The 241,974-nt window shown below is 39.1% G+C and overlaps 5 protein-coding genes across 11 annotated transcripts; 2 read left to right on the plus strand and 3 right to left on the minus strand.

The window, feature by feature from the left end:
- Window positions 1-8,863: 8,863 nt before the first annotated feature.
- On the plus strand, window positions 8,864-15,649 carry LOC141788042 (COUP transcription factor 2-like). The gene is made up of 3 exons (XM_074666859.1): window positions 8,864-9,906; window positions 11,065-11,589; window positions 13,857-15,649. The coding sequence occupies exons 1-3, from the start codon at window positions 9,405-9,407 to the stop codon at window positions 14,129-14,131; spliced, it is 1,302 nt and encodes a 433-aa protein (XP_074522960.1). The 5' UTR covers window positions 8,864-9,404; the 3' UTR covers window positions 14,132-15,649.
- Window positions 15,650-49,302: 33,653 nt separating this feature from the next.
- Window positions 49,303-50,250, plus strand: LOC141787675 (high choriolytic enzyme 1-like). Its single transcript, XM_074666276.1, has 2 exons — window positions 49,303-49,380; window positions 49,540-50,250. Exons 1-2 carry the CDS (start codon window positions 49,303-49,305, stop codon window positions 50,248-50,250), a joined length of 789 nt encoding a protein of 262 aa, XP_074522377.1.
- Window positions 50,251-57,682: 7,432 nt separating this feature from the next.
- On the minus strand, window positions 57,683-110,607 carry LOC141787434 (multiple C2 and transmembrane domain-containing protein 2-like). 7 transcript variants are annotated; one of them, XM_074665789.1, is made up of 23 exons: window positions 110,464-110,607; window positions 100,839-101,424; window positions 92,278-92,325; window positions 88,811-88,928; window positions 83,758-83,900; window positions 81,808-81,884; window positions 79,960-80,074; window positions 79,759-79,791; window positions 76,711-76,881; window positions 73,709-73,839; window positions 72,937-73,123; window positions 71,564-71,657; window positions 71,365-71,467; window positions 71,151-71,253; window positions 70,864-70,965; window positions 70,674-70,748; window positions 69,447-69,566; window positions 65,656-65,769; window positions 62,403-62,444; window positions 60,470-60,579; window positions 60,096-60,205; window positions 59,494-59,591; window positions 57,683-58,617 (listed from the first exon to the last, which is right to left on the minus strand). In XM_074665789.1, the coding sequence occupies exons 2-23, from the start codon at window positions 101,373-101,375 to the stop codon at window positions 58,570-58,572; spliced, it is 2,679 nt and encodes an 892-aa protein (XP_074521890.1). In that variant the 5' UTR covers window positions 101,376-101,424; window positions 110,464-110,607; the 3' UTR covers window positions 57,683-58,569. The 7 variants fall into 7 exon arrangements, with proteins under 7 accessions (XP_074521890.1, XP_074521887.1, XP_074521888.1 ...); XM_074665786.1 differs by having other exon boundaries at window positions 100,839-101,427; XM_074665787.1 differs by lacking the exon at window positions 110,464-110,607 and adding an exon at window positions 109,991-110,151.
- Window positions 110,608-113,038: 2,431 nt separating this feature from the next.
- LOC141787436 (myocyte-specific enhancer factor 2A-like) lies at window positions 113,039-184,154 on the minus strand. Its single transcript, XM_074665793.1, has 10 exons — window positions 183,974-184,154; window positions 153,423-153,612; window positions 143,422-143,625; window positions 134,938-135,072; window positions 132,193-132,391; window positions 130,963-131,016; window positions 128,103-128,260; window positions 120,765-120,891; window positions 120,032-120,134; window positions 113,039-117,737 (listed from the first exon to the last, which is right to left on the minus strand). The coding sequence occupies exons 2-10, from the start codon at window positions 153,474-153,476 to the stop codon at window positions 117,428-117,430; spliced, it is 1,344 nt and encodes a 447-aa protein (XP_074521894.1). The 5' UTR covers window positions 153,477-153,612; window positions 183,974-184,154; the 3' UTR covers window positions 113,039-117,427.
- Window positions 184,155-186,276: 2,122 nt separating this feature from the next.
- LOC141787655 (ATP-binding cassette sub-family C member 12-like) lies at window positions 186,277-211,463 on the minus strand. Its single transcript, XM_074666226.1, has 31 exons — window positions 211,387-211,463; window positions 208,165-208,224; window positions 207,798-207,955; window positions 207,498-207,644; window positions 207,212-207,359; window positions 206,734-206,970; window positions 203,698-203,871; window positions 202,948-203,095; window positions 201,780-201,928; window positions 201,584-201,691; window positions 199,900-200,133; window positions 197,753-197,824; window positions 197,507-197,631; window positions 196,657-196,729; window positions 196,342-196,545; window positions 193,968-194,102; window positions 193,541-193,637; window positions 192,341-192,397; window positions 192,133-192,225; window positions 191,926-192,029; window positions 191,070-191,237; window positions 190,677-190,903; window positions 190,014-190,151; window positions 189,688-189,877; window positions 189,507-189,596; window positions 189,146-189,335; window positions 188,871-189,030; window positions 188,712-188,790; window positions 187,230-187,343; window positions 186,836-187,000; window positions 186,277-186,751 (listed from the first exon to the last, which is right to left on the minus strand). The coding sequence occupies exons 2-31, from the start codon at window positions 208,216-208,218 to the stop codon at window positions 186,659-186,661; spliced, it is 4,131 nt and encodes a 1,376-aa protein (XP_074522327.1). The 5' UTR covers window positions 208,219-208,224; window positions 211,387-211,463; the 3' UTR covers window positions 186,277-186,658.
- Between the last annotated feature and the right edge of the window lie 30,511 nt (window positions 211,464-241,974).

A 241,974-nucleotide genomic window follows, 5' to 3' on the forward strand; every position in this document is an offset into this window, starting at 1 on the left:
AGACAGAAAATACAACGGGCCCCAACACTTCACTACACCCCATCTGATGTGTAATTTTTTAGATCTCTGTCAGTCTCGTGCCCTGGGAGTCCTTCTGACTATCTCCGCCATACAGCACGCCTGTCTATAAAAGCTTTTATTTAAACATTTGGACATGTTTTTTTGCTTTTATTGGATAAACAGCTAAAAAATGGGCATTAAAAAGTGAAATGAAGCAAATAGCTAGAGATGGGAGTCAAACCAATGACTGCAATAAGGACTGTAGCCTCAGTACACTCACCAGCCACTTTATTAGGTACACCTGTCCAGCTACTCATTAACACAAATTTCTAATCAGTCAGTGTTGTGGGGAGATATTCTTTGTCTCACTTTGGGCCCCTTAGTACCAACTGAGCATGGTTTAAAGTCCACAGCCTACCTGAATATTGTTGCTGACCATGTCCATCCCTTTATGAGCACAGTGTACCCATCTTCTGATGGCTACTTCCAGCAGGATAACGCTCCATGTCATAAAGCTGGAATCATCTCAGACTGGTTTCTTCATGACAATGAGTTCCCTGTACTCAAATGTCCTCCACAGTCCCCAGATCTCAATCCAATAGAGCACCTTTGGGATGTGGTGGAACGGGAGATTCTCATCATGGATATTCAGCCGACAAATCTGCAGCAACTACATGATGCTATCATGTCAATATGGACCAAACTCTCTGAGGAAGGTTTCCAGTACCTTGTTGAATCTACGCCATGATTAGGATTAAGGCAGTCCTGAAGGCAAAAGGGGGTCCAACCCAGTCCTAGCAAGGTGAACCTAATAAAGTAGCCGGTGAGTGTATATGAGGCAAGTTTAATCCCTGGGCTAACAGCAGCCCTTAAAGCACATTTTTAACATAAATTCAATCATTCTTTGTCATTATGCCAGAACTTATCATTTGAAGTACAAACCAGCATTAAACTTGGTGTCTACTGTGTCTTGTAAATTTCACTAATTTCAAAACAACATTTTGAGGCATGTCCAAAATCAGGCCCTAGGCCAATCGTGGTCAAAGGTCCATTCTCTTATGGTTTCATCCATAGACTGTATATAGAGTGAACAGCGTGGCCCCGCCATTTACCATTGTACTGTTTTGAAGCCAAAATTCCCCTGTCACAGGCGCAGCCATTGTAGCAGTTTAAGCCAGAGTCTGCGCAGTAGAAACGATGAGGGATTCTGGGAGAATCTGAGTGGATCTGGGTGACAAAAATAATATATAATTTTTTTCTTTCGAGAGTTTAATCATTTTCTGACTCTACCTCCCGACATATTTTACAATCCCCGAAAGAAAATAAACGAGAACGGCATCTGTCAATCATCGTTAAACGTTATGTAAAACCTTGTTTTTAACCTCGTATAAGTCATGAAAACAAAACTTCTCAGAAAAAAAAGGGCTCGAATACAAGACAGCCAAATAATATCTTCAAATCACCACAACAATCGGACGTGAGAAACATTCCTACGAGGTGTAATAATTTTTTACAGTTTGACCACAGCCCATCTGGAATGGCTGGAAAGCCGCGTTTTTAAACCCGTGCTGCAGCCAGTCACCGGGGGGGGGGGGGGGGGGGGGGGGGGGGGCAGTTTTTGTGGAGACCTCACTTCAAGCCAAGCAAGCTCCAATTTTTTTTACAGTCTATCATTTCATCTAGCAAAGTATTAACTATGGCAATGAAACAATCATGTTCATAATTATGTGGTTTTTTTTATTGCTATCAAGGTCACAAAGGAAACCCAAGTAAATCTAGCAATGTCTCACTAAGCTACTCTTGGACTGTGCATAGGCTACTTGTATAAAGCTAAAGCTCTGTACATTCTGTAGAAACTTAAAAAACTCTTACAGCTGATGTCTTTAGATGAATGGATTTATCATGACGTGAAAATGTGTGAGTTCGAAAAACCTATTAGAGTACACAACACTAGATTTAAGTTATGAAATTGAGCTGGAAAAGAAAAAATGGTGCATAAAAATAGTTCAGAATGCAGGATAAGATTTGGGGGGGGGGGATTTAAAATGTTGTTTTTAGGTCAAAATAAGTTTTAAAACATCAAGAAAAACAATCTTGATAAAATCCAGATCCTGCCATAAAAACAATCTTATATATTTTCCCCACATGGCCCCTTGACATTTTCCTTGACAAGAAGCAGAGTTCGCTGATGTTTATGCAGCACGTTACACAACAGAAAACTGACCCTGAGTTTCCCTCCTCCTGCCAAGTTTGAAGATTACTGCTTAACCAGAACAAGGTGATATCAGGAAAGAAACAGTGATGAAGGGAAAGAGTGTAGAGAAGAGACTGGACAGAGGGGGAGAGAGAGACAACAAAACAACAGAAGAGAGCAACCACAACAACTGAACAAATGACTACAGACAGGAGAAACAAACAACCAGCTACTGAACATGAAAAAGGACAGTATCCTGAGGTCTTTGACATCATAATCACAAGAAGCACCTGTGGAGAGAAAACTAAAAACGATTTCTGTGATTGATTTTGTAGTGATGGTGGACACTGGAGCCTAACTTTCGAGAGAGATACAGCCTGTGCTCAAGGCTGACACAGGGGCTACGCTGTTTGTGATAATGTTCATTCCAACCTACAGTCAGCAGTTATTCTGAAGTGGTCTGTTCAAACCTGAGAGTCTCTCAATAAAATGAAGAGTGAGGTTACGTTAGCTCTGCTTGGTAGATGACTGGCAGGACATAACCAGGATTCACTAGTGTTACAAATTAGCAACAAGTCTCACAGCATCAGGCTGTCAGTAGCGCTACATATGGACAGCTACTAAACTACTGTATGGACTTACAGTTTGCTTGTTGTCACATTAGCCGAAGGATATATCATAGCAACTGGGTGCTAGTAGCACTACATATAGCCAGCTACTGACGTACGGTAAGCCATCTTTAAAGCAGACTCATTTCAATAATTATGTACTTTGTACTGAGCAGACTCAGAATTCTAACTTGTTTGAAGGTAAAATTGAGAGAATAAAAGTCTTGTAGTGTAAACAAAAGTTAGTAATGAAAAAGTTAGGGACCAATTTAATTTTTTGCACCTCTTATCACCTAAAGCAAACGCGATCTTCAACTCTGAGATTTAGTGTTTCTTTGCCGCCATTTTCAAACAAGTTTTATATTTTGTGAACGGTTGCTCAAAAAGCACTGGTTTGATGGTAAAGAAGACAGTGATTGTTGGGTGCAAGAAATTTGTATGGTTAGACTTTAGTTGATAGTCAAAACTTTAAAAATGGTGGATTCTTCGTATCATGCATCACTGGAGTTTCTTCTCCTCAAAGGCTGTACGCTGTGCCTTAAGCATTACAGTCTGTGGCATTACAGACAGAAAAGGTGAACAGGGGAGGTTTTCAGTCCAGAAACTGGTGCTAGATATTGCTAAATATTCAGATTTCCAGTCAGTGAATCTTTAAATGTCTGAGTGAAATTTGTTCAAAGATACGAGAATAACATAAATTTTATTCTTCATTTCAAGCTGATGTGTTTTTCAGTACCCCAGCACAATTTGATTCATTATACACATACCAAAATGTGCACTCTCCACAACATAGAGCAGATCTTAAAGATGCTGTCTGCGTTCACGGTTGGGTCTTATGTGATTGATCATTTCAACAGTTATGTGGGTTAATCTAATGCCAGATATTGAGTTCAAGTCTGAGTGAGGTCAAAGGTTAAGTAGAGCTCGGCACCACTCCCACTGAGGATTCTTTTACTTCACCATGATGGCTCTGTTCACAGTGTGGGGATGGCTGGTGCTGCGTTATCATTGCACGCTGACCTGTAGCCAAATGTGTCTTTCATGCATGAAATCCTCCTCGAGCTGACCTCTGTGACGACTCTGAAGGGGTCAGAGGTCAGCAGTCTGGTGTTAATGAAAGCTCAGAGGTGATGCAGTGGTCACAGGTGAAGCTGTAGCTCAGGTGCGCTAATCTAACTGACAAGCTATTGTTGCTCCCTGCCCAGGATTTGACCCTGCTTAGCTGCCTAAGAGATCCCAGCTTTGTTTCAACAGCTGCCAAGGTTAACAGCAAAGAGACGATCTGCCAGCTCTGCTTACTGAGCAGCATCCTTTACATTAACTCACAGCGACCTGTTTGACAACACCATCACTCTACAAACACATAATCTAATTGATCATAGTTTTACTGGAAATGTTTAAACTAGACCACTTAGATCTCTCCTAGGGCAACATAACAGGAAATGCACTTTTGACTTGATCAGAAGTCTGGGTTTCAAAACAAGTCAACAGGAGACTGAACGGGTTTGGTAAAATCCAAAAATATATCATTTCTGTTCATCACAAACAATTTTTTTTTGTATAGGTAACCAATCGTTCTAAAAAATCATAAGGGGGTGATCCTAAGTCAGGAAATAATGCCAGTTACTACAAAATATTTCTTCAATAAATAAAACAATTAAATTTTGTGGAAGTGACTGATGTTTACGTTGCATTGTGTTGATTGTGAACTACATTGACCATCACTTTGACTTATCTCTGTTTAGTATCTGTGTAAAATTCCTGTAGATAAATAAAAAAAAGGAGTGGTGAAACTGTGTGCTGTTGAGGAACTCTTCTGAAATATTGTTCTGTCTTATTTGATATGATTACTCTAAACAGGTTTGGGGTTTTTCGCCCCACTTTGAAGGGGATTATAGCCCTCTGGCTCTGCACAGTCAGTTGCATGGGGCCCCGTCATATGTGAGCATGTGGTTGTCTCTCTGTCAGTTCTTGTTTGGCAGAGCGCGTGACAGTGCATCACACACCCAGCTGCATGCTGGGAGACCTGGCTAGTCTCCCAGCATGCATTTAAAGTCACATGAAACTACAGCTAGCAGAATGCCAATGGATCCTGCATATCTACTTTAAAACAGGAACACAAACACTTTGGTGTCCAACAACTGCTACCTACCTAATGATGCCTGTGCCAGTAAACAAGGGATCAGATGTTAAATTACGAGCCATACGTAATTTATTTATGTTAAAAACTTGCAAAAATAAATTTAATGTTCAAACTCACAGCCTTTTGGAAAATAAACTGCTGTACAGAACATAACTAGGGACTATAAATGAAAACAATATGCGTTGTCATGTATCCTCCACATTCACTTCATCTTAGTTTTGTTTATGTTGGTTTTTTCTAATAAGTCATATTAACACATTAACCAACTAACATTACAAGTAGTAACCATCTCACATACACGTCACGCATATGTTGTTGTTTGTTTATCCTTCACTTAATTGTGGCCTGCAGGTTGGGGTCATGACATTCCTCGATTTGCACGCTCACCGAAGCTCTGAGTCTGCCAATAACTTACTGGAAGAGTCCGCCGGAGGGTATGAGACAGGCTGTAGTATACTTTTAGATCACCACTGATAATCTCATTGACATAATGAGCTTACACCACACCCATTTACTCCGATGGATCAGGATACTACTGCACTGTCCTCGAAGTCTATGAGGTGTACAGCTCTGAAAACGGTAAAATGTCAGCTCTGAGGAATCTCATCTCCAAAGATCTGCCAGTTGTTTTGTAGGGTCACAAAGAGTTTTCTTTCAGTAGTTTGTCAGTTTTCAACCCTCCTCTGTGTCTTAGTGTGGGTCTGACCCCTCAGGGGTCCCTTCAGTGGGCGATGGTACAGGCTGTCATCACTCCAAACCTGTCACCTCCAGAAGACCTGTTCAGCATCTGCCCTCATATTAAACACTGCACGGATTTAACAGATAACCATATGGTGCCACTTGTTGTTCAGAGGGTAAAGAGCTTAGCAGGGAGCTGTGATTCAACAATATATATTTACGGAGCCACCTCGCAGGGCTGCACGCCTCCCACTGAGCTGTAAACAGTCACTTCCTGCTGCTTTGCACACACAGCGGGACTCGCCTGGCCGTACTCTCTCACTTTGTCTTCAATTAGCTAGATTTCAGCTCCCCACATGTGATAAGTCTTAGAGGGCAACGGATCACCAGAAACAGGGGGAATTATCATCCTTAAACTCCTAAATCTGTGATTAATGCTAACAGGACTTGTCACTAGATAGACCGGGGAGGGGAGGGTTCAGTGACTTAAACTGTGGAGGAACGCATCATCCCCCCACAGTGTAGTAAACACTTTAGCCTTGACCTTCCACTGTTGATTGGTCTTGGACGTCAGCCGTGTGTTTTGTTAGCAGACAGGCCAGAGCTTGTTTAGTGTGTGAGCAGTTGCTGAATGACTGCAGAGCCGGCCGCCTGGAGGAGCGTGATGGCACACTCAGCCTCAGGACTAAAGGAGCATGAGTCAACAGAGAAACGGCCATGCAGAGATTTTATTTTAAGGCCCTACGCTAAAGCTTCGACAAACATTAAGACAGTGTTATCTCTGAATCTAGGAAATAGACTGATATAAGTGACGCAGCTGCAGAAGTTAACGGTTGCACAGTCTGAGGGGCTAGACAGGAAAACGCTCCACAAATGATCTCAGTGCGTACAAAAGCAAAAGAAAGTGGTAGGTTATAAACTTCTATATTATACAGAATACAGCTCAGTACAACTCTTTTCAGAGCCTTCTACATTTCTAAAAATGTCAGGATCAATCACATCAGATCAATCCACAGAAGGTCGTAAAGCACATCTGGTGAGTGTTTGATTTCACATTTTCAAGTTGACAACAATCCAAAAATGTTTGTTTCTGAAACCCTCAATAAAAACATGAAGGATCTTTACAATAATACTCTTTATGCTCTTATCTAAACAATGATTTAGAAAATCAGACATGAAGTTGTCTGAGATTATGTCTTTTCCCAACACACATGCAGCAGATACTTTGCAGTCATCTGTTCAAACTTGAGAGTCTATCAATGAAATGAAGAGTGAGGTTACGTTAGCTCTGCTTGGTGAGGTTGGAGTTGGTAGATGAGGACTGGTAGTACAAAACCAGGTTTCACTAAAGTTACATGTTACAGGCACGTTTTAGAGCACTGGGCTGTGAGTAGCGTGAAATATAGCCAGATACAGTACTAAACTATGGCACGAACTAAGTTTACAAAGTTTGATTGTTCTCACGCTTCAAACAACAGCACTACATAAATTTCAGTAAACATATTGCACTGTCGCTTTGCATCCTGTTAAAAGTTGTTTTGAACAAAGAAGAGCAGAGTAAAAAAAGAGGATCAAATCTTTGATCATTTGTTTCAAAACAAACACCTTGGTAAGAGTCACATCTATATGGCAGTGGCCGCAAGTGCTCATGGGAAACAGAGTCTTTATCCCAAAAAACACAAGTTTTTCTCTAAAGTCCTCACAGCCCCATTGATACTTAAATTCAAATTGTTTGAATCCTCATTTGGCAACTGGAGTGGGATTATGTACAGTAGGTGGGAGGCTTTATACAAACTAGGATCACTTCATGGCTAGAGAGAAAAGAGAGAGGTCTCATCTCATCCTATTTTACATGACCACCCACTCACTATGCAGTACATCATCCCTCAGGGGAAGTCATCAGAGTCTGATCACAGTTTGATTTTGTCTTTATATCACTTTTGATATGTAATGAGTCATCTTCACGGTATGAATAAATGGAAAGAACATAGTGGTATACAGAAAACAGTATGAAGCTGCTTCATTATGTGCACAAAAACCATGTGAGCCACACACTGGTGCATGATTTAAGTGTTAGCACCCCTGTTTACTCTTTTGTGGTGAATAATCCTGACCTTTACCCACTGTCTCCTCACCTCAAATCACACCAGGAAATACACAGGAGTTTAGTGAATACAGTATGTTCAATCATAAATGGAAGAAATAGGACAAAGTTTCTGTCGTGTGATATTAATCTTAAGCACATTTACATTGTTAACACAGGGCTGGACAGTAGCAGACTGGGACTTAAACTGTCATTCAGACTTGGCATAAAAAGAAGGTTTGGCCCATTTGGTCTACATCAAAAGTTTGTATTAATGCAACTGGAAGGGATATTTTGAAGTACAGCACAGCATAGCACAGGCAGGGATGAAAACAGAATCAGATAATGCTTTTTGTTTTACAATAAAAAGAAAAATAAAGCCCAAATAATTTCTTACTTACTCAAAGTAATGTTTCAAGAAAGAGAGAACTAGTTTTGTATTTTCATTGAATTCACATTTGATCTGGAAAAATGAGTGAGTGTCCAATAAAGTAAATACAATGATACATAAACAGACACATTTAAGAACGTACCAACAAAGTACAGATGGGGCTGCACAGGGCAAAGGAGGTAACATTGGAAAAATTTGCTTTTGGTTTTTAAAAACGATGTAATTAATATTCATGATTTGGACTTGCACAAGTTTTTAAAAAATCTCTAAAGCTTTGTTTGTAAATTTGAAATCCTGAAGTCCATATTCAGTGTAATTTACTGAAGACACTAGGTGGCATCAAATTACTGCAGAAAGAATCTGCTGCTCCTGACACATACCTGATAAGAGATTCATCCTGTGTGAACTGATTCTTTTTTTTTTTGCCTTTATATTTTCAGCGGATGTACAGTAGGCTACGGCAGCCTGCCTGATACAATCACCTAAAATACTGGAGTCTAGTTCGCGCACGCGCACATGCCCACAGAGACACGCACATCGTCAAACACACACAAGACAAGCCGAAAAGACTAGGGGAGGGGAGCACTCACACCACACCAGGCTGTGTGTGTACCAACAGAAATCCAAATGGGGCCCCACGCTGCTCCCAGACCAGCTTCCCTGCGCGCGTTAACCACGCCCCAAACACACGCGTCACCGAGTCACAGCCAGTGACGTTTGGACGCACCACTCTCCTCCTCCGTCCCGGAGCAAAGCATCATCAAAATCATCATCCATCACCCCCTCTCCCTTCGTTGTCTTTTTAATGTAACTTCCGAGTGATCGGGAGAGCAGGGAGCGTCTGGAAAGCTTGGTCTCTAAAGAAGCGTCTGCTCGCGTGCTGTCCTATCTGAAGCCGGACACAGAGGACAGAGAGGATCAGATTGTGTTTGATTTTTTTGCTTGGGATAACATTGCTTCCCTCCGTGGATGTTGGCTCGGTGTTGTGTGTCTTTATGTTTCCTCTGTGGATGTTATAGTGAATTATCTCGCTCTGAATGAAGCTTTCTTTTGGATTTCCGCCGCGCTGAACCTGTTTCTGGGTGACTGCCCTTTCTTTACTTGTGAAGTCGCGCGTTAAAATTTTATCACCGTTATCTTATGAGCTCTATATACATACTGTGAGGCGTTTCTTGTTTTTAATATTGTCAAACAATGCCGCGGTTTCTTTGATAGCGTACATATAATCCATGCAGAAACAATTGTGTGCGTTAATTACCGAGTAAAAAGAGGAAAGTTGGGCGCGCAAACTTTTGGAGACGGTCGATATGGCGATGGTGGCGTGGAGAAACACCGAGGGTGTCGGGGACGCCCAGGGGACCCTCTCTTCCCCGGTGTCCCAGGTTGCCCCTCTGTCGCTGCCAGGGGAGCTGACGGGACACATGAACCCGGCGCCCTCTCTGGAAATACCGCCGGCTGCTGCAGCTGCACCTCAGGGCGCACCGCCGCCCAATCCATCCAGCAGCACCACCGCAAACACCACCACTACCAACAATAACAACACCTCCTCTTCCTCATCATCCTCCTCGTCCATGGACAAACACCAGAGCCAGCAGATCGAGTGCATCGTTTGTGGGGACAAATCAAGCGGAAAGCACTACGGACAGTTCACGTGTGAGGGATGTAAGAGCTTCTTCAAACGCAGCGTTAGGAGGAACCTGAGCTACACCTGCAGGGCCAACAGGAACTGTCCCGTGGACCAGCACCACCGCAACCAGTGCCAGTACTGTCGCCTCAAGAAATGCCTAAAAGTCGGCATGAGGAGGGAAGGTACGGGCTGGCGTCCTTTTGTTGTTGCTACTGGGATTATCATTTGAAAATACCCAGAATTCAAAACTTAGGACGTATTAAATTACGCTCTGTTTATTTTCCCTTGACGCCATGACTTACTCTTAAAATGCTTCATATTTTGTGCATGCTACATTTTTTAACCGAATATAATTTCTTCTTGTACGAGGGTGTGCTGCCTTTGTCTAGTCCGTGACTTGTGCACATATATCTCCTCCGCCCGTTCACATTTTTCTCGTCCACTCCATACACCATAACAGTGTCTCGCCTGAAATATTCTAGAGATTAGAGTGCTCTAGCTAGCATCATGTAGCATGTGGAGTATATTGTTGTTGCTATTGGGTGTCTTCATGGCTGCTGTCTGAAACAGCCCGGAGGCGCTTTAAACGTCACGTGTTCAAATTCGTGCGTAATATTTTTGCTAAATTTTGGTTTAGTTTCGATTTCATTTTGCTTTAGAATGTCCTCTTTATGTGCGTGACACTTTTGGTAGATAATGCGTGCGCTGTCTGTGTGAGTGTGTATGAGTGTGTATTCATTATGCATGCGCGTCGTGCAGGCCCAACGTAGCCTGTTTTAGCCTGCTTCCCCTAAAATTGTAGCAGCTTTGTTGTAAAAACAAATTAAGTCTAAAAAGTATTGCTCACAAAAATGAGAAGATGAATAAAATAAAACAAAAGTTGAGGAGGCTTTTGTAAGAGGGATCACAAACAAAGTTACCCATCCGAGAGAAATGAGTTTTGACCCTTATTTAAAATTAATAAATCAATTAATACCTCTGTTTATACCCACACGTTTCCCACCCTTCGTCAGCTGCAGGTCGTGGTCAGGAAATAGCCTGTATTACCGAAAAAGTGTATTTTCTTTCCAGGAGCTGCCTGATACAGTTTTCCAAGCCTGTTCCATACATCTGACCTGCCACGGCTAGAAGACTACACCAGGCTTTGTGTGTGTGTGCGTGTGACTAAGTGTGTGTGTCGCATGCTATATCGGTTAATTGACACGTTTGTTGTTACGAAATCTGTCTCCTGCCTTAAAAAGTGTTTTTTTTTTAATCTCTAAATGTCATGTGTGGTATTATTCGCCTTCCAGCTGGATGTGACATTTGTCATGTTTTTTTTTTTTTTTTTTTGGTTGCAGCTGTCCAGAGAGGCAGGCTTCCTACGCAGTCCTATCACGGCCAGTTCGCGCTGACGAACGGAGACCCTCTGCAGTGTCACTCCTACCTGTCAGGATACATCTCTCTCCTGCTGAGGGCCGAGCCCTACCCAACCTCCCGGTTCGGCTCCCAGTGCCTGCAGAGCAACAACATCATGGGCATAGAGAACATCTGTGAGCTGGCTGCCCGGATGCTCTTCAGTGCCGTGGAGTGGGCCCGTAACATCCCGTTCTTCCCGGACCTGCAGGTGACGGATCAGGTGGCTCTGCTTCGCCTCACCTGGAGCGAACTGTTCGTCTTGAACGCGGCACAGTGCTCCATGCCGGTGCACGTCGCCCCACTGCTAGCCGCAGCAGGCCTGCACGCCTCCCCAATGTCCGCGGACCGGGTCGTGGCCTTCATGGACCACATCCGGGTCTTCCAGGAACAGGTGGAGAAACTGAAGGTGCTGCACGTGGACTCGGCAGAGTACAGCTGCATAAAGGCTATCGTGCTATTCACCACAGGTAAAAAAAATAAATAAATCCCACTCTCTTTACGACACACAGGCCTGCTCACGTTCATGAAGCGATAGCAAAGCGAGGAGTGAACACAGTAATGTGATGAATTAAATATTTAGAAAATATCAAGACCTCAAAATACCACGGAATAAAGTGACCAAAAACCTAAAGGAAAGACCCAACCACACGTGAGCACTGTTCGGAAATATTAAAGATGGATGAACAGACACCATTTTGATTTTCAATACAGACGCTTCCTGTCACAAATGGCCGACTTATTGTAAACGCAGAAATAAGACCCAAAACGAATTTCCACAAAATAAATATTTCGTTTTTAATGATGGCCAGATAAGTTCTAGAGACAGACATTTGCGACCAGTTAAAACCGTCACAGCTGTACTAAAAACAATTTTTACAAGTCAGAAAGTTTCTGACGTTCGTAGATTTTCGTGAAATACACTTAGAGGGTTAGAAAGTGATTTTAAATTATATATATATATATATATATATATATATATATATATATATATATATATATATATATATATATAAACATATATTTTTGAATTTATTTATTTAGTATTTTAGGTAAATACAATCTGTTAAATGCAGATTATCAATTTTCCTTTAAAAGTCTCGTCGTGCACAATCTGAAAAAATGTCATAAAAAATGAAATAAAAAAAAGGATTATTGGTCTTTTAAGTTTTAGCTACATTTAAGCTACAGTACTCACATTGTTTCTGGTATCTACACAAATTCAGTTTTGTTATTTGTTTTTTTTTCTTTAGTGTATTGATATTTAATTGCATGCAAAAATAGTGACTGGGTTTGTGTCAGAGTACTGCAAACAGTTGGACACAGCATCAAAAAGAAAAATTAATTGAAAGAAGTGTCTGTTGTACTTAAAGTTGAAGCTTGATGCTTGCAACTTTAGTTTTTTTTTTACACATTAGCTTAAAGTTATCATTTATTTTCTCTTTTTGTAACCATCAAAGTTTATTAAACACATCATGCTTAATTTTTTCCACTCTGTTTTAATTATTTCATTTTTCACGAAATACTAAAAAAAAAAAAAAAAAACATTTAAAATGTGAATTTTTTAACATAAATATGGCCAGTGCTTAAAATGCGAATAACAGATATATAAATACAAATTGTTATATCATTGCATGAAAGTTTTAAAGCTTTCACACTTTTAAATTTGTCTCACGGCTGTTTTATTTACAGCAAAAAAAAAAAAAAAAAAAAAAAACAGTCCACACTGCTCAGACAGATGCTTTTATCTCTGAGTCTTTAGATTAAAGTCAGAATATTTGACAGCAAGATGGCGAACAGGATCAAAAGGATGAGTAGCAGAAGAGTAAAATGTGAAAAAAGCTCTCTGTCCATGTCTATTTTAGTCCTCACTAGCACATCTGAGCACGTGCCGTTAAACTGGGACACAGAGACCGTACTTTAACCCCTGCTGCCATGCGGCCTGCCGTGTTACAGTGCAAACACGGGGTTCTGCTGAATACTACACACAATGTGTGTAAACAAGCAGTCCACTCTCTGCGTGTGCACTCAAACATCATTACTGTTTCTTTTTAATTGTTCTGAACATCAGTTTGTACTCCAAACAGAAGCACCACATTGGATCCCTGGTGCTTTAAGACAGAAGAGGAAACACTGAATTCAGATGGCAGGGCAAATTTACGGAGGCTCCTGTTCTTTATGCAGTCATAGTTTTACTACAGCACTACCTCTGATTAAGTGTTTTTACTTGTTAAATGATAATAAACATTTTGGGTTTTCGTTTGCAGTGTTTCAAGTCACTGCCTGACTATAACAGACTGACCCAGTCAGCTTTTATTTATTTATTTATTTATTTACTAGTGTAGCTTTGCTGTTGCTGTCTCGTCTGTTCTTACACACATCTACTTATTGTGAAATAGCAGATCACCTAAAGCCCGTAAAAAAAAAAAAATGCTCTGCTGTCTGCAGTCGTGCAGTTGTGTGTGCATCTTTCTCTGCACACAGAACTGGTTTGGGTTTCACCTGTTTTATTTCCTTTAATCTCTAAATAATCTTTTAACCTAAAGTGTTACAACACTGAGTAATCCTGTGATTTGTGCTGTATCCACAGTGTGATGTAGTTGCTTTGTGCTAACACTCTCAGTCAGAGATCTGTAACAATTGAGCACTTCTTACTTAATGCTAACTTAACCTGCTGCTCTTGAACGCTCCTTCTCCTGCCTTTTCTTATTGTCCTGCTGCATCTCTCTGCCTGTAGATGCTTGTGGTCTGTCGGATGTGGCCCATGTGGAGGGTCTGCAGGAGAAATCTCAGTGTGCTTTAGAGGAGTATGTGAGGAGCCAGTACCCCAACCAGCCCAACAGGTTCGGGAAGCTGCTGCTCCGCTTGCCTTCCCTCCGCACCGTCTCTTCCTCCGTCATAGAGCAGCTTTTCTTCGTCCGTCTGGTGGGGAAGACCCCCATAGAGACTCTGATAAGGGACATGCTGCTGTCTGGAAGCAGCTTCAACTGGCCTTACATGCCCATTCAGTAGAGGAGGAGGAAGAAGCTACAGCAGTGCTGCTAAGGTCAGGAGAGGGAACCACACCTCAAATCAAGTCATTTCAGTGCTGCGTAAAATCTCTGTTGATCCAAACAAGGGAACAAAACTGCCAGTGGAACCAGAAAACCACAAGTGGTTCTGTCATTAAAACTCATACTTTTCTTACATGACCGCCATTTTCTTCGTACCAGATGGATGATCTGCCTTATTCTGCATGGTGTCTCTATAGGACCTGTAATGAATTAACCATTTTTGCAGACAATGAAGATTCAAATTCACTGGCAGAGTTGTTTTCTTGTTCTTAGAGAAACAATATTTCCTGACATGAGATGACTGCTTAAGACAGACTTTGTTTTGCAGTGTGGTGACCCTTCGCAGTCTATGGTTTTTGGGATAACAAACAATATTTATTGGACCCTGTGTGTATATTTATCTTATTGTGCTTGTAAATTATGTTTTTGATTCCTCTTTTTTAAATGTTTTCCGTATTGTTGCCCCGGCTGGTGAGAAAACTGCAGGGATTGTCTAGTGTCCATCTTTTTTTTTGTTTGTTTTGTTTCATACCTTCCAGACATGGCACTTTGGACTAAAGGAAGATTTCAGAAAGATTTAACACAGGTGTACGACACCTGACACCATCTGACTTTCAGCTGTTTGCTAAATTGTGTATAGACAGAAGGGTGAGATTAATGCTGTGTTACTTTGGAGTCTTATTCTGTTTGGAGGTACAGAGAGAGGAAGAGAAGAGCGGAAATAAAAATGTTAAAAATGCACTTCTTGAGAGCTGGCGCCAAGTAATGCATTTCTCCTTTCACCGTTGATGTCATATTGGATTCAAAATTACTTGAAACATCTTTAAAGTTAGTATTTAACAACCTGAAACTCCACACTGTTTATTTCTCATTAAATCAGAGATTTCTTTCATGATAAAATCTCACTTTTCTCATCCAAACTGGGAAAGGATGGCATAAAGATAAAGGGAATAAGGTTGAATGTTAGATAGCTGTGGGCTAAGCTGATTTTTTGTGTTTGTAAGGGAGTTAAAATTAAATTGGTCATTTTTGGGTCTTGTGCTGAGAGGAGTAATGACATTACTTCACAGGATTAACGATTAACGCATTACCAAACACTTTCCACTGACTGTCTGACAGAGATTTTTAAGCACTGGGCCTGATGTATTCTGTACACTTTCTTAATGCGATAAATGGACTGTACTCGACTTGCCAGGTCAAGTAACAAATTTATTTCTTTTAAGTCATGCATTTATGAGCCCAGGCCGCCTAATGGCACAATAGACCACTGCAGGGTATTGCTGAACTGAAAGTGTGTATGTGTGTGTATGTGGCTGTGTGTGTATGAGTGTGTGTGTGAATGTGTATTTGTGATTACTTCTTTTTGACAACCACTCTGATGTACTGTGAAAGCATATTGGTTAACATATTGGTACCGTATTAAATTATAACTCAAGATTTATAAATAAAGTGTATTTGGTTTACTTTGCCATTTCAATTTGATGTTGTTTATGACTGATCCCTCCTCCCACGCCACCCACCCAGAAAGGAAGGAAAAAAGTGTGTGTGTGTGTGTGTGTGTGTGTGTGTGTGTGTGTGTGTGTGTGTGTGTGTGTGTGTGTGTGTGTGTGTGTGTGTGTGTGTGTGTATATGCATATAGATATGGTTTATGTAAGAGAGAGTCTATTTGTGTGTGTGTACTGGGAGCTAGCCCATGATTTAGCTGTATAATTCAGCAGAGCGGGTCTATCAGACGGACAGGAGCCTGTCCCTTAAACATTAAACTGGCAAATTTTCAGTTTTTCCTTAATACAATATGCATGATTTGAACCCACTACAGGTATATATTTATCTTTACCCTGCTGATAAACTACAACTCAAGCTCTGTCAAAAGTAAAGAGAGGCAGCTGAAACAAAAAAAAAAACATCCATCAAACAGACATGAGTGCTATTAAAATCATTTTTATAAAGTGCAGATTAAAGTATCAATTTTATATAGAGGAATAATATTATTCAATAAATATTAAAACAGCAACAACTACATGGAGAGTCTGAACAAAAGAATACATTCAGATGCTCTCCTTGGTTTAGACAAAAGAAGTACACCAAAAGAAAAATTCAATTTAAGGTTTAGTCTTTCTTTTCCCCAAATTTAAATTGTTTTTTTCCACTCCATGTTAACACCTCTTTCCATGAGACTGCATTAAATCTCAGAGGTGGTTAAACTGTGCATAAGACATGAGGGTGCAGAAAGAAAAAGGAATAATAATGGTGTCTGTGTTGGCAGATTGTGGAGGACAGAGGATTAAAGCAGCTTCTCTGCTTCTTAGTGGACAGAGAGCTAATGAGGGGCCCCCGAGTGCTCTGTCACAACAGTTTACCCTGAGGAGGATGAAGCTGGGCGCTCCACGGCCCCTGGGTGTTCTGGGCCAAAGGGCCACAGTAAAACAATGCAGCATTTTCCCACACACGTACTGGTCCAAGTGGAAGAAAACGCCAAGGAGTCTGCAGTGTGCAGACGAGGAGGAGGAACAGCAGGCTGAGATGTTCTGTTAGAGCAGGAGGAACACCAGCTCCGTCTCTGCACAAGCTCATCAGGCATTTAACAGCGGGGTCTACACCCAGCCAATCAGCTCTCAGCGGTGAAAGTGTGCAGCCAATCAAATGATTTTTTTTAATACCACTTTTTTAAAATATTGATAACCATTATGTCAAGTGAGGTCTGATTTTAAGAGGCCCAAGTCTAAGGAAGCTTTCTATCAAAATTTAGCCACGCAGGACAGGGAATGACTGGTTTAGAAAACGAATTTGCTTCTGATATTTTACCACAGCCTTTTTTCTACCTTGTTTTTTGTAAGTTGGTATATTTTACAATCCAAACAACACTGACTTCGATTTACGGCTGCCAAATAAAAAATATTTGCACCGTGTTGCTTTAAAAAGTTTTGGTGCGGTTCCGGAAAAAGCGAGGAAAAATGTTTAAAAAATATTTTAAAATAAATGCAGGGTGGAAATGAGTCAGGGATTAGTATTAGAGCAGATCAACGGGCTCAAATGTCGCAAGCCGGAGCCGTGTGGGGTTTTGTGGAGTTCAGTTGTAAATTAAATAAAAAATGAAACATTATTGTTGAACTAAAAATATACTTTATAAACATACAATATTTTCTGGGGCGTCTTCAGTTTATTTGAGTCATGTAATAAGTGTTGACGGAAGCTTTCCAAGCCGTTTGACAAACTGATAATTATTTCCCTCGAGCACAATTGTTTTACAATCCCCCTAAAGTATCATTTCAACAGGTTCTTGGAATTTATTTATGTTATTCAATTGTAGGAAAAATAATTACATTCGGAAATATCCAATCCAAAAGATTTGCAAAGAAAAAAATCTGAGGAAAACTGATAAAACCAGGAGGAACCAGAGTTTCTCATTTCCTCACAGTCAATAAACTATAGTCAAAGCATAGGGGAAAAAAAGAAATAAAATAAATACATGTAGCCTATTCTTTTGCTTTTAAATCTAGCATCCAGACGGTCCTATAGAGCAAAGACTCACCTTTAAAGTCGTGAAAGGACCTGAAAAAAAAACCCTGAATGCACCTTCACTTTTCTTCGCAGCAGTCGATAAGAGACGCGACCTTGTCGGTTTTTCTTTTTCTTTTACTTTATGTCATTTAACAAAAAGTGCGCGGAAGGCTGTAGCAGAGGTGAATACTTTAAAGATTCATGTCCGTTAACAAGCCAAAAGGAGCCATCTGATCGACTGAACGCTGAACTAATGGTCGTCTGAGAGAAAGTCGCTGATTGCTCCACAATGAACTGTTTTATTGAATTTGATAGGTTATTCGAAAATTAAGAGACACACCAATTTAGTGCTTTGAAAAATATTTCAAGACGAATTTTAGGGTATTGAACCGGTAAATTCTTAGTTTCTTAAGTCTATATTAACATAATTAAGTCGTTTGGTGAACATGCACTGTGGGAAACTGCGCTTCATTTTTTTAGTTTGGTCACACTGAATTTAAAAAAAAAATCTTTCCGACGTTGATTTTCGATAACCCACTGTTAGCACATCTGTACAGTCTTCAGTATAATTTTTTTTATAAAATAAAATATTAATTGGTTTTATTTCGCTTTAGTGTACCCATTTATACTGCATTAAAAACAGAAACTTAATTGTAAAACACGGTGGAGAAGCTCAATCGAAAAAAACATGCAGTCAGTTCAAAATGATACAAGTAATAAAAAAGACAAAGACAACGGTGAAAAAATGACCCAAATGCTAATGTATATATTTCTTAACGTAATGAATACTAAATTATGTTATTATTGTGGTTAATTGATTTTAGAGAGGCTTCCTCGCTTATTTTCAAGCGGCGTCGTTACTTCTTTCCTTGTTAATCGTGGTTTCTTACTTTTTCTCACGTGGGTTTTTGTTTGTTCATATTATTCTGGGGGTCGTAAACGTGATGCAGCAGTGCTGTGTTGAACTTTTGTCTTCTCTTTAAAGCTCTGTAAGCTACACGGGCTACTGTACATTGGCTTAACTTAACGCCCATAATAAGACTTACCTTACAGACCCAAAGCTACCCAACCTGAATCCTCTTTTCTCAATAACTGAGAGGGTTTTTGCTAAACGTCAATGCCACGGCTCGCCGTGTGGGTGAAAGTTCACGCCTGCAGCCCCTCTTTGTAGTTATTGGGGAGATACTGTACGTTCAGGTGAATTAAAAGCCCTTTCATCGCTGAAATAAAGCCCCATCTGCCTGGAAGCTGCCATTAAAAGGACCTGCAGGCTAAATCATCTGACAGCTAGTTTCACTTTCTGTTAAACGGCGATATCAGTGGGACACATTTAACACGGAAATACCTCTTCAGATCAAAGCGAGAGATCCGTTTAATCCTCTACAGGTGATCAATAGCTGGAGCTCACTGTTGCTAAACACGTTTTTTGTCGTGTAACAACGTTAGAAATACGTTAGCCAAGATCCCGTGAATCATGTATTCTTGATTTTCTAACTAGTTTCCTGGACTCAGTGAAATAGAGAACCAGGTCTCTCCTCCTTCCTTTATTTCTCCCTCTTGTCCCCAGATTGGCCCTTTAATCCCTCTCCATGTGTTGGACCGACATCAGGCCACTCGGCTCTCATGTCTTCAAGCTGACGTGTGAATCAAGAGGTTCCCCTTGCTCCTTCACTGACCTTTGACCCCATGTTGCCCTTTCCCTGACACTGGCTGAAGAGGAGGGAGATATGACAAGGGTAAGGATGATATGGTCACTTGATTGAATGTAATTAAATCAAAACACAATGCTTATTAATCACATCTTTACATTGATCCCACGGTTTGTTGTAGCATTTTTTTCTTGTGCCATTTTTGATAATAAAGCACGTCTACGATGGGCGCCACGCCTCACTTAGCCCATCTGATGCGTCTGGAAACAAATTCTTAAAAGCGGCGTGAATATAAGAGGAAGCCTGTCTGTCTGTCTGTCTGCGAAGGAGCCCCCTTACTAAACATTTCAACAACCAAGGAGGTATGAAAAAAAAGCACCAATCAACTCAAGGACTGTACAAAGAGTGGCCTGTGGTTGCTAAGAGACAGATGCAGAATAACCTCCATGAGAAACCTGACCATGACCCTTCCTCCTCCTCCTCCTCCTCCTCCCAAACAGTCTCTCCCTCTCCTACCCAATTACTCCAGAACATTAAAGCCCACCTCCGTCACATTAAAGCTGAAAGGCAGGGAGGAGAAGGAGGAGGTGGAGGAGGGATGGGGGTTGTTTTAATAGGAAGCTGCAGAGGAGATTTCGGATTATTCCTTTAAATAAGAATAAACCAATCTTATTTTCTTTTATCAGCAGAGAGAACTAGTGTGGTTTTGGTGCAGCAGCCGGCATGTTGGGATGATGTTGCTGTGTTTTTATGCAGACGGAGGGATGGATGGGCGGAGTTTGGGATGGATAAGAAGAAAAAAAGAGGGTGGGGGTAGGGAGAGAGAGGAATCTGTCAGCAGAATGAGAAGATGAAGATTTGACAGAGAGGCGACAGAGAGTTCAGCTCATACGAGGCCTGTCGATTAGTGCGTTTGTGGCTGACAGGTGGAATCCCAGGGGCGCGTCTGTCACTGCGTCTGCTGCCAGGCTCGGCCGCTACACCACCACCACCACCACCAACACCAGAACAGAAGCCTCCATGATGGGTGGGGACATGCTGCAGACTCAGAGGCACCTGATTGGTTCAGCGCAGCAGCCTCGGCCTCCCTGTCCGAGCTCAGATTAGAGCTTTATTGTACCCAGAAAGCAGGGCGAAAGTCATGTTAATCCTCTTCTAATACATCACTGTCAGTGATCTGATTTAACAACACAGTCGAAACAAGCTTCCTGGAAACAGCGTTAATCTGACAACTGAAATAGTATTTTTTGTTTGTTTGTGGCTGTGGTGTTTTTGACTCTGAAAAGCAGTGAGGGCCTCTTCTGTTGCTATGATCTATTAAGATGCAAATCTTCCTTTATGAAAAGTTTTTTTTTCTTTTTATTTTAATGAAAAGGCAGCTGGGCTGAAAGGAAAAATCATACTGGGAGTGAATGAAATCACGCCAGCAGTTAAATCAGACATTATGGTGAAGTCAGGGGGGGACCAGAGATAAAAGTAGGCCACATTGATTTCTCTGAGGATGTGTTTAATATCAGATTATCTAATGAAATTAGTTGCTCTGAATACAGGAACACATGGGTGGGGATGATGAAAGAAAGTCAGACTTCAAAACTGTCTCCATACTGCTGCCTCATATTTTCATTTTCTTCATTGAATCCAAAGTCAAGGATAATTGATTTGTATGAAGTTTGTTGGTGAGGTCTTTTTTCCATAGAAGTTTTAAAACTACAAAGAACTAAACAAGAAGCCACACAGAAAAACATACTGCACCAGAAACACATGCTAATCTGCAATCCTACCTCTATACTAGTTAGGATAATGTGTCAAGTGTTATTCTAAAATGTTTGATTACAACACATTTTAATGGTTTGCACATAATTTAACTTCTATATTTAGTTTGAAATACAGGAAACACAACAATTTGAATTTGCACAAACAACATGTTTCAGCAAAGCCAAGATACTCGACACTCTTTTTGGAAATTATGGACACTACCGTCGTCATTTTCGAGAGGAAAGGGAACACCGGGTTTGTTATCCAGGTACAGGCATCCTGAAACAAGTATATGACAAACTGCTGAGCGACTATCTCAGGTAAGAATGAGGCAACATTTCACCAAAACTATAGAAACTGGTCTTCATGGGTTCCTGGACATTTACAGTGTTATTCACAAAAGAAAGGATCCAACATGCAGATGTCACAGTACAGAGTGGTGAATTAAAGTTGACTAAAATGTATGTAACATGGAAATGTAATCTCTTAATGTGTGTGTAACAATGGAAATGTGCAATACACTTATTTTCTCCATTTTTTATCTAACTATCCAAGATCAGGTGCAACACATTACAAGTACATGTAATTTAGATGACAGTAGCCAGCATTGCAGAAGTTTTTGGAATCCAACTTCACTCTTTGGTGATTTCTATTTAATATCACAAGTGAATATATCAAACAATTAAAAAAAAAAATGTTCACCCCAAGTGATTCAATTTTGTCTCTCTTGAATTGAAATGTAAAAACACTTTGTAGGGTTTGTAACACCACATCATGTAATAACACTCAATATGTAATGTTGTAATACATTTTTGCTTCATTATGTGATAGTGCTGGGTTTTGCAATAAACTGTCGCATTTTGTAATAAAATTCTTACATATTGCATCACTTATTACAAAATGCAGGTTCCCGCATCTAAAAAGTAAGAACTTATTGCATTATGCGCAAAAAAAGTTTATTACATATTGCATCCAAGAATTCTATTAAAAAATGTGGCAGGTTATTGCGAAATTTGGTATCAAATAATAAAGTTAGAATGTATTACATTATTACATATTGGGGTGTTGTTACATAATGAGGCATGTACAGGGTGTATTTACACTCTGCTGCGTACTTCTAGCTACCACTGGTTAGCTGAATGAAGATTTTAAGAATGATAGTGCTACAAAGTAAAATGCATCTTCAAAATTACAGCAAAGGTCTCTGAACTTGAAGCCAAGGAGTGATTCAACCACTAACTCTTGACATGGTTTGGGCTCACATGAAAAAAAAAAAAAACTTTATTTCCCATTACCTCTTTGGGTTTTCCTTGGTCAGTTCTGCTAAACACAGTTAAATACAACACACAATTCCTTTAAACTAAAAAACAACAGATGCAGTCTCTTACAGAGAAAACATCAGTGCAGTGCACGGTAGTTGGATTAATTTAGCTGGCTCCATCTCCAGCCTCCTGTTTTGATTCTTCAAGTGTCAATCAAACCATAAAATATGTTAGAGATAATGTACAGTGAGCAATATGTTAAAGAGGATTATCACATGGCTGTTTCAAGAATTTGGTTCTGATTGGTGGCTCCATGGGAACATTTTGTAGTAGTTTGTTATTAGTAGTGTCATTAGTATTTTCTGCCAGCAGGCGGTTGTTTTGGAGAACAGGCCAGGACATTTGATGGACTTTATACAGTCTTGTGAAACAACACATCAGTCACAGGAACCTGTCTTTGCAGAGTGTGAGTAAGAGGGTAAACAGTTGGGGCATGAAGTGGTAGCTTTGGCTCTACCTGTAGTTTGACAGTACAATCCCTTCCTCTGTCATATTTCAACACACGCATGTTAGAATTATTAAAAAAGACCATCATGACATTACATAATCTAACACCGCCCCAACATACACAAGAAATGCACATATTGCACAAGAATACAATAATGTGAAAGTATGAAAAAATGGATGATGACTTTGGAACCACAGTACGTGTACATTTTCAGCTCAGATGGTCAAAAAAACCCCGTCATTGTTTGGCCTCATGGTGCATGAATTATGATCTACTTAACCCAAACTTTTACCCAAACCTTAACATTAGCAATGAAACAAGGCTCACACCAATATCTGTCATTACAGAATCTGTTGGAGCCACATAATGAATTAGACCAGTACCGTAAAGTCCAGAACACAAGTGCATGAACTGACATAAGTTGAAGTCTGTATGTGGGTATGACAGTCTTTCTGGTTGAAGACTTTCATTTTGTACAGCAAAACGCTGCTTTTATACAAGTGTATTTTAGAGTGTCCAGTGCCAAACCATTTATTTTACTGAAGCTGGTCCAGTTGTAAAAACTTGTTATTTTGAGCTTAAAGTTTAACAGCAACACAAGGTAAACCCTGGACAGTGACCAATAAAGTGATTTAAAAATGTTTTTCTTGCTTGTACTGCTCTACCCATCATCTGTCAGCTGAAAACCCTTTATGTCCTTCCTTTACACAATAGTTTAAGACAAAAATAATTTAGACAGTCAAAAAATTACACAAAATATATCACTGTTTTTTCATGTGTTTAGTGTCAGTAACATAAAGAAAACAGGAGAACATTTGTTCTAATGGTGTGACTGAGCAGGGACAATGCAGACACTTGTGGGTAATAATCTAAGAAAACACGGCTCACAGAGGCGTGATGCTTCTTCGATAGCTGAGCCTCTCTTGTGGACATTTGTCTGCCGTGTTTGCTGTTTCCTGTCGTGTACCATTGTTTCCTAAAAAAGATGGAGAGACTTTGTTCTCCTTCTTAACCCTTCTTAATGATCACTGATCATTCATGGGTCACAGGAATATTGTCTGTGTGCTGTGACCTTTGACCTCCTGATCTCCCAACCACCGGTTGTTTGTATTTTTCTGATCCTGGAGACACGACAGCAGAGAATCAGGGCAGAAAGTACCTTGAGTTTAACTTCAAAAGTTTGTCTTGTTTTTTTCTGTCTTTTTAAGATTGTATGTCTCTGGCTCAGAGAAATGTGATGGAGGGTAGTGGTAGAGTGCAGTATGAGATCGTTTGCATAAAATAAGAATTAAACTGCAGAAAACAGGGACAGATTGAATGTTATGTTGCTAACTAGCCTAGACACTGATGAATCCCCCCTGTCAGGGATTGCATGTACATTTACTTAACGTACAACAACCTGACAATAACTTAAGACTCAATCTTTTGTATCTACAGAAGGAGACTCTTTACAGTGAGGCTGCCAACTTGCACCTCCATGTTTCTACAGTGGCTCAGTGCTGACAAACTAGTGTCACACACAACTTAATATTCAGTCAGAACCATGTGAAATGCACCAAGTTGGATAAAAACAAGAAGGGAGTTTGCTGTGCACAAAATGATTTGCAGTGACAAAGGAGCATTTCAACCAAACAGCTATCATGGTCACTAAATGTTCTCATTTCTTCACATTTTACCTTTAGGTCAATGGTTTGGGTTTTTCTCTCTGTTACCAACAACCAACATGTGCACAGATGACAGGGATCCATTTTCAGGAGGATATTTTCACCCATTCATTTTCATTCTGCATGAATCCAGTCAAGTATGTATGACTGGGGATGTATGCACATGGTCCAGAAAGCTTGTTGTCAGTCAGATATTGTGACTTCTCCCCTTGAAAATCAAGTTCTGATCCCACCTGTGATAGCCCTTCCTGAGGCTCATCTCATATTGTATGAAAGAGATCTGAAACTGTCTGTCGGCTTCTGTGTATGCCCCCACCCCTCTCTGCTTCCCATGTCTCCTGTCACTCTTCAGCTGTCCTATCCAATAAAAACAAAATATCCCCCCCAAAAATGTTCCAAAAACATGGAAGCTCTCCAAAAACTGTCTTCCTTCTTGGTCATGAAAATGGTTTTAGACATCCACAGTTAAACTTATGTAAACACAGTCTAATAAATATTTTTTTTCTTATTTGTTTCATATTTTTTAAAAGGGTTTTAAGGGTGAAAATGTGCACATGCACATTTAAATAACCTTGATATTCGAATTTTATTTTGCACAGTCTGCAGATCACTCATCCTCCTATGTTGTGTGAGCAGGTTTCACTTCCAGTGCTCTGCACTCTGAAACGTGTTATTGATGTAAATGGGAGTGTGTCAGAGCATTGCTGCTTCTTTTTCAGGATATTGTTGTTTCATCCAGCCCTAAAGGGTTAAATTTAATGGTCACCAGTGAAGGTAGATCTGCATATGAAATGAATCTGATTCAAAACTGTGGCACGACTCCACTCAGCTTATATATAACAGGTAAAAAAAAAAAAATCATTACACTTTTTGCAGGATTTTTTCGACTTTTACATAAGTACCTGAGAGAAAAGCAGGAACAGCATCCATTTAAAAAAAAAAAAAGCAGACAATATGAAAACAGTTTATATAAAGAAAGAGCCAGAGGGATTCTGTTTATGAGTTTATTTCAAAGTGAGTCTGGACTTTTCATCCTATGTGTTACTGCACATTTACAATATTTATTTTAAAAGCCCAAAGTCACGTTGTCACATTGTAAAACTAATGTAGGAAACATTTCTTAATCCACAAAGTAGCATCAGTTTTGGGTTTGGTTGCGTGCAAAGCAAGTCTCTCCATTTAGCCGTGTTACGTAACGGAGGCTGTAATCTGTTATATAATAACAGACTCAGTGAAATGTACTGCACTTAAATTGGTGGGTTCCAGGATTTGTTTTCATCTCTCAGTCAGGATTGTTTGCTCTCTAAAACATCTGTAAGATAGTAGAAATTACACTGGAAATGAAATATTGCTCAGTGTTTAATTAACCCTTTCTAGCCTGGGTGCTGCCTGCAGAGCTGCAGCACAGATGCATGCCACGCCGGCTGAGTCTGACACTATTTTCACAATGCTACTGTTGTCGAACAAAGGAGAATGTAATCTTGGTGAAATAAAACATATCAAGGTTATAAGCAATCAAAATTTCTCCCCTGGATATTTTGCTGCTGAGAGATGAGACATGCTTTTATCCAGTGCTCTGTGTACCAGACCTTCACATACCTCACTCTTTGATAAAAAGGCTTTTCTTGGAGGCCACATGTGAAGAAATGTATTAAAGAGGAAACAACAGGCTCACAATATGACACAGTTTTTTACAATAGAGTCAGGAAATGGTGTTTGGGGAGAGATGTCTGTTTTGTAAAAATGTCAAGAAAACCTCCAGTAAGTTTTTTTCCTGTTTCAGGGGGATCTTTTTTTTTTTCAGCTTCTCAGACCTCTACAGATCTACAGTGCAGCGCAAACAGTTGTAATGTCTGTCCAAATAACTCAAAGAACAAGGTTATAGACTTTGATATTTATCATCCAAAGATAATAAAGTAAGAGACCAAGTTTTCTGTATCTCAGTGATGGTCACACCATGGTTTTAGTTTCACAGTTGGGTTTCAGAGGTTAATTCACAATCTATTTCAAAAGAAAGGAGCTGAAAGTAAAGGGTAATTCCACTGAAAATTCTAATGAAGTGTCAGAAATTTTATCAAGATGTTAGTCAAACCAAATCTATGGTGAATTCTACGCATTACTGCACTGGTTTCACCCAAAGACAGAAACATAAAGTCGGGTTTTTGATCTATGAAATGCATCAAACAAGAGCTGACCAAAGGGCATGACAGAAGAAGTGACAAACCCCATTGTACAAAATTACATTAATAAGGCAACACGTTATAATATGATAAAATACACATTAACTCCAAAAACTCATCTCACTGCATGACTTGGTACAAGAATCATCAACAGTTATACACAGTTTAGATATCTCAGGTAAAAATAGAGATCTACTTTACTATTAGAAGTAAAAAGGTCTGCCAGTGCAGAGAGCAAATTCCCTCATGTGTTTCTGATAATAGTGATGATGAGACATACTTTGCTCGCTGCATAGGCGGCCATTTTTATCCCTCGTACCAAGTTCAGGTCTCATATACATACACAATGGCTTGCATTTGATTATGATATTATTTGAAGAGTTGTCATTGTGGCTTGTATTCTGTGTTATAAGACATTAATTAGAAACTTGACATTCACTCAATGGCATTTAACTCTAGAGTTTGAATATTCATAAGTACTTATACAAACTATTAGTGTCATCAACAAAATCAATTTCAGCATAAGCCCCACACAAGCAAAAAGTTTTTTACCAGGGTGCTTATAACACTGGAAAAAAATAAAATAAAAAATAAATAAATACATTTTATCAAGTGTTTTTCTCTAGTTTTTAGTGAAAAATGTCTTTAGACTTGATATGAGCCCTTTTCACCTGACCACTCCAGAAAAAATGTCTCATTTCAAGTTATTTAAAGACATAAATAGGGTCTTAACTGCCTGTAACAAGTAAATTAACAAAAAAAAAAAAAAAAACTGCCAGTGGGGTAAGAGAAATGTGCTTGTCAAAATTTGAATAATTTCTTAATACAAGCACATTTCTCTTATCCCACTGGCAGATTTTTTTACTTGTTACAGGCATTTAAGATCCTATTTTTGTCTTTAAATAACCTGAACTAAGACATTTTCTCTGGACTGGTCAGGTGAATTTGGCTCATATTAAGTCCAAATAGACATTTTTACTGAAAATAAGACAAAAACATTTGATAAGCTTTAAGTTTTTTGCATTGTTGATTCTCAGATGTAACATGACAACAACAGTAGAAAAGAAACGTTATCAGAGGTTTAGTCTCCCAGCTTTGCCATTGACATTTGATTGTCTTATGATAAACAGATTAAAAATATAAATAAATTTATTTATTACAAAAAAACAAACAAAACAAAAACAAAAACAGGAAGTAATGAATAAATCTGATGATACGTCCACACATACAACAGGTATCTGCTCTGTGCACAGTACCTCTGCATTAATGAAAAAATGCTGGATAAGTCTATCTGAAGTCATGGTTGGACCACGTGCACAGCGCATATCAGAGCCAAGCGATGCCAAACAATCAGTGAGTGCAGACGTCAGCTTCTTTGACATGTGCACGGTCACTGAATGTCTGCTGCGCTCATCACTCAAATGGTCTCAAGTGTTGTCTATGTTATTCTAAAGAAAAATAAATAAATAAATAAATAAATACAGAAAAAAATAATTCATGCAAATTTTCAGTTCAGCATAAAAAAATCCACCAGCATCCAATATCCATGATTACTGACAAAATTAAAATGAGCATTAAAATGTAACTGATTAAAGTTATTGTATTACATTATTTTAAATAAATTGTTATTACATTTTAAAGTAAATTTTTTGTCTCTGTTTGTAAAGATTATACATCATTATCTGTTTCAAATGTAAAGCAGTACAAACTGTAAACTTATACTTGCTAATGTCTACATTGTAACCAACGTAAAATTCTTTGAAGTCTGAGTCTGCATTTGAGACTGATTTATTGATCAACCATTTAAGCACAATGCATAACAATCACAACCAGAAAAAGATAAGTAAGCTGTTAAGAAGTTAAATCTCTCTGTGTAATGTTTTGTTAATGTGAATGATGAGCACTTAATGTTTTAATTATCACGAGGATCTCTGGCTACACACTGCTTTGATAATATTTAGAAGCCCTCATGTAAAACTCAAATGAAACGGCAGCTTGTTTGTTTGATGTTGAGTTAGTTTGGAAAAAGATGGACTGTGGAGCTGAGAAGAGAGTGATGATTTCTGTTTTCACTAAAGAGAAAAAAAGCTGAGTTGATGGGGGGAGGAAGAGGAGATCTCACACTGCAGATGGTCTGTCAGCTCCATTCAAACACCCAAACAGCCAAACACACACCAGCAGAGCCTCTCTCGCTCTCACCTGCGTGGCGCTCTGATGATGAAACGTTGACTTCATCATGCAGAGAAACTTTCTGAATAAACACACTGAGTCAGTGGGGGGAGGTCAGCTCATCCTCATCAGACTGAATCTCTTTCTGTCAGAAAAGCTTTCAACTGTTCGCTGTGCTGCCTGCTTCTTCTGCTCAGGATATTTTTGGCTCTCACAGAGGGAGGAGGAGAGGAAGAGAGTGATGGCTGTCAGAGGGAGAGGGAGGCTCTCAGAAACTCCCCCAGCAGGCGCTGTGTGTGAGATCTAGGGGCCCCGGGGCCCTCTGGATGGCTCACACTGAATGGGTGCCCTGGCGAGGTGACCAGGCTCATTGAGAGCAGGTTAGGAGGGGAAGGGAATGCTTTTGCTCTGCGTTTGGCCCCCTGACCCACTGTCCAACGTCTGCCTTGGCAGCTTTGAGACCCAACATATTTATTTGCGCGGCTGTGAAGAGAGAGGGCGGAGCGGCTGTCAGGATAAAGTCATCGTCCTGCTGACAGCTTCATCTGCCGTTGAAGGGCAGCTATGACAGGCGCACAATGTCTCTGCGTCGGCCGGCCCTGGGCGAAGGACTGTCATATGTGGACATGCTGGGAATCTAGCAACCATCTCCCCTCCCTCCCCTCTGCACAGCTCCTCTGACACGCCAGAATTATTCCTCTGCCCTGTTAGAAATGTTTTTCATCTCTGAGTACAAGGATGTCGACTGAGAAACATGAGACCTCTTTCTGCTCAGTGTTTAGTTTTTGCTTTTCTTGTTTTTAACACCAAACAAGAGAGGAGATTAATATTTCTCAAGGACATATGCAAGGCTAAACACAAGTGCACTTCAAAAAACTTAAACAATGATTATATCTCTGTTTCAAATCAAATCAAACATCAATATTGACCTCAACATCAAATTATCAGTCCACTTGCATCAGAGGAGCAGGTTGGTAGATTTCATATCTAAAGTCACAAAATGTAACTTTAATGCTGTAGCAGGTGATTCTCCATAAGACTTATTTTTTTTTGAAAACTGTATATCCATGAAATAATCAATAAATTGTGAAAAATAACAAGAAACAACAATCATACAAAGGATTTCGATCGGTTTTAATTTTTGTTTTTGCCCTCTCTGGAGCGTGCATGTGGAGATTGAGATAGATGAACAGAGATATAAACCGTTGGCAGAACGGCCTTGATGCAGAGGCCCTGTGCAGGTAACAGCATTATGAATCAGTGGTGCTGCGACCAGCTGGCGTCATGCTAATATGCATGGGGCACCCGCCATCCCTCTCTATCAATAAGTCATTATCTGAGCCGTGCCACTGATGGGCACCATGCAGCCGCTCTGCAGCTCACACAAAGAGGACGAGCCGCTTTAGTGCTGGAATGCTGCCACGTATGAGACGTTGTTCATGCCACAGGGAAGCAGGGGTGCTAGTGCCACCATTAACCAGTCTCATTATTAATTAGCACTGAATTTAGAAAATGAATTTACAACATAGATGCTGAAACACTTACTGTAAAGCACTCATCAAAGTCCACAGAGGCAGTTCCTGTTATTTCTAGTCTTTCTTTTTTTGTGCTTGATTTTGGGTGAATAAAGTCAGTTACTTTATTATTTTGTCTTCTTTATATAACAATTATTACCAAATTTTAAAACTCAGCATTGATGGTTATTGGAAAGGATTTCTCACTCATACAGTTGAAAAAGTCCCCAGTTAAAAATGTCAAGAGGGCAATTTTTTTCAACATCATATGGAAGGGTAGGGATGGGTACCTTTCACATTTGATGCCCGGTACTTGGCAATCAGTACCGGTACTTAACAGTACCAATTTTCAGTACTTTTTGGTGTTTTTGTAGTAAAAAAAGATCAATTTGTTCAATAATAAAATATATGTTTTTTTTTCAGTTTAACATATTTGTTCTTCAATATATAACATTGCAATGCCATGTTTATGTCCAGTATAAAAATTTGCCTACTCTTTCACTCCCTCACAGTCACAAGGATGGGTTTAGGTACCTAAACATGGTACCTTTTGATTTTGCATGAATAGGTACCTGGTAGTGTTGTGTGATATAGATTTATTCTATACTCTATACTTATCTACCACGACAAAACACGATTACTTATACCGTTAGACTCATGTTTGATTGGGGAATCTCTGCAGAGAATAGAAAACTTGATGGATATGGCTCACTTAAATGATTTGTTAAATTATACGTAATGCTTTGATTCAGAAATGGGGAGGTACTGATGTTATCGAGCACTGAGGATGATATAATGATAAGTACACACACTAAGACAGGTTTTGAAATGCATGGGGTGCTACAGAAAGAAGAGTAAGCCTAACATGCTGCAGGCAGCTTCAATTATCAACAACAAGCTGAAGTACTAAAGGATACAAGCTGCACCAATTCATTTGCCAAAACTTATCATGTAATGACATGAAAATTCAGTACTAAGATGATAATTAAGCATCACGTAATGACATACACCAATAAGTTTGTGCAGTTTATTTTTTCTGGCATGGCAGTCATGCGCTTCTCGTGTTTTTAGAGGCAGATTTTGAGACATCATTCAGAATGTAATTTTTTTGGTGCCACTCACAAATTTATGGAAAGGTTAAAGGAAAACACCATTTGTTTCACTTGCACCAACACTCAGCTACTCTGGAAATGTGACTTCTACTCTCTGTAGTAGGACATACAGATTAGCATGCTAGCTTACAGTGGGTTGGAACTACTGTTTTTCCAATGCTGAGGAAACATTTTCAAACAGAAAGATGATGGCTGCTGTCACAGAATAAAGAATATATAAGTCTGCTACGTTGGGTCATGGTAGAATATTTTATCCTAATTTCAAAATGCATTTTAAAACTGTACTTCTGCAACTAATTCGAATTTTTTTTGCCAATTGTAGCATTGAATTGTTGCTGTTTTTTATCGATTGATGCTGACGGGAGTAAACAGCAGGTTTTTTTTATTTTCTTTTGCTGTTAGCCTGTTCAGAGTTGTTGTGGGAAAAAGGCTGCACTGCAACAAAAACAAGAGCTTTTCACTGATTGGCCAGGTGAAGTGGAAACATAATTTCTGGGTCATTGTTTAGAAAGTTAGGGCTAAAAAATGTGATCGCTGAATATAAAACATTACATCTACATGACCATGGAAGATTGTTATATTTAATTAAATATTTTACACGTTTTAGGTTACTAAAGACTGTTCCAAACCACCTACCATAACTAGCTGTGCCCACTGATTCAGTAGAAATTTACTATAGTATAGCATAGTTTGTCATATGTGGAAACAAGCAAAATCTTCAGTATGCCAAAAAAATCCCAAATGTCCTACTAAACCCAGGGAAATTTCTCAGTATGCATTGAGCCAGTCTACCTCACACACTGTTTCTGACAACACTAATGTTGGATAGCTCATGATATCGAAGTGAAGTGATGCGAAAGACAAAAAAAAAAAAAGGTAAACCATGTCACCTCTTGTTGTAAAAGAGGTATTTACTTCTAAAAATCAAATATAATAAATCATTTTGTAATATAATTCGATATTCTATATACTTTTACATTTTTTTATTAATGAAACAAACCCTTGAAATATCTGCCTGATTTTTTTTCTGGTTAATAGTAAAACGTAACTTAAATCACTGATAATAATGAAAGGACAAAAAAAAAACAAAAAAACAAAAAACAACAACCTACAATTACTCAAAAGAATTCATCACTGATATATAATAACCTATCCTATCCTTTGCTTAATCGTTATTGTACCTTCACTAATGTTTATGTTATTGTATTGTTCCTGTTCCTGTCTTCACCACTGATTGATTTATGGTAAATGACAATCCCTTTGCATATTAATAACTGAAATTTCAAGATTGTTTTATTTTGTACATTAATAATAAAGTTCACGACAACAACAACAACAACAACAACAACAACAACAACAACAGCTGTACTTCTGCTATTCTAAACTGAAAACCAGTGTAGCACACTTCAAAATGGACCTAGCAGAACAGTCAGAGTACATACTAGATTCAAAATCAGTAAACAGTATGCAGTACCTCCTACCTACTACATTCACATGTAGCATGTAGAGGGCAATCTGGAAATCAGCCGTAGACTGTATGTAGAAAGGATGGAAGAGCCACCTTCTGTGTCCTGTTTCACAAAAACTGCTCCCCCTGGTGACTGGCTGCAGGTCATAAACTCTGACCCATTTAAATAAATAGAGTTCATGTCAAAATAAAAATTCAGTACATGTTGTACATTTTTTCCTCGCATCTGTAAGCTGAGTTATTATTTGACTGATTTGTGTTTTCTTCTCCTTGTTACTGAAAATTTTATTTTTCATTAGTTATTAGAGGTCAAAAAGAGAGTTTTACATCATTTGTGGCCATGACTGACAGGTGCAGCTTTTCCATACTTTTTTTTGTACACAGTAAAGCGACATGGAGAGTTGAGAGGATATTAAAATGTCCTGTCTGTTCATAACTGTCACTGAACTGAAAAAACTAACAAACAAACAAAAAAAACACAGTTGTTCTTACCAATCCATGAAAAGGGGATTATCGTAATTCTTCTGGGTAAATTGAAAGTTTATTTTGTCCGTTGACCGGTGTCTTTGAGTTGTTAGCTAGCTAGCCTAGTGAATCGTGTACTGCTCAGTCTATGTTCACAACATGTTGGCTTTTTGACTGGATACATGGGCTCTGTTATTGTTGAAAACATAATCAGACATTTTACAACAAGCAAGTACAAAACTGTCAGAAAAAATATAATAAATTATAATGCTGTGAATTAATTTAGAAGGGGGCCTTAATTTGTCTTCTCTCTGTGTAAACCAATTGGCATGCTCTCGTCAAAAAATATGAGGCAATGCAGAAGAGCTAAAAACAGAATTTCGTCAAAAATCTGCTTCAGGCTGGCTTTGGAAGTGTCAGAAACCACATATACACCAAGCCAAATATATATATATATATATATATATATATATATATATATATATATATATATATATATATATATATATATATCAGCCGAAAAAATGTGTAACATGTTACCCTTACGATACCAAAAAATGACCTCAGTCTGAGTAGCTCTCGCAACTGTACAGGCTGTTTTTTCAACCTCAGCTGTTTAAAGATATTGAGACCACAAGTTTTCCCATTTGGAGGCACAGCTCAGCGGATTGACACGTGGGCACCCTATAAGCTGTTAATGAGGAGGCTCAGAGCCTGCCCCATTTCCAATATGGCTCCCCCCACAATTTGTTTACCCAGGAAAGCAACTTTTTCTTTTTTTGTTGTTGTTGGTTTTTTTAACCTTCAACTATGTAAAAGAATTTTGAGTTTTGAGCGGTTTTTGCTCTGGTACATAATGTACACTTCACATGTATGTTCCTAACTTTTACATGAATGACATTTAAGTATTGCCTATTCTTCCATTCTGAAAACACCAGCTTTTTACTCCACAGACTGCTCCAGACTTAGCACTGTCACATCTGGTTTTCCTGTTTGGCTGTTTGTGGTGCCTTGAGATTTGTAACAAAAACACCCCTCTACCTGAACTCTGGCTCTGGTAGGTTTTCCATGAATTTATACTCTACCTTTAGTCTATTATCATTACTTACATGTCTGTCACCTTTCCCCCCAACATCACCAAAGAAGGTCAACCAAAAAAAAAATAAAAAGAAAAACATCTTATTTGCAGCTCCTGTCCTGGGCCTGGCTGTGTGAGCTGTAATAACCGTTAAATATCAGTGCACTGAAACACTCCACATTTCACTGTCAGTAACTGTAACAGCACTGTAACGTTTGAATAAAGTTATTTTTAACATCATTGTTCCCAACACTGCTCATGGCTGAGGGTAGATGAAACTGGAACGTGACCGATAATTAAGTAGACAAGCAAGTAACTCATAGGAGCCACTTCTGGAGTTAAGAGTCTGTGGAATTTGTCAATGAGGTGTCACCTTTGACCTGTGGGTCACTGCCAGTATGAGTAAAAGCCCCAGAATACAATACTTCCTGCTTCCTTACATTACAAATATTTAACAATGCTGAAGGCAAATTTAAAACTGCTAAATGATTAAAAAAAAAAAAAAAGACAGAGGCTGTCTTAAATTGCACAGTTCTGTAAGAACACTTATATTTCCAAAAGTTTGAAGAGAAAAATGCCAAAACACTTCACTTCACTTCACTTAAAATACTGTAAGGCTGGGTTTGACAGCTTTGGCAGGTTGCCAAACTGTTTTAACCTCTGTTTTAACCTGCCTTAAAAAGATCCTGTTCAAGTTTCAAATATTCATCATGGGTGCATGCATTTCATCAGTCAGTGCAGTGTGGTGCTGACAGGTACGGCATGGTTTTGTTTTAAAATGAAGGCCTTCATTTTTGCAGGAAAACCTGTACATTCAGCAGTGTTCTTTGTATTGCTGTACTGCCCCCGAAGTCAAGTTTTATCTGGCCAACGGGATGCTTAACACCTGCTCATCAAAATATCTCTCTGTACTGAACTTCCTTCAGCAAACTCTCTGTAAAATCTTACAAAGAAAAAGACATGAACGGTGTCAAACGGCTCCTTTCTCATGGCATTATTCGCCCTCCATATCCCCCCAACAACATCCACCACCAAATCTCCGAGCACCGTCTCCGCCATCAGCTCAAATTACCGTCCACCTCTAATTGATATGAACAATAACAGAAGAAAGCTTGTTAATGGTGAACATAATTGTCCCAGACAAAAGGCCAAACACGGCAGATCACACTTTACAGCAGGAGTGAGCAGGAGGCGACGTCTGGGCTGCAGCCAGAGAGTGAGCAGAGAGATTTCACTGCAGATATCCATCTAGCACCTGAATCACATTTCATTACTGAGGCAGCCATTAAACAGAACGCCCGACTCCTAAAGCTCCACTTTAACAGCCTCATACACCACACGACACAGTGACTGTTGGTGGATTAAATGTTTATGAGAGTGCATGACAAGAGCAAACAAAGTCTGCATGAGTGTGTGTGTGAGTATGTGTGTGTGTGGGTGTGTGGAAGGAGAGCTACAAAGTGTGTAAGATCATGTAGAGGGGAGACTGGGGGCAGATACAACACTTTTTGCATTTCTCTCAGGCAATCAATCACCACTGAGACAACATCAACTGAATTAATGTGAATTAAGCTTTTTTTGTCCTGCATTAGACTGAATATTTAAAGAAGATGGACTTTAGCAGACATTTGTCCAGGATGTATCCAGGGGAGACTCTAAAGTTACTTGGACTGTTTATCATGTTCATGTTAGCAAGCTGCCAGCCAACAGTAATGCTCCAAGATGTTTGGTCTCTAAACATCATGCTGTTAGGATTCTGATCGCAGATGGGCTGCAGGTTTTTTGGAGTTTATAAAACATCTGCAGTGATCCCACCACAGCAGAACCAGGAGAGGCATAGAGCATATTTACACACAAAACACAATGAGCTGTAACTTCATGATTAAACGATAAACAGTGTGAAGCAGTGGTTGTCTTTACAAGTCCTGAGGAGCTGAAGACTGAACTTGAACTCAGTGTAAAAACAAAAGACGTGGGAACTGTCTTTTAGTTGAGACTTGAAACTCATTTTTAACTCTCACATTTAAATAGCTGTATTAGAGCAACTGCACTTGTATGACATGTGTATGAAGTGTTGCATGGGAAAGTGAAACATATTAAAAACAGATCACGTAAAACTCATTCACTTTGGCTTTTTCTTGATAAACAAAGAATTCTGAAGATATACAGTATTTACTGTTATAAAAACTGCTCTGATACTATAAAATCATTTATTTACACAATATGAGAAATCATTCATTATTTACAAAAAGATTATTGAAATGGCTGCGAGGACTCTCCTGAAAAGCTAGATTTTTTTGTTGTATTTTTTTTTTTCAGTTAGACAAATAGAGTGCCTTGAAATACGTCTGCACATTTCATGTACCACTGCAAATCAGTCTAACAGAATTTTTGCTCAAGTTTTTTGTCACCTTTTGATACCTGTAGTTTATACATATTTGAAATAAGTTTTAAGTTATATATATATATATATATATATATATATATATATATATATATATATATATATATATATATATATATATATATATATATATAATGAGTGGGAAGAAATGAATGAATAAAGAAATAAATAGATAGATAAATAGATAATTATAATAATAATAAAAATAAAAAACACCTCAAAGAGGGCACCTTAAAGTATTCAGTGTGTTGCCTCTGTCTCATAGTGGCTGAAAGGCCAAACTGAGCATGTGCAGTAAGAGTGAGTCCCTTCATCCAGTTTGTGATTAGAACAATAAAACTTGTTGCAGCTGTCCCAATATGTCCAGAGAAGTGCTGGTTGAAATCATCCATAGATTGTATAAAACATGGAGGTTGTCTCTGTGATGTCACCCATTGGTTTCTGAAGCAGAGTTTTAAGGTCTATCGTTCTTTGAAGCCATATTGGAAATGCTGATCTCATCACAACTTTGGTCAACCTAGTATGAGGCAAAGAGGTGAGCCTTTATGGCTATGTCCCACCTGATTGGTGTTTTGCTCGTCTGCACCTGAGCTGAGGTTTCAACTCAAGGTTATGAGTTTATTTCCATTTGCTCCATCCAGACTGCATTTCAGAGGTCTCCATGGTGAAGCCAAATAGTCATTCACTTAACCCCAACAACAAATCGTCATAATGAGCAGAGCCAGGCCTGGAATCAACAAGTTGGAGGTTCACTGAATAATAAAGACAATATGAGCAAGGAAAGGCTCATCTTTGGGGCAGGACTTGGTCTGGTGACTCCAGCTGTTCTGTGGTCCACCTCTGTGCAGTGCCTGGACAATGTATGTGATGCATTTTAATAGACAAGAAAGAGCAAAAGTGGTAGAATTCAGAGAAAGACTGGAAATGGGTCTGGACAGCTGAAATGTGTCTGCCATGTTCTCAATTAGGAAAAACTTATAAGATCAAAATACCCCCAAATTTAGAGGGACTTAAAACCTCAGCCTCATATATCATGTACTGATAGAGACAGCGATTCACAAAGCTTTTTTTCCTTAAACAAGGGTAAAAAAGTTAATTTCGTTGTGAAGATCAGCTTTTTTGAATAGATGTGTTTGTAGCGCTTGTTACACCTGCTTGTTACTTCTTCAGCCGGCCTCAAGTGGACATGAACTGTAGTTTTGAGCACTTCCACATAGGCTTCATATTTTTTGACCAGATTTCACTGCCTGATACCATCCCAGCACACAGAAAATTAAGATTTCATAAAAGAAACACGGGAGAGTATGAGCACAGGAACTATTCTTTCACTTAAAATCTATTTGCACTGGTGCAAGACTCTCCCGTTGAGTTTCAGTCAGTGTGTGTTGTGTTGCTTTTCATTAGGTGCATTGCACTGGGTGGTGGGAGACATGACTGGAGCCTGGTGGGGACGTTAAATGAGGTGGACAAGGCTTAAACCCTCCACTGTGCTGATAACTGGCTCACCACTCTGTCTCTGTCTGACACACTGCTGAGAGGAGGAGGGTTAACTATCAGCTATAATGTGTAACTGAAGATCAGCTCCCCCCTCTGGCTTCACTCCTCACACCCCCCTCCTCCCCACCATACACCCTCTCCCCCCACCGCCCACCCTCTCCCCCTCCCGTCCCCTCCCAGCCTCCCCTGCTGCTGTTGTTGGGGTGGTCTCTGCTTCTGCTGTCACCACGCCGCTGGTCTTTCAGCCGTCCTGCTCCCTCCCCTCTTTTTTTTTTTTCCTTTTTGCCGCTCTCTTAGGCGTCACAAGATTACTGGAGCAGTGCTGACATCTCTATCAGCCTGACCTAACACTCTGCCCTTTTCTCTCTCTCCTCTCCTCTCCTCCCTCCTCCTCCTGCACTCCAGGATCCATCACACTCGGCTGCTAGCTGCTCACTGCTGCATGGCAAAAAAAAAAAAAAAAATACTAATAAAGGATGAAAAAAGAAGAAGAAAGAAGAAAGTTTTCCTTTCCTGCAGACAGCACATGAAATAAACACTTCACTGCCTCCAGCACATCACAGTAATTTAGATAAGACTCTCCTCGAGTCCCTTCCTTAACTCAGAGAAATATTTCCAGGAGGTATTTCTGAGGCATCCTCAGGTTTAATTGGTTAGCGTTTCATCTGTAGCTGCGATATGTTTATGTCTAGACAGACTCCTTTAAGACATACCATGATCACACTCTGCTTTTCTTTCAACATTTGACTGAAATATATAACTTTGAAAGAAAGTATCAAAAATGGATTCATCAATAGCTTTTGCAGCTTTTCTACAGATATTAAAGATATTTCACAAGTTAAGATTCTATGTTTCTAGTTAAAACATTCATGGTCCTTTACTTTGTTGGCTTTGTACTCTGAGGCCTCGCCTGTTAATAATATTTGATCCTCTCTGACAGGTGCAGCTGATTTTCATCCAAACACACTTGAACTCAGTCAAATTGACCTAAATGTTGTAAAACCAATTATAATCAGCCCCATAGCCTGGGTTTGATACGCTGACCAACAGGGGGCCACCACAGAGACACATTTGAACAGAAACAACATTTGAACCTCTGATGTGTAAATACTCAGTCTCTCAATTTTAGGGTTTTGCTCGAAACAAGAGAAACGGACAATTTCTTCAACAGCAGGCAGTGTAGACATTCAATTACGTCCTGACAACCCTCACTGGGTTCATTTTAAAACATTCTACCCAGAATTTCAGACAACAAAACAAGAGAAAAAGAGAAAAAAAATAGCATGGTTTGGGAAAACACCTGTTCTGAATTCAATTAACTGAAACACCCAAATAATGCCCCATGTTTGCAAATTGCAACACTGATTTATATGCAGGGTTGGAAGGGTTACTTTAAAAATGTAATCCAGTACAGTTACAAGTGGCCTGTTAGAAAATGTAATCAGGAACTTACTCCAAGTATCACAATATTAAGGTAATGTGCCTGATTACTTTAATACCAAACGTGCACATAAAGACAAGAAAGTATAAAAGAAGTGGCATCTGCTTAGTGTATTTTTTAGAGACACATAAAATTATAAAATCTCATTTCACACTGCATACAGGAAATGTGGTTTCGGTTGAACACATAAACTAAGACAATCCACAGTATTTTTAACAAATCAGGTGTCCAAATGCTGAATTTAAAAAAAAAGGAAAAAAGAAAAAAAAAGAAAAGAAAAAGAAAACATGTTAAAAAGGTAAACAGAGAAGGCTCTGTTTTAGTACATGGGTTAAGAGCATGAACTGTATTTTTTTGACAAACCATGTGTCCACACACTACAGTAGTGTCACGAGTAGCAGTACTGATTCCTTATATACATGCTAGCAAGCTAACAAACCTAAACTGAAGCTTAATGAATATCTGTGTATTTCAGCAAATGTTGGCAGTTTGTCTCTGTACCTGTAGATGTTTCTTAAAGTTGGACGTGGAGTCCCTAGATGATGATTTGCACTTGTGATTTGCATTTGTTATATATATATATATATATGTATATATATATATATATATATATATATATATATATATATATATATATATATATATATATATATATATATATTCTCCTTTTCTGATTTAAACTCAAAACGATGGCACAGTTACCACCCATTGAAGGCTTTTTTTTTCCCGGCAGTGGCCATAATGATGAACAACCTTAGCTCATGTTATGTTTGCATATGGCTCGAGACTACGTGGGTGGTTGCTTCACGTGTTGGTTTGTTGTGGTGTTGCATCATAAAATGTTGCAATGTTTGCTCACTGTGCATTGTAGTATATCCTATTTGACTTTAAAATGTAATCCTGCTAAATACTCCCCGTTTTTTTGTTTGTTTTTTTTTTTATCATATTTATCCCGGTAATCTGATTACATTTTTTTCTGTACTGTAATGGATTACAGTTACGTTTTTGTAGTATCCTAACTACGAAACAATGGTACATGTAATCTGTTACTTCCCAAGCCTGTTTATCTGTGTAAGACAATCAGTAATGTTGTGGAGACTGATTCTATTGTCATCAATAGAAAAACATCCTGAATGTACAGTGAGTGAAACTTAAGAACAAATATGTGTAAACTATCTCATTGTGTGGCTGTTGCTTAGCTTAGCAGCTAGCAGGTTTTAATAATGACAGGACCTACTGGCTAACATCAGGTCAAACTTAAAGGAAGCCATTGGCTTGCAAAGAGCCCCGGGAAAGTTGTAGCTTCTTTCAAAAGCTAACAGCCAGTGTAAGGTCAGGTTTCACTCATGCTTTAAGTGTTCATACTCAGCTGTATTAAAATAAGCAAACACAAACTGCAGGTGGAAGTGTCCCTGTTTAAAAATAAAGTCACCCAGAGCCCAGCGGCCTTCCACTGTCACGTTATTTGTTTCTCCATGTGGCGAAAGCCTCCAGCAGTAGTTTGTCTGTTACACTCTTCTTTGAAATATAATATCCTGCAGGATAAGGTTATTGGATTGTTTCCATAAAACTTGGCTCATGCATTTAACGCTTCATTCAGAATAAACAGAGGCGTATTTGAACCACTGATACTGTATGTTGTGACATTATCATGTATGTGCTAACAGCAAATATAAGCTTGCAAACACTGTAAACTCAAAGAGTGAGGTAGTTTTTTAATTATTATGAACAGAAATCAACTGTGTAAATATATGATGCCCATCATCTCCTCTACTACAAAGGTGAAGCCAAAATATGTGTGCTCTGGGCATTGTTGATATATTTTGGCTGGCAGAGCGATGACACTCAGGTCAGACCCTTTCTGGGAACTGAAATAGAGTTGCAAAATTCTGGGAATTTTCAAAGTCAGAAACTTTTAGCTGGAATTTATGGGACTCAACCGGGGGCTTATAATAAGAAACTTAACCCTAACATATGATATGAGTTTCAAAGACCGAGGATCATCATACCACTGCAGGTAGCTGAAGTTGTAGTTTGGCCTTTTTCAAAATGACTGCTCTCATGAAATCAGCCACCAACTTTTTCAGGAAAATCATTGCTAATTTTCAAGATGTTGCATTAAGAATCTCATCTTAATTGTTACTCGTTTTTTAAAACAAGTATTTTGTATTAAATAAATATAAATTTACTAGGGATGTCCCGATCATGTTTACTTTGCTCCCGATCCGATTCCAATTTTTTTATTTTGAGTATCTGCTGATCCCTATATTTCCTGATCTGATCTTTCAGCAATGCATTAAGAAAAAAGAAAAGAAAAAAACTCCTACAAGTTGCCTATTGAGTTTTTTTTTTTATGTGATTTAAATGAAGGTATCATTCTAGCCAACATGGATATAGCTTTTTTTCTCCACTTAGTGCAGCATTGGATCAACAAAATAAAAACAAAGCTTCTCAGTGGTGCACCACAAGATTACCTTGTATGTGTGTGACAATAAGGTTGCAATTTCTTGTTTGCAATTTTGTTGTACTTGTTATAATGACAAATTAAGTTCTATTCTAAAATGAATGATGATGTGCTATTATACACATTTTAATTAAAAACAAGAACTAAGGCCCCTAGCTTTTTCTGATTCCCTCTCCCCCGATCTCCGATCATTAAAAAATGCCCCGATCAGCCCCGATTCCGATCACATGATCAGATCGGGACATCCCTAAAATTTACCAAAACTTTTACTTGAAGTTGCCAAAACTGCTCAATGTGTCAAATGTGTTACAGAAAATATATAGTAAATAAAATGGTATATCATTATTTTTGTGGAATTTGTTAAAATGGTTTATAAACATCTCATTTAGAAATAAAAATGCAAGTTCACTCGATGTTTTTCCGAAACCACATAGCAGCACTCTGCTGACTGCAGGGCTTTGAGGCCACTCTCAGTTAATGCACTGTGCATGAAGGCCATGGCACAAAATCATTAAAGGCACCACCTGAGGACTACATGAAGTCAAGTTAGTTTCGATAAAATAATTCAGAATATTTTCAAATTTTCCAAACTTAAGTTTTAGGAAAATCCAGGGAATTTTACTGAAAAATGATTCACCCCTTTGCAACATAACTAAAACACACATTTCACTTACCAACAAAATGCAACAACTCTTCTAGCAGAGATTGCAAAAGCGCCCAGAATCCTTACTTGAGTAGAGGTAAAATATGTTAAAATGTAAAAAAAACAACAACAAACAAACAAAAAAAACCAACAACATTTGAGTAAATATAAAAAATACTGATCCAAATATCTACCCAAGTAAAAGAAAAAGTATTTGACTGTACTATATACTGACTGCAAAGCTATTAAACAGGATGATTTATATGGCATCTACTTTGGCTGTGTTACTGTTTGATTAAACACTACCTGCCCAGTATCCTAATGTTCTTGATTATATAGTTCTTTGGGCATTTTTATTGTACACTCAAGGTTAACCCATCACGCTTCTGAACACTGAATTTAGGACACCGATTAGCTTCTAAAGTATGGTGTCAGAAATCATGCTCATAGGCCAAACTTTTAATCAACCTTGATAGCACTTTTTTCAAAACCCAAAACAGTTGAAAAGCAGAAAAGCATGGGTGTCAGTGCAATTATATATATATATATATATATATATATATATATATATATATATATATATATATATATATATATATATATATATATATATATATATATATATATATATATATATATATATATATATATGTGTGTGTGTGTGTGTGTGTGTGTATATATATATATATATATATATATATATATATATATATTTATATATATATGTGTGTGTGTGTGTGTATATATATATATATATATATATATATATATATATATATATATATACAAAGTACCTGAAAATTTTACTGAAGTACAGTAACAGGATATTTGCACCTCATTACTTGCCATCTCTTTCTCCCAGGTTAGTACAATCTATGGCAGAACAGAGTACTGTGTTACTGTTAGCGAGAATCATTGGTCAACAGAGACGCAAATCCTAACACCATGTCCCTTCTTTTTAGCAACCAGCAAGTAAATAGGAGCAACATTCTTAAAAAATGAAGAATTGCTCATAAACCTGCACAACAAAACATAACAAAAGTAAGCATGTTTTATTTCTTGGGTAGTTTAATGTTAGGACTCACGTCCCAAATGCTATCACGATGGAGGCGGGCCTGATGATCCTAACTGCAGACAGTCCCAAGAGGGCAGCTCATGACTTCACTTTTGGTAGTGTTAGTGTCATCCACCTCCTTTCATTGCATGTTGTAACCCTGTTAGCCTTCAACATTAGCATTGTGCTCCACTGGTGACCAAAACAGCTTTTAGACACTGTTGGACAAAAATATATTTTTCCCCCTGTGTATGCAGTACTGAAACAGAGCTTTACTCATCACTGATCCTGTGAAGTCGACACAAAAAGTAACTTTGAAATATGATCATGTTGATAACGTTTCTGATAGCTTTTGATTTCTTTCATTCTTAACAAAATCATACACAACATGGTACAAACAATAGCATTCATGGTCTGAAGGCTTCAACATGACTGTGTGAAACTTCAACCAGAAGAATTACTTGAGTTAGTTTAACAAGCTTTTTGAAAATATGGCTCACTTTCAGACCACCAGAGTTTCAAAGTGAAACAGATACAGGGACAGATGTGATATTGTTTACAGGACAGATTTTTGGCTGCGTGCAGACATGAAGGAAAATCATAGAGCATGCCTCGTGATTTCATGCAGAGTGTGACCACGTTCATGGAGCCTGACCACTGCTGAGACATCACAAATTTCCTCTGTGGTTTTCATTTAACCTTAAAGCCAGCGGTGTGCTCATCACTCTGAACCCCAGTGGAAGACATCACACTGGGCACATCCTCAACAGCTCAAGTCAAACCTTTATGACACACCCCCAGTTCAGAGAAGTACAACATCTATACCTCATCTTACGCGCTGAACATTTGTGTTAAATAATCACAAGTAGAACAACACGGCATTTCATATTGATTTAACAAAATATACACACAAGTGTACATAACAGGAGGTGTAAATGCACAAACAAATAGATTGTATTAAACTCCCTGGACTTATTGCATTCACAGAAGTTAGCTCAGCTCTCTGAGGTCAGGCTTGTCATGTAAACAAGTTGTTACAGGCAAGTTCCTCTGTTTAAAGCTGACTGTTGCTTAATATTTGAGGAAAAATAGTCACTCTGATGCAACAAGGAAAAAACATATAATTATTAAGGATGTTCATAAAGTCTCTTAGTAATTAATTTAGCAATTGGCAATTAATAATGTTGTATTTGCGTATTTCAGGTATCCTGTTGATGGAGGAGGTTCTGTTAAATGAATTCTTAAAAATGGCAATGAAAAGCACAGCATGTGTCATGGTTTGTTGAAACAAAATCAGATACGCAGACCCAGCAAAACTACAGAGTTAAGGCCCTTTTATCACCCCTTTGGTATGAAAACCCTAACCCTAACCCTAACTCTAACCCAAACTCAAAAATAAACATGGTGACTGTGGAGAGGAATTTTGCTCTAACATAAAAGATAAAAACAGAGGCAGGGTAGTTGGAGGTGGTGGTCAGTGAGGCTATTAAATACATTGTGAAAGTTCTTCCATTGTTTTTTCTTCTTCATGTCTCACTTATCTACATATCAGGAAATAAAAGCAACACTGCCCCCATGGTTTCCGTCGGTACTGCTCCATTTGGTCCGTATCAAGGGACAACATATGGGTAGTAAAAATGAAGCCTTTGAGAATCTGCTTGAGGCTGGCTGCAGAAAGACCGGAAGTCATATACACACCCAGCCATAAATAAGGACTTTGACGGCATAAAAAAGCATATTTACAGCCTGGTTCAAAAAAAGGCTTGGGTCTAAAATACTGATTTAACTATTAGCACACACTGTACGGTGAGTGCACTTATTTCTATCTCTGTGGTTTAGAAGTTATTTGGGTCGTTTGATTTTCCAATAAGAGGCACAGCTCAGGTCACATGACCGCTGGGCGCCCTATAGCTTCTTAAAGAAAAACTCTCAGCCGGGGTCAATTTAAATGTGGCTGCATCTGCCGAAGCATACATTTGACTGTGACAGACTTTAAAACATACTGTAAATTACTTTTGTTTGGTGAAAGTTAGTATCTACTTGGAGAGTTTTTAGTCTTTGTTGATGTTATTTCCTCCCTCTGATTATTTCTGCATTTAATGCCTGTTTGCCTAAACATGAATTAATTTAAACATACTTAAGACACTGATGGGTTCAGTTTAAAACAAGCCTGGCCCTTGTAAAATTATTTGAATCTACTCAGAATAAATTTTAAATTTAATAAATTGATTTATTTGATAAATACACTGATTTTAATGTCTTGGGGCAAATTAAATGCTCTACTTACTTTGCTCTAGTTTGGAATTTAGATCAAGCTTGTTGACTCACAAGGGGCGGATTAAACCATTTCATTGAGGAGCGATAGGAGGAACTTCCACAAGATTTTTTTTTTTTCAAACAATAGAATAGAGAAATACATTTATGTGTTAATTTCATTTTACCAGACAGAAAAAACAATAGTCACCATTTATATTTTTCATTCAAGGACCATCAATGCCTGCCCCCCAACTCTGGATAGTCAAAAACCCTTCCCCTTTCCCGCCCACCACGCCGTTCATGCTTCCATAACGTCTTAATTTTCAGGGGATTTGTCAGCGTGTCCTGATGCTGATCAGTAAACACTGACTCGTATGGAGCTTCTTTGGTTTCATTGGGTGTTTGACCACATCAAATATAAACAGCGGCACATATTTTCCTACCCGACTTGTTTATTTGTCCTTTTCAGCTCACAGCCTCTTTCTGTGTTAATGATGAAAATACACCAAGGACAACAATGCCGTCCAAAGCGCTGTTTGTATCCCTGAACGCAGCCTCAATGGTGTTAAAAGAGCACTCATCTGGTGAAAGTGCCTGTGTGAGTAAACGAAGCACAGTCTGAAAAGTAGACGCGAGTTTAGATTTATAAAGGTTTGAACAGTTTGTCTGTACGTTCACTTAGACAGCAGGCTCGTCCTCAGTGCGCTAACACTGAGCAGCCATCAGAGAGACAATGACTTTTTAGGCAGCTTTACAAACACAGCTGATCCAATTCAAACACAAAGTCTGCATTTACAACCTCTGTATGTGTTTAACGTTTAATAGTGAATTAATCGGCTGAGTCTTTTCCTCCTGCTTCATGTGAAACACTCTCGTCTGCTCTGGCTCCAGAAAAACAAAAGCAGTAATTTAATTGTTCCAGCTGAATGAAGGAATTCAAACTCTGCTCTTTTCAAACATATGACCAGTTTCTCTTTTCATAAGTTTTATTGAATTTCCCCGCTGGATGCTGTCTTTGCTCGCCTGCTGCATTCATCCAATCACCCCCCCAGTGTTAGCTTTTCAGATTTGTGAGGGGAATGATTTTCATCTGCAAACAAACTGCTGTTCCCGATAGAATTCCTCCGCCAGTCCGGCCTGAGTGTTGTTATTAAGCAACCTAAAGTGACACAGTCTGCAGGGGGGCCTGCCAGTGGAAAGATGCTGTCCATTAGCTGTCAACAATGACCACTGGGTCCACCCTCCCATGGGACTGGCAAGCAAGGCATCGTCTCATCCCAAGCCTGGCTGCGAGATCACACAGGCGCCATTGTCTCAAGCAGCCCGGGGTCTTATTGTAGCAGCGTCTCTGGGAAAGGACGAGCCTTCACGTCCGCGGCCCGCTGAAGAATGGGCTTTCTCCAGGCGAAGGCCATGAAAACTGTAAGGGATGAATCTGAGAGGCTACGGAGTAGATTTGGAAAAGGGGCACCCCTCCTTAGACAAGTTTGGAGTCCCCATCCAGACCTCCCTCTCCCTCTCGCGGTGCTGACCTCCCTTCTCCACCTCTGCTTAATAAAGCCCGGGCCTTGGTCATTATTTTGGGCAGATGGAGACGGGGGCAGGCAGTGAAAGGAGCTGGTGTCACTCCTGAGGAGAGGATGGTAGGGATGACAGAGAAGAAAAAGCGAATCAGAGAAAAGATCAAAAGCAGAAGCTCGCCTTTCACTGGCCTGAAAGCGCTAAAGAGGATAAGGAACGATCGGGCCCGGGGTCTCCTGTCCTCTCTGGCAATTAGACTCAGCTGATGGAGAGAAAGGCGTGAATGGCAGGGTTCAAGGCCCTCTCTAGGACTCACACAACGGGAAGGAGTTTTTTCCCCGACGCCTCCTTTATCTTCCTCTCCTTTCAGAGTGTCAGAAATGCAGCTGAAATATCTCTCCAAAAAGACAGCACAATCCCCAATGCCAAACCTTAATCACGGTGGCTGATGAGATTGAGGGAGGGGAGGGGGTTTGAGAGAAAACACACATTCTTTTCACAATTCATCTTTACACTTTATACGAGGCCAGGATTCAAGGAAGGTGTAGTGGGTTTATACGTGATAATTAAAAAGAACAAATCCAGAGTATATATTTTCATCAGACGAGAGCACACATTCAGTCTTTATTTTTATAGTTTCAAACCAAAAAACACCTGAGTCTGGCTGCGTGTTAGCATGTTTTACAGATTAAAGATGTGTTCTGAAATAAAAACATTTATTCAGCTTAGAGTCAGAGAAAACTGAAAAAGAAAATAAAACTGAAAAAAGAGTAAAAGGTGCATCTTGTGCATCAAACTAAAGAAAAGTCACTCACAGATGATGCATGATAAATCCATCTGCATGCATCAGTAAACAAACGTTACAGGGACACCCTGTGAGTGTCTCTGATGGACAGGCGCCCATGATGGCTTCGTACAATAGCTTCCACTGTTTCATACAATTTAATATTCTTTTTTTTACCAGACGACCCTCCTGAGCACGTCCACAGCAACACGTCCCTCAGGAGCCTATTAGCATCCTCTACATATGCACGAGTTTCAATAGGCCGTCTATCATCCTCACAGAGGGACACGCAGCTTCTGCTACAACTTTAACAGCTTGTCATGAGAGGCGCACTGGGAATTTCAATTACCCAGGTCATCAGAGAGCGAAGAAAGTGTATTTAGGTCACATTATTTTAACTTGAACATACAACATTTATTAATAAAGATTGGCCAAAACTGTGTGTTATAAATAAAGAAACAGCTTTGTGAGCTTTGTGCAGCCAAAGAACCACAAAGTGGACAAAGCGGGATCAGGGGATTAGATTCAGTGTTTAAAGAGTGGGTTTGTCTGTGGAGTCCTCCCTCCACAGGTTTATTTTGGCCTAACTAAGACCACCCCTACCCATAATCCTCCTGCAGACACACCTGTAGAGGACAGTATAAAGAGTGTGGACTGACCTGAGTCAGACATCAAGCTTCAAGGAGTCTCTCCACAGAAGCTCTCCACAGAAGCTCCACAGCCTCCAGAGCCTCCCTGAAGATGAGTCCCTCTGCCAGCCTGCTGCTGCTGCTCCTGCTCGGCCTCTCTCAGGCTCTTCCTCTCCAGGAGGAAGGAAGCGTAGAGAGTGTAGATGTCCAAGTCCCAGACACCATGGACATCCCAGAGGAAGTAAATGACTATGCTGAAAGCCTAGATGCCACAGAAAGCCCAGAAAAAGAGGAAGAAAAAGATTACTATGATGAAATACCAGACACTGTGGACAGTGAGGAAGAAGAGGACTATGATGAAGAACCAGACACCATGGGCATCGGCAGCAGGATCCTGACCACCAACAACGCCACAGACGAGATCCTGCTGGAAGGAGACCTGCTGGCTCCCAAAACCAGAAACGCTATTAGATGCTGGTACCAGAGGTGTCTGTGGAGGAAAAGCTCCAACGGCCTGGTGATCATCCCCTTCACCGTGAGCAGCCAGTTCACAGGCCGGGAGAGGCAGATGATGAACTACGCCATGAAGGCCTTCCACAGCAAAACCTGCATCCGCTTCATCCCCCGCACCAACCAGCGGGACTTCATCAGCATCGAGAACAGAGCCGGATGTTACTCCAATCTGGGCAAAGCTGGAGGCAGACAGGTGCTGTCTCTCAGCAGGCGGGGCTGCCTCTACCACGGCATCATCCAGCACGAGATCAACCACGCTCTGGGCTTCCAGCACGAACAGACCAGGAGCGACCGCGACCGCTACGTCAGGATCAACTGGCAGAACATCAACCGCAAGATGGCCTACAACTTCTACAAGCAGAACACCAACAACCTCAACACTCCCTATGACTACTCCTCCATCATGCACTATGACAGAACAGCCTTCTCCATCCGGCGCGGGAGAGACTCCATCACCCCCATCCCCAACCCCAACGTCCGCATTGGCCAGAGGAGGGGCATGTCCTACTGGGACATCCAGAGGATCAATAGGCTCTACAGATGCTAACTATAATACCAATGATTCAGAGTTCACATCAGTGAAGCATTTTTGTCAAAGTGTTCTGTAGAAATCAAAGAGCAAAATGAAAATAATGAAGCTGTGAAACCTCAAATAAAAGCTGATACATCTACTTATATATCTCACATTATTTATGTTAATCTGCTAACACATGCATCAGTTAATCCATCTAACACGTTTGCTGATGGCAAAGTAAATGACTGGTTACAATTACTACCATAGTTACTACTATCTTTAAAGAACTGAGTCACCAACTGAGTTTCTGCATCAGAAAAGTTGTAACTCTTTAGAACCTTTACCGTCATGTCCCCATACCTATAAACTCTTATTAATGTATCTCTTTGTCCTCTCACTGGTATCTAGTTTACCAGTTCTTTAAAAGCATCTGATGACAAAGTTGATCTAGAGCACATCTCAAACATTACAGCCTGGTACTTTCTGCTCACAGATTGTAGGTGCAGTGGCTACTCCTTGGTCTTCTAAAGGCTGGCTCACATTTAGAGAGCACACAGTTGATGATAACAAAAGACAGATTGCACAAGATCTATCTTTTCTGATCTTGTGGTGTGTGGTCTGCACTCTGGAGGACAACACACACTAACTTATTTCTAGCAGAGTATTAGCTTCTTCACGCTCAGTATTCCAAATCTCATGTAAGAAAACATGATGTAAACAAAGATGACAGAAGGACTGAAAGAAGCAATGATGGTTGTTTCTTTGCCCTTAAGTTGTGAAGGCGGTGGAAATGAGGGCTGTATGAATGACAGTGTGAATTGATGGTAAGTAAAGTTTTAAAGATAAATTTCTTACTTCCTCTTTGGTCATTCAGCTGAGTCAGCTTGTGTCTTGATTGGCCTCAGAGCACCCCACACACTACAGGACTTTCAGTTGCAAATATTACACATGTGCATTATCTACAATCTCTCAATCGTAGGAGGCCTTCTGAGCAGCTCCGGCTGGACAAAACCACTCTTAAAACACCTGACACCACAGGAAAATTACACGTGATGTCATTTGCTAATATCAGACAATCAGGCCTTTGCTGTCTCTGGTCGTAAGGGGGAGATCTGGACAAAAAACAGCCCTATTACCCTGCAGTCTGTACCTATCTTTAGCTAACGTGAGCTGCACCTTGGTCACTAGCATTCTCAGATCTGGGCTTTCCTTTGGGAGAAACCTTTCTGCCCAAATGCTTTCATCCTGATGTCCAGGTAACCTCACTACCAAGTCGGATAATGAATCTTGTAGATATCAGATTTTTTTATTATCATTTCTGTCATTGTTACAGTGTTATTGAGCTGAAAAGCAACAGGAGCACTATCATTTGAAGCTAATAGTAATTTAGAAGTGGAGTTGATTTCTTTCCAGGAGCTCTTTACAAGTGAGCGTTGCTGTTTCTCTTGATTTTCCTGACAACATGAAAGACAGACGTTGTCATTAAGATACTTCAAATCCAAAAATAAATGCAAGTTTAGTGATCCCCATAAAGATGTATCTGCACCCAAACAACTCCACAGTCATCAGAGGGTAAACTAAAATGTAAGTTCTAGCTTTATCAGAATATGACATTGACTAGAGTAAAACACTGACTTTCAGTTACAGCTCATGCTTTTTGAATTTACATTTTGAATTTGTTACAAGAAGTGTAAAAAAGGAAGTTAACCAGTTGAAATTGTGATCTATAACTAAAAGCTTTAAAAGGATTTTTCTAGACCTAAGACTTTGTTCCACTGGTGTTCAGTTGCTGCTGTTGCTCATTAAATATAAACAGAGTGGTCAAAGTTCTTCGTTAAAAAGAGCAGGATGGAGTGCTTGTATGGCCTCGTGGTTAGGACGTGCGCCCTTGAGCAGGTTCAAAGGCTGATATGCCCAAAATACATCTCAGATTTGGTAATGCCACCATAAAAATGCTGAGGAAGGAGAACTACCAACACTTATTCTTACCCTCTCAAATGTTGTTATATCAGACTGGCACACCTATAGAGCAGCTGTTCATGACATGCAGCTTAAAAAATGCTGTTTAAATTGTGTTAATGTGTCTTTTGTGAATTTTCCTGTTTTTCTGTTAAGAGTTGTGCTTTGTCTTGCTCATGTTGATCCTTGTCTTTTGTGTTTTTACTTGTGTTTCCCGTTTATTTTCTACTTCTTGCTCCCTGTGAGTCTAGTTAAGTTTTTCCTCCTGCCCTTGCGTTTCCCTCCTAATTGCACTCATTAGTTTCACCTGTCTTGTTGCCGTTGTTGTTTGTGTGTGTGTGTGTGTGTGTGTGTGTGTGTGTGTGTGTGTGTGTGTGTGTGTGTGTGTGTGTGTGTGTGTGTGTGTTTGGAGAAAGTCTTTGGCTCTCTGTCAGTTCCTCTCCTCTTTCAAGTCATGCCATGTTCTCCTTGTCCTCCAGTGGTTTCCAGTGAAGAGATTTGTAGTTTTGTTGATTGGACGCGTACTGCTGCCGTGCCAGAAAAAAGACCAATAACATTTCAGTATCACGTAATTATATGATTCTAAAGTATAATTTTATTACATGATACCAAATTATAAAATTATTATAATTTTATTATGTGACTAAAAAAAAAACAAAGTTGTAGCGTGTAATAATGTAATGGTGTGATACTGAGCTATTGTGTTATAATGTGATTACATAAATTGTTAAACTCAATCAAAGATCATGGCTCACTGAGATGATCTGATTTAATTCTACTTCATGTTTGAGTTCAGATCATAGACTGTATAAAATATGGATGTAGTCTCCCTGACGTCACCCGTCTGTTTCCGAACTGAATATGAAGCACATCAGCTAGAGCAGCCATATTGGTAGTGGCAAGGGCTTCGCGTTCAGCTATAGGGCGCCTGTCGGTCACATGACCCTGAGCTGTGCCTCTGATTGGGCGAGCTCATGATCTTAATATACTCTGAACGGCTATGATAGAAAAAAATGTACCCCCTGTACAGTGTGTGCTTGTAGTAAAATTAGCGACTCAGACAGGAAACGTTTTTTGAACCAGGCTGTAAATAGGTTAATTTCTGCTTTGAAAACAGCTTTTAATGGCCTGGTGTGTATGTGACTTCCTGTACTTCCAGAGCCAGCCTCAAGTGGACACTCGAGAAACATCAGATTTTAGCACTTTCGCATTGTCTCATATTCTTAGACCAGAGGTTTCTGCTTGATGAAGACATGGGGTGATTCTGCTCTTATGGAGCACTGTGGATGAAATAACAGGAAGTATGTGTACATACAGAAGAATTTTGAAATGAATAGGGTTCTATGTAAGGAACAATTAGTCTGACCTACTGGAGGAAGCTTCGGTTATGCAGTTATCATCAACAAGCAGGACCATGACACGATAATTTAGTATCACAAAATAAGGTGAAAAAACAGTTTCACAAACTAACATCATACTGATATGCTTTTTTCTGGTATGGGAGCTGTAGTCTTCTGTAAGACTACAAATGGATCCTTCTTATAGTTGGTTGAATCTTGACCTCGTGTAACCAACAAAGCTTGTGGATTTTATTTTTTAAACAGCTTTGATGTCAGGAAATGCCTCATGACAATGACAGAAAACATCTGAAGCTAGCCATGAGCTTTCGTGCTAGCTCCTCAGTATACATTAGCGACTATTGGCTACATTTTCCCGCTATTGTTATGTTACTTACAGCTATTATCTGGTCAAGTGCTGCTAAAACACATCTTTAAAAAAAAAATCAAATCATAAAAAGCAGCCTGGTTGGCTCTTAACTGTTTCTTTTGTACTTGAGTGTTGGTGATGCATAAACAGCTATGTTAGCTAACAGTGGAGGCTAAATTAAACAGGTCTTATTGCAAAATGTGTTATGGAAAAGACAGCATTTATCTTTCATGATAAACTGAATTATTCTGTTTTTTTGTCACCACCAAGTGAGCACTAATTTTTTTTAACATTTAGAACAGTGAGATCCAATCTTTTTAGAGGATCTTCTGCCTGGAATAAGCTCCCTGCCAACACAAGGGACGGGTCAAAAACAGAATGTCTTTCAAAAGGTCACTTAAAATGACCACTAATGATTTCTCAGTGATGTTTTTTTTATGATATCATTTTTTAAAACTTTATAGTCAATGAATTATCATATCAGGTTTTTGTAAAAAATTGGATTCTTATTTCTATTCATCTTTTTGCACGGTTGTGCTATTTATTGATAATTTATTTATTATTGTACCTGTTCTCTGTTGCATATTTGTTTAAACAAAAACTAATTGGTTTTAAAGTTTTAGGTTTTTTCATCCATTTTTTTTGTTTTTGTGTGGACTCCTGGAAGAGGAATGACTTTGTCTAATGGGGATTCAAATAAAGAGTAAAGTTCCAACACAACTGGGACAGTTTGGGTGATATTCATGGAGTTGAAAATAACAGCTACAGCCTCAGTCTTTGAGATGAATATTTTTGTTTTGCCTCTTTAGAAATCTGGGGTTCTTATTAAACAGGGAAGCACCAGCCAAACTTCACGTCTTGTGCAGGTTTTATTCTCCGTAAAGAAGAAATGGTTGTGTGTCTCCTCTGTCAGTCAAAGCTCTCGGCTGTTCCTAGCCTCAGGCTCTCCTGGATCAGAGCTTTGATGTTGGCCGGTTCAGGGACGACACAGTCGCCCCACAGCCTCTGGGCAGCAGCCCGGCTCCAACACACTGCGCCTGTGATTTACCTGCACCCAGACTCCCTGAAGGATTGTAAACACTGTGGGGGGTGATGAGGGCATGTGAGCGGGCAACATGGTCACCATCAGGCTCATTATTCACAGCAATGATTGTTGAATGAGGATAAGACGGACTGTGAGAAGGCAAATGTCCAGGAAGAGATGGATAACACACACAGTTTGAGGATGAAAGGACATAATTTACTTTTTTCATCAGTTATGGCTTTGTTTTCAGCTGTGTGTGTGTGGCTCTTATTTCTTTCTTTCTGTCTTATTTTCAGTTTTAAATGTGTCACAGATGTTTCCTGACACTCAACGTGAAGCAGAGTGTGACCTTGTGTATGAAAGATGTGATAAAAAGTTTGACTAGACTCTAAAGAGTAGTAGATGGTGACACAGACGGTACTTGTAAACACTTTCCCATCTATTAACCACTCAAAGCACTTTTTACAGGACATGTCACGATCAGCCTTTCACACACACTCATTCATACGCTGAGGACACGCTGCTTTTCAAAGTGCTCCTTCCTACCAAACAATCCCAGTCATAGTAAGAGGAGACCTTTAATGAAATACTTTACATTATTTTTTCAAAGAGAGAAAAGTTTATTCTTGTTCAAACACAGCAGACTGCAGCTTTTCTTTATTAGACACGTTTTCTGTTTAAAGGTCTCTGTCAAGAGGTTAACAGCAGCGATAGGAGTGGGTGATCATTGTTCTCATAATCAGAACAATTTCATGATAATTATACATCTCTTATGATGAGAGGGGATGTTGGAAAACATATTTCTAAAAGAACGAACAGATATGTTACTGACTCTACTGCTCCCCGTGAAACCGTAAGTGTTTTGATTGGATCCAATCAGCTTTCAGCCCGAAGGTTAACCATTACTGAGCCTTTAAGCCACGCTCTGTGCGCTTTTATCCTGAAAATTAATAAAAAGAAAAAGAAACAAACTCATGTCAAGAGCTCAATGGCCATTCAGTTTCAGAGAGCAGGAGCAGTGTGAAGGTGAAGTGTCGAAGAAACAGAGACAAAGAGGTACAAAGAAAACACACCTGTCACCGTGGAAACAGCTTCATGCTGCACTAAAAACTGTTAAACTGTGTCACCCCCTCCTTTTAACACACACACACACACACATACACACACACACACACACACATACACACACACACACACGATCCAATCTATAGACAGTTTTAGTCAGTCATTAAAGACTGCTGGGGATGATGTTGGACGTTCTCAGAGCTGTACTGTACAGGCAGCCACTCTGTCTACACACACACACACACACACACACACACACACACACACACACGCACACACACACACACACACACACACACACACACACACACACACACACACACACACACACACACACACACACACACACGCACACACGCACACACGCACACACACACACACACACACACACACACACACACACACACACACACACACACACACACATACACACACACACACACAATCCAATCTATAGACAGTTTTAGTCAGTCATTAAAGACTGCTGGGGATGATGTTGGACGTTCTCAGAGCTGTACTGTACAGGCAGCCACTCTGTCTACACACACACACACACACACACACACACACGCACGCGCACACACACACACACACACACACACACACACACACACACACACACACACACACACACACACACACAGCTGCAGAGTCTCAGGTCCAGTTTGGAGTTATAACAAGTCTTTAGAGACCGATCAGCCACCGTATTTGCTGCTCATCAGGATGCGTGTGCCACCTCGCATTAGTCCCCACGTGTGAACTGTGATTTTACTTGGTAATTCTGACGCGTCTCGCTGCCTTTACATATTCATGCTGAGCCTATAAGTGTCAGATTGAGATGTCCTCTCTGTGTCCTTGACAGCGGGTTATTAATATTGAATACCTAAGTCAACATTATAACTAGATGAAGAGATACACAGGTCATCATCTGCCACACTCGCCTCATCCTCATCAGATTATTTGATTTAGAGCAGCGTTATGTGGGACATTATTTATTTGTGTTGTGTGTACATGAGTGTGAGGTTTATTCCCTCAATGATGCTGTTATTTAATGTGTTTATCATCAACATATACATATCTGAAGTAATTCTCATTTCAGTAATCAAACACTATAAAATATGCAAACATTTGTTAGCACTTGATACATAAATAAGAGGATTGTTTTTGTATTTCAGGGCAGTTTTTGTGTTTTTTTTATATTTCAGAGGCTGCACAGAGAGCCCACGCGCTTTGACTTAAAAGGCAGAAATCCCCCGGTATTACTGTGAACGCCAACATCTTAACTACTCCGATTCTCCAATCCCTAAATTGGTTGGTGCTGTTGTTGCTTGTGGCTGGTTTTAAGACCTCCTCCTGCTCCTGAGCCGTGTGCAGCCTGCGAGCTGCTGCTGCTGCTGCTCTGTCTGGCTGCTGTGCTTGATAGGATGCTGGCTGCAGGCGTCTCGTCACAGCAGCTGAGAGGAGGTCGCAGAGGTCCTCCTGCTAGTGGCGACGCCCAAGGGCCATCAGCACAGCGGGGAGCCCGGGTGCCAGCAAGGTCTCGCACAGCCTCGCCTCGCTTCATGAAAGCCTAATGAAGACGGGGGGCTCTGAAAAAAGTGCAGTTAGACGCCCACAATCCTGCAGCAGCGAGAGGAGGAAGAATACAGCGTGCAGGGGAATTCAAAGAGGCGAGACGCAGAAGAAGAACACAGGCTCGATGTGTGGTCGAGTGCATTTATTGCTGTTAGAAATGAGACTCAAAGTCTTCATCAGTGATTGTCATCAATAAATAAAGTTATGTGCACACAGATCTGTACTCTTACTGCTTACAAGCAGAAAATAAAATAAACAAAGGGCACCGAGAGACTTGTACAACCTGTACCAAAAAAGTAAGAATCAAAACGTTGAACTTTATGCAGGCACTTATTTTGCATCTTTAAATTGGTCTGTATTTTCATAATGAGGTACACTGCACCATCATTTCTGCATGCACATACCTGGCTTTCATACATCTCCAAAGTTAATGTATAAAACAGCTAGATAATACATAATATTCCTGTTGATACTTTTTTGTTTCGGACTTGAAAAGGTTAGTTTTGAAAAGTACAAAGTGCAAAATGAGAAATTTCTTTAGACAAGGCCCAAAAATGACCCATTATTAAATTTTCCTGCACAAATAATCTTTTTAGTCCAAATGTGGATCATCTATTTATGAATTAAAGTTAAAATTTTACCTCTTAAGATGTGAGCTTTATATAAAAAATATACAGATGTAATCAAACATGTACATTCAGTAAAATACAGCCTGATATTTTTGCTGCTGTCAGGACAAAAACCTGCAGCAAAGATCCTAAAATGAAGCAGCTTCTGATTGATCATCTTAACAAACTGTACAAACATTTAAAAAAGCATAATCTTTGGAAATAATCTCACACTGAACCAGAAAAGCACAGACACACACTCGCCAGTATTCAGGTTCAGTGAGTGTGCACTTCTGTGGTGGAAAGGTCTGATCGACGTGGGAGATTCTGCACTGAAACAGCAGGCTGTGATTGAAAACACACTCAGACTGTGCAGACCTCCAGCAGGTCCTCTGCAAACTCTTCTTCTACAGTCTATAAGATCTTCTTCTTCTTGCTGCTTCTTATCTCGCTGTGCTGAACCTGCAGGAAACAAAAGCAGAGTCTCATCACTCAGAGAGCAACAAGAGTCTACATCTGCTCGTCTTTTCCTCACTGATGCAGTTAGTCTCCTTTATCACGTTGTAGCTTCATTGAATATCTGCCGCAGATAAAACAAGATCTTTCCCAGGGATTGAGCATGATGATGAAGTAAAACTGCAACAGAGCGCGATGAGCGTAACGGCAGGAAGAGAAAAACAGTGGTCAGCAGAGACGCTGCACAGAGAGCGTCACTGCACCCAGAGGCCCAAGGGCATGGAAGGAGAAGGAGGAGGCAAACAGGGTCAAACAGCTTAGAGAGAAACAGACAGAGACAGAGAGAGGAGGAGAGAGGACTGTGGCTAAAGAGAGATGACAGAGGCGAGGGGATCAGGGAAGAAAGGGAGGCCGCACAGATGACCATAAATAGAAGAGAAAGTATGAGAGGCACTGGTGGGTTTCTTATATAACTCTGAATGATAAAAAGGTGTCTGGGTTATTATTCTGAAATATTCATTTTAGACCGCTGGTGCAAAACTCTGGAAAGAATCAGATTATTTTTCTGGCTAAATTGAAGTAAATGATGCTTCTTATTGGGCTCTTTTGTGTGCTGGTGATATTGTACTCTGTCTGGGTTCATGAAGGAGACATTAGCAGCAGCAGCAGCGTCTCCTGTCTCATCCTGGGAACAGCAGACCTCCACCAGGGATGTATCATGACCAAAACACAACAGAAATTATACGGGGCTTCATAATTATACAGACGAAGCTAATTATACAGACAGGAGAGCTGAATGCCTGGGAGTTGTTGTAGTAAAACTCAAAGCTGCAGGGCTCTGGGATTTCGGGCTTCCTGGCCGGCTGATCCGGCGGGGCTTACCTTCTGCACATCTGAAGGCACCCTCGACAGGAAATCAAGCACTTCATTGTTGTCAATGCTGTACGGGTTCCGTAGTTTCTTGGTGAATTTATTGATACCTAAAACAGAAATTCACACCAACATATCATTAGCACTAGTCTCCTGTGGCTGCGCTCTTTGTTTCCACACAAACAAGTAAGAGGAGACTCATGTTGTCCAAGAAAATATTGCCTCGAGAACCACAGTCTGTGTGTGCCTTTTTTTTTTGTTTTACTTTCACTTTGAGGGCTGGAAAACAGCAACATTTTACACTCTGGAAAGTCAGGTGATAATTATTTCCTGTAGGATTTTTAATAATGAGTTTAGCTCTAATTCATGTATGGTATTAGATAAAGGAGCAGGGAGTAACAGCCTGAGAGTCTAATGCTCCTATGATCATCATCAGAGTAAACAAAGAAAAAAAAACCACATTGAAATCACAAAGATGCTTTTTCATTACAAAATCAACATGAAAAGATAGCAGACAGGTGTTTACTGAGTGATGTGGCCAGCTGAACTTTAATACAGTTATATCATAGATAAATGAGGAAACAGAGGACAAACTGAATGTTGTTAAGACTCACCCCATAATAAAATGATGTAGCGCACAGGGATGTAGTATGTGAGGATTGTGACTGTGACGAAGATCAGGAAGGCCAAGCCGGAGAGGAATGGCACTGTCCAGTTGAAAGTGCTGAAAAAATAATTTAAAAAATCTGCTTTAACAATTTGATTTTAGTTTATGTTAAGTAAAAAAACTAACGTTAAAATTTAAATCCTAGCGTGCCTTTTTTTTGGGGTATTAATAATATTATTAAAATGTTACAATATGGTAAATATTTTCAAGAAAACACTGTTTTCTTTCCTGCTGTGATCGTAAACATGTGAGATGCCTCCAGCTGAAATAGAAATGAATATTTCACTGCAGCGAGCCGTACTATGAATCTTTTATTCTCACTTTTTAATCCTCTCCCCAAAACAGGCGATCTCGTCCAGCAGGGTTTGAAGGGTGATGATGGTTTCTTGGACCATGTGGATTTTCTCCATCAGCCCTTTTCTCTCTGATTCCTGCAGCACAGCAACAAAATAAAAACAAGACTGGAATTAAAAAATAAAAAAATGGGGAAATAATTAACCAGAAAAAGCTTTTTTTCAAATTTACAAAATAAAAGTTTGTGCCTCTTAAGATCTAAAGCAGCACATTAAGTTTTTTAATACATCATGGAACTCTTTGCTCTGATATAAAAGTCTTTTATTATAACATTTTACAAATAAAGCAAATCAAGTAAGAATTTTAAAAAATGAAGAAACCATAGTCAGAGGGAAAAAGACTGGAAAAACCACACAGCACAATTATATCAAATATATTTCTAAATGTTGTTTCAGTACTTCACTGTGCTGTGTGATCTAATGCAGCCTTTCACATGAATTACACAAAACTCTTCAAAATTAATCATCACAAACGATACTAAGGTCAAAGTAAGGAGTTAAATTAAAAATGAAAAACCTTGTGATAAAAAGTGAGAGTATTGTTTCTTTGAATGATTTACTTTAACTTGTTACTTTTTAATTTGAAACACAGAAATGAATAAATAAATTAAGTGAAAATACACCCAAACATTTCTCTTCTCTCAGCTCCACCATAAAATAACAGAGCTCTTACAGCGCTACACGACCAGACACATCTGACAAATCTCAAGGCCACAGTTTTGATCGCTGCGAGCGTTAATAATGAAATCCTCTCAAAGTGTCTCGTTTAAAAAAGCTCAAACTGTTTCTGCTCAATGTGAGTGGAAATACAGAAAGTTCAGGACAAAGTTTTGAAAGTTTTTTGGGGTTGGAAGTGCCTCAGAAAGGGACTGGACTTCACATTATGAATAAAAGAACTACTGTTCTCAGGCTCATCCAGATCCCAGGAGGGACAGACGGCTTCAAAGTAAACAGAGGAGACTTCAGACGGAGACACGGACACATGTCCACATCAAACACAGAGCGCGGAGGAGGACGAAAGAGAGGAGCTATGGTCTGTGAGGATGAGCGATAGGGGAGCTGTGCTGGTTAGAGAGGGGCTGTTTTATAGCTGCAGCTATGCTTTTTGTCACCATGTGATCTCTGTGATAAATGTTTGCTTCTGCTCACAAACTCTGTGAGCCGTCTCTGGCTCGACGCCATCCGTCAGTGGGAGGACGGGCCTGGGAAAAGAGCTGCAGAGGAGATCAAACCTGCAACTTTCCAGATGCACAGGCACTATCAGTCCCAAAAAAAATCACATGTAAGACAATTTACTTTCATCCCAGTCTAATATCCATCAAACCAACTCGCTGCGTTTAACCACTTCAGCCATTTCAGGGTCATGTTCCCACTGGAACCAGTATGAGCAGCACTTCACATCAGGCCCACGCAGACCATTCACAATGTCTGACATATACCGCTGTCATTGTGAGGAAATATTTCACCGCCTAAAAGCATTGTAACACTTTGAACACAAACTTTGAAACGAGCTTTGAAAAGGCACGTCTAAGTGCTGTCATTAGTTCCATATTGATGGTATTATATGGCGTGTTAAGCTCAGGGACTTTCCCAAATGCAGCAGAACCTCCTTCCCCCGCCCCTCTATTAGCATATGAATGAACTGTGACAAGTGGGAACGGGCTGCTGAGGTCTTCATTAAGCCCAAATGTCTTTTGGAAACTACAAGTTTACAAAAAATACAAGTGGAGGCTGGCAGGAATCAAAATGCATCAGAAGATTTAGAGCTGAATAAAGAGCTTAACAAGAGAAAATCACAGATCAGAGGAGGATTCTTTTGTCAACATGTAGAAATAAAACAAACGTCTTTTCTTTTTATCACATATACATAAAGACAAAAAGACGCCAACAGCAGCACACACCTTCTCATCTTCCTCCTCCTCTTCTCCCAAATCCATATTGTCCTGAAATAAAAACAGAAAAGCATTAAATGGGTGGTATGACGGAGATTTCTGACACATGAATAATCCTGCAGACACTCTCTCAGAGACAGACTCCAGCAGGCTGATGTGGTCGTCATGTGACAAAGAGCAGAGACCAGCAGTGACCTGCGGGTCAGTCTGAAGGAGCACAGCAGGACAGCTGATTGACAGGTCAGATGACCGGAGGTGAGACGACTCACACTTGGTTTTCTAAACACTAATCAATGTTTTTGTATTTGCAGAGGGCTTCAGAATTCATTACAGATGAGCGTGTTGAGCCGACAAAACGGCTGACCATGGTCATCTTTGCTAATCAGCACCAAATATTAGTATTTTTATTACTGCAGGCCTGAAATGCCTTCATATGCTGTAACTGTGTCATCTGGCTCCGTCAGGGCCGCAGCTTGTTCATGGCTAACGTCATAATGCTTCACTGTATTTATACCTTGACATAAAGAAGCAGAGATGATGAGCTGTGTCTGATTAAACAGAAATACAGAATAACCATTGGAGCAAAGTGTGACGGCATGTGGACGCAGCTTAAAGTGACAAACAGTGAATTACCACCTGATCTTCTACTGAGCCTCCTTCATCTTAAGGCTCCTGTGAGGACACTTTACTTGTTATGGAACAGTTTGAAATGAATACTGATGTCTCTTTATGAGCCATCAAGGCAACCAACGCCATCAGCATCTAGAATGATTGTTTGTAAGACGTAAATTTCTTTATTTCTGAAACTTCTGTTGGGGGTAGTTGTCAGACGAGGTCATCACCTGTGAGCTGAGCAGAGTGTTTTTTGTGTTTTCAGATTTACAGGTGGCACTTCTGTGAGGAAGAGATTTACTTTCAAAGAAGCTGCTCAGAAAAATTAACATTAACATTTTGGATTACTGCCATTTGTTTGCATATGATGAATGGGTATCGGATATGTAAACACAAGAATACATGTGAGACCGCATGTGTATGTTTGTGCAAATAATTTACTAGAGATCTACTGATGTCAGTGAAGTTATGTTACTACTTTTTAACTTATTCACTTGATGTTTTTTCCCCTTTATTTCCTTTTTATCCTCTTGGTTTTATACTTGTAATATATATATATATATATATATATATATATATATATATATATATATATATATATATATATATATATATATATATATATATATATATGTAAATATATATATATGAAGAGTTCATTTGCAAAAACAGATAAACGCCATTTTGGAAAAAAATGAGCTGATGCTTGTGATTTAGTCTTTGTATTGCATTATTTACAAAGCTGAAATCCATTTTGGTGCAATGACGAAATCTCCTGTTGGAAACCAGATCAAAGCTCATGTTTTGTTGCAGAAAGCGCTACACGCCACAGCTGTTTCTATTAAAAACTTTTCTTTTTTTAAACTGAATTATCTGCTTTTGCAAATAAACTCTTTATATATATATATATATATATATATATATATATATATATATATATATATATATATATATATATATATATATATATATTCTATTCCTACTCTTTCTTTTTTCTTTTGTTTTCCCTTTTTTTAATTCATTATTATTTATTTTCATCTATTTATTTATTCTTTTTTTTTTTTTTTGGAGGGGGGGCATGATGCTGGTTAAAAAGGAAAAATGTCATCTCATAACTGATATTATATCGGGATATACCTGTCTGTTGTCTTGTATTTCATTTTATTGGAAATAAAAATGTTTTCCCCAGAAAAAAAAATAATGAATAAAAAAAAAAAGGAAAAAAACAAAACATTTACAGATAAGACATAAAAGGCATGAGTTTGTCAATAGGGGGCACCAAAATCCTTACAATCTGAAAGTTACACACAGGAGCTTTAAAGCTTTAGTTCATCAAACAAATTGTTTGGCTCCCACAAGATGTTTTTTTTTTTCAAACTGTTAATTTTAATTAAAGCAGACTTCTATGACTTTAAATGGGTTTAGTCTGTTGTTATATCTCTGCACTATATTAACAAAACATGATTTTTGGGCCAAAATGATGAATCAAATCATCTCTAATTTGTATCAAAAGAAAATAAGCACTGATTCGCTTAATTTTTTAAAGCTATTGCTTTATGTTTTTTGTTCAATTATGAATAATTTATTTTTCTTTTTATTGTGAACTGTTGATCTCTAAGAAAAACATCAAACGATTAGAAAACATTTGGGAGAGTCGCCTCAGGCTCTGGAAAGTAGTTTGTGCTGCTGCGATTACTTGATTTAATAAGGAAGAACTATTTTGATAATCAATTTTTCAGATATTTCAGTCTTTTTTTTACTGCTAATTCAAACTTCTGCCGGTTTGAGTGTCTCGTGCTGGTCTTCACTGTCACTTCTGACAGTAAATCAGTCAAAAGACTGAATTTGAAGGCATCGCTTCAGGCTCTCAGAAACTGGGCTGAGCTATTTTCTACATGTTTTGACATTTGCAGACTAAAAGGTTTATTGATTAACTCTGAAATAATTGGCAGATTAATAATGAAATAAGTTGTTTTTCTGGCACATTTTTGACATGAGTAGCCTGAGTTAATTTGATTAGTATCAGTAAGCTGCGGATCATTACGCTTGTAAAACAGCACATTTATACCTGATGTCTGTGTGTAATAAAGACCTGTGTTGTCTGAACATTGTTCTGTGTATATAATTTGCTGTAACCTTCAGTCTGTGTTGAACTACCATCAGTGAAGTCTGTAAATACAGCTGCTGCTCCACACTGAGCTCACACGACATACAACATCCTCTGTGGAGCTGCTGGAGTGGAGAGTGTTAACAGCTGGTTAAAAAATCGTGAACTGCAACTTTTAGAGAGCAAAACTTTTCCTTGTGTGACCAGTCACAACACGAAGAGGCTAACGGACCAATTGGAGAGAAGAAATCACAGAATTCAGCACATTAACAAGACGAGGAGTGAAAAAAGAAAGCAGGGTTAGTCGCAGACAAAAACTGCAAATTAGCTGAGGCTGTAATCATATGATGCATTAGTCCATCCAGTGATTTTTTTTCTATGCTTGTGTATTATGTGTTATTTTATTATTATGTGGCTAGGTTGCAGCTGGTTTCCATGGAAACAAACCAGCTTTTTATCAAGGGAACAAACTGCGGTTCAGGAAGATGGTCTTTATTATACAGAATAAACAAGAGGAGTTTTTCAGCCACACTCTGGACTCACCACATCCTGACTGACGCGTCCAGACCGGATCTGCAGGTAGTTCCAGGAGATGAGCAGGACCAGGAAGAAGGGCAGCATGTAAAACTCCCAGTACCACACCGTCACCATGAACACCTGCAGGAAGAGAGGGTCAGAGGTCAGATACCAGTGAGGGTCAACAGGAGGGGGGCGCGGGATAAAACAAAGTGATCTTTACAAAGACATTTCCAATGGATCCTGAATCCCCTGCTAGCTAAAGGTTGATCCGATCTGCTATTGATTACACAAGCACTGGTCAAGCTGATGAAGGCTACCCTGCCACTATCAAAGCCATAAGGTTGTTCTGCATACGCTGTGGAGGGCGAGCACGCCGCTCAGCTGGACCCTCTCGCCCTCCACCCCCTGCTTATGCATTGACATTAAACACGTCGGCCTAATTGCTCCGTCTCTCTCATCTCATGTACATTAAAGACGACCACGCAGCCACAGGGAGCCCGTGTGTGAATATGTCATTAGCATCCATAATGGCACTTGTGATGCACATTCCACCTGTGCGTGGCTCAGGTAAAAAGGATAAGAGGATAAAGGAGTATGGCTTGTGATGTCTCTAAATGGAGCGATAAAATAATCCTGTCAGAGAGGCAGTGCCAGCCAAAATGGCAGCCAGCCACAAGGCGTGGGGAAGAGGTTTACAGGTTTTTATACGCTAATAAAAATAGAAGCGAACATCTGGTAAAGACATCACTCTCCTCTGAGGCACCAACTGACATAAAAGATGGCAGACAGCCCCCCTTAAACCCTCCACCAGCACCACCAACCAGCACCAGCTTTAATGTGCAAAAAGCCAAGCATGCTCTTGTCTGTGTTATCATAAGCCAAAACAGGGCCTGGGAGAGGAGATGAAACCAGTTCCTCACTGAAAGGGTTATGTTTTATTAGCCAGGACTTTGTCATGACTGCGAGAGCCGGGACGGAGGGGGAAGCCAAGTCACGCTTTGGTGGAAACGTATACTCAGGCCGTAAAGATAGTGATAATTGCAGCCCATTTCAGCTTGAGAGGCATTACACAGTCTTTGACAGCAAAAAGGGCTCTGGAAATACAATCCAGATCACAGAGAGAGGAAAAAAATAAAAGGCTACCTAATGTTAGGAGAGCTACTGAACTGGAGGGTAGCACATTTTCAGAGTGCAGCAGGATTTCCACACTAATGCTCAGAGGAAGGGTTTGCATGGCACAGCGGTAATCCAAGAGCACAGGAACACTGACGTCATTATTCACTCCTTCATAGTTTCAAAGACAGACTGGGTTACTTTCACTTAGCAACAGGAATAAAGTTGAGTTACCTCTAAGGCAGCTGACAAAACAGGAACAAGACAATTTTGTTAATTTGATTATTCATATCAGATAGTTACAGCAAAGGAGAAGTGCCCAAGCCTTTGAAAACAATGAATCAACACAAAGCTAGATTCAATTTTCAAGCTTGTTTGTCAAAATATTGGTTAAAAAACATAAATTTGGTAAATATATTGTGGTATTAAGCTATAACAAGGTAGGGATTTGGTACCTTTCACATTTGAAATGATACAGTACCAATGCCCAGTACCTGGCAATCAGTATCGGTACTCAACCGTACCAATTTTGGTACTTTTTTGTTTTTATGTGGTAAAAAAAATATCAATTTGTTTATTAATAAAATATATATATATATATTTCAATCTAACATATTTATTCGCCACTTTATTATCTTGCAATGCTGTGTTCATGTCCAGTATAGAAAATCACCTATTCTTCCACTCCCTCACAGTCACAAGGATGCGTTTGGGTACCTCAACATGGTACCTTTTGATTTTACATGACTTGATACCCGGTACTTTTGACAGATTTTGGTCGGTTCCTTTAAAACTACATAATTCGGTACCCATCCCTATAACAAGGTTTAACAGTTGCTATCCAGGAAAGAAAACAGTCTTATTACAAAAGCCTGTAAGTCTCCACAGTCAGTAAAAAAAAATAAAACCACAGAAAAGTAAAATGAGGATCATAAAGATGCATCAAAGTACAATAATCCTCATGTTAAATAACATGAATGGCTTAACTACTGCTGCATTATTCACTTTGATACGCGTCCATAAATGTTAGTGTGGAAATGAGGGGTCGGAAACTGCAGACATACCATCTGTCAGCTTGTATGATTCTCCCTGAATCCTCACCTCATTATTTTCATTTTTTAAATCATGAATGCACCTGATACAGCTGCAGACGTGGCCCTGAACAAGCTCTGAATAAGTGGACAAAGGTTCATCATTGGTGTTTGGTTTCCACCTTTATTGGATGCCTTTTTTGTAACAGGATGAGTTTTAAAAGTTGCAGCTAAAGAGAGAATAACTACAGAATATGAACGACTAAGTTCCTCTCTAATGCGGCTCACAGTCGTTTCTTTGCGATGAAGGCAGAGGAAGAAACTCCATGACACCATGAACCGCTGAAGTAAACCGCGCTGTGAGTGAAGTGCTGCGCATGAAGGTGTGTGACACCCGGCAGATGTTGCAGGTAGATCGTCTCTCCGTCCTGTCATGTAGAGTGAGGCTCTGCTTCATCACTCTCATGTGGCGATATTAAGCAGCCATTTATTTCTTCTCACTGAGGCTTGAAAAGGCAGGAAGTGTGAAAACATGAGTACAGATGGTACTGTCTTTCAAACGCTCGGATGCAGTGGGAGGATGTGTGTTCATGTGTGTGTGTGTGAGCGTTTGTGTGAGTGTGAGTGTGCTTCTTCTTGCCTATGTGGTTTGTGCTGGACTGTGTGAGTGCGTGTCTGAGCTGTCAGGCAAAACAACAATATTATCCATAATATTTATCGAGGGGGGTTGAGTATTTTTCTCCTTTTTAATTTAAAGAATCTTTTGCCATCGGTGTGAATTAACTGCTTCTATTATTTCCACTGGAGGCAGTCTGTATTTAAAGCACGCTGACCCTGGACGGCACACTTTCAGCTGGTCCAAGTTTTCCTAAATTACAAATCGAAATGCACGGCTCAAAGCTAAATAGTAGCTTCTGTTCAGATAACAGCTCCGTGCAGCAGCTCCCATTTTTCACAGCAAATTGAACAAACTGTGCTATTGGCCAGCGTTCAGTTTCTGTTCACCAGCCTCCCTCTGTGAAGGTGCTGAGCAAAACTTTAGTGCCATCTACAGGACGGCCGCTGCAAAAACAAAAAGAACTCTTCATGACCTTGATTGCCTGCATAGTTAATGCACAACTGGCTGTTTGGTTTGAATCGAGCAGGATCTGTGAGGGAATAATGTCAAAAAGATCAGCGCCCACTCCACTGTGCAGCTTCAAGACGAGGCCTGAGAGGCTTGTCCTGTGTTTCTGTCTTCACACTTGCTTAACACTTGTATGAAACAATGGCTGGATGGAGAATAAGCCTTATCTCTGAAGAGGCTTTTAATTGGACTTCTGTCTGCATAATGGGGTCTAAATCAAACTGAGTACAGATTGGACAGAGGGTTAATGAGTTGTCAGGGAAGTAGAACAAAAATAGACTCTATCTCGTCTCCACTGGGACTGTACCCGCTCCAGCTGAGGCTTAACTCTGCATCCACGAGACACGCAACACTAAAAAGCGTCCACTCCAACACAGAGCCGGGGCCAAGCCTGCGTTTCTGCTGAGCCCAACACCGCATTGATTAAGATTCTCTCTGGGAGAGTTCACACAGGGGCTGGCCAGACCGCGCCTGTCTTCCGCTGCTTGGAGGGAAAGCTGAGAGAAATGCAGATAGTGTGTTGATAAGCAGTTAAAGCACATCACCAGGAAGGCTAGCAGGCTCCTCTGAACGCTCTCCCACTGGAAGCAGCTTTTGATGTACTGCAGAGTGGATCTGATCGCCCTGAACAGCGTCTGAACACGCAGCACGTTCCTGGCCAGAGTCTGAAACACAGATTAACAAACATGCAAAGCATTAATATTACAGTAGTAATGATTTAGATATGAATAAAAAGTCCTCCTAATGATGTGAGTACAGCTTTTTTTTTACAGGAAACCAAAGAGGAAACCGGCCCAGTCAGCAATGAAATAATGAGAGTGGCTGGTATGTTTTGGAAGGAGCCATTATGGTCAGGTCAAAAAATGTCAGTAATCTGACCTGATTTTGTCAACTGAGACTTTCAACATTAAAACAGAGTGAAACGCTGCACGTTACCATCCCAGTGCTCAGTGTGTAAGCCAATTTCGGCGTTAGTGAGCAATGTATTGTCTGACAACAATGAGCCTTTGTAGGGAGTACAGACAGTCAGGCACCCTGTCTCGCACCCTGTCCTGCACACTGTATATCAAACTAATGTAGCAGAACAGCAGACAAGAACTCGGCACAGTCGGGGTCAATTAAAACCCAATTCAACAAAATCAGGCAGAGGAAAGACTTTCCTCTCTGCAGCCGATGCTTTTGAGGAAAAATGCAGAGCAGGAATGTTTGCACTTACTTCAGAGAAAAATTGATATTTCACATCCTAAAATCTTTACAAGCATTGCTCTTTGATTTCTGCAGCCCCCACTTTTACATTTCTAATTATCCAAACATCACAGTAATGTTGTCAGGAGTGCAGTGACCTCTGACCTTTGACCTCTTTACTCTGGGTTACTTGAAATGTTTAATGTTATGGGTTTGAGGGCTACAGCCAGCTGCCATTTTCACCATCTGTAAACCTGACATAAATGTCCACTTTGATTAAACTGTCAAGATTTTTTTGTTTATAGACAGTGAAAGAAAATCTATGCAAATTCTCTCTGTCATAACAGACATTTTAGCTTAAGCTCAAAAATACACAGTAAACTGCCAAAAAATACAGGTTAATATTGTTGTTGAAGTCATTGCTCCTTAATTTTTGCCTTAGCTCAAACAGGACTGAAGGTTTTTTTGACCTTTCATTTGAAGCTGTGAACATTTTCAGGTATAATCTAATGTGATGTGATGTTTCAGAACACCCAACATGTTGATTTCCTGAGTCATACACTTAATGAATCAGAGTTGTGTCAAACCTTCTTGGAAAATTTGGGATTATCTTCCATGAATCTCCTCTCCTTCGGCTGGAACGTTCTGATACTGGCTCTGACCTGATTAAAAAAAAAGAAAAAGCATCACAAAGCGACGAGGAGCAGACAGAATCAGGCCCGTCTCTAACAGCCATCACGCACTTGTGTCCTCCTTCCAGGCTGAACTTTTACTCACAGGGTTAAAAATAACCTCCAGCTCTAGAGTGATGCTCCCTTTCGACAGCCCACCCAGGTCTTCTTTCTTCAGCGGGTAGGCGATCTGCTGTCCCCTGCGGATCTGCAGGACAGAGAGGGCATCAGGTGCTGAACTCTGCTGTGAACCTGACCATCAGTCAAGCTGGATTACATCTTAGCGAGTCCTCAACCTGCTGGACTGTGATCGCCCTCTTCACTTTAATTTACACCAGGAGTGGTAATAGATGAGTGAATTGTCTGCACTGACTCTAGCAGAGGTGTGTGTACCGAGAGCAGGGGAATGGCAACTTTTCCAAGGAAGTCTGGCGCCTTGTCTCCGTCCTCATCAAACACATTCACCACCAGGACATCGTGAATGTCTTTGACTGGGCTGTAGAGACAAACAAGAAGGTCAGGTACTCCTCTGAGAAAACAAGCTCTGAAAACAACGAACAGTCGTGCTGCATGTGCCAGAAGTGTGGTTTGTAAAAATGAGACCCACAAGGTAAAGACTTGGTTCCACTCCGGGTAGAGATTCTTATAAACTGTGTGGGACTGCAGTCTGTCGTTGGCTAACTCCAGCACACAGAAGGGATCGCTCTTGCCTGCAGATTACAATGACACCAGTATGAGTCTGAGCTCCCTCTGTCCAGTCAGAATAAAATGATAAAAAGAAAGATCACAAGTATGAGGATGAGTACCGTTTAAATCTGCAGCCAGCAGATCTGCAGCCTTGATAACTTTGACTTGAAGGAACCCGACATCACGCAGGTTTCTCAGGGACCGTTTCAAACTCTGGTGGACAGTCAGCAGAGAGAAGGGTTGGACTCAGGTCACAAAGATAGCTCAGGGAACATATCAGGGCAGTGTGTATTTATAATCTCTTATGGGAAAAAAAATAAAATAAAAAGCATTAAAATAATTTTCATAAAGAGACCAGAGAGTCAGTTTTTTTTCAATCTGTGGCAGAAAAGCTTCTCAGCAACTCCTCCTTAAATCTTACATGACATAATTTCTCACAACCTGAACAAGACAGATGGAGAAGATGGAGTTTAGATCATATCATTAATACGTTACAGGTTCACTTTCCTACACATGATCTGCAAGTAATGGCTGCGAAAAAGGTGAAATGACATCTGAAAACTTGTGTTAAAGTTACGTTTGAAAAATCATTAATGGAGATTTGTGCAGGGCTCACTTTGCAGGAGTTAATACTTCAAATAAAAAGCTAAATTCAGAAGAAAAGATAACAGATCTTTTCTTACCTTTAACCTCTAACCTGCAAAAACTAATTACATGATGAAGGCAAGATTATTGTGTTCCAAACTGAAGCGAATCATTGAGTATAAATCATCCACAACACAAGCACCAAAGTTTAGTCCCATCCTTCTCTTTTCAAATCTTTTCAAAAAGATTTACTTTCACATAAGCTTCGACTTCAAGATTAGAGTGAGTCGACCTTTTTCAATGCAGATCCATCTCAAAATAACTTTTTTTTAAACTCTATAAAGGTAAGGCTGTTTCTTTTCAGTGTTCTGTCTGTGCTGCTGGCTGTGCCTTCACTCGGACCCTCTCTCTGGATGGCTGCCTCCCTGTTATCAAAAGATGGATGTAAAAGCTGAAGCACGACACTGATGAAGTGCACAGTTTTTTTGGTGCTGACCTTCAGCGTGATAAAAATGTTGAAGGAATCTGGGAACTGTTTACAGAGCTAAAACCAGACTCAATACTGGAGCCCTGAATCGCCACTTTGAGCTTTTTGCAGCTTCAGACGGAAAGTTTGATTAAATTTTACTTCATAGTTACTGAAAAGCATACATGCTTTATTTTTCAAACATAACCCCTGGTTATGAGCTTTAACCTGACCGGACAAACTGACCTGCTCCTCCAAAGAGGAGGCAGAGAATTTCTCTCTGTCGCCTGCTGCTCTTATAACTCAAAGGTAAGTGAGAGATTTCTAATGATCACAGTAAACCGTCAGATAAACTGACACTTCTGCTGGAAAAGTACAGAAGGTGAAGAAGTTATATTACAGAACAGTACAGCTTGAACAGAGCAGGGTGAAGGTACTGACGTAGCTGTCCTGCTGGATCTTTAGTACGCCTGGCTCATCGAGCGGCGCGGCACTGAGGTCAGAGATGGAGACGCCGCTGCAAGTGTTCAGTGTGAGCAGGAAGACCAGGCGTCCTCTGCCGTGGTCCAGAGTGTGTGTAAACAGCTGCCTCTGATTGAAAGGGACGCGGGTGAGGTCCACTTCACACCTGTACACAATCACACACACTTTTTTACATCAGAGCAAATGATAGCTAACAGGCTGCTGGTGTCAGCTGATATTCACTGATCAGAGAGAAGGTGGGTTAGAAATGACATCAACAGAGAGGTCACCCAACAGAGAGCCTCAGATTCAAAGGTTTGCTTTACTGAGAAGACAGTTGATAGAGGATGAAACTTGTAAGAGAGAACTGGGATTCACATGGAAAAGACTGCAGGTCATACGTGAACCTGCTCTGAGGGCTGTTGTCTCTACATAGGGCTGGCAATCCAACATCTAAGCAAAACTGGCTCCTTCTGAGAGCTGACGTACCATCACATCAGTGCAAAATCACACAAGCACTGTCATCCCAGTGTAAAAATTGTCTGGCTGTAAAATCTTCCTCTTTAAGTCAGTAATTAATTGGTTTAAAAATCCCCCAATCTGTCAGGATCTACTTGTTATTCTGCTCATGAAGGTGAACATGTGCAGGTGCAGTTTTAGTCACAGGAATATTAAAATGTGGAAGCACTGAGGACAACCATGCATGGATAGATTCAGCATACACAGAGGTATTATTGATCTGCACACTCACATTCCCAAACACTCCTCCGTCCTCCGCCCTTCTTTGGACCAGAGCTCCACCTCCAGGATGCTTGAGCCGTCCACGAACTGGTTTAGGGTGAACCTCTCCCTCCACTGGGGGTTGGACACTTTGCAGTGATTCTGAAAACAATAAAAACACAACAGACAAACGTAACAAATGCCATTGTGACCAGGATGAATAGCATTTCAAATTTTCGTGACAGCAAATATTGACGTCTTCATTTTCCTGTTATGTTGCAAGGATTTTCACTTTTACTGCACGCTTAAAATAAAGAATCAGCCAAACCTGAAAAAAATAAAGATGGTTGTCAAGGTTCATATTTGTGAAATTGATCAATTTTTCATTTCTGAGATTCTTTAAATGTTTGTAAATTTGACTTTTAACAACTATTTGATACAGACTTCAAAGATGTGCATCAGAAACATGAATGGTTGTATAACAAAACCGTGCCTGTGTGTAACCCTCATTAAAGTAAAGACAAAGAAAGGCAGAGATGCTGCTCATTAGCATGTGCTAAAGCTTTGATGTGTAATGGATGATGCTGCAGAATAACAAGATAATCATCAATGACAGCAGCCACAGAGCCAGCAGTGCAGAAACATGAGCATCATGACTGCACTGGATGAGCCGGATTACAGCTCAGGCTTTTCAGGTCCCAACAACAAAATCCATTTATCTCTTTTTCTACTGATTTATTAATCACATGTCTCCAGACACAGTATTAAGGAATGTGAAATTAATTATGTGGTAACTTATCTAGTTGAGTAAAGCTAGAAACAACATGTATTTAGAAATGTCAAAGACTTCAACGCCTCAACATTATTTTAGGAGATTACATTCTGTAGCATGATGAAAAGTGATATTGAATAAAGGATGATTTCTATGTTTAGGAGACTGACTGAGGCCGTCGCGATAAAGCAGCGACCTCAGGTCTTCAAAAATGAAGCCACAGCAAACGGGTAAAAAGCTGCCATTCCTCAAGTGGTCACTTGGAATTGGCTCTGAAAGAGCAAACATGTTTACGACCAGGTTCAAAAACCAGTTTTCATCTGATTAGTTCATTTCTCAATCAGCACATTCTGTACAGAGAGTGAATTCTTCACAACTCATTATTTTTTAAGGTCATTAAACCTCAGTGTGAGCTCATGGCTGACTGGACTGACGGGCGGGCTGAAGTGGTTTGTGAGGATGCTGAAGGCCTGTCTTAACTCTGTCTCCACCTCCTGTTAGGTTGACTGAATTGGCATTTCCAGTATGGTGATCAATCGAAACAGGGTTCAAAACCCTGCATCAGAAATCACTGGGTGATGTCACAGAGACTGCATTCATGGTTTGTGAAGTCAGTGGTTAAATTAGTATATGCTAATTTCTGTTTTTGAATTTGATATTGTGCACGCAATAAGCACAGGGTATTATCATATCATTGGTTCCTAGCAGTGGTTCTCAACATGTTTTGACTAGACATGCACCAATCGATTGGCTGGCCGATTTCCTTAATTTTGGGGGATCGGTGATCAGGGATTGGTGATCGGCCCATCCTTACTTATGAAATTGATCTTATAAACCTCTGGGAAGATCTGACAGCCAGCCATTGTTGCTTTTTGCTCTGAGACCTAAATTTCAAGGCACTTTATTGGTCGTTTAAGTTAAAACAGAAAGATTTTAATGTTTCACAGGTATTGTTCAAGGATTTTAAATAGAATAAAAATCGGAACATTGAAGGTGTATGCTGACAGTTATAAAAAATGAAAATAAAAATCAGTATCGACCCAAATCGGTATCGGCAGGTCAGGCTTTCTAAAGATCAGTGATTGGTGATCAGCCAAATAATTGTGATCAGTGCACCCCTAGTTTTAACGTGACGTGTTGCTCCATCCTCATTCTGCCTTTTCTTTATCTGAGTAAGAGCGTTATTCGTTTTTCCTAGTTTTCCATTCATTTTATAAGAGTAATCTGAAGAGTACATCTAAATGTGAAGCTGGATAAACTGAAACACCCTGAAGTACAGAAAACTAAGTTTTCTCACAGAACAAAAAGGGAGGAAATTGTGCATTCTCATTTGTCAATCTTTCACAGACCACTGATGATGAATAGAAAAAAATGTAATATGCAGGTAGATATCAAAGCCCCTGTGAGGACCGCCCCCTGTGGATGAAAAAGAATGGACATCCCATCACTCTGCTGATCTTGCCCTAGAACAAAAAAAAATCTCACCCTGCTTTCTTTCACAGCCAACTGTGCCACACGTTGGCAATATCTGCTGATGAAAGATAAGAAATGTCTGCCTCTTCATCTGTCAATCAAGTCTGGTCTGACACCTGCCTCCTCACAATGGTTACAGGTATTAAAAAGAAACAGTATACAAAGTGTTGGGCTGACGCTGATGCTGTGGTTTGCTTTAGTGGATCATACAGAGACATCAGTTATAATGTGTTAAAACTTCTCACAGGGGCTTTAAGTTCGACTCATTTTTTTTAAATGTAAGAAAAAAAGAAAAGACAAGTAAAGAAAAACAAACACTGAGACCTTCTCTGTCTTCTTTTTTCTACACCTTTACTTTACCTTAAGGTATTAGATGCTGATCTCATTTCTGTAACTTCTCTTACATCCCCATGGGAGTATGTGCTGAGATTAGTTTGTGATGTTTGATACTTTCAGACTATTATCATGTACTGTGCATATGACGTCAATCTCAAGCTTAATACATAGTACAAAACCAATAAATGATACTGGTTTAACAAAGAAAAACAAATTTGCAGATTTGTGTTGTTTGATACTTGCAGAAGAAGAGAGGACATCATAACAAGTGAAAATAAATAAAGCAACGTGCTTAGGACTGCAGCAGAAGAAAAAAAAAGCAGGGAAGGAAACGACGAGTGCAGAGAAAGAGAATAAGAGGTTTAAAAACATCAAAGATTCAAAGAGGAGGAGGAGGAGGAGGAGAAGGAGGAGGGGGGAGGAGATGGATCAGCCCTCCCTCCACTCAGTACCTTGCTTTTGTATCTCTGCTCTCCCAGTCTGAAGCGAACAAAGAGCTGACCCCCCAGCGTGTCCAGCGGCAGCTCCTGACCCTCGACCAGAGTCACTGACACCACAGACGTCCACAGCTGGCTCTTCCTCAGAGTCTCTGACAGGCGAAAGCTCTGAGACGAGCCTCCTGACTGCAGGATGGGAAACAATAGACGGAGAAAGAGTAGAAGAAAGGGGACAGAAATGATTCATACAAATTGAAAACAGGAGGATAAACACTTTCATTTCAAAATTTCGTCAGCATTAAACATTTAAACACAATGTTCTTAACATCTTGATTGTCTTAAAATAAAGAGGTATCTATAAAAAGCCAGACCATCACATAGAAGCAATTCTACTGTGAAGTATCCCTTATGCATCAAATAAAGCTTAAAACAGATGATGAGACGCTCCTTGTCAATGCTTTGGACATTACAACATGCAAAGCAGAATGAGAGATAACATTATCTCTCTTCTCCAGTGAAAAGAGCATGAAATTGTTCCTTCGTTTCACCCAGAGATTAGCTAAAGCCTGCAGTGGCTACAATGCAGAGCTCAGCCTCTCTTCCATTTATAATAATAGGAGCTATATTCTAAGATAATTAGCTGAGCTTACATGAAGACACGGCACAGTCAGGAGATAAATTTAACCCAGATTCAATTAATGCAGATCAAGCTGACTGTGATGTCATGTCTGAAGACGTTCTGCCACATGCACAGCTGGAAAAACAGCCCCGAGTGCAGCGCGTCTGAGGCGGCAGGTGAACAAGCACCCAGTGGCCACATTGTGTGGTTCACCTGCTCAGTAATGCAAACAACTACCAAACACAGAGTTATGTGGCTGTAACTCAATCCATAAACATGCAGACAGGGACACAAGTGTCTGAAATAAATCCCAGATTGAGTAAAAATGCCAGATGTGCAGGTTTCAGCTCCTTCAGATGGAGCTGACCTGCTCACGCTCACAGACGCATGCAGCACAGAGGAGACAGCGTACAGATGGGATGAGAACAAAAACAAAGCATGCATCCAGCAGCTGCTCTGTGGGTGAAGAACACAACCACCAGACTCTATAGATACAGCTATTTTTAACTGTTTTGTTATTGTAAACAAATCCCATGAAAAAACAAAATGCACTGTGTCGCACTGTCACTCAACACTCCTGGCTTCACTAACGGTGAGTTTAAAGTTATCAGAGACCTCAGGGAAGGAACCTGTGTTGCTCTTTGCTAAAGGCTTGGTGTTTAGTCGAGACAATAAAACATATTTTGAAAAGTTTTAACTGCCCTGTTATTGAAAAGGTCGATTCTAAAGCTGTAAAGCACCTTTGACCAAACATGACCAAAGATGAAGCTTCAACATGATGAGGATCTCATTGTGGCTAACAGATATTGCTAATGTTGTACAGTGAGTTGAAACCCAACGAGTGTGTGGAATTTTGGACACTCACAACGATAACAAGAAGTTTACATGTTGTGTTAATTCTGGTGGCATGTTTTGATGGTATCTGTGTTGTTTTTCCACACCGAACACTGCATTTCCCATGAGCACCAGTGTAATACAGAGGATGTGGCTTGTGCCAAACTGTGTTTGAGTTGTAGAAGAAAAGTAATGGACTACGGATCTTAATTTCAGCATTTTTTGCAGGATGCAGAGTGATGAGCTAAATTCTTTATTTTCTGTGACTTAAAATTATAAACTGCAATATAACAACAACTAAACTTTATAAACCCTGATTCATTATCATTCGTTTGCCTTGAAGGAGTTGAGCTCTTGAGTCCTCAAAGAAGTAAACTCCTGTTTTAGTCCATTTTGCTTTTTTAGCCAGCAGAGCTCTGGTTGTAAAGTTTCTCCATCTAAGACATACATCTCCGTGCTCTTGTATCAGACACAAGTTCAAAATGTCATTTTAAAGAAAATGTCTAAATAATGAAAACAGAACATCTTTTCCTGCTTGTTAACTCAAGTCCCACTCCCCAACTTTACTAGTAGAGCTCTGAACAGAGATATTTAAGGTTGAGAGCAGAGCATTGACCCAACTATTTTTAAGGAAAATCAAAAGCAGGCACTTCAACTCTGTTTATTGCTCATTTATCACCAAGCAGCCCTTAAACTGTTCATTTTTATTCTATGTGCAAAATATTTTTGGAAACAGATACAAAGTTGCCATTTGAAGGTGAAATCTTGTCCTAAATGGTGTTAAGTGTCAGCAGAGAGCTTTGTTTGGGGTAATTTTGACATGTGCTGGAGTGTCCATGTTGGTATGAATCCTAAATATTGCGCAACAAACAGAGGCTTGTGGTTGTAAATGTTATAGTACACCAAGCTTTTAACAAGGTGAGGATACTTGTTAGGGTTATCAGTATTTTATCAGTCTTTTCATGGAATTTGTTGACAACAACTAAAATAAAATGAGTTTTTTTAAGAGGGATGACTGTAAACCAACCAAGCTGTTGATTTAGTCAGTATGGAGAAAAGTACAGATCAAGAAAACCTCCCTATGTCCCCTTTCTTTTAGAAGTGGGATGTGAATTTATTTTGCAAACTAAGGTAGTTCACACTAAAAGCAGAGCAACAACCTGAATTCACTTTCAACACAACTTTTGAAATGTTAAATCTAGTTTCAGATCTTATTTTTTTGGAGTCCATTTAAAACAGAGCTCTGCTGAGACTGCCGATGGCTTTTACGATAAAATCCTTGTATTATATTCTACATCCGATTAACAGGTTTGATTTTCTGCTTAAGACACAGAACATGACGAACGTGGGATTTTGCTGCCCTCTTGTGTAAAGAAACATAAATCACTGATCAACCTCTGTGCTGGTTACAGACAAAGAGGCTGAGAGAAATTCAATTTTACATTTTAATTTTGCATCGATCAGGCAGTTTAGATTAAATTGAACAGTTTTTTTTCAGCATGTCATCACATTTTTTAATCCTGCATGTACTGAACTCTCTCATTTACATTTACTCTAACTGATTTAAAGACCATTGAAGGTCTGTCCAGTGTCCCTTCACCGTGCCTTACCCTAAGGCTTCGTTTCTGTTTTTGAGGCCACCGCTGTCAGCAGGAGCATGCATGTTAGGTGCAAAACAGAACAACACTGTGGTTAGTATGGCATGGACAAAAACACGATGTAGAGGCATGAATGTGTGATAAATACAATGCAGCTCAAGAATCCCTACTGCTAGACAACATGCAGTAAATATATATGGGAGGTTGCCACACATGGCCTCGTTTGCCGTCTCCATCTCTGCGCGACAGACTCAAGTCCAGCAGCACCATCCCCATGTCGTCCTCCAGGCTGTTCGGGTCATCTAAGGGCAGAGACATCTCATTGACCCTGAAAAAGAAAAAAAAACAGATTCAGTTAAAAAAAGAAGACAAGAAGAGAGAGAAAACTGAAGTACACTGGTGATCAAGGGTGAAATTTCATGTTATCATGTTATCCATGTGCTAGCATGATAATAAACATGAAACTTTTACAAATGGTGTTATTTTCATTTTATTTATTTTTTTAAATCTCTAATCTTACTGTTCTATAGTGGATGAATTTGTCACCTGTTAAAAGTAATACACAAATCAAGTATAACACTTATGTTAAAAGGTGCGTTAACTGCAAAGCTCTGGATCAATCAGTGCTGAGTCAAGACAGAAGCTACAAAATAAAATTTCCCACAAGTCCAGCTTGTCAAACATGGGGGGAAAGACCCCTGAGTATCATTTACCGTATATTTTAAGCACCTGCTGGGTACGCTGAACTCTGAGGCTGAGTGATTCACAGAAGTTTTCAGTTCTTTAAAACAAACTGAAATTGAAACTGACAACTCTGTGCAACCCAAGCAAATCTTTCCGTCTTCTAGTAAAAATTGGCTCATTGAAGCTGATATGAGCCACATCCACCTGACAAGTCCAGGAAAAAATGTTTCATTTAAAGATTTTAAAGGAAAAAACTGAAGTCTGAGTTGCTTGTAAAGAGTAAAAAATCAGACAATGAGGGAAAAAGAACAAGATCTCCATACAGGAAACTAAACAAGTACTTTCTTCATGTTTAAGGGGTTTTTGAAGTAACATGAGGTGCAGGATTTAACCATTTAGGTGGATTGACACCCCTGTTTTAGTCAATGTATTACCTGTAACCCCTGCTGTGCAGCACTTATGAGGGGCGACATTAAGAGACATGATGGACACGTCATCTCAATGATGGTTGAATTAAGTAACCAAAAACAAAACAAAACAAAAAACCTACTGCAAATGTACAGGACATGATCAGCAAAGAAACATTCCTCTTTGACTTCAGGGAGAGACAAACTGGCACAAACCCTAAGTCCCTCATAGGTGTATGGGTGTGTGTCACAAATGCTTTGTGTCACTTCTCTATGTGCCGTTAATTAATCAAAATTATAATATTTGGTTTTGAACTTATAAAGAAACCCTTTTAGATAAACAACCTTTCAAAGTTTCTGCCAAAGTTTCTGTTAGCCCACACAATGCCTGCTAAAAGTGAAAAAACACAGTGACATCACGTCAGAGCAGTTCTTTTTAACCTGAGGGTCGGCCCCAAGAGGTCTCAGGATGAGTCAGAGGAGACGTTCAAAGGACGGAGTAGCAGAGGAACAAATTACAGCTACACTGTAAGATATTGTAGCTAAAACTAATGGAAAATCAAACAAAAAAACCCCCAATAATTTATGTTTTATGTTGATGGCCTGAACAAAGGGCTCTAAAACTTAGGGGTAATAGAAAGGGACAACGGGAAACGAGTTCAGTGAAGACTATTTTACAGTTCCACAAAAGTCCACTTTAAAGGTGGCTTTATAACATCACATGCTAACTGAATAGCACTGAGAGGTAAACTCTTCAAATGCCTGACTCAGTTCATAGAAACAATCAAATTTGAAGGATGCTTCACTTTAAATAATCATGAGACTGTAAATAAAGAAGAGAGGATCAAAACTGTGAAACACAGACACCCACAGTCAGTTTAAGCTGCGTGTTTTCAGGGCACACTTTAACCGCTCCAAGCACATCAAACACACTGACTCAGAGTTTGGCTCTGCTCACTGAGGAACTCACTTGTCAATCTCCAGATCACTCAGGGTGACGCTGGCTGAGCCCATGAAGTCATCAGTTGTCAGATCCCGGTCGTATACCTGTCAAGTCAAATAACAACAGATGGTTAACACACCGAGCATGAGGAGGACAGAGCTGTCAGCGGGAGGTCGACTGAGGTAACCTTTAAAAAAATAGTAATGATAATATAAAAACAGTTATCCTACTAATTTGTTCCTTTGAACAGTGAAGGAATAAGATAACAATCAGATGATTGAAACAACAATTAACAACAGGAACAAACTTTCTGCACCAAGGTAACAGAATGACTGACTCACTCATGGTCATACAGACTGCTGCTGTCAGCTCAGTTTTGATAAGTTTTACCCAAATCAAAGCCCAAAATATTTAAATCATCTTGGTTTTCAGTTTCATAGAGAAAAGGGAGCATGCTCAATTGTAAATAAGAATTTCCCTATACATGGCTCCATTCATTGCTCCGTCAATTATATGAAGTTTGCCAATACCATGAGATGAGAAACAACCCCATGCCATGATGCTTCCACCTCCAAACTTCACTGTTGGTGTACATGGTATGTAGTATGACAGCCAAAAGTTCAATTTTGGTCTCATCTGACCAGACAACATTCTCCCAGTATTCTACAGGCTTGTCAAGATGCTGTTTAGCAGACTTTAAATGAGATTCAACATGCCTTTTCAGGAATGGAGTCTTGCGGGCTGAGCGTACATAGAGGCCATGGCGATGGAGTGCATTGCCTATTGTTTTCTCTGTAACAATTGTACCGACTGCCTCCAAGTCTTTCTGGAGCACTTTCGGGGTGGTCCTTGGCTCGTTAAGAACTCTTCTGACTATCTATTTAACTGCTTGATGAAAAAACTACCTTTTTTTATAGGACCATCAATTTGCTGTAGCCCAGCTGATGTTGGTTTGCACGAATTGGAAGTTCAAGTAATGATTACTGACAGATTTCAGGTGGTATGGTGCATTTCCTTGCCAAAGTATACAGCCTTTCCATGGTGTGTTCAATACTTTTTTCCTGTGTTATTGTACTTAATTACACATAATCATTATTTATGGACTTGAATGTCATGATTCTTTTCATATGTGGATTATTTGAGTTAATACCAATGTCTGGAAGAAATTTTGTTTGAATTGCAGCTTTGGAAATAAATGTAATGAGAAAAAAGTTGACGTGTTGAATACTTGATTTCCCCACTGTATAAAGGTGGTTTTAGGTGCTATGCAGATTTCAAGGGTGAGCTTATAGAAAATGATCTTATTCACATTTAAAGTTACAACTGCATAAATGTATAACAAGCTCTTCAATTGACTTCACTCATAAAGTAACTCTCAAGGACGAACATTCAGAAGAAAAGCCACATGCGAAAATGAGTGCAGTCATTCTCAGCAACACCACATTAACTTTCACATTGACAAAGAAGTGTTGAAATGTGTTTTTTTTCTTCCCTGGGTTTTATCTTGCAGATTTAGACATAAATGTTATTGTTTTAAAAAGTAAAAAAAAAAAATCTTTATAGGTCAAAAGCTGTGAATTGCTGTAAATAGGCAAGGCATGAGAAGTGTATGCTTGTGCCCAGCAGTCTGAAAGCTCTAATCTGTGAACATACATTCCAAAATAAAAATGTTGCTGGTCTGCAGCCGTCACATGCTGCTCACACTCCTGGTGTGAAGCCGGTAACAGGCTCTAATGTTTCAGCTTGAAAGGTGGGAGGCTGAAACCAGGGCTGACCTGAAGTGAACTGTGGTAGTAGCAGTTGTTGAATGAAATATGTCATTCATGTGTCGACTAACTCCCACAGCCTCTGAGGCTGAGGCGCTGTAACGGTTTCAGTGCCAGGAAGAAAAACAGTCAACACATTTAGAAAGCTGAAGTTTGTGACAACATTTTCATAACCCCAGTACTTCAGGTATGAGCGACAAATTGATTTCACCTTGATGTACAGTTTCTGGCTCAGGTCCTTCACAGGGAGGGAGAAGGTCTCGTTCCATTTGGGGTTCAGGTCTTTATAAATTACTTTGCTTTTGTAGAATGACTTTCCCTCCAGTTTAAACTTCACGTACGGATCACTGGTTCCTGAAAATGATACAGGACATTGTTAGACAGCCACTAAATAGTTTGGATTAATCACAACAGTTCATCTATGTCCAGACAACAACCTGGTTAACTGGACAATGGTTTGTTTACTGTGGAAAAAAACAAAAATTGGACAAAATCACTGAGTAAAATATGAGATGGCATGGAAATAATAAGAAAAAAGAGACTAAACTCTACATTATGGTGAAAAAGTCTTCAAATTTAAAGATGGAGCAAAAAATAAACATTTAACAGGTAACTAACAAAGCTATAACACTTGTGTAAGCTCACTTAAAAAAAAGGCGTCTTGTTTGGTGTTCCAAAAATTCTCTACTAAGATTGTTTGAATTCAGCAGGATATCGATTGAACCATTCATAATGGTTCAGTAAAAGAACAAAACAAAACTGAATGAAGCAACAAACAGTAATATCAGGAAATGTGCAGGAAGGGCAAATAAAACCCATAGGGGCTTGTCGTGTGACCCACCTAGAGACAAGTAGGAAATATACCTATACATTTCACACAGATACACAAATATTTTACAATAATTTAAACAAATAAAATACAGTTAAACAGGGGAAAGTTCAATATAGTTTTAGCAAAAGAGGGATAAGAAGAAAAAAATAGGGAAAGAAGAAAAAGATCATGGTGGTGGATTGATTAATTGATCTAATAAAAACTGTGGTTTGTTTCTTGAAAGACTTTAAACTGATGATGTTTCTGATGACTGACATTGTATTGTAATGATGGATTTGAGAGTTACACTGAAATAAACTTATAAAATAAACAGGGAGTAAGTTATTAACAGACTGTAAAATAAACAAACACAGTTGGAGATGATAAAGGTCAAATATGAGGAGCACCCTGTGATACAAACAAAGGAGTAGAGCTGCTTGATCTATGGAAGACAGTGATCATTTTAATGAAACATTTCTGAAGAGAGAAGATGCAGTGGAGATTGCTTTTAAAGGTACTGGCCTTGACAATATTGCAGTACGAGATGTATGGATAGACCATTGTATAATACAGATTAAGGGGGATATTTCTAGATACTAAATGTCTTATTCTTCTGTTTGGAAATCAATTGTCCAAAAATGTTAGTTTCAACAGAACCAACCTGGCAAATTTGTTCAAAAATGTTTTAAATAAATCTAAATTTGAGATGTACAGAATGAGAACACCACTCCTCTTCCTCCTCTTTCTGATTGGTTGTAAACTCTGGCTCTTGCAGATATCAGTGAAATGACTGTGCCTCCACACTCCTTTCAAAAGTCCTAAAATGCACAGGTTTCCAGTAAAAGGTGGGATCCGTGAACTTATAGTGTCATCTCTCATATGTCTGTATTGAGGATGTGGTTTCTTTCCTCTTCAACCGACGCAACCACAGCTTCCTGAAACAGAAGCCAATCAGATTCAAGCTACCACGGTGAAGACTGAGAGCAGATCTTTCTGTGTTTCTATTTGCATCTGGAATTTTTTTTACAAGTAGATAGTGGCAAACAGGAGATTGAACCAGATTAGGTTTAAATACCAGGCTAATCTGGTACAGCTGCTCTGATGCATTATTTATGCTTCTGTGACGTGAAGCTAGTCTGTCAGCCAACCAGCTGGGGGCAGCACGCTACACCAGACAGTGTGTGAATGCATGCATGGTCTACCTGCAGAGTTTTCCGGCTGCAAAGTGAACATTTAACAACAAATCTATTGCAAAGCAGACTTTTTATTAGCCAAAGCTGAAACCACAGTAGATTTAGTAGTTATTCAGCTGATATGGTGTGCACTAACATACAGTACACTAACAAATACATGACGGTTAAATAAACTACTCAACCCCTCAAAAAAAAATAACCAACATTAAAAAAGACAAAGTTAGATGCAAACAGTAAAAAATATCTTACATCCTGGAGACGTGCAGACCGAATCTAAAGCTTATCAAACCTACTTTATCTATTACATGACAAACACTAGTGTGCAAGTCTTGAGTTGCTGAGTTTGGGATACATCATAACAAATTAGAGTTTGGATCAGCATGGCCAGGCAGTCTGGGTTGTGCGCCCCACGAGTGAAGCCCTCGGTTGGTTTGAAACCAACCTGTGGAACCTTTCCCTCATATTACTCCGCATTACCTGCTCCATTCACTGTCCTGTTCTCCACATCTCAAAATAGACATTCATTCATTTTCTGAACCGCTGATCCTGTTAGGGTCAAGGGTGGCCGGAGCCTATCCCAGCTGTTATTGGGCGAGAGGCGAGGTACACTCTGGACTGGTCACCAGTCAATCATAGGGCTGACACAGAGACAGACAGCCATTCACGCACACACTCACACCTACAGACAATTAAGAGTGCTCAATTAACATGGTGAGCATATTTTTGGACTGTGGGAGGAAGCTGGAGAACCCGGAGAGAACCCATGCATGCACGGAGAGAACATGCAAACTCCACTCAGAAAAGCCCACTGGCCAGGCTGGGAATCCAACTGGTGCGCTTCTTGCTGTGAGGCTGCAGCACTAACCATTGCGCCACCGTGCAGCCCATTAAAAGGCAAAAAAAAAAAAAAACTCCAAAGGAAAAAAAAAAAAGAACAAATGAAGTTACAAAACTTTCATAGAAAAAAGTTAATTCACAATCGAGAATCCAAACGAGACAGACCCCGGAGTAGGGGTGGGTAAAAATATTGATAAATCGATGGATCAAAATATTGCCTCACCCAATTCAATATCAAATCAGCAAATTATCTGAATTGATTCATTTCCTGGCAAATCAGGAGAGTGTGCATGTTATTCACGTTGTGTGGACGACAGCCACTAGAGATCAAGCAACAAAAAAATGTCAGCCAAAGCAGCAGCAGAAGCACAAAGCCAGATCCTTAAGCTTTAAAGTCTGACATTTGGGTTGTTTTATTGATCCAAAAGGTGAGGTGACATACCACATATGTTCACATGGGGCATGAAAATTGATAATCAAAGCACTAAAATCAATACTGAATCAAATCGATATCGAATCAAATCGCAACCTAAAGAATCAAACAGAATCATGAGGTTCTTAGCATACCCAGCCCAACCCCAGAGAGATAATCTTTGCCAAGAGAACAAAAGATCAAACCAGATCTCTGTTTTCGTATCTCCACATTTTTTTCATTACTTTCAAAATTAAGATGTTAACTTTACACTTTTGTCCTGTCATAGCTTCCAATAAGTTTACTCTTTTCACAGCTACACATCTCTTCTTCTGTTTCTGGTGTGACTTTTTGAAACACAGAAGATTTGCTGTGCATGAAGCTGATAGATCTGGAAAAAATGCACTGTTAAAAAGAAAAAACATGTCTGATCTTAGCCCTTTTGATCCTAAGCAACTCTCCTGACACCTGATCCTCCCCTTTCATTTTCAGTATTATCTCTACCCACAGCCTGGCAGTGTAAACACTGTGAACACGTTACAGGGAGTGTGATCATAACAGAGCATACCCACAGTGAAAGGCCTGCTGTCATGAAGACAGGGTGTGGCTCTGACAGGTTCTAATATGCTGCGTGGAATCCAACCCTGGCTGTTGTACTGCAGGAGCTAACCTGACTCTCAGCTGTCTGTGGTGTCTGGAATCATTAACCTGGTGTGTAATAAAAACACACACTCATGGACACCACTCACAAGCCAAGGCTAAACACACAGAGGGAGGAGAGCGCAAAAACATGCACGCACTGACCGAGGACACAGGTTTTTCTAGTGGGTTAAAACACATCATGACTCAAACTGAGTTAGAACAAAGAGCTGGAGAGTTTTTAAAGCTTATCACTGGATTACAGCAACTTAAATCCAAGTTGTGCCAAAGTGTTTTAATCCAAAACAACCATTGTAGCACTCTTCAACGGGGAAGACATACACACAGAGGCGATAAATTATGACAGAGGTGAGGAACTGTAAAACCATAAACCATGGCAGTAATAAAAGAGCGATGTGAATAAAAAAGCATGTTGTTTCACCACACGTTGAATGAACACATGAAAAAAGCTCATTGTTTAGTCACAGAGGTCAGATCTGATACAGAGTTTACGCACTTAGATTAGTTCTCATGAGGTTAATAAAATCCTAATTGCCCCTCATGCAGAACCAGGAAAGGACAAGTTGACTGATAAATCAGTAGAAATCATTTATCGACCTTGTAAGATAAAATAGTTCCCCTATTTCCTCTTTAACAAAACAATATGCAGGAAAATGAAAATTACCAGGTGAGACTGGCCTCTGGTGTTTTAGATAAGCCAAAGGAAAACAGAAAGCTAACTTTCAAAAATCACTTTCCCAAATACACAGATAAAACATACTTTCTTTAAAAGTAAAGATAGTGAAAGTGTTGAATAATGAAGCAAATCATCATGTTGTGATAAAATGGTTGTATGATTGTATCATGTAATCAAAGATTCTGCATCACTCTTCGGTTAACCCAGGATGTCAGGAAAAGCAGCAAACCAAGCAACAGGCCAAGTCATACAACAATGTTGCTTTAGCATCATGAGTGATGAAATAATCGATCACGGTGACCTTTCGGTTTGTAAAGGTGAAGGACAGGGAGTTGAGTATAATTCCTACAACCAGGCCCTAAGTGGAAATAAAATCATCCTTTTTTTTCTACACTCTGTTCTTAATTTGACTAAATATGTTTAGCCTCTGCATTCATTCAACAAGTGAGCTCCAAATCACAAGGTTATTTCATAATTATTAATATCTTACTAATCTCAGAGCTATGAGTTATGTTTTAGATCAAACTCTAGTACAGCTGCGATCATCAGCGTGCTGCATATGAAACACAGTCCTCATGTGTCTTACAGATCATCATCAGCATAAACCAGGACACCACAGAGAGTGTGGAGTTGTGTAGCTTACAGTGAGATGGATGGTTTATAAACGGTTCTTACCACAGCGGTCTCTGATGACCAGGTTTCGTCCTTCCTTCAGGTTGATGGTGAGTAGGAAGGACTGGAACAGTTCTTTGGAGCTCTCTGATGGACTCGGGATCTCATTGCCCATTTCACTCTGAACACACAGAACAACACATTACCGATCCAATCAATGATAGGTTACGTTGTTCACAGCATGTCTGCAGAAGGAAGTGCTGATCAGTGTGGAAGACTACGAATGTTTTTCATCTGAGAGAATAATTTTCTTTTCTTTTTCACTTTTCTGCAAGTTTGAATAAATTCCTGAAGGTTTCAGTAAAAGAGAATAATGTCTTGGCCTGTATGACATGCTGTGCTTGTGTTTTTTTCTTATTTCCTATTGAAACTGTGACTTCTGAGTCTGATCAATAACAGGAATCTTGCTCATGGTTTTATTAATTACATCTAATCTTTCAGTTTATGACAGGTATTTCTAGTTACACAGCCATATCTAGGTATCAAAACATTTCAGGTGCAGTTAGATATCAGGACTAAAGGGGAAATAAAAGATCATAAAATTTCTAGGGCTTGGCAGCATATCTAGATTTATCATATCTACATTTTCAAGAAAATATCCTTTTTGTTGGTATTATTTATGTTGTGTTACAACAATGTTCCTCTTGTAAAGCCGCCACTTAATCTATTTCTTGTGTAAGGTTCATCTTCTCCCCCCCTGCCTCTGTCTCTTTGACACAAGCTAAAACTCAGAAAGCATCCCATCCTTCACTCACTGTGGAGAATGCAGAGAATAGGATGCAGCAAAAGGTTTAAGCAGAACTCTGTCGCTATTTATAACAGTTACACAAAGTGTAATATGAAAATTGTGCAAAATTGCAAGATGCAACCCAGGACATTCAGCCTATACATCTTTATGCACTGAAAGCTTCATTAAACTCATTAAAAAAACAGTAAAAAGAGGGAATATTACTGTGGCAGTGGACAGCCATGCAAAAAAACAAACAAACAAAAAAAAAAACGTGGTCCCAGTTGCCAGACAGTTGCCAGACTTGCAAGAAAGGGGACTATAAGTACGCTGAAGCCAAGGAGAGTCCTGCCCCGGGGCTCTCATGTTTTACTTCACACTGATCAGCAACACATCTCTGCAGCCAGAGTGCTTACCAGGACAAAGAAAATGGAACATATCACACCAATCCTAAAAAATCTTCATTGGCTTCCAGTTCACTTCAGAATCAAATTCAAAACATTACTTCTACTCTACAAATCACTACATGGAATGGCACCTCACTATCTTTCATAAGTTCTCACTAACTATAGACCGGTAAGATCCCTCAGATCAGCAGATATGTGTCTACTTAACACACCAAAGGTCAAGCTTAAATCTGGGGAGAGTGCATTTGGTCACCATGGTGCTGTTTTATGGAATAGGCTACCTGCTGACCTGAGGTTCGTAACAAATTTGAGTTTTTTTTAAGAGTGGTCTAAAAACAATGCTTTTCTCTCATGCCTTTGGTTGCTTGTCTGTCTTTGTGTGTGTGTGTGTGTGTGTGTGTGTGTGTGTGTGTGTGTGTGTGTGTGTGTGTGTGTGTGTATATCTGGTTGGGGCGGATGTACACACATTTATTTATTTATTAAATTTTTTAAAAGAGTATGTATTGTGTTTGTTTGTGTTTGTTTTTATTCTTTCTCCTGTACCGCACATTGAGTCTAGGTATGTATGAAATGTGCTTTACAAATAAAATTGAATTGACTTGAATTGAAAGGGTCCAGCAGGACCTGAGAGCCACGAGAGTGACTAATTTTATGGAGGGCTGGGAGATGAAAAGTGTCTGAACTAAAACTCCTTTTTTTTTCCCACACCAAACCAGGATGCCTGACAAGCTCAACCCAACAGGAATGATTGCTATAGCCACTGACACTGACAGCAATGTTGGCAAAGAAATACAAAAGCACAACACAGTGGAGAATTTACTGCTTTGGTTACAGACAGGTCATTTGGTGAGTGCAGACATTTACTGTTACATGCTTTGTGATCACCACGTATTCTATTTTGAACTGTTCCGGCCAAATGTGAAATAATCATAAAGTATACCTCTACCTGTCCTGAAATTGTAATAAACAGAGTTGTAATTTACAGTACATATAAATTTTTTTTAGATATTTAATCTAATGATTTGCTGTCACAAATGGATATTTTGTTGCTAATTTTTAATGTAAACACTGCAAAACACTGAAAACTTATCAAATGTTTTTGTCGTGTTTTAAGTAAAAATTGTCTTGTTACACTTGATATGAGCCACATTCAACTTATCAGTCCAGAAAAACATCTTGCTGTAAGCTGTTTAAAGAAAAAACTTAAATATTAATTGCTTGTAACAAGTAAAAAAATCTGCCAATGGAATAAGAAAAATTTGCTAGAAAAATTGCTTGAAACTAGAATAATGTCTTCATACAGTCACTTTTCTCTTGTTCCATTGGCAGGTATTTTTCAACTTGTTACAAGCAATTCAGAGATGATTTTTTTTTGTCTTCAAATTAATTGAAACAAGACATTTTTCTGGACTGGTTGGATAAATGTGGCTCATATTAAGTCAAAAACATATTTTCTACTGAAAATAAGACAAAATCACTCGTTAAAATTTCAGTTTTTTGCAGTGTATGTTGACGTGTATCCAGTTTCCTGTCAATCAAAGAACTCGTCTGACATTTAGTTCCTTTTAGATTTGATGTAGACCTGAATTTGTTTTCATCACATCTTTCCGGTAAAAATTAGAGACTTGTATCCAGTTTCTCCACTCAGAAATATAAATTAACTTATATTGCCAGCTGTCTTGGGTTTCTGAAGTTACGAAATGCCCCAGTTTGATTAAGGGTTGTTTGGGGCTTTTTTTCTCCCACAACATTGTGACATAAATTGTGACACTTTTTGTTCTGCTTTAAATTCTCTTATTTCACTCTTACATGATTTTCACATCCAGGAATTGACCTTTTTCACATGTTTCTCTTTTGTTTTAAATTTTCAGTTTCTTCTGTTCTTTCTACAAATGATTTCAATAAATACATGTATTAGTGTAAAGATAAAGCCATATTTTTGATATGGCCTTTAGGCTTAATGCAGCTTCATCCCGTCTTTGCTTCCTGTCTATGTCATGGTTTTTGAAATCATTATTAGGCCCCTCAACCAAACCAAGCATCTCTCAGGGAATAAACACAGGTCACCTGGAATCACCTGGCTCAGTGTCCCAAATATGACCTCCCACAAAGACAAGGAGGAGGACACACACAGCACTACTTTTTAAACATATCATGGATGAAGAATTTAATCTGGATTTAAACTGTCTGCCAGAGATAAAACCATCATCACTCACACTTTACTCTCAATCTTCTTTTTGATTTTTGTAACGTAAATCTTAACAGAGAATCTTATTTTTCAGCAGCACATAATCCACACACATTAATCTTTGCCTGGCTAAAGAAGCAACACTTACATTTTGACCGTCCCCGTCTTTCAAGGAGTTACTGTTCAGATCATCATTCTGTAGAGACAAAGAGAAGTAGATGTCAGAACTCTGTTGTGATATTCAAAGAAGTCCGAGATAAGGAAGAGGCAAGTTTTAGAGTGCTGATCAGTTCCCTTTTATTTCTGCTACCAGCCTGCACAAATCCTCTGAGCGTTTATTAAACATTCCTGTATCCCGGGGCCAGCACTAAGCACACAGTAATGAAAAGGGACTTTTTCTGCTTTTTGTTCCCTGTTATTCAGATCAAAGTTACAAAAACAGATGCAAGACTTAATTTCCTCGCAAAACCTCAAGGGACTGGGCATTTTCAGCATGTTGTTTATTTTTGTTATAAAAAGCTGTCCCTAACACGAATAAATATGCAAAGTTTGCCATTGTTCATGATCTTCTGGAAAAAAAAAAAAGATGTGGAGCAGGAGTTCATCTGGTCCCTAAGAGAAGGTGCAGCTTAAATAAATGAAAAGAATGACGAGTTTCCTGTTTGTTTTCATGTTTTGGTCAAATTCTGTTTTTTGTTCACAACAAAGTTTAAAGAGGACAAAGTTCACGGCTTCACAGTTACCCCTATTAGCCCACTGGGTTTTACACTGTCTACAAACATTGTCTGTTGTGTAAAGAAAGCTTGATTAGAAAAGACTCGCCCAAAATTAGTCTTCAGTTTATTTAAGTGCCCACACTGCAAAAACTGAAGTCCATGAAAGTTTAGTAAGACATTTTTTCTTTAGGGAAAATTGCCCTTTCTTCCTTTTATCCCATCAGCAGATTTATTTTATCCTTACAGGTAACTCAGGGAAAATTTGTGTCTTTTGTTATCTTAAAATAAGACCTTTTCTGGAATTGTCAAGTGAATTCAAGCCAAGAAGACGATTTATCCATAAAAGAAAGACAAAAACACTTGCTTGAATTTAAGATTTTGCAGTGAAGGACTCATTTCAAACTAAGACACAAGTCCTGCTGAGTATCAGGACTCGTAGCTTGGACTCCAGCACTGATGGTGCTGCCTTGGTCTTTGAGCAACACTGACAGTACAGGAGCTCTTGATTTTTTGAGTAATTTTGTTATTCGTGTTATTAATTAATAAATAATAACAATAGTAATACATTTCGTTTGTGGACGCTTTTTATGACACTCAAGGTCACCTTTCATAACAAAGTATAAAAACAAGAACACAACTAACTACATAAAAACAAAAAACAACAGAAGTGAGGATGATGAGGTCAACCAGAAAAAAACTATATGAAACAGCTGAGTTTGAGTTGGGATTTGAAAGTGGAGAGACAGGTAATGACCTGGATGAAATATTTCTGTGGTGTCAGGCCTGATGATTTAATGAGTTTTGACCAAAGTCAGATGCATGTGTCCACCTGCATGTGGTCATGTTTAGCAACATTAAGTGTCCATTTTGCTGTCATGACAACAGCAGTTTGTCATTTTACAACAATGCAAGCAAAAGCATTGCAACGTGTATTTGTAATGTTGCAAAGAACCATTGAGGAAATAAAATTGACAAACAGCATCAGACATCTTTGATCCTGAAAAGTGAGCAACAGCTACTTGGACTTTTCATCACAATACGTTTAGCATACTAATGGTAATGTGAATCTTTTCTGTCACTTAACTGCTGCTCTATGATGACTGGTTGGGCAGAACTGATCTAAAGTGGATGGGTTGCAGGTATTTTCTAGTTTGTTAAACACAATCAGATGAATGTGGCTCTGCATTTATGTAAGCATTATACACAGGTGGTGCAGAGTTTCTCTGAACACACACTGAGCAGCATTTAGAGGAGGGTGGGTTTGCTCTCTTCCTTGCCACGTCATAACAGAAGTTACAAAATGCCCAGATTTGACTAAGGGGGGTCAACATTACCCACGTTTCCACAAGGCAGGCAGTATGGTTTGGCATGGTTTGGTACAGTGAAGCTACAGTAAAGTTAGGTGGCGCAGTTGGATAGTGCGCTTGGTCAGTTGTCAGAAGGTTGCAGGTTTAAGCCCAGCTCTGGGGGACAAATGGCGATGTGTCCTTGGGCTAGACACTTAACCCCAAGTTGCTCCCACTGCTGCGTCAGTGGTGTGTAAATGGGCATGAAAGGGCGTGAGTGTGTTAGAACGTGTTATACTTCGGGATGCACGATATTCGATTTTTGCCGATATCAGATATGCCAATATATCGAAACCCCTTTTGGCCAATACCGATAATCACAAGTTTGTTTGTTTTTTTCACTGTAAAGAAAGCTAAGTCTATCCTGTACTGGAATTTATATGTTACTCTTATTGTGACGGTCTTATTTGTTTAAGAAACACACATAAAACAAGACAAAATACATTTGATTTTACCATAAATAAGAAATGTATTTTTGTTTATTGTTTTTTCAAACTCAAGATATTCAATATTGAAATACGGAAAAATAATTTCTTTAGATCACATGAACTTTAAATGTACAATGAATTTTTAAACATAACCAAGTTGCATTTGATTATTTTAGAGCTACTGTAACAACCTGGTGACAGACACAGAGCTCTGCAGTGCAAATAAATGAAGTGCTACATTTTATTTAAGGAGCTTATTTTTCAGATGGAAAATAATAATAATCCTAACTGAATAGCACCTTATCGGCTGTGCATATCGGCAGAAATTTTCATATCTACCGATACCGATAAACGTGTTTTTAAGCTTTTATCTGCCGATACCGATATTGTGCATCCCTAGTTATACTGATGGATATCTAACATAGAAAGATTGTGATCCACCAGAGTGGGTGCGAATGGGTGTGAATGGGTAAGTGTGACCTGCGGTGTGAAGCAGCTTTGAGTAGTCCATGACTAGAAAAGCGCTATATAAGCTCAAGTCCATGTACCATTTGAGCCCGATCCCATTTGCCTTTCCACAGCAACAATGCCCTCTCGTGGTAGGCAGCGTGTAAGGCGGATGCTGAAAGCTGCAGTTGTTAAACAATAGCGTGACGCCGTGGTAGCACAACACAGCTTACCCTGCTAATAAATCCAACGAAGGAGAAAAAAGCGACACAGTAAACAAAGAGCAGAGATGGAAGACATGCAGCATTTCGTCCTCTCTGTGATTGGCATGTAGCTCTTTGATACAAAGTGCAATCAAGCTTTGTTTCAGAGAAGTCTGTGTGCCGCCAGGAGAAATGCAGCCGCTGTCGGGGTAAGTGACGATTCCTCCGACCAATCAATGGCCTGCAGTGTTGTAGCTCCACCTTCGGATCAGTTCAGTCTACGGAAGGGTCCTTGTCTTGGTTATTTTGGGATCTGTTCCGGAATAAGTCAGTGGAAATGCCACACAATTAGCACGCCGTAACGAGACGAACTGAACCGGTCTGCTTAGTGGAAACGTGGCTTAAGTGACACAACTTGGACTTATTTTTTTTTCACATTTCTCCTTTGTTTCAATTTTTCTTTTCTTTTTTTTTTTTTTTTAACCATTTTTTCTTAGTTGTTCTTTTTTGAACCAAAATGCCAACTAATACATGAATTTTTGATACACTGTAACAGTACACTTCCTGAAGGCTTGATGCTGGTCACCTGGTATCAACTGGCTCAGTGTTCCAACCATGACCTGCCACAGAGGCAAGGAGGAGAACACACACTGAGCACTTTTCTTTAAAAATATTATGAATGAAAGGTGTCACCTGGATTCTGCTGAAGATAAAACCATCATTACTCATATGATTTAAAGACAATTTCCACATAATGTTCTTTTTGATTTTGTAACATAAACCCTTAACAAAGAATCCTAGGAGTGTTTCTTCTCACTTTGTTTTACTCTACAGCAGAATCATTTGGGATTCTTGGGTTTTGTACTGTAGTTTAAAGGGAGCTGTGAGGGGTTTCGAAGTGATCTTGAAAAAGCGTTCCTCCTAGATATGTGTCTGATTGTAATCCATGCTTTAAAATGAGATTTTCAGTGTCAACATTACAGGTTACATGTTATTTCAAAATGCTACCTCGCAGCTTCCCGATGGTGTCAAGCAAGACTGGATTGATTTACAGCACATCTAAGTCTCTTTGGCAACACCACATGGCTGATGAAGTTTAAAAGTGACAAGAGAGATCTGTGTTTTTCTCTGCTAAAAACAATTTCTGTGATTGATTTTGTGTTGATGGTGGACACTGGAGTCTAACTGTTAGACAGAAAAACGACAGAAGAGCAGAAGAAAGATAAACGGGAGAGTGATAGAGCATGGGCTAAAGGCTAAAAGGGCTAAACTGTTTGTGATGATGTTCATTCCAACCCACAGTCAGCAGTTATTCTGCAGTGGTCTGATCAAACTTGAGAGTCTATCAATAAAATGAAGAGTGAGGTTACGCTGGCTCTGATTGGTAGATGACTGGCAGGATCAAGCAAACCAGGATTTACTGATGTTACACATTACAGACATGTCTTAAAGCACCAGGCTGTGAGTAATGCTAAACATAAACAGCTACTAAACTACCTACAAACTGACAGTGTTTCCTTGATGTCATGTTAGCCTACAGATATGTCAGAGCACCAAGCTGCCGATAGCGCTACATATAGCCAGCTAATACTACACTGGCTTGATGCCATGTTTCAAACTGTGGTGCTAAGTAACTGTACTGATAAAGACCTGACCACGGGGTGTTGTATCCAGTAAAAAGTTGTCTTGAACAATGAAAATTCTTTGATCAAATCTTCATTTAAGTCCAAAACAAACACACACCTCGCTTTATCTTTGTGACAGTGTGCGTGAAACTGCAGGCCAGATGGTGGCGAGACAGTCCAGTTAAAACAGATCCTTCATAGCATCTTTAAGATTGGAACTCAAGGAACAATGAAGAAACTAGTTGGAAAGTTTAAGCTGGAAAACCAACCTGCCAAGCTGACTAATTTGAATGAACTGAAGTTAAAGGTGGAAGAAGAATAGTTGTGTTCATGATAAGAAAATCTAGATCAATGTAAAAAAATTAATATCAACAATTTGCTCTCATGTTGCTTGTAGTGTGGCATGAATAAGTTTCTTGCAATAAAATAAAACCGCAACTATTTACTTTAATCCACCCATGTTGATTCATTAATTTATTATTAATTTATTATTAATTTATTGATTCAAGCCTGTGAGCAAAATAAAGCCTGAAGAAAGATTTGCAAACTCTGAGTAGCAATCATCAGAAGGGAACAGGCTGCATGTTTTATCTCTCACTAAAGCATCAAAACAAAAGCATGACTGATCAATAAATCACAAAATTTATTCTCAGCAGGAACTGAAGGTTTAAATTTCATGCCAGTCTGTCTGATAACAGTTGAGACCGTTCAATAAAACTTAACTGTTAACTTAAAATATAACTTTTGGTTAATGTGTTGAATTTCACTGGATTAACACCTTTTTTTTTAGATATTTCAGTTTTTCTTCTGTGATAAGGTTTTCAAAGTTAAATAGCAGTTTGTGTAGGCGTGCTGAGGGTTTAAGATGTCATGTCATCACAGTAATATTATCAGGGGTGGGGTGCATCCATCAGACAACATTCACTGTTTGCTGTCTTGGTTTAGACTCTGCTTTCTTCATCTTTAGAGATCTAACAAGGCTGATAGGCTGATTCTGTATTGCACCGCACACTAATCTAGGCCCCAATCACACTTATAAAACAGTTCAAAGGAGGATGAAGAGAAATATGGGCGGGTAATAATCAAAGAAAAATATTACTTACAGGAAAAACATACAAAAGCGCTCCTGTGCTCCAGAAAACTGTTCATTTTCAAGCGGGAGAATCTCAGCCATATCTAACTGAAGAGCAGCACGCTTTGATCCAAACAGAAACTAATCACACCAAGGGCAGCTGGGTGGAACCAAATACAGGCGGAAATGATAAGGGACCATTGTTTCCCCATCAGGTCATTGTATTTCCATTAAAAGAGATATTAATGAGTAGTGTAGTGACCTGTGAGCCCCAGTCAAGTGTTCAGCTGAGGAAGCAAACATTATTGTGAACAAACAATGAAGCTTCACTCTGACAGGCTTGTTCTGTAAATATGGGTAATAAAACACCATAATGCTATACAGACCAAGGCTTCAGAGCCGTAGGCAACGATGGAATTGGTCCTGCTTTAGGAACAAAGCGTACTTTACAATGACTGTCACTATTCTTATGGAAATGTCTTTCACCAAACACTCACCAGATATACCTGTTCGACTGCCAGTTAATGCAAATATCTAATCAGTAGGGGTGGGTGAAAAAATAAATATATTTACATATCAGGATTTTTTTTAAATCAATTGAAGTCCTTATTTTTATTCTTTGTTCATAAGCTGGGTTCAAAAAAAGTTGAGATGTCAGATACTCTGACTACATCCTAAAAACTGACTCACAAGTGATGTTCATTTTTTGGAAAATATGGTTCCAGATATAGTCTACAGACATCATCATCATCATTCCACTTTTTTGTTTGGCCTGGTGTTCAAAGAGAGGCCAAAAAATCACAAAATAGTAAGAGAATTGAATTGGGACAAAAGCATATCGTCCAAGCCCTAGTAATCAGCCAATCACATGGCAGCAACTCAGTGCATTTAGACATGTGGACATGGTGAAGAGGAGCTGCTGAAGCTGCCAAAGATTTAGGCAACTGTGCAATAGTTTGAATGCCTTGTACGTAATTGCTCATTTTCTTCTAATCAATTATTTATGTTAATTGAAGCATTTTTTAATATCTTCTTGAACAAAGTTTGCATCAGCTGTGTTGTAGGAAATACAATGAAAATAAAGATGTATTTCTTTTCTATTCTGAAGTTCTGCAGTATCATCTTGTCAGTGCTGATTCATTTACTTCCCAGTGACAGATGATGTTTCTGAAACCAGAAACCATTATAGTTTCAGTTTGAGCATCCACTATGAAGAAGTTAAAAATGCTGTACCATCTTAATGTCACAATGTCACAAAATTACTTTTCGTTTTATAATTTCAAAAACTAAATTAAAAAAAAAAAAAAAGAAAAAAAAAAGAAATGAAAATGATTTTTTTTCTGATGTTTGTTTCTTTTACTTGTTACGTACTGTCTGTCTGTCTGTCGGTCTGTCTGTCAGTCTGAGTATTAGTGTTAAAACATCACACAAGAAAATAAAAGGCTGTCGAGTCAACCTACAAATTGGGGAACAACTCATCTATGTCACCCTCACTAGTTGGCATCAGTAATAATATTTGGGTAAATGACTGATAGAAAAAAAGGAAGTTCCATTACACTCCTTTTCAACTGTGAGATAACCTGGATTTTCATTAAAATCACCTCAAACTTGCAACTTTTTAACCTTTTATTGTCATGTGAGGGGCCTTTGTACTATTATGAACACATACTGTGAATGTAGAAGGATATTTTTGGTAAATTGATTTCCAACTACAACATTCTTACTCTAACTTTACAACCTTTTAATTTCACATATTCCACATGTATTGGTATTTACATCTGTGTAAAAACACCCATCCATGTTTACTTACTGCACCTTTGTTTATATATTTTTCTCTCCACTCCTCAATGTATGTACTTGCTCAGGCCTTTCTTCAGCTCAGTATCAATGGTAGTTTCACTGAATATAGAACATTTTTTGCTTTTCTTCCAACTTATTTAGGCACATGTATGCATGTTTATTTTTTGCTTTTGTTCAGCTGTTTTTTTTTTGTCTTCCTTGTGTCTCTCATTTTTTTCTGTCTTTCTCTTATAAAAAGAAACCTTGTTGCCCTAACAACTTTTTGCCCTAACTTTTCATGAATAAAAACTTCAGTTGAAAAGAAAAAGACAAAAAGTGCATCTTTCTGAGTCCAGTGTGCCCCTCTCCCTGTCTTTGATCTTAGTGCACTTTTTATATTCTCATTGTTTTGTCTAAGCTGACATGCAGCTATCCACCACATATCAGAGCACCAGGTAGTGCTAGTTGTTGGTTAAATTTGACTGTAACCACTAGACAGGAGCAACACATGGCCAGCACAGGGATGTGGATGTTAACAGAAGCTGACTCGGTTGAACTCCCACATTTTCTTTGCCTTGTTGATTTTCTGTCTTCACCTTCCTCGTAAAGTAATCAAAAAATTCCTTAAAGACTCACTAAAGGTGTATCAAGTATGTGACCGTGCCAGTTCATTAACATGCCACATCCTTGTCGTGGCTGATATCACAATGGTGCTGCAGAGGCGTGAGGCATCAAATCTCGTGCCTTAGCCGTGTAAAAACACACACAACAACAGTTTACCCAGGGCTGCTGTTGACTATTGAATTTGGAAGGGCTTGAAATTGCAATATCATCCAGCTCCACCAAGTTAAACTTTGTTCATCCAACGCAAACACACATGACACCACACACCCACTTCTGTCAACAAACCTGCGTAGACAGCAGGAGCACAAAATCTCTTTCCTGTCTGACACAAAATCCAATACTGAGGCTTTTCCTCCTCTCAGGCTCTCTGTTACTGATCTAAGGCATCATTCCACATGAAGGTCTGATCACGAGTCTGTGATAAACGGATCTATTCTTTCTTATATCAATTCACTGGCAGAGCATGTACCTGTAAGCTGTCCTTGGAGACCCCTGCAGAGGGGGAGTCTGGACTGTAGACGGTCATCATCTCAGGCAGGCCCAGTTCTTCAGGCTCCATGCCTCTGGTAGCTCTGTGGTAAGTCTCTGGAGAGCTATCCTCATACACACTGTTGAATGACTCCTGAGAGGAAGCCCAGTCTGTGCAGTCTGAAGGCACCCTCAGCGTGTGCTCACTCCACCCATCTCCTCCTCCTCCTCCTCCTCCTCCACCTGCCTCCCTCCTCAGACCACTCCCACCTCCTCCAGGGCCTCTGGCAGACTTGACAAGCGGTGTGGACGGGCTGCTGTAGCAGGGAGAGCTGTACTGTTGGAGCTGTACCCTGGGTGGAGCCAGAGCGTACTCCTGTCTCATGCTCCTGATGTCGGGAACAGAGGAGCTCATACGGTGGTCCATGCTGTGCTCCGGCTTGGCCGATGACTTGCTGGGGCTCGTCTTGTCTCGGCGGAGGTGCGGCATCATTTTTTGGCGGAGATGCCGCAGCACGCCTGGCTTCTTGGAGTCCATGATGGGAGGGAGGGTTACTCTGTTTCTAAGATGTGGACATCACTGACACCTGCTGTAAAACACAGAGAGGGAGACGAGTCAAGCACTGGGAGCAGTTTTGACAGGTTTTCATGGCATGTTCTGAAAACTAAAAACATGCCAAAGGGATGAGTAATTCACCTCTGTTGGCCAGACAAAATTAAACAAAGTCTCATGAATAAATAAATGAATGAGTGAGCATTAAAGCTTGACCTGGTTTTAAGAGGCTCACACATAGAATAAACCATTAAACTACATTCATACTCTCAAGTATAATAATATGTTGTATGAATCAGTGCTCATTGTGTGTATGACACTCAGGCACTCAATCAGGGCTTTTTTACACAAAATGTGTATCAGACACATTTTTAACACCCGATATGTCACCAAAAGAATGAGGTGTGTCTTGAACACCATTCCCTTTTTTATTGTCACAAACAGGTACCTTCTTTTCAACAGTGCGTCTTTTTTTCATAGAAAACTGAAAAAACTTTTCGTAAATAAACCTTGAGGAATGCTGGTTTGATTGAAAACACTTCTTTATTTAAGACAAGTGACCAGTGAAGGGATTAGAGAAAATCTTCGCAACTTGGGAGCAGCAGAGGGACTGTATTGTACTAATGCAACTGAAGCTGAGCTGATGTGAAGAACAGATGGTGGGACAAAGAGCAACACGTCTGCACTGAAACTTCACATTGCTGAAAGCAATAGAAATTTTCATGTAGGCTTAGACTTGTATGGTAAAGATGATGCTACTTAGAAGGAAAATCCTCCATGAATGCAGGATATCTCCCTGCAGCAGTTAGCCTGTTAGCCTAGCTTTCTACTGGTTCTGGTGGTATTTTCCTAAAGAATGGCTAAGCTGACCAAGATTGGGAGTGCTTTTATTGAAAAAAGTACACCATACAACCCTGCTTTTAAAGAATAAAAAAAGTCTCTTAATTTACAGAAGCTATGAGATCAACATCTACTCTGCAGTAGGGATGGGTACCAAGCTAGCTACTTTTATAGGTACAGACCAAATTCTGTCAAAAGTACTGAGTACCGATTCACATAAAATCCAAAGGTACCATGCTAAGGTACATAAACGCATCCTTGTGACTGTGAGGGGGTGGAAGAATAGGCGTTTTTACATGCTGAACATAAAAACAGCATTGCAAGGTTATATATTGAGTAATAAATATGTTAAATGAAAAAAAAATATATATTTTTATATTAAACAAATTGGTATTTTTTACCACATGAACACAAAAAGTACCGAAAATTGGTAACGTTGAGTACTGGTACCAATTGCCATGTGTACCGCATCGTGTCAAATATGAAAGGTACCCATCCCTACTCTGCAGGTTCTTTACCGGCTGCCCCTTCTTTAAGTAACTATTATAGATTTCATCTGTGTGTTGAAAAAAAAAAAAAAACCTTAAAGCTTCAAAACTAAAAACTTATAATCTTAAAGATTCAAAGATTTCACTATCATCAATAATTATTTCATAAACTCAAGTTTGTAGCTTAGCTCATCTGAAAAGCTATTTACTCAATCGGGAGTTTGTACTTGTCAAGTATTACAATGAATATTACGAGAAAACATTTGAAAATAAAAATAAAAAGTTGACCCCTTCACTTTGTGCTTTTAAACCCAATGAAGAACACCCCTCATGGAGTAACTTAATTTGGAAAAAGCATGCACGCATAATTATAGACCTATTCAAAATATTCTTTGTTAATTTGTTTTGACATGAGAAAAAGAAACTAAAAATACCAGTTTTGGCTGTAGACAGAATGAACATTTAATTTTTATGTTACAATGCAGTATTCTTAACAGACAAATTTAGCTTTTTTATCCTTAAAAGTGTGGTGGGTAAAAATAAACAAATGCTGGTGTTAATCTTACTGTTAATGTTTTAGGATTTATTTTTTAGATGTTTGTTGACAGTTCCCATGGGTGGCTGAGTCACGTGTCATACCTTCAGCAAAGTCACTCCTCTTATATCAAACAGGATCTCTTTCTCAGTGAAACCAGCAAACAGCTGCCTCATGAAGCGCTCTCTGTTCATTGTTAGCGTCACTGATACTTCAAGCAGTCAGGTCTTTATGTGATCTCTGCAGCACAAACAGCAGTGAAACCTGATTTTGTAAAGCAACAGCCCCATAAGCCTCTTACTGGCCTTGTTTGTATTGTCTGAACAGCGAGCGATGCCCTGTCATGTTGTCAGCTGGTCAGGGGAAGTGGAGGAAGGGAGGGGGAGGCCACAGATCAAAGAACGAGATAAGAGCCTGTGTTCACAAACTCTGCAGACATGATGTGTGATGACTGGGAGTGAGTGCAGAGTTTTTGATGGAAATATGCATTTTAAAATATTACACTGATGAAGGATCCTGATACAGACACAGCAGAGCCGCAGACAACTCAGGTTTCACTGCTACATGATACATGGCGGCACAGCTACAGCGGAATGAAGAAGTTTTCTCTGGAGTTAACTTCATGAAACTAAATCTAGTTCAAAGAAAATGCATAAAGGGAAAACTCTTTTTTATATCCCAGGTTGAGATTTTTCCAGCGTGACCCAAATACAAGGATTAGAAGGAAGATCACTAAAAAAGGCTGGACTGAACTGCCACTAAAATTCACCAATCTAACAGGAACAGGTAACTCCTCACCTAAGGAGAGCAAACAGCTGCAGGGGTTGTAACTTAAGACTGATTCTCATATTTCCCACTTACTTATTAGTTACCAACAGAAGCTACAGTCACAGCAGAATTACCAAACTAACCCAGCCCACTTCCACAGTGACCAGTTTATCCAGCCTGATGAGCACCGGTCTGAGCTGTACCAGTCTGACACCAGAAAGCTGGAGCTTTCTTCAGCTCCAGTGCAGAGAAACCAGTCCATCTGCATGACTGTTTACTGGAAGAGTAGCCACCATTTCTTCTTTTGTCTTTGCATTTTCTTGTTAGGGTGTTTCACTCCAGAGGATTATGTCAGAATGTCTTACAACTTCTACTCTTAGAGCAACAACTTTGTAAGCAACAGGTGCAGCAAAGGTCAATGAATGCCATGTTTTTGTTCATTTGAGGCATACTCTAATGGGACTGGAAAGGACACCACAAAGAAGAGCAAACACTACAAGACTGAAGCTACAGCCTGGAAAGAAAACATGGTGCTTTGGTCTGCGAGGGCAAACAGCAGACTTCCTGGGAATGCTTTGAAAGGCTGGGATAACTGTCATATCAAAAAGACTTTTATGGTTTTATGGCTCTGCTTTTTGGTTCACTGACTCTACCCTCGTAGCTGAAGTGTGAATCAGACCATACACGACAGACACAGCTGATTAATCAGACCAATGAGGAGTCTAACTTTGAAACTGTCTTTCTGTACCACATAGAACATGCCACAGGTCCTAATGGTAAAAAAAAATATACGCTGTAAGCCATTTGCTCCATGCATTCCTGCATTGACAACATTTTCAATGTCACAGACTACAACAATATAGCAGCAATAATCAACTGCTGCTCAACATTTATCAGTTCCAACAGGATCAGATGAGTGAGAAGTAAGTTAAGGGAGGAGTTTCTGTTTCTTGAGAGGACTAAGTAGTTAAACTATGTGCATATTTATGTCATTCACACATTCAGTGAGACACTGGAGTATACGCTTCGAAACCGGAGCTGTGACAGGTAACGTTGAACTGATGAGTCTGCTCAAATTTTGTAAACTGACAGTAATAAATCAGAGTTCACTAAGTTTTGTTTGAGAAGATATTAATCTTTCTAATATTGAAAACATGGTTAAAACTAACAGTGCTCAATATTCTCACTGAACATACATATTTTCAAAATCCTTTGTAGTCATATGTTGTAGAAATCCCTGAAACTGCCTGTAAACTGATCAAAATGGCCTGTTCCAAAAATAGCATGAGGTCCTCACAAGACTGGCTGAAATCATGAGTGTCATGATCCTAACTGGTTCCTGTCACACCGGGAGGGGAATGGCCAGAACAACAAGGACAGCCCATAGCTTTGCCCCTTGCAGGCCTCCAGAGGCTATCCAATCAGAGAGAAGGGTTTTTTTGGTAGGGCCGGACAATTAATCGGATTTTAATCGTGATTTCAATTTTGCCCTCTGACAATCATAAAAACAATATAATCGAAGAAAAACAATTAATATGCGACATGGTGTAGATGTATGCAAGTTCCTGTGCTTCATAGCTCTTCTGTGTTCCACGTGCAGCCACAGCGAGTGTGTGTGTCTTATGTGTATCAATAATACTGTATGTGCCACTTGCTGGTTCTTTAAAGTTGTGTTTAAATCAGTACTGAAGTTTTTGAATAAATGAATAATTGTGTATATTAATTGTGATTTCAATATCACTTAAAATAATCGGGATTCTTATTTTTACCATAATCGCCCAGCCCTAGTTTTTGGAGTGTGGAGCCTTAAAGAGACAGCAGCAAAAAAAAAGATTTATTTTATTTCAGACAGAGGCTAAAATTAAGGTTTTATAAAACACTAAAAAGAGAAAATTATTATTATTATTATTATTGTTTTGCCGTTATTTTTGTAAAGCCCCCCCAAAACGCACATCATCACATACTAGAACCACCATAAAGGTTTTCATGACAGTTGTGATTTTTTTAATATAATTAAAAAAAAAAATTATTTATCATGGTCATAGCTTTTCAAAATAAACTAATACAACCTTGAGGGTCACTGAGATGTTCTAAAAGTCTCTATATTTTAATGTGCAATTGATTTTGTAACAATTACACTTAAGTATCATAACATTACCCCATCTCCCCTTTTTTGCCATAAGTGGCATTAGGAAAACTTTGAACAGTAAAAATCTGTGGAGAAAGTTGTGATAAAATATCTAAGTATTGGTTGAGAAAAATGACAGTTGCTCAGGCCTTGGAGATGTTGCAAGCTTTAGACTGTGGTGAGTTGGATGCTGACATGATGTCAGGAGTAAATGTGTTATTAATAGTGTTAAAACGTATTGCTGGTGTTGTTTCATTCTTTCTAGAGACATGCTTCCAAAGCAGATGTGGAAATTACTTAATTAGTTGCTCAGAAAGATAGATTTTAATATTTTGAATCCAGTGATCAAAATGATCATTCATGGGGACTCCAGTAGTGATGGAGTTCCAGCGCTTCTAATGTTAACGATCTTACATTGCTACAAGCCAATACAACTCAATCACTCTACACTGTCTTAATCAGAAAAAGGAGTGACTAAAAGATCTATATGCATTTGATTGAACAGGAAAGCCACACCTGCAGTCTTTATGACAGCAGGTAGTGGTGCTCATGGAAAATGAAGTATTCGTCCCAGAAACTCCTGGTTTCATTGAGAGGGGTTACCAAAATCAACGCAAGGGGTGAGTTTTGGCAAGAAGCTCACAATACAATTTGCCTTATGATACTTGGGTCACATTAATATGATAGTATATCCATATATATCACAATATTGTGATCTACTGCGATATTCTACACAGTTCACTAAGAAAAATAGAGATGATGTAAATGTAAATCAAACAATGTTACTCAAAACTGAAAAGAAAAATTAATTCCAAACTATTTAATTGAAAACAACTTTTCTATCTTATTGTTTTTGAAATACTGGTAGTCAAATGCAGTATACAAACATACAGTGCATCAAGTTTGTCACTTTAACTGATAACACTAATGTTACGAAAAAAAATATTGGATGAAAGACGTGGCTAGTTGGTGTAACTGATAAATGTCAGATAATGTAACCAATGTTTTTCATGAATAATCTAATATTACATAAAAAGTTACTTTGTATAAAATTTTATTGGTCTACTAAATTGAAAAAAAAATGTTCAAAACTTATTATTGCAGCTGCACTGAAATTTTGGAAAACTTTATTTACTATAGAAAACTTTAACTATTTATTTTTTATGTTTTCATTTAGCTTTATATAAATCATGCTTATGAGTCTGGGGGAGCTGTATAATAAACATGCTTGAAGGTATTTGAATGCAGTTAAGTGTTGGAGTTTGTTTCAATATTTTGACACCAATATTTTCCCTTTGAGTGTAAACTAATATTGGCTTCAAATATTGAATATCAGCCTCCTTGAGTACAAATAATTGGTATCGGTATCGGCCCTGAAAAATCCATGTAGGCCTATCTCTAACAAAAACCCATATTAACAAGTTGAGAAATGATTTTTTTTTACGATTTTTTCAGTTATGTTTATTATACAGTCTATCAGCCACATACAGTGAGCAGCTCTTCAGTGCCATCTACCACAGTGGGTGGTTGGGAGTCATCCTGTCTGCCAGGTTCAAGAGTTTGACAGATTTAACTTGAGCTTCACTGGTTGAATGTTGTATGTTGCAGATGAACAAGAGCTGAAAGACCAGCCTTGACACCAAAGTCTGATGTACAGAAACACTTTTATCAAACTTTGATTTTTAAAGTATCGGTCTGTTCAGATCTAAAGGGCCCAGTATGTCTTCTTTAAGTATGTTTCTGCTGACAGCCTGCTCTGTGGACACATGATGGCTGCGAGCTCCAGGAGTCCCTCTGCAGGTAACCTTGCACAGACCCTCATCTCAATGATCTCACTTACATCACATTTGAGTCATTTTTACTGAATCTTTACATCTGGGAAATAAATCAAGATGACCCAAATCAAAACCAAAAAACAAGCCCTATTAGTCAAGACAAATTACACCAATACCACCCTTAAGTGCTGAGTGCTTCAAAGTAAGTTGATCAAAGTGGCGGTATATTCAAGCTAACATTGAAGCATGTAAAAAAAAAAAGAGCACACACACACACACACACACACACACACACACACACACACACAGGTAACCTCAGTATCTGCGCTGTAAACAAAGTCTAGAAAGCAGAACCCAAAAAGATGAGTTTGACTGCAGGAACAGTCACCCCAAAGGTGAGCACTAGAGTGGAGGTCTTAGAAAGAGTTTAACAGATGAAACGCTATAAGAGAAATGGTGCTGACACTTTAACAGGACATTCAACATTTTCAGGCTGTGATGTTATTATTTGACAGCTTTCGAAGCTGTGAAAGCATGTACAGATGTGTACCTGCTTTAATTTGTTTTACCTGCATGAGATCTCAGTCATCTGAATGGTTCCTGTGAACAGTGAGCTGCAGCAGTTGTTATTACAGCAGCTGGAGCAGGCTGACACATGCACAGTCGCCTGCTGGAAAAACAAGCACACGTCCCTGCCATCACTCCAAAATGAGGTCGCCATCGTTACAGGCAAACAAAGACAGTGATTTTACAAAATGCCAGTCAAGGCAGCAATAAATGACGATGGCCTTTTGAAACAATACTGGGTTAATCCGTTGTTAAACATGAAAGCACTTTTGATGACCGGATCCTCCTGATATTACAGATCTGCTTTATGGACAAGCAATAAATCTGTCCGCTGAAAAGAGATAAAATATCATGTGACCTCTGTACACTTTCTCATCCTGACAGCAGATAAATGATGGTCATATTCTGCACATCATGGTGAAACATGGTGACAGTTTTTTTTTCATTATTCCAAATGCACTTAATTATATACAGCTTAATGACAGAGTGGCAGTTGTGCAAATCTTTTTTTAAGCTTTTTCCCTCAGTCGGTGAGTCATGTTGAGCAACCTCACAACAGCTCTGTCTAAAGAAGAGGAGGAGGAGAAGCTATTTCCTGAAACTGTTTCACACTTTGTGGTTATCACTCTTTGAAATGAGGCAAGACTTTTACAGCAGCCAGCACAAAGACAATAAAACATAAGAAGAAGAAGAAGGAGAAGAAGAAGAACAAGAACAAGAACAAGAAGAAGAAGAAGAAGAAGAAGAAGAAGAAGAAGAAGAAGAAGAAGAAAAGAGTGGCAAGTTCTCCTGGATGTTAAAAAATGTAGTGGTGAGGTTAGAGACTTCAAGCTTTGAGATGCAAATCCAACAAAAGAGCAAAAGCTCCCGCAAGGAAATTTATTTAGTGAGTACACTGTCCTGGGGGGATTCTAATAACCCCAGGTGCAGCAAAAAGTGTAAAAAGTGCATTTCAGTTAAAAAAAAAAATAAAAAATAAATAAATAAATAAATTAAAAAAAGGCAGTCTGCTCTCCCCTCTCAGTATCTAGCGTGTCCTCAAAGTGAGAAAGGGGGCTGCAGAAATCCCCCTGACTGAATCTTGCAATATCATTGTTGAAGCCAAATTCATGTTATTTCATAATTCTGTAACCTACATTGAGTAAAAATGGGGTCTGGTTGTAAATTTCAGCAAACAAAACACACGTTGGCAAACATGGCCTGAAGTTTGCAGTAATGAAAAACAACTGCAGCAGCACCAAGAATGAAATCAGACTGGACAAAACCGTTCCCAGATGCCTAAAGGAAGCTTGCCCTTATTTTCCCTTTCGATGCAGATGCAGAAAGGTCGCATGAAAGTTTCCCACGCTGTTTCCAGATTGACTTCCTACCTGTCCGCCAGCATAGATATAACCGAGCAGGAAGAGAGCTCACCTGAACAGCCCCACCTCACAGACCCCCACAGGTAAACGAACTTTTTGCTCATTCCATAAAGACAGGCAGTAAAACAACAACTTTACCTTTCACTCGACGCTGCGAACCTCCAAACGGCTTTTCTATTCATCTCATGGCTGAAATAAAGTTTGGTAAGATGACCGAAGGTAACAGTTTAAGACATGCACAGAAATGTGAGCATAGTCTGTCACACTTCCTTCTCTCTGTGCGAGCATCAAATATCGAGCCAGACTCGACAGCGCCTGTTCACCGGACAACCTTCAAAATAAAAGCCCCGGAAGCCAACCAGCGCGGGCTGAAAAGACCCCATTTCAGAAGCATATCGCATAGATAGTACGTTCAATGACATATTTGAAGAATTTATCACGGCTTTATATATCTTGAGAGTGTAAACCCAATTTATTATTTCAATACCTTATTTTCAACAGCATGTGATGCGAGTTTTCTTAGTGCTCACAGAAGAAGTTACATTTCTTCTTTAAAACCGCAAACCCCACCGTGGTTCTTGCTCACAGGATATAAAAATAGGTCGACTTACCCCACTCCGCTTCTTTCTCTCACGCATAGCCTACAAGACGCCCAAGCTCCGGTGCAAATATCTGTTTTTTTCTCCACGTGGACGGAGCAGTGTTGACATCCGTGACAGACGCACGCGCTGCGTCACGGCCGTCATGATGATCCATACGTGGGCCTTGACACCCTTCATGAACTCTTCAGTCAGATATCTACCTCATTGTCTTATAAAGTCTTATGGAATTTGGGGAAGCCAAATTATTAAGAAACCACCATCCAAAATTAAAAATGTATTCATGTCATATTCTGCGTTGAAAAGTATTGTAGCCTGACATGCAGTACCTATATGGATATCAGCGAGCCAATGCAAGCCTGTCACAATTTTTTCAACACTGCAGTTACTCATATGCAAGCCATATGCAACAACATTAGGGGAGACTGGGGATAGCTTTAACATTTTCAACATTTCTGTCTCTAACTTTGAGCTTCTTTAACCTAGTGTCTTCAAACTTCTGTACGAACTGGCTTCAAGTGTCTGCTAATAAATGCCCCAGGAAATGTCTGTGCAACATGGCTTAATCTCCGTTACATATTACAATTAGGGTGAAATGTAACATGATGAAATAAGGACAACGACTCAAAATAGTGGAACTTTTTTTTTTCCAAAACTTTTAAACAAAATTGTTGAAGTTTTGCAGAGTAAAGGATTTAACCCCATAACCCGCACCATAAAACGTGTCACACTTGATACATGAGTTTCAGAGACCTCTATCTCATCAACATGGTAGTTTCTTAAAAAAAATAAATAAATAAATAAATTAAAAAAAAAGAAAGAAACGTGTATTCTATCCCCTTGAGGATTATCATTCCACTACAGGGCCCTGATGTTGTATTTTTTTGGCAATTTATTTCACAGGCCAGGTTTTTCCAGGATGCACCACACTTCAATCTGAACGTTAACAATCATAAACTGAACAAAATGTGAAACTGTGCACTGGCTTCGAAAACTAAACATTGTTGTGTGTTTTTTTTAATACTAAAATTTAGAAATAATAAAAATAAGGAAAACATGTTAACATACACTGGTTTCAACAACAGGAGGTAGGTGCGGTCGTGGGTCTGTCTTGAGTAGTTTGTGAGTTGGTGTCACTGTCAGACAGACAGTGGTGAGGGGTGTATGGCACCCCTAGAGTGCAAGCTTGATGGGCCCACAGATGACATGTCATGCACTTAACCCATTTTTTAAATGTTACAACTTACCGCAAGCAAGTTTGTTACACAGTCCCTGAGCACAATAGTGATGAGCAAGCTTGGCTTACAACTCAAACATTGCCACAAACAATCTGAATGAAAGATAGGCAAACAGATAAATAATCAACATGGTAGACATTATATAAGTTCAACTACAAAGCAGGCTGTTTTTTCACAAAATAATTTGAGGAGAGAAAAAAAAAACATTCTTACCTCAAAATGACGTTTTCCCTCACAAATTTAGCTGTGTCTGCTTTAGGGTACTACTTCTTCACATGTGAACGAAGGGCTTCTTAACTTGATTGGAGAAAATGCAAGTGTTAAAACGAACCCGTGTTACAACTGTCCCCGGTTGCCTCTTCTAAAAAAACTAACTGATTTTCTTTTTAGACGAAGACAAAATAAATAAATTACACATCATTAGCTCTAAGTAGACTTGATTTTATTCTTTTTATTATATGGAAACAATTTCCTCTTGTATCATGATTTGGTGACATATTTCTCATAACTTAAATAAGCAGGATAGTTCTGTGGCAAAAACTGGCTGCACACCTGCCACATGCCTGCTCCATTTGCCTTCACTAATGAAAACAACAAAATAAAGTTCATTTATTTAATTATTTTTTCTGTTGCAACTTCAGGAATCAAGCACCATCTGATTTTGGAAATACCTTAAAAAAACACTAAAATGATGCATTAAGAGAAGATGGAGTGAAAAAAAATCCAAGGATGTATGTCCTCTGATGGCGTTTTATGAATAAAACTCAGTTTTGCAGCGAGGGGGAAAAATATCAACTAATTAACATGTATGTTGATGTTTGATATTCCTTTGTGACGATAAATGTCAAAGAAAGAGCCCCCAGAGTACCATGTCTAAATCAACACACAGCATTTATAGAGAAAAAATATGTTATTTTCATTCTATTTTCTAAACTTACATAAAATGTCTTCTCTAATATCTCTGTCTGTGGCCCCTCTGTACTCCAAAGAAGGGGACAAAAGAAGCACTGCTTATGATGATGGTTTTATGAATTTCTTTAGATGGAATAGTCAGTCATGAACTCTTGTATAACTTAAAATTGCATTATGGCTTTTTATGGATGGAAGTTTTAACTGAATATTTTATGTAACATGAGAGAGAGAACCCAAATAACATTTTAGATGACTCAAGAGCAATCCCGTTTCTTTTATAATACTGCTTAAAAAAATCCTTCTTACATAATTCAACATTCTAAAACACTGAAATACTGTATGTTTTTAGACTCATTCTTTCTTTATCTTAAAAAACAAACAAAAAAAAAAAAACAAAAAAAAAACAATAATACAAAACAATCTACAATAATCCCTCAGTGAAGGTCAGCTGAGTTGAAACAGGGCAGAATGTAGCTGATGTAACTTTTTGCTTTTTTTGTAGTTGAGTCTAGTTTGTGATGGTGATAAACTGTAAATTACCAAACAGAAAACCTAGAAAGTCAATTGTTATACCTTTCTCCACATTATCTCAGGCCTATAACTCTGCTAATGTTAACAGGGCAGGAGAATAATGCAAATCAAACCCTGATAGCGTGTTTTATTTTCTACTGTCATGTCAGTTAGTCATGAGGGATACTTAGGTGCATTTGTATCCTGATTGGCTGTGCAGGAGAACCAACAGGTGAGGAGGTTTCTGTCCCTGAATATTGATTTGAAGATAATTCTGTGGATTTTTCAATGTTTTATCAATACAGTTGCACTGTTGTGCTTCCATGGGAATAGATCTCCATCAGCCTCTTTGTGGTTCCAAACAATATCAACCTCAATGCTTCAATTCACAGTGGGTCTAAAATATAAGACTTTGTATTTTTTAATATCCCACTCAGTCTTTTTTCACTGGATGTAATCAACAAGCCCATGAGGAATATTAATGTAGGCTTATGTGTCCTCATTCATCCCTTTACAAAAGATTACAAGATTCCTCCACATGTGCTCACCCTGTACAGATTCTGATTTGCATAACCACCCATTCACTTCCCATTATCCCTTAATTATTTCCTGTCTCTTAAGACCACCTGAGACAGAAACTGATACTTTGGCCCATTGTATGTACCAGTCTAGACTGTTGATGGGAACTAAAATATTTGCCACAGTGTCAGAAGTGAATGAGATATGACTGTTCTGAAAAGGCTTTTTTTTTTTTTTTTTTTTTTTAGAAATAAGCTGAATGGAACTGAATCATCTATCTCTTTAAAGTGAGTACATTAAAATCTAGATTATGCTGTGAGTTTTCACTGAGCAGTCTTTTGTGGCTCACATTAATCTTATCCTTTTATCAGGCAGCTGTCTGCTTTTGTCACTCCCTTCACCTTGGTGCTTTAATCCCTCCAGCCTCCACCTCCACCCGACAGTGACGTGCATGTGGAAGCAGGGCCTTGGCCTGCAGTGGGTTGTTTCTCTTTCTCTAGAAAACATGTGCTTTCATTTTTCATTGCTGTGATCTAAGTCTTTGAATTCATAGATCACAGAAAACCATCTGGGTTAATTTCAAACTATTTCATAACCAGGACTCCATCTCTTACAGTTGTCCCTGAAAAAACTTTACCTTTTACACAATCATTCATCAATGTGGTCTGAGTTCAATTCTGAGGCCAAAACTAAAGATGACCCTCACACAAGTCAAGTCATTCCGAACAATCTTTTTTCTGCATTTTTTGGTGTAACAAGACACCAGAGGTGACTAAACCAGAACAACAACATCAGAGTCAACGGATTAATTTATAAAACAGCAATAACAACACTTAGGTAATCTTGTTTTCTAGCACTCAGCTAAATCGAGTACCTTAGGCCCTTTTCTTTTTTTCTTTCTTTCGTTCTTTCTTTCTTTCTTTATTTCTTTGCAGGGGGTCACTGGTCCGCAGCACCGCTATTTGGAGGTTGTGTGCTGAAAAGTTTGGGACCTGTCTGTTATTATACGAAAACACGTAGTTGTAACTTCCACTGATCTGAATTATGCACATGATCAACCTCCTTCCCGAACACTCCCGTGCACTCAAACAGATCCACTGAAGTCTGTCTGAAAAAGCAGCGGTATTCTGTGAAGATAAATCCATCCACTGGTATTGTCTTTAATTGGAAAGCAATGCATAAAAAGGATGTGTAATCTAATTCTCTTCTATTTTTTCAAATATTTTCTCTGATGTCCTTCAACAGTTTCTGCACACATTTGCAGATTAAAACTCAGGATGCCGATACAAGGCTGTCATGTGGGATGGTTACCAGGTTAAGGGTCATGGGTGAACAAAGTTGGTGGGTGTTGATGAGGGGATCAGACTGTGCTTACCATAATCATCATCAGCAGTGAACAGCTGTGAACAGCAGTGGACAGTCAGGATTTATACCATCAACGTCATTGAACTGCCATGGTCTTCAACCTTTTCTGATTTTGGATGTTTGTTTTCCTGAAAAAGATCATTCCACACGTCTGTGTCAGTGACTAAAGGGGCTTTCAGGAACCAGAAAAGACAAATGACATTAAAAAAAGACATCTCAGTAAGCTGTAGTGGTAGTCTTCCTTCAGAGATGGGACTGAATATTTCTTAAACATTTGTCTTATGTTTGTAACTAGGAGGGTAGGTGTCAGATGAGCTTCCTGAACACATCTTTTTGTTTACATATTCCAAGGAAAATAAAACACCATCTTTGTATGAAAAGGAAAACATCTTGGTGGTTTCCACAGGGGGCACCAAACTCAACACAGACAGTAGCTTTAAAACCAAGTTAAGTCTTGATACTAAGACAATGAGGTGTGGCATACTTCATCAAACAGATTTTCAGGCTGATAAAGGATGTTAGACAACAAAGATAGTATCTTATTAATGTAGCAGTAAATGTACTGGCTTAAAGCCACGCAGACAGACAAGACAGGCCAACAATAGTTTGGTACACTAAAAGTGATATATATTAAAGATAGTATATACAAAACAAATACAACATATTTGGGTAAAACATACAGAACAAGTGTCCATGGCTTTCAGTTTTACATCTGAGTGAAATATTTTCTAACTCTGTGCACAATATATAAAAACACATACAAACAACAGAGAACAGCATACTGCTTTGGCTGATATAAATAAGTGTCTTTAAAAGAGGAGGTACAAGGACGATGTGGAGGGAGTATTGCTTTCATGTCAAACTCAACGTTTCAAACCCTGAGGAGATCAGGGCCCGTGTGCACGTCCAGCCGTTAGCGATGAAGACAGACCGTTTGTACTAATGGTGAAAATGAAAAAGAACAGATTGGGGGTAGGCATGAGGCAGGTTAAAGCCCCAACAGAGCATTACATTGAATGGCAGTGGACTCCACCATTAAAGATGATAACTGTAGGATTGACAAAGCAGCTTTCATGTTGCTTATTTTAATTTTGAGATCATCGGCTGAGCGCTTGAAAACAACACTCATTTATCCTGATCGAGATATTTTGCCAAACTTTCCCCTTATCCTTGCTTCTTACCTTTGATGATTACAACAATGATCCAACAATTCAATTTTGAAGTATGGAGGTTTTCCAGGACGTTCCCTGGACACATGATGTTCTGCACCCGCCTTGCTTTCATGGTGCAATTACTTAATCGGTCAATTATTGGCAGTTGTGCATATGGCCAACGCTAAAGCCACTCTATAACAGAATATTAAGACTAATGGTCCTATTTGTGAAATGACTGGATGTGCATACAGGCCCAGAAGTTTACTGATGAAACCCAACGAGCAGAGGTGGGGATTAAAAAAGTACTTAACAAAAGTGCAAATACTAAGTAACTGCACTACACATATATATATTTTACCTGAACAACTTACATTTCAACACAGATATCTGTGCTGTGTACACCTTAAATTTTCTGTTTAACCTCAGCATTAAGTTGAAATAGATTTTTTTTTTTTAATGTGTTGGCTAACAAGAATGAGTTCAGCCTAAATGAGACCATAAGATGTAACAAAAAAAAAAGACAGGGTTCTTTTAAACTCAGCTTTTCCATTAACGCCTGTAACACACAACAGATGTAACAGATTGAAAATAATACAGATGGAGCATGGCAAAAAATGTGTAAAGTAGGAATAAAAATAACAGAGGAGAGAAGAAAAAACTGTCTTCAAACAATGTGATTGTGATATCTTTGATTTACAGGGAACATACAGAAGAGAGGTTCGTAATTGTTTTTAGATGTTAAGAATCATTTGACTTTACTATTGAGAAAAATGTGTAACAGCCTGTAGAAACATCCTCTGGAGGGAAAAGAGTTGAATTTGTAACAGAGTATTTGTTCTTGCACGTTTCTCTATATGTAGTCGCATAAAAATGTGATGTAGTTGGTCCACCTCTGCTAATGGGAGACATTCAGAAACACTTCAATGCTCAACCACCAAAACAAAGAAACAGCAAGACTGAAGACAAAACCCAATCTCTCTTCTTTTTTTTAACCTTTGGACTGCATTTGTTCACCTGATGAAAATAGTTTCTGATTGTACTGCAATTGGACCCTTATAATCACCTGAAGCACTGAAATGGTTTATGCTGGACATCTTGTAAATAACCTGTGAGGGTTTTCTGAAAGCTGATGAGATAGTGACCAAATCTGAACCATTCTTAAGATAAAAACAGCTTAATGAAAAATAACTGAACACATCAATAAAATACACATCTTGTTTGCATATCAGTGTCCTTCCTGTGTTTCCCTGGTGTCATGTGGTCATGTGACCAGTGTGTTTATGTCACCCAGCTGTCCATTCTCATGCGTTTCACCGTGGGACTCTGCCTCCCCCGGTGGAAGTCCGGCCTCTGCTGCTGCTCGTCTCGCTCGCTGCCGCCCTCATGGGAGCTGCAAGAGGAGCTGACGCTGTCTGCCGGAGACCTGCCCACCTCTGCTCGGCTGGATGAAGAGGCGTGAGGATGAGGAGGGGCATGAGCCTGGGTCAGGTAGCCTGATTGGCTGAGGTGATCACGGGGTGGGGAGATGGGCTCGGCTTTGATGTTGACGTCGTGGTTGGTGTTGATGGAGAGATTAGAGCTCCCAGAACTGCAGACAGAGGATCAGAGGAGGCGCATGTTTAAAGCCATGATTGTGAAGTAACATCGCCACCTTGTGGTGAAAGGAAAAGATCTTTAGACTTGGAAGAGATTTTTCTTTGGTTGGCTAAAACTGAAACTTTTCCTGTGATGAATCACAATGACATTTTTCAATAGAGTAAAAATTTGTTTAAATTTGACAGGAACTTCTAATTTTAACAACAATGATTTATTTGGCGTAATTTCTCTTCATCAATTTGTTGACAATAAAACTAAAATTCTAGCAAAAACCACAAGATGAGTCTGTAAAACATGTTGTATTCAGATGATGAATGATAAAACAACACAGAGGAGAAAACCATATCCACCACTTTTTTCTATGTGACATAAAAAGTTATCTAACCATGGCCTCTACCCGCTTCCTCTTTCTTATACTGTTTACAAAATCAGAGCTGTTGCTGTGAAATATTTTGAGACCATAACGCACAGTTTTTCCTCTCTTTCAGCTTGATAACTACACTTAAGTTAAGCATAAAGGTATAGGTGTTCTGAAAAAAGACATGAGGGAAGATTGTGAAAGCCTGTTTGGGTAAAAGCTCAGAAATGTCTGGTGCAGCTTGCTACCTCCCACTTCTTTCCCCACTTTTGAGTGGAAAAAGAGTTCAAAGATGTATTTTCAAGATACCTAAAGATATCAAGAGACAAAAATGACGCCTGAATTGCCTGAAAATATGTGCCAAAGGGAAAGAAAAGTGATGTTAAGTTTATTTAAATAAGAATAATGTCACATTAAAAAATCTCAAAAGCATTGGCAAGTTTTTTTTTCTCTACTTACAAGCAATCCAGACATATTTTTGTCTTTTGTTATCTAAAAATCAGATGTTTTTTGGACTTTTTAGGTGAATACTGAGTCTAAGAAGACAAATTTTACAAAAAAATAAGAAATAAACACTTCACTAGGCTTAAGTTTTTTTTCTCTTTCACGTTGAGTATGTTAATAACTAAGAAGCGGTCTGTCAGGTTTATCTCACCTGCAGCTGCTTGACAGAGACTCACAACAGATACTAAGAGGAAACACCTTTCTCCTGGGCTAATCCCTGAACCACTGAAGTATGTTGTTGTTTATTGTATATTATTTATGTTCCTTCTTCTGGTCTATAGTCTTGTTGTCATAGTAGTGGTCTGTAAGGCTGTCCAGGCTGTAGCTGCACTAACAACGTGATAATAAAACTATCAAAAGGCCGGTGACGATAGTCAATAAATTAATTAATCGTTCAATAAATGAAATGAACTCAATAATTTTGTCGGCCTCAATATATCCTCATGTGTATGTGTGTAGTTTGAGATGAAGGCGATGAGGCTGATGAAGCCTCATGGATGAAGGGAGAAACGTCTTCATAAACTCTGACTGCGAGCCCATTTATTTTTGTTTATTTATTTTGTTTAGAATATTTAAAAAGTTTTTGATATTCCAATTGCATTAGTCAAAAAATATTCTTGAGAAATAAAAATGTATCGCATCTGAAAGGGGGTATTGCATCACCATTATATATATTTTTTATATTAGTCGCTAATTTGGTCTCAAAATAATGTTGTCAATAATTGTGGGACAATATATTGTTCAGCAAAATTTGTTATCGACCCAGGCCTAGCTATCAGTTGACCCTCTTTACATGTGAATTAAAGCACTGCATGGCCTATATTCTAAATCACTGCAAATCAATTCTTTGCACTCCACAGTATCTTCATTTGTCCATCCTATAGGAAAGTTCAAGCAGTGTTCCTCCTCTATCACATGTGCCTTAAAACTCCTCCCCGCTCATATTTCTGTAACCTGTTATGTCCTGAGCTCATTTTAACTTGTATTTCATTTGAAATTTATGTAATGCTGTTTGTGTTGTGACTTTTATCTCAATTCATTTAGAATCCTCTAAGTGTTGGTGCTTATTTTTGATCATTCTTATGTCATTTTTATTTTTTTAGCAGGTCACTTTATTACATTTTTGTTGTTTTAAAATGTGCTCCATAATCCATAAATACATCACTTACACTCAATGTAAAAAATATATATATAAAGATATATTTCAAAGCTCAAGGTGCTTTGTAGTTGCTGAGTTTTCTGGTGTGATGAGACCTGAAGACCAAGGTGGTCAGATTTGCCTTATTACACCATTACTTTTACTCTGAAACTCCCCCTGTTTTACAGACTTTACATGTCAGATACCAAAGCTGTGTTACTGTTTTCTAACTGTGACAGTAAACCTGTTATCAGAGTGAAAGGCAGTGTGAGGGCAGAGTTTTTACCCAAGTGAGCTCAGCTGATGCTGCTGCCACGCCGCCATGGAGCCCAGAGAGGCGGCTGCAGGGGAGCTGAAGCCGGGCAGATCGGCACTGTTCAGGGAGTAATCTGATGAAGAGAGATCAGAACATGTTACACAAACAGAATTAGTGTAAGACAGAACACTGTTTGCGTAGTATGAGCAAGACCAGAGCTGGAGTAGAGAGGCACCAACTACAAGTCCATTGTTTGCCTCACTTCCAAGAAGACGTTTGTTTTACAGATTAAAGCTCAATCCCTGTCAGAAGATAGTGGAGCAATTGTAGAGTGTTGTGTCTATTTGCTCTTCACCAACATTTTTTACCTAAACAATCAAAGCTGTTCAAACACAATTGAAAACAAATGGTAATAATGATGATAATAATAATAATAATGATGATGATAATAATAATAATAATAACAATAATAATAATAATAATAATAATAATAATAATAATAACAATTATTATTATTATTATTATTATTATTATTATTATTATTATTGTTATTATTATCTTACCATTATCAAACCATTTTTATCTCAGGGTCCTGCTCCCCTTATTACGTCTGATTCAATCCTGTGTTTTTTTCTGTTTTCAGAGAAATGGCACAGAAACAGAAAACTATCACGGTTTCTTTAGTTTAACTGTTCCTCTGTAGTTGTTTGGCAGCCATGTTATTGACACTATCATATTACAAACGCTAATAAAGGTGGGGTACCGTTGTTGTAGGAGGAGCTGATGCCGGAGTAGACCAGGCTCTGGTGGGGCAGACTGGGCGTCGTCATTGAGACCACAGGGGTGGACAGAGGCTGGCTGGACTGAGTGCTGCTCAGCCTCTGGTTACTCTGAAACATAAATACAAATAAAAACACAGTCAGTGAGTTTATTCAGTGAATTAAGCAGGAGTCTACAGCTTTACTGTGTCTGCCTGTGGTTTTAAGGGCTCAGGTTACAGCTGTAATGCTCAGTGGATTACATACAGCTTGGGATGCCAGATTCAACCTCATGATGTCAGTAGAAACTCATTAACACACCAAGTTTCTCTGAGCTGAAACACTCTTTATTAAGTCATCTGAGGTTGATGCATAATGCACTTGCATTATGCCGTTAATTTTTATTAACCTGAGGGATTATTTAGACCTCACTATCTTACTTCCTACATTTCCCAGAATGCTTTAAAAAAGAAAACTTCAGGGCAGGTTTCCTGACAGGGTAAGAGTCTTAAATGATCCAACCTGCTTATTCCTGCCATTAATTCTGTGAAACTGAATCTTAATTGATTTTTCCGACAAACACCTGAGAGTATTCACTCAAAGCTTCATTACACAAAGGATGACAACACGTCTCATCCAGCTACAACAACAACAACCTCATCCTCTTGGTTATTTTGCTCAGTTTAGGGCTAACGTTCAAGATGAAGCCTCATGGAGGAGAAATGTTTAAACTACGACCTCAGAGTTGATTTACTTAATGGAGTGTTTTAAGTCAGAAACCACTAAAGAGCAGCAGGCCGCTCATCCTGATCAGCCTCTGTCTCAAATTGAACTCAAGTTGTTTTTAAATGTACTGCCCTTCCAAAAGCCCAAAGTAAACCTTTGATTTTTCAAACTGTAATCTCAAGTCGCCAAGAGCGCTGTTTCGCTCTAAGTGTTTGCATTCCCGCCTGATGATGTAAGCAATGGCATCACCCAGTGTGAGATCATTCACTGCTGAACACACACAGTCACACGTACGGCGTGGTGGTTTGGCTAACTGATACCATCAGAGCGAAGAGGTGTGATGTTCGCAGCTCCGCCTCGAGTTTCCTTCCTCTTTCCTTCCCTGTGTGATCTGTGGCATCCCTCCCTGTAACCTATGAGTTACAGACTGAGTTTGAGCTAACATGAATCATCCACCCATCAGGGTTCAGGAGGCTAATAGAGCTCTTAGTTAGGTAGCTTTAGGCTGAACCCACCAAGAGACCAAATACACTTAGCTACTGTTTCTGCTTTTTCTTCGTATTCATCATGTCATGCATATAACTCTCTTTTCCTTTATGACTTTATGACTTCTTCACAGTCCATGACTATAACTTTTCTTTTCTTACTGATATTGTACATATTTTAATATCTTTATTTATTTTAACACTAAAACTATCTGCCTGGTAGCTAGAGATTGGAAATGTATTAGTATCAGTGATATACAATATTCCATCAGTGAGTTATTTTTGCATTCACTGATTAAATAAATATTGTATGAATCTGTTGAGTGCCATTAAAATTATTGATAAAATTAGAGAGTCACAAAATGTAGCTGACAAGGTTTCCAATTCAAGAAACAAGACAAAACAGAAGCAAAACCATGAAGCCCCTTTAAGGTGTGTCAGAATTTTCTCTCTATATTTTATTTATATAAAGATAATATTGATGTCTTTAAAAATATATAGAAGGAATTTGCTGTGATCAATTTTTCTTTCTGGTGAGTTAAAGACTCTTAAACAACCCCAGAGTTTTTTTTTTCAATTATACTAGAGAACAATATTATTTTGTGAAGCCTTTAATAAGAAGTTTAGTAAATTATCATCATCTATATCAGCTTACTTTTTCACCTAACTGTGTCAAATACTTAATTTTGATTGGTGTAATCCCAAAACAGCAGTGCCGCACATTACATTGGTGTCCATTAGGATTCTTGTTTGATTGGCTGTACAACATCAAACCCATTTTTGAAATACGGTCTCACCCTGAAAAAAGAGCAGCAGAACTGGTGTAAGTATCTCTGATCTGCTGATCATCACAAAGTAACGTAAACCATGCTAGTTTGAGATCAAAGCAAAGCCATGAAGAGTCTTTTTTGCCCTCAAAGGAGTGAGGACTGCTGACAATAGCCAAACAAGGACAGAAATGTTAACATCTTCCTCATTCTATCAGAAATACTAATTCACTCAACCATGTACTCATCCAGTACCATCAAACATTATTATCAGCCATGATCTTCCTCAGTAAGTAATTCCTTAATCATGACCATGAGGTTCTTTTATCTTTTTGTCTCTCTGTATTTCTATCCAGCCTCCTTTGCCCATTGAGTCCCAGAAAAGATCAAGTTCTTTGTTCTGCCCCTGTTGCCAAATGTACAAGTCTTTGTCCCCGATGTAAAAATGCTACAACTATGATATAACTGAGAGTACTGTATCGACCTGTTCTTATTTGAAAATAATACTTAATTAACTTTTGTTGTGAGCTTGGGTCACAAATTAAAGTTTGGTTGACTGATTAATGGTAAAGGTATTGATCAAACAGAGAAAAGTAGTGGAGTGCTTATCCTTTATGGTCTGCAATGAAATAGGTCAGGAAAAAAATAAAACATTAGAAAACAAAACAAAACAAAACAAAACAAAAACCAAACTGTGGTCATAAATGAGTTTCAAAACTTTTTCTCTCCCACACACACACACACACACACACACACACACACACACACACACACACACACACACACACACACACACACACACACACACACACACACACACACACACACACACACACACACACACACACACACACACACACACACAAAGGAGGAAGTGAAACAGCTTTACAGTGATCAAACAGAGCTGCTGTCTGACCACAGCTCATCATCTGTTACTGCAGTGAATAAGAAGCAGAGACATTTCATCATCTCTGCAGCTCAACCTCTGACCCTGCTGATAAAAACATTGTGGAAGTCGCAGCGTGCCAGTTAATGTTGGTATTGTTTCATCTTCACACCACAGTATCAACCTTTTAAAGCTGCTCCAACCATCAAAGAAGAAGATGCTGAATCCTAACAGCTCCATCACTTATGTGTCAATCAGGGACTCGTCATCCAGTTTTGAAGAGAAACAGAACTATGAGGGATGCTGATGAATAACTGCGCTGTGCAGAGGCGGTGTTGACAGCTACGTGACGGATGAAGGGGTGTTTAGTCAGTTCAGAGTTAGTCAGACAAGATTTTATCAACAATAACAGTCATCCCTAAATGAGTCTTAATCAAAGGCTCCAAAGGTCACAAATGGAGGATTTTATGTGTAAACTGACTCCTGATGAGCTGGAGCAGCTGGAGCTGGAGCTCTCCATCCAACCACACCCTACAGATAAAGCCAAAATCACAGACTAATAAATGCAAAATGTTTTGATCCGAATATCTTACATTCTCAGGAGCACAACATGGATATAATAAAGTCAGTCTATAAAATGTATAATCTGCAGTTAAAATATGACTTAAATGTGTTCACGAAGACTAAAGACACTGATTGGTGAAATTATTCGATAAAATTTTGAAACTGTGCAAAAAGTCCAAATTATCAATTTTGAGATAAAAAGTCAAAAATGGTCAGAAATAAAGCAACAATTATGAGATAGAAAGTGGGAATCATGGAAAACTAGGTTGAAATAATGAAATTTTTAGAAAAAATTAGTTAACTATGTGGTTATGAGATAAAACAATGAGAACTAAGACAAAGTTAAACCAAGGTAATGAAATTATGGGGAAAAAAAATCAAAGTTTTGAGATACTAAGTCAACTAAGACTTTTCGTCATTTATTTATTTATTTTCCTTTATCACAATTTATACTTTTTTTTTCCTTTAAGGGAGATTCCCCTGTTTCTTACTGCTTTTTTACCTGGCAGAACTGAACTTGTACAGGTAGGAGTTCCTTAGGGAGCAGGACAAACGTTCTTGTGACAAGTGACACACCACCACCCAATAGGTGGCAGCACAACCCATGACCTGACCTGAGACGTAAAGACTGACCACAGAATGATTTGGTCCCAAAATGTTTTCACACCAGATGTAGCAGTTTATCAAATGATCTGTATATCATATGCAGCAGCTATGTGGATACTCAAAATGCTTCAATGCTTCAATTAAAGTTTGTTTCCCTTTGTTGTGACACCTTCAATTGTCCCTTTAGCTTTAAGATGGCCCACCTCCTTTTTGTGTCATGCATCGTGCTGTTGTGTGACTGTAATAATTGATAATCTGATCTGATGTAATTTTGGTCAGCTGATATGAGTGGCTGAATGATAATATGATCATCTTCACTGTTATTTTCCACTTTGATCCCTCACCACAAACAGAAACAAAGGTATTATAGTTCAACTCAATTATCTGCCATGAGACCTGTTGTGACACACTATTTTCCTGAAGAAAAAAAAAACAACAGCAGTCATGATTCCTGACACTGCTACATTAGAAATACATGAGAATAACTGAGTCCTTGAGTAATGCAAACTTTGCAGAAAATGTATCCCAAACAGAAGGCTTCAAAGGAAGAGTTAACTTTGTCCTTTTTCTGATGAATCACTGTTCACACTAAAAATCCCCTGATTTCCACAGCCAGCAGAGCAAACGGAGCTGCATTGTCACAACAAGAAATGAAGAAAAAATGAAAGATTCTTCTCCCTTGTTTGCTAATCGTTACATCATGTTTGAGAGTAGTGTGGGAGTGGAAAGGCAACAGTGAGGGAGTTAAAATCATAACCTCAGTGTTGGAGCACAGCTGCTGAAAAAAAAGAGCTATGTGAAGAAACAAAGGAACTGTAGGAGCTCTGAGGACTACGGCTGAAGAGTGCCCAACAAACCAAACTCTAAAGGTTTAAAGCATCTAATAAGCCGCTCTTTAAAGGGATAATTTGTTCTTAATTTACAGGACTGTAGCATGATAACTTCTGTCTTTAGGTCTAAATGATCCTGTTGTATGAATATGACAAGTGTGAATGAGTTGGCAGCTTAAGAGAAACACTGTCACTCTCTTTATTTGTGGAGGCTGTTGCTTTCCCAAACTAGTTTCAATCTGCACAACAAGCATATTTCTCCACATTACAAAAGAGTTGGTCAAAAGATTATAACAAAGTATTTACTGTTTATAGTTTTAATCATTAAAGATAAGGTCCTCACAATAGGTAACTATGTGTATAAGGTTAAGTTATAGTCACTAAAGGAAGTAAGGTATGATAAAATCAGTACGGTAACAAATGTGCCGATGATGCAAACTGTGAGAAGCGATGGACTGCAGCTGGATTGTGTGATAACTGGATACAAGCGTACACCCATTTTTCGGTCGTATGCACATTTGATAAATGAGGGCCATTGAGTGGTGGCAGTATACAATAAGTTTGAATACACATATTTTTGTGGATGCAAGGTGTACAAACATTTGATGTCTACATGTTTGTGTGTGTGTGTGCAAAGGAGCAGCATCGGGTTTAGAAAAATGAAGTCTATGTGGAAGTGCTAAAAGTTGCTCTTCATCGAAAATCTGCTTGGGGCTGGCTGCAGAGAGACTGGAAACAACATACACACCAGTCAAAAAAATTGAGTTTTACGGCATTACAAAAACATGTTTACAGCCTGGTTTGAAAAACAGCTAAGGCCCTAAATGCTAATTTCACATATGGCACACACTGTACGGGGGTGATTGTACAAGTGAACTGTTTAAAGATATTAGGATCACGAGTTCACGAGTCCAATCAGAGGTGCAGCTTAACTCGCATGACTGACAGGCGCCCAACAGCTGTTCGAAAGGAAACTCAAGGCCCACGTCGTATCCAATAAGGCCCCCTGCAACGCTCAGCTTCATTTCTCTAAATCAAGTAAAACATTTAAAATGTTCCTTCTTCTGGCTGTAAACAGACTCATTTAACAAATAACATTTTTTTCATTTATCATTTCAATGGTTGGTTTACAAAGTGTCACTTTGGAAAAGCTGTATTAATGTTTTGTTTAGGGTTGTGCTTGCTGCGTTAGAAGGAGAAACTGGAGAAACTTAACACTGTGCCACACTCTGAGATTTTATTGGTCTGGAGAGACCACAGATCGACCCACTGGGTCAAATGAGGAGCCAATCAATGGACTGGACAATCTGCAGGTGGGCCAGCGCTGGATTACAGTCAAGACCACAATGATACCAGAATTGCTTATCAAGAGTTAGAAAAAATCTACCAGTGGGGAAAGAAAAATTTGCTTGTGAGTTTCTTTGAATAAGAAAAATATCTTTATACCACATACCAAACAAGTACATATTTCTTACCCCATCGGTACACAGTTTTACTCTACTTAAGGAATTCAGGCTTCTGTTTCATCTTTTAATATGTTGATTTTTTTTTTTTTTTCTGTGACCTTCGGGCCAACTACTGCTTGGAAAGCTTACCTAAGGCTTCTATCAGTCCACCCCTGTTTCTGATGGGCTGGGACTGGGCCTTTGCAACAACCTTACAATCACAGAAAGTCACAGACTAAAAACTGATAAGAAAAACAGATATCTAATGATTAGATGAAACGACTGATTAAAAGCCATATCATTCACTACATGATGACACTGATTGTGAGATCAAAGATTTTCAAATTTCCACTTTCTTAAATGGGGAATTACCCGCTGAGCAGACATGATCACAGTGTTGTGACACATATTTTCAGTGAGTGGCAGTAAAGTGCTGTGAAGAGTAGCAACATGCCAATAAAAGAAGAAAAGAAGGCTGTAAACAGAAGAGCCAAAATAGTAAAACTTTTCATGAGGGTTGAAATCCAGTCTGTGTGTAAGACCTGAGGAATGTACTCATTGTGTTTGGACCAGAAAGCCTAAATGTTAACAAAGTGTTATTCCACAGAAGAGAGGATTAGTGGTCACAGACGTCCCATGACTTCAAGACGTTTGTTTTATTAGGCAAACAAGTCTTCACCAGTATTAATGTAGGTTTTTTCAGTCCAGATCAGAGACGTCCAGAGCCAGTGATTTCATTTGTAAACTCACCAACCATCTGGACCAGATGGTGTCCAACTGATTGTTCTGGAAAGTTGCTGACCGGTTCTTTGGTAAAGTGCATCATTTATTTACTCTGATCTTAACTGCATCCAGAAGCCCACAAGCTTGAATAACTCCACAGACAGTTGCTTCCTAATAAACCTCACACCACTCAGGCCTGTGTTTTTACACAGAGGTGCAGTACTTTGAGAGGGCATTTCATGAGCTGGTAGCTGTGTGTGTCTGCCTGTCCTCATGATTGCCACCACACAGACACGCACACACACACTTACCAGTGTTTGCATCATTCCTTTGGACTGTGGGATGACTACTCGGAGGTCAGTCTTGCGGCTGGCGGGGACCAGACTGTTTCCAGGTGGAGGAAGAGGAGGAGACTTGGATGGCAGGATCTTCCCCAAGCTGCCGCCAGATGAGCCCACAAAACCATTGACTGAACACAGAAACAGAGAAAACAAGATCAACATCTCAGAAGTTATGGAAGTAAACTCTAAAGTTTTCCTTTAAAGCTGACTGACAGGTTGACTGACTGATGGCTCTATGGAGAACATAAGCGTCTCTGCATGAAGCAGGAGGCCTGTATGTGCAATCTGTTCAAACACACATAGTGCCAAGGATATATCCAGAGCCTCTTAGAATCTTCTTTATCTGATCCCACAATGCACCTGGATTATAAAATATCTGAAGATGAAAAAAGTAGTTTTAGCAGGAGGGGAGGTTAAAGTCCCATGTGTTGGATCAACCTTTCCACCAGCACAGAATGCAGAAAGTACAGATATATATTATACAGGAGATGACAATGAATAATTGATCTTTTCTTGCTCTTGACATTACATAATGCCAGTGTTCATATGAGACATGCTGTTCTGGGAGAGTGAGCACTAAGATGACGGGGTGAGCCGTCTGTGAGGAGAGCAGACGACTGAAGAAGTAAAGGGTAAAAATGAGGACTCAGAGGACACATGACCTCCTGAAATATCAAAACACACTTTTAGCATTCATGCTCATAACATTTCCTGATTTGAAAAGTAAATTTTGCCTTGTATTATTTTCTTTGACCAGGCACAAAGAAGCACACCAGTGCTGTAGGTTAAAGCTCCAGTGAGAAACTCTCAGGTTAGGTTGATTATGGTGCCCCCTATGGACAAAGTGGAGCCTCTTGTCTCTTAACTTATATTTTTGTTTAAGTTTGAAAGTATCTTTACTAAGAGTAAGTCTTATCTTAGTTTTTCCATTTTTCCCAAGCCAAAAAAAGGTTGAAAAAAAAGACAACATGCTCAGCCTGCAGGTGATCACTTTGTCTGACATCACCCTTGACAACAGCTTCAGACAAAATATGATGAATTAGGAATAACCAGTTTTTAAGATGTTGGCTTTTAAAGATTCAGTAGTATTTATTTCAATCCGTTTCGTAACTAGTTAAAAAACATCCTCAGAGGAGCTTTAAGACAAGTCAAAAAGTATATCCTCTGTAATCAGCACTCACAAACCAAAAATTTCAAAGAAACTTTAAAACCTGCCCTCATTCTTTTGAGACTGTTAATAGCAAGCTTAGGTTATGTATTTATTAATCTCATAGTTAAAATGATGATCTCAATAATCCTGCTTTGTCGACTGTGTTATTGTATCATAGTGTAAAAATACAGAGTTTGAGCTTTAATTTTGTCAGACCATGGCTGTTTTTAAATGTAGGATATTAGGAGTCTGCTCTGTAAGGTCTGTTGGTGTGACGTGCTTCACTCTAAATAACAGCTGAGGGACAAACTGAACGCCACAACAGCTCATCATTGATCCTTTTAAATACATGATTGGTTGGCTATCAGTCATCTGAGCTGCAGAGCAAAAAGGATGAACAAGGCCTAACCTAACATTCTATGAAAGAGGAAAGACAGACAAAGAGAGCAGTGCAGTGTTAATTGTTCTGTTACCCTCAGTGCTCTGTGTGTGAATTTCAATCCACAGGTTGAATAAAGTGATCAATTAAAACTTATTGAGGATTGTAGGATATAAAATCAATATTAAACCATAGACTGTAACAAAAATAACATCAACAGCTGTTTTTTGAAGATGCTTTACAGATAAAAGCCCTAACTAACTTTCAGTTCATCCATAAGGAACAGAAACTGAGCTGAACACAGCTTCCTGAGTCAAACAGCGGCATCCTTATGCACCTTCACCCTTTCCCCATTCAGACCAGATTCAACATTTACAGGTTTTTACTTTTTAGGCCAGATGAAACATGTAGGTCTTTTCAGAGGGTGTCATTTTCAAGACATGTGACTCATGCAATGTGCTGTGATTGGACTTAAACAGTAAAAAAGGCACATATGTGGCATCTGGCCTTAAAGGTAAATACATGTAAATGTTCCATCAGGTCTGAATGAGTTAAACAGAAAAACAGATAAAACACTCCCTGCAAGGCTGTCAGGAATTAAAAGTAAGGTGTAAAGACATCAACTTTTTCTCTGGCTGTAAACATGCCAAAAATAAGGTTTAAATCATAGTCTGTAGAATACGTGGACGTAGTCTCTGTGACGGCTTTCAGCTTCCTTTCGAACAGCTCCAGGGCGCCTGTCAGTCACCAGAGCTGAGCTGTGTCTCTGATTGGACAATCAAATGGTCCAAATAATTTTTAAACTGCATAGTGAGACAAAAAGGTACACTGTGTGCCGATAGTGAAATCAGCATTTTAGACCCAAGCTGTGTTTTGAACCAGGCTGTATATATGCTTTTAAATGCCGTAAAAGTCTGTTTTTTTTGGCAGGGTGAGTATATAACTTCTGGTCTTTCTGCAGCCAGCCTCAAGCGGATTCTCGGTGAACAGCAACTTTTAGCACTTTTGCAAAGGCTTCATTTTTCTAAACCTGATGTTAACAGGATCCTCTTGGCTTTTCGAGCCAGTCTGGAGTATACAGGAACTATTTTTTTTTCTTTTCGTTCCTTTTCCTTATATTTTCTTTTTTCCTTTTTTTTTTTTTTTTTACATCAGCTTCATTTTTTAACAAAAGAGGTTGCTTCTTGTGTCAAACATGAAAAAAGCTGAACCACACAACCTTTTTTTCCATGGGTATGTTTAGAGCTTGCTCAATGAGTATTAGATTAATTTACATTTTATCGTGATAAAGAGAAACATACCAACTGGTCCAGATCCATTTTGGAGGGCCAGATCAGAACTGCTATGCAGGCCACCTGAGGAACACAAACCACACAGACACACAGACATACTTAGTGGATTTCTTTCAGCTGGTGTTCAGTGAGCCATAATGTGTCCCTGACATGAATGTTTGCTGGTCTTTGCCAAGTTAAGGCCTTCATTGACTTTGAATCAGCTATAAAACGTTACAAACATAGAAATGAGAATCTTCAAGACCTCCTGCATGCTTCAAAAGTACAACCCAATCTGTTCTTATTTTTTGATGAATGATTTTATTCTACATATTTGATCAGGACAGGTCTTCGGTTGAAGAGCCATTCATTAATTGGGTTTCTGCAAAAGTTGGTTGAAAAATGTTTTCAAGGCACCAGGTTAGCTGTGTCAAGTCATTACATATGAAATATTTCTTGTTGTGTGATGTCCCTTCCGTTCCTTCAGCTCTCTGTGTCTCTTTTCTCTCTGTTCATTTAGTTTTTTCATCTACGTGTGAACTAAGCATCGTCTTTTAATGTAAACAAGATCTTAATGAAAAAAGACCACCTCCTGAACCTGAACTTGATAACACCAGAGAACATTCCCTGATATGAAAAAGAGCACAAAATGGAGTCTTAATTCATGATACATGATTTCACTTATCACTTATTAAGTATCAGGTTACACAACATGTCTTCCAGTCTTGTCATCTCCCTCTTTCTTATGTCATCCTTTCTGTCTCTCTCTGTTGGTGCACACAGCTGTACACATGCCTGAATGTAAATGATGGACTCACTTTACTTGTTTTTATTTTCATATATATTTTTTAATTTATTTATTTTTTAAAACATTTTCTGAAAGCTTCACCCACAAACCAGTCATGCATAGGTATGAAAAACAGCCTGATAAGTGTAGCATAATAAAAATGTACATTTGGGTCTGTTGCTTACATTTTAAAGCAGACCACAGGCTTTTGACTCTTTCCTGCAAAAACGTCAATGGTGATGACATTTTCAAAACCAAGACATTTAAATAATAGATTGTTTTTTGCCGTGCTTTGGTGATTCTGTAAGAAGAGACCAGGCCAACATGTGCCATATCTGAAGCAGCCAAAACAACTGAGCCCTTTATATGCATAAATTCTTCTGAGCTAGGTAGTGCAGCCTCTTTTTCTCTACTGTATATTTTGAGGCAAATGTTCACTGTTTTTCTTCCCCTCTAATATCAAGCATACACACCTGTGTTCCCCGCGCTGGGTGGTCTCTGTGGAGAGTTGACGTGTCTGTGGAGGTGAGTGTGAGGCGAGGTGAGGACCCCGCTGTCAGAAAGAGCGGCTGTGGCTGCAGCGAGGGCCTGTGAGGTTGCTCCTCCTCCTCCTGAGCCGTATGAAACGCTGCCTGCTGCATGCATGAAGTTCTGCTGAGAGAGGCCTGTGGACTGGAGAGGAGATGAGAGGTTCAGAAACATGAGCAGGAGCTTAATAAGTATTGAAGTACAGTTCTTTCCAGCCTGGATGCATTCTGTTCTTTGTGTTAAAAAAAATACCCTGTGGTTTGTGTCCCTGTGTTTACTGGATAAGGCATCCTGCATGCATATAAGTGTTATAAATGCAATCATTTGACCCACATGCCGTAGAAACAAAAACACAAAAACAATTTTGGTAGAAACTATTTGGAGAATAGAGAGAATAGGGCATCAAAATGACCAATAATGGGTAACGACTGCTGTGCCCATAAGCAATCAGTGGTGCTGAAAATACAGCCAGTGCAGAAGTGCCAAAACGTCCATCTCCTCCAAACAGCCTGAGAGTTCAAATGTCCTGTTACACGTCTGCTACAGTACATGTTTTTAATAAAACTATACAATGGGGATAAAACCATCAAATATTTGCCTAACTGAAGAGTTGCTGTGTAGACACAATTAAACAATAACTCTTTCTCCATATTATTTGAGTAAATAATCTGCTAAAGCACAAAGTGAAATACTTTTTGTTTAGTTTAACAAATGTGGAATATTAACTGATCGGTTTCCTGCAGTTAATACCTGTTTGTTGCCATTTTTAGCAGCTCCCAGAGTCATGTGACTAAGACTCAGGAACTAAAGTATGTTGTTTAGTTTGCTCCTGTTGTTAAAAAAAAAAAAAAAAAAAAAAAAACAGCAGAGCAACACGATTAGGGATGGGTGCCTTTCACGTTTGAAACAATATGGTACCAATGCCTGGTGCCTGCCAATCGGTACCAGTACTCAACCATACAAATTTCCAGTACTTTAGTGTGTGTTTATGTAGTGATAAATATAAATTACTTTGATAAAATCTCAAAGTTTTTCAATTTAACATATTTTTTTCCCCAATATATAAACTTACAATGCTGTGTTTATGTCCAGCATGGAAAATCACCTAGTTTTCCTCTCCCTCACAGTCACAAAGATGTGTTTAGGTACCAAAACATGGTAACTTTTAATTTTACACAAATCAGAAATTAGTACGAGAGACGAAATTTGGTTGATATAAAAGTACCTGATTCTGTACCCATCCAAAAAACACAACTGTTTTACCATGTGCATGCAGGGCACCAAGCTGACCCACTGTGTAAAACATTGTCATGTCATCATTCAACAGTGGTTGTGAAAATAAATAAGTTTAGAATTGCAACATTTAGAAAAGAAGACGTTAGATCGTGACTCCACGTTGGACTGAACTGGGTTTCAATTTACGAGCTTAAAAAAAATCAGTTGCCTTTGAACAGTAATGTGATCCAAAATCAAGTTTCTAGAGAACTGTTTAAGCCCAATTTCAAAGTCAACAGGTTCACAACAGAAGATGAGAGCATTAAACTTTCAGGCAGGATTTTTGGGAGTAAACTGCAAATGACAAAAACACAGGTTTTATATACTTTGTAAAATGTTTTTAAGTTATCTGGCTAACACTGAGTTTACATGGTACAAAATTATACATCAAATTTTGCATGTCAGAGTAAATTAAGACTTGCTTCTTTGGCTTGTAGAAAACCGAGACTTATTATCAAGTGATATTTTTTTAAATACTGAACTTAATTGTGATAAGGAAAATAAATTAATGAAGATGTGTATCTAAGGGATTAAGAATCAGCATAGCATAATTTGAGATAGGATTAGGGATGGGAACCTTTCAAATTTGAAACAACACGGTACCGGTTGACAGGACTGGTACTCAACAGTACCAATTTTCTGTACTTTTTTCTATTTATGTGGTAAAAAATATCAATTTGTTTAATAAATGTTTTTTTTTAATTTAACATTTTTATTCTTGAATATATATACTTGTTATTCTGTCTTCATGCCCAGCATGGACAATCGTGTACTCTTAGTCACAAGGATGCATTTAGGTACCCGAACATGGTACCTTTTGATTTTTTTGTGAATTGGTACCAGTTGCTTTTAAGAGAATTTAGTCGGTACCTGTAAAGGTACCTGATTTGGTACCCATCCCTAGATAGGCTGTCAACTGAATTCTGACCTTTTTGACAAAAATCAGCTGCTGAAAATCCCTCATATCAGAGCCTGAATGACAGTTTTTTCTGTCATACAGTGATTTGTTTGATGATCAGAACAAGAGTCTCCAGTTGTTTAGTCTATTTCATACCACCATTAATATCACAAAACCTCTTTCTCTTTTAGTTTAGCCTCTCAGTAGCTGTTTCTTTTGCCCACTGCAATGTCACCTGCATGAGGAGAAGCAGAGTGTTTAAGAAGACCATCAGCAGAACATTATCTGAACTAACTTTTCTTTAAGCTTGTTTAGTGTTTCGTTACTATATATTTTCTATTTATTTTGGTGGCAGCTTTCACAGAAAAGTCAAGATTGATGTTTTTTATTCAAACATTTAAGCAAGTCAAATATGTAGGGACTGTAAGGCACCTCCCGTGAATACAGGGCATTAATAGTGTGTGTAACTGTATCACTGTAAAGAATAACTGAACAGATTAAAGGCAAAACAGCTTACAATTTTATGACTCTTCATCATGTTGTCGAACTCCTCGTTGATCTTCTTGTATTTCTCCTCAGTACTCGGGGTGAGAACATACGAGGAGTCGGCATCGGGGCTGTCACAGCCTCGGTGCTCCTTCTTGTTCAGAGCCTGTGGAAATAACACAAACAGGAAGAAGGCGTTGAGTTCAGAGAGACTGGTTAGAAGGCATGGGTAAGAGGCCTTCAAGCACATGTGATGCACATCTGAAATTCCACTGTGAGGAGGAGATAAATACACACACACATGCAGAGTACTGCAGGGTTTTGTAGTCAGCATGCTCAAATTCAAGTTTTTATATCACAATAAATGTCAATATCCACACTTCACAAATCCCTGAGTGAAACAACTTTCTCTTTAGCTGCTAAATGCTCCACCAGCCAGTTTCTGACATTTTCATCCCTGTATAGGACAGCACAGGCGGTGGAGATTGAAGATATCTTTAAGATAGAAATAAAGGCAGGAGAGCCAGCTGGTCAGAGTAAACCAAAGCTGTGAAGTTACGTACATCCAAAATAATGGGTTAATGATGCACATGAGCTGAAGAAAGATATAAAGTTGGCACACAGTTAACTGATGATCCCCTGGGAAACATATTCATGACATCAGTCTGCACTTCACCTTCCCCAACGAAAGAAAATATATATCTAGAAAGCATTTGGTGATGGCATATTTCATAAACTGAAATTGAAAATGTCAAACGGCTCACATTAAAACCACATGTTGTTTCCATTGGAAATGAAAAACTGGAGCCAAGCGAGGAGTTGGCATCGATCAGCTGCTTCAGAAAGAGGACGTTTAGATGAGTTGTTTAAAGTTGGACGGACAAATTGAAGGATGTTAATTTACAGCACCTGGACTCTCCTGGAGAAGTTATTGTGAAAATTCAAATCATACAGACATCATGCAGGCCTGGGTGATGACATCACTCCTTTGGTATCCATCATCTCATCTCTGCTCCTCATTACTTTAGACGTCATTGCGTGAAAAGGACAGACTGACAGCCAGGCGGCTCTCTGTCCACCACATGTCCTCTGCATTCCCAGACACCGCCACTTATTAGCAGCTTTAAACACACACTCACAAGTCTATTTTCACCACAAGCCTGATACATCTTTTTAACAACTGGTGACCAGTAAAGAAGTCACACGCTCCCACTCCTGCTGAAGTCAACGGCTGGTTATTTCCAGACTAAAGTAAACACGGGATAGAAAGTTGAAAATCCCAGAGGACAGGAGCTGTTTTGGCTGGTTCAACACCAGACTAGATCCTGGTGATTCTCTCTTTAAAGAGGGGCCATATGTCTTATTACACTTTATGTAAACAACTTTTTGACATATAACAGCTATAATTTGTTATTTGTTGAAAAAAAAGAAACAGAAAGAAAAAAATAAAATAATGTCACAGCTTCTGATCTGCACAACAGAGATATAAAGCTCACACAGACGACTTGAAAAAAAGTGTGCATTACATTTTTACAGAACTCCTTTAAAGGTTCACCTCTAAACTCAGTGATACATTTGTGGAGACAAACCTACTGCACATCTTTGTGGCATCAAATAAAACCATAAAAGCAGAATACAACCAGGGGCCAGTGCTTTACTTTACTAAATCTATCCAGGAGTCCTCAGCTTTCACTACTCTAAGGTAAAAACCTCCGACTGGCTGCAGCATTTAAAACATTAATTTTAAACAACAGTTTATTCCCAAAAAGCTTATCACAAGACTGTTCAGCAATACACAATCTGAATTTAGATTTTACTCCAGAATCTGTTTACTTTAACATGAAGTACTGTGGTGTGACTTCAGTCAAACCCTTCATTATTCTCAAAAAGACATTTAGGTTTCCCGAATTTCCAATGCTGAAGAGACCACAGCAACATTAAAAACAATGAATAAATACATCAGAATCAAAAACATTTTATTCTCATTTTTTATTGTACTGATCACCCAGGGGTCAATTTAGTTTACAGCTACTTCAGTTCAAAAAAGTGTAAAAATATAGGGAAAGTAAAACATTGAAATATAAGTATAAATAACTGCTAACAAAATTAAATAAAGCAAATAAGTTAAAAAAGAAAGGATAAAAGTAGAAAAAATGTTAGAAGCAGGTAGGAGTGACAGCAACAGACTGTATGCGTGGTGGCACCATAGACTGTAAAAAACATGGATGTCATCTTGCTCGGCTTGAAGTGAGGCCTCCACAAAAACTGCTCCCTCTGGTGGCTGGCTGCAGTATAGGTCAAAAATTCTGACTCTACAGTCATTCCAGATGGGCTGTGGTCAAAAAAATTAATACACCTCGTAGAAATGTTTCTCATGTCCGATTGTTCAGATGATTTGAAGACATTATTTGGCTGTCTTGTATTCAGGTCCCTTTTTTTCTGAAAAGTTTCATTTTTATTAGTTATAAGAGGTTAAAAAATGAGGTTTGAAGTCATGTTTAACGATGATTGACAGCTGCTGTTCTCATATTTTTTTTTTTCGGGGGTTGTTAAATATGTCGGGAGGTAGAGTCAATCTCCACTCATAATTCTCCCAGAATCCCTCATGGTCTCTACTGCGCAGACTCTGTCTGCACAACTGCTTTAATTGCTGCGCCTGTGACGGGGGTATTTTGGCTTCAAAACCATACAATGGGAAATGGCGGAGCCACGCTGTCCACTCCATATATAGTCTATGGATGGCACATGCACACTATACATGTACGACTGAAATACAATTCTTCTCTTTTGAACATTAAGTGCTGACTGGTGGAAATTATCCCTGAGGACCTTTAATGGAGCTGCTTTTGGATGATTGACAAATAATGTCCCAGAAAATCCCACCACAACGCAGGTACAAAAAGTCAGTAAAATGATAACATCAGTTTCTTTAATAATCCTGTTGTTTCCTTTGTAGGTCGTAAGGAAGGATCACTATTAGAGTGAGACTGTTTCAAAACCAGTTACCAACACCTAATGCTGCTTTGAATATCATATTTCTTTCAAACTCTCAATTTTTATGAACAAAACTTTTAGGTTTTTATTCTCAAATGTATCAGTAACAAGTAAAACCTCTACATGTTAAGGTGTAGATCCTCCAAGTGTTGTGGATGTCAGTGGGAGTGAAAGGACTCTTGAGGGAAGGATATTTATGACTCATCCATTATTATTAATGAACCGAGGAGAAACCAGAAACGTAACAACAGATGGAGTGATGACGTTTTATATTTCCTTATCGTCAGCAGTTTCTTCATCTTTAATGAATGATTCAGGTCTAAACTCTAGTTAACCTAACAGCCCTAAGGGAGGGAGTATATCATAAACCATGATGTCACTCCAGGTATTATTCAATATTCACACACGTCACTCTGATGTCTCTGAATCTGGAATAGCCGACTCAAGCTTTGGTGTCCAAAATGTTTAGATATTCTCTGCTCACACTTTTTTACAACCAACACTTTAGTTTCTCATTGAAAAGTCCTGCAAGTATGTTCCATTTTTAATTACTTTGATGTGTGTTTCTCTGCGCCCTAATGCGGAAACTTGTTTTTCAAGGTTCAAATAAAGGTTTGATTGAATGAGGAAAGAAACTTTAATGTTGATTTTTAAATCTTAAAAGAGTTTCACCCCGTTTGTGGAGCAGTGGACAGTGCGAGGGCACAGAGGGACACTGAGCTGACTCTTTGATTCTAAAGGGATTTAGTCCACAACCTGCTGTGCTATATGCGGCTCCACAGATGCTTGTTTAAACCACTACATCATGTCTGGGCACTGATGACTATCTTTAAGTGTCTGTTGGAGGATCTGAGAGTGTGTGCGTCTCCTTATCTTCTCAAATGTCAAAGTGGGCTTTAGTGGACCTCCAAAGGCATGTGGATCATTGCCACCATGAGGCTCGAGCTGCTCCACTAAGCATCTTAACATGTGAGGGCTGATGTCTTGTTTCTGTTGGGGCTGCATCAAAGATAAAATAAGACCCCCTCTCTCTCCCTTGGGTGAGTCTTTTCCAGTTGGGTGGCTGCCCTGTGGACTAAGAATAGAGCGGGCACGGGAGTGTTGGAGATGTGATTCAACACATCTCTGGCAGATGAGCTCACACTTACAAAGACTGGTCCTTGTAATTACACAAAGTGCTTTTTAAGAACCATGCAATGACACTTGATTTGAACTACACCGTCATGCCAACATGCTCTGGTTCAGTGTGCTGTAATTTTTGTGTCTTTTAATAATCTTGGGGTCTGCAGGCTGAAATAACAGCTGAAACTCAACTCTTCTACACACAAACTGGCCTCATTATTATGTCAAAGGAAATACGCCTGTTAGGTTAAATGAACAGTCAGGTCTTTGTAGTTGTGAAAACCCGCTGACTGTTTTCAGAGAAAACAAGTCTTTTTGGCTTTCGCGTTAATTTTAGAGGCTGACGTTACACTTTTTGTATTTACCACATGGAGTTAGATCTAAAGGGCCTATTTCAAAAGATTCTTGTTCCAGTTAATATTCAGTATTGCTGAGGCATCGGGAAAAATCCAGTCAGTGGTGCAATGGAAAATGGGAAGACCTGTAGCAAGCAAATTTGTGTTGAGCATGCACATCAGGTATCTAAATTTCAAGGTTATGAACTGAAGATCAAAGACAATATTATTTTTTTTAAGTGGGAATGTTTGAGTTGTATGTCACCGGTAATTGATGCCGGTCAGCTCAGCCCCTACAATAAGAAACTGTTAGGAGGCACAGCACACATGCCAGTAGAGATGTGAAAAAATATAGATACAACAATATATTGCTTTACTTTGACCTATGGCAAAATATCAATATTTCAAGTATAGTTTAGTAGACTGATAAAATAACAATCATAGTCATGGTTTTTATGGGTAAAATTAGTTACACCGAATCACACTTATCAGTTCGACCAGTGTCAAACTTGATGCACAAGTTTTCAAGTTAAGAGTATGTATGAAACACTGCTTCTGACTTTCATTACTTCAAACAATAAAGTACATTTTTTTTAAGTCAAATAGTTAACTGTATAGAATATTGCAATGTAACAAAATATTTTGATATCGTGACATCATCATATCGTGACCCAAGTATCCTGATGCGTGTCGTATCATTAGGTTCTTGCCAATACTCACCTCTACAAGCTAGGCTACAGTATTCAGCAGACGGTGTAATAGTAATTTTATTGCCTTGGTTTACAATGCTTGAGATGCCCCATATCCTGCTTCCTTGAGACACCCCATCTCCTGATTCTTCAATAAGCTTCCAGACCCTTTTGTTATCACACCTTCTGCCCAGCTTTGAGGCCTTGTTGTTTAAACTGCAAATTCATTGCTTTTGTTTCCACCATTTGAGAACCCCATCTCCCCATTTCCTCAATAAGTTTCCTGATCCTTTTGTCATCACACCTTCTGCCCAACTTCTAGGCCTCTGTCTCAATGTGGATTCCTGCAGCAGACAGAGGGGCGTGAAGAGTACCTTAGGGGGCGTTTCTCTCAAGCATAAATGTTTAGCTCAAACTATGTTCGAGGTCTTTTCTTCATTTTGACTGCTCGCGTGTTGATTGACCTTTTTCTTTGCAAAGGAAAATAAAACCTTGCTGGCTGGTAGAAGTCTCTATTACATTCTTCACCAGAAACAGGAAAATTTCCACAACAACGGCTACTTAATCTAGTAAATCTTGAGTGACAGTACTGATCTTGGTTTAAGTGTAAACTCTACATAGAATATTCTCAGCGCTTTCCAGTGCCATCAGAGAGCTTGTTTGTTTTTGCACCTTTTGCATATGCAACATGGGCGTGCTCTTCCACCTGTAGCTCACTGATCCATCTTTTTCTGATACAGCACTTTGAAGCCAACAGATGGCAAAGCCACATTGGAAATGAGGTGGGCTTTCAGCCTCCTCACAAACAGCTTGTTGTGTATGTGGTTGCTGGTCTTTCTACTGCCTGCCTTAACAGGAATCTACAAGAACTGCAGTTTTTAGCGCTTCATTTCTCAGAGATAGGGAAAGTTGTTTTGAATGTTAATGTAACATCAAAAGTTGAAACTTTACAGAATTTACAGCTAGAACACCATTTCTGTTAGCATCAGCGGCTCTAAGACGTCAGTCATCCAGTTTAATGTAATGTCATGTAACCCCCCCCAATAGTGATAATAAATCATGTCCAATATTTATTTAACTTGTTGTGATCACAAATGTAGCAGTGTAAACCATCATGAGATGAATGTGTGTGAGTTTTGCAGTGATGTTTCTAAGTGTGACACAGGAGCATGAGCTGTTGGTGTGTTTGTGTCTGAGAGATAACCATCAGCAAACATCAAACAAAGACAAAGAAACCTCAAAACTTTCTGTTGCTCACGACATGCAGAGTCTGTTGCTGCCTGCGGGGCTTTAACTTTACACATAAACAAATCTCCTGCCTAAAAGTTGCAAATGGACCGACCATTATGTAAAAGATCACCTTCTCACTTTCCAGGCTGTTTTATTCACCTGTGTCTGCCTGCGTGACACTTGTGGGTGAACACAAATTAGGACTCAAAGCAGGCAAATCAAGGTCAGCTAAACGCTCACAGAGCTAACACAGGTGTCTGCTCGTGGTTTACAGCAGCAGAATAAACAGTGATACTTGATATCATTATGGAAACATTAATGATGCATGTTAACAGCTTTTTACTGTCACTGCAGCTCAGAGGGAGAACTCAGCCCTGCAGAGCTGTGGTCTTGATGTTTCACATGAACGTTCCAGATCAACAGAAAGAAAAACAAAGTGGACTCAGTCTTCAGTTTCAACGTGAAGCTAGCATGAAAGTGCCATAAAGCTGAAATGTTCGGAACATCAGGCCTGGTTATTTGTTTATAAGGATGAATTAGTTATGGACAGAGTCCTTGTTTCAAGTCTTCTTTGATACATCACAATGTTTATTATGTTTATGAAGGTCAACAATCTCAAGGAAAGAGCTACCAAAAAGATCAGTAAACCAGAACTTCTGACTTTTACTGGAGCGTTTCATTGATGTGAGAGCACTTAAAGAGAAAGTATGGTGGACATCGCTCCTTTAAACATTAATTTAATGTTAAAGCGCAAAGAGAGAGCAATGCTGTGTGGGTTTCACATTTTCAGTTTCTCATCTTAAAGTTTTTACATAACAACTTGACCACATTACAACAAAATCACTCATCTAGCATGATTTAAGACCTTGTGTTTCAGCGTGTTCAGGCTTTCACAGAGTTCTGTTACATTTAAAAGCTGAGAGCGAAGAAAGTAAATGTAAAACTATTTTATTAATCATAAACAATAAGAGGAGTAACAGTGGCCAAGTCCACAGCTGGTTTGTCTCTGATCTGCTTTGGTTTTTGTAATGTGCTCTCTTGCTGGTCTGATCTCCCTTGTGGGACACTTTCAGATTGAGCTGGGAAGGTTTAGAGTCTGTGACATGCTGGGACTCTCCTTAAGAGCTCCAGGAAGAAGTAGGAGGCACTTTGAAAATATACACATCTAGTTTGGGAAGTTTTTGCTTCTTTTTTAGCTGACAGTTTGCTTTTCGCACAGCACTGATGGATGTGTGTGTGCATGCACTTGTGTGTGTGTGTGAGTGTGTGGAAGAGCAACAAATTCAGGCTCTCAGCTAGGCAAACACACATTAGAGGCTTACATAAACAGGCAGAACGTGAGTCACGATGACCATTCATTTTTAATGGAGGCAGCAGTGAGTGCGTGCTGTAAGAGTCAGGACAGTGCTGCTCAGGGACCATGATGCAACAGAACCAGCGTCAACACCCTGATGCAGGACCCCACAAAATAACCACCAAAGACTGGATCTGATCTCTATCTGGGTCTTTGGTGGGATGGCTATGACTCTGTGTGTTCATACTTTAATAAACTATAAGTGAAAACATAAAAATGGATTGATCTATTTGGCTCGACTGCTCTTTACTGAGCTGGATTATCACAAAATATAATTCCACATTTTATCTACCAGTTTGTGCGATTGAGCTTTAACTTGGAAATTCAAACTCAGTTTTTATAAATCACTCACCACAAAGAAAGAAAAAACATCAGTTAATATTTTCCTCAGCAGACAATAACCAGTTATATTCTGAACAGATCATTTGTGAAAGCTTCTCAAACACTAGAGATGGCCAATGAATTTTGAGTCATATAATATGATTACTTTGAAAACCAAATGTTTATAAGGAATATAATCTAATTTAGAAAAGTGTAATGTTTAAATGTTTTACTGATAGCTGGCTGTAACATGTTACGCCTACCAGATGTTGGCTGTGGTGAGTATTACAGCTGTTTGCTAACCCTGTTACAAAACAAGAGGAAGAATGGTGACTGCATCAAATGGCAAAAAGAAAGAAAACATTAGAGACAGGCGCTGGAAATTCAGCAGTCAACCAATCACCAAAAACATGCCAGTAAATATGGATTAGTACTGACACAGCCCCAGTATACAACCCATCCACACTCACCTCTACGATGTCAGAGTTGGTTCTGCTTTCATGAGGTTCGTTGTACTCGGTGTACTTCAGCAGAACTTTGTCCATGTCCGTGCTGGCGTACTGGAAAAGCTTGTTGGAGCTGTTGAAGATGATGAGGGCGATTTCACAGTCACACAGCACGCTCAGCTCGTAGGCCTTCTTCATCAGACCAAACTTCCTCTTCATGAAAGTTACCTTGATAGACAGAAAACAGGAGAAAAATGGATGCTTTGGTGGTGCAACCCTGGAGGTGAACATCTCTTTTCAGACTTAAAGGGCAACTCCAGTTTTTTGACACCTGGACCTTATTTATAGGTGTGTGCATGCTCATATACTCACTCAGACAAACATCGTGCAGCTCGGAGTCCTTCAGAAGTTATTTAGATCCAACCAATTTTAGCCACACTTAGCGGGGGCCACGGCAAGGGAGCTTCAGCGCGGGACATAATCTCTGCAAAATCGCTCATTTCGGCTATTTTTTTTCATCCATCGCCAGTGTTATCATAAAGTCAGCTCGTCTACCATCATCAGACTACGACTTCGAGTTTGACGGTTGTCCTTACCGGTTTGAGCCTGAGTACACGGATGAGGAGCTCCATGAAAGAAGGATGCAGAGGGAGAGAGACGAAGAGCTGGCTCGAGAACAACAAACAGGAGCACGTCCACGACTCAATGCGAACTGGTGGTGCGCTTGTGGACAGTGTTCGCCTATGGCAACAGAAGAGGAGCGTGTTTATGATAACACTGGAGATGGATGAAAAAATATAGCCGAAATGAGCGATTTTGCAGAGATTATGTCCTGCGCTAAAGCTCCCTTGCCGTGGCGCCCGCTAAGTGTGGCTAAAATTGGTTGGATCTAAATAACTAAGGACTCCGAGCTGCACAATGTTTGTCTGAGTGAGTATATAAGCATGCACACACCTATAAATAAGGTCCAGGTGTAAAAAAAATGGAGTTGCCCTTTAATTTGAACATTTGTCTTACGACTAAAAAAACAAATTGTCCTTGTACCTCAGAGAGTGCAAAGTGGTTCAACTCAGAGCAGAAAACCAACATTATTATTTGACCTCAATCTAGAAACCAAACGTTCATCCACTGTCAGGGATGTAACACTGCAGTTTCCAAAGGGACATGCTGTGCCACACTCACATTTTGTTGCGTTTGAAGCTTTGGAAAGTGATGTTACTCATCACAAGTGATAGCATATCAAAGAAGAACAGCTGCAGCATGAGTTACTGACACTGTAATTCATAAAACCTCTAGAAAAGTGACTCAGATTGTTTCTATGTGACACAGTGAGGAGAAGAAAGAAGAAGAGGGAGGTTCCCATGCAAGATCTGCCTCTGAAACAAACAAACAAAAAAAACTGGCTTTGATTTGAATGCCACAGATAGAGCGGCTGATACATGTGCGTGGAGAAAGAAACAAAGAAACGTCAAAAGAATCAGCCTTGAGTTGAATAATGTGGCATTAAGCTCATTTATTGCTGGTAATACTCTTTATGATACAAATCTAAGCAGAGAGGCTTGTATTTTATTTTAATGTCTGAGAGAAAGTCTCTCCTCTAACACTGTGTTCCCCTCCAGCTCGATCATAACACCAAAATGAGAAACTTAAGGGTGAACACTGTGGAGTTCACACCGAGCCCACACACATCCCACAGGCCACACATCCATCATACTTTCTTATCCTTGTTTTGGTGCGGCGCTGACTCCCTGCAGTGAGTCATCTGTGTTTATCTCAGTGTCTTCCTTCCATCAGAGCTTCTGGGATCCTGACTCATGTCAACACATATCTAGAAGCTGACTCGGACTCTCACACCTTCTCAAACCTCCAAGACTTCCAGCAATGTTGTGTAAGTATCTGGTGTTTTCCTCCATGTCTGCCTCCACACACGAACTGCCCTGCAGCTAAAAGACGACCTCCTACTGGTGGCTGCTGAGAGCTTTCATCAGCCTTTTCAGATACCCGGGAAGGTGGCGAGAGTATCAGAGTTTGTCAATATTCCAAACATGAATTTAAGTACTCTGAAAATTCAAGTTCTGACCAATTTAGGTGAGAGAATAAAGAATTAAATATGAACTCGAATCAAGGTTAGTTTTTCAATGTAAGTCTCTTAGGTGTAACAACATTGTAACTAGGGCTGCCACGATTAGTCGACGTAATCGACTACGTCGACGATAAAAATTCATCGACGCAAATTTTAATAGTCGACGCGTCGTATTATTGTTTTCATCGTCGTTGTCACTTAGTGAAACCAAATACCAAGGGGTAATACTCATTCGTAACGTCAGCTCACAGCATGAGGTGCTGTGTTATTGGATACTTTTATGGGAAAAGATCACTAAGTTCATACGTGAGGAATATTGATGAGGAGAAATCTGCACTTCCACAGAGCGCTGACGGAGGCTCTGCATCTCCGGCTTGGACAGCCTGACAGCTCCCGGAGTTGAGCGTCTGATAACGTGATTTAGAGAGTCTCCTTCACTCTCTGTTACAGACAGATTTTCAGGATCTGAGTCACAAACTAGTGTCGAAACTCCCTTAACTTTTGAAAAGAGAGGACATTTATCTGATGGATCTCTCACTCGCAAGCTCACACTGCACCGGTAACACTCAGCGGGGAGGACGAGGGGCGGAGTGCGCATGAGCGAAATAGCGCATGTAGAGAAACGAAACTAAACGCGTTGTCATGGAGAGCTGGGAGAGAGTCACCCCTAAATTCCACCGCAAGCGCAGCGGAGCGCCGTGGTCTTGCTCCGATTGTCAAACCTCACTGGAAGCTCAATCTGGAGAGGGAGGGCTGGTCCTCGGAGAGTCACAGGCTCTCGTATGAATAGCGATATCACACGATCACCATCCACTCCCATAACTTTTGATATGTCAGTCCACACCTTGTCCTTTCTGCCTGTATCCTTATGAAAGGATATTTGGGATCATACAGAATTTTGAATTTATCCACTTCCAAGATCAGCTTCTCTTCATCCATGCCTTTGTGTTGCGTCTAGGACCCTCCAACCGACTGTTTACCTAATGCACGTGCCTTTAGATGTGGCATATGCTATAACATATAGGGGAAAGTTACGTTTGAGAGTCCGTGCATTGTGTTTTATTTGGAATCTCTCGGGTATTTTACGCAGTGACTTCCTGTCAAGTGCTTTCTTATCGACAGTGAATTTACGAGGTTTGGAAGCGGCCGCGCAGAAAATAGACATGAAGCCTATTCCTCGCGCCAGGGCGCGGGCAGTGGAATTTGCCTGATAGATTACAATGGAAGCGAAAGTGCTCCGCAGTACATTTCAAGTGCGCTGCGCAGCGCTTGCGGTGGAATTCAGAGGTCAGACGAGATCATACAGAGAGCAAAGCCCCAATAAACAAATAAACATTAAAAAACAAGCACAAAGTCACTAATAAGCGGTCTGTCCAACACTGCATACAACTTCATTTCCCTGTTACCTGCTTCATTCATTTTGAGATTTTTTTTGTATAGTGCCTACTTATACTTTTTTATGTCATCATGAATGAAATAAAAATAAACAAACAAACATTACACAAGGCTGACCAATCAGAGGTGAGAACCTAAGTCTGGGTAAATGCAGTGAAAATGCAACACACAGGTTGAATTATAAAGGTCTGCACATTTTAAAGGCCAAATTAGGTTGAAACATGAAATAATCGTGATTAATCGACTAATCGAAAAAATAATCAATAGATTAGTCGACTATAAAAATAATCGTTTGTGGCAGCCCTAATTGTAACACTACACCTTGGAGTTTATTTTTTCCAGTACACCTCCTTAACTCTGTTACTGTCATCAGGGCCTCCATGACATCCACACTGAAGGTTTCACTACAAAATCACATTGAAATATACACTTTAAATTAGGGCTGTCATTTTAACGCGTTAATTAGATTAATTAATTACACCGCATATTAACGCGTCATAAAAATTAACGCAGATTAATCTGGATCCCAAACCTGCGGGGCATTCAAAGACCCACCTATTTTCAAATGTCTGGCATTTACAAACCGTGTGTCCTACTTGGAAAAAGAGGTGTTCTTGTCAGATTTTCAAATTTCCGACGGTCCCTGAATGTATCACACGTGAAAAAAACGGAGGGAGGGAAGCGAGAGTGATTTGTGACTGCCTTCCACATCGCGTTTATTTGCATGTCCTTTTTGAAAATCTGCAGAAAATCAACAGTTTGCTCTAGCTCAATTCTGTAAAAAACAGATAATTCTACACTTTTTACTGCATTAAACAAGCCTGGAATGATCGATATATATCCTGTATTGAAATCTAAAGAATTCTTTGAAAATTTGCTTCCATCTTCCTGGTGTCATGTTTCACCTTGGGGCTGCTCTGCACCAATCAGCAACAGTTTGTGTGTTCAGAGCATGTAAAACTGAAAATACTTCACTTTTCTTTGATCCAAGACTTGAATTAAGGGTTTTGTACACAGTTCCTCACAGTTCCTCACAGTTTTTAGCCTTTAGCCCGGGATCTCCTGACCTCACAGAAGTATAGAAGTTCATACTGCAGTGAAAATTGAGTCAACATTGAGTAAAAGCAAAAACCGCCCTAAAAATCAAATCAGCTTATATTAGGTGCAGGAATGCGTAGATTTTGTAAAGATGGAACCATAAAATTTTTTTCTTGTGTTCCTTATGCATCAGGATACCTAAAAATGTGTTGTAAATATTCCCACCTTATTTTTAAATGTTTTTTATGTCTTTTAATGTAATTTTAATGTCCTGGAATTCAAAACTTTATTTTGGGACCTTAAGCAGATATGAGATTAAAATGTGATTAATTAGATTAATTAATTACAAATCCTGTAATTAATTAGATTAATTTTTTTAATCGCCTGATAGCACTACTTTAAATATAAAAAAATATATCTTAAATATAAAAAGGCCAGTATTAATATCTAGGTCTTTTGATAATAACTTAGCTTTACTCCAGTGTAAGCCGGTGCAGCGTTCAATGACTTCCTCCTCTGTGAGGTATTTACATCAGTAATATAACTGACATTATTTTTTCCATAATACATCCCTCTGAGCCCATTTGTCTGTTTCAACGGAGGCTTGCTGTAGTGGTATCAGCACAAAGAAACACATTCAGTTCAATGACTTACAATGTACAGGTTAAGTTTTGCTGAAGAAACATCATCATAATGTAGAAAATTCCAGACCAAGATGAGATGAGACACACTCTTACAAGGTTTGCCGAATGGAGGTCAGATTGATTGGTCCTTTGATACGTAAGAGGGATTCAGGAAATGCAGCCATTGATTGGCTTTTGCAACACAGCATCTGCTAAATCTATCCATTTTTTATATTTTTGATCCTGAGCACATTGTAGTAGGGCTGGGACGATATGCTACTCTCACAATTTGATTCTGTTACAATTTTTGGGGTGCCAATTTGATTAAAATTGCGATTCTTTGAAATTTATGATTTTTGTAATTTCTAATTTTCTCTTTCAACACCAGACCATGTGAAAAAGTTAAATGATGATGATGATAATGTCTACGGACTAAATCAGGAGCCATATTATTCCCATAAAATGCACATCATGTGAGTCAGAGAGAAACATCTCAACCTCTGCAATCCAGTTTATAAACCAACATTGAAATGAAATATTTGAATTTGAAAAAAAAAAAAGAGTTTTTGACACAAAATTCAGGTTCTGATTTTGTCAGACCAAAATATCCCTAAATATATATATATTTTTTTTCTCATGGTCTTGATTGTTAGCAGCATTTTCATTATGATATCAGTGATAAATAAATCATTGTCAGAGTACTGCTGATAGAAGCCTGGATATCATGATGATGTACATACCGCTTGATTTTTGCCATGAAGTGGTTCTGTATTGTTAGCCTGCTGGCTGTACAAGTCTGTCTTGTAGGGATGCTCCTAAAAAAGGAGAGCTAAAAAAGCATTATGAGTCCTCAGAGAGAAACCACTGCAATTAGCACTTGTTCAGAGTACTCAGTGTCATTTGATGGCATCACTGGTCACTCTGGAAGCTGGGACTGGTTTAGTGAGGTAACCAGGATAACTTCTGCTTGTCAGGGGAACAAAACAAATATGAGCAGTAACTGTGATACCACAAAAACCTGACATTTTTGCGTCAGGTTATCAAACTGTCTGTATCATACCCGCAAAAGTCTGTTTTTTCTTCTGCAGACACCAAACCCTGTTGGAAAATTGATTGATCAAAACTACTCAGTGTACAAAAAACCTTCTAAGCTGAAAACCCAGACCCTATTGATTCAGTCAACAAATAGAGATTTTGAAATAACAAACATTCACAATGGAGCAAGATCCAAACCCAAACCTATCAGTTCTGGAGTGAAATAAGTTGAACATGGAGACTCATTGTTGCTTCCTTTAAGCTCCTCTTGAAGGCTTTTACTCCTGAAACTGCTGAGTCTACCATCATATGCATGACAGCACAGAAAGTCTGACAGAGGAGCGCAGATGTGAACATCTGCCCATTTAGTTGATCAGTTGTGTAAAAAAGTCACCGTTTGTCTCTTAATGTTTTCTTTAAAAGACTTTCGCTCTTAAGTCTCACATGTTTGATGATGTTTCATCAGATGTTTAACCAGGATAAACATTTGTACCACTGCAGGAATCATTTGGAGCAGCAGTTGTGCCTGAATAAAAGTGGCATCCTTTAAAAAGATCTATATTATATAACACGAGCATGAAGGACAGCTCAGTTGTCATCATGATTGTTCTCATGACAGTCATTGTTAAACATTTTTAAAGGACCAATTCAAGGAGGTTTGAAATTTGGGATTATTTTTTAACCACAAATTATTTCTGTGAAAAGGCAGCAAATAAACCACTGTTAATATTTTTGCCCCTAATGCTGCCAAATTGTGTAATAGAGCAACACTTAAAAAGGGAAAACAAGCTAATGTAATTTGACAGATAAAAGGAGAATACAAGCCAACTTCCAAAAATAGAGCATAAGTGCCTAAATATAAGCCTGGCTCCAATGATGCAAGCCTGACAGCCAATGCAGTGTCTATCTAAAAGAGCTCCAGCCAAGACAGCCAAACATCAAATATAAACATCATCAGATATTTACTTTCCAGCCACATCCCTATTTCCAGAGCGTTTGCCCTTCTTCCAGACAGGCTGGTATTTGTTGTGCTGTAGGGGGTGATATATATAGAGGAGACAGACAGAGAGGGATTCCAGTGGGCAGTGGTGTGGCTGCACCAGGAGACAGCGAGGAGAAGGGCCACTGTGTGTCCCAAACACTGACCCACCCTGCTAATGACAGGGTGCTGTCCAGACCAAGCTAACCCCAAATTACTGCCCTCACCACCAGCTGTGACCACTGCACTCTCAAAAGTAACAGCTAGCTGTAATCTTTAGGAGTTCTCTGGATCAAAACCACAGGAGACCAAGAAGGGTTCCTTGAGGGATCCCTTCTTGAAGTGAAGAATGAACCATCCACGATTCGCACATCCAAATATCTCCCACAAGCTCCTAAAAAACAATATTGATAGCATGGCAAATTTGTTTTATTTTTTTATTTTAATTTTTTTAGGGGCTTTTAATGCCTTTAATGACTGAGTAGAGGACAGTGGATAGAGTAGGAAAGGGGGTTAGAATGGGAACCTCATGGGGCGAGACCTAAACCACTAGGCCATCTACGCCCCAATAAATGACTTCTTTTTACCCAGTCAAAGAAATTTCAATTTAAAGAAAACAAAATAACAATGATTATGTAGATACTTTTAGCATATTATAAATAGCAATATAATAAAACAAATATACATAAAAAAAATGTTTTCTTCTTTTCTAAAATTTCTGATTTTTTTTTTTAATACGACTGGAAATTATGCAAAGAACCATGACAAAAAGCCAAGACTCTTTGATTAATTCTATTTTCAATAGTAATAACTGGAAAACATCTGCATCATCCAACAGCTGAACCAACAAAATAAACATATTCACTGGCCTAACATCATAAGTCCACCCACCCAAGGTAAAACTGAAGGGACTGAGGTGGTTATGGATCAGAATGTGAATGTATGAAGGGATCACATCATACAGGACAGGTAGGGGAAAGTCTGCAAGGCAACAGATCTTCAGAGTACATTTCCAAGTCCTCTCTAACCCTAACCCTAAACCTAACCCTCCATGGAAAAACATCATCAGGTTCCGTAAATTCAGTGATTTCATCCTTGCTTCAGCCCTGAAGACAGTATTCAAAGTCTTCTGAATCAGCACTACTGATTAACACATGCCTTTTTGGTGCTAATACTAGCTGAGGCTACTGCTGCTTCATTATCCTGTGCAAACAGCACAAACATTCACACAGGTGATTTCATTTTTATCTCTCTCATCAGCTTGTGGAGCAGCACTTGCGCTTCTTCTCTGAACAAGTAACACAAGCTTGCATACAGAGAAGAAGATGATGTGTCAGAACTGATAATTTTAATATATTATGTAAATAATAAATGATACTAAAAATACACCCACAATCAATAGATGTGGTATAAGAACAGTACATCCTGCAGGGGGTCACTCGCTGAAAGGATGAAATCTTTGTGCCTTCATGGGTAAATTACTGATACAAACAGAAAAAAGAAGTAAAACTTTTGCTACATGTAGGTGTTTCGTACCACTGCAGAATTTTTCACGATGTTTTTTAAATTGTGCTGTCAGAGGGTGTGAAAAAGAAGGTGATAATATCCTTACAGAAACACAGAGAGGATGCAGGACATTAGCTTCAGTGCATAAAAATCGTTTTACAAGAAAATAACTTATTAAACCTTTTTCTGAGGTGATGTTTTCCTTATGTTGGTTATAAAACTCACTGACTCTAATTGTTGAGAAGACCACACTCCAACAGCATCAACACATTCCAACAGTAAAGCAATGATTCAGGGTCAGGGTTTGTAAAGGTCTCTGATAGGGCTGTCATTTTGATGCGTTAATTAGATTAATTAATTACACCGCAAATTAACGCATTATAAAAATTAACGCAGATTAATCTGGATCCCACCCATGGGGCGTTCAAATGTCTGGTATTTACAAACCGTTTGTCTTACTTGGAAAAAGTGGTGTTCTCATCAGATTTTCAAATTTCCGACGGTCCCTGAATGTATCGCACATGACGTCAGCAACATGCTTTAAACCGGGGGAAGCGAGAGTGATTTTTGTGATACTGCCGTCCACATCCTGTTAATTCACACGTGTTTTTTAAATTCTGCAGAAAATCAACCTTTTGATCTAGCTCAATTCTGTAAAAAACAAATAATTCTACACTCTTTACTGCATTAAACAAGCCCTGAATGATCGATATTTGTCCTGTATTTAAATCTAAAGAAATCTTAGAACATTTCCTTCCATCTTCCTGGCGTCATGTTTCAGCTTGGGGCTGCTCTGCACCAATGAGCACCAGTTTGTGTGTTCAGAACATGTAAAACTGAGAATACTTCACTTTTCTTTGATCCAAGACTTGAATTAAGTTTTTTGTACATAGTTCCTCACAATTTTTAGCCTTTAGCCCTGGTTCTCCTGATCTCAGAGAAGTATAGAAGTTCATATTGCAGTGAAAATTGAGTCCACATCAAGTCAAAATGTGACAGAAGCAAAAACCGTCCTAAACATCAAATCAGCTTATCTTTGGTGCAGGTCTGTGTAGATTTTGTAAAGACAGAATCATAAAACTTTTTTTAATGTGTTCCTCATGCCTCAGGGTACCTAAAATTGTGTTGTATATATTGCCACCTTATTTTGATTTTTTTTTTTTAATAAATGTCTTTTAATGTAATTTTAATGTCCTGGAATTCAAATTCTTTATTTTTGGACCTCAAGCAGATACGTGATTAAAAATGTGATTAATTAGATTAATTAATTACAAATCCTGTGATTAATTAGATTAATTTTTTTAATCACCTGACAGCACTAGTCTCTGAATTATCATCTCAAATGCTCAAAAGAGGAGACACTAACCTGCCGGTTTCTCTCGTCCACAATCCTGGTGATCTGGATCTTCTTCCTCCCCATTGTAAAAACTTCCTCTCACAGCCAAAGAAGAGGAATATCAGAGTGCTCCAAGTCCTCAAGAGTTCACCGCAGACGATCCTTAAAACATAGCCCAGCTGTCGGCTCTGTTAGTCCAGCATTAGTGCAGCATGGTTTTCTGAAAAACAAACAGAGACAGAGTCACATCAGAATATGGTGATATCAAGATCCAGAGTCAGCACCTGGGCAGGATGGACCAGAATATTCACCTCACCATGTGGATGAGGAGGATCAGTTTACTGTGAGCTGTTTGCAGGGGACAAACTCTGACTCTCTAGTTACTTGTGGTTCTGTACACAGACTACAGTGCACCAATAATAGTGTTTTCTGGGTCGGTTTAGAAAGACCAGCTGAATCCTGAATCCAGCAATAAGACCCCAGGCTTTCTGTTCGTACTTACATCTGACAATTTTCTCCTCAATTTAGTGTAACAGCTCTGCTTCACCCTTGTCTCTGCCGCTGCTGGGCCCACTTCACTGACTCCACTCATCCAATCACAGGGACCACACCAGTCAGGCATTAAGTACTCCAAAGATCACAGACCATCAGGCAGGGCTCACGATTCTAAAGGCAACAACATTATCTCTAAGAGCTGCTTCATCCTGAACTTTTCTGATAGTGTTTGCTGGAATTCACACTGCAACACTATGAATACACGTCCACCAGAGAGTGAAGCAGCTTTATTCTGTATCCAAGAAAAGTACAGAGAAGCACAAAAGCACACTGACTCAGAAAGACCAAGAGGACTAGATCTACTTCATCACACACCTCGTCCAGCTGGCTCTGAGCTCTCTCCCACAAAAACACCAAAAGGAACATTCAGCTCTGTATCCGCCTCGGCCGTCCTGCGCTCCCCTCCTGCGGGAGTTCCCACCTGCCTGGTCGTGTCCCTCCTCGGCTCAGCCCTGGTGTTTCTCAGCCCTGCCTTCTCCGAGAGCTCCTTAGCTCTTCCTTAATCTCATCTGATCTGGGAGGAGGCAGAGAGTGAGGCGAAGCCCAGCTTTATCCTAACCCTCTCTGGATTACTGCAGCATGTGGATCCCAGAGCTGAGCCACCAAACCCCCACTGCAGATCACCCAAATGAGAGATGGGGCAGATACATTTGGCATGCTCCAGTGGAAATTTATTGGTGATTATTTAAAGATTTAGCTGACCTCTTTTATCTATCGAGAGACAATATCATGGAGTGCTACTTAAATGTACCACAGAGCAGTTAATGCAGAACAAACTGATGAGATAGAAAATCCCATGTTGAATTAAAATGCATCTCAAACCTTGATTTGTTTATTTTAAGTCTTTTCCCATTACATGATTTCCTCCAATGAGTGATTGTTTAAGAGCATCCAATTATAGAGAAACTTAAATTTTTTGTTGATCATTGAAGAGCTAACTTGTTTACTACAGCTATTGGTTTGCAAAATACTGCACACAACCCACTCCAGTTCACTCCATCACCATCTCAGATGCTGTCTGACTCCACATAGGCTACACTGTGCTACATAAAGAGAAACGTTGGATATTTGGGATGAAAATCTACAGGATTTACCTCTTTCGGGATGAGAGTGATTACATTTATCCATTCTGTTATAAGAGGACTTTCATCTCTCCGTAAGAGATGGACCAGATCTACCATCATGTGAGATCATTGGTTAAAACGAGCTTTAATCTTGTAAGATGTGTAAAATCAGGGGGCTATCAGACCGCAAACCTGATGATTTTGGTACCCACTGTGGACCAATTGGACCTCTTGTCTCTTTGCTTATTCTTTCTCCTGCAAAAGTAAGTAGGCTTTAACAACAAAATCTCACCCTGCCATTTTCCACCAGTCAAAAGTATAACTCAGACAAATATTGCAGAAGGGAATATTAGAATAAGGGCTGGTTGAGCAGTGAGAAGTTTAACTACTGGTACATACTCTTTGCCAGGGGAGCCAGGTATAACAAATATCCAGGTAGAAATGTTTCATCATGTCACAAAGTGCTCTTTCCTGCCACTAATGTGTTTGCAGAAATCCAGTATCAAGTAGGGCTGCAGCCATCGAATATTTTAGTATTCGAGTATTCTACTGAAAATCCCATCGATTAATCGAGTAATCGGATAAAATACATTTTTGTTCAGTTAAAGAGCAGTTATTTTTCAAATGAAATTTTTCTCTTTAAGAAATTGAATTTTCTGGTACAGCATGTCAATAAGAGCACTTGCTTTGGTAGCTCCAAAATTTGTAAACACACTTTGACACATTTTTTTTACCTTTGTACATCTCATCCAATGTTGCGGACCCAAATGGCACCCGTTTCGTAGAATGACCCATCAGTCTCCAAACTCCAGAAAAGAAGCTAGATTTGTTGCTAGTTGCTATTTTTTATAAGAGGTAGCTTGGGGGGTCTGAAAACTCTCTTAATATGGCCTCAGCTATATTTGAAATACCACTCTTTGATCTTGTTAAAAAATTAAACGATTCCTCGAGGCAGAGAAAATTACTCGAGTATTTTTCGTAATCAAGTACCTTGACTCATTCGAGGAATCGTTTCAGCTCTAGTATCAAGCATTAATAACAAAAATATTACAACCCAGACTGCAGTTGACATTTACTACTATTACTTTTATTTTTAAGGGATACAGCCATAATACTTCAGTATTTAGAAAAATCTGTATAAAATTGAAAAAAAAAAATTAATCTTTTGTTGCAATTTAGGTAGTCTGGACATGAGTCTCTACATTTTATTGAAGTTAAGGATATACGAGTTGTATTGATGTACAGCAAACGTTTTGTGCAATAAAAGGACACAACAGCATGTAGAAATGTAAAGATATGCTCTGGCAGACTTGGGGTGGTAAGACATTAAGGGTTGCAGGCAGATTCACTTCTGTTGTTGCTTTAGGTGGATCTCAGTAAACAGGAGTATTTTTCAAAGTTGTGTGACTGTTTGTTTACTAAATTAACACCATTATGTTAATATTGAAAGTAAATTTTAGCTGCTTTATCACATTTTTTTTTTTCTGCAAATGAGCTGTAAGCGTTTGTATTTTCTAGAGAGCACCTTTGGTGTAAAGCATGATCATTTGCTCAGTCAGTCAGTTGCTGTACACATGGAGGTTAGATATGATGCACATATGTATATGATCTATATTTTCACTAAGCACAATGAGCACTTTTTCTTTTTTTTTTCTAGAAATTCCTTGCATAACTTGTAGGCCCTTCAGACGTTTCTGAAATTTTCTCCAGTTGTGAATCTCACAGCGCCACACGGTTTTACCGACAATTGACACTCGTACTTCCTCAAGTTGTTGTGAATATTATTACATCATCCTCTTCACAATAATGTACTCCATCTTTTTAGATCACGTTAAAAATAAAGACTAAAACAGAGAAATATGGGAAATCACGGGTAAATCCTGAGTGACATACATTTATTTTGTCTCTTTTTACTTTGTCTTTTCTCTCCCTCTCTTTTTTGAAATTAAATAAAATGAGAGAAGCCAGATATATACTCAGTATCAGATGTTAAGGCTGTTTATTGTTTAATTTCAAGATGTGCATCAAACTTCCAGCTGGCGTCAGGTTAACTTTCCATTATGACAAACGGCTTTAATCTGACATCAGATGTGACGGGACAGTTAATATAGATATAAATGCATATGCTGGTTCAGACGGTTACATTAAATAGTGATTTCTGTGATTGTGTACTGCATTAAAATGTGCCTGACACTCTGGAAACCTTTGTTTGGCTTTGTTGATGTGAGCGCACATGTGCGCCTGTCACCAAATTACAGCTGCGCAGGTTGCGCTCCGCTTTGCGTCGAGGATAGACCAGGTTGGAGCTGGCGAGTTTTCAGCACACTTTCTGCACTAATTTTGGCACGAAATTGTCACTGCGCCAACATGAATCTGCTGACACCTCCCCCCTGGCACCGTGCCGTCACACCCATCTCTGCACAGACGGTCAACCAAATTTTCAAAATGGCAGCGACGGCAGTGCGCCGCACAAAATTAACACTGCTCAAGGTGCGCCAGGCTTGCACCCCCCTGCGCTGCACCACGAAATTAGAGCCCATAGTCAATCTCCTTTCTTTTTTTCTGACCTTTAGATCAGTTTTCCTGTATGAGTTTAAATAACACTTCAAACAAGAAAATCCATCACTTAAGAAGACTCCTGACATAGTACAGACGAAGTATCCCTATGGCTAGAAATGTTTTTCTATTTTAATAAATCTACAGTCTGTCTTGCACTGCAGTCTGTGGAGTAACAATGGAGTCTGCCCTACATCTCATGCATGTGCTTCCCAGACAAGTAGTCCTGATCAATGCAGATGTAATATGTTACTATGGCAGAAACTCTATCCGGCTGCAGAAGAAATCAATAAGACCCACAGGCTGAGCCAACAGCCTGCAGCAAACAGCACTCACACCAACATCAACACGGCTGAGCAGTAAATCGCTCTTTCTTTTCTCTCAGGTCCTCAGCTTGAAACACAAGAACACTAACACCAAATCAAACTCGTCTTCTTTTTTAGATTTAACTTACTTTTATTTCCAAAGGTCTGAAATATTACCATATCACAGTAAAACAGGTCTGTAGTTATCCCTGACCTTCTCAGCACCTCTCTTTAACTTGAAAATTCACCCCCTCAGATGTTTCTTGAACAGTTAGTGCTAAGCCCTGAGAGCGATCCTCACAGCACAACGCCCGTCTCTTTATCTCACCCATGAAATCCAATTCCTGTGGATCTCTGGCAGCGTGACCATGCTTTGTGAGGGTGTGAAACGCACTTTTCAAGGTTGCTTTGCACAGGATTTTTTAATCTATTATGCCTCTAAGATAGTTGAATGTTACCAATTGTTGTTTTGAAGGATTCTTAATGGGGCTTTTTATCTGAAGCTTTTCTACCCATTCAGTGAACGATTGCTGTTGGTGAATAAAACAATCTACTCCTACAGGGATGAAGCAAAGTTGTCAGTTATGTCACTAATGTTTGCACTGTGTCTATTAAAGGCACTGTGAGAAGTTTCTCACTGATTCTGAAATAGACTCTCGTCCCGATGCCCCTTCATGACCTACATATTAAAATGAGATCATCAGCCACAGGATTGCTTATTGCTCTGTGCTGAATTTTAAAGCCTGCTCTTAGCCTGTTCTGGCTCTTTTCAGGATTAAGGTCTTTGATTGAACATTTTCACAGTTTAAATATGCAATAAGACATAAATAAGGCATAGAATGGGATCATTGTGATGTGATTGTTATGTTGTGGAGTGGCAGAAAGCACAGGTTTGGGACATTTTAGTGAAGCTTTACTTTCATAAACAGGGGGGTTCATCTACTTTATTTCTCATGGTCCAATGGTGAGAGAAAAACTCCAAAACTCCCACAAACTGAGCACAGTGTTAGTTAGGCAGTTAGTCATTTGCCTGCAGTAGCGCGCCTACTAATCATGGTCAGCAAAGCTGAAACAAAAATGTTTATATAATACCCTTGGCCATTATTGAGATATTTCTATAATAAAATAAAATAAAATAATGGATTGCAATATCTTACACAAATCTCAAATTTTCACACCTCCCTTCAAAACATTTTTTATGTAGAAATGTAGAAATACACTCAACTCACAACACTAATCTCGAAGCTGTTCTCATGGTGTGCCACTACGGTGGCCCTGAGAGCTCACAGCGCTGCAACTTAAGAAAGCACATCTGTCGGCTTGCTGTTGCTGGGGATTTTCAGTCACAGCTCAATATTTTTCATCAAATCATCCAAAACGGTGCATTTTCATTGGTGCTATGTGGTTAATGTTAATAGTTACGTTGATGCTTTTAAGTATGGCTTGTTTTTTTATGCGCTGAAAGAGGGTTCCTCTAGGGATGGGTACCTTTCACATTCGAAACGATACAGTACCAATGCCCAGTACCTGGCAATCGGTACCGGTACCAAGTTTTGTTACTTTGTTGTGTTTATGTGGTAAAAAATATCAATTTATTTAATAATGAAATATTAAAAAAAATCAATTTAACAAATTTATTCTTCATTATATAAACTTGTAATGCTGTGTTCATGTCCAGCATGAAAAATCACCTACTCTTCCACTCCCTCACAGGCACAAGGATCCATTTAGGTACCTAAACATGGTACCTTTTGATTTTATGTGAATCTGTACCCTGTACTTTTGACAGAATTCGGTTGGTACTTATAAAAGTACCTAATTCGGTACCCATCCCTAATTACTTGTGATTGTACATAAGTGTCCATTTAAAAGCGGAATGTCAGCTCTTTCAGCCTTCTCCACACCAATGTTGTGTGCTGTTGGAGCAATTTAGAATGCTGAATAGATTAACAATGAATCTCTTGGAAGTTTTGTACATTTATTTGCTCAGAGATGAAAGTTGATATTTTGCTGAAAAATGGCATTGTATCCATGTGTACTAACTTGCTAGCATATTGAATCAATTTTCAATGTATGTTGGCATCAAGCTAGCGCCAAGTGCTCTATGGCATTTTGGAAGATTAAGAATAGAATAGAATAGAAAATACTTTATTTATCCCCGAGGGGAAATTCAGGAGTCACAGCAGCATTTAAGAAAACAAAAGTAAGAAAGATTATAGAAAGTGCAAAAAAAAAAGAGGTATATAACGTGTTGAATGTATGAAATAGAAATCTCCTGTTAGAGAGTTTTGTATTAAGCCATTATGGGGGCTTTAAGGGGGATCTTTAGAAGCCCTATTTCTACCCTTTACTTTTACAAAAGTACAAACACATGAAGTGAGAGGTATACACACATGTTTTAACTTACTTTAAAGTATAATTGACCTGGAGCTCTTTGATTTTAAGGCAAAACCAAGTCTTCTAGCTCAGGCTAGGTAGTTTTAGCAAATTACCTTCAAAACTTCAAAGAAATAAAAACACATACATTTTAAAGCCTTTATGCAACTTGCTACATGGTGTTGTACCAGATCCCCGGACGATTCTCCGTTATCATTGACACTTTAAGAAACTCCAGCAGACACCTTATTAATTTAAACTCTGCCACCATAACACGTCTACTGTCACTTTCTACTCCCTCTTCCAGTAACTGGAAATGCCGAAGCCACCTCGCAGTATTGTGGAGCGATCTCTGCATACACTGTAATACAACGTTAAATAAATCAACACAAACACGCACATTTCCCGATACAACTGATGGAAAGATAACCATAACAGAGCAGTGACTGGCAGATGTGCATCACTTTTAATTGTCTTCTGGAAACACTTCCGTTGTGTTGTGGAGTTTACAGCGCGTTTTTTTTATGTGCTGTGTCATGGTCTTTGCAGCGCGTTTTCTAAATGCTGTGCATGTGTTGTCAAATTGATGAAGATATTTTCTTAATCTGCTTGTGTTTTGTCTTTTTGCATCTGCTTTCTCAAGTGGCAGCGCTGTGAGACCTCAGGGCCACCGTATGCCACAGATGTTTTCAAAGCTTTTCATTCTTTAGGGAGTGCATATCCAGTTCTTGATAAAGCTTTGGAGATAAAATTACAACATACCAAAGTAACATGTGATGCCTATTCTGTAATGCGTGATGTCTGAGTTTAAAGAGGGGGTATTCTGCTTTCCTACATTTAAACATTGATTTAAAGTGACAACGCTGAATATTCATACAAAACGTGCAGATTTATAATTCAAATGTGGAAAAAATTTGCTTGATCTGTCTCAAAATAGAAATTCACAAGATCTTCACCAGGTTTTTGTAAAACTTGCTGAAACAATGTCAGGGGTGGGCTATGAATAGGATCTGCTTATCATCCTGGTTGAGTACAGCTTGATCTGGATGGCTCTAGGTGACTTCCAGTACTTCTAGGGTCAGCCTCAAGCACACTCGAGAAACAGTAGATTTTGGCACTTCACATTAGACCAAAGATTGCAGCTTAGGGGCACAGGAGGGACAGACTATTGATAAAAAAACCAATACTGCGATGTGCTTTTATTCTGAAATAACAGAGAAATGACTTCTGATAAAAAAAAGTCATCTGTAGCATCACTTCCCTTTCTGTGTTATCTGCAGGGCAGGTGAAGACATGACTCTTGTGATGTCACCAAACAAGGTTCAGAAAGCATCCTCACAGGATAAAAAAGAAAAGCTTCACCATTTTTGGTCATAGATTTGAATCAACCTTTATGTGTAATGATTTTTCACTGTAGCACAAAGGACCATTACATTCCCTCTGCTCCATGTTTCAGCATCCAGTTAGTGCGGTCCCTCTAACACTGGCCCCTGACCCTGATGGGCCCGATGCTCAGGGTCAACGAGACGTAGAAAACTCCATCATAGTGAGCACTAATTAACAGCCTCCCTCTCCTCTTCCTCATCTTCTCATACACAGAACCAACAAAGTGGGAGCTGCAGAAGGTTAATCACGCTGGCTCTGAACAGCACCAGGTTGTTTTCAGTACAAAGCAGAGCAGATTAATTGGCAGCTCTTTCATCCCTCGTCCTCATTAAAGACCATGGCTTCATCTCTAATTGTGTTGACCTCACCATGACCCCGGCTCCAGTTGCTCTGACTGTGAATCAATGAGGCTTCAAGCTGATACACCCAGTATGCACCTCGAGGTGACCCTCAGTCCAACGCGCTGACCTACGGTGGCTTTTATGTGGAGAGTTAAAAACTGCTGCTGGCCATTAGTGATGAAGCAGCCACAGTCAGATTCACGGCCACTTCAGAGAAGATGAAAGAGTTTCTGTGTTATTACTGTTTGCTAATGTACTATTCATCGATGACACAGATCACATTCCTTATTCATGTCTTTACCTTCCCTGCAGCTTAGCTCATCATCTCCCTGCTCTACTTCACTTCTTCTGCTCGCTCTCCTTCTTCTACCTCCAGCAGCTTATTTGCATCCCCTCCATCAGAGAGAGAAGCTCCTTCGCTTAAGGCACAATCAGGCCGGCTGAAAGAGGATTCTTCCACCCCCTCGGCAAGCCCAGACCTCCTTTGAAGTTTTCATAAATGGAGTGTTAGAAGAGTTCTTTAGGGAACTTATACATGGTAAACAGTGAGACTATGTGGTGGACCTGCTTCCTGAGGGAGATGGTATGAGCTTGGGCTTGTTTACTGGCTGAAGTGTTTAACACTTCTCTGTTTAGAGAGTCTCTCAACGTGCCATCCCTCCCCGCTCACCCTGCTGTGGTTATCTTCTTTGATGTAGGAAACAGGAATGACAATTTATGTAAAAACATAACAGAGATGCAGAATCTTAAAAGATCTAACGATGAAATTAGCATCTTCTCATGCTAATGATGATCTGGTGCAATGACAAGTCTTTGGAAGAGCAGAAGTTAAGACGCAAGTCGGACCCAGCTACAGCACACCAGCCTGCTTGTCCAATGACCAAAAAACAAGACTCGGTAAAGAAATCTCAAAGAAACATTGGTCCAGGGCCTCAGTCAGTGACAAATATAACCAGAGCTTTGAAACTGTTGAGGTACATTTACTATGACATTAAACAGGCTGAAATGTAATGATTAGAGGTGGGACTTGATTAAAAAAAATAATCAAATTAATTGTGCCATTTGTAATTAATTAATCGTAATTAATCGTAATTAATCACATCAATATTCAACATCAGAAGCAACACTCTTCAATTCAAACAGATTTTGGTAGAAGACTAAATCATTGAATATTCTCATACACAAGTTTAAAAACAAAATCCTGTTTATTTTGTTCAGATGTTTTTTTTAAGTACATTCATCAGCTGTTATGTGGTAAATAGTGCTTTCAGGAGATTAAAAAAATAATCTCATTAATTGCAGGATTTGTAATTAATTGATCTAATTAATCACATTTTAATCTTACATCTGCTTAAGGCCCCCACATAAAGAATTTGAATTCTAAGGCATACAAAATTATAGTGCATTACTAATTAGTGAATGAATGTATACAAATGGATACACGAAAAAGAGAAGATTTGTAAATCCTTTTTTTTTTCACCTGGACAATATTAATTAAAATGTCTGTGTTCCCTGCCATTGACATTCAATTACCGTTTACTGCGTCTATAGAAGTGAATTAGATTTTTCAGCGGAGGGAGGAGGAGTCTAGTGGAGCTTGTCATCAAAATCCTGCTCGTAAACTACTGTGGGTGAGAGTGGTGCGCTCTTTGGATGAGAGCTCATCATGGATATGAGGAGAAATTTGAGATGAGAGAGACACAGAGAGACGCTGCGAGTCAGAAAAGTTCAGGCAGCTCACAATCCAACTGAGGATGTGTTGCTGTAGTTCAGAGAGAAAGAGCGGCGCCATCGCGAGACAAGACGACAGAGATCACGGAGAGGAGCAAAGGATGGAGCGCCCGAGATGAACACGATCAAAAAAGTTTGATTTGTCTGTTTTTTGGACCAAAAATTGGAAGAGAGACATAAAAGAAGAGAGTCCACTCTTCTTAAGTAACTTTGGTGTTTATATGGTCAGAGAAAACATTATTATTTGGGTCTTAAAAGATCGTTCAAGATGCTCTGAGAGTGGCCGGTAGCTAATGAGTTAATCTTGTGTTGATTCTTAGAACGCGTTAATGTGCGGTGTAATTAATTAATCTAATTAACGCGTTAAAGTCACAGCCCTAGTAATGATATTTACAGTTCATCTGTACGGATGTCACTTTGTCATCAGGGTGTGTCACCTCAGAGGGACAGATAGGTTGAACAGTGATCAACTACTGCCGTCAGCATAAAATAGAATTAAAAAAAACAACAAAAACAAATGAATGGAAAACCTGGACCACGCTAAGGTCTGATTCTTTAGCCTTATGAAAAACACGCAGATATAACTGTAATATTTGATCAAACAGACTGACTACTGTTACAAAACAGCCATCAATGCTGCATTCATCTGGTAAACTTAACTTGTGACTGTCCAACACCAGGAAATGCAAATGTTCACAGACAACTACACTAAAAGGGCTGAAAAGATCAATCCCAGGCCTCTACGACTCACACAGTGCTTATTCATAAACTCTGTGAGGCTGAAGTGATGTATTTCCCTATCCCCTCTTTCTCAGGAAGACGGCAGCAGAGTATCTAAGTGCTGCTGTTGTTAGCTGTCAGGCGTGGCAGAAGCACAGACTGTGATTAATTTATCACCCACAGCCTCTGGTATCATGCAGCCTGAGTATCGACGCTGGCCTCTGCAGCCCTGCAGGTCACTGAGCTAATGAGTTTTCAGCCCAAATGTAGTAATTAAACTTGTCTCCATCCAACACAGCAGAGCTGCTTCATATCAGGCTGCAGGCAGCTGAAAGTGGAGAGCTGGAGTTATGGACAAAATCAGGGTATATGCTGAAATCTTGAAGTTAAATTTAATACCTTTTTAAGACTTTTTAAAAAACCTTTCAAAAAGTCTTAAGACCTTATCCCGACTTTTAGCTGTTGTTAGCAACCAATCTTTGACAGTTGTAGTTTGCATTTTAACATAATTTGGGTAAACTGAGAAGGAATAAAGCTTGAAGAATAAATGAAACTAAAAGCAGGTTAATTGACATTCCCATTCCTGGGGTCAATGTGAAGAAAAAAACAAGAATTTATATCATCATTGTCAAAATTTAGGACGTGCTTGAGATTGCGTTACTTGCTTTCTACCAGCGCTACATATGGACGGCTACTGAACTAATGTACGAACTGAGTTTGTTTTCACATTAGCCTACAGATATGTTGGGCTGCTATAGCGTTATGTGTAGCCCACGCTTCACAAAAAATGACTGAAAAATTTGTTCCAAAACAACTGAGAACAGGGGAAGCTGGGGGAAGCTTTCTCTAAATTGTAAGAATCCAAGATCCCAGGTCATCAAAAGTCTGAGAAATTTTCTCAGGAGGCTTGAGAAACTCTTATGACCTAGAGAGAAATATTTTGAGATGCTAAAGCTTTTTCTAGATCTTCATGCTGGTCTGTGATGAGTGTGACGAGTAGAATGATCGTCCAATCCCCAGGTGTGGTTATTTTTGAAGGTTCAGACCCTGAAAACATTTTTGAACCAGATGGACTATTTCTGTGGAGGGAATAAAGAACTGTCTGTCTGGCGTGTCAGGTTAGTTTGTAACAGTCCCAAGGAGGAAAATGAATATTCATGGATACTTTTGGAGTCAAAAATTGAATACCAATAAAATTTGATACCTCATAATATCAGGATTAAGATTTTTTAAGACTTTTTAAGGGCCTTAATTTTCCCACAACTGATTTGTCAACTTTTAATACTTTTTAAGACCCCGCGGACACCCTGAAAATGATCAAATTGAGTAGTTTGATCAACAGTGAGAGCAGAGGTTCTAATGAGGATATTTTTTCACTTTATCGGTCAATACATATTTAATTGCACTTTGTTTAATGATAGAATGTAAATTATTTTCAATTTCAAATATTTATTCTTCAGTAATTAATGCTGTGTTCATGTCCAGCATAGAAAACTACCTACTCTTCCACTCCCTCACAGTCGCAAGGATGCATTGAGGTACCTAAAGGTGGTGTGTTTTGATTTTTGCGTGATTTGGTACCCGGTACTTTGGACAGAATTCAGTCGATACCAATAAAGGTACCTAATTCAGTACCCATTCATACTCACTATGGTCGCTTCTGCCGTGCAGCAGCCCAGATAAAGGAGGAGGGTTGATATCTCGGTATAAAAAAAAATTAAAAATAATGGATGGAAGAAAGTTAACTTGTAGTTCTTAACATATTTATGATGTTGTGTTTTACCTACTTTCTGTCTCTCCCACAATTTTTCTCTCTCCTACAGAGCCCATGACAATTACATGCAAATTGAGTATTATGCAAATTAGACAACAGCATCATTTAGTGACTTTTGGTGACTTCTGGGACAGCCAATAGTCAGTTTCCTTACTGAGCAGTTGGCATGTTGAAACTATCAATGTTTCACTCAGCTTTAATGATGTTTTAAATGGGAGACAGCCTCATTCTTTCAGGTTTTACATCACTATACGTGACATAATTGATTAGAAATAATCTGATGATAGTGGATTATTAGGGTATATGGCAAAAATTAAAGTGCTAAAAACAACAACAATGTACAACGAACCAAACTGACACGGTGATAAGAACCGAACCGTGGATTTTGTGAACCGTTCCTTCTCTGATGTCAATTTTACGCTGATAAACTCTCTAAACACCGTGTTATGACCAGGAAATATTTAACAGTGAGACTTTCTCAATATCACTTATGAAGTCCTCACAGGGCCTTTAACATCACCTGCCCTAAACCTGAAATACCTTTTATAATGCTTGTGTCAAGCTGTTTTGGTTGGATCAGCTCACTGCCATCTGTTCTAAATGTTTGATTTTTGCTTCTATGAATAGTCTCTGCTGTTCCCTCTTTACTCTGCTGCTGCTGCTGCACACTTTGAGCCAACACTTCTCCACTGACCTCCAGGGAGTGGTTCATGAAGATCCTAACTTGGTATGCAGTCGCGATTTCCAGCCAGATCATGCTTTTTAATTTTCGATCTTGATGTCAGTCATTCATTTAATTATAATAAGGCTAAAATCATGAAATCATCTATTTCTTATTAATTTTGCAGCTCCAGCTCAAGCTGTGAATAAATCAACTGTCCCCAGTCTCCACTTATCCAGCAAACAAAGGCACAGTGTTACGAGGTTAGGTGTGTTTAGGAGTGATCAAAGACAGTAGGGAAGAGTTTGAGTTAGTTCCACTGCAAAGTAGAATATAAAATGCATTCTTCCAAACATAAACAGATTTCTTAATTTGGCTCTAAACAGACTCAGCGCTGCCCTCATGACACCCTGTCCTCCAACATGCTGCACTGTGACCATCCTTCAGCCCTGTAAAAACTCCAAGACAGCAGTCTGCTTATTTAATTACTGGCCCGCTGTGATGTCATTTCATTATTGTGTTGCTTTTATGACAGTGGCAGCGGGATCAGATTTTCCTGTCTTAACACAGACACTGATGTCATGCCTGTAACACAGATTAAAACTCAAGCTGCCCTGTAAAATACTGCTCTGCTCCCGTACTCTCTGTTCCTGTCATAAAAACTCTAATTGGCCTTCAGATGAACTTTCAATACGAGCACAAAAGGATCATTTTTCCTCATCCACAGGCCATGTTTCCCTGTGAACCAAGGTCAAACCCTCCCGTGCTGAGGCTAAAACACGTCGTCTTGGTTGATGTTTTGTTTCCAAAGTGTAACAATGAGCATGAACAGTGTCATGTTTATAACAACCAAAACAGGCTGGAGCTCTGCTGGGCCAATAAAATACAGAAATCCAACCTCAAGTGTTTCCAAATAATTCCATGTGAAAGACACAAAAACAGTCCAGCACATGGAGGCCTTACATTAGCAAGAGCTCCTCCTGTGCATTCAGTTTTACCTTCATGCTATCCTCAAACAAGACCAATACTGAAGATGCAGCGATTAGACATTTTGGTAGTTCACTTACAGTCAGAGAAATAATCCCAGAGTCACAGATTTCCATGTTATTGTGCATTTATTATATTAAAATTTGGTTTTAGGATCCTCTGGACAAATTCAAGCAATAAACATATAATTTGTATTTGGGTGTTCTTTTCCTGACTAAGATGAGCTTTCATATCTCCACATTGTGCTGCACAGAGCTGTGCTGTATGCCTTCATCCTGACTTCATTCACAGATATGATGTATCTTAACAGAGTCTTTACCATACTAGAGGTTGAGTCATGATAGATGTGACACATACTGTATCTCACAGCTAATATTCACATTACTTCCTGTTTGTTCTCCTGCTTGTGAGCTTGCAAAAGGTAGCTTGTTTTGATAAAATAAAAAAAAGATAAAAACACCTTGTAGTGCATAACATCACATTAGGCCTGTCACGATAACAAATTTTGCTAGACGATAATTTTCCAAAATATTATTCCCGATAAACCATATTATTTTCAATATTATTTTGATTTTTTTTCTCATTTTTTCATTGATGTAATTATGATAAATGGGATAAAAAAGTGAGTACACCATATCAAAAGCAAGAAACTTTAATTTATTAAGAATATTTAACTGTAATTAAAAGGTCAGGATCTTTTAAATAAAATAAGTTAAAGAAAAAATATAATAAATTTAACAAACAAGAAAGAGAAAAACAACACAATGAAAATGAAATGGACTCTCTTTTAGAAAAAAAAAAACATCTCAATGAAAATAATTTATTTTAATCGAAAAACAATAAAACATAGACCCTGTCTCTAAAGAAAAAACGAAACTCCAAAAAAAAAAAAAAAAACAACAATAAAAACTCTAGCCTAAATAAAAGGGAGTTTATACAGTTCCTGAATTGTTTGTAACATGTACTTTTTCCCAGTCAATCCGTACTGTCTGTCAAACATTTTTAACATTTCTGTCTTTCAACCATATTGAAGGGCTGCATTTCTTTGGCAATGTAGCTGTCTTTGAGCGCCCACCATTTGGCAGGTTTATTTCTATTTACTTTGCTGACCAAAAGCCTCAGTAAGAGCGGATTGTCAAAGAACAAGGCTCTGCTGCACCTCCCCTTCTTCTTCTTGTGGCAGTGGCAGGCGGCTTAAGAACCGAATCTTTCGTGCCATCACTCATATTAGTGTGTGTTTCCTCCTTACCCCTCAGGACGCTCGCTTCAGCTCTCTCTGTGTGTACGCGCGCACCCTGTCTTCACCCCAAAGATCGCATATTTGACAGATGCTCACTCCGCTATAAATCTGCTAAATCCGCTATAGAACCTATGCATCCCGATGTTAGGAAAGATAGACGTCGTGAGCCATTTTCTCATTCAGCCTCTTTGGTCGAAAGAGAGGAGGAAAATAAACATGCATGCACGTGTCAGTTTATCAAGGCTGGTAAACTTACCGAGGACGTTTTTATTTATCGCTCGGTAAATCCATTTATTGATTATTGTGACAGGCCTAGCCGTCACAACTCCTATGTGCTGGGGCTGAGCCTCAGACAGGCAGACTGATTTAACTTCTGATTATTATTATACCATAAATGTCAAAGCATTTTTATCAAATATTATGGACCACACATGGGTCATGTTTTATATTGGTGCTAACTGCATAGATCTGCTAGCACCAGAGTCAGTGAATCTATGCAAAATAACACATAGTCATTACTCAGCAGAGCAGTTTGTTCAGGTTTAAGCGGAAAAGCTGCACAATCTGTTGATAGGTCAGAGAACATGTGTCCTAATGTTATCTAAACAGAGTAATTTATCTTATAAAACGGTTTCAATAGACCACCGCGCAGTTTTCCATAATTAGAGCGCACATTTTTTATGTCATTAATCACTGTCACCAAAATGTCTTTCTATCACGGGAAGGCCAAGTTTGTAATGGCAATTAAAGTATGATCAGTTGTGCAGCAGTAGTTTAAACAGAAAAAGTAATGAGGAAACCTTTAATTAAAAATGTACAAAGATTTAGAACAAACAAGAGCCTCGGTTGGATCTCCTAAGTGCATTATGGGTGTGTCTGTGGTACCATAGATCTAGTTTATGCTCTAAGAGTTGATGCTGACCTAAAACTTGCTGTAGAGCTGGAAAACTGACTGACTCCTCTCAGAAAAACACAGCATGTCTCTAAACTTCTTCAAATCAGGGATGTAAACAAGTGACTCCTGTGCATCAGACAACACTGTTTTAAATGTATAAAATGATATACTCACTGCTGATGGTTGGCAGAGAAAGGGCTGTGTTACTTAATATTTTCTGTCTTTGATTAAATACTTTGAATAACAACAGAAAAATCTGAAGGTTAACTCTCATTTAGATTGATTGGAATAATCATTGATGAGGAGTCCTTAATAATGTTTACAACCTTATTATATGACTCACAGCTAAGCTTGAGAAGCTGCCTCAGAAAGAGCTACTTGGATTAACTGTTGAATAGTTTCTAGACTTGCTCTTATTGTCGAACATCTTAAGATAAGATTTGTTGTGATATGGTGTGATCCACAGATTTAGGTTTATTATGATTGTTGAATAGCACACAGAGTATATGTGAACTGCTCTGTGCTCAGTGCAGGCCAACAAACTTCCTCAGTGAGGATCTGTAGCCTCAGCTCAGTCCTTTGATCTACTAAATGATATTATAATGAATTCTTTAACATTTGTGTTTGTACCAGCTCTCATTGAAATTCTGTTCTTTCAGCAAAGTTACATCTTCCTTTTTATGTTGTGAGGAGATGGTAAGTAGATCTGAGGCCTCTATCCTGAGGGTCCTTCATCGCCCCAAACCTAACCCTGGTTACACACACACGCACACACACACTCCAACACAACCATATGTATCTCAAAGATTACTGGGTAAATACTGGAGTCCTTTAAGTTGGTAAGAGCAGAGTCTTCCCACAACACTGATCCTGACTGAATCTCTCATCAGTGGTGAACACTTCAGTGAGAGAGGCACGGAGGCATTACATATTAAAGATGTCGAGGGGGTGTGTTAAAGAGCTGAATATCTGCAATAATCTCAGTTACATATATTTTCAGAGACTTTGAGCTTCTTCAAAGCTATTTAATGGTAAGAAAAGAGTGTGTGCCTCCAAAATCAAATCAACAAACTCTTCTTTCAGGTTTGATTTGAGGAACAAAATAAAAGTAAATGTGTGTTTGATGTTGAGGTGTCTGATAAAATTCTGCAGACTACATTTTCACAAGTAACTTCCAAGCCAAGTCAAAAAAACATTGAAGTCTGACTGGCCAACCAACCTAAAGGAAAGAAAAGACTCAGAAACATGTCAAAAATTAAGCACAGTCTATTTAACACAGATAAACACCATCCATCAAGGGCGTATTAGGTGCAAGTGCATGTTTCTGACTCTTGCTCATATGAAGAAGACATTTTTTTAATGAAGAGACAAGCATTTGCCTAGAGCTGAGATTTGTAGTGTATTTAAAAGTGATGAGCTGTATTTAAAAGTGTCCAAGAAATCTATCTTTGATGGTTTTCATGACACTTTTTCATTTTTACTAAAAACTAAAACTATACTGTATTTCTGGAATGAAGATATGACTTTTAGTTTAAGAACACTGAACCAAATGTTTTCTTCAATGCCAATTTTCATACTCTTTCAACACAATTTGGGCATCATTTTTGTTCTTTAATATCTTCATATCAGACATTTTTTTGGGACTTGGACTTTTCCATCAAAGAGGTTGAGTGAGAAGATGGCTCACTACGTCTATCTTTCCTAACATCGGGGTGCATAGGTTCTATAGCGGATTTAGCAGATTTATAGCGGAGTGAGCATCTGTCAAAAATACTATCTTTGGGGTGAAGACAGGGCTGCTAGCACACACGGAGAGAGCTGAAGCGAGCGTCCTGAGGGGTAAGGAGGAAACACACGCTAATATGAGTGATGGCACAAAAGATACGGTTCTTAAGCTGCCTGCCACAGTCCCAGTGTGGGAATATTTTGTTTTTTATCAGAATGAACAAAGTGTGAGCTCATGAACACCAACGAGCTGATATGTCGCATTTGTTTGAAAATAGTGGCGACGAAGAAGAAGAAGAGGGAGGTGCAGCGGAGCCTTGTTCTTTGACAATCCACTCTTACTGAGGCTTTTGGTCGGCAAAGTAAATAGAAATAAACCTGCCAAATGGTGGGCGCTCAAAGACAGCTACATTGCCAAAGAAATGCAGCCCTTCAATACAGTTGAAGACAGAAATGTTAAAAATGTTTGACAGACAGTACGGATTGACTGGGAAAAAGTACATGTTACAAACAATTCAGGAACTGAATAAACTCCCTTTTATTTAGGCTATAGTTTTTATTGTTGTGGGTTTTTTTTGTCTTTAGAAACAGGCTCTATGTTTTATTGTTTTTCATTAGTATTAATTATTTTCATTGACATGTATTTTTTTTCTAAAACAGAGTCCATTTCATTTTCATTGTATTTTTTTTTCTCTTTCTTGTTTGTTAAATTTATTATATTTTTTGTTTAACTTATTTTATTTAAAAGCTCCTGACCTTGCTTTTGGGGGGATGAATATGGTGTACTGACTTTATTATCCCATTTATCATAATTACATCAATGAAAAAATGGAAAAAAAAATAATAATATTGACAATAATATCGTTTATCAGCAATAATATTTTGGAAAATTATTGTCGAGAAAAAAATTGTTATCATTACAGGCCTACTCGTAAGCAACTGACTGCCTGGTTTTTCCTTTCTGTAGTTTAAAAACTCAAGTGTTTCAAAATGAGACAAAGTATGTGTGCTCCCCAGTCAGGTGATATAAACAATGTGACGGTCTAACTGAACATCACAGAACCCCAAGACCTAACAGCAGAATCAGCAAGGTCATTTGGATGCTCTAGTCAAATCAGACAAAAATGGGTCTTTGAGAGATGTCGGTTTGTTTGCTTTTAAAAAGTATTTTGAAGAAATACTTTTTTACCTCCTCTTTTCTTTTTTAAATTCATATTGTATGGTTTCTTTTCTGAAGCCCTTTGGCTGAACATGGTTTTAAAAGAGTGTGTGGAAGTTTCTGGTATAACCTTGACTCCAGCGTGAGCGTCTACATGTGCAGCCAGCACTAATGAAGTGTTGGCAACATTATCAACAAAGTCAGGACTCAGAGTAGACCTAAACCACACTCCGGTCTGGATCCTGTCTCTGTGAATCAACACTGAGTTTAATTAAGCCAAACCACATCACCATTGACCTTACATTACTGTTTGAGTTGGCAGGGTCGAGGGAAACCTATTTACTGTGAGAAACAAAGGCAGTTTTATAAGTCTGCAGGAAAGTCGATTGCAAGGCTAATATTTGCAAATTGTTTTATTTGATTGCTGTGTTTATTGAGCATCATTTCTGAGACCCTCAGAGGCATTTTTAGCATCAGTCGTGGAGGTGTTTGGCCAGAGGTTTGGTGGAAGTTGCTCAGGCTTGATTACCCAGTTGACCCCACATGGAGTTTTTAAATCTACCACATACTGTGCCATTTAAACAATAAGCGAGGAGAAGAGGAGCGATAACATTTCAGAAAACAAGAAACACAGTTTACTTCTCCCCTGACCTGCATGTAAACTGATTCAGGCACCCCAGGGTTAAAAAGTGTTGCTCTGAGCATTTTGGTAAATAATCTGATAAGGACTGGACTGATGGGCTCTGGGCTTAGTGTCCTGCAGTATCAAAAACATGGCATCGTAGTTCGACAGCAGGAGTTGGAATGCATGCATGTGGAGCGTCAATTTTCTCCAGGAAGGTTTTATAGGGTTTGTGTGGTCAAATCAGATATTTATTTTAGATGAATCATGGAAAACATGAAACTTGGGGCAGCATGCTGTGTTCGGGGTCATCTGAATGACAGCACGTCTGATGATGTGACAACAGAAACAGGATACGTCACGGTTGGGAACTGGGTGTTCTCATTGAGAAAAACAATCCTTTTCCTGCCTGTAATACTGTAACTGCCTGGGTTAGAGGCTACAATGATAACGTTAACGAACAGTCACAAGAAGTTAGGGCTGGGGGATATATTGAATATACTCGATGTATCGCGGGTTTTTGCACGTGAGATGTATAAAATTACAATATCGCAATCATCGAGTAATGTCACGTTAATGTTTTCAGACGTCAGAACGTAATTCTCTTCAGTGATTCGCTCGTTTCACTCTCTGCTGCTCGGCTGGTGCTCCTCTCACAGCGAGCACTGCACTCCCCTCTGCCCATCCAGAAAAATTCTTCTGCGCATGCAGGTTTTGATATTAGGAATGGAGAGAAGAAAGTCGCTTACACGTCTCATCAGTTGCGGGTTGTGGATTCTTTGGGCTTGTTTTCTAGAGTGTAGCTGCTTATTTTAGCTTGCTAAGCTGTCCGTATGATCCCTGATTCTCTCTCAACTCTACACAACAAGAAATAAACACGGCATGTTTTTAACTTTCACTTTCGCTTTTCTGCGCACTGTGTCAGCCCCCCCTTTCCTGCTTGCTGCTCAGTCTTGGCCCGAAACATGATGGCATGGAGGGGTTTGATGCTATATTACAAGTGAATACCAAAATACTGCAAGTTTGGGTATTATCAGAAAAGAAACCCAAATCTAATACAATTCAACCAGACCTCAGGCTCAAAGACAGAAGTCACTGGAGTCCTTTCAGCATGACCAACATTATCAGTGTGGCTGATTTATGGAAATGAAAGTAACATCATCCCCAACTTTGGTTCATGATAATATGATATGATATGATATGATATGATATGATATGACATGATATGATATGATATGATATAATATGATATAATATAATATAATATAATATAATATAATATAATATAATATAATATAATATAACATAATATAATATAATATAATATAATATAATATAATATAATATAATATAATATAATATAATATAATATAATATAATCAGCCAGTTGAATAAATCTGGATGAATTATTTTACTAGAACTAAAAATATGTAACTACATAAAGTTTGGTTTAAAATAAAAAGTTTGCTTAACTTAACTTGATTGAGATTTCCCCTTTTTGCATTCAAATTTTACAATTCCAACTAAAAGGTCTGCTTAAATCATTTCAATAATGTCATTTTATGCATCAAAGGGTTGGATTTGACAGTAATAAAGTGATTTAGAGTAGAAATCAGGATATGGAGATATAAATTGTGTATCAAGATATAGCCTAAAAATGTTGAGATATTGGATTTTGGCCATATCCTGCAGCCCTACAAAAGTCATAATAAACTGAACAGAATTGAATCAGATAGTTGACCAAATGACATGAAAGACTGGATGAATGATCTGAATGATCCCTGACACAGAGGGTAAGCAGGGTTAGGTACTAACTTTAGTTTGGAACTGTTAATAAATCTCTAAGATTTGTGACATCAACATGCTTCCAAATTATCAGTTCCTGACAGCGTCAAAAATCTTTCAGGAATAAACATTGGAGAGAAACCTGTGGATTATGTTAAGTTTTTCTTCTCTGACAATCCTTGGATTGGGTATTGGAAAACGGTTCCTGTTAAGAATCGATGAGAAATGGTTAAATCAATCAAAATTGTTAGCTTTTATGCTTTACAATGCCCTTATCGATTTTTGACATTATCCCGGACCTGCCAACTAGTCTGCCACAGCTATCCTAGCTTAGCAGACAGATAACAGTTTTTAAAGAAAACTCTAATTCTGGATTTTCCGCTTGAAATTTACTGAAAAACTTAACACACAAAGAAACGTACATTACTCTTTACACATTAAACATGTTATACATCTCTCGATGTACTGAAAACGACATTGCAATGATATCCATCCCTACACAAAGCCCCAAAATACCATTCACTACCTGGTTGAATCACCTGGTGAGAGGTTATGTCACATTTGAGACAGAAATTCAAAACTTCAACTTCTCTGAGATGAAATGAGTCACTTCATTCTGAGAGCAGGTTGCTTTTCTCCACAGACGTTTGTAGGGAGAATATCTATGAAAATACTAAACTACTACTACTTATTATCATTATTATTATTATTATTATTATTATTATTATTATTATTATTATTATTATTAATAATAATAATAATAATAATAATAATAATAATAATAATAATAATAATAATAATAATAACAACAATAATAATAATAGTAATAATAATAATAATGAAGCAAATGCTGAGTGAAATTCAATAAGAAAAAAATAATCAGATATGATGTCTGTATAACAAATATAATCATGTGACTCATTTCAGCACACACATGGGACTTGTGTGTGCTGAAATGAGCGTGTGCTGCTCTAAAACAACATCAGTCCATATGTGAGTATTATCAAGCCAACAACACACTCCACAGTAAGAGGAGTGAGCTAAACTCTTATCTTCTCTGCTGAGTGTGATACATGTCGCTACTTTAGCCAGGCATTGCCTCAGCTCATCAAAGTGGATCAGAAATGCATTAAGTCCACACAGGAGCAGCCTGCATTAGCTTGTGCTCGCTAAAGCAGGCTAATTAAAAAAAAAAAAAAAGCCTAAGTCAGTCAGTCGCTGAGGGCTCAAAATAGCCTCTCAATAAAACACACACACACACACACACACACACACACACACACACACACACACACACACACACACACACACACACACACACACACACACACACACAGTGCAGCCTCTATTTCTTCAGCATGTGGTGCAAAAAGAGCAGCCTGTCCCTCAGAAGTGTTGCTATTTCTGTTTACCACAAGGCCCCAAATATTCTATCATTAGCAAAACTAGGAGGGGAAGGAAATGCCACGAGGGACAAATGTAGTCCACAGAGCCACACAGAGGAGCCTCACTGACAGGGGGACTGTCATGTCAACAAGTCTGATCCCCACAATAGTGCTCATGTGCCCGTTGACACAACACATCTTGAGCAACAACATGATATTTTCAAATGAGTTTCAAACACATGGACCACAGTACTGATTCAGGAATAGTTTGGCTCTGTGTGACTTCTGTGTACTCCTCTGGTCTGGACAAACAGCTGCCGGTCATCTATCATCATGTAATAAGATGTTAGAGCCACATAAACATCCACTGCCTATGATGGCAACATGTTGAAAATAACACAAACCCCTCCGGCTGTGCTTGGACTGTCCTCAACTTTAAGCTTGTCTGTGGAGATCTGGTATGGCTATGTTTGTGGTTTAATGTGGCAGTGGAAACGAAAGTCCACATACAAGAAGCAGGTGATGGATTGAATTATGTACTTTATGACGGGCTCAGTATATCTCATGTTTGAACTCCCTGAGCACTCGTGTTTAAAATAGTGCTGCACGATTTGGGGAAAAGGTGCGATTTGTGATTAGGTGGATAATATTGCGATTGCGATTGTGCTTGCAATTTAATAAAAAATGTTGTGTCATGATGAGTCTACAGACTTGCTTGGTTATCATGGAGAAAAATCTGAACTGCATGTGCTGACATTGCGATTGCGATTGCGATAAACGTGCAGCCTTAGTTTAAAATATTAAAAAATTGAACACATAAACTTTTGTTTCTTCGTATCTTTCCCCTCAGCAAATATTATCAAAAAGAAAATACCCAGCATCATCATCAGGTGGAGTAAAAGAGTTAACCAGTAAAATAGTAAGACCTTCTTTTAAACACTATTATTCTTTCTTCAAGATAACTTTGCCTGGAATAAGTGGTGGGACTTGATTAAAAAAAAAAAAGAATTAATTATGCCATTTGTAATTAATTAATCGTGATTAATCCCATTTTAATCACATCAGTATTCAACATCAGAAGCAACACTTTTCAATTCAAACAGATTTTGTAGAAGACTAAATCACTGAATATTCTCATACACAATTTTAAACAAAATCCTGTTAATTTTGGTTAGAAGATGTTTTTTTTTTGTGGACAGATTAAAAAATAATCTAATTATTTACAGGATTTGTAATTAATTAATCTAATTAATCACATTTTAATCTTATATCTGCTTAAGGTCCCCACATAAAGAATTTGAATTCTAGGGCATACAAAATTATAGTGCGTGACTAATGGAATGAATACACGAAAAAGAGAAGATTTGTAAATCCTTTTTTTTCATGTGGACAATGTTAATTAAAATGTTTGTGTTCTCTGCCATTGACATTCGATTACTGTGTACTGCATCTATAGAAGTAACTTCTATTTTTCAGCGGAGGGAGGCAGGGTCTAGTGGAGCTTGTCAATCAAAATCCTGCTCGTAAACTACTGTGGGTGAGAGTGGTGCGCTCTTTGGACGAGAGCTCAGCATGGATATGAGGAGAAATGTGAGATGACAGAGACACAGAGAGACGCTGCGAGTCAGAAAAGTTCAGGTAGCTCACACTCCAACTGAGGATGTGTCGCTGTAGTTCAGAGAGAAAGAGCGGCGCCATCGTGAGAAAAGACGATGGAGATCATGGAGAGGATCAAAGGATGGAGCGCCCGAGATGAACACAATCAAAAAAGTTTGATATTTGTATTTTTTGGACCAAAAAAAGGAAGAAAGACATAAAAAAAGAGAGTCCACTCTTCTTGAGTAACTTTGGTGTTTACATGGTCATAGAAAACATTATTATTTGGGTCTTAAAAGATCGTTCAAGATGCTCTGAAATGGCTGGCAGCCCATGAGTTAATCTTGCGTTGATTTCTATAACGTGTTAATGTGTGCTGTAATTAATTAATCTAATTAACGCATCAAAGTCACAGCCCTACCTAGAATACAAAGTGATTAGGTCATTTATTTATTTGTAGTTACGTAGCACTGTTGTTAAATGTGACAAAAAGCAAACTTTTTCAGTTTGTACAGTCGTTTAGTAGTCAGCTACATTAGCACTACTCACAGCCTGGTGCTCTGAGACGTGTCTGTCAAAAGCACATCATCACAAAAAGCTTGGCCCAACTTTGCCAGCTGGTGTGGTGTTGTCAAGGAAACTTCTACATGCTGTCCTAAACTGGTCCTGGACGACCCGACCATGGAATACTGGAAATAGCATTTAGAGATATCATGTCATAGAGCTTATAACCCATTTTCACATTGTGGATGAAGATCAAATCAGGTATAGTAAAATTAAATACTCACCCAGAAGGTTTTCCTGATCCAAGCAGTGCTTCGGGAGATATTTAGATCCAAAATCGTGCAGCGGATGTCTGTATAATGGAATCCATCGGGGCATAGACAGCGCCGCTCCTAGAACTGCATTTATCGTCCAAAACCTCATGTTTTTCACCAATATTCCATCATGGTCCGCTCCGGGTTAGTCCTCTGCTGCAGTCTGTGTCACTCCAGACAGCGCTGTGTGGCTGTAATGACCTCTGAACTGACGAAGACGCACTGCGCATGCGAGGAGGGGCAATCATAAACAAAGTCTTCGTCAGTTCAGAGGTCATTACAGCCACACAGCGCTGTCTGGGGTGACACAGACTGCAGCAGAGGACTAACCCGGAGCGGACCATGATGGAATATTGGTGAAAAACACGAGTTTTTGGACAATTAATGCAGTTTTGGGAGCGGCGCTGTCTATGCCCCGATGGATTCCATTATACGGACGTCTGCTGCACGATTTTTGGATCTAAATATCTCCCAAAGCACTGCTTGGATCAGGAAAGCCTTCTGGGTGAGTATTTTGTTCTACTTCATTCCATAAACGATGTAAAAGCTGTATAAACCAAACTTATCCTTTGAGGTCATGCAATAATCAGATCACCACACTACTCCAAACACTAAACAACACATGAAAGTCAAAGTGAAGTTTCAGGTTTGTAATTGTGTAGTCACATTTTTCCAGGAGAAACAACCAGAATGTGTTCATGATAAATTGGGCTGTGATCCCAGAAATGTTTCCAGCCAGGTTTGATCCATTTTGACTGTCCCCCATGAAATAATGCTGAACATCCAACAAACCATGTAAGGGTAAGTCAAACAGGTTATAGATGTGATTTCCAGTCATTTTAGCACCAATTATGGAGAATCAGATTAAATTTTTAGCTGACACAGGTCAAAAATAATATTCCTCACAGTCTGGTAAATATTTTTCTAAATGTATCACTGTAAATAAGAACTGACACAGAGAAAAGTGAGGGCTGGGGTCTATTTGTGTCACATTGCTCTGTGAGCAGGCTGAACTGGCCATCAGGAGAATATGAAAGTTATGTCCTCAAACAGGATAAGGTACATCTCAATCTCATTTACACAAACAATAGAAGCATTCTGTGCTTATTCACATGATATGTACCCATTATTCAGTAGGGCGTGTAATGGACAAGGATCTGCCATGTGATGTACCTCTGAGAAGTATCTATCAAATAAATATTCTGAACTTTTCATTCTCAGAGTTTAGAACAGGAGGTGCACATGGTCTAAAAGACAGGAATAACCTAATTTAACCTCTAGAGGAGGATGAAAGAAAGAAAGAAACAGCTACAGACATAAACTATAACAAAGTCAAGTGAATCCACTCCAGGCTAGACTGTATGGAGGATATCTCAGCCTGCTCAGAGATAAGTGAGTGGAGATGAGGGAGTTCTTCCATCCTGTCTGCTCCCTGTGGTCTCAGCAGTCTGACAGGGTGGCAGTGTAACCATGACCTGATTACCTGTCCCCTGAAGGCAGTAATCACTAAAGCCAGCAGACAGCCACTGCCAGTCCGCTGACAGGGGGGATAATTGGAGCTGATGCTACATGCTGCTAGCCCTGCTAATGAAATATGAAAACAACAAGCAGGGAAAAGGCAGCAGGGCAGCAAAGAGGCCTGAACTGAGCAGGATCCGTTCTGTCCATCTGCTTGGGCTGGTTTTGTCAAAGATACCAGCAAAAGACCATTAGTTTTAGTATGAAAAAAGGATCTGTAGATTGGGATGAAACCAGTAATTGTCAGGGGCATGAAGTTTCCAAAGACTTTCAATTCACCATTAGATTCTGTTTTTACTGAAACATTTTTGCACTTTTAGTGTAGTGAGACCATTCAGATACCCTCTCTGACTCTTCCACTGAGAGCTGATAGGGTTTGTAGTTCAGGGTTAACTTATATTGCAGTATGATACGATACGATACGATACGATACGATGCGATACGATACGATACGATACGATACGATACGATACGATACGATACGATATATGATACGATGTAATATGATATGATATGACATAATATGATATAAGATATGATATATGAAATGATATGACATAATATGATATAAGATATGATATATGATATGATACGATACGATACGATACAATATGATAAGGAATAATACGATATGATATGATATGATATGATATGACATGACATGGTATGATATGATATATTATACAATATGATATGATATGATACGATATGATATGACTAGTATGATATGATATGATATAACATATGATATGATATGATATGATATGATATGATATGATATGATATGATACGACATAATATATGATATGATGTGATATGACATGATATGATATGATATGATGTGATATGACATGATATGATATGATACAATATGATATGATATGATATGATATGATATGATATGATATGATATATTTCCTGATTCGTCAATAATTAAAAAACTCAAAGGAAATTACAGAAAGGTTAAGTGTGCTGCAGGGGACTACAAAAAAATATGTATGTTTTCCACTCTCACCAACTTGCATTGTGTTCAGATTTTGGACTGTTTCTGTTCAACTAACACCTATAAACTTTATATTTTTACTATGCATACCAGTGTTTCCCCCACAATTACATGGGGGTTCCCTGGTGGACAGAGAGCTGGTAAAACCATCTAAACAAACATCTCACAGAACCCCCCTTATTGAAAACTGTATCACACATGTCAGGACAAGAAAACACTCGAGTCTTTTCTATTCATTTCATTCTTAATTGTATACAGGAAATCAACTAATTAAATCCACTAAATACAGACTGTAATATTTAGCTATTTATACTAGGAGTAACCAAACAAAAATATTTTCCACAAACAAACAGCTTTTCCGAATGAAAAGACTCTACATTTAGTGATAAAAAGTGACCAGCAGAAGAGGACTGCACAAGACTCAAACAGTACAATAAAAAGCTCCACAGTTGCAGAAACTGCTCATCATGGACTTCTAAAAACTGATTTCCCTGTGAATGTCCCCCTGACAAACAAACTCTCTCCTACACTTGGGCAATAATATCCTGTTTCTTACAGGACATCTCTGTGTCAGAAGTATGAATCAAACTAAACCCCTGGTTATGGGCTGACATTTGTGTCACGAGAAAATGAATTTTAATCATCATATTGAATTAGAACAGCATTGCTGAAATTGAATTTTATGCTTCAAAACTGATTTTATTTGTCTTGAAATTGTATTTGACCTACTTGATGATTAAACTCTTTGTATTCCTTAAATTTAAATATAAAGTTAAATTTCAGTTTGAATAATTTAGATTCAGTTCTTCAGTTCAATTTCAGTTTAACACGGCACAACCATAAAGTCATCTACATCAGTGAGGAAGATTAATAGAGCGCAGATTCACAGAAACCCCCTTATTTCCTTGAAAACTCCTTTACTCCTTAACTGAGTGGAGTGAGCTGAGATGGCGCCACTTCCATGATGTCTGATGACGAGGGAAAGAATAGCCAGGTCTGATTGAAACTGAAGATGAAGAGGATTCCAGTGACTATGTGCTTGACTACTCCTAGATGTCGTAATGGTTGTGTCAAGCTCAACTGAAACTGAATTGTGCAAACTGAAGTAGAATTTTGTGCTTTTTGAATATAAAGAATAACACAAGTTGAATTTTCAAGTAGGTTGGATATCATTTCAAAGCAAACAAATCAAGTTTCAAAATATTTCATTCAATTTAAGATTATGCTTTCTAGATTCAGTGGAATGATTCAAATTCAGTTCCTGGTGGCACTAATCTTAGCCCGTATCTGGTGGTCTCTACACTGAGAAGGCTGCATTAAAGCTCCCAGGAATGATCAGTCGCATCGGTTTTAGCACCCCCTGCGGACGAAACCTGAACTATCATCTCAGCTGGTATGAAGTCATGCCACCTTTATGACTTTATGCTTATGCAATGGCATGTCCTAGCTGCTCTGTGATACTCTGATGCTAGTCAGCAGTATGAAACAATGAATATTTGTGCATGATGGGTATGACATTAAATCTAAAGCAGCTAAATGTTAAGGAGCAGTTGAGCAGCAGACCATACTGAAAGTATTGCAAGGGTGATAGGTATTAAATGTATCAACAAATTGTGAATCTTTACAGTCGAAATAGGTTCAAAATGTTGTATATTCTGACATTTATCCTGTGGCCCCACTTTTAGGTAGATTATTAAAGACAGCACTATAGAAATGGTCAATCTGTATTAATTTCTGTCATTTTCATAGACAAATAAAAACTCCTCACAGGAGCTTTAATGTTGTGACTGCTATGACGGCACAGCCAGTGTCTGTTAACAGAGCTGAAATATTGTCATTCTGGGGACGGAGAGCTGAAATGTACATTACTTTATTGGGATAAATAGCTCTTGAGATACGCAGTTTTTATATTAACGTTTGTCGTGGGGACACTTAATTCTTAAAACAGCCGGTTTTACTGTGAAAAGGAGACTGAGAGCTGACAGTAACATCAAAGTTAGAGAAAAAGCAGTCAGCAGAGCAGTTAATAGCTTCGTGGTGTTTATCAAAGTTGTATTGAGCTCTCCATCAGAGCACGTCGTTTAACACATGTACTCTCTACTCTGTAACCTACTCCACACAACGCATCTCAAACCATCACAGCACACAAATTAACCTCATTAAACTATTATCAATACTACGTGTGGGTGTAAAAAGCAGCGGTTCGTATTATTTCTGGCTGTTTTGGAAGTACACACACGGACCAGGCTACAATGTGTTAACAAAAATATCGAATCATTGTAGAGACTCCCCTCCCTCTCCCTTGGTCGATAAAGCACAGGAAGACAAACGGAAAACAGACTTTTTAGACACAGAAACGGACGAATTTGCTCCACTTACCCCCTCTGCTCTCTTTCTCTCTCGGTGCTTCAGTAAACAAGACGAGTTTCCCATCAAAGTGTCTCCAGGAGGCACACACAAAGATCCGCTACATTTAGGAAACTGACAAACTCAGAGCCGCGCGAGCTGTAGTCCCTCCCTACACCACGGTGAGTGCAGCAGCTACGTCTGCGCGCGCGTGGTCGATTCATCCTGTGTGCACGAGAGCACGAGAGTGAGGATGCATGCGTATTTGGTCTTTTATAAAATGATGATAATTGCAAATGGAAAAACTTAGGGTGGTGGTGCACATTTTTTCAGAAAAACAAACTTGACTCATTTATCTGGGGATTTATATTTTTAGGATTTTAAACGTCTTTGTTCGTTATTTGTTTTAGTATTTTACTGTACAATCTTATTGATGTTTTGATATTTAAGCTAATTTTATATTTTGTACGGTTTCGAAAAAAATCAATGGTTATTTATTAATCTCTAATCTAAAATATTTACTTTATAGGTGTCTTATAATTATTCTTTTTATTTATTTATTTATTTTATTTTTATTGCATTTTTACTCCATCCTTGGGAAGCACTTAAAACTGCATTTTGGCCTGCTTTGGCCTGGAGCAGGAAGAAGTATCTTAACTATTATATGTAGGGCCACAGATTAAAGGCTCAATGGAGACTCATACATCTCACCCTGCAACATGGATGAGGGATGGAGCTGTGAGAAGTAAGTAAAACTGCTGGACCGTGGAAGTCCTGCAGTTTTCTGTACATTAAGCTGTTGTAGGACACAAGTGATTTATTATTGTTCGACATCCTCTCGAAACCAGTGATTCCTCCTGTCATCATTTCACTCAGAGCTACCTCATTAAACTTTTTGAGAGTCTGTGTTCATTGAACCCTTAAAGAAAATCATCTCCATCATTAATCAGCAGAGCAGAAAAAATATTAGCCATATAAAATCTATTTAACGCTACAGCGAAATTTGTTGATTCCAAATGTTTTGGTCCCTTTTCTTGTGCAGTTATGTTGTTTTCTTTTCTTTTCTTTTCTTTTCTTTTCTTTTCTTTTCTTTTCTTTTCTTTTCTTTTCTTACTTGTCTTTTCTTTTCTTTTCTTTTCTTTTCTTTTCTTTTCTTACTTTTCTTACTTTTCTTTTCTTTTCTTTTCTTTTCTTTTCTTTGTGATCCAGAATCCTTCATGACATCCTTGTAGGTGTTTAGAAACTTACATTTGAGACCTCAGATTCAGATTCCTTTATTAGCTATTTGTGTAAATTAACACATAGGAATTTGTGTTGGTGACAACATGTGTGTATTTGCAACAATTCCTTGGATTTTACTCAAAAAAATGTGTTATTCATGTTTTTTCAACAAGGTTTCTTTTCCCCCGTGACATGTCCCTGTCTTTGTATTTTAAATCTTGAATGTGATATTTTTCTTCTCTTTAGTTATGGAGAATGTGATAAAACCCTGCAGTTTTAAGTTTTCATATTCTAAATTTTACTTGCAGGTGAATGTTCCATGTAAGTTTAATTTCATCGTAATTTTAGTTGTTAACCAAAAATGTATTCCCTGAACTAACTTTAAAAAGCTTTTAGTTTTGATAAAAGAATGTAGTATTGAACGAACAAGCCTCAAAGTAAAGAAAAGAAGAATCAAGATGGTCATGAGTTCATGACAAGATTGTCAGGACAAACCCTTGAATATAAGAGATTTCCCCCTTCTTCCTAATATAGATTTGCATACATCAAGTAACAGGTTAAAAATAAAACGCTGAAACAAAATGAGCCCCCTGTATGCTTTTAAAAGTAAGGCATGCTTTTATAATTTCCAGTGTGAAGATTTAATTATCCTAGTTGGAATATTCTGTCTTAGTTCACCATGAGCGTAAGGTGAGGAGAGAAAGAGAATGGGCTGAGAGGGCAGGCTGGAGTGAGGTCTCAGTGGTTAAACACAATGAACACAGCACAAAGGAATGTCACGGTTTAACAGTATTACTGTATGTTTGTATGAAATGTATATGTGTGTGTGAAATTTAAGTTAAAAAGAACCGTGACTGCATTAAATTTGGCCCTGATTAAGGTCAATGACATACAGTGAACTCTTTTATCAACATTTTTTCTTTGTTCAGGAGTTTACTCAGTGGAGAAAAAAAATCAATGCTGAATTAGCCACTGTGGTAACATAATCAAGATCAAAATTAAAAAAAAAAAGAAAAACATGCAGAAAAAAAGGACAGGGAGCCACCATTTAAAAATCCATATCACTTTATTCTTATATGTTGACTCATTTCATTTCAAGTGTCAAATCAGAGAAATCACAATGTGCATCAGTTTTTTTCAGTCTGGGACTGTTTTTGTAGTGGGTTGACAAGTAGCAGAAAATACACACAAAAGATCAATAAATAATATTATTTCAAAATATAATATACATTTCCATATTTACTCTTTTGGAAAACCTTTGAAAAGACATTTCCAGTGTTTATATCTGTATCGGTATAAAGGAGTCACGGGCATTTTACTATTTACAATAAAACATCCTTCTTTTTTAAGCCCATCTCTTTAAACTTACAGCTCATCTTCCCTTATGCAGCTTTGTTATACGTCACACCTGAGCACCACTTTAGCCAAATAATGGGGATAGAAATAAATAACTCTGGTTAAGCTGCAGTTCTTCTTGGTTTGTGTTGCTGTGTTGTCTCAGGTGTTCACAGTGTTTGCAGCATTCAGGAGTGAGGAGAAAAGAGAGTCCGGTCTTTGTTTCAGCACATCAGGATGGTCCAACTCTGCCACCTACAGGACACAGAGTTCACTGTTAGTCAGATTTTAAGGTCACAAAAGTTTTATCTTCATGTGTTTGTGCTCCTTTCTCATTACCTCTCCATCGTCCATCACCAGGATACGATCTGCGTCTATCACTGTGTTGATGCGATGAGCTATAGTGAGCATGGTGCATTCCTGGAAGGCTTCTTTTATGGTGTTCTGTATCAAAGCGTCTGTCTCTGCATCGATGGAAGCTGTGGCTTCATCCAGGAGAATGATCTGCAGGATAACAAGAGGGATGATGAGAGGAATTGTGGTTTAAGAGTGGGACAGGCCAGCTGACTTAGAGAAGCAAAGGTTTTAAAGGAAAACAACAAAAAAAAATCAAAATTAATAGGACAGAACACATTGTGTAATCTGATATGTTAAAGAGGAAAAACATAAAATGAGAGATGCAATCCTAGGAGAAAGGCATCAGGAAAATGCATCAAGAAAAGCATAAACAAACCTTAGAGTTGCGGAGAAGTGCTCTAGCCATACACATGAGCTGTCTTTCTCCCACAGAGAAGTTGTCTCCATTCTCTAAAACTGGAGCCTGTAGTTTCTCCTCCAGCCGTGAGATCTAAAGAGAATAATACATTATAGTAGTTCACATTAATTCTGATACCTTTTTAGCTAGAGTTCACAGATCCCTTTGGACCAACAGGTCAACATGGGTCAACCCAACCTTCAAATTATAATTTGTCAATTGAAAAAAACAAAACAAAAAAAACTGTTTGATCTGGGATATATTCACAACCTGTGTAGAGAAAGTGACTTTACCCTGAAAACTATGGGAACAAATGAACTACACGTTTTCTCTTATCAAGTGTATGTTAACATTGTTGTTTGAGTTGAGGTAACTATGAAGACACCCCATGAGGAAAGGGTTGCTGCCGCGAAAAAAAAAAAAAAAAAAAAAAAAAATTGAAAAACAAGCGCGTATAAAAAAAATTGAATTGGATATTAAGAAGTTCACAATTTGAAAATACTGATGTTATGGTGTCATCTTAACCCATGTGCTGCGTGTCGCTGATGTGTGTCCCTCCAGACAGAATAATCGTCCAAACCCTAGTCACACACAGTCATATACTGCAGTCAGGAAAACTCTGTTGATGCTGTACCAACTGAGTGTATAAAGCAAACAAGCTTCCAACTACAAGTAACCAGAGAGTTACAAAGTACAAGTGGAGTTACAAACACTTAGTGATAGGGCTGCAAAATTCTGTGAATTTTCAGAGCTGGAAACTTTCCACAAGAATTCATGGAAATAAACAGGAATTAATGGGATTTAAGTGGGAATTTATAATGATGAACTGAAACATAACTAGAATGAGTTTACAGGGAGAAAGTCAAGATGCACCCTTTTTTTTTTTTTTTTTTTTTTTTTTTTTAGGATAAAAAATAGGAAAAAAAAAATAATAGCAAAAATATAATACTGGTCAGTGTTAAGCTGAAATGTTGATCGCCAATAAATTTGAAATTGCTAAGACTGGCCTTGAGATCAGGATGAGGACATCCTCCTACAGAGACCAGAAAACACTTGATGAAAATAAGAATCAAGGTGCATTCATCCTTCTTGGTGCCTGTTTGTGAAACCGAACTGCTCAGCTGTGCCACCATGCCTTATAAGGTCAGGTTTTACTGCTCCCAGCAGGGACAAGAAGAAAAACAGGATACTCTACTGTGTGTGGCTGAGTAGGAATCCAACTAAATTTGATCACATGGTGTGGGATTCAAAACAGAAAATATTCCCTTTGGATATGACCTGAACCAAAGTATCCACTGAAGAGAACGTAAATCATCATAACGAGGAGCTTTCACTCCCCATCAAAGTCAGCTCTTTGACCAAAGGATGGAGCAAGTGAGTCAGTACTCCAATGCCCATCAACAGACGCCTGAGCTCCAACACGTAATGTGACACAAACATACATGCTCCTTCTTCACATACCGTATCCTTCATGTAGGTCTTCTCCAGCACCGCCCAGATCTCCTCGTCTGTGTATTTATTAAAGGGGTCCAGGTTATACCTGCAGATGAACAAATGTTTTCTCAGTTTGTGTTAACATTTAGCTCTGTAGAGTCGCTCATACATGTTAGCTCTGGTTACCTGACTGTGCCAATGAACAGCACAGGATCCTGGGGGATGATGGACAGTTTGCTGCGCAGATCCTGTAGACCGATGCTCATGATGTCCACTCCGTCGATCAGGATGGTTCCTCCTGCCGGCTCCACCAGCCTGAACAGAGCCACACCCAAAGAGGACTTTCCTAAAAGCACAAGTCAAGTCTGAATTAAAACATTATAACCAAAGGTTTATGCAATGTGCGCTCACAGCAATATCAAAAAAGATGTGACTGAAAAACAAATGCAGTCAGATCTTACCAGATCCTGTCCTTCCCACAATGCCCAGCTTCTCTCCGGCTCTGATGGGGAAGTTGAGATCATTCAGGACGATGGGTGTATTCTCTCTGTACCTCATCTTATAGCCCTGGAAGGTGATGGCTCCGCTCTTTGGCCAGCCCTCTGGGATCTGAGCCCCCTTCATGTGTCTTGGGGCCTCAGAAGTACAGTCCTGAAAAGGATAACACTTCCTTCAGGGGAGGGATTTAGGATCATACATAACTAAGAAACTTCTGGCCTTCTATTGTAAAGGTCTACTTTGCAAGTGCTCTTCATAAAGATCAGTCTCTTGTGCAATATCAGGGACTCGTGGATAAAAATATTTATTTTCCTGTAGTCTGACCGTGATGTACTCCTGCAGGCGCTCCACTGAGTTGAATCTTGCCTCCACCTCAGTCGCTTGTCTCACCACAAACTGAAGCATGCCTGTCAACTGGACAACACACACGCACAAATGTCTGTAAACACAGGTCTAATCATCGCTCTTGTTAAAAACATGTGAATAATTCTCTGGGCAAGTTTACCTGTATAGTGTAGGACAAGGCCAAGCCTTTAGCAGACGCACTGATGAGCTCATCCCCACTGAGCACCACAAATAGAGCCACTAGAAAAGTCATAGCAGTAGCCATGAAGTCCAGCCAGAAGGAAAGCCAGCGTGTCCCAGAGTGGAATAATAAATAGTGATTGGAGTTCAAGTCATTCAGTGTCTTAAACCTGCAACATGACGGAGGGAAGGCGAAGCACTGTGAGAACAGCTCAATAACACCAAGGACAGAGATCCTTCTGATAAAACATCAATCAAAGCATGACAGGTCAGCAGAACTAACTTGAAGAAGCTCTTTTATCTTACAGTTTTATGTGACTGTCTCTTATGTTGTAGGCGTGGATGGTGCTGAGGCCCTGCAGGGTGGAGGTGGTGAGGGAGATGCAGGGAGAGCGGCTGATGTTCTCCAACTTTTTCATGTGACGAATGCTCCTCTGGAAAACACTGAGGAGGAATCAAGAGTGAAAGTCAGTGGATCATAATGTCACATTTTATTTCAGTGTTTCCCAAAGCAGAGATCCTCAGTCAGTGACCCAATCAGTGCATGTGGTAAACACCATGGCCAAATGAGGCCATTTCATTACAGTACGTTATGACCAATGCTCACGTTTGTGTGATGACTGGACGTGCACGGGTGCAAAATCATCCTTAACTAAAATTCCTAACAGAAGCTTAAATAAAATCAACACAAGCACAATTTTTGCAGTCTGGCTCAAATATACCCTCTAATTTGGTTTTGAAGTATCACAGGTTTAAAAGGACTCAAAGGACAACAGTGAAGTCTCTTGTGAAATGGAAATTTCCCAGCATAGTTATCTGTAGAACAGAAACCAAATCTTGAAAACTTCACTTCATCAAAGGTAGCGGTAGGTGGTTGTAGTGTTTCTATGAATCAGGAGTCAGTTTAGATGTTTCTTTGGTTTCTGTGAGCAGTTTTGGAGGAAACATACAGAGCTGGTATTCACTTACAAGAGGATGATGGTGAACAGAGCTGCCATAATAACCACAGCTATCAGCATGGCGGGGAAGACAGTTGCAATGATGACGATGGTGTAAGTGACGAGTAGAGTAAACTGTAGGAAAGGGTCCATGTGAAGAGGAAGAACTGTGTCCACTTCCTCCTGATCTTTGGAGAAGCGGTTGATAATGCGGCCAGTTGGTGTTGTGTCAAAGAAACTCATGGGACTGGCGATAATCTTAGACAAAAATACAAAAACCTTGTCAGGTGGCTTTATATTCTGATACGTTTCTAACAGGTTTCTGAGATGCTCCATAATTTCAATCACTTATGGAGTGTGTAGAGAACTCAGTCTCAGTGGGTGATGCTTTGTAGACCGATGGAGATCACCCTTTCCACTCTACCTTATTGAACATGGTGTCATGGAGTTTGCAGGCAGCGCCCATGGTGGCCCGAGTGTAGAAGAAGCACTTTGTCAGGGCGAGTAACACCATGATGACAACTGTTAAGCCATAAATCATTTGGTAGAAGTTCAGGTCCGGGTTTTCTGAGACTTCACCATCGGTCGAAGTCTATTTAGGGAAAAAATACAATGCATGAGTTAACACTTAGATGGGAAAATACTTCATCAGCACAACATAGGTGTGTGTGTGAGTGTGTGTGTGTGTGTAAGTGTGTGTAAGTGTGTCCTACAAAACAAAGACACCAAAAGTTTATATTAAATAAGAGTTTCACATCTCCTGTCATGCAAAGTAAAATCACTATCAACGAAAACAAAAACAAAAAAAAACAAAAAAGACGTAAAACTACATCGTATTCAGCAACAACAAAACTGAGTAAAAAAGCAAAAATAAAAAGAAAGGAAAATGACAAAAAAAAAAAAAAAAACTATATAACAATCACATTATCAACACTGCGACTGACTACATCAGCAAAGACTGTTTTATGTTGGCAACAGCCACAACAATACAGTACTCAAAACCACAACAACTACAAAATTCAAAATAGCTACATCACAAACAACAAAAAACTACATAATTATCAAGGACAAAACGAATACCAACTAAAACAATCATCAGGCCAACAATATCAGTTTCTACTGTAACGTAAACAACAACTATAAGCCAAAAAAACATTAACATAAAAAACCTTCACTGTGTTCCTGATGGAGCATGCAGGATCCTTGTTTGTTTAGGATCTCATCATAACACATAAAAACATGGTGTGGTTGTAAATAAAAATAACAGGAAGTGTACTCACCCCGTTACCATTTCCCAGCCAGTAGCTGAGCCACCAGTTACTGAAGGCCGTGGTTCCCAGTAACATCACGATGATCAGCACAGTGAAGAAGGTAGCAATGTAACCTGCAGCAAAACAAAATCACGGTTAGACCAACCATCATTGACTGTTTTTTGTTTGGTGTGTGTGTGTGTTTTTTTGTTTGTGTTTGTGTGTGTTGTATCTGACCTCCAGCTGCCTTGCAGTACTGCTGGTAGACTCTCCAGGACACAGCTCCTTCTGTGAGGGCCTCTTCACTCACCAGCTGGTCACCAGCAGCAGCTTGAGGAGAAGATGACAAGATTATTTTACACAGTGCTCATATTATATATTCAACAGAAGCAACAAATTAATTTTAATTAATTAATTTCAAATGAAATAAGCTCAGTAGACCTACAGATTTTGTCAGCTGTTGCTGTAGCTCCAAAGTCCTGTTCGTCCGACATGTCGAAGGCTGCAAAAAAGCACAGATTTTCAGGGGACATTTATTTAAATTAATAGGTTCTTGTTATCTGTCCTCAGAAGATTTTTGCTGAAGCAAAAAAGAGGCCTCACATCACGCTAACAAAGCACCACCTCCCCTGTCATATAATACAATACCTACTCTAGGCATTTGTAGATTTCACGTGGGTTTAGAACACAACTTACTTATGATGTGCCAAAAGATAAGTGCATCCTTTACGGTAAAAAATTAACCATTTCTAATGCGTTAATCCTTGACAAATCAGAGGGAGCCGTTAACAGCTTTGATTACCTTGCATTGGGGGAAACACATTTTTAGTTGACTGGTTGCAAAGAGGCTTCAAGTGAAAGACAGAAGCGCCTCCAAAGGACGGATGTTAATTTTTCCCTGATTGAGCCACTACCTCAAAGAGGGAAATGAGGGTGTTCTTGTCTTATTTTGGCATTTCCATTGAGACACTACGGAAAAATACTTTAAAAAACTATTGGAAAAAGACAGAAGGGGGTGCCAAAGCTCCAACTTGATAAAGGTATGAGACAGGGCAGAGCAGAAGGCAGCCATCATCTCCCATTAAAAATGAACTGAGCCACATGTTTAGCTCTGGGGTTAAATCGTGCACTTTAGCCTGGACTAAAATTTGATTCATTCCCTCTTCTGCTGTGTTTCCTTTTTTATTATCTGTTGTATCTTCAGAACAATAGCAGAAAAAATCCCATAGAAAAAACCTGAAACAGGAAGAAAATCTTGCTGTGGCTGTGCAGACTCCTCTCCACCTTTACGATCAGTGTTAGAAATGATCACGCTGTAATGATTTTGTTGTAGTTATGGTCCGAGAGGCTTCACTGATTTTTTTGTATGTTGCTTTTTGACACTTAACTTGACAGTGGGGGTTTTATTGGGATAAAGGGACATGTTGTAACTTATTGCCAAAAATCTTTTTGTTCTAATCCTTCACGCCACACTGCTTCAAGGGATCTGTGTTCACAACTTCAACAAAAATGTTAACACTCATTTACAGATGTGTGTTTGCGCAAAATTCTGTGCCTAACTGGAGTGTGATCTGTGATGCTGAATTACACAAATATGCTGCATGTAAACTATGCTGGATTAACTTTTTTCTCTTTGTTTTCTTACCCATGTTCACTATCCCACTGTCTGCTCGATCCCTGAGATCAATTTCCTTCAGCTGGGTGACATCTTGAGGTGAGGCTTCATCTCCGTCTGCCTCAGTCTGTAACAGATAAGCACAAATAAAAGTACATCGCTGAGTCTGGATAAGACGCACATAACTCACTTTACATCCACAGCAGATAGTAAACATTAACGTATGTCCTAACAGTATACATTATGTTCCTGCCTTCAGTAAATCTCTGACATCTTTCAATATTTGAGCTCACAACAACTTTATCAGCAATGTCCTTTTATTACAGTGACCTTCTCTTTTATAGTTTCTAAGCTGATAAAACAACAAAACTGCTGAAGATCTTAAAGCAAATACAGAGTCAAACAACTTAAAGAGAGGAGGCTTATGTTATGAATATGTTTTTTTTTTTTTTCTTACCTCGGATAGCTCTAACTGGTAGTTGCTGATGAGCTGAGCATAGCGTCCGTTGACTTTCATCAGGGCCTGGTGGTCCCCAGACTCCAGCACCTCACCATCCTCCAGAACCAGGATGTCGTCACAAAACTCCAGATACTGACGGATGAAAAAGAGGGCAAATGTCAATAAAAACTGTGTGTGTGTGTGTGTGTGTGTGTGTGTGTGTGTGTGTGTGTGTGTGTGTGTGTGTGTGTGTGTGTGTGTGTGTGTGTGTGTGTGTGTGTGTGTGTGTGTGTGTGTGTGTATGTGTGTGTGTGTGTGTGTGTGTGTGTGTGTGTGTGTGTGTGTCCACTGCCAGTGTGCAGTTATTATTTGTTCACCAGTCAGTGGTACACTCAGACTATTTTGGCTGGGGAGGCCAAACTTGGATTCTAACTTTTGGAAGAGCAACCTGGTGAACATCAAGGATTACCACGAAGCAAGAAGTGTTTTCTACATAAACCACATTTAAACTTAAGTTACATAAGAACTAAAGTGATGTTATACATCTAGGATATGTGATGTTTATTTTGAAAGGAAACTCAACAGAGTGGCAACTTTTCAATCCAATCAATTTTACTCAGTAAAGGTGGTAATGCGCTCACTTCTATACTTCTCATTCTAGTAGCTTATATAATTTGTAATTTCTGCCTTTTTCTAAAATACTTATTGAAAGTACTGTTAGTTTGAGGCACTTTTAAGCACTCCATAACTTCCCCCAGGGCTGCCATTCTACAAAGTAGTTGAGTTCACCAGCGTTTCTCTACGTATCCCTTTACAGGGAACCCAGGGAAATACTTGAAAGTCAAAATTCCAACATGGAGTGTTACTGGAGGAAATGCCAAGACTATTTTTAGTGAAAACTGTCAAAAAACTGAAATTTTAGTTTGCAAAAGTTACTAAATATAGTTCCCATTAAGCCAATAAATGAATAAAAGATGTCAAATTCTGAGATGGTCGTACAATTTGGACAACAAATAACCACCCATCCATCCATTTTCTTAACCCCTTATCCTGTTCAGGGTCGCGGGTGGCTGGAGCCTATCCTAGCCGTCACTGGGCGAGATGCAGGGTACACCCTGGACAGGTCGCCAGCCAATTGCAAGGCTGACACAGAGACCGACAACCATTCACACACACACTCACACCTACAGACAATGTAGAGTGCTCAATTAACCTGGCGAGCATGTTTTTGGACTGTGGGAGGAAGCCAGAGTACCCAGAGAGAACCCACGCATGCACAGGGAGAAAATGCAAACTCCACACAGAAAGGCCCACCGGCCAAGCTGGGAATAGAGCTAGTGACCTTCTTGCTGTGAGGCTGCAGCGCTACCCATTACACCACCGTGCAACCCACAACAAATAACCTCTGTCAAAAAAAAGGTTTTTTTTTTTTTTTTTTTTTTTTTTTTGTCCAAGTCATTATTTAAAGTATTAACAAAATAAATATCCCACCCTGCAAAAGTGTTTTAGCAACCTGTTGAAACACAACCCAAAAAGCTAGTTTCACTTTAGGGCGGTTAATCACGGTTTAGGACTAAGGGAGGGGTCATGATATAACGAGGGAGGAAGCGTGTTGTAAACAGTGAATCAGACGCTTGTAATGGATGATATATTGGGAGCAAATTCTCATGAGTCTCTTCCTCAGAGAACACAGCCTAAGCAGCACGTGTGTTGGGCAACTTGTTTGTTTTTCATGTTGTGGCCCATGATAAGACAAGGTCAGAGCAGACATATAAGCCAAGTGGTGCTCAGGATAGAGTGAAAACAATGTGTAGATGGTCATATCTACACACTCACAGCTCTTTACACCCTTACAGTCCCATTCCGTACCTGAGATGAAAATTCAACTCCAGAATTCTACCATACAATTCAGATCTCCATCTCAATCTAAAGGGAAAGCAACAACACTACATGACAGCAGTGTCACACCAGAGCTGCAGCTGTTAGCACAATGTGCTACACAGCTGGCACAATGGAGCAGGTAGGTAGGCCATCTCATGTTTACGTAAAGGACCTTCAGAGACAGAGAGCAGTGCTCACACAAAGGTAATTGATAATTCAGCTGTGCTGGCTTGCTAACAACAATTCAGTACAGCTTCCTGAGCTCTGATGTACTTTAATGACAACAGGAGGAAATCTAGTCACAGTTAGGATGATGGTAATAAACTGTTATATTAATAAAAACAATGTTTCCATTACTGTACAATATCTGCAAGCTGTGTTACATCCATAAATATCTAAGTGGAGATCAGGCAGTTTGCATTTGATTTACTGTCAGTGGTTTAGTGGTTCAGTGGTTAGACTGGTGAGGTGCGTTTTAGAGTAAATTCTGTGAATTTTATGCCTTTCTAACCTGAAGTTGGTGTGTAGCCAGAATGATGGATTTCCCTTTGAGCTCCTTCTTGATGCATTCTTCAAAAATGTGTTTCCCCACATGTGCGTCCACAGCGGACAGCGGATCGTCCAGGAGGAAGATGTCTTTATTGGAGTAGACAGCTCTGGCCAGGCTGATCCTCTGCTTCTGCCCTCCTGAGAGATTCAACCCTCGCTCACCAATCTGCAGACAAAAAGGCAGATTGTTCGACAAAAGACAAAACCCACTTCAACAAACATTTAAATGAATCACTCTTGGTTTAAAGAGCTGAGAACAGCATCAGAGAACACTAACCTCAGTTTGATCACCAAACGGGAGGATTTTCAGGTCAGCTCTCAGACTGCAGACATCCACAATCCTGTCATACCTGTGAGGTGAGACAGAAACACTTGAATGTCAAGTAAAGGCCAAATAATATTTCACTATCAGGGCTGCTTTGAATTGTGATTCAACTAAGATAAATTAAACCATAACATGTGTATGATTTAAGAATTATATTTATCAAACTCACATCATTTAATTTTTTTTTTTTTTCTTCAGAAATCACGACACAGTGCATTCTGGGCCTGGATGTGTATCAAACATTAACTAGCTGTGGTCCATGGTGTTCAAACATTTCCATGTAATCAAATTTTATATTTGCTCATTCTCTCGTTTTTAAGGCACTGTGATAGTGGTTTTGCCAGCACAGAGTGTTCCTGACAGTTTATGAGCAATAATGTGAGCACAAAGTCGCTGCTTACTTCCATTCATACCTGAGAGCAGGCATGGATATCAGGTGAATGACATGACTCATCAAAACAACACACAAAGTTAGACAGGGCAGCAGTTTTTCTTTCTGACAGACAGCACACCGCTGCTCTCTGATGAATGATCCACTCTGATAAGAGGCTGACCTTTGACCCCTCAGATGTAAGCTCAGAGATAAGAGGAACCTTCCCCTAGTTAAACATTCTCACGTGAGAATTTTCTTTATTTTATAGTTTGTGTCTGCGTGAGGAAGAACTGTGGTGACTCATTATCATTACATAAGGTCTCAGTGATGCTAACAACTCCTCAGATTGTTTCTACATTCAGAGGTCACACATTCGTCTGCAGCTGTTCACACAGAGTGACAGTCAGTCATGTGGTGTTATAGAATTACTTGGCCTTGTTGAAAGGTTCCCCCATCAGGATGTTTTCTCGAACGGTTCCATGAAATATCCAGGCCTGCTGGGAAACGTAGGCAAATGTCCCATTAGCTGAGATGGAGCCACTAAGGAGGTGCATCTGTGAAATGATAGAAAGAGGACGACAAAAAGAAAAGATGTTTGTGACACGGCATCTGGTTTAGAGACAACAGTAAAGAGAAGTCTGAGTCAAGATCTTTAAAGATAAAGGAGATGCTTACCTGCTCCAAAATGCTGGAAATCAGTGACGTCTTTCCACTCCCAACATTCCCACAGACTCCCAGTAGGTTACCCTACAAAAAATCACACAGAGGATTTTAGTATCTTTACCACAGTTTCACCAACCTGGATCTGCACAACCAGCCCACAGCGATGAAAATGGACCATGTGTAGTAATGCTGAAAAAAATATTGATTAGTGGTAAGCATGATCCAGTTTAACACCTAACAGATGGTACATTTAATGCAGGAAGACCCCACCATTGCAGGCGCTAATGGCTGGATAAACGCACCTGTAAGGCTGTTTAAAGATAGCAGAAGCCATGCCTGTGGGTCACCGTCTATTACAAGGGATATTTAGTGACAAAACAATTTCTTTGAAAAAGTATAATGATGTGGAGCTACACAGTAAACCTGGATAAGTTGAGTTTAGTTAAAAATACTTGTAAACCGGTTACCTTAAAAAAATAAGTGATGAAACAAGTTAATTTAACTCAACATCTTAAGTAGTTATGAATAGTATGGAAAATCATTCTACTAAATGTCTTTAATCAAATAAACCTGATGCTTATTTGTTACAAATTAAAATTTTAAGTAATACTAAAGAAATGTTGCATATCGCTGGAAAAACACAATAAGTTGACCTTACTCAAAACTGAAAGATGTGATATAAATAAATTTGCCTTTTGAATTAGGTAAATTTAATAATAAAAAATTGAAGCAGATCTGAACAACTAAATCTAATAACATTTTAAAGTACAGTCTCATATCCACAGTGTTCCCTTCTCGCTCATGTTTACAACTGCCGTCACAACAAAAATCAGCTCTAATTTCAGAACTTTAGAAAACCATGAGTGAGGAGGGAAGGCAGTAGACATAAGACCCTGCTGTAGATTGAAATGGCACTGGCCCCATGGCACTGACTGGTGGTCTGTGCTTTGTACCTGTTGACTTTGCAGTGTGCGCCTAATGGTTAATATATTTATAAATAAATTTTTTGAATAGACTATCATGCTATTATGGCCAATTTCTACATTAAGTGTAGTAAGATATGTTTATTTATTTTTTGACTCAGCCAGTCCACACCACATAGAGCACAGACAGCTGATCGATGCCACGAGGAGCACAGACAGCTGGTCCATGGTGTGACACACAGACAAAGAGTTCCACAGGGTCTTATATCGAGTGCATCCCCTCCTCTCTCATGGTTACAAAACACAGTCACAAACTAATGATTTTAAGTTGTGCTTACTTAAATATTAACAAAAGTTAAATCTACTCAGAAATCATCAGTTTCAACTCTGAAAACCCAGACATTTGAGTAAATTGAACTTGCTAACAAACTTTAAGTTTTATAGCTTAATCCAATGTAATTTGAACCTTGGAGTTTACAGAGTAGACAGCAAATTTGGATTCAGTAGACAACATTTTTCAGTCAACAGATGAAGTAAAGGAGGCCAACGTAGTCTCAAACCAGCAAGTCTCACATATTCTAGTTCTGCAAGTTTGCTTTGCTCTTTTCTTTGTGTGTGGTGAAATGTTGGAGTTCATCAAATTACTGCTTGTAGAGTTATTTATCCTGTTACCGGGGCATTGCTGCGGTGCTTGTTCCCAAAATCAGCTTTCATATTGCTATTCTTTTTTTTTTTTCCGGGTCTTCTACTGTGTGCTTGAAAACACCACACGCATTGACCCTGCTCAAGATCATGAGCCAAACTTTCCTTTTCTCTTTGTTTATCTTTGACAATTGACTGGCTGATAACAACTGTTTGCTCCTCCTACATTCTTGTAATCATCAAATGTCCATTTCTTCTGCTGAAAAAGGTGTTTCTTGATTATCTGTCAGTCATACCCCTATCGCTCACCAGGTTAATCGCTGTTTATGCACAGACAGCATGCACAGTTAGAAATTATTGGAAAAGGGTTTTCAAGAAGGTTACACAGACAAATGGCATTCTGCATCTGCCTACCCTTTATGGTGTGATTAGTAAACTGGCCAATTATTTGCAGTCATGCAAGAGGCTTACGCTTTTTATGCTTTTTTACGCTTAGGGTGAAAATCAGCTGTTTCATAATGGTATCTAAAGACTACTGGTCCTGTTTGTGTAATAACTGAGCATACAGACCCTGGTCAAAGAGTGACAGCTTACCTTGGGCAGTGTGAATGAGATGTTCCTCAGAGTTGGCTGGTTTGATTCAGTCTTCTCATTCTTGTGCACCATGTCCTCTTTGTGTCCATTCACTCCATTAGCTGAGCTGGGTGACAAACCTGTCTGTCTGTCCAGTTTACTCCAGGATAGAGTCGCATTTTTCACCTCTATGGCGGAGTTGCTGTCTGTCATCTGCACCATGTAGGGCTCTGGATTCTGAATCAGCAGGATTTTCTGAAAGAACCAAACACTGAGTTTATGAACGGCAAAGAGAGCTGATGTCTTCAGGGGCCTGAAATCCCTTCAGCACCTGCTGCTTGATTTCAGCTCGACTTACTAAACACTTACCCGTACATCTCTGCAGAGTCCAGATCCTTTTATGAATCGATCAACAAATAAGGGAATGATTTTTCTTCTCCTGTGACAAAGTTAGTTTTGTAAAATGATGATTTAATGAATAATCTACAAGTATAGGCTAGCTACTACTGATAACCTCACTGTTCCCCTGTGTCCCTCTTGTGCAAATACTACACGGTCAGTGTTGGGTCCAGAAAACTAACATGACAAAGGCCAACATGATCAACCAATTGGGGCCTTAAAATGGAAGCGGTAACAAATAAAGCAATATCCATCACACCAGAGGGTCTTTGAGGAGTTCGAAAGCAAAAGTCTCCCTTCTAGATGTATACCTGCTGCTAATCCACACTTTAAAATGAGATTATCAGTGCCAATATAGGTTATTTTGAAATGCTACTTCTTAGCTCTCCAATTGGGGAAGCAAGACCCGATTGATTTAAGGCGCATCCGAATCTCTATGACAATGCATCACCAGCTGAGGAGGTTCAAAAGTGAGATTTGTTTTTTTCTGCTTTAAAACTATTTCTATGATTAATTTTGACATGATGGTGAACACAAAAGTCTAACTGTCATGACAGAAAAGGACAAAGCAGAAGAAAGCTTAACAGGAAAGTGATACAGCCCGAGCTAAAGGCTAAAACATGAGCTAAACTGTGATATCGCTCATTCCAACCCACATGCAGCAGTTATTCTGCAGTGGTCTGTTCAAACTTGAGAGTCTATCAATAAAATGAAGAGTGAGGTTACGTTAGCTCTGACTGGTATATGACATGACCAGGATTCACTAACGTTACACATTACTGACATGTCTCACAGCATTGAGCTGTCAGTAATGCTACCTATGAACGGCTGCTAAAATACTACAAGAACTGACAGTTTGCTTGTTGACATGTCAACCTATGGATACGGCATACCACTGGGCTGCTAGTAGTGCTACACATCGCTGGCTGACATGACACTGACGGTAAAAACGTATGTTTGCTTGTTGTCACATTTCAGACAGTGCTGCGAAACTGCACTGGTAAACACCTTGCCTCGCTGCTTACATCTGGTAAAAAATAATCTTGAGCAAAGAAAATTTGTTCCAAAACAAACACATGCCTGGTTAAAAGTCACATTTTTTCGACAGTGTGTGTGAGACTCAAGGCCAGAAGGTGGCGGTGCAGTCCAAGTAAAAAAGATCCACCTCACTGCATCTTTAAGGTAATCCAGCCACAAAAGTTTTTTTTGTTTGTTTGTTTATGTCATGCATCAGAAAATAGTCATTGTGTATTAAAATGATTACCATTTTAAAAACAATCTGTAAACAGTACAGGAAGATGTTTACCTTCAGTCGTCCTAGTGCTACTAGAGCTTCAGCCAGAGTCTTCACAGACAACGGCATCAGACCCAGACAGAACCTCATGGAGTTGAAGATAGCAATGGTGGTAAAGGCCTAAAAATAAGTCAACAGTCAAACTTTATCACACCAGAAAATCAGCAAAGGTCACTGTACTCCATGTGCTCCTTTATTTTGTACTCACATCAGACGTGTTGAGAGGTAAACCCAGCAAGGTGTGAACAACGAAGGTGAGAACAGTAGCAACAGTCGGGATGATGCCAGTGATGCTAGTGTTCATATTCTGGATGTAGCAGACCTTCTTCAGTTCTGTCTTTTCTTTTTTCCTCAGGGCTGTGAGCAACAGAATCACATTAAGAGAAAAATAACTTACATTTCAGCCCACACTGTGCAACATCATACCTCTACAAAGCATTAAAAAAATGTAAACAAGTATACATACATGTAAAAAGTCAGAGGTTTTTCCTTTGGTTTAAAACTTATTACATTACAAAATGTGCAAAATGACCCATGCAGCGAATTCAAGGCTTGACCTAAAGGACAATCTCTGTCAAAAAAGACTTAAAATCAACCAACTAAGGTAAAAAAAAGAGCTGGGTTTAAGGTATTTTAACCCCAAAGTACTTCAGGCTATGCTTATGTATATAGACTGTATTAATTCATGGAGCAGTAGAAACTGGGGACTTTGTTACTATAACAGTTCCCTTCGACATGTTTGCTTGTGTTCCCTCCTGTGCAAACGTGCTGGTCCTCTATAGCTGCTTTGTAAACAGTAAAATCAAACTTCAGAGTCTGGAAATAAACCTGCAAAACTATGAGAAACCTGGATTTTACAAAAAGAACATTTCATTCTGCTGTTTTTGGTTGCAGCAGATCACATTTTGAGTGAGATATCTCTGGCTCTGTACACAACAATGAGACACGTGAAACTTACAAAATGTGTCCAATCCAAATGACAGCTAGCATTTAGCATACATGTGCAACATTAGCCCTGATGATGCAATTGTAAACTACAATGCTAAAGGACAGCTCTGTCACGTGAGCGACTGATATATTATGAAAGAGCTTAACTCCCAGCAGGTAACACAGGTTGTTCAAATATATCACCCATAGTTCAAATATTAACAAAGGTAGTCTAAAGCAAACCAGCCAACAGGGGTTGATGGCAACACCAGAAAAGAATCGTTATTTACACATACTCAAAGTTACTCAAAAGATTCATGATTCATTTTTTCTAGAGACATTATTTTGTCAGCCGAGCAGACATTAAGACACAGTATGTGAACAGTGACAGGTTTTAAAACATATCTGACTGAGATAAACAGCCAACACTCAGCCATCTAACTCTGTACCTGCAACTTTTTCCTCAAACGAATCCTCCCAGGCGTACATCTTGATAAGTTTGATGCTGTTGAGAATCTCGTTCATTGTTCTTACTCGGCTGTCTGTTAGCTGTATGGCATTCCATCTGAACCTGGTGATGAGCCTGGCCAGGAAAAACTAAAGCGGGGGAAAAATGTATGAGCAAGTGAGAAAAGGACAAACAGTCACACCATTTGATGTTCATCATTGATTGAACAATTCCTCTGAAATTTGCCAGTTAATTAATGTAGTTCCTTTACAATAGCAGGATGTCCACAATACAAAAAGCAAGGAGGGGTACTGCCGGGGCACTTTTGAATGTGAAACGTGTTTGTTTAGCCTGCTGTGCTTCTCACTCTTTTTCCAAAGGTAAGCAACGCAAAGTAAAAACTATGAAAGAGAGTAGAGCTTTGTGAATTATCTTCATGCACCAGGGTCTTGGTGTAAAAATGGCCAACGATTGAAGCCACCAAGTGCACAGAGCGCATGTAAAACGAAGGTGATTGTAAATCATATCCAATCAAATCAGATCAACTCGATAAATCATTGAAATACAGTATAAGATGCTATCCTTGGAGTTGATCTGGACTTATATGCTGTAGAACTAAAGACTGGACCCTGAATCGAGGTGATTACTCGATCACATTGCAGCCATGATGTGACCATAGTAAAAAAAGATGACTGTGACTGGTTTTGAGCATGCATGATGTCATGACTCATGTTGTTTCTCAGGTACAAACCTGAACAGGGATAAAGATAAGGTAGGTGCAGACTCCAGTCAGTGCGGTCCAGCCCAGGATGATGCAGGCATAGACGATAGAAACAATAAGGAGCACAGGGGAGCAGAGCAGGAAGCTCCCAAACAACACAGCCTCAAACAGCCTGTGGCCATCGTTGGTCAAAACGTTGATCATCTGAACAGGAGATGGAGAGGGACAGAGAGAGAAACCCCCACTTTATGAGACTGTGTCAACTTCCTGGGACAACTTTCTCTTGCTCTCAGTCAAGAAGTGAAGAAGTAAAGAAGTAAATAAGTAAAGAAGTAAGGTATTAACAGGTTATCACAGGTGAACTACACCAATAATAAAAGTTCTGAAAATTAATGCAGTTGAATGAACTCTTTGACCTTACATTACAGGTTTTAAACACTAGTGAAGAAAGGGGTCATTCTGCTTTCCCATACTATGAACCTGGATACAAAGTAAAAAATGCTGGATGTTCACATTAAACATGCAGATTTTCAAACCTTGACATATTCATGAGCAGGGGTCTGCAACCTATGGCTCTGAAGCCTCGTGTGGCTCTAGTTTTCAATAAATATTATTAATATAAAAAGATTTTTTTTTCTAACAAAAGGTATTAATGATGCCTTAAAACTAATTAAAATCATTATAACCCTAATCCTATCCCTAGAACACACCAACTCTAACCCTAAAACACCAACCCTAACTCTAACCCAAACCCTAACCCTAACCTTTAACACACCAAGCCTAACAGTAATCCTAGCCCTTTCCCTAAAACACACCATCTCTAGCCCTAACCTTAAACACACCAACCATGGCCCTAACCTTAAACACACCAACCATAGCCCTAACCTTAAACACACCATCTCTAGCCCTAACCTTAAACACACCAACCATGGCCCTAACCTTAAACACACCAACCATAGCCCTAACCTTAAACACACCATCTCTAGCCCTAACCTTAAACACACCAACCATAGCCCTAAAATACACCAACCCTAACCCCCTAAGCTATTAACCCCAGCCCCAACCTTAACCCTCACACCAAACAAAATCAACATTTTGTTGAACTAAGTAAGCATCACGTCTCACAATAAAGCCTGATACCTCTCTTCTTCACCTCCTACAACATCAACAGCCCACCAACTTCTCTTCTACCTGTGGCTAACCTGAAGTTTTAAAGCAATGGTAAGATCACTAAATTAAAACAACAACAACAACAACAAAAGCAACAACAATTGGAAGACAATACAGATTTAGATGTTGTGTGGATGTAGCAATTTAACTACCAACATACCAGCTTAATATACATGCTTGATGACAAGAAATTTGCAGACAAAAAATGACAAGTAGAGTGACATTATCAATATAAGCTATATTATCAAATTAAAGTCTTTTTTTTTATTTTATTTTTTGTAGTTCTACAATTTCATAAATTTAAAAAACTTCTTGTTGGGTTACTGGTATTACATAGTTTTACTATGTTTAAAATTTTATACACATGCCTTTTGGAGTAGATAAATTAGATTTTTCTGGCTGTGGAATGACATGAATCCAAGTGAGATTAATCACAATGGTTCTTAGGAAAGTAAAGGTTGCAGACCCCTGTTCTTGAGAAATGGAAATTCTGTCTGTAAACTGCTCAAAATGGTCATAAAATGTATCACAAGCTCTACATGAGCTGTAAAGCTACTTCAAGGGTACCAGAGGAAAGGTAAAAAGCTCAATATCCACTCTTCAAACAAAAATCAAGAAAAGATAAAACGTATTATTGCACAAAATATATATATTTTTTTAAATGTAACCCTTGTTTGCAAGTTATGAATGAGGCTTAGACAAAACCAAAACCAACCAACCAACCATACAAACAAACAAACTGTGACTTGAAATAACAAGTTATCCTAATGTCCAGGACTGTTAATGTTGCTTTTTTGTAACCAAACTTGTCCTAAAATGGTTTCTCTTGATGAGTTAAGCAGTGTTCATGACATTTGACAAACTGATAAAGAAATTAAGGTGCCTCTGAATTTAAGGTCCCATATTATGAAAAAAATTACTTCATTAAGTCTTTTAGTGAAATTTGTGGGTCTTTGGCTTTCCTCCCAGCCCACAAAATGTGATATTTATTGACAAAATCTGTATTTAGTAGTGCTTGTGAATGTAAAATCCTGACCTAAAACGAGCTGTTTGGATTTTGGGGATTTGCCGATGTCAGTGATTCCCTTTTTTGACAAATCAAGAGCAAGTCTTACCTGATTAGTCCACTGGGACAGATACCCCTGGACCCCCTCTCCGCCCACTACAGCAGCTGGGTGGGGGATGCCAAAGTTGAAAAGCCATCACTGCTTTGTTTTTGGCTGTAAACAGCCACATAGTTCCTTGCACAAGCTTCCCATCTCAGAAGAAGACAAGACTAAGTGGCTAGAGTTCATTTATCAAGGAAATGTGCCAGCTTAACTAAGTAAAACTGTGCATGTGTGTTCTAGTCACTTCACGGCCAACTGCTTTTCCAACTTTGGACAGTACAACAGAGGGCGAATAGACTGGTCCTGAATCCAGACGCATTACCAATCATCCACCAACAAACCTTGGACCCTGGAAATGTGAGTACTTTAAATGCTGTGTGCTGTGAAGCAGATGTAAGAGCTTTTCCTCAGTGCCCCCCCTGTCTCTGTGTTAGCTTCAGGATGCTAACTTTAGCTGCAGTTAGCCTGTAATATTATGGTAAACGAGCTTCACTGTTTTCTTAACATTGTGCACTCAGAGCTTGTGGCGCCGCTATCAATGAAGCAGAAGAGCAGGGCGGTATCAGCTGTGGCTTATTTACATATGAAGGTCACGCCCACTAAATCAGACCATTCTGAACAGAGGGGCTATGAGAGCCTGGAAACAATGCTGCTGTGCTTGATTTATTGGCTTTACTACCATTTCATGGATACATCAATGAGAGATATTAGACTGCAGAAAAGGAGCATAACATGGGACCTTTAATATTAGTCCTTCGTCTGCTAATGTTTGTCACCCAGTGTTTACCTCTCCCATTGAGACGCCGCTGTGCGCCCGCAGAGAGATGACTTTCTGGTAGGCCATTGAAGAGAACGCCCCCTTCAGTCTGACGGCTGTACGCAGGTTCATCGCCCACAGTAAGGATATAAAGAATGCCTTGAAGAACTCTGAGAGGAACAGACCCACAGCCAGACCAACACCATGGGACACTGTGGACGACTCAGGGTCATCTGCATAGTTCAGGATCTCATAGACCAGGATGGCCTGAGAAGACACACAGGATTGTTTGGTTAGAAAAGCATTTTAATTTTAACTAACTTTTATAAGCATCAAAAGTGAGCCTGTTTCATTATGATCACCATGTACTCGTAAAAAAATAAATGACGATGAAGATATCCTAGTAGCCTGTTTAACAGTCTTGCCTTGGTGTTTTGAATTATGGCAATGACTGAACACAGATTTCAGCTAATGGAAAAGGTTGGTAGCAATATTGGGATAAAATTACCGGGCCCACAAAGGCTGACAACATGGCGAAGACACCAATGAAGAGGGACATTATCAGCCTTGTTTTCTGGAAGCGAAAAACTGCTCGAACCAATGAAGCCTTCTCTTCGCCCACTTTTGCCACTTCTTCCTCCCAAAGTCTGTGCAGCCTGAACAACAAAAGAAACTTCATGTCAACACTGCTAGATTTGTTGACCCATAGCTCAGTGATACAGGAAAAGACTCAAGTGTAAACAAAAATAAAGCATGAGAGAATCAGGATCTATAAGGCCAACATTAAGGCAGACCTTTCCCCGCTGGTGTCTGATGAGTCTATAGTGGACAGGTTGAGTGAACTTGTGTCCAGCCTGTTCCTGAATATCGCCCACATCATGGGGGTCATCCAGATGAAGGTGGAGAAGGAGAAAAAGCCTGCATTGTCCAGGGGATGGGGACTGGACAGAGAAACAAAAAAAAGATGTTAACTCTGCAGAGGTTAAAACATATGGTAGGCATAATCACAAGTGGCTAAATGATTAATAGAAGTATGTTAACACATTCCTGAGATCTGTGTTTCACTCCAGGGGAATCAACTCCTCTGCACTTACTTTGGTGAAGACCAGCGAAAAGGTTTGAGGGTCTGAATGCTCTGGTGGTATTTCCTCCATAAGGATGGTTGAGCTCTTCTATCGATGTTGTCCTTATCAGCAGCGTGTTCGAGATTGGAGGTCATGGATCCAGATTTCATCCGGAAACCGTCTTCTGCCTTCAGAGTGGTGAAAACAAACACAAACATACAGAACAGAAGCAGGAGCAGAGTTAAAAAGAATGAGGAAGACGGGGATCAAACGGCTCCAGATTGGAACACGGGATGTCAGAGGAACAATAGGAGAGGAAGCAAAGTCAGGCAGTGAGAGCAGCATGTGGAGAGGTCATGAGACTTCTGGGAAATGCTGCTGTTTTTACAATACTCACAAAAGAGACTCCTTGAGTGCTCCCATTCTTCTCCAGAGAATAGTCCGATTTCATCGTGTCCTGCAGTAAATAAGCAAATACACCAAGTGTAAACCAGAGTGTTCACCATTAAATCTGCAATCTAGACATTTCTCTGTACCCTGCTCCACATGTGTTTTTGATTTATTGTGGCTGTTCAACAAGATGCTGGCCTGAAACTCTCAGTCCTACAAACCACATTCACACTGTTGTTGAAACTCATTTCTGATAAGTCCACAGCCCCGCTGTCAAACCATGAAGTGCATGAGGAGCTTGGTGCAAACTTTATTGACCCTCAGTGCACCATTTCTGAAAGTGGGCATATCTACAGACTCAGTAAAAGGGAATTATGTCTAGTTCACATCAGAAAAAGTAAAAATACACTGTAATCTAGAGGTAAAAGATAAGAAACAAGAAGCATAGAATGTGCTATCTATATTGACACTGAAAGAATAGTTTTACTGGAAGTCGTAGAGACGGTTAATCCTCCTCCTGCCACTGCTGGAGTTGGGTATCTGTAGTCTTTCTGGGACAAAAGTTGAAGTTTAGCTATATTTCCTCTCACTCTCTAAAAAATAAATGTCTTTTTTTTTTTCTGTAGCTTATCCAGTACGATAACTCTTTACTTTAACTACAACAGGGAATTTGTATTACACCAGCAGAACTGGATAACAATTTTTTTTTCAGTAATCAGTGAAGAGAGGTGAACTCAACCCTAACTGCATTCAGAAGGTGTAAAAAACAGCATCTGTCTCTCCCTCCTTCTGTTAGTTTAAAGGCAGGGTTGGCAGTTCTGAAAAACTAGCTCCTCCAAAGCAGCGCCCCCACTCACATGCACAGGCGCTGATTCCCGACTATGATTGTGAATGACTGAAAGACGGACTCAGCACATCATTTTATGTTTTGTACTACGTTGAGTCATGTCTCATTGGTAGAGGTAAGGAAACACCAAAACATTAAAACATAAAGCTAATATACAAATAAACAAATGTGACTTTTGTCAGTACTTGCAACTGTCGTGCTAGCGTTATCCACTTTTACCTGTGACACTATATCAGGAGTAAAGCTGTAATACAAATCGTACATGAACATTTTTCCCCAGAACTTACTAAATGTTTTTTTTTTGCCCCTGACCCCCTGTCCTGAGAGTTTATTAGACTCTGATCCAGACTACAGCCCAGAGTCAAGTACCTCATCGGGTCAGAGGGGACATGCCCGAGGTCGAGAGAGAGGGGCAGTAGTTAGAGGCAGGGGAATTGAAAAAGAAAAGAAAGCCTCCATCTTTCTTTTCTTGCTCTCTCTAACCAGAGGAGCGGTTACCAGTAATCAGGGTATGGGTAGTTTCTCTGCCATTCTCCTGCTGAGTGTGAACCTGTACACCGCTAAACTCGGGAACACGCATTGAGTCAGGGGCAGTGTGCGCCAGTGAAATGTACGCACAGGAGGAGGGCGAAACAACAGGACAGGATTTGATTGGTTTAACAGATTGGATCCTAATTGATGTGATTGGCTGATGTTTTCCTGGGTTTTCTCCTGCTGTAGATAGCGAATATTATTTGCTGTCATATAAGATCGCATCATGTATTGTTTGCCATTGGGACATATAGATCATTTTAACCAGTATAACAAAAAGTGTATCTAAATCAAACTACTACTAATTATACCTTTAAGTCTTCTGTCTCCTGCGTCTACCCTTAATCATCTCCATTATGAACAGTGCTTCTTGTGTGAATTTTGTTCGATACTTTTGTGAGTTTTGACCTTTCAAAAGTCACTTCTTAATTTATCCTTTCAGCCTTTTGTTTGATAAATCCATTTTTGATTTAAATTGTTAAAATGGACATCTGAACTTTTAATCCTGAGGTTTGAAACTCAAAATATGAAACTGTAGGCATGCACTTAAAAGTACAACCAATTTTTTTAGCGAACTTAATCAGAATGTGTTATCTGTGAGAGTAAAGTCTGTAAGCTGGCTCAGGCAGGCAACTTAAGCTGCACTGATTTTAAAATCAGAGCAGGTGCGTCATTTTCACCTAACAAATATTTGAGCAGTTTGCCCTGCACAAACTCAAACTTTCAGCCCCTTCTTCCCCAGCATCCACCTTCAGGTTCTGACCATCATGCTTTTTCAGATTTTATCACACCATTTCTCAATTTCATCACCATATAAAATTAATTCTGGAGGAGTGATGGAGTCCAGATGCTAATATCAATCTTCCAAAAACACACAGTCTAGCATGCATAAATCCTATATGTGGATATGAATTCTTCAGATCCTTTAAGAAGCCTATTTACCAGATATTGACTTTTAACCATGTCTAATGACGACATTGTGTTGCATGTTTTCTAACTTTTTACTGCAGTTGTCATAGATATCAAAGCAAAATAACACATGATAAGAGTGATTGCTGTGAGCATTTGTGGAGTATAACAAAGTGTTATAAATACAGTTTCTGTTTCACAAGTAAGGAGCTATTTAAAGTTAGATCCAAATAAAGGGCTTCAAATTTCATATGTATCCGAAAGGCAGATAAAGTATCCAGAACGAGACAGAGGTATAACATTTAAAGTGTGTTTAGAGGAAATAATGCTTCTACACTCAGAAAGAGAGAGGATGTCTGTTTTCACCTGTGTTTACTGAAAGAACCTTTACACTGACACTAAAACTAAACTAAAACCAACACAAACACTGAGTAACATCGGCAGCAGTCTGGAATCTCACACTGACACTGCTCTTTTTGACTTTCAACTGAGGTTTTCCCCCATATTTCTTCAGTTTTTCAGTCCACTTCCTTCTCACCTCAAATCACTTCTGTATAAAATGTTTTCTTTTTCCAAAAAAAGCACTGCTCTGTTGCAACTTCTGCTTTGGATTTGTAAGCACGTGTACCAAATTCTAAAATATCCACACTGTTGAAATGAAGTTATTGCTGTTTTTCTGTTCAATACAGTCAGACTGGATGTAACAAAATTACATAACCAGGACAATTACGCACACATAACTTCAGCCAATAAAAATATACTGTTTAAATGTTGAGGATAAAAAATCTGCTGATCCCAAGCTGAGCTGAGCTCCAAAAGATATTGAATCAAATCTAAAATCGCACATCCAGAACAAAAAGGGACAAAAGAACATTATAGCATAGGAAAGCTTGAGATCAAAGAAAGTTTAGATCTGCTGAAAGTATCAAAAAGAAACAGTACCTCAGTGTGGAGGACAACGGAGCGTCACGGCTGCCTGTCAGTACTGACCATACAGCTGACACTGGTGCAATGTTTTACTTGAGTTACATAAGTTTGCTTTTATAGAGATCAAAGGTTGTCCTGTTCAGAGGCCAACTCTCCTCCTTCCTTAAAGAACAATGTGATGAACTAACCAGAATAACTTAAACCGTTTGAAGGAGGAGGATAACTGTGTGAGGCAGCGGTGATCATTACACAATACAGACTGATTAACTTAACACGTTTAGAAGTGACCTGTCATGTTGACACAGCGGCTTTCTCACTGGTTTAATATTTTAAAATGGCTGTAATAGATGATGTTTTATTGATTATGATTCTGGTTAAACAGTGAAATGTGGTTCTTTAATTTCTTTGAATTGTCTTTACATCCCAGCTTCAAGTTTTATTCAGAGAGAAGTATTTTGGATAAGCTCATTTTTTTAGCGACTTTTTTAGTAACTGATGCACCTGGTGCTCTTCATTTTCTTGCCATCCTCATTGTTTACACCATAGGAATGTTTGTTACTGAAATAAAATCTACCCAGTTCTTTGGTTGAGCAACTCCTAAAGATCACTAGAAGAGGATCCATTTCTCAGTTCAGCATTTATTCTGGTCACAGGTAAGGTTCCCAAAAGAATGAGCCCCTGTTAGATATATTCTCTCCAAATATCTAGGCTGCAGAGTGTGTGAGTATCAGACTCATGTTTGTATAAACATGCGCCCAAGGACAAGCTGGTCTCACTGCTTCTTATCACCCAGCCTGTGCTTCAGTGTGTGAGAGCAATGAGAATTTATTATAAACTTAGACATATTATCAATTAACTATATTCTAATGTATCTATATCCCCATTCCCCTCTATTTCAATAATAATTTTCTATTATTTAAACCTTTAGTCAATCATTGTGTCAGATCTTTTAGTATGAGAAAACTACATATAAACAATACTTCTGGGTCCTGTACCAGAGGATGAGTTAACTAAACACTTAAGAGTAATCGGCCAAAAAACATGACTGACACCACTGTCTCAACCCACAACTGGTGTCAGTTTTTAGAGAGGTGTGCTATCAAAGTGTGTGTGTTGAAACAGAGCATGGAGCTAGGAGACTGGGTGAAAGTTTACACAAGGTCGGAGAGACCTCAGACACAAGCTGGAGACAGAAACTATCCATCTGTCAGCCAGATAATATACATCAGCCCTGAACACAGCATATGACTAGACTAAAATGCTGAATTGCATCAAATATTATAAAAACTTGTAACAATACCACCAAGTACTCCCTCTTGAGTACTCATCAATACCAAGCACCAATACTACTAGTACTTTTGATTCATAAAATTTCAATCAACAGTCACAGATTGTTTTGATTGAAGACAGCACAGTCACTCTGCCATTACGTAAAAAAAAAAAAAAACACAAACAACTCTCAGAGTTAAGAATGTTTTTTGATAAATATTACAGAAAAGATTGAAAGTGCACAATAAAATGAACAACTTTCAGAGTTTAAGTATTTTTTAAAGTTAACTGAAGTGCAATATAAAACAGCTTAACAGTTTACTCTTCCTGGACCTGGTGCATAATTGCCGTGGTGTTAAACCGCAGCAAATGGCAGCAACTAGTGTCAAATAGGACTTGCTTAACATAATATTTTCCTGTCTAGAGTATCTGCTGCTGGTATCTGCAGCCTTCACGAGTACTAATACCTTGAAAAAAGGCTGGTGTCGACCTGATACCAATACCTGCTATTGATACTTGCCCATCACTTTTAAACAGGGTGACCATACTCTGACTGCCCAAAAAGAGAGCAACCCACCCACCTTACCTCTTTGAGATACTGCAAAAATACCCAAAGATATAAGGATGACAAAGTAGTTTTATAAACCATAAATATATTTAAAACAATCCTTAACTGTTTAACCCTCTGGATCACAAACCAACATGTGGGTCCAGAAACGCGCTTATTTTCAAATGACTGGCATGTATAAACCGTTTGTCCTATATACACAAATATATATATATATATATATATATATATATATATATATATATATATATATATATATATATATATATATACATATATATATATATATATATATATATATATATATATATATATATACATATACATATATATATATATATATATATATATATATATATATATATATATATATATATATATATATATATATATATATATATATATATATATATATATATATATGTATATATATATATATATATATAATTTTTCATTTTTTATCTTGTCCTGTCCATCAGAACAACAGAATGATGTTCTGGCTGCTGTATTGTGCAGAACACATTTACTTTTCCATAAACAAATAAAAGTACTGATAAAAGTATTTGTTTCAAATGTCAAAGGTACCCATCCCTTTCCATGATGTATGATGGCTGTGACAGCTCCTCTCAACATTCAATTTAAATGATTGTGGGGGTATGAGAGAGCTGTGTTGGACCAAATCAACTTAACATTACCAAAAAGTCTCAGAAGTTGTAACAGTGTTCTCTGTGTCTTATTGTGCTTATTCCAAGCAGCAGCCTCCGGTCTAAAAATCTGTGACAATGCTAAAGTGCTAAAATCTGCTGTTTCTCTTAGGCTGGTTTAGGAAGTACAGCAAGTCACATACACACCAAGACAAAAAAGCTGCTTTTACAGCAGAAATTTAATTACAGCCTGGTACATAAAGAAAAAAATAAAATATCTTCAACGCTAATCTTACTATCAGAACACGCTGTGCGGAGGGTGAATTCAGGGTCAGTTTGGGAGATATCATGAGTTCACCCAATCAGAGGCACAGCTCAGCTCATGTAACTGTGGGATGCCCAATGGTTGTTAGTGTGGAACCTTGAAGCCCGCATCTGCACCAGCAGAATTGTTGTTGAATTCAAAATTCTGTTTCAGAAACAAACAGGTGACGTCAGGGAGACGACATCCATTGATTGTACAGTATATGGCTGACTCTGAAGAGGTCACACTGTGTGTTAACAGACACTTCACAATGACCTGTCTTACGTCTGGTTCATATTGGAGTTGTGTAAACAAGAAGTTTCTATGTTGTCCTTTGTGAGTGTGTCTGTATGTGTGTTCCTCTGTCTTGTTGATTTATCCCGTGTGCTTATTTTTGTCATTAGTTATCTTTTGTCTCCACAGTGAACCTTCTTTTGTGTTTTTTCCATTGTGTTTCCAATTCAGGTCTCTTTGTGCACCTGTCTTGCCCCCTATGTGTCCCTTCTATCTTGATTGATCTCGATTGCCCCTCATATATTTCATCCTATCTAAGATCTGTATTGTTCTGTTAACCCACACAGACATGGGATGATTTCAGTAGGGGGTACTAAAGTAAAAACAATGATCAGAAATCATTGTGTGAGATGATCTGTGTTTCCTGTTTGGAGTTTTCCCTGGTCTCCCCTACATAGTTTAGCTGGGTTCTGAGTGAGGAGGAGAAGGAGGCTTTTAGACTTCTCCTGAACTCCAAACCTACAACCTGTCCTCTCGATCCTATACCTACCAGCATCCTGGAGACCATCTTACCCATAGTCAAACTTACAGTCACACACATTTTCAACTCCTCCTTGGAATCTGAAGTCTTCCCCACATCTTTTAAACAGGCTCAGGTCACCCCGCTGCTCAAGAAACCTATTCTCAACCCAGCCCAGGTTGAAAATTACAGGCCAGTCTCACTTCTTCCTTTCTTGTCAAAAATACTTGAGTGCACAGTCTGTAACCAAGTCTCTGAACATCTGCAGAAAAACAACCTGTTTGATTCCGACCCTTGCATCAGGTGTGACCACTCCACTGACACTGCACTCCTGTCAGTCACAGAATCACTGCCACTGACTCGAGCTGCTGGTCAGTCCTCTGTCCTATTGCTGCTGGACCTGTCTGCTGCCTTTGACACAGTAAACCATCAAATTCTCCTCTCCACACTCTCTGTACTTGGCATCTCTGCTGTCATGACTCAAGTCCTACCTCACAGGCAGATCCTTCAGAGTGTTGTGGCGAGGAGAAGTGTCTAAATCATATGGCTTATTGACGGGGGTACCTCAGGGGTCAGTGCTTGGTCCCCCACACTTCTCCTTTTGTTATACTAAGTGTTATCACCTCTGCTTATCTCCACTATCAGACACATAAAAAGAGCAAACTGCAGAGAGCTTACATACTTTATGATCTTGTTTATGGCCTTGAATGTCAGTTTCTTTATGTACTTAGTGAACTGGACCTCAAGACAGAGCAGATTGTTGTTTATGTCATAGCCAGTTAAAATGCGTATCTTTGAATGTTTGATGCCATGTGGATTTGTGGAGGTCAATTGCTTTACAGTACCTTATGAAACATGGTTTCATGAAGTTTGCATCCTGCGTTCAAGGTGATCCGAGTAAAAGAAAAGCACTTAATGACAGTGAGCACCACCATGACAAGAGCCACAGCGCCATAGATGATTTAACAGAAGTACAGGTGTGTACAGGAGTTTTAAGAGATCATTTTGATTGCAATCTTATTGAATGAAAAAGAGGACTCCCGTTAGAGGATGCCGAGGTCGTTAAAAAATAACTCATCAAGAAAACTAAGTATAAGAAGAGATCCTCTGGGATTTCTGTTATCTTTTTAACATGAGAAAGCTCTTCCACTCTGAATCAACAATGATGGATCTTCTCAGGCTAACTTTTATTAATTTTTCCTACACAAAAAAGTTTGAAGAGTAATAAAGTGATCTCACATTTAGTATTATTGTCTCTGTGAAAGGTGAAAGATAAGGACGGTGCTGTAGGACAGAAATATAATTTCAGCGCTGCTGTGCAACAGCAAGGTAAGGGTGTGTATGCATGCATGTGGTCGTGCGTGTGTGGCTATTGAGAGAGGGAATCCTTACCAACTTGAACTGGCATTTTCCAAGCCTGTTCATCACAACAATAAATAATTACATTATGAAACATGTATTTGTAATACAAATATCAATATAGACAAATCCCATAATACAAAAAAAAATGCACTCAAATTGCATTGTCCGATTTCAACGTGAAGGTTGTGCTTGTTTGTTTGTTTTGTATTGTATTCTATTATTCCAGAGGGGACCAGGACCCACACACAGAAGAAGGATGATGAAGGGGTGTCATAAAAGGAGTGCATATGCTGCAGACTCGAGTTGGGTTAGTGCTTATGACTCAGCATCAGCTTCACCATGAAGCAAAACGTCAGGTTACTGTCTCATTCTTAATATCTTACATCATCAAACTCATAGAGATAATAGCTAATAGTTTATGTAAGATTACAAACCAAGATATTTGGCTTTGAGTTTGTATGTATATTTCACCTCTTGATTTGACAATGAAACCAGACTATATCAAAATGACTATATGGGTTCAAATGTTCATACAGTCCTTCATGGGATCAAAAAGAAAAGCTGTCTTTGTTTGGGGTCACCCATGTTTTAGCCTACACAGCACCATCCTGACTGGCACTCTTATTTTGAAAGGCAACTTCTGGTTGCACAATATGAAATAACAACATTTTTTTGTTTCTGTATACTGACATTTTATTTTTCTGTTTTTGGAAAAAGAAAAAGAAAATTTGGATGTGGATAGATGGAAACTAACTTTGTCTTTAGTTGCATTTATGAAAATGACCACTAGATGGTAGTACCTTGCTGCAGCATGAACATAGACCTTGCTGTAATGCAGATGCTTTGACTGTTTTTAAGATGTAATATTAGATGTGCTACATCAGGTAGAGGCCGTGAGAGGACAGTTCTCGGTTGATTCTTCATTGTTGTCACTCAAAAGACTTTGAAACAGAATATTCCACACTTCAGCCAACAGCTTTAAAAAAATATTTGAACACTTTGATTCTAGGCAAGCAGCTGTTTTGCGATGACATGATGCTGCAAGTAGGGGCTATTGGTGTCTCCACTGTATATCATTCAAGAACTGACAAGCACCTAATCTTTGCTAACCCCTTTTTAGCCAGTTTTCATCAAACACCATGGACAGTGTGAATCTATGACTGGGAGATAAATCACTTTTTTTTCCTTCCTTGTTTCTTTAGTATTTTTTTTTTCCAAACTTGATCAAAGACACTTTTGAATATATCAGATGTGTTCTTGTCAGGATGTAATTCCTTTAAATTGATTTATTTATTTGTTTTGCCCTGTTTCCTTGTATGAACCTGATACCATCCTGGCCTCCTCCTTTAAGATGGCCCTTCTTTCTAGAGTTTGCATGTTCTCCCAACAGATTTTGAGGGTGGGCTCCCATGATAGTCCTTTTGTACAGTGCTGTCGGTTTATTTAAGCTCCAGAGGGGAAACAACAGAGTGAAAGTTATACTGATGTCTCAGTATGATTTGAAAAGACAACATGTGAAACTTTACACATTCAGCATTTCACTGATAGCCTACAGGAGGAAACATATGGGTAAGAAGCCTCCCTCCAGCAGCACCTGTGAGAAAAGGTTCAGTCCAAATGCAAGCTTGAAGAGACACGTTCAGAGTCATACAAGTGACAAGCCATTTACCTGCACGACAGGTAGCTGATCAGTTAGACCTCAATATGACTTATTAGTCCACACAAAGACATGTACAGGTGAGTGGTCTTATCCTGGAGCACCTGTAAAAGTCAAAATTTTTGTTACTGTTGATTGCATCAGTGTTTTGTGCCAATAAATGAATTAATAAATAAGTCACCAGGGAGCCTAAGAAAAATGTCCACTTTGGAAAATACAGACTTTAAGTTGTAAGGCTTAAAGGTTTTAAAGCCTATTTTAAACCTCTTACCAGCTCAGAGAACTCAGTGCTGTAACAGCTTTTGGTAGAAGAAACACATTAAACCACTTTAAAGAAAGCATGATGAAGCACCATCACACACGCTTTATTGACATCTACAATATCTGAATGACTCTGTTTTTACTGAATACACTCTTGGCATTTTTCATGTCCTGAAATGTGAACAAAGGCATTTTCTCCTCAGCATTGGCTCCAGTATTTCTGCAGGGCCAAGTTTGATAAACCACCTTTGTTTTCTTCCCTAAGGAAACAGAACTATTACAGACCTCCTCTGGGTCTGTTCAGGGCTCTCTAAAGCTTTGTGCGCCTCAGTGTTTAAGGCAGTATCCCAGTTTATTTCACTTTAATGTAAAGAGGACATGTTTATTTCTTTGATTGTAGAAAAATAACTTAGGTTCTTTCCAGACAGCAGACTATTTTTGCATCCTTTTGCATCACCAAATAACCTACAACTTAAGTGTTTTTTTTTTCCTTTCAGACATCCTTTGGTCTATTTATCACTTTTGGTTTATTTCCACCTGCGGTTCTCCTTGTTTTTGTTTTTAACTGTGTCTGCCTTTGCAGTTCTTCTTCTGTTCCTCTCTTTCCGTTCCTTTCTTCTCAGTTCTTTGATCAGTTGCTGCGTTGCTGTGCTGGATCCAGACAGTGTGATGTATCTGGGCCGAGCAGCAGACATGAATGGCTCACGATGTGTCTGAGACAAAGGAGACGGTTTGTTCTCAGGAACCTCTCTTACCATGTAAAATATTGAATCTGATGTGGAAACAGAACCAGTCTACTCTCAAGAGGCTCATTTATTAAATTCTTTTGCTAATGTGTTTGATGTTGTGGGATTCCAACAGATGTTTTGACTTTTATCCACCTGGTTTGTCGGAGCAACAGTTACAGATTACAGCCTTTAGTCCATACTCTATTACTTTCCCGTTTAGCTTTCTTCTACTGTCTGTCTTTTTTTGTCTGACAGTTCAGCTCCAGTGTCCACCATCACTTCAAGATTAATCCACAAAACCATTTTCAGCACACGAAGAGATGGGATAGAGATGGGATAGAGATGGGAGATTTCCAGTTCAAATAAACCACCAAGTTGTTGATAGGCAGAGAACAGGATTGGAAGATGGTTATGACGAGTGGGACATGTGATATGTGCATAGCAGTGCAGCTCCAGTTATCTACCTGCATTCCCTCCATTTCTGGCACCCTGTAACTGTTAGTAAGAAGGCTCAAAGCCTTTTGAGTTAGCAATTACAGCACGGCCCCTGCTGATAGAAGCATTCATTACTCTGTATTAGGAACATTTTTACATTTAAAAATCTAATAAAATGTGGGAAATATTTCTTATGCAGCTCACTCAATCAAAACCTAACCCGTGTTTCCGAGTTTAGCGGTGTACAGGTTCACACTCAGCTGAAGAATGGCAGAGAAACTACCCATACCCTGATTACTGGTAACCCCTCCTCCTGCTAAACAGAGCCTGCTCCCCTGCCTCTAACCACTGCCCCTCTCACTCGACCTCAGGCCTGTCCCCTCTGACCCGATGAGGTACTTGGCTCTGAGCTGTAGTCTTGATCAGAGTCCAATACACTCTCACTGCAGAGGCTCTGACAAGCAAAAAAAAAATTGATATTTAGTAAGTCCTAGAGAAAATGTACATGTACTATTTATATGATAGCTTTACTCCTGATATTATGTCACAGGTAAAAGTGGATAATGCTAGCATGACGGTTGCGAGTACTAACAAAAGTAACGTTTGTTTATTTGTTTTACGTTTCAACATTTTGGTTTTTCCTTACCTCTTAATGAGACATGACTCGACATGGTGCAAAAACATGAAATGATGTGGGGGGTCCGTCTTTCAGTCATTCACAATCATAGTCACGAATCAGCGGCACTTGTGCATGTGAGCGGGCGTTGCTTTGGAAGAGCTCCAAGGGGAGGGGGAGGAGGGGCTAGGCTGAGTCCTGACGAGATGCTACATTAAAATTCATGCTAGTTTTTCAAGACAGACAACCCTGCCTTTAAACAAGGCATTAAAAAAAAATAAAAATTAAATTTAAAAAAATCTAAAATTTTACTGAACAGTGCTGCAGTGCTCCAAAAAAAGTTCTGTAAGAGTAATTTTAAAATTCAACATGTATAAAATGATTTTTTGTTTTTGTTTTTGATTGTAAAGTACACATTTTTCAACATCCATTGTCTGCATGTTCTTTTAAAACAAAACATATAGACTAGGGATGGGTACCGAATTAGGTACTTTTAGAGGTACCGACCAAATTCTGTCAAAAGTATCAGGTACCGATTCACATAAAATCAAACTGTACCATATTTAGGTAACTAAAAGCATCCCTGTGACTGTGAGGGAGTAGAAGAGTAGGTGATTTTTCCATACATTTAATGTATGTAATGCTGACATGAACTCAGCATTACAAGGTTATATATTGAGAATTAAACATGTTAAATTGAAAAAACAAATCTGATTCTATAATTAAACAAATCATTTTTTACCACATTAGCACAAAAAAGTACAGAAAATCAGTACCTGGTACCGATTGCCAGGTACCGGGCATCGCTACCATATCGTTTCAAATGTGAAAGGTACGCATCCCTAATGTAGACTCATATTTTTTTGTTCATTTTAATTGCATTGTACAATTTTGCCAAACTTTCTAGGTGCACGTGTTTTCGGCTGCTGCTGAATTTAACTAATAAATTCACTTGTAATCTTAGTTAGTTACGTTAAAAAATCAAGTAGTCAGTAAAGTAACTAAGTTACTTTGTAAAGGAGTAATCAATAATCAGATTACTTTTTCAAAGTAACTATGGCAACCCTGTTATGAGGTATGAAGGGGTCCAGGTCTGATAATACCTCAGGGTATAATCAAGCCTGGGCCACTTTAACCACAAGTAGTCTGGAAAGGGGGTAAATTTTGGCCTGTGACACCAGGATAGAAGAACCCTGTTTTGTGTCTTTAATTGCAATATTTTCATTCATTCATTCATTCATTCATTCATTCATTCATTCATTCATTCATTCGTTCGTTCATTCATTCATTTATTTGCAGAGTGGGTTGGTTTTGTTGCTGTTGGTTGCTTTGTGAGTTAGTAGTGTTATACCAGATTGTATATTATGTAGAGAATCAGAAAACACATTTTTTTTCCAAGTTTGGGGAAATAGTCTCAGAAAAAAACACTCTTGAAACAATAAACTGTCCCGAAATTTGATTTTTTTCTTCCCGTAAAATTAGTCAGCAAATTTGATTTTTGGTTCAAATATTTTTTTGACTGTAAACATCTCCTGACACTCATACGTGCTCCTGCTGTTCATTGAGATTTTTCCTGTTCATACTGGTTAATAAAGTTAGTGCTTCTGGTAAGTCTATTTTAAGACTTAAACGGCTCTTAAAGAAAGCCCAAGCTACTGTTTTAATGCACGCTATTTATCAGAGCACTAGCTGCAGAATGGAAACCTTCAGAAATGAGTTCAAAGTGTTGAGCTGCCGTTTTTTTCCATACCTCTAAATAAAGATACATCACAACAGTACATTCATGTTACCAGTGTTTGTGTCTTTCTCTGACTTAGTTTTCAAATAATGTGCAGTTTGACAAAGACTTACAGTGATCTGAAAGGTTAAACATTGCAAGATAAATACTGGGTGCATGCAGGCGGGTCTGTGCTGTGTGTGTTCACACACACATATGGGGGAAGGGGGGAGGGAGAGGGGCTCCAGGGGTGCAGGTTGGCTGACAAATCTCGCCCTAATCAGCTCCCCAGGGACAGAGCTTGTGTGTTTTCTATGCATGTCAGAGTGTGTCTGCGTGCTGCATTCTGAATGTATGAATACTCTGTGCTACTAAAACTGCGTATTTTAGTGTGTGTGTGTGTGTGTGTGTGTGTGTGTGTGTGTGTGTGTGTGTGTGTGTGTGTGTGTGTGTGTGTGTGTGTGTGTTCGTTCTCCCTGTGTTAATGTGTATTAGTGTGTTAAGTCTTCAGTATAGGAGGACCCGTGCTGTATCAGAGACTCAGTGCAACACGGCTCTTTAATAATTCACCATAAATAAAAGTGAAAAATTAATGAGAGCAGATCCTCTCTTGTGTTTGTCTTCCTCTCCTCCTCCTCCTCCTTTCCAGTGTCCTGATGTTCATGTCTTCCTCTCCTCCTCCTCCTTTCATGGTGTCTTCATGTCCATGTCTTTCACCTCTTTTTTCCCCATCCTCCTTCTCTCTTCTCTCCTAATATCCTTTCCTCCTCAGTGGTTTGATTCAACATCATTTTTGTGGATTAAAATCATCACACATTAACTAAAAAAAAAACAAAAAAAAAAACTTTTAAAACCAGATCCAGCATTTAGCACAACCACCAACCTGGCCTAAGCAGAGCCAGGCCAGGAGTCAACGGGTCTGAGGTTTTACAGCCCAGCATGGATGAACAGTGGATCATCAAGGCGTGGGAAGCACAAGAACTCTTTGGTCTCACAACTCCAGCTGTCTTTCACTTTTGAAAGGTGCTACAAATTAGTATCTAGGAAGAATGAAATAAGTGTAGATTTTATGTATTTTTTACAATTTTTTCAAATTGTATTTGATAATACAAATTGATAATACAAATGAAATGACTGCCTGTGACATGTCCTGCTGTCTGCCTGGCCAAGCAGCGCAATGTGCTGGTTACATATTGTGTAATGCAGTGGTCCCCAACCCCCAGGCCATGGATCGGTACCAGTCCGTGGGTCAATTGGTACTGGGCCGCACATAAAAAATACTTAACTTCAATTATTTCAGTTTGTGTTATTATCTAATTCTGACTGATTTTTTATTTTGAAAATGACCGGATTCTCTCTGTCATACCTGTCTATGACTCATTGTTGACGCCAAACCACCCCAAACTAGCAAAATGGACAAAAAACAAACATCTTTGGATAGTTTCTTTAGGCAGGGTAAAAAAGCCAGTGAGGAGATGGAAGGATAGCTGGCCAGTGAAAATATTGTCTGACATTAAACTGGTCCAAGGCGCAACAAAGGTTGGGGACCGCTGGTGTAAGGAACACAAAACTGGATCCACAGTGTCCTGTACATTATTTCACACTGAGGGAGAGATCAGAAATTTATAGACGATATATATTACATTTTTTCTTTTTCCAACAGTTGCTAATGTAGGAATAGAATAGAATAGAATAGAATAGAATAGAATAGAATATACTTTCTTGATCCCTGAAGGGAAATTCAGAGTCACAGCAGCATAACAAATAAAGTGTATAGTGCAAAAAAAAAAAAAAAAAAAAAAAAAAAAAAACACCAATAGAATGATAAATAGAGTGAACTAGAAAAGTTTGGCCATAACTCTCCACTCAGCCTCCACCTCCACCTGCACAGGGTCCAGGACTGAGCTGGACCTCACCAGCACATTATCCATCCCTCCTTCTCTTGAGGGAACACTTCATTTTTGGAATCTCCAATTGGTTAATGTGAGCTATTAAGGTGCCCAAAGGATGCCAACTGAAACAAGGCTCTAAATTTGGGTTACTTTCTCAATTTGGGATATCTGGTAGCCAAAGGTTGCCATTAAGTAATGGTCACGTCCCATAGTGCCCCAAATTGAGTTAAATTCAAAAAGGGCACTTGACTCCCATTTTTTCAAATTGGCCTCCTCTTTCTTTTTCTTTTTTTTTTTCTCCAATTTGGGGCACTTTTCCCCAGAACACTGCAAAAGCTTCCCAAATCAGGGTGTTGTCATGGTCTAGCCCATCATAACTGGGGGCATTTTTTCCCACTTTGGGGCACTTGAGCCCAAAATGCTTCAGGACAGAAGTGAGATATATGAAATGAAAATGAAATGAAAAATACTTTATTTATCCAAAAGGGAAATTCAATTCCAATATTTTGGTGCACAGATAGAATTTCAGACCATCCAAGATATCTGAGTGATAACTGGAGTAAGTTGTGCGGCGGATTTTTGAATGAACAGAAGTTTCTGAACAGCTTGTTTTGACAGTCCTGTGAACAGACTGGTGCTGTCATGGACACTGCTCGAGCTGCCTGCTCCAGCTCACATCCTCTGCATGGTCGATTAGCTTATCAGTTGTCAGCCTGTTCACTCAGTCACACACCTGTAACTTTTTCTGGATAAGTAAGGTTGTCTGAATATGACTCTAGATATTGATAGAATCTGGGGCAGTTGTGCAAAGTCTTCACTTTCTTTACTGTCTCACAGTAGAGTCATGGTACTGTTTTACTGGTATTGTATTTAAGGCTCAAAAGATCCCCCTAAGTGGATGATAAAGCAAATACTCTCTGTTATCAGATGACCTATTCCTGTTCTGGTGCAGCTTTAGCAGATCCCACAGCATAATTTTTACCTTTACTTTTTTCTGTCTGAAAGCTCCTACTGAGACAAAGATGTTCTCTGATTGTGCTTGTTCTTCATGGTCCTCTGGCTGATTTGATGTTCTGGATGTTTGGGGCAGAGTTTTGCTTCCTGCTGCCTCCTGCAGGAGGCTCAACACTCCATGTGAACAACAGACCCCTGAGGGGGAAAAAAGGAATCCAGGGGCACCACTGGTTGTAAAGAGTTTTGATTTGGAGGAAAAGTAAATACCGACTGTATGGGTTAAGATTTGTACCACCAGAAACTGAATTTAAATGTTTCTATTGAGTTTTAAAAGCATAACCTGAAATGTGATCAAATGTTTGGAACTGAATTTATTTGCTTTGAAATTGTTTTTAACCTTCTTGAAAATTCAGCTCTGTATTGAGTCCCTGGCACAACCATCATGTCATCGACATCTGTGAGGAGGAGTAACTGAGCACAGATTCACAGAAAATCTTCTTCGCATCCTCAAAGACTTAAATCTGAAGCAAACATGACTATTCACATCCTGGTCTTCAGACATCATGGATGTGGTGCCATCTCAGCTCCCTCTGCTAGCCCAGCACAGAGCAGGGCAGGGCCCAAAGCAGCTGGAAACCTGAGATCACGAGATCACAGGAGAACCACATGTTCCTGCAGGAATCCCACCCATGACGTACGTTCATGGTAATGGATTTGCATGTTAAGCTCATCTAGCCCTCCCAAAACCTCAGCACCTTTAGTCCATGCCTTCTCCTCTCTGTTGGCGTCCTTAAAGAAAGAATGTGTTGTGTTGTATAGAATTATTAAGTTTTTCACTCACAAGAACTTTTCCTCCTCCAAAACGTCACATTTCCTCTGGATCTGAGCTGCTGATGACTTCTGGCCATGGGACAGTGACGTAGTTTTCATAAACTAGGATGAGATTTACGATCAGGAGCCATATAGCCATATAGCATAACAGCTGTGCACAGCCAGGCACAGTCGTCGGTGTTCGCGGCACAGCAGTTGGGCAGCTTTGGGAACACCAATGGCTTTGCATGGCTTTGTTAATGCACTGATTGCCTAGAGTGGTTTCTAAGTATGGTGTAGGGTGGCGTATTAGGGGTAAGATGTTAACTTTTAACTTGTTAACTTTCACTAACATGAGCAATGGCAGAGGCAGACTGATCAGGGTTTTTTTTAAATACTTTCTTTTTTCCTCTTCTTCTTGCAGTTGCTGTTTTTGGCGAGAGAAAATGGTAAATGGAAGCATTTCCCAAAACTCACTAAACTTTATTATACATGCTCTTTATAGAAATTCTGAGAGGATGAATCAGTTGGTCAAAACACGACTTTCTAACATGACTCAATAACAGTCAGCATACCAGGTGATTCAGAAGCTGCAGTGATTCACAGATGATGGAGTCTGTAGGAGTCAGTGAAGCTGTGTTAATGAACATGTTTCTGTTTTAGGGGATGAACAGCTAAAAGAAGAGACTGAGTCATGTCCAGAGCTGCTCCAGCCTTCTCCCCGCTGTCGGCTCAAACCTGATTGTATCTCTTTCTTTCTTTCTTTAAATAATTTATCATTAGGCGTAGTAGAGTCATAGAAAACCAACTCACCCAACAAGCATGACATGCATACAGTTGATTCTGTGTTACCAAATCATTACCTGGAAAGACCGAGTTCATTAAATAATGTGGAGTTCAATTAGTGAGGTCAATTATTCTGTGAAGAGATGGGTGGCTGTGATTCATAGTCAAATGCAATGATGTTCACACTGACTATAGAACATCTTAGTATAATGGGTTGTTCCAGACATTGTCCAGGAGAACAGCGTACTTTGATAGGAAAGTTGATCGGAGATTGGAGAACATTTAAAGAAGGGCTGAAAATGATTGGCTGCTCCGCCAAAATGATCTCAAATGCTTTAAAATGGCAACCAAAACCAGAAAGATGTGGAAGAAAATGGAAAACTACCATTTGTGTGAAACCAAGAATGGCCCAAACGGCAAAAACTCAGCCAATGAACATCTCCAGTGAGATAAGAGGAGATCCATACTTACCAGTGAGCACTATAACAATTCAAAGACGCCTATGTGAAGCCAAGCTATCTGCAAGAAGCCCCTGTAAAGTCCCGTTGTTGAAAAAAATGATGTGCTGAGAGGTTACGATTAGCTATAAACACTTGAACTAGCCCAAAGAGAAATGGCACAATTTTTTGTTAACTGTGGAATGTAAGGCACAGATATTTTTTTCAAATGACCACAAAACTCTGAGTTTAAGCCATGATACATTGTGAAGACATGAAGCATGGCTGTGCAAGTATTGTGACATGGGGATGTTTTCTATTCTATGTTGTCTGGCCTGTCAATGCCTGAGATCATGGATCAGTTTAAATACACTGAATACATCAAAATACTGTAAGAGGCCATGTTGCTTTATGCCAAAGAGGAAATACTTTTAAAATGGGTGTCTCAGCAAGAACACCACTCAAAACACAGTATGAAGTGAGAAAAACCCCAAAAACAGAGGAACTGTGGATTGCAGTCAAATCGTCTTGGGCAAAAATACTCTTTTATTTATTTATCTTTTTATTAGACAGTCTAATATCCCCTTTTCTTCACTTTCCTGAAATGAACCAATGTAGTTAGTCTTAATACTTTGGCTTGGGTTAAAATCTGCAGTGCTACCACTGCATTTGCGTGAATGGGAATGAAAGCTTTTGTAAGGATTTTGAGCTTTACTCGCATTGTTAAGCAAACTGCTATTATCCTGAATACAACTGTAAAGGTCATTGCACACTAGGTCCATTTTTGGCAGATGCATTTTTTGGGATCTGTAATCTAGGGGTAAAAAAAACCTGTCAATTTTGGATGAAATAAAACTGACCCAGTTTGCAAAGATCTTAGGCAGTTGAAAGACCTGAGCAGTTGGTGAAATTGATAGCTTTCAATTGTAACCAATGTTTCTTTTAAAAATCTGATCCTGTACAAAAAAAATCACTATGAATATGATTTTTACCAGTCTACTACACTGTAAAAATCAATTTTGAATAATTTTAAACCAGCTGACCAAATAATAGAGAAATCATTGATGTCTTCGGCATACTCAGTTGCTAAGAACAAAACCCATATTGTCAAGTTGAAATGAAATATTGTAAATTTACCCTGAGATGAAATTTCATTAAAAAAATGACTTATTTCATCATTACACTGATGTAACTTCTGGAGGGTGAATTTCTTAATACTTGTCCTGCTTTTGTGGTTTCACCAGATGACAATTAAATGGGACTGATTCTTTAATTGGTTAAAAATGGTAGAAATGTCATAAACAATACTATGACATCAACAGAAATGCAAACTACACATTTAAACAAACATCTAATGAGTGGTTTTCACAAGTTTAAAGTTTGTTTTTAATATGGTCACCCATATTTGTCACTTTCCTAAGTACAGTCCATCTACACTTGAGAGGATCTTTGTTAACCTGTCAAGTCACAAAACTTCTGCATCCAAACTTGACTCTCATCAGTTTGCTTGGAGTTCAAATTGAACAAAGTATTGTCCATTAGCTCCTAAGAAAAAAATACAACACATAGATGAAACTCAAAGTGAAACTCTTTGAAATACCTTCAGATCTGGCATGTTATTCTAATAGAATTATGAAATCAGTTAAATATTTTCTTTTTAAATTTTAATGGCTATTAAAGTCCCCCCCACCCCACCCCACCCCACCCCACTATGTTAATTACATCTCTCTTCATTCACCGTTTATAGATGATGAAATTTTCTGACTTCAGTCAATCTCAATAAATCCAAAGTGAGTTTGTTTTGCTCTTTTTCTACTGAATAAGTAATACTTTTATTATTTTATAAAACATATCAGCAATGAGAAAGTGACTGATGTAGCTCTTGTTTGATTCGTTTATACATTATTTGTCATTCCTGTCATAAATCTGAAGTGAGGGCAGGTTCCAGCCCTGTGTTGACTTCCCCCCCACACACGCACACACAAAGCAGAGCTTAGCTCGTGGTCCCTGGGTGGGGTCAGAGGTCAGGTGTCATCTGAGCGTAAAATCTGCTGACGCTGCATTTCTTTTGAGCGGAAGCAGAACTTGAGCAACTGATGCTGAGCAACTGAAAGCAGATTTGAGCTTCCTCAACACAGCAGAGTCCAATGAGTTTCTGTTTGTCATCCGATCAGACTTCAACTGTGAGGTATTTCTTCAAATCAGCAAAGAGTTTCTGTTTTCTTTATGTAGAAGAGGAATTAAACCAGCGCTGACCCTGATTACAGCAGAGTTTATCAAGTTCATACAATCACAGGCTGCAGATTTCACAGGATGAAGACATACTGTAAGACTATCTAAGATTCAAAAATCCACTTCTTAAGACAGAACAGCTTCAAAATCTTGACATAGGATTGACTTTTTCAGATAAATATTTGTTAAAAAACACTACCTGGCTACAATAAAAAAAGTCACCACCTGGATTTAACTAAGCAAATAGGTAGGAGCCTCCTCTTGGATAACTACTTCATGGATGATTATCTTTCAGCTTGCAACAAGTTATTTAACCCCTACCGATGCAATGAGATGCTTCTGATTTCTTCAACAACAATGTGGAAAGGCACATCCCGTGGTCATGGAAAAGATGTTAACCTGTTGGAGAAGGGTCAAATCATTGTCATGTACCAAGCAGAAAAAACGTCTAAGGAGATTGCAGAAACTACTGAAATTAGGTTAAGAATTGTCCAATGCATTATTAAAAACTGAAAGGATAGTGGGGACCCATTGTCTTTGAAGAGGAAATGTGGCCGCAAAAAAATCCCGAATGATCCTGATCTGCAAGATCCTAAACGTTTGGTGAAATCAAATAGAAGAAAGACAACAGTTGAGCTCAGGGCTTAATAGTCATCCGTGAACCATTTGATATTCCAGATGGAGTGAGGTATAATTTTAAGATGTGATGTAAATATGGGTTTTAATAATGCGCTGTAGCAATGGTTGTTATGAACCTTAAGTCTCCTGGTTTATGTACCCTTGCAATGATAATACTTGACAGCAGACTGTTTTATATTTTCACACAGGACATTACTAACCTGACACGCCAGACGGACAGTTTCATATATCCGCCACGGAATTATTTCACAAGTCCATCTGGGTAGCAGCTCTTCCGATTTGTTTTCAGAGGCGGGACTTTAAAAAAGAAATCCACAGCTGGTGATTGGACGACCGTTCTGATTAACACACTCACCATGGACCAATCCACATCAAGCCACGTATGACGTAGCTTGTGTGAGCCGATGCTTCTAAGAAACAATAGATGAACAACTACTGAATCACCAGAAACAGCTGTGAAAAAGGCATTAGACGACAGCTTCGGTTTTTATAAATTTAACTTAAGAATCAAAGGAACGCTGACAAGTACGAAAGTCTGCTAACGTCATGTCTGCTCTTACAGCTCCCGCCTCTCTTCCCTGATTAGGCCGGTCAGAATTTAGCCGAGTGAATTCGTTGGTCGATGGAGCCTGGCAAGATGGACCTGCAGGAGTTCGGAAACTGAATCAGGCGGGTCCGTCTGCTCTGCAAGGTTAGGACATTACCCTAACCAGTGTTTTTTGGGGGAATTTTCACCCTGAAATCATGAAAATCTAGAGGCCAGTAGTCCGATGCTGACATGCACTCATTAGCCTGTCTGTCGCAGCTCGAGGAAGTTACAGCACAACTGTGCCTTAATAGAGTGCAAGATACTTTGTTGCATTGTTTTCCTCAAAAACTGAGCAAACACCTACCGAGAAGCCCACTGATCATAATTACAGAGCATGACCAACATAAAATTCTCCTTCTACTTGGGAGAGGCGGCAGAATAAGATTGGTGTTATATTTAGATAACATAATAACATGTCTTTCCATTAGTCATTTAGGTCCCCAACACTAAAAGGTTGTTAACATGACAACGGTTTTAGGGTGAAATGCAAAAAGTTTTGTTGCGTTCAAGCCTCGTGTTTACACGGAAACAGCGTTTCAGCCAACCTAAATTGCAAACTTTTGAAAACGGCCTCAAGAGTTGGATTTTTCTGAAACGCTGCCAACACCGTTGCTGTGTTAACAGTAAGCTGGCGTTTTTAGTAGAAATGCTGACACCACATTCCGCTTCACGCAAGTGCATACAACAGGACCAATGTGCTGTTGTTACGATCGTTGCAAACTACCATGTTGTGCTTGGGCTGCCCAATCTGCTGACTCTGCTGACTGTCTTTACACAAAATGTGCATCTGTAGCTCCACTTTAGCACTTAGCATTTGCCAATAAATCAGATGATTGGCTCAACTCTACTTTGGTGGAGGTCTCCCAAAAGCAGCTTCTGGACAAGACTGTTAAAGCGCCACCTACAGGCCTGACATGCTTACTACAGCGTTTTCAGTCCCTCTGCATTTGTCGTGATACGTTGTCGTGTAAACAGGGCCTAAGATTGGCCACGGGAGACTGTGGACGCTCTTTGTCAAAAGTGGTGATAGCCATTTTTTATTGGACAGCAACAATATTCAAGAATAAAACAATACTGGGTCACACATTTAAGTTTTACTTTCCTTAAATCCTGCTCTGCCCAAAAGGAATAAAATACTAAAACCTTTAAACTTTGCCTGAACTTTGACTCTACATTAGCCTGCTATTAAATGATGAGAAGTATCAAACAGCACGTTCAGGCAATAAGTCAGCAGTGAGACATTGCTGCCCCCAATAATTCTGGCATATTGGACAATGACCACTTAACTTACTTTCCCTGTCATCTCATCTCATACCTCCCCTAGCTTCTCTTGCTCATGCATTTTCCGCTTTTCTTCAAGAGTCGTTTCCTCTGTGTGTGCTGACGAAGCCTCTGTGTCTGTCAAGTGTCAGAGCTCACCAACTAAAGGGACCAGAGGAAGAGAGGGGAGAGGGAAGCAAATACTAAAAAAGGAGAGATAGAGGGAGGTCAACACAGAGGATGAGGAGTGATACAGGAGGAAGAGGAGCACAGGAGAGTCCCCAATTTTTATCACCCTATACACCCTCCTCCTCCTCTGTATGGCAGAGAGAATGTAGGTCTGCGCTCGCCTACAGCCATCAGCAACAATCAGTTCTGCCCCAGTTACTGACGCATCTCACAGACGAAACTCACACACACACACACACACACGCACACACACAGATCACAACATGCTGAAAACACACCCAAATGAACAGCAAATCAGACACCATCACAAGATGCTTACAGAAGCACACGCAAACATGGCAGTCTTTGACGAACACACTGATACGTACACATACACACACACACACACACACACACACACACACACACACACACATGCGCACACACACACACACACACACACACACACACACACACACACACACACACTGGAGTATGGTCTGAAGATTTATGCTGTCATAAGAAGATGATGTTTGTACACTTTTGGAGGAGCAAGATGAATATTTTGACATTTGTACTAAAAAAAAATTCATCCCCATATACTTCTCTAAAAACTCACTCACTCACACACAGACACACACACAGACACACAGACACACACACACACACACACACACACACACACACACACACACACACACACACACACACACACACACACACAAATCTTAAAATGTTAACTTCGATAAACTCATCGGATGTGGATTTTGGTTGTCTAGTTTGTTCAACAAATGTGACAGACAGGCCAATTTGGGCTGGGTTTTGGGCTGCAAGACACGCGTCTTTTTTCCTACTTTTCTTATTTTTAAGCCTTATTTTTTAAAATATGAGACTGAAGTATGTGCCCCTGGTTGAAGCCAATTCCATTTGGGGAGGGGGTGACAAAAACACATCCCAAAAAAAGCCCAAAGGCAAAATTTTCTTTTGGGTTTTCAGAAATCTGACCCAAACATAAAGGCCCACCGTTAGGTTTTGGGCCAAATTTTGACTTCCCACTTTTGGCTGAAAATCTAAAAAACATGTGTCCCACATTGAAGCCCATGGCATTTGACTGGACAGAAACACATCCTGAATGAAACCCGAGGGCTGAATTTTTTTTGCGTAGTATCTGGAAAATCATCCCAAAACATCAGGGTTGGCTCTTAGGTTTTGGGCTGCAATATGTGTCCCTTGTTTTAGGTGTGTGACTGAGTCCCTCCCACCATGAAATATGTGTCCCCTGATCAGAGTCCATGCCACCCTGGGTGACAAAAATGCATCCTGAATTAATCCTGAAGGCTTAAACCTTTGTTTTGGGTTTTTGGAAATTCAACCCCAAACGTAAGGGCTTGCCCTTGAGTTTTGGGCCAAATTTTGACTTCCTACTTTAAGCTGAGAAATGATTCCCACTAAGAAGCTCGTGCCATCCTCTGTGTCGAAAACAAATCTTGAATCAGGCCCAAAGGCTTTAACCTTGTTTTGGGTTTTGGTATTCGGCCAAAAATCTAAGGGCCAGCCCTTCAGTTTTGGGCCAATTTTTGACTCCCCAGTTTTGGCTGAAATTCCATGAAAGAGGTGTCCCACTGTAGAAGCCCATGCCATTCTTGGTGACAAAAATCATCCTGAATCAAGTCTGAGGGATAAAACCTTTGTTTTGGGTTTTCACAAATTTGGCCCAAAAATGGAAGAGCTTGCCCATAGGTTTGGGGCCAAATTTTGACTTTCAACTTTCTGCTGAAAAGCTATGAAAAATGTGTCCCACATTGAAGCCCCGTGCCATTTAATTTGACATAAACACATCCTGAATGAAACCCAAGGGCTGAAATTTTTTTGCTTTGGGTATCCAGAAAATGGGCCCAAAACATCAGGGTTGGCCCTTGGGTTTTGGGCTGCAGCATGTGTCCCTTGTTTTAGGTGTGTGACTGAGTCCCTTCCATCAGTCATGCATGGAAGAGAGAAAATGAGGGGATTTGTTTTTTAAAAGATGAGATACCTTTTCCTTTTGAGTGTCACATGAAGCGACATATTTTTGGGATGTTAACTGATCACCTATGGATCATCTGACAGTTATTTCCAACTATTATGTGTGTCTGCATTGTATTGACTCCAAACACACACATATGCTCTCAGAGAGGAGTTTTCATTTGCTTTATTGATGTTTGGACTGAGATACTCTGCCCAAAAAAAGAGCATCCACACTTTAATGAACTCTCTGGCTCTGCCAAATAAGCCACCTGGCTAACAAGAAAGAACCGGGCCCTGGGAATAGGAAGTGGCACAGGTGCCAGTTTTAAAGGGTCTGTTAAAGGCCCTGCCGAAAGTGGAATTTCTGTAAACTAAATTTCCATACATTTTTTACTTAAATGTTCTCTGCAACCAGTTAAAAAAAAAAAAAAAAACTGCTCCTTTACATTGTAAGAGAATGGTTTTAGCAAGTCAGTTTTTTTTTGTTTTGTTTTATTTGCTGTATTTTTAACCATGAGTGAGGAGGATATGACACCCTGCTGTGCATGAAGGCACATATTATGTGAGCTCAATGCATTGGACTGCTTGTCTGTGCTCCACAGCGGGCTTTCTGTTTACCACATGGCACAGACCAGCTGTCTGTGTGCTGTCTGCATGGTGTGGACTGGCTGTGCTGCGTGACAGGCTTTCTGTGCACCAATATGCTCCAAAAGAAATACTTTTTCAAAACTGTTAATTTAGAATCAGTTGAAAAGATGGCACACTGGCATACAGAGCACAGACAACTAGTCCATGCTATGAAGCACAGACAACCAGTCCATGTCATGAAGCACAGACAACCAGATCATGTCATGACGCAGACATTCAGTCTGTGCCATGTGCAGAGCACAGACAGACTATAGCCCCCTGCAACCACTCAGTGTTTAGCAGGGTCTTATATCCATTGTGTTCTCTTCTCACTCATGGTTACAAAGCATCATCAAAGCACAAATTAATGTCTAATAGTAAAATGCACTTAAATAGTTAGAGTAATCTAACAGATTTGCTATACAGTATTTAGGTGCTTATTCATTGTAAAACTATGACAATACTACGAAAAAAAAAACACAATATTTGAAGTGACTTTGCAGTAAACTTGAATATCTTATACAGAATATTTCACAGGTTACCAATCTTGTTTATCTGGTATTTTTCTGTGGAATTGAATAGGATTTACTATACAACAAGCAACAACTTTATGTCAGTCTAACTGAAAGAAACAGTGGAAGTAACATTGAGGTCATGCTAATTCAGCCAAGAATAGCTGTTTAAAATATTATTTTTTTGTAAATAAAGGTTTTACACTGTAAAATTGGTTCTTCTGTTAAACTGTTTACATCATTACCGTACTTTTTAAAAAAAAATTCTCTGTAAACCACAGCTTCCCATTTTAAACCATAAAAATAACAGTTTTTCTTATTTTATTTCACAGTCTATGTTGGGACGGGGAGCAAAGAAGAGATTACTCTTGAAAGAAAGAAAATAATGCGCAGACTCTGGCTGCAAAAAGGCACAATGGCTGCACCTGCGACAGGGGGATTTTTGCTTCAGAACCGTGCAATCGTAAATGGCAGAGCCACGGTGTCCACTCGATAAAAAAGTTTATGGTTCAGCCCCTAAATGATACAAATCATACCAATAAAATAAAATAAAACAGCATTCAAACACTTCCTTTAAGTCTACTGTAAGAAAAAGTGATGATCAATTCATAATGAAAAGACAACCACATTTAAAACTGTCAGGGATTTTGATTACAGCCTCAGTCATGCAGGATTCCAATTCTTTCCCTGAAATTATTTTCCAGGACTTTTCAGTCCCTGAAATATGGGTATATTTTGTCCATCAGTGCGATTCTTGAATTTCTATGATTTTTGTCTTGCTACTCCTTTTTGAGGGGATTTCCAAATTGAGAGTTCCACAAAAAAAAAGTCTGTGACCCACCCATCAAACGTCATGACACTTTTTTGTGGTTCCTAAACTTTTTGACTGTTTCACACAAATTTGATAAAAAAAATATTGAGTTGTATTACATTAAAGTTGCATAAACCTCTACAGAGCTCAGAAATTTATAGTTGGTCAACTGAATAACAACATTTGACTGTTATGACCCCATAAGTTATGAGCCGGTACAGCTGTTTGGGATAACAGTGTAGAAATCAAAGTCTAGGTTTACTATATCCACATAAAAAATTTACAGTGAATGAAACTTGACAGTTAAAGACTAGCAGAGTGGCTTTTGTTCTTGTTTTGTATAAGAAGACATCTCTTTTTTCACAGGGGTTGAGAAACTAGAGTTTTATCATAGGCGCTTTAAACAGAACAGAGCAGAGAAATGGTAATAGATAATATTCTGCAGAGCAAACTATAAAACAGTAATTCAGACCATTTAAATGCACATCTGGTCAGAAAAGAGAAACCAGGGTCAGTGTTTTGGTAGATGTTTGCGTTGTCTGGGGGAAAGCAAACAGGAGCTGTACAGTAGGAACCGTGAGAGTCATTCTGAAACAGAAAGCAGGTCTGCAGTGAGGAATGCAGTAAAACCCTGTCAAATTGATTTAACCTGTCTGGAATCTGTCACTTTACCATAGACAGCTGTGCATACACACACACTGTTTTCACCACTCTTTGAAGTGTGTTTACATTTGACACTGATCTGATCATGTTCAGAAAGAGGCCTCTTGGGAGAAAGTAGAACTGCAGTTTTCCAGTCTGAGAGATCAGTTCATCTGCTAGTGTCAAAGTTTGTGAACCAAATATGCGGAGGAAAGACAATTTTAGCATGTTCTGTTCAAACAGGAAGGGCTGGGCTGTGTGATATCTATGACATCCTTCCTCCTGTCAAGGTCACCAAAGAGGAGCATCACACAAACACCTACGGCACATATGGTATGCAAACACACACACACACACACACACACACACACACACACACACACACACACACACACACACACACACACACACACACAAACACACACACACACACTTGAGATGCTTCCATGGGCGTGTCCCCTTCAGTATCCATATGAGCTCTCTCTTAGGATGCTGAAAGTTGGCATGAGCTGAGTATGTGTGCATATGTGTGTGAGTGTGTGTGTTTGTCCGTGTGTGTGTCTGCCTACGTGAGAGAGAGAGGATGTGTTCGTGCATAGCAGAGTGTGTCACGTCTGTTACCGTTTCTTCTATGAGTGCAAAGACTGGAATATGGTTTTGTTTACAGACAAGGAATCTGGACTCAAGAGAAGAATGAAATAAACTCAACAAAAATATAAACGCAACACTTTTGTTTTTGCTCCCATTTTTCATGAGATGGACTCAAAGATCTTAAATTCATTCCAGATAAACAATATCACCAATACTTTCAAATGTTCACAAATCTGTCTAAATGTGTGATAGTGAGCACTTCTGCTTTGCTGGGATAATCCATCCCACCTCACAGGTGTGCCACATCAAGATGCTGATCTGACATCATGATTAGTGCACAGGTCTAACTTATACTGTCTACAATAAAAGGACACTCTGAAATGTGTAGTTTTGTCTCACAGCAAAATGCCACAGATGTCGCAAACATTGAGGGAGCTTGCAATTGGCACGCTGACAGCAGGAATGTCAACCAGATCGGTTGCTCGTGCATTGAATGTTCATTTCTCCACCATGAGCCGCCTCCAAAGGCGTCTCAGAGAATATGGCAGTACATCCAACCGGCCTCAACATGTAGCCACACCAGCCCAGGACCTCCACATCCAGCAGGTTCACCTCCAAGATCATCTGAGAACAGCCACTCGGACAGCTGCCGAAACAATTGGTTTGCATAACCAAATAATTTCTGCACAAACTGTCAGAAACCATCTCAGGGAAGCTCAACTGCATGCTCGTTGTCCTCATCGGGGTCTTAACCAGACTCCAGATCGTCGTCGTAACAGACTTGAGTGGGCAAATGCTGACATTCAATGGTGCCTGGCACGTTGGAGAGGTGTTCTCTTCACGGATGAATCTCGGTTTACATTGTTCTGGGCAGATGGCAGACAGCGTGTGTGGTGTCGTGTGGGTGAGCGCTTTGCTGATGTCTATGTTGTGGATCAAGTGGCACAAGGTGGTGGTGGTGGGGTTATGGTATGGGCAGGAATATGTTATGGACGAAGAACACAGGTGCATTTTATTGATGGCATTTTGAATGCACAGAGATACGGTGATGAGATCCTGAGGCCCATTGTTGTGCCATACATCCATGAACATCACCTCATGTTTCAGCAAGATAATGCACAGCCCCATGTTGCAAGGATCTGTACACAATTCTTGGAAGCTGAAAATGTCCCACTTCTTGCATGGCCAGCATACTCACCAGGCATGTCACCCACTGAACATGTTTGGGATGGGCTTGACCGGTGTATACGACAGCGTGTACCAGTTCCCACTAATATCCAGCAGCTTCGCACAGCCATTGAAGAGGAGTGGACCAACATTCCACAGGCCACAATTGACAATCTGATAAACTCTATGCGAAGAAGATGTGTTGCACTGCATGAGGCAAATGGTGGTCACACCAGATACTGACAGGTTCTGAGTCCCCAGACCCTCAATAAAGCATTAAAAATAAAAAATAAAAAAATGCACATTTCAGAGTGGCCTTTTATTGTGGGCAGTCTAAGGTACACCTGTGCACTAATCATGATGTCAGATCAGCATCTTGATGTGGCACACCTGTGAGGTGGGATGAATTATCTCAGCAAAGCAGAAGTGCTCACTATCAAACATTTAGACAGATTTGTGAACAACAATTGAAAGCAATGGTAATACCATTTATCTGGAATGAATTTAAGATCTTTGAGTCCATCTCATGAAAAATGGGAGCAAAAACAAAAGTGTTGCATTTATATTTTTGTTGAGTGTTTTTAAAAAAAACTGTTAAATGGACATATTCCACATATAACTGTATTTAAATGCAAAACCGTTGTAAATGGTCAGTCAATTTCGTTCAAAAAGTTACAATGGGGTTTTTGCTGAGTCATTAAACTTTGAGTGGAATTTCAGTTTTCCAGTTTTTAGATAATTCTGAATCACTAAATAATGATCTGTGGAGCTCAAGTTCAGTTTCCTGGGGATCTATAGTTGGGAGGTTATTTTACCCTAACCTACAAATCATTAGCTGTTAATACCTGGACTGAGAGGGAAGGATGAAATAGATGTACAGAAAACATATACAGATGTTTATTTTTTCACATTTACAGCACATTTTTCTCATCTTGTCACTGAATCAGTAGATTTAAACAAGTAATAATGATTAAAGGGGAGATACGCTCATTTTTTTCTAACAAACCTTAAAATATCTGCTGTTCACCAGGATTTTACCAAGACAAACATCCTGGACCATTAATCCTTAGCTAGCCACTTGCCAGCAGTGAATCTTCATGTATACTTATGAGTCAAATCTTCACCATAGCATTCTTTTATAGGTCTGTGTAGCATCTCTGTACTAACCCAGAAGCCATCAAGACAATGCAGATTGCATACAGCCCTAAGGTGGTCTACAACCCCTGTCTGACGTCCTCTGCCTGCACTGATTCTGCACCGGTATGTTTTGTCTGCTCTAACATCTCTCCTCTCTTATTTTCAGTCATTTCAGTTTCAGTAAGACAGATGTCTTAACTCTAAGTATGTCCTTGTCTTCTCCTCTGTTGCTCTTTTTAATGATCAAACATGTTTCACTGCATTTTTCTGAAATATCTAAAAGCCAAACTCTCAAGAGATCTGAGTCAGGTCAAGTCTTGACTCATAGAAATCAGGACCAAAACCCTAAAGGTCCAAAATAATAGAAAGTGTGCAGTACGAACACATAAGCCATACATTTCTGATGGATTCACGTTCACCTTGGGGAATTTCAGGACAGGACAGAGAAGATTGAAAATATCTTTAGTATGAGCTTCTTTTTAGGAAACATCCAGACAGAATTTCAAGCAGCACTAAGGATTCCTGAGGTTCTCTCAGGTCGACTCAGAGACTGCTCCAATGAAAATAAAGTAGAAGCAAGCCACCAAGTTCAGAAGTCACCATGAGGTTATCATGTGACAATAACATCTTACTGCCTGAAACCGATACTAGAAGAATGCTCCCAGCTGCTGCTCTCTCTGACTGTCACATTTCCAAGAACCAGGAGCAGGAATATCCACAGAACTGTGACCTTTGACCTCTTAACCATAACTCATGCTTCTTACAGTATCATGTTACTTAGATCAGTAACTACAGTTTGCATCAGGACATGAAATCCTTACTGCTTTGTTTTATACTGATACAAATCCATTTAGTATCTCTGATTCACCCCATCGTTATTTTATCTCGCGGTTTTGTTTACACCACTGAAACAAATTAACATTAGATAACATGTTCCCATGGACAAGGAATTATACCACACAGGAAATGCCCCAAGATACTTTTTTACGGTAAATTGTGGCTTTAACGGAACCATTGGTCTCTTGATACATCTCTACAGGATGAAGCACTTTTTGAAGCATGACAAGGTTCAAATGCGTGTGACTTAATGTAGGGAGCGTCTACAAAGTGCAAAATAAAAACAAAAAGGAAACTCGAAAATTCAGGAACTTTCAACTATCAGCACAGGAAGAGGTGTTCTGACTGCATTTGGAGCTCTTATCTGACTGACATCTTTTCAACCCTCCTTACTCCACACCTCCAGATTTAAAAACAAGTACTCAGTGCTTTGAGGAGATTTTAGCAAAATGTTTTTTTTTTTTTTTTTTTTTTTTTACTTTAATTGAAGTAGAATTACAGACTGGTCATCTTACCTCTATTTGAGTAAAAATGTATCAAAGTAACTGTACTTGTACTTAAGAGGAATATTTTGGTCCACAATGTTTTGAGCCAAATGTTTACTCTGTGTGTGATCTTCATTGTTGAAGATTCCTCTCAGATTTTGACCTCTGCTGCTCCTTCTTTTCTGTATCTGCTTCATTTCTCACCAAACCCAGACTTCTCTCAGTAAACTTATATGAGCACAGTTTGTTCCTCAGATTCTGTGATTAAAGCCATGTCTGTAGCGCTGCTGAGAAACAACAGACCATTTCCATGAAGAATTGACCCATCATAAATTGGTTTTAAGCAGATTTCTATAATCAATCATTTTGACATTGCTGGGAAGCTCTTTGTATGAATTGAAAACTGTTCTTACACCAACCAGCAATTCTGCTGAATTTCTTAAAACCAGCCTCCATCAGCGTCACTTATAAAAGTTTGAGTCTGCTCAAAGATTGCATTGATATTATATGATATTATAAACATGAATATAAAATACAATATATAAAATAAACGTGCTGATTTTCAATCTGCTGCATATTCAAACATTGTCGAAATCTCTGAATCTGTCTGATCAAAATACTCCATTATGCTTCACAGAGTCTCCATGAGATTTGTGAGGTGATGAGGTAACAACAACAACAACAACAACAACAACAACAACAACAACAACAACAACAATAATAATAATAATAATAATAATAATAATAATTTTATTTGTTAAGCACTTTTCATCACATGATCTCAAAGTGCTACAGATTATAACAAGATTAAAATAAAGTTAAATGCTTTTGAGGAAAGCTTTTATTAAAAAAAGAAAAAAAGAAAAAAAAAGTTCAAGCAGGTCATTACATAAGGATCTCGTAACAATGGGACCATGACGTGCAGGTAAGACCGCTCCACAACACAAATGTCTACCCATAGCATCTGCCATCAGGCTTCCAGAAACCTGGCCAATCAATCAGATGGGAGGGGGTTTGTAAAGAGGGGAGCCTTAAAGAGACAGCAGCAAAAGCAAGATGTTTCAGACAGAGGCTTAAATAAGGGTCTTCCAAAACACCAGTGTAAGAAAAACACATAAAGATCTGAGAGAAAAATAAAAAGAGAACAAAATTCAGCAGTGTTTTTTTAGCTCTTAGCAGTGGGTTGGATAAAGGTCACACCATTTAAGCTGTCAAACACGGATCATTTGAAATTTCAAGGCTTATAATTTATAATTTGTGGTTGTTTTCATGTAGTTTTGTTTTATCAGTGGAGACTGTGTGGTCAGACTCTTTGAAGGGCAGGGGTGAAAAGAAAAAAGGCTCATACTGCATGTTGTGTCCACCTAAGAGGGCAGTTTATTGTGTTTTAACCAACCAAGGGGTCTTAGGCTCTCAAAAATGCAATTTAAAGTGGGTTTTTGCTCCTAAAAGAACACTTTTGGCTCTTGTGGTACTAAAGCATGTACGTTGGCCCCCAATAGGACACTCGGGCACACATTTTGGCTCCCAAGAGTGCACTTGAAGGTTTTTTTTTTTTTTTTTTTTTTTTTTTTTACCAATAAAACACTACTGACCTAAAGTGTTTTCATGTGGAAAAGTCAAATGTGGCATTTTGATCAACAGCACAGCTCTCTTATCAAACCAGCCTTATGGTGATACCCCAAACAGTCCATGTAGATTCCTCACA

This window comes from Halichoeres trimaculatus, unplaced genomic scaffold (assembly GCF_033239565.1).
Source record: "Halichoeres trimaculatus isolate MK-OKI-2021-1 unplaced genomic scaffold, fHalTri1.1 fHalTri1_scaffold_3, whole genome shotgun sequence".
Lineage (NCBI taxonomy): Eukaryota > Metazoa > Chordata > Actinopteri > Labriformes > Labridae > Halichoeres > Halichoeres trimaculatus.

What these genes read in the sequence shown, in the direction of transcription:
- LOC141787436 (XM_074665793.1), bottom strand. Translation starts at nt 153,476, where the DNA reads ATGGGGAGGAAGAAGATCCAGATCACCAGGATTGTGGACGAGAGAAAC. An exon ending in AAATGGATCTGGACCAGTTG is followed by an intron (nt 128,261 to 130,962) that starts GTATGTTTCTCT and finishes TTCTGTGTTCAG; the next exon opens with TCAATGGTTTTGTGGGCTCA. An exon ending in CAGCTCCTCCTACAACAACG is followed by an intron (nt 120,135 to 120,764) that starts GTACCCCACCTT and finishes TCTCTTCATCAG; the next exon opens with ATTACTCCCTGAACAGTGCC.
- LOC141787434 (XM_074665789.1), bottom strand. Translation starts at nt 101,375, where the DNA reads ATGGACTCCAAGAAGCCAGGCGTGCTGCGGCATCTCCGCCAAAAAATG. An exon ending in AAGACGGGGACGGTCAAAAT is followed by an intron (nt 88,929 to 92,277) that starts GTAAGTGTTGCT and finishes CTGTGTGTTCAG; the next exon opens with AGTGAAATGGGCAATGAGAT. An exon ending in TGGAACCAAGTCTTTACCTT is followed by an intron (nt 71,254 to 71,364) that starts GTGGGTCTCATT and finishes TTGTCTCTACAG; the next exon opens with CCCAGTCAAAGACATTCACG.
- LOC141788042 (XM_074666859.1), top strand. Translation starts at nt 9,405, where the DNA reads ATGGCGATGGTGGCGTGGAGAAACACCGAGGGTGTCGGGGACGCCCAG. An exon ending in AGTCGGCATGAGGAGGGAAG is followed by an intron (nt 9,907 to 11,064) that starts GTACGGGCTGGC and finishes TTTTGGTTGCAG; the next exon opens with CTGTCCAGAGAGGCAGGCTT. An exon ending in TATCGTGCTATTCACCACAG is followed by an intron (nt 11,590 to 13,856) that starts GTAAAAAAAATA and finishes CTCTGCCTGTAG; the next exon opens with ATGCTTGTGGTCTGTCGGAT.
- LOC141787675 (XM_074666276.1), top strand. Translation starts at nt 49,303, where the DNA reads ATGAGTCCCTCTGCCAGCCTGCTGCTGCTGCTCCTGCTCGGCCTCTCT. An exon ending in CTCTCCAGGAGGAAGGAAGC is followed by an intron (nt 49,381 to 49,539) that starts GTAGAGAGTGTA and finishes GAGGAAGAAGAG; the next exon opens with GACTATGATGAAGAACCAGA.
- LOC141787655 (XM_074666226.1), bottom strand. Translation starts at nt 208,218, where the DNA reads ATGAAATCGGACTATTCTCTGGAGAAGAATGGGAGCACTCAAGGAGTC. An exon ending in CCTTGTCCTACACTATACAG is followed by an intron (nt 189,597 to 189,687) that starts GTAAACTTGCCC and finishes TGTGTTGTCCAG; the next exon opens with TTGACAGGCATGCTTCAGTT. An exon ending in AGACCTACATGAAGGATACG is followed by an intron (nt 187,344 to 188,711) that starts GTATGTGAAGAA and finishes TATTCTCTTTAG; the next exon opens with ATCTCACGGCTGGAGGAGAA.